Below are 232,500 nucleotides of genomic sequence, written 5' to 3' on the forward strand. Positions count from 1 at the left end.
TCGAACCCACGAACCGCGAGATCATGACCTAAGCGAAAGTCGGACGCTTAACCGACTAAGCCACCCAGGCGCCCCAGTTAACTCCCCTCTTATAGGGAAACTGAGGCATGGGGCAATTCTGGCCCAAGGCTACACATGGCTTATGCAGCTCAGGACCAGGGTAAACAGACAACGGAGAAAAGAGACACACCCTGCCTGGGTGGCTTAGTCGGTTAAGCGTCTGACTTTCGCTTGGGTCATGATCTCGCGGTTCGTGGGTTCGAGCCCCGCGTCGGGCTCTGTGCTGACTGCCGGCTCAGAGCCTGGAGCCTGTTTCAGAGTCTGTGACTCCCTCTCTCTCTGACCCTCCCCTGCTCGCGCTGTCTCTCTCTCTCCTAGAAATAAATTTAAAAAACATTAAAAAAAATTTCTTAAAAAAAAAAAAAAAAAAAAGAGACACACCCTGGTAAGGTGCCCAGAGAAGGGACCTGTTTCCACCTGGGGGCAGAGGGGATGTGGAAGGACAGAGGGGTCACAGAGGGGCCTCGGAGGAAGAGCTGGTACAGGACAGGCAAGTGCTTTCCACAGGAGAGCACCGCATGAGCTTCCGGCCTCACCCTGTTGGGGGCTGGTCCTCTGCCTTCTCTGCCGTCCCGATTGACCGAGGAAGTGATGACATAGTCCAGGGTGATGGATGAGTCCAAAGGAGGTGAGACCAAGGTAGGCAGCCCATGCTCTGGGCTGCCCAGCAAGGGGTGAGCCCCCCCAGGGCCTCCACTGGTTGTGGTCGGGCTGCTGAGGGGGTTGTGACAGCACAGCCTGGGCTGGATCAGAACCAGCCCGGGGTTGGTGTGGGAAGTGCGGGGTCTGCATGGGCATCTCCCTGCCCCTCCAGCTGTCCCTGGTCTGCAAGGCTGTGCTGAAGGTCCCTGAATTCTAGGTACTCAAGCATCTCCTGAGCCCAGGCAGGGGCCCCGACAGCCCAGTGCCGCCCACCCATGGCCACTCAGCCGCCGTGAGCAGACAGCGAGTCCTCACAGGCAGGGCCTGCCTGCTGCACACTCCACAGTACGCGGGAGGCCACTCACAGCTGGTTGGCAGGCAGCCTGGATGGACACCTGGCATCTCGCCAGCCACAGTGCCAAGGTGAGGCTGGGCCCCTGGCCCCTAGCAGACAGGGTAGCGTCTCGGCACCAGCAGGGCCTGGCCCTCCCAAGGAAGGAGTGAAACGGACAGAGGATTCCAGGGTTCAGGGCTGGTCCTGAGCCCCTTTGAGGGGATGGACCATGCCCTCGGCCAGGCACTCGGGCTCCCCTGACAGAGAAGCCACTTTCCAAAGGCCAGTGACAAGAGCCCTGCCAGGGTCCCTTCCCTGGAGACACGCACAGCTCGTTGCCACCTCCTCCTTGAAGCCCTCCCAGATGACCCAGGTAGAACCTCCCAGATGAGGAAAAAGACCTCCTCCCAGTGTCAGGATTTTGTCTGTGGACCCCAGAACTCCCAGCCCAGAGTCTTGAGATGATGGGCCCAGAGCCCCTGTGTTCTTTTATTTTTTTTAATTTTTTAATGTTTATTTATTTTTGAGAGACAGAGAGAGACAGAGCAAAAACGGGGGAGGAGCAGAGAGAGAGGAAGACACAGAATCCAAAGCAGGCTGTCAGCACAGAGCCTGATGCGGGGCTCGAACTCCTGAAATATGAGATCATGACCTGAGCTCAAACGATGCAGCCACCCAGGTGCCCCAGAGCCCCCGTGTTCTAATGCCCCCTTGAGGAGAACAAAGAGGGAACCACCTCTCAAGCATGTCCTGTCTTTTTATCACCAAGATCTTTCTATCCTACCAACTGGATTTCTAAGACCTCCAAAGCAGGAATTGGTGTGACTACCAAGAAACCTTTCTAGTCCGTGGCACCCTCCTCAAGTCCTCTTTGCAGTGAGCAGCTCTGCAGCACGGGAATGCTGTGTGGTGTCTGTCCAGCACCTCCGATGTGTCCAGCCCTGACCAGGTGGAAGCCAAGGGAGCCCCGGCTTGGCTGGCAAGCAGCAAGGACGTGTTGGATGGGCTAGGGAAGCACCAGCTGCTCTGGGCCTGAAACTAGGGCTTTGTCACCAAGACCCTCCCTGGAGAGCAGACTCTGTCTGGGCTACATGGGGGTCCTAGGATGCACAGTGTTGGCGGGCGCTGGACAGAGATCGCCCGGCCCAACCACGGAGACGGAACCCCATAGCTGAAGGCACAGGTCCAGACGGGATGGAGAAACCAAGGCTGGTTGAGGGGAGGGTGACGTAGCGGGGCCCTGAGAGCAGGGCGTCCGGCTGAGGCACCTGCTGGCGGGCCTGAGGTTTGCGTGGGAGCAGGAGGGCCAATGTGGTACCTGGTGGGGATGGTGGTACCGAAACGGAGGGTCCTGGAGGGCAGCGCCCCCCCGCCAGGGCTGTGGGGGTGTCTCCACAGTGTCCTGCATTTGCTGGTTTATGCTGTGGGTTGAGTGGCTTCCCCGAAGCCACACTGTATCCCAGCCCTGGTACCTGTGAATGTGAATGTGGCCTTATCCGGGCTGGCGGCTTTGCAAAGGAGGGGTGGGCCCTCATTCAACGACCGTGTCCTTATAAAAGGGGGATTTGGACACAGACACGCACCCAGGGAGAGCGCTGTGTGATGAAGGACGAAGAGGTCAGGGGGCAGTGGCCTGGAGAAGCTTCCTCCAGAGCCGCTGGGGGAGCCTGGCCTACATGGGGGACCCCCAGAGCTGGGGGGGACAAATGTCTGTAGTTCGAGCTCACGAGTGAACTATCACAGTTACACATTGCTGTTCTCGGCCGCCTTCGAACAACGGTTGGGAGCCGCCAGCCAGCCAGGGGGACCCACGTTCTCTCTCCCCTCCCTGCCTCCTGCCCACCCTCAGCGGGGACAGTCCAGGATATGCAGACCAGTCCAACTTGGCGAGAGATAGAAGCAAACGGGGTGGGGGTCTGGCTGCCTTAGAGCCACCGGGCCCGAGTCTGGGTGCATTTTCTTCCCCTTGAAGCCAAAGGAACCCCAGGATGCTCTGTCCACGCGGCCCTGGGGACCCCCAGCTGTGAGGTCTCACTTCTCCAGGTTCCCATCTACAGCCATGGCCCGCAGCCCTTCCCAGGGGCATGCCTTTCTGTGGGACCCCCCCCTGGTGTCCCCTCTTTGTCTTCCCCTCCTGATGGGGGAGGGCTGGGGGAGAACACCCCCCTCCCCGCCCCGCTCCATGTTGGTGGACCCATCCCACATGCTTACTGAGCACCTACTGTATGCCCCATCTGGGCTGGGAGCCCCCATAGGCCAGTCCCTGCCTCCAAGGGGGCCAAGAGATTGGCTGTCTCCTGTGTTAGATGGAGGGGCAAGGAGAGGCCACCAAGTATCAGGGAGGACAGGGAGGGATCAGCAGGGCTCCCCAGGGTGAGTCTGAGCGAGCCACGAGAGGGCATTTCAGGCCACCGAGCACAGAGGCCTGGGGCTCTGAGGAGGGGCCGGAGGGTCTCAAGGTCAGACCCCAAGGTCCTGACACAGTCAGGGGGGGCTGGTCCCTGCCCTGAGGGGGATGGGGAGTAAAGAGAGTGACTCTATGTCTGCCCTTAGGGGTCCCCGGGAGGGTGTCAGGAGGAGCATGCCTGAGGGCAGGGCTGTGGGGACACACACATGGGGGCGGGTGGACTCGGGTTTGTGGCCCACAGGAGGCACTGAGAACGGCGGCACCACCAAAGCCCATGGGAGATACAGGGAGGGGTCCCCCAGGGGGCTGTGGGCACAGAGGCAGAGGGCCAGAGACAGCGACAGGGGAAGGCTGTGTGAGCAGGCCACCCAGGAGGGCTGAGCAGGGCTGGAGGGGGCTCTCAGGAAAGGGGTGACTGAGGCGTGACAGCAGGGTTGCTGTAGGACAGATGGCAGGTGGAGAGGACAAGTTTGGAGACAAGGAGGCAATTTGAGGGCCTAGGCACCTCAGGTGTCCCCATCCCCATAGAGGTGTCCCCACAGGTGTCTCCATCCCTGTAGAGGTGTTCCCATCCCCATAGATGTGTCCATACAGGTGTTCCCATCCCCACAGAGGTGCCCCCACAGAAGTGGCCCCTTTCCCTGGATGCCAAGAGCCCCAAGGGGAGCTGACCACTAAAAGCCTGCTTTTTCTGCCCCAACACCTGCCATCTCCAGATTCTTAAGGAAATTCTGTGAAACAGGTGGGATTGGCAGTCCTTCCTGGGACAGGAGAGGGGACACACCCAGCCCGAAGGAGGTAGGCAGTGTGAAGGCGGATCCATGCCACCCCTGGGCCTGCCACCCCTGAGACCAGGCGGTGGCCATGCCCCTGGACAGTGTTCACTGCGCACCTGCTCCGTGCAGACCCTTAGCAGCTTGGAGGACCCAGCCACTTAATCAGGGGAGCAGACAGGGCTGACAGGGGAGCAGACAGCCCCTGCCAGAGCCCCCTGGCACAAGCCCTACACTGCATCAGCCCTGACCCTGCTGCGGGCAGGGCAGACCCTGCAGACACAGCAAAAGTAGCAGATCCCAGGGCGGCTGTGGGCAAGCTGTGAGCAGAGCGGGAAGCAGGAAGGGTCCCGGACCCCTCCCGGGGCCTCATGCCCTCCTCCAGCCCACTCCGGGCAGGGTGGCCGCACCCCAGTGCCTTCGCCCTCCCTCCTGCCTGGGCCTGCTCCAGGCCAGTTCCCAGGGGCCCCTGCCCTCCACTGTGTGCTGGAGCGTCAGCTGTGGGCAAAGCCCCAGGGAGGACACAGGAGAGGGAGAGGAGAGGGAGGCCCAGGGAGGTGGCTCCCCCAGAAGGCGAAGGAGGCAGGAAGGCTGCTCAGATGCACACGGCCACATGCCTGGCCACAAGGAGCAGCATCCTAGTGTGGCTGGGGACACAGCCCTGTCCCCACAGAGTTCCCGTTTTCAAGCCAGCCCTCGGGTAAGCAATTCCAGTAGCCACTGCCATCAGCCTGCAGCTCCACCCGCCGTAGATACGGTCATTTGCTTTCTCACCAAGGGAAACACAGAAAAGGAAAAAGGAAACAGGACCCGAGTCACTCAGGGGTCTGGGAGTGGTGCGAGCCTAGAAACCGCCTCGGGAGGTTGGCATCTCCAGGGGTGTCCCCAAAGATGAAGTGGGGGTGTGGTGGTGAGGGTTGTGTAGTGGATTTGGGGATTTAAAAACATTCTTTGCTTGGTTTCCCAAAGAGCAACAGCATCTGGCAGTGGGAGGAGGGAGGGTGTGGAAGTCCCCCCCACTGCGCCCGAGGGCTGGGCAAAGCGACGGCCCCCCACTGCACGTGAGGGGGCTCCAGGGCGGGGCGGGCCCCATGGGTGAGATCCTCTGTGGCTGTCTGCCACTCTCAGCCATTGCCATGGTCCGGGGAGAAGGGTGAGGTCCGAAATAGGATGCTTGCGCTTGCCCTCTTTCCCTGACCCTGTTCCCTTTCAGCAATGACATTGAGCAGTGGATCTTAAGTTCACATGCAAATCAATGCAAAAAATTCAAAATCCGCTTATAAGGAACCTTTACAAGTCAATAATAAAGAAGGCAAGTGACCCAGTTAAGCAACGAGAAAATGATCTGAATAGACTTTCTCTAAGACTTATGGATGGTTCAACAGCATCAGGCCATCAGGGAGATGCAAGTCGAACTGCTACTAGATCCTACTTCTCCCCCCTTTCACACACACACAGGCATGCGTGCACATGCACACGCAGAAACACACAGATGCCAGCGTGCGCACACTTACACAGACACACACAGAAATACACAATCACACAGGTGCACATACACGAACACACAGCTGCAAGCATGCACACACTTACACATGCGCACACATGCACACAGAGACACCTGTGTACACGCACAACAACGGCTGCAACTCAGAAGCAGAAAGTAACAAGGGTGGCCAGTGTGGGACGCAAACCCTCATCCATGGCTGCTGGGCACATAGAACTTGCAGTCACTGTGTGAACAGTCCGGGGGGGTCCTCCAACGGTTATGCAGTGAACTCTCAAGTACCCAGCAAGTTCATGTACACATCCAGGAGAAGTGAAACCACGTTCACATAAAGACTTGCACATGCATGTCCACATTATTCACGTAGAAATTCAATACTATTCACAGCAGCTGAAGGCGGAAGCAAGCTAAGTGCCCAGCAACTGAAGACCGAGTGAGCAGCACGTGGCCCGCCCACACCCATGGAATATGACTCTGTGGAGCACTGACCCACGCTATGGCCTGGATGAGCCTGGAAGACACGGTGCTCAGGGAGATGAACCTGCCACAAAGGGCACACGCTGTATTCTGCCTGTGTCAGTGCTATTCATAGGCGTCCTCGCATCCGAAGTGTTTCCCCTTGTGCTGCAGTAAGAACTCAGAGGCTCTGTGCTTCTCATGTCTGACGTCACGGCCCCTGGGCTGAGCCTCCTGAATGAAGGGGTCCTGCCTTCCACTGCTCAGTAGCCCTACACTAGGCCGACATCACGTCCCTTAGGGGACGGGGAGACCGAGGCAGGAGGCACCAGCTCACACAGCTCATAAGGCTTCCCTCCAGGATCAGACCACAGGCCTGAGGACAGACTAGAGCACCAGAGACCCCCAATCACCACAGACCGAGGTGGCCAAGAAGCCTTGCAGCTTCACAAAGCACAGGGTGTGAAGGTGTGAAAAGCACTTCACAGTTTATCAGGCTCCGCACACTGCAAACAGAGTTGACTGCCTCTGAGCCCAGCTGCCATGAACTGAGTCTACGAACCAGCACATCAGGACAGGTCTCAGACAGGTGCAATGGGACAGGGCATTTGAGAAGGGTTTTGTATTCCCAGAGAAGGTCCCTCTGCCTACCCTCCCATCCATCCATCCAACCATCCATCCATCCACCCAACTACCTATCTATCCATTATGTATCCATCCATCATCTATTTATCCATCCATCTATCCTCTATGCATCCATTCATCCATCTTCTACCATCCATCTATCCATCCACCCACCCACTTATCAATCATTATCTATCATCCATTCATCATCTATCCATCAATTCATCAACTCATCCATCCAACATCTATCCATCCTTCCATCATCCATCTATCTCTGCCTTCCCTCCTACAGGATCTTCTGTAACATGACTGGCCTTCCTTCTACCTCCCACTGAGATGTGGGATCTATGTTCTCACCTCAGATCTCAGTGGGGGTTGTGATTGCTCCATCCAGCAGAGGACACCAAGACACCACATAGACTTCTTGGGCTTAGTCCTAAAAGGATGTAACTTCGATTTGGTGCACTCTGTCTGTCTCTCTCTCTGTCTCTCCTTGGGAGCCTGGGCTTCCAAGTACAAAGCCTGGCCCCCAGCCACCAAACTGCAGAGACCATGTGGAGAAAGCCCAGAGAGACTGAGCCCCGGTCGCCAGAGGCCTCCCAGCTCAGGTGCCGACTGTGTCCATGCAAGTGAGCGGACCCAGGTGGGGGCAGCCAAACCCAGAGGCATAGAAATCGGGACCATAAAATTATGTTGCTTGAAGCTAAGTTTGGGGTGGCCTGCACCCAGCAAGAGCTAACAGGCATAGTGGTGGGAGGAAGAGTAAGAGGGGGAGAACAGGGGGAGAGGAAGGAGGGAGAAGGGAAGAGAAGAGGAGAGAAGAGGGGAGAGGAGGGGAGGAGAGGGGAGGGGAGAGGATGGGAGAAGAGGGAGGAGGAGAGAGACCTGAAGGAGCAGGGACCTCAGGAGACCACAGCCCTGGGCAGACACCTGCAGCCAAGCCCTGGCATCCAGGGGCCGGAAGGCCCCAAGGCCTGGCCTGAGCCCTCCTCCCAGCCCCCTCGTTCACGTTCACGGTGACCCGCTTGTCCCCAGTGGGGTCTCCTGTGAGTGGGGCTCCTGCTACCCCCAGATCACAGTCTGTGGTTGTGGCGAGCCCTCTGACGTCCATCACGGGCTCCCCTGCAGTGCCAGGCCCTCAACAGGCACCAGCTCTGAGCTGCCCTGAGCATGTGGGGGAGTTGGCACGGGGGCGGTGGCTGGCAGCTGAGCCTCCCCTTCTCTGAGCCCCTAAGCCCCCAGCCTGGCTGTCAGGTCAGGAAGATCTGGGGCCTCAGGATTGCACAGCCCGGGTCCCACGTGGAACAAGGTGCACACTGTCCCCCGAGGTGGCCCTCTCCAGACGCTGCAGTGCCACTACTGTCCGGCAGGGGCCGCCACGCCACCACACTCTGTCCCATGGTGCCACTGCCCCTGCAGGTCAATGGCAGGAAGGGACAGCTGGTCCCCCCCTCAGGGGTTGGCCCCCACCCCTGCCCCATTACTAGGCTTTTGTAATTCGCGGGCACAGTCGCCCAGCCCCACAGGCCAACCCAAAAAGTCCCAAGGGGCAACCGGCCCAGCCCCCACACCCACCCAGGACAACCGTCCTTCCAACACCACCCAACCTCCCGCCTGAGCCTCTGGACTCTGGGCCTTGCACCTGCAGCCCCAAACTTCCAGCCCTGGCGTCGCCCCACCGCCAGGGCCCACAAGCCGGGTGTCCCCCAGGAAGCGCAGGAACAGCAGGGCTGTCTTCTGCTGGGCAGTACGGTGGCTGATGAAATCCCAGACTGGAAAGTGACAAGCAGAACGCAGGCCCGGAGGTTCTTGCTTGCCCTGCCTGTGTCACAGGTCAGCACAGCGTCAGGGCGATGGGGTCATCTTTGCCAACGCATCCCCTGCTTCGCGGTCCCTGTGTCCCTTCTAAGGAACTTCCTGTCCTACTTCCTCCTCCAGTGACCCGTCCAGCACACACTGTGGCTGAGACAGCACCACCAGGCTCCGGGCTCCCAAGATTTCAGGTGCAGCTCTAGCAATGGGGGCCACGGGCATGCACCCCTCTTCCTGCCCCCTGACTTCTCTGCATGGGTTCCCCATTGGGATGCACTTGGGCTTCCTCAGAGCTCAGCAGCCCCTAAAGGTCCCAGATTGAGGGGAGGGGACAGACACCCACCCCACTCCCATGGCCGAGGGGGTGCAGAATGTGTGCCACAGTTTGAAGTGGTCACACCACTCTGGGGTTTCACTGGACTGAGGGCAAGAGAGAGGCTGGTCCAAACCCCAAGACAGCCTGGAACTGGGGGCAGACTCAGGAACAAGGTGCTCTCCTGCCCTCACCCCTGCAGCCCTCCCTCCAGGGCTCAGTGGTAAATCCACAGAGATTGTTGGCTGCCTTCCTACTTCAGGGAGAAGAAGGGCAGATGATGGGAAACCAAGCAGGCAATGGGGCGCCTGGCTGGCTCAGTCGGGAAGTGTGGACCTCTTGGCCTCAGGGTCATGAGTTCTAGCCCCATGTTGGGCATGGAGCTTACTTAAAGAAAAAATTCCAGTACTTTGTGAATTATACTCTTTCAAAAGTGAATTTATGGTATGTGACTTATATCCCAATAAAAAATTCTTTTAAAACGGAACCAAACAAAAAAAATGGGGGCGCCTGGGTGGCTCAGTTGGTTAGGCGTCTGACTTCGGCTGAGGTCACGATCTCACGGTTCGTGGGTTCAAGCCTCGCGTTGGGCTCTGTGCTGACAGCTAGCTCACAGCCTAGAGCCCACTTCAGATTCTGTGTCTCCCTCTCTCTCTGACCCTCCCCTGCTCACGCTGTCTCTCTCTCTAATAAATAAATAAATTAAGTAATTAATTAAAAAAAAAAAAGGAACCAAACTGGCAAGAGGACTTACTTTGCAGTGGCCTTGTTTTCCGGGGCATGGCAGGCAGCCTCATCTCCCCTGCTGCAGTGTCTGCAGGCAGCACCCAGTCACCTGCTCCCACGTCCTCACTGGGCGGCACCCACCTCTCCCCAGCCTGCCACCCGCCTCAGGGACGCAGGTCTCGCCTGGAAGATTCAGGGGTGTCCACCAGGGGGAGGGGAGGGCCCCAGGCCGGGGACTGAACGGTCCGCGCGACGCGAGAACATAAGCGCCTGAGCCATGACCAAGGGGCTCCTAAGAAGGGGCTGGTGCGCTCCCTCTTCCAGGGGAAGGCTCCCTGGCCCCAGCCACCCTGGTGACCATCGATCAGAGCTACAGGGCCCGCACCAGTCCCTCAGCTCGGAGCGCAGATTCCAGCTCCCGCCTGGGCGCGCATCTGTCTAAGGGTAGCCATTGGGTCCTGTGTGGGGCCTGCTGCCAGCCGGCCGGGCCCCAACTATCCTACCCAGGCTCTGAACTCCTTGCCTGCCCAGTGGGGCCTGCAGGGCTCCCTCTGGCCTCCGGCCCCCACCTGATGGGGCGGCCCCTGGAGATGACTGCAGTCCCAGGCCACACAGCACCTCGCCTGTGCCGCCCAGGGGCCCACACGGAGCCGGAGCTGTCCGTCCCCTGCAGGCCCAGGACAGGGTGTGGGCACAGCACGCAGGGGGACAGGCCAGTCCTGACAGCAGGACACTGGAAAAGAGGGTCAGGCAGGCCCAGGGAGGCAGGCCTGTCCCAGGAAGAAGAAAGAGCCAGTCGACAGGAAGCTGAAGGGTCCTCAATGGGGAGGGGATGAGAGCCCGGAGGTCTGCTGTTCTGGTTAAGAAGTCAGCATGGCTTTACAGTGGCCCAAACGCAAGCTGGGCCCACCCTGTCTGCCTTCATGGCTCTGGGTCCTGATGGTCCAGCATCAGGAAGAACCTGTCCCACCTTGACCTTAACATCCCTGGACCTGCCCTCCACATGCGCCAGTGAAGGGGTGTTTTAAAGCAATACCACAGGGGCGCCTGGGGGGCTCAGTAGGTTGAGCGTCTGACTCTTGATTTTAGCTCAGGTCATAATCTCGTAGTTCATGAGTTCAAGCCCCACGTCAGGCTCTGTGCTGACAGTATGGATCCTACCTGGGATTCTCTTCCTCTCCACCCCTGCCCCACTCACACTGTCTCTCTTTCTCTCACTCTCCCTCGAAGACAAACTTTTTAAAAAAATTTTTTTAAGTTTTTTTTATAAATTTCTGAGAGACAAAGAGAGAGACAGAGTGAGCAGGGGAGGGTCAGAGAGAGAGGGAGACACAGAATCTGAAGCAGTCTCCAGGCTCTGAGCTGTCAGCACAGAGCCCAATGCGGGGCTCAAACCCATGAACCGTGAGATCATGACCTGAGCCGAAGTCGGACGCCTAGCCGACTGAACCACCGAGGTGCCCCACAAATAAATACACTTAAAAATTAAATAACGGGCATCTGAGTGGCTTGTCAGTTAAGTGACTGAATTTGGCTCAGGTCATGATCTCACAGCCTGTGAGTTCGAGCCCTAAGTCAGGCTCTGTGCTGACAGTGAGGAGCTTGCTTGGGATTCTCTGTCTCCCTCTGTCTCTGCTCCCGGTCCCTGCTTGTTCTCTCTCTCAAATTAAATAAATAAACATTGCCAAAAACAAGAAGGGCAGTACCACAGCAGCAGCCCAGGAGCAACCCAGGCGCCACCTTCCCAAGTGCCGCCAAACCCCCAACAACAGTGGTCCGGGCTTCCTAGCACCTTGGGATGCCCCGGGGAGCGCGGCGGGTACAGTCACATGCTGTGTCCCCTAATGAAAGCTGGTGGATGACATCCTTCCAGGCCACCAGCAGGAGGGCCGTGACAGCCCAGACGTATGAGCAACCCATGCTGCCACGCCTGGCCCCTTCTTCCCGGGAGGCATCCCTTCCCTCTGCAAAGCTCTGCGCACAGCAGGTGTGGATTTGGTTCCATTCTTCCAGAAGACCGGAGATTCGTAATTTTCCTCGCAGCAACTAGGAGAGTCACTTCTGTGGATTAATAGAAAGTTCTCCAATGCCTCTTGCAGTAATACAATCTCTGTCTTCTCGCCCGTAAATGATCTCACTCAAAGACTGAGTCCAGGCACCAGGTACTAAACCTGCGTTCCCGGATGAGCCCAGCAGGAGGCAGGCAGCACCGACAGAAGGAGCAGGAGGCCGGTGTTCCCGGCTTCCTATGGGGAGACCGGAGCACACTGCCGCACCTCCCCTCAGAGACTCCCTCAAGTGACCCCTGAGGACATCAGGGCTGCCCTCGCCAGCCCTGTGCGCCTCGTGGAACGGTATCCCAAACCAAAACCAGCACAGCTTTACCAGGTGAGATCAACAGGGCTGTATTCATGCATGATATAAAATTACAACCACAAACAAGCAATTTATAGGTTACATAAAATAACAACCAAATACAAGGAGTTTTAAACTAACGACTGTTTCTATAAAAATGATATGTGCTTGTTACAAAATACAGCCATAAAGAAAAACACACGCAGGAAAGCCATGTACGTCCAGTCAATTGCGCCACATGTACGTGCGTCGTGAACACTCACCATTCGGGATCCCGGACTCCTCTTGCGTCCACAGAACCCTGGGAATGTCTAGAGGTGCTTCATGGGAACAGGGGTCACGTCACACATGCAAAGGCCGGTGCTGACCTGATCCTGTGTATTAGGCACACACGCATTCTCTGTTGCCCCCAGTGAGAACTGGCTGCAAACCCAATGATAGTGATTTCAGAAAAATACAGGATTTCAACAGCCCTGAGCATGTTCCAGCCGTGATGGGGTCACGGCAGGGGACACAGAGCCCCACAGCCGTGGAAAAGCACGGCCTCTGGGCAGGGGCCCGCGAGCTGCTCGCCAGCCCGCCACTCGGCCCCAAGGCCCACCAGGTCCGATGCCCTGTCCCGGCCAGACCCTGTGAATCAGACTTTCCGGGTGTGACCAGGCTAAGGGTGCTGAGCTGACAGGCGACCCTGTAAGTCATCAGGAGGGTCCCTGTAAGGAGGCAGGGGGGTCAGACTCAGGGAGAAGAGGAAAGGGGGAAGCAGACCCTGGAGGGCAGTCCCCGGGCCCAGAGTACCAGCGCCTCTCGACACCGCCTCTCGACACCGCCTCTCGACACCAGAAGACAAGGAAGCGGCCTCCCGCCAGAGCCCCGGAGAAACGTGGCCCATTTACACTTCTGACCAGCAGGCTGTCAGGCCACAAAACTGAGTGTTCAAACCACAGGGTGTGTGGTGATTTCAGTGAGCACAGGACACTTTGTGAAGGGGAAAGTCTGTCTTACTCTTGGCGGTGGGAGGGACAGGGCCAGCAGAGCAGGGAGGACCCCAGGGCTGTGCCCCGAGCGCTTCTGGACACGGTTACATGGCTGAGACCGTGGGCACATCCAGCGCGCCCACCCCAGGGGACAGAGAGAGGCAGACTGGGAGGGGGTCGTCTCTGGGGAGGGTGGCTGTGGGCTGAGGCCTGACCTTGGTGGTAGGCCTTCCCCATCTCCTGCATAAGGATACCTGGAAGACGTCCTGGAGGTCAGCTGTGGGCACCTTTGAATACCAGACGACCGCTGCGTGGGTGGCTTTGCTTGAGTGGACACACGTTGGGAACGGACAGGACATCTGTGCCCCACGCACCAGGCAGCTGGTGACTCGGACCTGGGAGGTCAAAGGCAATGCCGACTGCTGCTGCTCCAAGGAGCTCTGCCGGCTCCTCCCACACTCCCCCTTCTCCGGCCCAAACCCACTCATGCCCCATCACCCACTGAATGCGGTTCAGAGCGAGAATTTACTCAAACGTGGACACACAGTTCACCTCCACAGAAGCTGATGCAAGATACTCTCATTTTGAAATAACTTTATTTTTTAATCTTTAAAAAAATGTTTATTTTTGAGAGAGACAAGAGCGAGAGTGGTAGAGGGGCAGTGAGAGGGGGAGACACAGAATCCAAAGGAGCTCTAGGCTCCGAGCTGTCAGCACAGAGCCCGATGCAGGACTCAACTTACAAACTGTGAGATCGTGTCCTGAGCCGAAGTCGGTCACTTGACTGACCGAGCCACCCAGGGGCCCCTAGAACTTCCCAAAATTTGCAAGAACAAGACACGCGTTCAGATGTCCAGCTTCCCCCAACAGCATCTTACGTAACCACAGAACAGGAGCTCAAGCGTCCCAGTAACCACGCTGCAGGTGCCAGGCCTCCCAGAATGCCCACCACCATTCTGGCTGCTACAGGCCCCGTGGCCGTCAGTCTCCTCAGTTCCTGTCCTTCGGGACCCTGAGCCTCCTCAACAGCCTGGTCTTCAGTGCAGAATGTGTAGTTTGGTGTCTGCTCATTAGACAGATGTCACCACACCTTCTCAGGGCAGCAGCTGTGGGCAAGTTGCCACCTGGCGACCACACTGACACACTGACCCTTTGTAAGCGCGGGCACTCTGAGGGGAGGGCCCCCGCGGTTCTCTGCACCCCTTGCAGCTATGGAGGGAACGCTGTTCCCACTGGTGCTACAGGAGCTGTCCTTCCCTTGCTGACACATTTATTCCATTATTAAAAATTTTTAATGTTTATTTTTGACAAGGAGCGAGGGAGCCAGGGAGGGGCAGAGAACGAGGAGACAATCCCATCAGAATCCATGTTGTCACCGCAGGGCCCGGCACGGGGCTCAATCCCACAATCCAAGGTCATGACCTGAGGCGAAACCAAGAGTCGGATGCTCAAGCGACTGAGCCCCCCAGGTGCTCCTCCGTTAATTGTTTACGAGCGTAGACTCCTGGACAGTAATTTATTCTGAGGACCACAACCCTTTACAGTATTTTGCTGCTCAAAATGGCCCAGAGGTGGCTCTGTGGCACGGCTGTGCCCCACTGTTCTTCCAGTAATCCCTCACTTGCTGACACAGAACGGGCCAGGACCAGCGGGAACTTTCGGGCTCTGGCCCCAGCATCTGCCGTCCCCCGGGAGCCTGGTTCCTACTGTTGGGAGCAGGGCTCGAGCCCAAGGTGTGGGGCAGGGGTGCACCTGCTGCCCGTGATCCCCCCCGCCCCCCCGCTCGCCAGTGCAGGCTCAGTTTCAGCACTGGGTGGGCAAACCACCTCCCAGACCACACAGCCTGTGTCCTGGCCCCCACAGTGCCCCCGCTGTGCGTGCTCGGAACCCGGCCTGCCAGCTGGTTGGGCCGTGGCAGCGGCTCCATTTCTGCGTCGGAACGACAGGAGGACGGCTGAGACCCCAAGCCACATGACACACTGCTGCCCCTTCTTAGTGTCTGGTCTCTCCTTCCTCAATTTCATGTTTGCAGATGCTTCTAGTGTCCCGTGTCTTTTTTGTTAACATTGCTGTAGATGCTTCTGGAGGCGGCCTTTCCCCTGGAGTTGCCCGTGTCGGGCACACCTCACGCCCACCCCTGCTGCGCCGCCAAGCCAGGTAGGCAGGCCTCAGTTCAGCAAAGGCTCTGCCGTGTGGGCATCTGGGCGGCGTCAGCATCCCGTATGGCAAATAACCTTGTATGGGTGTAACTCCGCCCGTTGGCAAACACAAGCTGGCTCGGTGGCTCCGTGGCTCAGTCTGCGTTGGTGACGGATGAAACACTTCGTCAACTAGTTGCTGACAAGAAAATCCGGTAGCTCAAGTCCCAGTACTCAGCGGACACTGCACTAGGGAGCCGGGGCGCTCACGGGCCACAGGGCCACAAGGTGCGGAGCAGGCCCCGGGAACGAGGACTCGCCATGCAAGGGACCCACTTAAGGGAGGCTATAAGCAGAAGGCGCCTGACGTCGAAGGACAAGAGACAGAAACCTTACAGCAGAGACTCCTCTACCAGCCATGGCCAAGGGGTGGGTGGTGGCGACCTCAGGGAGCCCAGACCCGGGTCACGGGTGCCTGTCCCCACCAGGTCACCATCCGAGAAGGGACGTGCCCAGGATTCTCTGACTGCCATGTTCCATTAGCTACACGGGGACAAAGCCAGCTGGCTGGCCGGGAGCCAGGGAGGGCAGTGCTGGGCCCAGACCCCTGCTCACTCTGCTCCCTGTTTACAGACCTGAGCCCCAGCCACATGTCGGAGCCACCCGGGAGGCCTGGTGTGGCACCTGGGTGCGTGTAACGTTGAACCGACGTTGGCCGATCTGGCAACTGCCTGAACGCTGCTGCCGTAGGCCTGGTCAGCGAGACAGACGCCACAGGACCGCTGCCCTGACGTGGGCTCATGGGCCCCGGGAGCCTGGCCCACGGCGTGTGCGTGTGAGTGTTCTCAGAGGGATACAGTGGAAGACCACGCATGCAAGTGAAACAACAAGTGTCCTGACGTCCTGTTTTCCAGAGTCATAATAAAGGAGTCATTGAACTTAAATACTTTATGTAAACTCACACAGGTCAGAAAACGAGCCTCTGGTGAAAAGACACTGGTGTTTCAGGCACTACCAGAAAAAAGTGAGTCAAATACATCAAAAGCCAACAATCTCTCACTTCCAACTTTATATTCTATATTTCATTTCCAAAAGAAAAATTTAAAAAACAGGCACATAAGAGCACAAAAGGAAATGCTCTGGGCAGGAAGTGGCTTTCTGACAGCACCGGTGTGTCGGGCTGTAGCCACGCTCAGTGCATCAGTGCTACAAAGCTACAAACGGTATCACAGAGCGGGTTCCCCGCGTCATGGAGGCCCACATGTCCCCTCACGCAGTGGGAGTAACTCTGCCCCTTCCCGCCTACCCGCCACAGGCCTCCAGGACTCTCTCGATGTAACACTCCTGGGGGGCGGGGCAAGACCTAATGGGAACAATCATTTCCCTGGGAAACATCAAGAGGAGATGTTTCCGTCAAGGAGGGCGTTCCAGAAGCTTCTTCCAAAATCACAGCAACTAACCGTAAATCGTCAGGTGACGAAGTCACTGGACATGCTCCAGCCTGAATTACCCAGCAGCCGGTGGATGGACCTCTTCCCATCAAGAGTTAGTTTCTGCCTCTGCTTTTTTTCCATCAAGCAAATCTCCAAATCCCAGTTTTTCCAGGGGCTCCTGTGCCATCAGCTGCCTGAGAATGAAGAAAATGGAGAGCACGGTCTGCTCGGGGCCCATGGATTCACCCCGTCCCTCCCACCCACAGCAGTGGCCCCACTGGACCCACGCCCCCCAGGCCCCCCGGCACCCTCCTCCTCCTGGCTGGCCCCTGAGCCTGTCATCTGCACCTCTGGACTCCAGAGGGACAGCCCCGGTGGGACAGTCCGCGAGGTCCCCCAGGTGCCAGTCTGGAGCAGATGTGCGTCCCGCCCAAGGGCCCCAAGCTCAAGATGGCCTCCAGCACACTGGGAAGACACACCAGACAGGCGGGCGGGGACAGGACAGACTTTACTTGGTAAAGGGACCCCTGAACAAGACATGGGTCAGGGGCACCAACCACCTGCACAGTTGAAAACCCGGTTCTGACTCCTAACAGCCCACTGCTGCCCCGAAGCCTCAGCGGAAATGTGCACCTTGCGTACTGTGTCTCGTGGCTGCATCTTACAAACAGGTGAGCCGGGCAAAAACAGCATCAGTAAGAGAATCATAAGGAAGGAACAGGTTTACGAACTGTCCCGCATGTATCAAAAAGTCTGCATGGTAAGCAGACCCGCTCCGTTCACACCCCTGCTGTTCAAGCGTCACTGCACATGTTAGCGTCACTTGTGACCCAGAAGCACCAGGACACGTGGTGCACCGGCTCCATCTCCTCTCACTGCTGCCCCAGGCCCCACGCCCCGCAGCTGGCCGGCAGCTGTGTCCTGTCCCTCTCCCTCCCTGTGCCCCGTGTGCTGGCCCCCCACCGCGTCCACGTAAGTCTGGACCATGAAGACCGAGATGTCCCGCAGGGAGCACCTGCTGGGCTCGTGCCTACCCCGTCTGGCCTCTTTCTGCCCACACTCCAGGGCAGGAGGGCCCGGCTTTCATCCTGTTTTGTTTTAGGCAAGGGGTGAGGGAAGGGGACGAGCCCCACTCTCAGAGGCCATCTGTCCATCCTGCTTGCTGGTGGGAGCCCAGCATCCTTGCAGGAGCCACCAGGCTCAGCCGGCAAAGGGACGCCCGCAGCGCCAGCCACCATCACTTGACGCCATGTCCCCCTCACACCGCTGAGCTCACGAACCCCTGCGAGCCTGGCAGGCCAGCAGTAGCCAGGCTTCTGCGAGCACGCTGGAACCAAGGATGCTGTGAGTCACCCAGTTGGACGCGGGGGCCCTGGGGTGCGCCGGCCACCCTCCTGCAGAAACACCAAACCTGGCAGACGACCTCTACCTGAGTGTCACAAGGGCTGTCCAGGCAGCCCAAGACCGAAACTAGGTGTTCTGGGCACGTGCCCTCAGGGTGCCGGCACTGGGGGCAGGAGGGGGAGCGGGCACCGCACCACGGGGATGTCATCCCTGCACACAGGTGTGCTCAGCAATTTCCATTACAAGAAGCTGGAATCCGTTCATAGGTAGAAAGTCCACTTGTAGATCAGACTGACTGCGTTATCTGTGTCCCCAGAAGGGGTGGACAAGCCAGCCAGGCCCTGAGGAGCGCTCTCCGGGCGCCATGTCCTCTGTGGCCCTGCTCCAGCCTCCCAGGGGAGCAATGCACCTTTGTCCATGACTCAGCCGCGGTAAGACCGGCGGGCTCCAGCACCCCCACAGTTGTCAGGTGCCTCCAGCACGCACTCTGTGAGGGACTGCAGGCATCCACGGAGTGTGCATGCTGACCTCGGGCAGTATAGGACCAGACACCAGACACACGCAGACCCACACACACAGTGCCCTGAGCTTGGGTGCCCGGAAGCTCTCGTGTGGAAAATCACGAAGTGTGTGGCCTCGGAGGAAAATCACGAAGTTCCAGGGGAGAGTGTGGCCTGGGAAGCGGGGGAATGGGGGAGGGGACGGGGCAACAAGGCCACTGTGAGCAATAGCAAATGCCTGGGGCCGGGCGGATGCTGCCAGAGCCCCCACCTCTGATATCGCTGTGCCGGCCAGTGACAAGCTGACAGGAGGCCCTGAAGGCCGGTGCACACGGCCTAGCGGACGGCTCCATGTGCAGGCCTGTTCCTGTCACGGCCGCCAATAGGCAGCACCTTCCCATCCCACCCGCTACCCTGCCACGGCATGGCCAGAGCCCATGAGCTGGCAGCGGCTCCAGGCCACCAAACCCAGAGGCGTCACTCCCCCTCAGGGACACGCCCCCAGAATCGCAAACCAGTCAGTTAGGCTGTTGGCAGACGGAATCCTATGGCAGCGGAACTCACATGCAGTTCCTTAAACGAAGTGAGGAAAACAAGGATCAATTTTCACCACATCCAGCCAATAGTCCTTACTGTGGACCTCAGATCTCACTGTGCCAGCAGAACGGGCCCCAGAAGACGCCCCCACCGCTGAGGCCCGCGAGGAGCACCTTACATGGCAGAGGGGGATCAGGCCACGGCAGGAATACGCCGCTGATCGCCTGCAGCTGGGGAAGATGGCCTCGGAGTCCCCAGGCGGACCGTGCCATGTCACAGGACCCCTTCATCAGAGAGCCCGTGCCGGCTCCAGTCAGGATGGGAGGGGGATGGGCCAGAGACACAGCATCGCTGGCTTCTAGACACGGCGGGGCCACCAGCCGAGGGACATGGGCGCCTCTAGAAGCTGGAAAGGCAGGAATGATTCTGCCTGCAGCACCCACAATGATTCTGCCTGCAGCGCCCACAATGATTCTGCCTGCAGTGCCCACAAAGAGCACAGCCCATGGGACCCGTATCAGGCTTTTCACTGCAGAACATGGGTGTGCTGGTGGCGCCCAGGATGCACAGGAGTGAGCTGGCGGCGGCGGGAGCACAGGGAGCGAGCGATGCTCCTCAAGACATGCCGTCACGACGGGAAGGACCAGTGTGTTCAGCAGCACAAGCAGGGAGCAAGAAGGAAAACACTACCAGCTAAATGAGATGTGGTTCAAGATGCCCTTTCTATAAACGTGTGAGTCTTCATCAAGGCCAGCTCCGTGGCAAGGACACAAAACACAACACGTACAACGGTCAGTAGGTTCTAAAGCCAAAAGGATGATCTTAATGTCTCCCCTTCAGCAGAAGGGGACAGTGCAGATCGTTAGGGCCCAAGGCTCTCCTAGGACCATGCACTTGGCCTCCTCCAGCCCAGCCAGGAGGCCTGGCCTGCACCCCCAGACGGGCGCACAGACCCCGATGCCCACCCACAGGCAGAAACTCGAAGCATCACAGAGGCTGGAGATCACAGATCATCATGTATTTGCTATCTTTTTTGCCAACAAAGTCACCCCCGATTTAACAGTTCTCCCCATGAGATTGTGACCCACACCCCAACCAAGCACACACTTCCACGTCGGGGTAAGAGGGCCCGAGCACTCAAGGGGCAACTCTAAAAACTCACTGTGGCCCACTTTTTTAAAAACATGCAGACAAGGGGGTGGGGGTGGGGTGCTCCTGCTAGCTCAGTCGGTTGAGTGTCCGACTTTGGCTCAGGTCATGGTCTCACAGTTCAGGAGTTTAAGCCCCACATTGGGCTCTTAGTGCAGAGCCCGCTTCGGATCCTCTGTCCCCTCTCTCTCTGCCCCTCTGGCCCCCTTTTAAAAATAAATTAACATTAAAAAAAAAAAAGATGCATACAGACATACATGGTGGTAAATAAGATCTCAGATTTCAGCACAAAAGGAAAAAGGAATAAAAAAGGTTTATAAAAAGGCGGGGGGGGGGGGGGAAGCAAACGTGCAGAATCTCAATCCTGCGTCTGGACAGTCGTGGACTTGAATCGAAAGCCATCCAAAAACCTACGGCCAAAACTACCGACCAAGCCAGAAACAAGCCCACCACCTACAATGACCCTCACGTCACCGGAACAACCAGAAGCCACCTGAAAGGATGGAACCCACGGAGAGGCCAGCTGCACCCCCGTCCCCACTGACCTCAGCAGGCCTCCGGGCAGGCTGGGCTCCAGAAGCCATGCCGAGCAAGGCATGGCCTCGTGGAGAGCTGGCAGCCCACTCCCAGGGCCAAATAGGGAGGAAAGACAGAACCCTCTGGAGCAACTCCCAGCAGGCGCGGCCGCCCACACTGCTGGGCACAGGGTTGGCGACACGCTCACACCCTCACACATGGTCAGAACATTTGCACTATCTCCAAAGCGTGGCAGCACCAAGAAGAATTTCACTTAGTTTTTGAACAGTATATCAATTTAAAAGACAGTAATTTAAGGGCGCCTGGGGGGGGATCAGTCGGTTAAATGTCCCACTTCGGCTCAGGTCATGATCTCAGTTTGTGGGTTTGAGCCCCGTGTCGGGCTCTGTGCTGACAGCTCAGAGCCTGGAGCTGCTTCAGATTCTGTGTCTCCCTCTCTCTCTGCTCCTCCCCCACTCAGACTCTGTCTCTTTTTCTCAAAACTGAATGTTAAACACATGGATGCCAACAATGTACCATTTAAAGATGGCGAGAGCTGGCCTAGGGTGGCCCATTGTCAAATCTAAACTGCTGTGGCCCTGAATGACTCAGGAGACAGAGCAAGGGCCTCACTTGAGGGCCACACTCCCACAAAGGTCCACTCCAAGGTCCCATGTGTCCACGATAGCCCTCAATGCACCTCTGGGCCTGAAAAACACAAACATTTGTGCCCTGATGGAAATATCAGAGTTTGTTATGGGAAAATGGCAATGGGGCTCTGACTGTATTGGTTTATGTCACCTCATCTTCAGACAAAGCCGGGTGAAGACTTGATTCCTTGCTGAGCTAATGAAGGGCTCGAAAAGCAGAAATAAAAGTTCCCACCCCCACCATGTAATTATACGCTGTATGCTTTTCCCCGTTAGGGATTAGAATAGCTCTTAAGAAAATCTCAACTCAGAAACATTTCTGTTTTACTTAAAAGTGAGCGCTGGTAAATTCGGTCAAGACAGGGCAAATCCTCCATCTTTCATCGTTTCTGAAACGGCCCATTGTCTCCCCTGTCACATTTCAAGCACTGCTAAGCTTACAAGGAACAAAACAGTATTTTTATGGTCTGAGAATGTGACAGGAAAAAACCGTATACCCACAACCTGCAAATCTTTTCACTCCATCAGCATGTTCATGATGTACGTTCTGAAACCTTAATGACAGGTCAGCAGCTCTGAAATTTGGACAGAAAACACTCAGGGGAATGCAGTCCCGTAAGATGCACTCACTCAAGGCAGGGTCCCCATGACTACCCGCAGGCCTCCTCTCCCCTGGCGAGCTATCCTACCGTCCTGAGAGACAAAGGCACGGCCTGGGGACCGAATGAGGCCAGCTGCAATGACCTCTTGGGGAAAAAACCGTTTCCACGGGAGTCCTGGAGGGTTCGGAAGTCATAACTGCCAGCATGTACTTGCCTTTCCATTCTGCATTCTAAGTAGTCCTTCGACTCATTTCTGCACAAGGCATTTTCGAATCGATTGTCGCGGAGACACTTCATGAACTTCTCCTTAAAGCTTTTACATTCGCCTGGAACGAAAAGGGAAACAGCATCTCTTTCAAGTGAGCACACGATGCGGTCACAGGAAGCGCACCGGCCGCACTCCTTCCAGAACCAGCCTTCTGCACGCCCGAGCGGGAAAGGACGAGCCTCCCGCGTGCTTCACGGCGGGACGACCTCCCCTCCGGTGCGTGCTTGGGACACCGCAGGGGAAAGCGTCGGGTAAGAGAAAATCTGCGTACCCGCTTTCAAAGCCTCGACTCGCACAGAGGCTCACCCCAAACCCAGATTTGTGGCCGCAACTGTGCGAGGCAGGGAGCGGGTCCCCAGGGCGCCTGGCTCTCTCGAGCCGCTCCGACGCTCTTCCTCGGAGCGTCCTCCGCAAACTGCCACCCCTGGTCCCGCAGGCCCGCCCTCGGTGGGGGTGGGATGGCCGCGGCGAGCCTCAGTTTCCCCACCTGCACCGCGTGCGGACGCCAGCGCCCTCGGGGCCGCACGGCGCCACCGGAGAAGACTCACGACCCCAGACCCGGCGTGGGAGCCCGGAGGCTTCCCGCCGCTCACCGAAGTGATCCAGCGGGAAGCTGCCCTTGTCCGGGGGCCGCGGCTGGAAGCTCTTAGACCCAAAATTCATAGCCGTCGACATGATGGCGGCGCCGGAGCCTCGGAGTACAACGCGCGCCGAACGCAGGGCGGCGGCTCGAGCGCCGAGCGCGCCCGGCGGGAGTGCCGAGCACCTCGAGCACCGAGTGGCCACTGGCGGCAAGCCCCGCCCTCGTCCCCCAGGCCCCGCCCCTGGCTCCCAAGCCTCCCAACACCCCCGACGCTGCTGGGCCCCGTCCCCGCCTCGAAGGCCGCTCCCATTATTGACCCGGCCCCTCTCCGCAGCCGAAACCGTCCCTCTTCCCTCACAGGCCCCGCCCGCGCTGCCCTGGACCCGCCCTTCCCCATCAGGCCCCGCCGCGCATCGCAGGCCCCGCCCCCGTCCCCGAGGGGCTCCGAAAGGCCCTGATCCAGGCTGGTCTAACGGATCCTTCCCAGTCTGACCCTCACAACAACCCAGGGACAGAGGCCAGCGTCATGTCCTTATGAGGAAAGGGAAGTCCAGAGAGGCTGGGCTTTACCCGGACACACAGCTTCAGGCCACAAGAAGCCCAAGGGCGAGTGCCCTGCAGGCTGTGCTGGTGGCTGTGCATTCCCAGGTGTCTGCAGGGACTTACCTGGTAAGGAGGAAGGAGAGAGGGCCGCCACAACAAAGTACCACACCCAGCCACGAAACGCCATTGCTCTCGGTTCTCGAGGCCAGATGTCCCCCACGAGGTGTGGCGGGGCTGGACCTTCCTGGAGCTTCTGGGGAGACCCCGCTCCAGGTGTCCCCCCACCCCCGTCTGCAGGTGGTTTGCAGCCGTCTTCGGGGCTCCAGGGCCGCTGGGCCTTGTCTCTGCCTTCACCTCGCATGGCGTCCCCCGTGTGTCTGTGTCCAGGCGTCCTCCTCTTGTAAGGACACCGGGCCCAACCTGATGACTTAATCAATGCTAATTGCATCTGCAGTGACCCTGTTTACCTGACAGGTCACCTCCTAAGGTCCTGGGGGCTAGGACTCCCAACATATGAAATGGCAGGGGTGGGGTGGTGCAGTTCCAGCTATAACAGAATCAAAGTGCATCATAAAAGGTCGGCTCTGCAGCCACTTGTAACAGTGAAAGGGCTCAGTGGAGACGCCAGCTCTCCCAGGCAGAGACTCCACTCAGCCCTGTACCCTGGAAGCCACCCCTCTTCCCCAACCCGGCATCTGGGTTTCATCTGAATGGAGGAAGTGGGTCACTGCCCCCCGCCCCAACGGACCTGTGCTCTGTGATTCTGTCATGAGCTCCAGCCTTCTCCCATGCATCCGTCCCACCCGCGTGCCAACCACATGCCAGGCCTTGGAGAGAAGCAAATTGGGTCCTCACAACACAGAGGTCACCAGCTGACCACCCCCCTCCCCAGGCTCCTGACATGATCCTGCACCATGCCTCTGTCTAATGCCAGGAGAAGCAGGTTCCAGCAACTGAGGGCCCTGCCAAGGAGTGCCTGGCCAGCAAGCCCTCACAGCCCCCTCCTCAAGTCCTGCCCTGAGGCATCCACAGCTCCTGCAGGTTGGGTGCCCAGCACGCCTGCCCCCCTGCAGGGCACTGCGCGGGATCTCTGTGCCTGGCGTGGTATTCAACTGTGTGTGCAGTGCCAGCGTGGAGCTGGGCCTGGTGTTATTGGTGGGGTCCATTGGGGGTCCACAGGGAAAGCTCATTCCAGTTGCTGGGACCCTGCTCAGCCGGGTGCTCTGGACCCACTAAAAACTACAAAAGGAAAATTGCACCTTGATCTTGTCACATAAAAGACCGTTTTATGTGGCTAGAACCAGGGGCCATGCACTGGGTTATTCATTAATGTTTCCAGGGCAGTGAACAAAAGACGCTTTTATTACCCAGCAAATAGAACTTTTCCACTCGACTAGATCACACTGCTTAGCAGTAAAAAGGACAGCCCAGCCCTCCCCCCACCCCCCAGGTTGCCTGCAGCCTCTGTACAGTGGCCCTGAGGGACCAATGGAGCATTGGAGGCCTGGTGACCCAGAGGTGACAGCCAGCTTTTAATTGACATGTCTGTACCTGGCAAATGATTATTGCTCTATAGGAGATGTTAGGCTGGGAGGGAAGGAAGGGATTTTCATCTGTGGTACACAGATAACGAAAAGTGCAGGAGGAACTTCCGTGTGAGGCTGCTTTACATGGGATTCCTGGAACAGTGCCTGGCTCGCGCCTGGATGTTCGGTTAATAGTATTTGTTTTTTTAATTGTTTTTAACTGTTTATTTACTTTCAAGACAGAGAGACAGAGTGTGAGTAGGGGAGGTGCAGAGAGAGAAGGAGACACAGAATCTGAAGCAGGCTCCAGGCTCTGAGCTGTCAGAACAGAGCCTGACGTGGGGCTTGAACTCACCGACCGCAAGATTATGACCTGAGCCGAAGTCGGATGCTTAACCGATTGAGCCCCCCAGGAGCCCCTCAGTTAGTAGTATGTAAAGAATGAGCCCAGTTAGGCAGTGTTCTCACACACAGAGACACACAGACATGTTAAATTCCTTGTCCAAGGTCACACAGCCTGTGTATGAGCTATCTAGCTCTGTGAAACAAACAGCCCAAACTCAGAGGTGCAAAACAGCAATCATTAGCTTTGTGCAAGAACTTGAAGTGTGGGCTGGCCTTGGTGGGGTTGCTCAACCTCAGACTGAGACCGCCTCCCCTCTTTAAGATGGTGAACTCCTGGGGCTGGGACACTACCTCTATTGTGGTCAGAAGCCCCCAGCCAGATGCAAGGCCTGGGAGCCTGCTCTCAATGGATAGGAGTCCAAAGTCACATTCTACGAACAGCTGCTGGATCCAACCTTGCCTGAAACTACTATCACTGGTCTTTCCACTTTAATAAATTCTGCTGCTAAAGTATACTTTTCAAAAGGCTGAAACATAGTTCGAGTGGGAATAGAAACTGCTCATGTGCCAAAGTCTCATGTAATGCATGGACAGAGGAGTTTGGCCAGATTGCAAAGCTGGGTCCAGGAAGGGCCCCCAACCCAGGTACATCCGCACGCGGTCAGAGGAGGGGAAAGGACGCCAGAGTCAGACTGCTAAGCTGGACCTAGAACGGGTTAATACCTCACAGAGCAATTAACCATAACCTTCGGGGTAGTCTTCTCTGCCAGGCAGAAATGATTTGAATTTTTACAGGGAAGCCAGTCCCTTCAGCTCTTCTGTTTCCTCCATGTGAACCCCAGCTTGAGGGCAGCTGGGCTGGGTCAGGAATAAATGGTAAATCAAGTACAGTTGAGTAATGCTCAGGCCGACTGGCCAGACGGTGACTTCAAGAACACAATGAAGGGACACAGTGTCATCCATTCACCTGATTCCTGCCTACTGGGAAATTGTTCTGAACATTCCTTATAGAAGTCTCGGGGGGGGGGGGGGGGCACTGTAACAAAGCACCAAAAACTGGGGGCTTAACCACCAGAAATTGTTCTCACCCACTTCTAGAGACTGGAAGGCTGTACTTGAGGTGGGCGCTCCCCAAGAGGGCCCTCAGGGAGGGTCCTTCCCACCGCCTCCAGCTCCTGGTGGCCCCTCGGTCCTGGCTTGTGGCCACACCCTCCGTCTCGGCCTCCAGGGCCACCAGGCCGGCCTCTTCCCTGTGTCTGTCTTCCACCTTTCTGTCTCTTATAAGGACACCAGTCACTGGACTTAGGGCCGCCCTAATCCAGGAGGATGTCGTCTAAACTTGATTATATCAAGGACCCTATTTGTAGATAAGGTCCCATTCTGATATTCTAGAGGGACATGAATTTTGGGGGAGGCCATTCCGCCAAGACACTGCTCCAGACACTCTGGGGTGGTTTTTTTTTGTTTCTTGTTTTTGTTTTTTGCCTGTAGAGTCCCAACTGGCACGGTCAGGCTTGGATGCCATGAGATGAGGAGGAAGGTCCCCGTAGGTGGTTGGAGGATCCCGTCTGGAGCCCAGGAGGTGTGGGCGGGGCCTCGAAGCTCAGGAATGTTGAGCTTGAAAGTTGTTCTTTGTCAGAGAAAATCAGTGAGCTGGCCTTGACAGGAGGCGGGGGCAGGGAGGAGAGGGGACAGAGTGGAGCCCAGAAGTTCCCCCCACCCCCACCAGCCTCGGCATGGGAGCAGTGGTGGAGGAGATGGCACCGAATGCAGGCCGGCAGGCGAGGGCCCCTCCTGACACCACCCACACGGGTGTGGGCCAGCGGGTGGGACAGTGGGAACGTCTGTGTGCCGGAATCTCAGGAGGAGCAGCCCCTTGGCTCAGGGATCCCGGTTCTAGGAGCTGACTTTACAGCATCCCTTCCAACTGCACACAAAGAAATACGCACCCAGGATGTTTCTGACCCAGAGACAGAACAACAGAGAGGAGAGGAGGCAGCCGTCCCAGAGGAGGCGGCTGCTGTCTGATCCCCTAACGTGGTCACCTCAAACATAAAAAGCAGCTGAGCAGAGGGAGGGAGACGAGGGCAGGAGATAGGGATGTCCCCTGTCTGGAAGGTGGCGAAGGTGAAGGCTTCCTGCCTGTCTACAGACCTCAATTGGCCGAATCTTACACTTGCACACAAACTGTTTGCTACATTAATAACTAAAAGTGTAGACACAACCCGAAAAGGTCATCATATATGACGGTGCCACAGCATCTCTGGAAGGACGCCTGAGAAGGAGTTGGGCGGGGGCTCGCTTCCCGGAAAGCCCTGGCGCGGGGGCTGGTGGGACTCCCTGGCGTGCGTGTCCGTCCATTTAAACGGATAAGTAGCCTTAGGAGAAAGACTGCAGTTTGCAGCGAGGCCTCAACGGGGGAGGGGGAAGGGCCCACGGATGCCACGCCCTCCTGCCTCTCCACCGGCAACCAAGGGGAGGGTCTACAGGTGAGACCACCCCGGGCTGGGGCTGGCGAAGGAGGGGCACCCAGAGGACAGAGGGGCAGGCTGGGTCCTCCCCGAGAGTCTGCAAGGAGCCGGCGGCCCACACCACCGTGGGACTTCTGGGCCCGCCCGCCAGGGTGTATTTCTAGTGTTTTAACTTCCGGTCGTGGGTGGTTTTGCACAGCCACGGGACTCAGGCCGGTTCAAGCCGTGGGGCCCCCGGAACCTGAGCAGGACCCTTCCCGGTGCTGGGGGGAAGGGGGGGCAGAGGAGCAGCCCTTTCTAGAAGTTGCCGAGGAAGCGCCATGGTGGGGCAGGGGGAGGGGAGGGAAGCGGGCACGGAAGGAGCAGGTGGAGGGGGGTGGTGGGGATCGCAGGGATGGGGGGCCGCGGGGAGGAGCCTCTCGAGGCCTGGGGGAGGAGCCTCCGGAGGCCTGGCCAGCACCATCTGGAAGGTCCGCCGCACCCAGGGCCCCAGCCTCCGGAGCCCACCCCAGAGGGGAAAGGGGCGGATCCTGCGGGCTGACTGCACAGGCGCTGTCCACGCCCTCATCCAAGACTCTTCTGGAACCTTGTCCCTCCCCCCATGCCCGTCCTTGCCTTGGATCTAGGGCGGCCTCAAGACCCCACCTAGGGTGACAAACTGCATGACACCAAGGCTAGGTCACAGGTCACAGGTTGTGGCTTCTGATTCTCAAATATTTACTCTTAAAGCTTAAAAACACAGGTTCATCACGTTTGCAGAGGTGAGGGTCTGCCACGGCTCTCCCTGGGACCCTGAGCCCTGGCTGGTGAGGCTCTGAGTTCTGCACTGTGACCCCTTCCTGTGGCCCGTGCTGCCCTGGGAGTCCACACTGATCTCTGTGGCCCTGTGGCCAGTGCTGCTGTGGATATGACGTCTGGTTCAGGCGCGCCGGTGGGGACAGGGAACAGGTACAGGGCCAGGGCTGGGATGGCAGTGGGAGGCACAGGGGATGGGACTGTGGGGGTAGTCACGTGGCTTCGGAGTTAGTGAAAACCCATAGGGCCACACCCTGAAAAGGCTGGACTTCTCTGGGCATAAATTCTACCTCCACTTACAGGAAATCACTCCTGCCAGGTGGGCTCACTGAGGCCCCAGCCCGAAGCCTGTCCCCAGGAAGGCCTGGCACTTCGGCTCCCCAGGACCACAAGCAGAGACGCTGGGGCATTCCACCGGTACCCCCAGCTCCCTCTTTCGGGGCCTGGATGTAGGGGAGCCCTTGACACTCACGTTGCCTGGAGAGATTCACGGCTAAGCCCCTGGTTCCGTCCTCATGGACGGGATTTGACTCTGTCAACCCCGAGCTCCAGCCCCGCAGGCCGGGCTCTGAGAAGCTCTGGGTGGCTGGCTGGCCTCGCCTGGGCTCACCCTGCACACAGGGTCCTGCCTGCCACATCCGAGGTCACACGCCACTGGCTCCATCCACTCTACACCCCAGGAAACACCACACGGTCAGGATCCCCACAGGGCAGGGTCTGGATCCCAAGTCTGCGCCCCTCACCACCCACCCCTGCCCTGCTGGGTAGGAAGCCCCTGAGCAGGTGGCCAATCAAAGGGGTGGATCCCCAGCTCTGTGGTGGGTGTGTGGGGGCCCCGCTCTGACCCCCACTGCTGGTACACCCCGAGCTCCAGCCCCTCTTCCTCTCCTGAGCAGCGGGGGTGACTTACTCAGAGGTAAGGAGCAGCTCCGAGGTCTTGCAGGTAAAAAGCCAGAAACGGGCTGAGTGCGGACCCCGTGTAGACAGTGCCCTCCAGCCACCCGGGCTCGCCCTGCAGGGACTGGGCCAGCTCCATAGGGTCCCGGGTGGCGGCACCCAGGTGGCCTCACCAACCTGAAGGAGGAGGCCATGGAGGATGGAGCCCCCACCCCAGCAACCCCGAGTTTCTGCCTCCACTGCTTCCAGCCATGTTTCTCCAGCCTCACGCCCCCACCCAGCTTCTTGCTCGCTGGTGCTTCTCTGGGCTTTGCACACGCTGTTCCCTCTGCTGGAATGCCCTTCCACTTGGTGACTCAACTCTGACCTCAACGTCCCAGATGTGTTCAGTGGCACAGCCACTGTCACATGGGTCTCTTCTACTGGGTTTGGGGGCCCTGTTTGGATCCCTGACCACCCATTTCCGTGGCCCCAGGTGCTGGCTGAGCATAGCACACACAGGTACTCAAGAAATGCTTGTAGTGGGGCGCCTGGGTGGCTTAGTTGGTTAAGCGTCCGACTTTCGCTTAGGTCATGATCTCACGGTTCGTGGGTTCGAGCCCCGCGTCAGGCTCTGTGCTGACTGCCAGCTCAGAGCCTGGAGCCTGTTTCAGTCTGTGACTCCCTCTCTGACCCTCCCCTGCTCACGCTGTCTCTCTCTCTCTCTCTCTGTCTCCTAGAAATAAATAAACATTAAAAAAAAAAAAAAAAGAAATGCTTGTAGAATTAATTCAGGGGACTGTCCTGGGCAGCGAGGACCCCCAGCCAGTGCACCTAGCAGCGGCCTTGGTACCGGGCCCTCAGCCCAAATGACTCAGAGACACAGCCGTTGGAGAGCCATCTTCTGTCACCGAAGCCCCACAGCTGTGCAACAGGGTGGTCCATGGGAAGGCAACGAGCACCCCATCACAGGACGTGTGCCAACTGGGGCTGGAAGCAGGTACGGGCCTATAGGCTGCTTTGGCTCTGGGTGTGTGGAGGGGCGTGGACGGCACCCCGGAGCCGGGCCCTGAAGCGAGGGGCCCAGTGTGGGGATGGGGCTCCTGCTGCCTCATGTCAGGGCAGGCGGTGTGGAGCAGGCCCAGCCACTTCTGATGCCAGCAGCCCTCCCGCCCCTCACAGCTCGTTTCCACGTTGGCGCCTCCTCTCCTCCCAGCCAGGGCACCAGGGTTAGAGAGCCCAGAGTTCATGCAGCAGGGACACACAGGGGCTCATAAGCCCGACCAGCAGGACCCTACCTGGTCCCTGCCCCGTCCTGCCAGGCCAGTGCCTCCTGCCCCAGGTGACAGAGCTTGAAAGCCACCAAGGAGCAGGCTGTCACCCAGGGCAAGCCTGCCATCTGAGACACGGCAGGGGATGCTCTGGCAGCCTCTGAAGGCCCTGGGGTGTGAGGCGTTTGCTGTGCAGACCCCCGGGGGCCACCCCCAGGGTCTCCACAGAGCCCCTGCCCCGTGGGCCCTGCCGAGAGAGGCTCAGAGCTCCCTTCAGAGCTCAGGCCCAGCTCCCAAAGCCCCAGGATCCCCTGTTCTGAGGGGGTGACTGAGCCAGGGGCAGAGGCCATGGGAGGGGCACAGAGATCACCACGGTGTGTTCTCTCCAGCAGGCAGGGGACTGAGATGCCTTAAGCACAAGGCCTAGACAGTGGCCCCCCAGACGGCCCCTGGCCTCCTGGCTCCCTGCCACAGAGGCGACCCCACATTCCACGCACGCCTATCACTTTAAGCTGCCTGACTGTCCCTTGTGAACCGCTCGGTCCACATTCTCCGGGTGGGGGGGTGAGGTGCCGACACGCCCTCCCCCCCTTCCCCCCCTCCCCGCGCCTGACAGCCTATAAGGCACAGGGTGGGGAGTTGGGGCCTCAACGCTTGCTGTCCCCATGGCCCTGTTGCTTGTGGGGCTCCTGCTGCTCCTGGGGCTCTGGGGCCTGCTCCAAACCTGCACCCGCACCCCCTCCCCAGCCCCTCGCTGGCCCCCTGGGCCGCGCCCACTGCCGCTCATTGGAAACCTGCACCTGCTGCGTGTGTCACAGCAGGACCAGTCCCTGATGGAGGTAGGTCAGGGCCGACCGCCTGGGCAGCCTAGCCCCACCTCAGGGGAAGTGGAGCTCGTTTTCCAGGCCCCCGGTGGGGAAGGAGTCCCTGTCCCAGCCTGGGTAGGCCCCAGGACCCAACCTGCCTTGGGGAAGAGAAAGACAGCCCACCCTATGGGGAAGCAAATGGGTCAGTCAAGGAGCAGAGTGCCAGGAGCGTCAGGCCAAGAGGGCTCCTTGGAGGAGGCAGCATTTGATGAGTGACTACAGGAGAGCCAGGTTTGGGGGCGGAGGGGTTGGGGGGAGGCAGGTGCTCCTGGGAGCCGTACCAGGAAGCAGTGGTCTGGCGACAGAAGGGACCTGGACTAGTGCAGAAGTGAGCCGTCAGGTCGGGGGGCGCCCGCAGGGTGTGGCTGTTCCCACCCTGGGCTGGAGACGGGGCAGTCCTGGCCCCAGGTGGTGGGCAGGCTGGCCGGCCCTTGCAGCCAGGAGACTGCTGGCCCAGTGGGTGAAGCAGAGGCACAGGCCTGGCTCCACCCTCCGCCAGGACGGCCCAGCCACCCCTGCCCCGGCTGTGGCTCCCACCACCACGCACCCTGCTTCCCCAGAAGTGTGACTGCTTCCAGAACCCTCCTAGAGGCTGCCTGGTGGCCCCTGTGCCCTGTACAGAGAAGGCGCTACGGACCTGGCCCCTCAGGGGTGCTGCTCCAGGAAGCACCCTGGGCCCCGGGTTCACAGACCAGTGCTGGGCCCACAGGCCACTGTCCAGCATGTGGGGAGTATAAACAGGAAGGGCAGGTCTCTGTCCCTCAGTGTGTGTGACTAACTATAACTCACCTCTTGCATCTGGGCCTCCTTTCACCCTCTGTAAAGGCCCAGAAGGGGAACGGCCCCAGGCAGCAGCGTCAGAGGCCTAGCCCTGTGTTCTTGTTCTGTGCCCTTGGGCTGGGCATGGGGGTCAGCGGGGGAAAACTGAGCAGTTGAGGCCTGGGCAAACCCCTCTCCCCCAACCATCTGGGCCTCAGTGCCCGGGGAAGGGGGAAGGGGGGGAGGGGTGTCTGAACAGGGGCGGGGCCTCCAGAGGCCAAGCTGGGCAGGCCACCCCGCAGGCAGCCCCTCCCGCCACCCGCCCCATCCTGGGCTTCCAGGGAGCCCTCTCCAGTGTTCCCACCAAGGGAAAGCCATGGATGGGTAGGGGGCTCAGTGGGGCCCCTCGGACACTGTTCCCTGGACCTGCTCCAGTGAGACACCTCCCCTTCCCCCCCGGCTTTTGGGCTCCTAGGCCTTTGCTCAGCCTTGCTCAGCACTGGCCCAGTCCCCACAGGCCCCTCCTGGGGAAGCCCTGGCCCTGAGTCCCGTGTGCCCACCCTGCACAGCTGCGGCTTGCCTCGAGGGGGTGGGGCATGCCGCTGGCTGATTCCTGCCCTTCCCCACCAGCTCTCAGAACGATACGGGTCGGTGTTCACTGTCCACTTGGGGCGCCAGAGGACGGTGGTGCTGGCTGGCTACGAGGCCGTGAGGGAGGCCCTGGTGGGCACCGGGTCAGAGCTGGCCGACCGACCCCCCATAGCCATCTTCCAGCTCATCCAGGGAGGTGGGGGTAGGTGTGGTGTGTGGGGTGGAGAGGGGGCGGAGGCCATCAGAGCAGGGGAGTTCCTGGACCCCTGGGGAGGGGGTCTGCATCTCCGAGCAGCAGGAGACAGTGTGCCCAGTGTGGCTCCCGGGGAGGGACATGGTGCCCACATGGCAGGAGACATGGTGCACCGAGGGGGGACGAGGCTCCCCTCTCCTCCTCACGGTGACTTGTTGGGCCACAGGCATCTTCTTCTCATCGGGGGCACGCTGGAGGGCCGCCCGGCAGTTTACCGTGCGCACCCTCCACGACCTGGGCGTGGGGAGGGGGCCTATGGCTGACAAGATCCTGCAGGAGTTGAGGTGCCTCGTGGGGCAGCTGGACAGCTATGGAGGTGAGTGGGGGCCGGGCACCCCCTGGTGCTGGTCCCTCACCCCCTGAGGCCTGTGTCCCTCCCACTCTAGGCCAGCCCTTCCCCCTGGCCCTGCTTGGCTGGGCCCCCTCCAACATCATCTTCGCGCTCCTCTTTGGTCGGCGCTTCGACTACCAGGATCCCGTGTTTGTGTCCCTGCTGAGCCTTATCGATGAGGTCATGGTCCTCTTGGGGACCCCCAGCCTGCAGGTGAGAGGTGGCTGCTCCTCGGGGTGGGTGCCAGGGAGCCAAGCACTGGATTGAGACTGGGCTGGGGTGTGGTCTCAGCACTGGCCCCGCCAGAGAGGCGTGGGGCACCACCTTGCAGAAGCCGGAGGCATGTCTTGTTTCTGACACCAACTGGCCATGTGACCCCGGGCCAGGCCCCTGTGCCCTCTGGGTCTTCACCTCCCCCTCCCCCACCTTCCCATCAGCAACGGAGGCACCTGCTAAAGGTGGGGATGGAGCTGCACATTTCCTCCCTGGTTGTGGGGCTCCATGTCCCCCCGCGCCCCAGCCCTCAAGGCCATGACCGTCCAGCCAGCATCGGTCCTCCACAGCGTCACAGAAATCACACGAACTGGCTCTTCTGATTTCCCAAACTCCCAGGGGCCTGTGCATTTCGTGACCATTTCAGCACTAGGCCCAGGCACCTAGGTGTGGGGCGCAGACTTACAGTGCTGTCATAGCTCCCAGGTCTACTCGTCCCAACCCCTCATGGACCCGCGGCCATGGCACGAGGCGGGGGCGCTGAGCAGAGTCTCCTGTCCTCCTGCTTCTGTCCTAGGAGCCCCTGCCGTCCTCTGGGCGGGAGGACCTGGCCTCCTCAGGGAACCCCCTGGAGGATGGAGGCCAGGAGGGTGGGAGTGGAATGTTCTGGGGCCTCCCAATCCCATGCCAGCCCCTCACTGGGTCATTTGACCCAGGAATCCCTCACGTGCTGGGGGTGCACAGGGATGGGGTGCAGCCAGGAGAGCCATGGACATCTGCGGAGGCCCCACCTTGTGCAGGGCACATGCTGGCTGGTCCAACCTGCCGTGGCCTCCCTTCTGCAGTGGGGTCAGCTGGAGCTCTGAAGTGTGCAAATTCTCCATCCTGCCTGATGACTTGCAGCAGAGGCAGCCCTCTCCCCCTTCTCTGTCCTACCGGCTTTGGTGGCAGGAGAGAGTGGTGTGATTACAGCCCCCTCACAGTGGGGAAACCACCTGGTCAGGGTGTATCACCTGCCGACTGGCCCTGGTACAGAGGGTTCTGTGGGAGCCCAGGGCTGGGGTCCCAGCAGCAGAGCTGAGCCAGCGCCCTCTTGTGGCCATCGGCATCCCCACCCAGCAGGTCTGCGGGGAGTCCTGGAGCAGCGCCTCGGGGCCTGCACAGGGAACACCCCCACTGGAGGGTGAGGTCCCGCTGTGGGGCCTGCACCCTGACTGCCACCCGCTGCCCCGCCTTCTGCATTCAGCTGTTCAACATCTACCCCTGGCTCGGGGCTCTCCTCCAGCTTCACCGGCCCGTCCTGCGGAAGATAGAGGAGGTGCGGGCCATCCTGAGGACCCTCCTGGGGACGCCGCGGTCCCCCATGCCTGGGGCGGGCCCCGTGCACAGCTACGTGGACGCCCTGATCCAGCAGGCCCAGGTATGGACAGCACCACTGCCGTATATGCCTGGGGACATCTGGGGGCCCCATCCCAGGAGGAGTGGGGCTGGCCCTGCACCACTTGCCCCCTCTCCTAGCTGGGGGCCCCTGAGCCTTGGTCTCTCCAACTGTGAAATGGGGTATTTTCAGTGCCTGCCTGAAGGGGTGGCTGCACGGTTGTGGCAAAGCCAGAGCCAGCAGATGCTCCCTAACCTGACTCCTTTCCTTCCATCCCTTTCCTGAGCCCAGAGCTGGGGGGGGCATGTAGCCCCCCTCGGCTGAGTCCTCTCCAACCCGCTTCTGCAGGGGGAAGACCCCCATGGCCTCTTTGCTGAGGCCGACATGGTGGCCTGTGTCCTGGACATGGTCATGGCCGGCACGGAGACCACCTCTGCCACGCTGCAGTGGGCTGCCCTCCTGATGGGCAAGCACCCGGCTGTGCAAGGTGAGCCCGACTCTTTCCAGCACGCAGCCACCCGGTCGGGAGGGGGCAGGGTCCCCCAGGAACCAGGGCTCAAAGGGATGCGGGCGCCTACCCTCTCGCCTGCAGGCCGGGTGCAGGAGGAGTTGGACCAGGTGCTGGGGCCTGGGCGGTCCCCTCGGCTGGAGGACCAGCGCTCGCTGCCCTACACCAATGCAGTGCTGCACGAGGTCCAGCGCTCCATTACCCTCCTGCCCCACGTGCCTCGGTGCCTGGCGGCTGACACCCAGCTGGGCGGCTACCTGCTTCCCAAGGTGGGCTCCCCTCCTGGTCCCCGGCAGGGTGGGCAGGGCCCCCTCCTCTCTGCTGTTGGTCAGGGTGGGCCCAGCTGGCAGTGCCTCAGTGTCCCACCCGCAGGGCACACCTGTGATCCCTCTGCTGAGCTCCGTGCTCCTGGACAAGACGCAGTGGGAGACCCCTCGCCAGTTCAACCCGGGCCACTTCCTGGATGCCAATGGGCACTTTGTGAAGCGGGCAGCCTTCCTGCCTTTCTCTGCAGGTACCCCTGACTAGTGGGCAGGGCAGGCACAGGGCCTGGTCATCAGGGACCTCAGAAGCTTGGGCTCCCGGGCCTGTCAGGCCTCCCTCTGCCCACAGCTGCCAGCACCCTGCCCACTGGACCTTGTTCTCAGGTCCCCCCCACCCCTGCCCCACTCCAGGAGCAAAGAGCAGGCCTGGAGCCTGGGCCTCGGTTTCCCTTGTAGGCCGCCGCGTCTGCGTGGGGGAGAGCCTGGCCAGGTCGGAGCTGTTTCTGCTGTTCGCTGGCCTCCTCCACAGGTACCGCCTGCTGCCCCCGCCTGGCCTCAGCCCAGGCACCCTGGACACCATGCCCGCCCCGGCCTTCACCATGCGGCCACCGGCACAGGCCCTCTGTGCAGTGCCCAGGTGCGCGAGCTCTGACCAAGGAGACCCGGGGAGGGTTTGAGTCACTCCCCCAGACCCCAGCTTGGGGCGCTGTGTGGATGATGGAGGCAGGACAGACGGGTGCACAGACAGACCCCGCTCCTTGCCAGGGTCTTTGCCGTGGCCCCAAAGCCCCACCGGGGCCTGATCTTGTTCTGTCAGGGGCCCAGCCCCCTCCCAGTCCCCTCACCCTGAGGCATCTCTACACCGTATCCTCCCATCGCCCCGGGAGCGGCCAGGCGCCCTCCCCACCCTCTGCCCCCAGACCCCTTGGGCATCAGCGCTGCCTGTCTGCACTTAGGCCCCCCACGAACATCAGGATGCCCCCATTGCCCAGTGGTAAAGTGCCCCCTTCCCTTGCCCCACGCCTCCCCAGGCTCCCTGCTGCCTCCTCTCCCCACTTACCCTCCATGCCGCCCCCCTCTGGCTCCCCACAGGGCCAGCCTCAGCTGGGCACCCACCAGGCACAGAGATGCCACCTGCATGTGGGAGGGTGACAGCCACCCAGAGACCAGCCTCAGACTTGCGTTCCCAGCTCCCCTGCGCTGCGCCCCAACCCGCACTGCTGGGTCTCCTGCAGACCCCAGCCTGTTCTTGGGGCTCTTGGGGGGCGTGCCCAGGGGGCTCTCTGCCCTTGGAGCCAGGATGCTGAGCCCTGGGACATGGGCCAGTCAAGGGACAGCTGCTACTCCAAGGCGTGGGGACCCTGCAGGGGTGACAGCTTGGGGGGGAACGGTGAGTGGGAGTTGGCAGGGAGGACGAGGAGGCCCTTCATGATCCAGCCTTACACCCAAGGCCAGCTCCCCGCCACCACCACCCCCAGATGTATGGAGGCCCCTAGGGCAGGGCCTGGGGCAGGGAGCTGTTGCTGACCAGGGATGCCAGGGGGGTGCTGGGTGTGGCAGCAAATGAGTGTGGCTCCAGCCCATGGAGCTCCCCTCTCTGGGCTGGAGGGGCAGGGGGCTGGGGGCCCTTCCCAGGAGGGCACACACGTCACGTGAAGACTGGGTGTCTCAAAGGAGCATGAAAACATCTGACTGTGCTGGGTGGCGTTGTGGGGAAGCTGCAGAAGTGGGGCCCAGTGCCTGGCACCCCACTGCCCACGGGAGACAAGGACTGACACGGTCCCTGCTGTGGGCGGAGTCCAGAGGCTTTGACCCAGGACCATGGAGCAGCACATGAATCTCAGACGCCGGGGTGGGTGGTGTGTGGGTGAGTCTTTCATCGTCATGGGCAGGGCTGCGGCCACATGAGCTTCTGGGTGTGCTGTTCACATGTGGGCCCTCCCTCCCTGAGCAGGGGCATGGACTCAGTTTTTTTCTGGACAGAGCTGGGTGCTGGGGGTCGAGGATTTGCTGACCCCTGGGTGGAGGGTCCACAGTACAAGCAACAGGGATCTCCTCTAAGTGCATCTCGGCCCGTGAACTGACAGCATCCTTCAGAGAGAAGCAGAACGTTCTGGAATGGCTGTGGAAACCCCTTCGAGAAGCTGTTGGTTGAAGAGATGGGGCTGCTGGGGGCCGGCTTGCTGGGAGGGGCTGGTAACCCAAAAAGGGAAGAGGTGAGGCTTACAAGCGAAGCTGGCTGTTATGAAGGTCTCCTGTCCTTATGCTGAACCTAAGGCTGCCTGGAGCCCGCTTCCAGGAGCCATGTCCACTGTAGGCACTGGGTCCACGGCACCTGCCGGACGGTCCCACACCAGCAGGGCGGTGGGATCCCCAAACTGAACTGCGCCTTCCAAACAGGCGGCAAAACGACCCACTTTCCAAGGTAACTTATCTGTTTTCTGAAGAATCCAATAGGGTAATCGCTGGTTTAGGGTAATTGTTTTGGTTTTGCCAAATCTGAGAACCCTTTGTGCTGGGTTGGAAGGTGCAGATCTGGTGGAAAACGCTTTACAAACACAATGCTTACCCCCCGCCCCCCTTGCCCCCCACCTTGCCCTGACCAGTCCTCCAGAGCAGTGCCCTGGGTGGGTGGAGGGGGCGCACAGGCTGGCGGCTCTGGTGGAAACGGGTCTCTGTGGAGGACATGCGGCAGCTCTGGTGGGACGTCACCCCATGGTGACCCCAGTTGCCTGCGCCTTGGCTCCCTCAGGCCTGCGAGCTGGTGCAGATCTGAGGTGGGCCGGGCGCAGGGCTGGCTTGAGCCAGCCCCTTGCCCGCCCTGGTCCAGGGCTCGGGAGGCTCAGGCCCCATCCTCACCCCTGCAGGGGACCTCTGGGCCCCCTATTCTCAGGCTCCCCTCACCCCTGAGGAGAACTGGCCAGGGCCCAGCGGAGGCTGTCTGGAGAATGTCTGCCCCTCCCCCCTGCTTTATGGAGCGCACACAGAATAAACACTTGATACCCTGATGAAGCCTAACGTGCCGAGCGTGCTGTCTGGCCCAGGAGGAAAGCCCCTGTCATGGCTGCCGCCAGGGCCCCCCCACACCAGGCCTGGCCCCTGCATGGATGATCTGCAGACTTGGCCTGCCGCTGCCTTCCCCTCGGCAAACGAGGGGGACTCACCGGCCCGCCCGCTCCCAGGAGCTGTTCGGTGTGGCCCTGACGGGACGCCCTCCCACCTCTGCCTCATCTTCTACTTGTTCTGCTTTGCTTTTTATTTTTCTTGTGGTAAAACACGCATAACAGAAATTAGCATCTCAACCACTTCTAAGTGGAAAGCGCAGGGGCACCGAGCACATTCAAGCTGCTGTGCAGCCATCCCCACCGTCCCTTTCCAGAATGTTCTGTCTCCCCACACCGAGACTGTTCTTGTTACACACGGACCCCCACCTGCTCCCCTAGACCCGGCCCCACCATCTACTCTGAGTCTGACGAATGGGACCTCGTGTGAGGGGGTCCCAGTGCGAGTCCTCCTGCATCTGGCTTGCGTCACTCACCGTGGTGTCTGCAGGGTCCACCCATGTTGGAGCAGGTGCCAGAATTTCCTTCTGCTTAAGGTTGAATAATATTTCATGGGTGGATGGAGCACATCGTGTTTGTCTGTTCACCCACGATGGACATTCCAGGTCTGGGGTCCTGGTTCTTGCTGGCTGCACGTCCAATGAGCTCAGCCTCCAGCCTGCATGGCCTTAGCCTCTGCACACGTCCATCAAGGGTCCCCAGACCTGGGTCAGGAGGGGGCAGATGGTCCCACGGCCGCAGCGCCCCTGCATCGTGGTGGTGAGGGAAGGAGCCCCGGGGGCTGGCAGGCGGCTCTCGGCCCCGAGCCAGAAGCTCTCACGGCTGTGGGGCCAGCTTCCAGGGCCTCTGGGACGCCCACCCTCAGGGAAGACACACGGGGGGCCGAGTCTGTTCCCAGGGCAGGGGTCCTGGTTCACGGCCACCTAACGTCTTAGAGCCCCTCTGGCCCTGTGCCCCCCACCTGCCACCAGGCTGGGCAGTACCTGTCAGGGACATTCCTGCTGGATAAGCACTCATGTAACTAGACAGCTCTGTGGGGGCACCGGCAGGGGAACTGTGGCCAGGGGCCAGTCGGGAGCTGGTCCCCATTTCTCACTGCGGGAGGTCAACAGAAACACCTGCCTGAACCACATTTCCGGGACAGGAGTCCCAGGGAAGTGGCTGAGGAAGTCCTCAGAGGGTGGGGCAGGGTGATGGCCTTGGGTGCCGACACGCCCGTAAGTCCAGTTCCTCCAGTGCCCATGCTCGATGGAACATTCCAGATGGTCTCCAGGGTGGACGTGGGGAACTTCGGTGAGAACAGACGTTAAGGTGACAACGAACCGTTTTACCACTTTCCTTCCACGGTGCTTTGCTGGGAGCTCTGCCCTGTGAGGCTCTGTCTCTGCTCCCCTGATGACCTCGAACGTGTCTGACACCTGCACACGCTGTGGGGCCACGGTCCCCGAAGGCGCCCAGAGCCCGCCCAGCCCCGCCCCCCCGCTCTGTCACCCCAGGTGGGCTAACTCGCCGTTTCCAGAATGTGGACCAACAGCGTGCCCTGGTGTCCGAGGTCCCCCCAGTGCAGCACTGTGCCTGTATCGGCGTCCCCTCCCTCTACTTCTGAGCACTGTTCCCTTCGGTGTCCTGTGCCCCTGCTGAAGCACGTGTGGGCTGTTTCTAGCTCGGGGGTGTCGACTGGAAAATAGTAGCCACAGTCAGGCTTCCTGGCCCAGTGGCCCCATGCAGGCCTTGGTGAGTCAGAGACTTACAGGCCGACCTTCAGCACGTACGGCCCCCTCCCCATGCTGTGGCCTGGCCCTGGGCTCACACTCTCCCACGTCACTGCCCCTGGGGCCTCAGCAGTGCTATCTCTGACAGACACCCCCAGCAAGTGAGGCTGGTCCCACACCAAGTTATGCCTATCGACAGTTGAGTCCAAATGGCATGTGTGTGTCACCTCGCTCTGGCAGGGGACCATGCAGAAGACAGTACTTCATACTCTGGAAGGAGCCCTTAGGGCAGAAAGAGCCTTCTCCCATCTGGTATTGGGGAGCGTTTGTGCTCAAGTGAGGGGAATGACCTGATCTCCCAACCTTTTCCATTAATAGACAATGAGGACTTGGGACCCATCACATTTCCCTTTTCAACCTGGCTGCTAGGAAGCCCAGAGCTATGGTTCTTTTTTTAATTTTTTTTTTTAATGTTTTATTTATTTCTAGGAGAGAGAGAGAGAGACAGCGTGAGCAGGGGAGGGTCAGAGAGAGAGGGAGACACAGACTCTGAAACAGGCTCCAGGCTCTGAGCTGGCAGTCAGCACAGAGCCCGACGCGGGGCCCGACCCCACGAACCGCGAGATCATGACCTAAGAGAAAGTCGGACGCTTAACCGACTAAGCCACCCAGGTGCCCCTAGAGCTATGGTTCTTGATCAACCAACCTGATTCCTTAAAAAGAAAATCTGCCCTTTCTTTCTATCTTACTGATCTTCCTTTGTATGTCTACTTCTCAGTGTATTTTTTAATGTTTATTTATTTTTGAGACAGAGAGAGCATGAGCAGGAGGGGTAGAAAGAGAGGGAGACACAGAATCCAAAGCAGGTTCCAGGCTCTGAGCTGTCAGCACAGAGTCCGACGCGGGGCTCAAACCCACGAACTGTGAGATCATGACCTGAGCCAAAGTTGGATGCTGAACCGACTGAGCCACCCAGGCGCCCCTCAATGTATCTCATAAGATGCCTGGAAGCTTAGGCACTGTGAGGCTGGCACACTGAATGCTCGATGCCCCCAGGTTATCTGTGGAGCCCTGATGTTAGCACACTGGTTTGCTGATGTACCCACAGACCTGCGCTGACTTGGGGTTCCAAAGTGCTTCCTGTTTAAGATCTCGCCAGTACCTCAGGGCCAGAACTCCTCTGGCTCTACAAACCACCTGGGCCAGAGACAGGGCTGGGCCAGTCGTTCTCACCCAGATGTGGGCATGTGCATGGGTGATGGGGATTTCAGCTGCCCCAGTCAGGGGGAGGGCAGAGCATCACCCCTTTCCATGGGGTATGAAGGACACACGGTGTTGGGTGCGAGGTCAGGCTGTGTGGCCCTCAGAACCCAGGGGTTTGGGTTACAGGTGAGAAGGGGAGGGTCCCACGGACCAGCCCAGGCCTGTTTGGACAGCTGGGTCCCTCCTGGGCCCTGGGCACCCTCACCTTGAGGCCCGACCCCGTCACAGAGAAGCGTCCCTCAGCACAGGTGGTTCACAGTACCTGAAGCCCAAGTGACAGCAGACACTGAGTCTGGGGACACCGCTGGGAGGGAACACCTCTGGGGAACACGGCTGTTAAGACCTGGCCGGAGCAAGGCCCCAGGCCTTCTTCTGGAATAAGGGGTCTACACACAGGCCAGGAGCCCAGGACTCACCGTTAGCACTATGACAGCGATATAAGCAGCTTCATGCAGTCCTGGTTGTCTACTGCATGCACCCCAGCAATAGGGTTGGCAAACCCGCATTGTGAGCAGGGCTCGGTGGGGATAGCTCACCTCTGTTGACATCACCCAGGTGGGTCCCCGTGCGACCATGCGACGGGCTTCCCACATCATAGCCACCAAGCCAAGAGGGGAGGCACCCCGAGTGTGCCAGCTGCCTGTTCGTTCTGTCCTGGCCTCAGGGGTCACGTGGCCCCACTTCTGCCTCATCCCACGCCAGAAGCCGATGCACGTCCCCGGGGGCAGAGCGCCAAAGCCTGAGTGGGTGAGTTTTAAAACTGCATCTCCGCACCCCGCGATCCTCTATGTCCAGTCCCGTGAGGTGCAGGCCTTCCGTAGGTGATCAAGGCAGCAGCCGCCCGCTGAGGGGGCCTGCTGAAGGGACGTGGGCCACGGTGCCTCCTGGGGAGTTCAACACACATGCTCCTCTGGGCACAGGGCGAGCGTGCCCCGGGTCTGTGCAGGCCGCAGGCCTGCAGAGCAAGGGCAGAAGTGGGCCATGGCCACGACCTGACGCACACTCATGGTCAGGAAAAGCTCTTCACAATCGACGTGTAAATGAGAAAGAATCACATGGAACGAGAGTCACACCCGACATAGGCTGGTTTTATTGCAAATACGAATGGAAACGGTCAGTGAACGCGGGCAGGTGACCAGGCAGTGCGTGGCTGGGACCGGACAGACCACCATCAGCCCCCACGGTGGACGGACCATGGCTGGAGGGAAGGGCAGGCTCTGATGGCTAAGACGTTCCCAGTAGAAAAACAGGCCTTCCCCTCGATGAGCAGCCTCCCTGTGGACCCCAGGGCCCCAGAGAGACCAGGACAGCGTCTCCCGTTCCTCCATGAGGGCGCGAAAACCCGTCATCATGCAGTCTGTCCTCCCGTGGGTCAGGAGCCCAGCACCTGGAAGTCCCCCAGCCTGCTGGCCACTGCCCTCGCCGGGACCCCGCCGCTGGGAAGACGCAGCCAGCTGCACCGAGAGGCCGGGGACTGCTTGGGGCCGCGGCAGTGACCTGGCAGCTGGGCACCCTAGGACAGCAGTTGCAGCACCTGCCGAATGCGCTGGGTCGTCCCCAGGGGAAGGGCGTCTGCGCCGCCGGCCTCGTCCGACTCCTGCATCAGGGCCTCGGCCTTCTGCACCGTCAGCTCCCGGGCCCGGCCCCTGAGGCCCTCCAGGTAGGCCAGCAGGGTGGAGAAAAGCTCATCGGGAACCTGGGCGGGGAGAGGAAAGGAGCGTCAGGGGCCAGGCCGGGTGACACGGGAGTGCAGACACCGAGGAGCCCTGGGCAGGGCTCCCGGCCATGACACTCTGTTGGTGCAAGAGGCCTCCTCCTCCAGGCTGCAGAGCTCGGCACCATCTCAGCCTTGGGCTTGCCGACCGTGTGGGGCCCCGTGTGCTGCACTCCTGCTCCCACCTGCTGTTGCCGCAGGACCACAGGCCTGGGAGAGGTGGGAGGGCAGGCCCGTCTCCTGGTCCTCTTCCAGGGCTTCAGGCTCCACACCCATCGCATCCCCTCCCAAAATGCCACCTGGTCAGCAGTTAGCAGGTGTGTTTGTGAGGACAGAAATCTTGTGGGATGCAGAATGGGGGTCTCGGGAGATGCAGCTCGAGTCCTGCTCCATCACCCCGGCCCCCGACCCCGGGCCCAGCTGGTCCCGTCCAGAGAGAGCGGAGGGCTGGCCGGGTCGGCTCAGAAAGCAGTTAGTGACTCACACACCCTGGGGCCAAAGCTTGGGCAGTGAAGGCAGAGACAGACACACGGGGCAAGGGGACAGAGCGCGGCCCAGGCAGGGACCCCTCTACCCACCGTCAGCTGGCTCTTGACAAGGGCGCCCAGATCATTCGATAGAGGAAGAGCCCCCCACATCGCTCCCACCTCCCTCTACACGCTGACCCTCCCCCACCCCTCGCTGCCCCTCTCGCCTCTGCATAAGGGCTTCGCCGGGGTTGGCCGCCAAGCCTGTGTCCTGCAGCAAGACAGGAAGATTCTACCGCGAAACCTGAGGACACCGCAGAGGAGACCCTGACCCTAGCCCAGCCCGTCAGCCCAGACAGGGCCCTGGGGTGCATGCAGCCCTGGCCAGATTTTCAGGCCCCTCCTGCCCTCACGGGGCACCACGTCGGAAGGAAGTCTCTGATTTCAGTCAGAGGCCGAGTAAATGAAGCAAAAGCGATCTGGACAAAATAAAGGTTGTGCAGAGAGAAGGGACTTCAGAATGTGTCACGACACCCTTGAGAATAAGGATACATGATCTACTTAGGACATGACAGCAGCAGTGTCCTCAGCGACACGGGTCACAGTCTGTCTTTGGTCACAGCACCACCCTGCTCTGACCTTACCCCCCTCAATGCCCATGACACTGAGCTCCTCTGCATGTGCTCACTGGCTGCCTGCATCGTCTGCTCTAGACAAAGGTTGACGCACACCCTCTGTCCACTTTAGAGTCGGGCTGTCCTTCTATCAACATAGACGAGCTCACGTGTCATACACAAGCTGTGAGATCGGGGTCTGTGCCCACCTCCTCCCTTCTGTGGCCGGGTGGCCACTCACTGCCCGCCAGTCCATGCCTGTGGTCACTGTGCTGGGGTGGCTGTGCTCAAAGCGCCTGTGCCTGACCTGAGGTCACGGCAGGTGCTCCCACATTCATTTCGAGGAGCTCAAGTTTCAGCCCTGACATCGGGGCCTTGATTCACTGTGAGCTGACCTTTGACAGAGGTCAGCTGGGGTCACCTTCATTCTGTGATGTGTGCAAATCCAGATGGCCCAGCTCCACCAGTAGCGGAGACTATTCTTTCCCCATCGTATGGTCGTGGCTCCCTCCACCTCCGGGGACCCTGAGCACGAGCGTTTGCTTCTGGGTTATTCGGCTCCCTTGTCGGTCCTGCCCCCACAGTTGGATGAGGCTTCTGGATCTGTCTCATCCTGTGAAACTAAATCTTATACCCTACTCCTGAAAGGAGGCACTCCTGAGCACACTGGGGCATACACATGTGTGCACAGCCAGGCACACGCACCCACACGTGCACACCCGCATGCATGCACACGCACCCACACGTGCACACCTACATACCCACATGTGTACACCCACATGCAGGCACATGTGCCCACATGTGCACACCCGCATGTATACACATGCACCCACACCCACACACCTGCGCGCTACACAGGCAGGTGGCTGCCATGAGGGGAGGCCTCTGACTTTGGCTCAGGGGCTCAAGGTGAGGCTCCCAGGTGGGTGGAGGGCAGACCCAGCATGGTTTCAGGCAGGCACGTTAGGAAGATGGCACAGGTGGGACCACGGAGCAGGCATGGCACTGCAGGGACCCCACCGCCGCAGTCCAGCCAGGGAGTGCCGGGCGCTCTGGTGTGGGGTACATGGGCGGGACAGGAAGGGGCCCGCTCAGGGAAGCATGGCTTGGCATGGCCAGGAGGCACCACTGTAGAGAGTGTGGGGGCCGGAGCAGCAAGGACCCCCGGCTTTGGCCCAGGGTCTCCTCCTGTGCCTGCTGCCAGCCTGCAGAGTCATGTGGGCCTGGGAGTGTCTGCGGAACCAAGGGCTGGGCGTCGTTATCAGGACACACTGTTCCCGGGGGCCCTTCCCCCTTCTTGGCCTCAGCAGCTGCCCTCCTACCCCCAACCCTGGGCACCCCGGCCGGAGCACCCAGGGCTTTCATCTATCCTGTCGCCTGGGCTGGACTTCAAATGAGCCCTGAGCCTGACCTCAGGGGGTCACCGGTGACCAATCGACCCATCGGTCCATCCGTCCCCCCAGCACATGCCCATTTCCAGGGGAGCCCAGGCAGCTTGGAAAGGTCAGGCGCAGACATGTGGGGTCAGTGAAAGCCTACGACCCATGTTGTCCTGGGGTTCACATCCCAGCGGGGCAGACAGATGAGTCAAAGGATGCTGGGAAGTCTGTCCACCAGAGGCGCAGTCTATTTACGGAAACCTGACACCACACACAGGGTTCACCCTGAAGAAGTCAAAGGCCTAAACATAAGAGCAGAGACTACAAACCCTCACAAGGAAATACAGGTCATTTCTCAACCTTGGCTGAGACCATGATCTCTTAGTTATGGCAGAAAACACACAAGTGACAGAAGGAAAAACAGAAAAATCAGGCCATGTCACGATTACGTGTCCCTAGCCCACCTCCCGGCCCTGCGGGACCACGTGGTCTCCAGGGGCATCAGGAAGCAGGGCCTGGGTTCCCGAGGTGCCTGGGGCCTGCTGGGGTGCAGCGAGCCCACCAAGGCTGGGAGTGGCCGGCATGCTGCCGACACATGCCAGCACCTCGAGTGCCCAGGCGGTCGGGGGACAGCGTGGTCGGGACACAGGTCTCTGCACACAGCTGCCCACTGGCTCCATGTGTATGACGCCTGCTCCGGAGAGTTCTGGGGATGGCGTGTCCCCTGGGCCTGGGCTTCTGGGCACAGAAGTCTGGTGACAGGCTGGGGGGAGGGGGTGTGTGCCCTGAGTTGTGGCAAGTGGGGATCGGCCATGGGACTGCGAAGGACAGGGGGCTCATGGGAAGGAAGCGTGGGGTGTCACTCCCCAGTGCAGGCTCCTCGATGGGTCACACTGCCGGCCTGTGGCTCCTGCAGCGGCATAGGCTAGCCCAGCCCTGGTGCCTGTGTGGAAAGCTGTCCCCCACCCCCGCAGCCTGTCACACCCACAGCCTAATTTCAGGGTCGGGCTTTCAGGTGTGTCCTTCCCCAGTCACATGCACACAGGTACCCTGACTTTCCTGCGGTGGGGCCACCATGCTTGTGACGAAAACTATACTTGTCAGAACAACTGGTGAGATAGCAAAGGGTGCCAGCCTGAGAGGGGATCCACGAAGATGTGGCTCCGGGGGGGGCGGGTGGTGGCTTGGGAGGAGATCCACGCAGATGTGGCCCTGTGGCTTGGGGAGGGGGGGGATGGGGCTGCCAGGCTCTGCAAGGGCAGAAAGCCAGCCAATAAGCGCAATGAGCAATAAGCGCAGATGAGGACGGACACCAAGGAGTGCCATGTGGCAAGCACCAGGGTGACCAGTGACCTGGATGAGAATTGCCGGTGGTGTGGTGAGAATCCTGAAGCGGGTCCATAGACATGGACAATTACTGCAGGAGCGAACCCAGCAGGTGCCACCTGAATCATGTGACTGGGGGAGGTCAGTATCATCTCCCTGTGCCGGGTACGCAGGGAGGGTGTTGACGTGCCCCATCTGTGTCTGATAACCGGCCTCTCCCGGCACATCGCACATCGCACATCGAGGTCATGAAAGTCAGATAAGATGAGGAAAGTTCCAGACTAAGGGAAATGACAGGAACAGACAAGCATTTGTGACTGTAGCTGGGACCCTCGCCCATGTGAGGCCGGGCTCATCTGCAGGAAGAAGGACCGCAGTGTTTTGGGGGTGATACGGTGTCTCCTACACCCTCCACACCCTCCACCCCCAGGATCAAGAGGTGGGAAGGGCCAGGACCCCTGAGTACCTGGGAAGACGACATTCCCGTAACGTCAGCAGCTTCCCTGGGGAAGCCCCGGCACGAAGCAGGCAGGCCTATGGCCTAGGCCCTGGGCCCCAGGCCCCCGGCCCCCAGTCCCCAGTCTCTGGCCCCGACAAGCCCCGGCAGGGGCAGAGGGGCCTGGGAAACAGGTGGCAGCAGTGCGTTTCCCTATCCCAAGCAAGTCCCTCCCTCTGGACTGTGGGCTACTGGGGCTCCTCAGGGGTTCTGGGGGGGTGCCATGGCCCTTCTTAGTCATCACCTTGGCCAGGCCTGGCTGCTGGAGGGGAGGCCCTGCCAGTGGGTCCTTCCATCCTGGTCACCGGGAGATGGGGACTCCAGCCGAACGTGCAGACTTTGTCATCTGGAAAACGCACTCCTCCCCCAACCCCGCCATGTGCACACATCTCCTCTCCTCCCCTCCAGGGACATCTCCCCCTCCCCACTCAGCCTGCAAATGACCGTCACTGTGCTGCATGTGCACGGGCTTCCCTCCCCCAGTGTGCACACAGTGGATCGCTGTTGTATGTGTGTGCACGCCTGTCCCCCAATGAACATACCTGCCCCCCCGTGCACACCTCTTCCCTAACCTCCCCCAGTATACACACCCCTGGCCCCCCACCCCATTCACACACCTGCCCTACACCCACCCCCAGCATGCACACCCCTCCCCTAACCCCCTCTAGGCACACATACCTGCCCTAACCTCTCCCCCATGCACACCCCTGCCCTAACCCCCCCTCCCGTGCATACACCTGGTCGCTGTCATACTTGTGCACACCCCTGCCCCCTCTGCATGCACACATCTGGTGGCTGTCATACATGTGCACACCCCTGCCCCATTCCCCACCCCATGCACACACCTGGTGGCTGTCATACATGTGCAGCAGCAGCCAGGTCTGCCTCGTCTTCTGAAACCTCCAGTTCTCGTGCTTCTGGGCCCAGCTGGGAAGCAAGGACAGGGTATGTCAGGTGCCAGCGGGAGCTGTAGGAAGGGTCTACGAACGGGGTGTGTGCAGCCCCCCACCTGCTGGAGGGCAGCAGACCAGGAGCAGAGCAGAAGGGGCTCAGGGGCCCATCGTCGGGAGGGCACCTCACCACTGCCCCCCTGCCTCCACACCTGCACTGGGAGGGTGCCTCACCTCTGCCCGCCCGCCTCCACACCTGTGCTGGGAGGGCGCCTCACTCCCACCTACCTGCCTCCACACCTGTGCCAGGTGGCACAGGCACTTCTGGCGTGGCAACGCCAGGGATTTACGATGGCAGCACAAACACCCACCCATGAGTTCTGAAATCAGTTGGTCCTGCGTTAGCCTTCACTGTATGCTTCGGCAGAGCCTCTCCCTTCCCAGAGCGGGGACAGCCTTCAAACCAAGAGCCGTGTGTGGAGGGGGAGGGAGAGTGAGCTGCGAGGAGCCAGGAGCCCTGACCCCGAGGGCTGTGCTGGTTTGGGTGCCCCAACGTCGTGCCCTGGCCCCACCCAACCCCCACATACCAAGGACATGACCACAAGGCTGGCCTGCAGCCTGTGGGAGGATGAGGAAGCAGGTGACCTCAGCTGTGGGCAGGTCGGAGGACCCGGGGTGATGCTCTGGCCAGGACAACAGGGCCAGGCTCTCAAGAGCTCAGAGCCCCTGCCGTGGAGGGACTCAGGGGAGCCCATGGGCCCGGGCAGGAGGGCAGGGGGTGAGCCCCCAGGTGAGTGTGACCAACCAGCTGCAGCGCCTCTACGGGGGTCAGCAGGGAGGGCCCATAGCTCTCAGGGGGTAGGGTGCAGAGGTGAAAGCACAAGACTCACTCCTGCGCAGCTTTACACACACGGTCACGGGACAGCAGAGCCTGTGCCCCACCCCACGTCTGCCTAGGGCTTCGGGAACCTTCCGTGGCAGCCACAGAGCAGGACCTGAGCCAGACGGGGCCCCTGCTCCCGTCCTGCTGGGCACGCCTGGATTCGCATCTTGGCTCTGGCCCTGGAGACTGCTGGGAGCGCCTACGAAGCAGTGTGCCTTCAGGGCATCACAACCCGGCCTCCTGCACCCGCAGGTGTGGCACTTGGCTCAGGCCCCGGGATGAGTGTGCAGGCAGAATCTGGGCTGTGGCCATGAGAGGAGGGATAATCACTGATAACCAGTGACTGCGCTGGCTTACATTGTCTATCACCCACTCTGTGGGTGGAGGGGAGTCTTCAAAAACTGCCTTGTTTGCCATATGGCACAACAAGTAGAAGGAGCCACAGAGATGTAAACACAGGAGAGTGAAGGCTCTTTCGTCCCCATCCCAGAGAGCGACCCCAGGAGTTGATGGTCCATGAAGCCCTGGCCAGGCCTCCGAGAGCAGCCTTCCCAGCATATCCTGTGGTCACTGCTGCTGCGACTTCTCCCTGGAGAGTGGGCTCTGGGCTCATCCCTCCTTGGGGAGCGGCTGGCCCCGATCTGCTCCTCCTGGGCCTTGAGTGTCCGACTTACCAGCACTGCAAGCCCTTGGCTGTGCTCACTCAGTCTTTACAATGAATTCTCCCTGCTCAAATTACAAATGACCCTGTGGGCCCATGGAGCGCCTGCACGTGGGTCAAGTCCCCTGCCCTGCAAGATGGCACATGATGGCACCCCAGGGTCTGCCGGGTCCATCCCAGGCAGATGGAGGCTGTGGTGGTGCCGAGCTCCATCGCCTGGGACTTGGGGCTCCACCACCCGGCTGCCGTTGCCACAGCATCGCCAACATGGACGGGCTGTGTGCCCGACCCCGGGGCTCTGGTCTAGCTTAGGCTCAACCGCCCTCGTGGTCGCCTGAGCCCCCAGGCGGTGCTGCGGTGGCTTCAGACCTGCCATGTGAGCCCACAGGAAGCAAGGGCACTGGCCAGGAGCCCTAAGCAGGCCCACGACAGGCAGACAGGAGGCCCCAGACCAGGATGATGACACAGGAGTGAGGTGGGGACGGTGGGTGTGGACAAGCCAGCCCGCCTCTTCAGGTTCCTGTCCCACCCTGGAGACCCCTCCCAGAGAGGCAGGGCCCGTGGGATAGAGAATCTGAGACACCGGAGTCCACAGCGAGGGAGTGGGTACCCTGCGCCTGCGTGGGTTCCCTGGTGGTGACGGCGGAGCCCCACCCTCTCAAGGGGGTGCTGAGCCTCAGTGCTCCTAGAGAATGAGGCTCTTGGCGCCATGAGGTCTCGGGTGAAGGACGCTTCAGCACCAGACATGCAGAAGCAGGCGAGGTTGCTGCACAGCCCCCAGCCCACAGTCACCCAGGGATACGTGTGTCCCATGGGCCCAGCCGGAGCCCCAGCGTCAGGCAGACTCTGGAGCCCCTGAGCTGGTGAATGTGTCTCTATCTCCACCAACCCGTCCCCAAGGCACCAAGGCCCAACCCTAAGAACCTGTCCCCAGGCCCCACACGTGCCAACCCCCACGTTTCGGCCCAGTAGTGCCAACATGGCCTGGAGCAGCCATGTGCTCCTGCGGCATTCAGCAAGCACGCTGATTTCGTCCAGCCCGGTCTGCAAGGCAGAGATCTCTCGGCTCACAGAAAGGTGGAATCGCTGCCTGGCCTAGGCCCTGGGCAGAAACGAGGGACAAAGGTCCTCCGGTGCGATGGGGTGTGGTGGTCTCTTGCCCCTGGAAGGCAGGCCCTAAGCTGCTGTGGCCACGTGTCCCCTCTCCCCACCACCCCCGGTTACGAAGTGCCGCCCACTCATGGGCCTGCATCCCACTCAGCACCTGACCCAGTCCTGGTGGGGGCACCCAGCAGGACAGGGCACCCTGTGAGGGAGGGGCTGCTGTGTCTGGCTTGCTCGGTGGGAGGGGCCACCAGCCCGTTTCAGGTGTGCTCAGGGCCCTTGGTTCCCTCCGCCCCAGGGCCTGGCAGCAGTGAGACCCGTGCCTGTCACACAGCAGCCACAGGACATGCCATTGCAATGTGGTGACCACAATGGACGCCACGCAGCTGCACACGTGGCACAGAGCCTGTGTCTGCGTTTCAGCTCCCCAGCCTCCAGCTGGGGTCTTGCCTATGATGTGGGGCAGTGACACATCCCACTTCAGTGAGAGCAGGGTCCCCTGGAGGAGACTCCCACCAGCCTCAGCGGCACAGCCGGGCTCGAATCGGGACCTCAGCTGGCCTGGAGGGAGCCTCACTTCCCACGGTCACCCCATGTGGGAAGCAGCAGAGCTGTAGGCACTTACAGTGGGGACAGTCCCGTCAGCCTGGCAGGCAGGTGGGCCCCCCGTGGAGGAGAAAAGACACCAGCATGGTCTCCCAGCCCTGTGCCCTGAGAGGGGCTGTGGCTCCCGCTCCGGCTGCTAGGTGTGGGGTCTCAGGAGAGCAGGCCGTCTGCCTCGGCCACGGGTGGGAGATCCCACAGGCGACCGGGCTGCCCTCAGGGCTCCTGTGTAGTGCAGAGGCCACCGCAGCCATTCCACGCGCACACACATGGTGCAGCTCCCGCCACGCAGGACCGACAGATGCCAGGCTCGGGGCGGCCGGGGAGCCTGTGTGGGCTGGAGGTGAGGCCGGAAGCGAGGACCAGACTGCAGAGGGCAGGCTGAGGTAATGGGGGCAGTCTGGACAGGACAGTCCCCCTGTGGGTGACCGCCAGGGGGTGCTCTACACCGCAGAGGGGGCCTGGTCCAGTCTGGGGTCCACTCTGTGGCTGGCCTGTCCCCCTGTGCTCTGTCCAGCCCAGACCTCGAGGCCTCCTCTGTGTCTAGCTGTGACTCTCGCGAGAAGCTGTGAGTGCTCACAGAAACGCACCTGGGCTCTCGGACTAGGAAGTGACGCCACAGAGGACGATTCCCTCACTCGAGGACCCATAATGACAAGCAGGAGGCTGGCTCCTGCCCAGGCCCTCCCATCCCCAAGGTGGTGCCCCATGCTGTGGGCATGTGTCACTGAGCCAGGGACTCCACGCCTGCACATCAGTGGAGGGAGCAGCAGGCATCTGCCCTCAAGATCTGGGGGGCCCCACCCATGTGCCCCTGCCCTCTCTGGCCACCAACCAGGGATGGCCTTCAGATCTGACCTCAGAGGACCTGGCGGCATGGATGGTGCTGAGCCCCTGCACCAGGCCATCCTCAGCGTTCTCACGCCGCCGCTGGGGTCCCTGCAGAGCGCACCTTCCAGACCCACGACACACACCAGGGACACCCAGCCTCTTCCAGGGCCATGGGGGCCACAGGGGACGGGGATGTTCCCGCACCCCAGAGTTTAGGGAGTTTAGGGAGAGTTTAGGGAGGGGGCTGGAGGGCTGAGCCAGAGGCCTGCTCCCAGCACATGCGCGCCCGACCCCGGTCCTTGCTCTCTCCTCGCTAGGACACATGGGATGCGTGTGCCCAGGTGGCACCGACCCTGGGGCCGGACTCCCTGGGGCGTGCTGGCTCAGGTGCAGTCTACTGTGCCCAGCAGCCAGGAGTGCAGAGACCCCAGCCCACAGCGCGCAGAATTACCCGTCCTTAAGGCTTGTGGTTGGGGCCAGCAGACAGGGCCCTTCTGACCCCGGGCTGGGCTGCGGGGCCCTCAGCTCTCTGGCCAGCTGCTCCTGGGGGGCCAGCCGGCAGGTGGGCTTCCAGAGGGAGGACTGACTCCCACCCCCAGCACAGCCACGCCCAGGCCTTCCAGGCCAGCACAGGCCAGCACAGGCCAGCAGGCAGAGCTCAGGGAGCTGGGTCCCGGAGGCACTCTGCCCTCCCCACTGAGTCCTTCCGGGGACCCCTCCATGGAGGAGCCAAGAGGGGGCAGCTCAGGGACCCCTGGGTCATGGGGACCTGTGGTGTCATACATACAGGACACAAGTGAGGAGCTAGTGAGAGCCCGCCCCACAGGCCAGGACATGCAGAGGTCGAGGCCCTTGCTGGTGGGGCGGTCGCGTGGTGCAGCCATTGTGGGAAAGTGTGGCTCCTCCAACAATGGAGTCCTGGGAACCCCGCTCTGAGGCTGTGCCCGAGACCGAGGAAAACACATCCACACAAAGTCCCGTACGCGGCCTCATCTGGCCCAGAAGGGAAAGGGGGTTCTGACTCTGCTACGACACGAGTGAACCTCACGTGCCTCAGCGGGTGACGGGAGCACTTCACAGGAGGCCTCGTAGGCCGTGACTCCACGGGCAGGGGACCAGCATGCCTGGGGACACGGGATTGAGCTGGCGGGGCTGTCTGGGGGGGGGGGGGTCCCAAAGGGCAGAAGCTGTTTTTGGAGGGATCAGGTGGTCAGAAGCGGCCAGAGCAGTGCGCGAACACCGCTCTGCGCAGTCAGCGCACAGGGTGCACTCACGCACTGGGTCTTCTCAGGGAAGGCCGACTTGATGTCGGCCGCTGACGCTGCTGGCCTGAAGCATGCGGGTGGGCTGGGAGAAGTGTGACCCCGCTTCCTGGAGGAGGAAGGCCAACGGGGGGCATCCATGACTCTCCTTCCTGACAAGCTCCTTTGCAAACAGAGGCCAGGGATTTCACGGGGCCTCACTCTTCCAGGAGCTTCTAGAGAGTCTCACACAAAGCTTCAGGCAAGTGCCAGGCTCTGTGTGCCGCGGTGACAGGGTGAGCCAGGGTCCGCCGGGTGCTCTGAGGGCTCGAGTGGGCACTGGTGGCGGTGGTTCTGTGGTGGCGCCCACTGGGGGGATCTCAGGCCACGGGGACACCTGAGGCCCTCGGGGACACTAGCCAGGCCCTGGGTGAGGGGATCGTCTTACCCTCGGAGGTAGTCCAGGGCGAGCTGGGCCCCGGAGGGCTTGGCCGGCATGCTCAGGGCTGTCCCTTTCTCCCGGAGCTGCTTCCTCTCCTCTTTCCTCCGCTCCTTCTTCAGCTTCCTCTCCAGAACCCTCTTCTCCTCTGGGCTCAGCTCGGGCAGCTCGAGGGCCATGTCCTGTCCGGTTCCCCCGACAGCTCCTCCCTGAAAGTCAAGGGAAAACCAGCCTGCGAGTGTGCCCCTCAGCTTCCTGGAGCCCCTCCCTCGCCCCCAGTAACTGGGGCTGCTCAAAGTCTTGTCCTCCTAGGGGCCCAGGAGACCCAGCGCCTGGTGAGAGAGAAGTCCTGCGTCCCGTGGGGAAGGGCCAGGCCTGACTGTCTCACCACTACACATGTCAAAGTTGACTGACCTCGGACCTCTCTCCTGACCCTGAACCTGCGCTCATGCACTGGGGACAAAGATTTCTAGGTGGAGAGGAAAGCCCCATCCCCCCCCAGCCCTGCAGGAGACCTGCCTCTCCTCCTCTCCCCTCTCTACCCCCCCAGCCCTGCCCCATCTGCTGGCTCCCCCCCAGGGCGCCCCCTGGCTGCCTGCACACCCAGTGCAGAGGCTGGGCTGAGAGCACACTGCTCACAGGGAGGGGGGTTCTGCTTGGGAACTCCTCCCAAGGAGGGCCTGGGTGCCACGAGGCCTCCCCCGAGGCTGAGCAAGGCTGAGCGGGATGTGGTGGGGGTGGGGGGGAGATGCAGGCTGCTGGCCTTTTGCTCTCCCGGCAAGGCCATGGCCTCCTGACACCCCTATTTTCCCAGATGCCTCACACCTAGAAAGTACAGCCTCCAAACCGCTCCCCATATCAAATGAAACCAGACCCTCAGTGGGGTGGGGGACTGTGACCCCAGCAGCTACATACTCGTCCTCTTTCCCAGAAAACCTGGAACATGAGCACTGGTCACTGACTCTGGCCAGGGACTAGGCCACCACCCCTCGGCCTCCAGGAAGGGCGAAGTCTGCCCCAGGCTCGTCCAGCATTTGCAGACCTCCCTCCCTCCCTCTTCCCCTCCCCCACACTTCCCACCTCCCCAGAGAGAGGTGGCCTCATTAAGTGCCAATGTCTTCACAACCTTTGTGTTCCCACTCAGCACCAGATCTTTCCGGAAACTTCTAAAACAAAAGAGGAGCTCTCTCTCCAGCTCCTCCCTCTGACTCCTTTAAAACCAGCTGAATTTACCAGCGGGGGCCTCCAGGCTGCCCTGGGGAGGTTCCAGCAGCCTGGATATCGGCACGGGTGTGCGTGTGCGTGTGCGTGCACAGGCACACACACACACAGCCCCCCTCACACAGGGCTCACGGGCCACCAGCTCATGGGGTGCTTCCAGAAGGGGGAGACATGGCCCCGGGGCTGCACATGTCCCCGCTGCCCACAAGCCCAGGAGCCCAGAACCCCCCCTGCCCCACTCTCCCACCTCTGCTGCCTGAGGCCATCTGGCTTTCTGAAGGTTTCCCGGAGGTGCAGGGGGAAGAGTAAGGGACAGGACGCTGACGCACACCTGGGAGGCTCCTCCACATGGCTACCTGCTCACTGGGTCCTAGGCCCACGCCGCCAGAACTGTGGCCCCGGGAGAAGCAGACAAGTGTCCCGGGCAGGCTGGCCTCTGCCCCTCTGTGGCCACGTGGACAGATGGGCCACCCAGGGCCAAGCTCCTGCCGGAAGGTCGGGGCTGGAGCGGTGGTGGGCTGAGGACGTGTGACACCAGCTCCAAGAGGTCTGAGAGGAAGGTAGGGCGGGCAGCATGTGCCCCATGGCAACAGGACGCCTGGCAAGCCTCCGTACATCCTCCAAACCCCAGCCTGGTCTCAGCCGCTTGCTCCCCGGGCCCATGGGGTCGGACCCTGTCACGTGAGAGGGGAGCTGCGTCTAGCCCTGAGAACCCCCGGGGCTCCTTACGGGCCCAGGGATGGCGTGGAAGTGGTCCCTACGGAAGGGCCTAGACGCGGTGCCGCCTGCATGGGCCTGTGTCTTGCATCAGGCACCTAAACCTGCCAAGTACACAAACCAGTCTCATTCTGGCCTCTGGTCACCCTGACGCGGCCGTGGCTGGAGCCCATGCTCTGTGTCTCTCTGGAGCTGTTCAGAGGGCCACAAGGCCTACCCTCAACCGTGCCAGCAGCCAGCCAGGACGCTGAGGGGGTCCAGGCAAATGGGACGTTCATGCTCTGGCCACAGCCCGAGTGCAAAGGCCTCTCAAGAGAAGCTAGAAATGCAGATTTATGGATGAAATCGGAATTTTACGTGCAGGCAATTTCAGTTAAACAACACATAGTACATGGGCAAAACAAACCTGGTGTGAACCAGGGGAGGAGCCTGTGACCTCAGACCTCTGATCCTGGGGAGGCCTTCCTCTCCCTAAACTCAGCTGTGGTCATCCCACTTGGCCTCTTCCTTTTTTTTTTTTTCCAAGGAAAGTAACCAGCCCGCCCCTCTCCCCGCCGACTAATGCCGGGTAGGGGGACGGAGTGATGGACCATCGCCCTGCCCAGATCTGTGGGCCCCAGCACTGCTTGAAGACAAAGCAGCGGGTCGCAGGCGTGCAGGGCTGAGACCTGGCGGGGCAGTGGCAACAGGCCTGCCGCCTGCTAGGTGCCCACTGCCACATGGGCCCCACTTGGTCTCTCTGTTCTGGGCGCCCCGACATCTCTGGCCCGGCCCAGGTGACACCCCCACTGCTGCTATCATGACACGGGCCACGTCAGCTATGCTGGGGTGGTGCCGCGGGGGCAGAAGGCTGGGTTGGCTCATGGCAGAGCGGGGCTGGGGTGGGGACTGCAGGGCCTACCCGGGACCTTCATACTTTCTTCGTTCCACAGCATCGCCCATGCAGTCGGAGGCCAGCAGGACACACCGGGAAGCAAGTTTTTTTTTATTAAAAACATTTTTTAAATGTTTATTTTAGAGAAAGAAAGAGTGTGAGCAGGGGAGGGGCAGAGAGAGAGGGAGACATAGAATCTGAAGCAGGCTCCTGGCTCTGGGATGTAGCACAGAGCCCGACGCAAGGCTCGAACTCACAGACTGTGGGTTTATGACCTGAGCCGAAGTCGGACGCTTAACTGACTGAGCCACTCAGGTGCCCCCCTCCCCCCCCCCCCGCAAAAGTTTCTACAACACAGCAGCCACCAGGTGCTTCCCGGGGGTCAGGGACACCACCGTCCTGGAGATGGCGCTTCATACGATTTCCCTTGTGATTGAGAATGAACCTTCTCCAATTATCACGGATCCAAGAACCCTCCACAGAACAAGGTTTTAATTAGCAAATGATGGTGCTGACGCACCTGCCACACACCCCTCCCAGGTTATACGGACTTTGCCCAAGGGCTCGTGAATGGCCCAGGCAAACCCAAAAGCACCTTCAAGGGAACACGGGTCCAAACCCAAAGCCCATCCAGGCCCTTGTGGGGATGAAACTTCCAGGGGAAGGAGGGGCCTCAGAGGGCGACACAGGGCGGGAAGGGCTGCTGTGGGCACACTCCCAGCAGAGGTCTGGGGCAGACAGATCAGCTGTGGACACAATCCTTTCCTGAAATACAGATGCAGTTGCGTGGAAGGAAGCTGCCACCACCCACGTCCACTGCCTGTTTGCTTGTCACAAATGTTGGCATTGACAGCTTGTGGCCTTGGCACAAACAAACTGTGGTGGCCGTGCCGTAGCGCAGGGGCTCTGACCCGGTGAAACATGAAATCTCTGCTTTGTCGAGTCAGGCTGACTGCAACACACTCTCTTACGCAGGCACAGGTCCCTCGCGTCGCATTTCCAAGGGCGTGAAAACAATCCAAAGCGGGAGGGAGACTTCAGGCAGAAGGGACCCAGAGCCTCGTCTACTACGAAGTTGTCAGACTTTGTTCCAACACAAATGTTTTCACACATCTTGGTAGATGAGGTAACTCTTGTGTGATCAGAGTTGTGTTTAAAAATTACATCCTTACCTGCTTCCAGGGCAATGAAAAGACTGACTACGTTCGGTAAACATATAGAAAATAAACAAAACCCAAAGCCGCGGAGGCTAGAGAGAGCGGTCCGTCGGGCAAGGGGAGTCCGGGGGTGCTTACGAGAGACACGCCAACACCGTTGCAGGGAAGGAGGCACTGGAAGACATGACATCACTTGGGCAGAAAGGTTTCCACAGACTCAGCGCAGCAGCAAGGCCTCAGACCAGGCCGACAGGGAGCAGGTGGTGCAGAGAACTGGCTGGGAGCCAGGGAAGGGGCCTCTCCGGGCAGCGGACTCACAGAGTGGGGCCCCAGCACAGGCCCACCGCGCGTGGTGGCCCTCATCACACCCAAACCCGCATAACGGAACGCTGCTGACAACACCGGGAGGGCGGCCAGAGGGTGCTGGCGGAGGATGGGGTGGGCGTCCGGGGTGATTTCCATTCTCACAAAGGGAGGGTCATGCCTACTGTTCACAGTGGGTTAACCTCCAGGAATGCAGCTGCGCAGACACAAAGGGGACCCCCACTGCGGCCCTGCACCCTGCTCACTGCTGCACCTGCGGGGTGGGAGGGTGCTCGCAGAGGCTCACCCCACAGCACCCGGTGCCCTGCTGCGGGACCATGCCTCCTGGTCAGTGCCTGCCGCTCCGCGTTTCACCTGGACGGGAAAGAGCAGCTGCCGCGCCTGCTCTCCGGGGTCCTGCAGCCTTGAACCCAGGCTGCACGGAACCGCTTGCACCTCAGGGGACCCACCCCCCCCCAGCTCCTCAGAACCCTGATCTGTCCCCGGCTAGCCCCTCCCTGCACCCAGTACTGTAGCCCAGCTATGCAGTGGGGTCCTGGGGTCCTGGGGCCCGGGGAGCAGGCGGCCTTTGGGGTGGGGGGCTACTAGGGGACTTGGGAAAGGCTCTCCCACACAAATGGCCTGGCCAGAGCCCTTGTCCAAGGCTGCCCTGGTCTCATACGGGGCAGGGAAGTGAACTCTGTGTCCTCAGGCCCACCAAGCCTTGGAAGAGGGACAGAGAGGGCCACTGCCGGCATGCCCTGTCCCTGTAGGTGTGACAGCGGGGACACCATGTCTGGGGCACACTCAGCTGCAGGATTTAGGGACCGACGCCAGAGGCCCAGTTCTAGGACCAGGAGTTTGGGGCCATCAGGAGACCTAGGCGGCCGTCTGCAAACATCCTGACGGCCAGCCTCTGCAGTGCCGAGCCATGAGGGGCCCCGTCCCCACTGCGGTGGGGGCCTTCCAGGTCATGGACGGGCCTCTCCTGCAGCTGACTCTCCTCCTCTCCAGGCCCCGGGAGCAGAGTCTTCATCTAAGAAAGGAAGCAGACCTGGCAGGCCAGGGAGGACCCCATTTAGACTCGAGGGACAGGGGCCTTGACCCCCTGTCTGGGAGGACGCCCTCCAGCCAGTCACCCATCATTCTGGAGGCCTGACTGCACCTCCGCCAGGCAGGAGCACGCCCTAAGCACACAGGCATGGTCTAAGCTGGCATCTGGGCCCCGGGCAGGGTGGTGAAGGGGGCAGAGCAGAGGCTCGCCCAGCCCTGCCTGCACAGCCACACTGGGTCAGTCGCTCTGGACACCTGTTCCCTGTGGCAGACTAGGGCTGGTCCAGGGCCCGGCGGGGACAGGGCTAAGCGCCGCCCCCAGCACTGTGTGGGCCTTCAGGGGCAGCCCTGCAGGTACGTACTGGGTAAGGTGTCCCAGAAGGCCATGGCCTTCCTGTAGAAGGGGCTCCACAGGCACATATGGGCACATGGGGGCCGGTCTCCTCAGATCAGACGGCCAGAGGCAGGTGGGCTTCTTGGCCTCACCTGCTGCTCCGGGGCCATGGTGCTGGGGCAGGGCCACAAGGGCGTACCTACCGGTAACTTAAGACCTAAGACGTGAGGTGACCCCCTGCCATGTTTACCGTTCTACCGAGAGACACCAAAGGCCTGTCTCCAGTAGCGGCTCAACTTAACCTTGGACCCCCAGCCACCCTGGTCTCCCTAGCTTGCTGCCGGGGGCCATCTGGACGTGCTGACGCACGGCATCTGCCTTGCTGTCACCGCTCCGTGGTGCCTGGGGCCTGCGTGGGCACACGTGCTGGCTGACGTTGGTTGGGGGGAGTCTGGAGTCACAGAGCATGTGGCCCTGCAGTGGGCATTCGCAGGAGCCAAACTCGTGGGGCTCATTTTGGTAAAACCACAGCAGGAAAAGTAGGAGCTGACAGGGCACGAGGCCCACAGGAGTCTACCAGATTCTTCACTTTCCCGTTTCTGGGGTGCTTCTGGGGTGCCCTGCACACCCTGCCGTGGTGGCAGGCCTTGGAGGTAGGCTTTCCCATGGTTCTGTGTGGATTTGTGAGCAGACACCCCCTGTGGACCCCTGTCCCAGTCGGTGTGGCGGGGGACAGCCGAGGACCGGCCCCAACAGGCTCCAGACCAGGCAGACCACAGACACTGAGCCGTACGGTCCCACACTCAGGTCTGCAGCCCTGCCCCCGGGGCTGGGCCAAGTGGCCTCATGTGCTGCGGTGCAGATGGCAGGCCTGACGTCCCCCCCTGGGTGTCATCTACTGCCCCTTCTCCAGAAACCTGTGTCCTCCAGGGGCCGTATCGGGGGGATCGGCCCATCCAGATGAAATGCGGCCCAGTGTCTGGATTTGAGCCAGGCTGCCCGGTTTGGGCGCTCTGCCAGAGGAGACATTACACACGTTTAACCAGGGGAGGGGTCTGGCCCTGCCCACTGTCAGGGTGTACACAGCGCCCGCCAGAGTGACCCAGGCTGTGGCCGGGGCGCTGTGCACGCACCACTGTGTGCTTGTTGCTCACACCTGCTCCTGGGAGGCTCTGAGCACCCCAGTCTTGAGGCCCCAGGGGTGCGGCCGGCCGCAGCTCAGGCCCCATGAGGGTTGGCTCCTGTCTCCGGGTCCCTGAGGAAGGGTTCCCAGCACACCCAGGAGTGAGGCTCCAGTGTTCCCCTTTACACAGGGGCTGGGAGGGGAAGGGGGCCGCATTTACGTGGGCGGAGGAGTGGCCTGCAGAGGCCACGGCACAGCGGTGGTCAGAGCCCAGGATGGGCTGAGAGCCGCTGGGGCCAGATGAAACGCTCCACACCGGTCAGCACTGACCGTCATGGGCTGCAGAGGACAGCAAGGACAGGCAGGGACCCCCCGGGTTTTCCCACCTGGAAAACAGGAACTGCTCGACTCAACGCTTACGAAGTTTTGTAATGAAAGGGAAACTTCTTTCCTTGTGGAGAACAGCAGTGGAAACCCAATTTCAATTCATGCTGGAGCAACTCTGTGGGGAGGGGATGAGGGATGCTCCCTGGGCCCTGGAACCTTCTCTCCGCCTGTCTACATGCTGGAGCAAAGCCTCCTTACAGCTGCTGGCCACGTTTATTTTTCAAAATGTGGTAAAAGGAAAGCTAAGTCCAGCAGGAGAAAGAGATCTAGATTCTAAGCCATAATTTCGATACAGGACTGCCCCCGCCCCATGGGCTGTCCTGGGTGGTCCCCCAGCCCAGACTCCGTGCTGCGGGGTGCTCTCTCCCCTCAGACCACAGCTCCCCAGGGCCAGGCTCAGGGCCCTGGGGTTTGTGGCCGGGGGCCACCCAGGTCCAACAGTGCAAGCTCAGGCCAGGAGCCTCAGTTCACCGCAGAAGCAATACAGAAGTTGTAATGAACTTTTGCACTTCTTTTCCCACACTAAGTCTTTGCAGTTGGTGTTGCACGCTTAGAGCACATCTGTTTAGACTGGCCACGCCACCAGGTTGGGTGGCCACTGCACCTTATTTACAATCACAGCTGAGCCACCTGATGTCACCCGTGTTTCCCCCCCCCCCGTCCCCGAATCCCGTGCCTTGTGCCGCAACCCCCCCCCACCCCAGCTGGAGCCCCAGGCTGGTCAGAGATTTCTCCCACTCAATCTGCAAACAAAAGTGACACCACGATGGGGGCACCCGGCTGGCTCAGTTGGAAGAGCATGCAACTCTTGAGTTCGAGCCCCACATTAGGTGAAGAGATTACTAAAAAAATGAACCTAAAAAAAAAACAAAACGGGACACCACGATGGGAGGCAAGCGGGAGGACCTGGGGCTCCGCTGGGGGCTCCTCCTTTATTGCACCCCAACCGAAGGCGTGGCTGCAGGGCTGGCCCAGAGAGGTCATGACTGCAATAAACCCAGTTTCTCGACACTTCTGTACAGCCTGAGCTCCAAGCAGGATGGGCTCGAGCAAGACACCCTCCCCATCCGTCTCATCCTGGGCTCCAGGGGGCCTGCTGGAGGCCTCTAAGGGAAGCGGGGTGTGGACTGGTGCACGTGGGCCCTGCCCTTCCAGGGGATGGGGGACAGAGGCCAGAATGCCCAGGAGCTCTCAGAGAAAGTCAAGACACTTGCAGGGTCTGGATGCCCGTCCCGATGCTGGCAGAGCTGGGACCAGGGTCAGGAGGGACAGCATGTGAGAAGTGGCATGGGATAAGACCTTTACACCCCCAGGAGCCGGTTCATTGTAGCAGCAGAACCAAACTACTGGAAATGGTTTTAAGAAGCATCAAGCGAAGTGTCAGGAGATGGTCTGTGGTCCAGTTATCTGTTCATCTAGAAAGTGCTATCGGGGGGCTGCAGGGTGCTGCTGTGGCAAAGGGCCCAGGGCTGTGTGGTCAGGGTACCTCAGACGACAAAACCCCAACTGGAACTTGTGCTGGGGCACCTGCTGACACACTCTGAGCGTCCGGACGGAGCCTGCCTGCAGGCCTGGCAGACAGGGGAGGCAGTCTCTGCTCAGTCCTCAGTTCACAGACGTGGACAGAGCCCTGCCCGAGCAGTACCTGTGTGGCCCGGGGCAGAGGATCCTTAGCCAGCTGTCTGTTCAGAACAGTTCTAACCAGTGCCTGCTTCGTGGCAGAGCTCAGGGGACAGAAGGGACTCTGGAGGCGGGTTCAGAAAACAGCAGCAGATCTCGGCTCCCTGGCCTCCCCACCACAAGGGCCCCTCTTTCTTCTGGTTCTAAACCCAGGATTTGGTGGGCAGGAAGTCCACGCCTCCATCTGTGGTACCTTCAGAAATTTTGTCCTGGTTCAAAAACAACCTGAAGCCGACTTATTACCCCAATTATTAAAATTCAGAAGGGTAAGTTAGGGTAGCAAAATTTTCCTTTCAAAAAACAGTGAAAAACAAAAAAAACCTGTGTCCTACAAATTTTTAATGAGATGTTTTATTCTGAAACAAGCAGGCACACGTGCACTTCTCAGGGGCCATGCAGGCTCCCTGATGGCATCACCTGCAGACAGACCTAGAACCCGTCCAATGATTGGAAGCCCACAGCAACAGCAGCAGATCCCAGTGACAGTCAAGGGTACAAAACGTGAGATCCTTCAAAGGCGGATCTCCCCAAGCCCCTCTCGCCACCCCAAACCCCTGGGTAAATGACCACGTGAGTGGCGGGCACCCCCTCGCTGCCACATCTTGCTTGCAGTATCTGTGTTAGAACAATTTCAGAAAAGGCAGCATGCGGATAATTCCGAAAGCTGCTACGGGAACAGCCGCATCTCCACGAGGCGTGTGAGGTGGTGGCATGATGCCCTCCGGGGGTCTTGGCCAGTGCTGAGTGGAGGCAGACGCGGGCTCTGGCCTCGAGGAGCTCACGGCCAGATGTAAGTGAGCTCCTGGAGGACAGGGAGAGCGGCTGCCAGAGTGGCGGGGGCTCCCAGGCGCATCCTGGGTGCGGGGCCCCACACAGCGCGGCGGTGGGGGCTCCTGGGCACATCCTGGGTGCGGGGTCCCGCAGTGTGGCGGTGAGGGCTCCTGGGGTACAGCTCCTGGATGTGGGGTCCCGCACAGCGCAGCGGTGGGGCCCAGGCACCCCTCATAAGACTTTTAAATGCAGGGAACAGAATACACATGACACGCGGGGCACAAGCAGAAACGGTCATCAGAAGAACACCCACGCTGCACAAACGCATCTGTGCAGGTCTGTGGTGTAACGGGGCATGGGAGCAGAGTATAGCTGATGCTGGGAGATGTCTCCACCCCTCACACGCCAGGAAGGTACCTGTGCCCTCCTCACGTGTTGCCAATGCCACCGCGGTCTGCCAACGCTCACAGTGGAAACATCAAATGTCAGTAGAGACCATGAAAATAGTGTTTCATTAATCCAGGTTCCAAATCCCCGGGTCTGTGAGCCGTGGTTAAGAACATAACCACAACCTGAGCTTGACTGCCCAGCCTGCAGGTCCCCCCACGCCCTGGGAGTGCCAACCTCCTTCCCCACCCATCTCTTGCCACCTAACCCACATGGCCTCGGAAGGTAATGATAGAAACACACACCCAGAGGCGCCTGGGGGGCTCAGATGGTTAAGTGTCTGACTTCAGCTCAGGTCATGATCTCATGGTTCGTTGGCTCAAGCCCTGCATTGGGCTCTGTGCTGACCACTCAGGCCTGGAGCCTGTTTCAGATTCTGTGTCTCCTTCTCTCTCTGCCTCTCCCCTGCTCACACTGTCTCTCTCTCTCTCAGAAATAAATTACAAAAAAGAAAAACACACCCAGGGACGCACATTAAAGAACAGACTCCAGGATCCCAAGGGAGCTGACCTCCTGGTTTTCAGAAATGAGGAATTTGAGAGGTGAAGTCTTGTCCACAGTCACTGGTGGGAGGCGGGCAGGGACAGTGGCCCTTGGAGGACAGGCCAGTGCTCCGGGGAGGGTCTCCCACACAGACGTTCTTCAAAGCCATGGCTGGGCTGTGAGTGGGACCTGCCTCCCACTCCAGGGTTCCGGTCCCCGGCGCCACCCCAGAGCCAGGCGGCCAGCAGGGGTGAGGGGCACTGGGTGGCCAGCCTGAGTTTCAGAAGCACTAGACTTGATTTTCACTCTGGCTACTCCTTTTTTATGTTTATTTTGAGAAAGAGAGAGAGACACACACAGAATCCAAAGCAGGCTCCAGGCTCTGAGCTGTCAGCACAGAGACCGAGGGGGGGCTCGAACTCGTGAACCATGAGGTCATGACCTGAGGTGAAGTTGGACTCTTAACCGACTGAGCCACCCGGCCCCCCAGGTGATTCTACGAACCCCAGGACAGAAACTGAGTTTGTAGTACGGGCGGAGTGTGAAGCTTGATGGAAAGCCCAAAGATACACAGGTACAGGGTCGGGGGCTGGAGGGAGGGAGAGGACGAGCCCCACAAAACCTCATTTCGTCCCTCAGAGCTTCAGCCTAGACGGCGTCAGGACAGCACAACTTTCTCAAGGCTGTGCCAGGACCAACCTCCTCTGGAAACAGGGTGGTCCCGAGCCAGCGAGGAGCGCCCCTGCCCGGGCCCCCTGCACTGTCAAGGCTGGGGTGAGCAACACGATCCAGCCTGCTGTCTGCAGTTTGACACTGGGTGTCACATGGTGCTTGGCTGGTCCCCCTGCCTGGGGATGGGGGAACCCCCAACCTGAGACAGGATCTTTACAGGATCAGATTAGGTTTCTGGAGGCAAAGTCCTCTGACACTCAAGTCTCTCTTTTATTTAGGACACATTCACCCTTTCACAGTTGGCCTGTCCGGCCACCCAAAGTTGGCACGTCCAGCATGACCTTGGAAGGCCTGCTCTCGAGTGGAGGGAGACACATGGACGGACAGAAAGAGCAGAAGGCTAGGCTTTTAGTGGAGGGGGGAAGTGGAGAAACCTCCCAGGTTCCTGTCCACGAGGGAAGGAAGTGTGCAGGTGGTGCCCATGGGCTGGGTGACCGATGAGGACAGTCACCTGGCAGACACCGGTGACCCCTTCACCCCGCAGCAGGCAGTGGTGCCCAGCACGTGTGGTGGGAGGCTCGGTGTGGAACCCGGTCAGGTTCAGCACCGGCTCCACCCGGGCACCACCTGGGACTGTCATCCAGGGCAAAGCGCAGGTGCCTCAGGGGACACAAAGAGCAACCCTGCTCTCAAGGTGCTGGGGGGTGGAGGGGACAGGGGACGACATGTGAACAGGCTGAGCTTTGGCTGCAGCCCTGCCTGAGCGCACAGGCAGCACGACAGGAAAGGTGCAGGAAGGCTGAGCTGACTCGAGCCATGGGAGAAGGGGACGGGGACCAGGGGGACACTGACTCCAGAGGCAGGCGGGGCAGGCTAGGGGAGGAGGGAGGGGACTGGGCTTGGGCACAATTCATAGGACACGCACTGAGAGGTCAACCGTGGGTGTCCGCACAGGCCAGGAGAGGCTCAGGGACAGTGTCCAGTGTCCATGATAGGACGCATGGAAGAAGAGGGCGCAGGGACAGGAAGATCATCACGTCCATGGGGAACAGAGCTGGTAAGAGCCCCCCCATCCCAGCACCCTAGTTTCTGTTTCTGGGGACTCCCTGCTGAGCCGAGGGTCCCCGCCTGGTCCAGCACACAGGGTCTTAGGGCCTTCTGAGAGAGGCAGGGTTGCCAGAGAGGCTGTGAGGGCCCCTCCTTTCGAGGCCTCCCTCTGGCCTGACACAAGACCTGGCACTGGGCTAGGCAGACCACCCAGCACGTCACAGCCACACACAGAAGGCTTGGCCTCCACCACTGTAAGAGGAAACGGTTAACTGATCACCAAAGGTAGGGACCTGACCAGGTCTCCTGACTCCAAAGTGGGTCTTCCTGGACTGCAGACCCCAAGGGCCACCCCTGCTGCCAGTCCTCGCTGCCTGGGCTGACTCTGCCTGCACGGGACGGGGGGCGGGGAAGAAGGAAATGACACAGAGGCACAGGCCCTGGCTTGCTCACCCTCCACGGGCTGGGTCATCTCCGAGGCCTGCCCAACAGATGGGGTTCTAACATCGTTTCCTCTGTTATTAGTAGGCCAGCACAGGTGTGGGGCCCCGCTGCACGGTGCATGGTCCACAGCCTAACTCCACAGCCTAACTCGGAATGTCAGTTACGGCTTCCAGGCCTGAGATTGGAAGGCAAAGGTCACATGCTCAGTCACACCCGGGTTCACAGCAGGCTGCTGAGCCCGTCGCCCCAGCCACACCCACCCCCTTCCTAGTAAACTCCACATCTATTTGCCTTCCTCCCATTTCCGGAAACGTGTGACCAGCCAGAAATGGAAGGCTGCACTTGCAATGTAATCTGGAAATGCCACTTTGGCAGGCTGATGGCCAGCACGCAGAGCCAGGTGGGGCACGAAGCACAGGAGCTGTGAATGAGTCTAAAAATAACGTTTAATACAAAAAACGTGGTTCTCAACAACTTCCAAAAAGTCAGCTGACCTGGGTTCCTAACTGGGCAGTGCTCACCAGGTAACCAGGCTGAAGCTCCTACCCCTACAGCCCCGGGGAATGCTCAACGTCTCCCCCCCTCAGGGGAGGAGCCAGAGCACCCGAGGGACAGAGGGGAACACAGGCTCAGGGGCTGCTCTCTGAGGGACAGGGCCCCGCCCAAGCCTTGCTGGATGGTGCCTTTGGAAAGCACTCTTCCTCAGGCGCTTTTGTGCCTGAGGAAGGGGAAATGCCCTTGCCTTTGGGTATAGAGTGAACACAACTAAATCCTCAGCTAGGGGTCCCTCACCTTCCTGCCGGGTGGGCTGGGCAGGACCTGCAAATGCTGAGAGACAGGAAAAACCGACACTGCCTGACTGGCTCCAAGATGAACCAGCAAAATCAAAACAATCGCTCATGGGATGGATACAGTGGATAATTAAGTCAACTCCATCAATTGTTCAATATAACTTTCAAAATGATTCCATAGCATTTGGAAACCATGCGTAGTTTTTCTCACCTTGCCAGAATTCCTGAGCGTGCAGTCAAAATTCAGTTTGCCAGATAATGAGTCACAGCAGATAACTTCACAAGCAAAATGGTGACACCCTGGCAGATCCGCCCCCCCAACAATGACATGTGCTACCCGTGGGTGGGATTTGCTAAGGTAACACCTATTTGGGCTACACAAGCCTGGAGCATCTGCACCAAGCAAAGGACAACACCCGCCCCAGGAAAAGAAAGAGTAACGACAGGCCGGTCCCGTGGTGCACAGCAGGGACTTGGTTTACACACCCCCTGGTTTCGCTGAGAAACACGCTGGGAGGCAGGGAACTCGCATGGCGTAACACGGCCCGGGGATCCGGCTAGAACCTGGGGTTCTGAACCAGTAAATGGAGGGTCTGCGAGCCCCGGGGGCCTTCCCCAGGGAAGTGTTAAGAGCACAGCTCAGAGACCCCTCACGCCCTCCTCCCCAGTGCAGGACGCAGTTCGGAGCCCCTCCCCTCTGGTGCAAGTCACAGCTCGGGGCCCCTCCCCTCTGGTGCAAGTCACAGCTCGGGGCCCCTCCTCTCTGGTGCAGGACTCCGATTGGAGCCCCCCACGAGCTCCCCCTGGTGCGGGACTCAGCTCGGAAGCCCCCATAACCTCCCCTCCCGGTGCAGGACACAGCAGAGTCCTCCACGACCTCCTTCCGCTGCAGGACATAGCTCGGATCCCGACCCCCACGACCCACTCCCCAGTGCAGGACACAACTCGGGCCCCCAGCCTCAGGACGCTGATGCTGGGGAGCAGGGCGCTCCAGGGCCCCCTGGGCGATGCGACTGCGGCAGCAGCAAGGGCCCACCCGCGCCCGACCCCGTGGGGGAAGGGCGCCCCGTCTTAACGGGCTCGGGGTCTCCCTGGCCCCGGACCCCGCGGCACCCCCACCGGGACACGCCCTGCCCCCTGCATGCTCGTGCAGGGCGAGCTCACCCCATATTCCCTCCCCGAGCCCCGTTCCCGGGCTCGGCGCACTGACCTCCGCGTCCCGGGCCGTCAGTGTGCCCGGGGCCGCCCGGCCGCAGCACCCGTGCACTGCGCATGTCAGGCCGGCCCGGCTCGGCTGGAACCGGATCCAGCCGGCCGGGCGGTGACGCAAGCGCGGGGGCTCTTGGCTTGTGGGCGGGGCTCGAGGGCCGGCCGCTGCACGTGGGCGGGGACCCCATCCCTGGTCCAAGTCAGGGAAGTAGGCTGGGGAGGCTAGACCCGGGAGGCGAGGCGAGGCCCGCGCAGGCTCCCGGGTGGACGAGGTTGTCGCCAGGAGGAATGGAGACTCGGGACAACTTCTCCGTGCGCACGGCACCACCAGGTGGCAGACACAGGGCCCAGGCCCGGAGGCCTGCCCGGTAACAGGTCCTGCCCCGCTCCCCGCCCGTACCCCCCCCCCGACAGTGGGGGCAGGAAAAGCACAGCTGAGGCGCACCGGGGCCTCCCGGCTTCTCTGTCCGTCACACGGACGCACGTCCGGCTGGCAGACTCGGGGCCCGCGTACTGGCCTCATTCCCACCCTTGGGCTCTGTGAACCAGGCCTGCTGTCTCCTCCCTAGGTCCTTTGCATACACTCTTCCCTTTGCCTGGAGCCTCTTGACTAGCTCCCCCATCATCCTCAGAGTCAGGAAAACCTGTGCTTGACCTATTGAGCACCTGCTGAGCTGTTGGGAGGGTCCCCACAGCACATGAGCTCCACGATGGTGGGTTGTGTCTGCTCACACCACACGATACTGCCCAGCAACACGCCAGTGTTCAACCAAGGCTCGCTAGCTAAACAAATGTGTCACAAAGTCTTCCCCTCACCACATGAACACCCTACATCTCTTCTCAAGCTTGCTTCCCTCCAGTGAGACTGCAAGCGAATCTTCTGGTACAAGAGGAAACCACACGTGGGCCTGTCAGAGGCTCTGTGGCAGGGGCTGTTGGGGGAGGGGAGGGATTCTCACTGACCTATCTGGCAAAGGTCGGAGGCCAGGGGTCCCAGGACACTCTGTACTCTGGCCTCTGACTCTTCACTTCCCCACCCCACTGCATGCTGGCTGGCGGGCGTGGACGTCCTAGCCGCCCAGCCCCATAGGGATCCCCAGGGACCTGGAGCCAAGTTGGAATCTCTCTGGGCTTTCCCTCTGGGTCATTTCGCTGCGACCACGGCTGCTCCACACAGAGGCTTGCTCAACAGCAGCAATGGGGCGGGCGCCCGGGCAAAGCAGGGGCCTGCGCGGCAGCTCTATGCTGCCTGTGACCTCGGCCTCTGTGCTAGGTGTTTTTCCACCTTGGCTGTCTTACTTCATCCCTGGGATGCAGGCATCAGCATTCCCACTTTACAGGTAAGGAAACTGAGAAGTGGAAATGGTTTTTTAAAAGTTTCTGAGATTGCCGGTTTCCTGGAATGGACCCCACTGTGGGACCTGAGTCCTAGAGGCCCCACGTGCTGTTTTCTGGTGCATTCCAGTGTCACTACACAGTCTTCAGGGCCCTCTGACGGATGGCTTTCCTCACATGAGTCTGCTTCTGGTGACTCAAGAGCAGCCCTGGAGACTGGGGTGGGAAGGGGCGGGGCCGGTCTGGCAATAGGGACAGTGGCCCCAGCCCAGCTCACCCACCACTGCCCTGTGCCCACACTTCATGGCTGAGGAACCTGGTCTCAGTGGGGACGTGAAACATGCCAGGGCTGCGCACCCGCGACAGCATCCCTTCCAGGCCTGCATGGTGCGCTCTGTCCCCCCAGGGGCACACACACAGGCCTGGGCACTGGGCCTGTGGGGCTCTACCCCAAGCAGGTGCTGCCAAGCCTCACCCCAGCTGTCTGGCCCTGGGCTCACCCAAGGTCAGCAGGCACGTGGCCACTGTCTGCGTGCCTGGGTTCCCGTGGGCCCTTGTATGCCAGAGGACTCCTGCGGACAAGGTCCAGCTGTTGGAGGGAGCAGGAGCCCCCCTGCCGTGTGGGCCTGGCACCAGCTCCTCCACCCTGAGGGACCCTGGCACAACTTGGCTCCTGGTTAGGAGGAGGGTTCGTGAGGCAACGTCCTCATGCTAAATCCTCCTCTGACTGCTAACTGTGCTGTGGGTACAAAACAGACACAAATGCCTGCAGCCACAGACCAAATGTCTGTTTCCCCCCAATCTCGTATGTTTGAACCTTAACCCCTGGTGCGATGGTAGTTGGAGGTGGGGCCCTGGGGAGGTGCACAAGGGAGGGGACCAGTGCTTTACAAAAGAGATGCCGAGAGCTCCCTCACCCCTTCCACTGCAGGGACACGGCCAGGACATGGCCCCCAAGACCGAGGAGGCGGTCTTCGCCAGAACCGGACCCGAAGGTGAGAGCATAGCCCTCTGGACATCTGGGACAGCCTCCCAGAGTTGGTCTGGGCAGGGGTGCAGTGAGCACACCAGTCCCGGGGAGGGGCCAGAGGTCTCCACGAGGCACAGGAGAAGCTGGCGGGCTTGGGGCACAGGGGGAGTGGAATGCAGAGCAGCCCCACCCAGCTGGGGTTCTAGAAATGAGTTCTCCCCAAACCTTCCCCCAGAGACAATGGGAATGAGCCTTCAAAACTGGGGTGCTAGGCCCGCCAAGACCATGTCGATGATCGTGAGTCCCTGAGGAGAGAATAAACATGTCCACCATAGACATTACTAACCAGCGGGCTCTGTGGATCAGCAGGCCCAGTGTCCCAGGCATGGCGCCTCCTAGAGAGCTAATCCTTAGAGAAAACCCCAGGAAGTGCTCACGAGGCTTGAACACCATCCCCCCACCCCCAGATCCAGGCTGGCACCTGCCCCCACTGAACCTCCAAGGGCAGGCCCAGCACGGACACTGTGTCTGGTGGGCAGAAACCGTGTGGCAGGGCGGGGAGGGGTAGGTCCCAGGTGAAGAGGGTCTGCTGTCAGCCACAAGCCAGAGGAAGCTAAGCCAAGTACCGCCCAGGGCCTTCTGGGGAGCTCCTCCCTTCCTTCCCCTCCCCGGCAGGGGGCAGGGCTGTGGCAGCTGAGGGCCTTGTGAAGTGGCCCCCTCCCCCCAGGTCTCCCGCTGCAGAGCCCCATGTCCAGGCCCCAGTGGTGTTTCGGTGGAATTCCATTAACTGCTGGACCATACCACCTCCACGCACAGGAGAGGAGGGGTCACTACCCAAGGTGACCATGAAGCCAGTACTGCCCTGACACCAAAACCAGGCAAAAACAGCACAGACCAAAATCCTTCATAAATACATGTGCAAAGATTCTAATCAACAACACAGGAAATGAATCACAACCGAGTGCGGCTTCTTCAGTAAGGGACGTGAGGCCGATTGAACATTCAAGAACCAATCCACAGAACCCATGCTATCCACAAGCTAGGGCGAAACGTCACACGAGCTTACTGAGTGACCCAGGAGAAGCGTCTGACAAAATTCAAATGGCATTTGTGATCTAAATCCTCAGAAAACTACTCATAGCGGGGAGTTCTGTCCACTTGATAAATAACATCCACATCCCTCGCCTTCCCCATCGGACCAGGACCAAGGCGCAGAGACGCACTGCCCGCCGCTAGATCCAGCCAGCACGACAGAGCAGGAAAAGGGAATCAAAGGCAAGCAGATTGGAAAAGAAGACACAACTGACTGTATCTGTAGATGGCATGGTGGTTGACTCATAAGATCCCAAGGAGCCTACAGGATAATTGCAAGAACTCCTGAATTCCGCAAGATTGCGGGACATGAGAGCAACATGCAGAAGTCACCATGCTTCCATGGCTTAGCAACAAATGCACAGACTCAAACTTAAAATGCAATACTACTTACCAGGCTTCCAAATAACACACTCGGTTGCAAACCCAATAAAACGTGTACAGGTCTGTGTGCCGGAAACCAAAAAGGAAATAAGAGAAGATCTAAATAAATGGAGACACGCTGTGTTCACAGACTGGACACGGCGCAGTAAAGAAGTCTGTTCTTCACGAGATGAGACCCTGCTTCCGTGCAAAACCCAGCAAGACTTTTCATGCAGATACACAAAATTATTCAAGAATTTATATGGAAAAGAGAAGGAATATTTAGAAAAGGCATATTTAGAACAATTTTGGAAAAGGAAAATAAAGTAGGAGAGTCGCTCTATTCAATTTCCACAATTATCATACGGTTGCTGTCATTACGACAGTGCAGTGCTGACAGAGGGACAGACAGACGAGTGAAAAGGAAAGACTACAGAACCCTAGTCTATCTCGTCTGCACTCTGAATTTTGATGAAGCTGTAAAGGTGATTCATTGGGGGAAAGAGAGTCTTTTCAACAAATGGTAGCGGATGTTCATAGACAAAAAATCAGCCTTGAACCATGGAAGATGAGCAGATGGCGAATGCCTCACATTGCATTTCACATGCGCCTGTCAGGAGGGTCCACTGCACAGCCCACAACACTGTTGCAGCCAGACCCCGGGAGGATGCGGAGCAGCGAGAACCTTGGGCCCAAAGCCGGGCAGCCACTTTGCAGGACAGCTTGGCAGTTTGTTACAATATGCACATATTCTCACCCTACGAACTGGTAATCGTGCTCCTTGGTTTTTACCCAAAGGGACTGCAAAGTTGTGTGCACACCAGACCCTGCACCCAGATGTTTCCGGCAGCTGTATTCACAACTGCCAAGTCTGGAAACAACATGCTCCTCAGTAGGTGAGGGTGTCAGCGGACTACTGGGGACCGTCCAGGCAGAGGAGGGCCACACGGCATTGGAAACCAGCAAGCTGTCAGGCACGAAGAGACACAGCTGGACCTTCAATGTGCGTTACTATGTAGAGGAAGCCAGTCTGAAAAGGCTTCGTACGGAATGACTCCAACTCTATGATGTTCTGGAAAAGGGGAAATTATGAAGACAGGAAAGGACGGGTAGGTGCTGCAGGTCACATGGGTGGAGAAGAGGGGTGAACAGGCAGACCACGCAGAATTTTCTAGCAGTGAGACCACTGTGCAGGGTGCTGTCATGATGGAAATCTGTCCTCGACGTAAGCAAATAACCCAATTAGAAAAAGGGAAAGAGACTCGGAGACTTGTCACCAAAGGGATACGGACGGCAAAGCACAGGAAGTGATACGTGGTGTCACCGGGCTTCGGGGCAAAGCGTCAGAGCACGGGGAGGGTACTCCACCCCCACGACGGTGCTCGAACTGCCAGCAACAAGGCCCAGTGTGGACCTTGCACACAGCTGGTGGGAACGCAGAGCTGCTACAGTCACCCTGGAGACCAGTTTGATTGGTCCTTTTTTTTTTTCCCTAATTAAAAGAAACTTTTTTAAATGTTTATTTATTTTTGATAGAGGCAGAGAAAGTGAGAGCAAGGTAGGGGCAGAGAGAGAGGGAGACACAGGCTCTAGGCCCCAAGCTGTCAGGACAGAGCCTGACGCAGGGCTCGAACCCACAAATGGTGAGATTGTGACCTGAGCTCAAGTCAGATGGTTGACCCAAAGAGCCACCCAGGCGCCCCTTGGCTGGTTCTTAAACTGCACGAGTGTGAACTGTACAGCCCACCAATCGAGATACAAAAAGCCATGTCCACAAACCACGTCACAACTGCTCAGCAGCTTTACCTGGAATAGCGCCAAACTGGCCTCTGAACGCACGGCCAAGCACAGGCTGGCACCTCCACACCGTGGACTGGACTGCCACTCGGAAGTAAAAAGGACAGTCCCTTGATGGACAGTGACGACTCGAATGTCAGGATGTTAGGATTGGTGAAAAGAGCCAGTCCCCCAGGGACACACGCCGTGTGGCTCCATCTACGTAACATCCTCAGAGCAGATGCGAGGTTGCCAGGAGGAGGGAGGTGGTGTGGCTGTCAGGGGCAGCGGGGGGGTTGGAGGGGGGGCGTTTGGTGTCTGGATCAGGTGGTGGACGTGGGACACACAATGTTTTGTGCAGTTGTGTGGAAGGTAACTATCAGGGCAAAGTAGGTGAAAGGCGCCAGGGACTGCTCCCTGCTATTTTTGCAACTTCCTGGGAATCTATAATTGTTTGAAAAGCTAAAAGAGAGAGAGAGAGAACACTCCAGAACAGAAACAGAACCTAAAAAAGCCACTTCTGTGCCTCCGGTCTGGAGGGACTGGGTGTGGCTTGGCCAAGCAGTCCCCACAGGAGCGCGTTATCTGCCAGAACAGAAGGAGCGAGGGGACCCCGCCTTGCTCAGGGCCCACCTGGCTCCAGGCCTGGGCGAGAGCCCCCCAGCCCCCCACGTGCACAGGCTTTTCTGTTACAAGGGGACCAAACAGGCTTGGATGGACTGCACTGTGGGGAGCAAGCAGGACAGTCACCCAGCCTTTTCGGAAGCCCCAGGCCTGGTGGTGGCGGGGGGCGGGGGGGGCGGCGGGGTGCTGGGGTGCTTTGCTCTTGTGCAAACGGCAGCCCTCTGGCTTCGGTGCTCCCGGCTTTTTGGGCAGAAGACAGCAGGCGGAGCCCCAGGGGCAGGTGGGTGCACTCCTAGGTGGGAGGGGGTGCATGGAGCTGACACCCAGTGCGTGCTGTTCAAAGTGTGCCCACGCCTGTTCTGTGCAGGAAGCGCTTCCGTACGCACTATTTTTAACGCTGATGAAAGGCTTGTAAGGACAGAAAGCAAACAGCCAGCCTCAAGACTGCTCGGTGCCCACTGACTCCCACAGGGGCTCAGCACCGCGGCCTGCACACCCCCTGGGGCCCTTCCGGGCCGAGGCTGGGCCGTGGGTGGCAGGGCGCCATTCGAGGTCTGGGGTCCCAGCAAGACCCACAGGGACCTACGAGCCCAAGGAGCTGCGCCCAGGCTGGGGAGCAGTGGCGCGTCGTTCTCTTTCTCCGCCCCCCCCCCCACTTTTGGAAATTCTACCGGAGATTCAAACACACACAGAGGTTCGTATGTTGAGTCCTCACACCTCCCCCTCCTGCCCTCGGCTCGGGTGACCATGAGGCAAAGCCCGGGCATTCCATCCAGCCCTGGCAAGGACCGCTGACCCGTAAGCACAGAGCCCCATCGCGCCCCGGGGCAAATGAGCGAGGAGCCTCCAGAATTCCCACTTTGGCCTCCTCCAGGGGACTCCTGTCCTGAGCAGTCCCCCCTACCCCCTTCTTTCTATTCTCACACCTGCTTGGGGTCACCACGGTTTGCCTCTGCTAACTGCAGTTCCTCTGCCGTTCTGGAATACAGAGCGGACTATATTTCTGGTATGGTAACTGCCATTTTGTTTTTGTGGCTAACGTTACGCACGTGTGCGCGTGCGTGTGTTCAGTGTCAAATACAGACACAAAATTATAGAACTTAAACACAGAACAGCTTTTTCTGAGAAGCAGGGTGTCTTTACTAATTCCGTTATGTGGAAGCTGGATTGTGAGCTCCTGTGGCTAAATTTGTGGCAGAAAAGTTTGATCAGAGGAGTCTGACGAAATGCCAAGTTGTCCTCTGACTTTGGGGACGCGTGAGCCTGTGGTGAGGACACACCAACCACCACCTCAGGCTCTGCGCCTGCCGCACACTTCCTGCCTACCACACTGGCTTCTCCAGGCTGGGGCTTCCTCGCCGAGCCCTCCATACCCCTCAGCACAGCCTGCCACAACTGGGGGGAGCCCTGAAGAACAGTAACTTGTATCAAGAGAGCCCCAAAGAAGTCCAGATATAGAACCTTTCTCTACACCAGACTCATGAGAATGAACAAGTTAACCGTGCATATGCCTTGTCCCTGATCAACACATCACCCAGGGTCAGATCACAGGCGCAGGCACGTGATTACTGAGGGGAGGGGCACCTCGGAAAGGAAGCTGACGCTGCCTTCGCAGCCAGGGAGGCTGTAACCCTCCACTTCGCTGTCCCCAGCACGCAAACAAGCTCTGGGTAGCAGAGTCCCCTCGGTGTGGAATGCAGCCCGGCCCAGCTTGTTGACTGCCACTGGAGTCGCCGGGAAGACTCTCCAAGCCTCCAGAACGTGGTGAGCAGGGGCCATTGTGAGATTTTCATAATCCATGGAGAGGCGGCTCGGTGACCTCAGCAGAACACTGGGCTGCAGAGCGCAGTGCACAGTTAGGGCACCGGCTGTCTGACCGCAGGGACAGTGGCTACAGAGGCGCGGCCCTGGGGCACATGACCCCTGCTCCTCAGGAACCCTCATCCGCAATCAGGGGGAGGCCACCTCCATGCAGGTTTTCAAAAATTGACCCCGGAGCGTGATACGGTCAGAAACCCAGGAATCAGGGCATGCAACAACTCTGCCTACCCAAGACCGTGGTGCTGTCCCCACAGGTGTGTGGCGCTTGCACAGGAACCGGTCAGAACAGTCGGGGAGTAGCAGGCAGCAAGGCACAGAGCTGTAGCTTCTTAAGCATATTCACGTTACCCAGCTCTAAAGTGCTGACCGTGGCTCAGCTGCAGGGTGAGTCTCCAGGGCACACAGACGGTGCCGTTCTTCCTGACCCCATTTGCCTGCTTGGCAGACCAAGGCTTTCTTTGCAGAGAAAGCAGTGTGGGAGACCTGAGCGCTAAGTGGCTTCGGTGACGCTGAATGCCAGCTCTCCCCAGTTGCAAGCAGCCACGGAACATCCTGTGGGCAGACTGCCTTACACTCTGGGGACTCTGACCAGGGGAACTCTGACCAGGAGCTCTGCTGAGGCCACTCATACAAAGGTGGTAACTTCTACTCGGGGTGTTGGTAAGAGAACCCATCTGGGGTCACATCCTGACCCCACCATGGGCTGTGTGACCTTGGGCAAGTTGCTTAAGTTTTCTGAGCCTCTGTGTAACTTAAAATGGAAATCTTGTATTTCACTGCTAAGACACATTTTCTCTCTCCTTTCAACATCTTTAAAAACAGGATGCTTCTTACAACTGGCACCATCAGAACTTGATCATGGCAAGTTATTTTTTTTTTTTTTAGTGGTTCATAAAACTGTGATGCGCGTAGCATTTTACTGACGTCTTAGTTGATAAGATGCGGCATAAACACCTTCCAAGGCTGCCATGAGGCAGAGGGCAGGGGCAGTCTCAGGCGTCTCCCCAGCTGTGGCAGCAGCGTGTGGGGCGCCCGGGGCTGGTCTGGGTATTGGTGCCCACGTGGCCTGCACTCAGGCGCTCCATGCTACAAACCCACTTCTGGTGTTGGGCGGAGAAAGTGAGTCAAGGTGATGACGACAGGGCCAAGTGGGTGGTGGGGACCCAAGTGACCTAGAGTCTGCTCTGCCCTTCTACCACAGGGAGTCTGGTCCCCCAGCTGACCCCCAATTTCTCTAATCCGTGGTCAGGAAGCTGACCTGTCAGGCGGGTGGGCCTGAGGTGGAGCCCTGAGCATGCGGGCAGCACAGGGCTGCTAACTTCATCTACTGCCCTTCCTTCCGTTCAACTCTTGGTCACACGTGAATCTGTATTCAATCCTGCAAGCCGCATACGTTCCTCTTCAGAAATAAGTGTTCTTCGATCTCGAGCCAGAAGGCGCTGCTAAGGTACCAATTATAGCAAGTAAATCACCTTGTTCTTTAAACTTTCCCAATGTTTAATTGTAACAACAGCTATGAAGTACACCGTGTCTTCCCGTGGTTTTCCTGCGGCCAGCTCCGCTGACAAAGTAATTCCCACAACCAGGAAGTAACTGGTGAATTTGGAAACAGCAGGCGGCTTGGGGGAATACAAGCAGGTGCACCTGCAAGGACCAGATTACAGCCTTCCGAGGGTGGAAGGGGGGCTGTCGCTGCAGATTAGATCGCGCTCTGATTTGGCAGTACAACCAGCACCAGCGCTTTGGGGGACCCAACTGTTCGCCCAGGGTTCGCGTTCTGCACGCGGCTGACCTCGGATCACAGCACGCGCGCCGCCCCGCCCCGCGCGGCGGGAGTGCGGCCCGAGCCCGGGGGCGGGGGCGGGGCCGGCCGGGGGGCGGGGCGGGCGGCGGTCACGTGTGTACACAGGCCCGCGCGGCGTGCGCGCCGTGAACCCCGCCGCCTTGGAGCCCGGAGCTGGCCGCCCCGCGGCGACTGCGCGGCCCGCGGCCCAGCGAGCCGGTGAGTGGGTGCCGAACGCAGGGTTGGGCGGCGGGCACGCTCGGGGGCTCGGGCCGCGCGGACAGCGAGCCCGGCTGCAGCGGCCCCGCAAGGCCAGTGCTCCGCTGGGACGTTCGGGTGCCTCGGCCCCGCCCTGGCGCTGTCCGCTTGGGGGGGGGGGGGCTGTCCCCTTGCGGGGTGGACGCGTTGTTCCCCAGAGGTGTGGGGGCACTGTCCACTTGCGGGGTGGGTGCGCTGTCCCCAGCCTCCCGCCGCCCTCCCGTTGAGCTGACCTGGCCGCCGCCCTGCGGTCATTAACCTGTGGTGGGGTAAGCGCGGGGCCACACGGGCGGGTTCCTCCTGCGTCCTGCGGGGAGGGGTAAGGGGGAGAGGGAAAGGAGGCCGACCGTGTTTTCCTGGATCAGCGCGCCTATAGCTTCCCTCCTCTTTGTGATTACACAGTTTTTAGTAAGTTCTGGAACTACGCCTAAGTGTAGTTATAAGGTCTGCTGTCAACACTTTTGGACACTTGCTAAAAACGTAACTCCCCGGGGTACGGAAAGGCTCCCGGAAACCTTACAGGAAGGCAGTGGCCCCCAGCCTTTGAACGCCCACCTACCTGCTCTGGTAGCAACAAGTCCTGCCATAAACACCTCAGCTCGGGTCTTGGGACCATCTCTGGGGAGTCCAAGGGAGACTGCACATTTAATGTTCACCCCCCCACCCCAGATGCCCTCCTCTGAGATCTCCCTTTTAGCTTTGAGCTGGGCAGTCTGTCTCCGGCATCCAGGAGGGCAGAAGGCTAGGAGCTGGCCGCACAGACCTCTGTGAACACAAGAGTAGGACTAAAATGGCTCTGACCCTGTTCCCAGGCTGCTCATGCATAATGGGGACTAGATCCTCTACTGTCTTGGCCGGGTCTAGCTGGGGCACCCGCTGGGAGCGAACAGCCACCGTTCGTGGCCCACTGCACAGCTCCTTAAGGAACCGCCGTGGGGCCAGCTCTCCAGAGCACAGGCTCTGCTATCTCCCTGAACGAAGCAGGCCCCTCAAAAAGTAGCTTGTAAAAAGCGGAGTTTGTACTTGGGGAGTGCTTGCCAGGCCCCTCACACACGGGGAGCTGGGCTGGAGCAGTAAGCCCATGGCCCATGGCCCCACACAGCTCCTGCCTCCCTAGTGGGCATGGAAACACTCAGAGGAGAGAGGAGGACAGCTTTGGGCCAACTCGTAACTGCCAGGGTTGATCCGGTGTGCCTGTAACTGAGTGCACAGCAGGTGGATGAGGCAAGATGCACCCACCCGATGTGGGTCCTATGGGCCGTGTTGGCCTGTGAAGATTGGCTGTACCTGTTACATAACGAGAAAGGGACATACTTGCAGAGATCACTGTTGGGAAATCCACCTGTGTGCTTTACAGGTGGGGAGAGGCTGTGCCGCCTCCTGGGGCTGGGGGATGAGGAGCCCCCCGTGGCATCCGTCCACGGCCCTATGATGTCATTTGGAATCCTGAAAAAATAGGTGCCACCTGGCCTTTAACGGCCCCAGCACACAGCAGGGCCATGTCATGGGGCAGCAGGGGGTGGGGGCTGAGTCCTCTGCGTTAGTGCGCGTGACAGAACCATGTTCCTTCTTCCTTAAACAGCGTTTCCTGGTTATTTCCCCTTGCTCGCTGCTGGCTCAGAGCCTAAAGCCACTTGTATAACTGGGCAGCATCAGGCTGCATCTGCCCACAGAGATCTCAGGCCTGGGAGATACCACCTGGACATCAAGGAGCAGAAAGGCCCTCAGTCTAGATAAGAAGTTGTTCCCAGCGCTGCTGGGAGCAGAATCCAGTGCCCTGGGGGCCCAGTGCAAGCATAACACCCCTGAGGAGCTGGACAGGGTGAAATGGGCCAGGCGTCCCATGTGTCCCCTAGCAGGCCTGTCCTGGGTCCCCTTCCTCCCATACATGCCTGTGGGGGTGCGCCCAATGGCTTCCCAGTTTTAATCAGAACCCAGCACACCAGCAAGCAACTCAGAGTACAAAGAGCCAATTGGTTCCTCCCTTGGAAAGAACCAGATCGGGGGCTTAGAGCAGCCTCCCTCCCCCGGCCCCCCAGGTTAAGAGCTCACCTAGTTAACAGCTGAGGGTGATTGGGGAGCCCAGATGGGGTGCCAGTCCTGCCCAGAGTCTGAAATGGAAATGGGAGCCCTGATCTGTTTTCAGGCCTTTGAATTTCTGAGGGAGTCTCTCTTTGTTTCTGCTTTGCCCTGGCCTGGTGTACCTGGAAGGAGCATGAGCCGCACACCAAGTCAGTCAGGAACAAAAAAGCCCAAGTAAGTAGTGTGCCCACAGACGCAAGAGCGTGCGTCCCATCTCCTTCCAGGGAAGGGAAGCCGGGGGCCTGGCACAGGCGCCCCGCTGGCCGGGACCCGGCTGCCCAGTGGCCGTCCCCCACAGCCCTTCCTGAGCCGGCAGACACGCCTGCTCTCTTCCAGGGAGAGAGGGAGGCCGCTCTTTGTTTATGCATCTCCGCCAGGTTGCCTGGCTCACTTGCTGCTCTGCAACCAACAACAGTAAGACGCAAACAACTATAAAGATCCAAACAACCCACCCGTCTAAGGAGTGGTTTCTCATCGTCCCCCCGCGCCCCCCCAGAAGGTGCGCGGTTGTGGCAGGAATCAGTGTGCGCAGGCCCTCTACACTGAAAACCTGTGACAACGCCTGCCTTCCTGAGTGCCTGGCTCCTGCCAGCTGGACGTTAACTGTAGCTAAAGCCTCTGCCCATTATTACAAAAGGAAATAAACATTCAGGAGTCATTTGCAAAGCATTCTGATGTTCTAGAACATTCATCTGAAGTTGAGTCTCACGGTGCACAGCAAGTTTACATCAAATAGAAACAGTCCCAGGACCATCAGCCAGGCTGGGCTGTCTGCCCGCGCAGGGTGCGCTGCCTGGGCCTCGCTGCCCCATGCCTGCCTCCAGACCTCTGGAGACAGGAGGCCCTCCCGCTCTCTGCTGCCCCTTCTACTGCGTGGGGTTCTGGTGCTCCCCTTGGGGAAGCTGTGACCTGATGATCCTCCCTAGCCAGCCAGCCAGGCTTCCAGCACAAATCTCCCTCCTGCCTGCCATTCAGAGAGCTCTGGGCAGGACTGGCTTGGGGGTAACGGCAGTCAGGGAGGGCTCTGCAGGGCAGTGATGCCAAAATACAACTTCAGGGGTGAGTTAGCACTTCCCAAGTGAACAGGGAACCGAGGAAAGGCCGTCTTCACCCCCACCCGGCCCTGGCAGGGGTGGGGGCAGCTGCCCAGCACCGGTGGGCCCCATGCCAGGGAACAGGATTTCCTGGTAATGGAGCAAGGAAGCCAGTGAGGTTTTAGTGAGACCAACTCAGCTAGCTTTCAACAGGCTGACCCCTCTGCTGGGTCTTCCTTGCAGCCGGGTCTGTGTGCATGCAGGCAGGGCTCCCAGCAGATGTGACCCCTGCCCGTCCCCGCGGCCACCACCCCCTTCCCACCTAAGGCTGCTGCTCTGACCCACTCACTGCTGGCGTCTGTCTCCATGGAGATCACGATGTCCCTCAGCCCCAGAGTGGAGCAAAGCAAATCGCCGTTGCTTACAGACACGCAGTTCTGATGGCCCGGTTTTCACCATCTTGGACTCTTCTTTGAAAAGGCACAGAAAGAAAACCAAAGTCCTGCCTCCAGATGCTTCTAACAGGCAGCCTAACTGGCGGGTGGGCCGTGCCAGCAGTGAAGAGGAGGCTGGAAACGAACGGACTGGAGCTGCCCCGCATCCCAGCTCGTCTGCACGCTGTGAGCACAGGCGAGGGAAGACGTGTTTATGCCCCAGTTTGACACTAGTGTCTGTGTAGTCCCCAAAGCCCTGTCCCGGAGCGCAGAGCCTGTGAGCTCGCTCCTATCCCCAGCGGCCTGTGCCGGGTCTGTGACTGGTGCTCACATGCACACCTCCCTCCCGGCGGGTCTCCTCTCCCCGGGTCTCAGGTGATCGACTTGGGAGTGCAGCTTCATGCACCAGCTTTCTGGGCACCCGGAGTGCCTGGGGAGGGGGGTGTGGGCTTGCACCAGGTCCCATGATCTCCTAAGCTGGGGAAACTGAGGCAGCGTAGAATCTGCTTAACCAGCACCACACGGCGGGCAAGTAGAGCCTCGCCCTGCAGGTCCCACAGGGCTGTCCCGAGAACTCGCTGAGCCAGGTCATGGGCACTGACTGCGCCCCCACTGCAAGGTGCCAGTCTCTGCGTAAGCCGCCTCCTTTCCTGTGGAGGTCCCACTGCACAGTCCCCCGTGTCGGGCAGGAGTTGGGCCAGGGCGGTACCTGAAAGGAGAGGCGTCGAGGACCGGTGCCTCCTGCCTCGCAGATCCTTCCTGCAGCCCCGCTGTGCTGTCCCCGCCTGTCACCCTCCATCACCCAGGCCTGGCCACCACCCTGCTGCTCTGGACACTAGGCCACCGCTGCCATGGGGACTGTGCCACCCAGGCTCGCACCTGCTCTCGCAGCAGGGCCTGGCGGCCATCTGAGGAGCGACCCCTACGGAGGTGGCAGGCTCAGGGCCCAGAGCAGAGGGTGCTCTCAGGGGCCTCCAGGCCTGCGAGCCGCCTGGCCATTTCCACCTGCTCGTGCCCCGGGCTGGGGGCAGACAGCCCTGTGACGCTCCTGGGCTATGCTGCCAGCCCTGCCGGAGTGCTTCCTGGCCCCTCACCGGGGGAGCCCTCAGCCTGAGCTACTGAGGCTTGGAAATGGCAAGTCCAGGAAAGCATCTTCGTGCAAAATAATGAAGTCCAGAGGCTGTCTTGAAGTAAACGGCTTTTCTTCTACGCCTGAGAGCACGTGCAGGGAACGACTGTCACCCAGCTGAGGACACGCTCTGGAAACGAAGTCCCTAGAAACGGGGATGGGGCCTCCCAGTGGACACTCAGATAAAACGGCCGCCCGCACGTCCACTGGCCTCTTGTTCCATCCTTGACAAGCACTCACCTCCGCTGCCCTGCCAGGGGTGGCTACGGGTATCACAGTGGCCCCTGAGAGGCTGGCCCCAGGTTCCCCCGTGAGCCCGCAGGGAGGCTCGGATAGCAAAGCCGTGGCACCAAGTCCATAAATGGAATGCCGGTGTCGAACAGGAAACCCTGCCCTTGGGGCCTCGGCCCAGCTCTCCTCTCCAGGCCCCAGAGGTGACTGTCCACACAAGAACGCGGAGCACAGCTCTGTTCCCTCCGAAGGCTTCCTGCTGCTGGGCCGGCCTCGCTCAGGTGTGCCCCTTGGCCTTCGGGCCCTTGCGTGGTTTCCTGGATGAACAGGTCATTTGTGATTTCTAGCCCGCATGGGGGCCTGCCCTTGGACGCGCACTCAGCCAAGCTGGCCCAGCCGCTGAAGGGTTCGTGGTGAAGGCCGGAGTTTGCTGAGGGCTCACGCCGGGCAGGGGGGAGGCTCGGTGCAGCCGCCTCCCAGGCCAGCCCCGCCGCACGCTCCAGCGCCTGCTTCTACCAGGCTGGCCTCCCCCCTTGCAGTCACCTGCTGGCCCCACAGGCCTGGATCCTTGCTGGGGAGTGGGCACTTGAAAGGCTGGCTAGGCCCTTATGGTGTGGAGGCTTTCTTCTGAGTGTAATTAGAAAACAAAACAAACAGAAACATCTCGGAGAGAAAGAGGGCATGTGAGTCACCTCTACAGGAAAGCGAGGATGAAATCCTAACCAGGATTGTCCTGGACAGCCACCAGCAGGTGTGCGGTCACCGGCCTGGAGAGCGCCTCCCTTTCCTTGCCCGGCCCAGATACCGGCCGCAGGGCACTCCTGTGGCCCCCGTGCACTGGCCTGTCACCACTTCTGGCCGAGCAGAGGGCGGGGGCCCAGCAGTCCTGCTGCCACCATTCCCGGGAACGTGCCGGGGACGTTCTGTGGACCCTGCTCTGTGGACCCAGGCCAGCTGGCAGTCTGGGCTCACCGTGCTGCAGAGAAGCGAGTGCAGACCCATCTCAGACCCAGACCTCTGTGCTCCTCGGCCCCAGTGGAGCAAGGTCAGGAAGGGGCCCCAACCTGCAACACCCACCCCGGGAGGAGGGGAGAGGTTTGGGGACAGAAACCAGCATTCAGCTGCTGGGACAGTGGGCTGGCAGGAGCAGGAGTTCACGGGGGGCTCCTGGCGCAGGCCTGTGGGCACAGCTATCGCTGTGGGCATGGACACAGGACCTGGGTGGACTAGTGGGGTGTCAGTCCTGAAGGAATCTGAAGGTGGCTTTGGGAGGGTGGAAGCAGGCCCAGGAGAGGCAGAGTGGCACCGAGGGAGTGGGAGTGGGAAGGGCAGAGCAGGCCAGGCATCTCTGCCAACAGACCCTTCTTGAAAGGGCTCCAGGGCATGTGGAATAGGAGGGCAGGCCCAGGGGCCAGGGAGGAAGCAGGGAGCTCCGGCAAGGAGGGGCCCGGGGTTCCTAGCAGGGAGGTGTGGTGACAGGACCGGCCTGTTTGTAGAGCCAGCCTGGACGAGAGGCCCACCGGGGTCCTCTCTGGCCCTGACCCCATCAGCTGAGAGGGGATGTGGCAGGTGACTGGGCCTAGAAAGTTGGGATTATCGATCCTGCCATTTGGGGAGAATGTGGCAGATTTCCAAATGAAAGTGGGTGGAGAGCAAGCACTGGGGGCCACTGAGCACTGGCCTGCGCACCCCTAGAGAGGCCGCCTCCCTGATGTGTCCCAAGTTCCTCTTTCCCCGAAGGAAGTGAACTGAGAGCTGGCAAGCTGGAAAGGTGGTCTGAGGCCTGTGCAGGAGGGCAGGAGCCAGACCATTGTTCCCAGGTTGGCCTGCTTCCCGGACAGCCTGAGGGGAAGTTCTGTTCCCGGGCTCCTGGACTTGCAAAACCAGGGTGCACAAAAGGGAAGTGGAGTCACTGCAAGGCGCTGAGGATGAGAGAAGGGCGGGCCAGGAAGGGGGCGGGCTTGGAGGTGTGGAGGGATCTGCTGGGCTCCCAGGTACAGAGTTGACAGGCTGCACCTCTGCCCACGGTCTCCGGACTATCCATGTTGATTGTGATGAGCACCACCGGCTGCAAGACCTGAGCACACTTTTCTTACTGGTCTCTCCTGCTCGCTCTCACCACCCATGAAACGCAACAGTTCTGGCCTCCTGTGCATGTCCACCATGCCACGTGCCCATGCCCTGGGACCCATGTTCTGTCTGTACGGGGTGCAGGTGAGCCCGTCTTGAGGCAGGCGCCCAGCCCTCCGGGAGCCTCAGTGACGGGGGCACCGTCCCCCTGTGCCTGGGCCCCCACCCTCCCACAGACTGGGATAAGCTTCAGCAGATGCCAGACGGCTGCGCCTGTGGGGCGCCCTGAAGGTAGCCAGAGCAAAAGGACGAGGCCTGACGTCTGCATCTGGACCACGGCCGCCCGTGTACTTGACGTGTGTGGGAACCACAAACGACTCTTGCTCGCGAAACAAAGTTGCCGGATTCGGTATGGATAGGCTGTTGGCGAGCAGAAGCTTGGGACTGTTTTCAGGCTGGACCCAGTGCTGACGCTCACCCCCTGGCCACGCATCAGGCCGGCTCACACGCACACACAGTCTGGACAAGTGAGCCAGGGCCACACAAGCACGTGAACAAGGAAGGAAATTCTAAACAGACTGTCTTCCATGTGATGCTTTCCCAGGAACGGAGCTGTTCTCAGCCCAGCGCGGCCGCTCGCCAGCAGCCCTTCCCGCGGTCCCACAGGGCAGCCGGCCCCTGGGCCCTGTGTTCCACAGCGACACTGGGAAGACCCCCCACTCTCTTCCTGCCAGTCCTGAGCCTGCCCCTCAGCCACTGCTGCCCCTTCAAAGAGCCGTCGGCCATACCCCAGGGCAGGCAGCCACGGCCGCTCTCCATGGTCACTCTCACTCTCGGCGAGACCCATGTCCTGTCCTCGGTGGCCACCTAGCTTCCTTGCTCCAGAGGAAAAACGAACTTGTCAGTGCAGAAGCCCAGCAACCTGAGTGTCTGGAACGGCCACATGGGCTCCAGATGAGCCTTGTTGCACTGGCCCCGCCACTCAGTACAGGCTGGCGGTGCAGGGAGGAAGGAAGCGGCGCTCCCTGAACTGGAGCGACAGGGCAGGAGCCTGATCCAACGGTGCCGGTCGGCCCTTCCAGGCACAACCCTTGTTCTGTGAAACTGGCTGTAAACAGAGATAGGGAGGGGCCACCGTGCCTGCCAAGGGAGGCAAAAACCAAGTGATTTACTGGAGGAAAACAAGCGTGTGCGTCCACACTGGGCACCAAGTGCGCACACGCACCCGCGCAGGAAGCCAGCGCTGCAGGGCTGTGGCTGATAAGCTCCCGGGAGTTGGGGGGGTACGGGTGCAGACGAACACAGGATCCGCTCCGCCGTCCTTGGCTGCTCGCTGACGGGGTCTGCGGCCCAGGCACACAGAAACATGGGGCTCGGAATAAAGGTAAGCAGCCTGAGGCTGGGTGCGCTGATGGCTCCGCTATGGCTGTACTGGGGACAGGCGGCCGGGAGGGGCCGGGCCAGTGGGGACACCCTGGGTGGCGAGTGCCAAGTACCCCGTGCCAGACTCGCCCTGGGAGGGAAGACTGCTCCCTGACGCCAGGAGTGCGAACCCTGGGGTCCTGCCCGGGCGCCTAGAGTGAGCAAATACCCCACGTGAGGTCAACTCCTGTCTTAAAGATGGCGGAAGGCCCTTCCTTTTCTGCGGCTGCGGTTCCCCATCTCGGTCTCCTTATGAGGAGGGAGAACCTTGGACAAATCAGGCAGACCTGACGGGCCCCTGGACCTGTGGGCTGACCACGGCAGGGACGGATACTCTAGGATGGAAAATGTCCACAGTGGCCACAAGAATGCAAGTATTTCCTGGGAACCCAAGGCCCATGAAGTCTGATGGACAAGCTCCCTGCAGCCACGGGCTCCTGCTCACTATCCTGTTATGGCTGGAGCCGTGGTCCCTTGTGCAGGAGCCCAGGTCGAGAGGAGATGGCACTTAAACTTCCACAGCCAGTTCCGGATGCGCTCAGGAAGGAGAGTGGAAACCAGCTGTGTCATCAGCTAACAGATGACATAAGAGCCCCCCCTCCCCCGCCAGCTCTCTGGGGACCCGAAGCTTCCTGCAGGAGCCACAGGTGTTCCAGGAGCATGCCATCAGCCCATGCCCCCGCTGCCTCCCCTCAGGACCCGGCTCCTGGGGTGCAGAGCCCCCACCTGGGCCAGAAGCTGGGGAGCACGATCTAGATTTAAGGACCTAACCCCTGCCATGGATAACAGTGGACACTTCTAAAAGAGATGTAACCAGCACGTGTGGGCAGAATCTGGCCAGACCAAGCATCACTACCGTCTGACAGGCTGTTGGGAGGCATTCATGAGAATTACAAAACGTCCCCACGGACCTGATGTCCCTGAATAGGAGCTCATGTACCGCCTGTCCGCCCATCACAGCCGATGCAGACATTCCTATTGTGGGGAACCCCAACCTCCCTTTGGTTCCTGGTTAACCCCCGATGCCCCACTGGCTCACTGCTGTGACCCAGCACCTGGCACGGTGGTCAGGCCAGATCAGTAGGTAAACATCTGTGTTCACCACCTGATCCCCCCACCTGATCCCATCCCCACCAGATCACCTCATCCCCATACCTGACCCCCATCCTCCCCAATCCCCTTCATCCCCACGCCAGGCTCTGGCCTGCAGCACAGCAGCAGGTGTGGGCAGGGCTTGGGCCCTGAACCCCTTCATGGGCTGAGGTCCACCACCAACAGTAGCAGGGCTGGCTGAACCCTCGACCCCCAAACCCAGGAAATGAACGCTTGCTTTGCATATGTTCGTCCAACAGGAATTATTAATCCGAGAGCAGGAGATTGGGATGGGCTGAGCTATGTTTCGAGTATAAGGTTTTCCTCCAAAGAACTGTAACGTATGAAGAGTGCTCTTTCCTCGCGTGTGGGTCCTCCCAGCCCGCTGCACACCCACGCCTCCCAAGCGCTTGAACACAGGCCACTGGGTTGCACTCCGGCTGAGGGGGGCACACCTCTCCGAGGGAACCCCGGGCTCCGTAAGGGGTCTCCCCACACGGCTCATGGAGGCCCCGTGGTGCCCAGTGGAAACCAAGGCACGAGCACCTTGGCCCAGGGTAGCCACCCCTACTCTTCCTTGGTGGGGCTCCCACTGCCCGGCTTGGCGCCGCCAGCTCTCCCGGCTCCGTTCAAGGCGCACCTGTCACACGCCAGCTGTGTGCCGACACCACTCCCCAGGATGCAGGTGCAGTGTGCTGCTGCAGCCCAGGTGGCAGGAGACAGGACAGGTCTCTGGCCACCAGACAGCAGACGCAGGTGTGGAGGCTGTGGAGGGCCACCCTGTGGTAGGAAGGCCCATATGCACCATAGCCCCACGTGCTGCCCACAAGCTGCCCTGGCCAACCCCTCAGCCGCCCCCATGGGCACCTGATTTTCTAAAACCCCATTCAGGAAGGAGGCTGAAGAGGCAGTGGCCACGCAACTTGCTCAGAGCTGCCGGGTGGCGGGGACAGGACTGGAACCCGGGACACGGGGTGGGGGAGCCCCGCAGTGTTCCAACGGTGGAGAGGAGCCGGACAGGAGGTGGTGCAAAGCCTACCGGAAACAGCTTCCCCGGCGGGTTTGCGGGCAGACTGGCCATTGCCCAGCTCTCTCTCCAACATAGGCTAAGGGAGGCTTGCCACAGCCGTCAGGGTCAAGGCAGCCCTGCATCCTCACTGACCCAGCTTGGGGCTCACGGCAGCCCCAGGGACAGCAACTTCCCTCAGAACACACACACTCAGCATGGAGGTTTCCAGAAAGACCCATGGTCCCTAGCTGCTGCCCCTCTAGGTTAAGGTGCCACCTCAGCATCTCTGAGGAGCTTGCGGGCCCGGGATTCAGCTCGAGGACCCCGTCTAACCTCCCGCTGCTTTCTCCTGCAGCTCGCCGCCATGTGGAGCTGCGGCCCGCTCAACGGCACGGGCAGCACAGAGGACCAGCTCCTCTGCCAGCACTTCCACCTGGTCCTGTCTGTCTTCTCCCTGCTCTACCTGGTGGTTGGCGTCCCCATTGGCCTAGGCTACAACGCCCTGCTCATCCTGGTCAACCTTTACGACCAGAGCAGCATGACCATGCCCGATGTCTACTTTGTCAACATGGCTGTGGCGGGACTGGTGCTCGGCGCCCTAGCGCCTGTGCACCTGCTGGGCCCCACCGCCTCTGGGTGGGCCCTGTGGGGTTTCAGCAGCGAGGCCCACGTGACACTGCTGGTGCTGTTCAATGTCTCCTCACTCGTGACCACGTACTCCACAGCGCTGCTCAGCCTCGACTGCTACATTGAGCGGGCGCTGCCACGCACCTACATGTCCAGCGTCTACAACACCAGGCACGTGTGTGGCTTTGTGTGGGGTGGCGCTCTGCTCACCAGCTTCTCCTCCCTGCTGTTCTACATCTGCAGCCACGTGGCCGCCAGCGTTGTTGAGTGCTCCCAGATGCAGCACACGGAGGCCGCCGATGCTATCATGGTGCTCGTCGGCTACGTGGTCCCTGGCCTGGCTATGCTCTACGCGCTTGCGCTCATCTCGAGGATCCGGAAGGAGGACACGCCACTCGACCGGGACGTGGGGAGGCTGGACCCCTCAGTGCACAGGCTTCTGGTGGCCACAGTGTGCACGCAGTTTGGGCTCTGGACGCCTCACTACCTGACCCTCCTGGGCCACACGTTGCTGGCCTTGCAGGGGAGGCCCATCGACGGGCGCCACCTGGCGGTCCTGCTCTTTGCTAAGCACCTCTCGAGGTTCCTGGCCTTCTCTAGCAGCTGCGTGACGCCGCTCCTTTACCGCCACATCAGCAGAAACTTCCCCGGCAAACTCCGGCGGCTGGTAAAGAAAATGCACTGTGGGCGCCAGAGCTGCACCCCAGACCAGGCAGGGGTGCAGCAGGTGGTGGCATAGAGCCAGCTGCTCATTCACAGCCGCTCTCTGGGCCGGGGTCCCAGGGCTGCCGCCGGTGCCCCCCCCACCCCCCGCCGGTCATTGGACTGGCAGTCAACAGTGTACGCCCTGGAGGCACAGCCTGGGCCCCCTCCTGGGAGACCGGTGACTGACACTTAAACTGGACGCATAGCATTTTGTCACTGTCGCTCTGTCACACTCTTCCCCAGGATGTCACTGAGGCCAGGACGCAGAACGGCACGAGGCGTGTTCTCTCTAAGTTTTCCTCTGTTCCTTACAGACCACTCTCAGGCCAAGGCCGTGCCTTCCATGGCAGGAGGGGCCGGGCATGAAGAATAGCTGCCTCAGCCCGAGGGGGGTGCACTGCTCCATCTTCCGGGGCCACGCCTGCAGTTGCATCCTCAGCTGAGCCTCCGCCACCCTAGGTTTCTGAATGAAGTCATGAGAATCCAAATCCAGTATTTATACTCTGTGCCATTAAAATACTCGATTTTCTCTCTTTATTTTTGTTTAGAAAGAGAGATTAGTAGAAGTCACAAAAGTATGAAAATGAAGGAAACAACACAAAAGGGCACCCCCTGAGGAGGGGTGAAGAGAGGCGTGTGCTGTGCCACACGCACAGGCGATGTGCACATGTTCCAAAGGACAAAGGACGGGGCCGGCAGTGCAGCGGGCCTTAGACGGAGAGCCCTTAAGGAGCCCTCCCTGCCTGCCAGACACACCCAGCACCCCTGCTGCACTCACGGGTGACACCCGCTGACTGTTTTTGGTAGAAGGCAATTCCCCAAATGTGCACCAAACCCCACAATATAAATAAACCGAACAAAGGAAAACACGGTGAGGATTTCTAACCAGAAGCTGGAAGGGACCACGCAGGCGGGAGCCAGGCCTACAAGACGGAGCCGGTCTGGCACCCGGGGCAGCCTGCTTCGCCAGACGCAGGGGGGGCCTGGGTCCTTCTGTGCCGCGTCCTGTCAACACCTGCTCGGGAACTGTGGCAGCAGAAGCCCCTTGCCTCCTCGACACCATCCGCTCACCCGCACGCCGACATCACGGGCCTGCAGCCCCCAACTCCAACTGTGAAGCCCACAAAGCTCTGAAAACAGGAAGATTAGTTTCTCAGGTTTGCAGCAAATCCACTCAGTAGCAACCTTGGCCTTGACCTGAAGCGGGTTGGGGGCAGTTTTCTGGGGAAAGACGAACTTGACTGTGACTATGGGGCCCTGCCCCAGCCCCACGGTGCCCTGTGACACGTGGCACGCTAACTGTGCACACGTGTGCACTGCAGAGAAGAGGCAAACTAGGTTGTCTGCTGAAAGAAGCTGGAAGTAGCTACATCCCTTAAAGTACAGCTTGCACGCCACCCCGAGCCTTCTTGTGGGGCTATGGTCATGAAGTGAATGGCTGGGGCTGGTAGTTTGGTAGCTTGCCTGCTTTCAGGTTTGTGCGTCCAGAAAAGAAGTATTGTCGCTGTTGTGTTGTCGTTGCTCGGCAGGACCCTGTATTTATTTATTTATTTGTTTTTACCTCTGACTCCCACCTATTTCTCCCCCCTGCCCCTGGCAGCCACCAATCTGTTCTGTCTCTGTGACCTTGGATGCTTGTTCTCACGGATCCCAGAGACATTAGGTCACACTGGACTCCTCTTCTCTGATTTATCCCACTTAGCGCAGTGTTCCCCAGACCCATCCGTGCTATCGCTCACACCGCGATTCATGGCTAGTATCCTACGGTATGCACGTGCACACCCCATCTTCTTCATCCGCTTGTTTATGCTCAGCTGCTCTGTGTCTGGTCTGCTGTGAATCATGCCACAGTGAATGTGGCTGCAGATGCCGTTCTGAATTAGGTTTTTGTTTCCTTTGGGCAAATACCCAGAAGTGCGATCATTAGATCACAGGCAGATCTGCTTTTAGCGTCTGAGGCACATACACCCAGACGGTCTCCTAGACCGGCTGCACCAGCCTGCCTTCCCATCAGGGTCATGAGGGCCCTTTCCTGCACACCCCCGCCAGCTCTGTCCTCTCGATGACGGCAGCCTACCAGGCGTGAGGGGTTCCACTGTGGTTCCCATGTGCGTTTCTCTGATGAGTGATGCCGACCACCTCCTCACATCCATGTGGGCCATCTGTGTGTGTTCTTTGGGGAAATGTCTATTCCAATCTTCTGTAATCAGATTTTATTTTGCTACTGACTTGTGGGAGTTCTTTATATATTTTGGAGACTAGTCCTTTATCAGAGATATTAACACACTAACTTTTGACAACCTGAAAACTTAATTCTGACACATGTGGTCTGAGGAAAGCAGAATGTGGCTCGATGTTCTGCCACAACCCACTTGGGGAAGTCGCCCCATTTGGTCCTGATCTCTTGGGAGATTCAGCCCATGACTCAGTCGCCATCATGTTTCTATCTGCAGAACATACCCCCTCCAGGATGATGTGACTGCCTGTGCAGAAACAGGAAAATACACTGGACACCAGGGCACAGGTTCTACCTGCCCCTGGTAGCTGTGAAATTCTGGACAGGTGGGGCCACATCTACTTCCTGGCCAGTAAATCGGGGGGCAGAAGTAGAGAAGTTTCTGGGTTGCTACTGTCTGTGGACATGCTATTTCTACTGAGGGACGCAGTGCCCTCTGCTGCCAGTCTTCAGGTGCTCCAGGGTGTCCCCAAGTCCTGCAAGTCTCAGGCCCGATGCTGTCCCCCCCCACTCCTCAAGCTGGAGGCTGCATGATGGCAGGCGGTCCCGGGCTGTGGCTCCACTTGGGAAGCCTGGGGTTGGCTGAGCGAGTGGCCGGTGCAGTCAGAGTCTCCCGCACTGCAGCTATGGGGCCTCTGACCTCAAACATGCCTACCACCGCGAAGTCTGTCCTCTCACGGTGGGTGGGGGGGCAGGGGCCAGGGTCAGGCCAAGGTCCACCATGCCCTGCCGGGCTCTTGGGTCAGGAAACCAGCACAGTTCTTAGTGGACATGGGACCCAGTGGGGGGGCTGGTTTGTGGCAGCAGTGCTGTTTAAAATAAAAAGACCCTTTCCTTGTTCATCTGTTCTGCTCTTTGCTCTAGAAAGAGCTCCTAGGAGAGAGGGAGATCCCAAGAGCACAGAGCCAGGAGGCTGTCTCTACCCATGGCCTGGGTCCCTCACCTCCATGGGGCTCCCCCAAACGGAAGAGGGGCTGAAAATCACAGTCTTGTTTTCACTTTCTCAGTGGCTTTGGCTGCAACCTGGCATGTTTCCGGGTCCTGAGTGGGTCCCACTGCCGGTGACGGGGACCCCCAGGGACAAGTGGCAGGCTGGGTCTCTGGTGCAGCCCCTTGCCTCTCATGGAGACCCCTCTGCTGCTGTCTTGGCCTCCAAGCTCTGCTCCCTAGGGGGCACCTCTGCCATCAGCCCCATGTGCCACAGAACCTGCTCTCCACGTGGCACTGGTCCATCCGCACTCACCTGGGGTGGCCCCGGGGGACAAAGCCTGCCTCCCTGGTAGCGCTGCCTCGAGCCTCTGCCCGCGTGTCCCAGGACGCGGAAGGAGTTCTAAGCCGAGAGGAGAAAGCTGGCAGCCTGGGAGTGCAGCCCTGCATGTCCCACATGCTGCGCAATCCTGATCTCTCCCCGTGCAAGGCTAGGTTATGAGGTCATTGATTTTGTTATCAATCCTTATTACATTTTTCAAATTAATCTTATTTGTGCTAATCACAAAAACTCATCTACCTTGTCATGCTTCTTTAAGATTCTAGAAGGTGAATTTAATTTTAGGTTTGTTTCACAAAGATTATAAAATTTATCGTGGGAAACCAGGTCTCCTGTTAGTTGTGGCAAACGGATCAGTAAGTCAGACATCGGCTCTTTTATAGGAGGCACGTGATAAACGATAAACCTGGGATAAATTATTAAGAAGCTAAATTACAAGTCAAGTCCTTGGGTTTAAAATCAGCTGGAAATTTGAGGGCTTTCTCCCTTCTCCTCTGTCATGTCTATTCTGGCACTTGTACTGTCTGCCTCGAGTTTGCGTGATCCAGGGAGAACCACGTGCACTTTTGAAGATGAAGGTCACCAGATGTCAAGTGTCCCATTTCGAAACCCTCAGGATGTGTGTGTTCAGGGTGTGTGACATGTCTCAGAAAAGGGCACAGGACTCAGCCTAAGGTGGGCATGTCCCCCAGTGACACGGGTCCTGCCATGTTTAGTCCCCAGTTATGGGGACACCCACCAGCCCGTGCACCCGCACACTCCCTCAGCCGCTGCAGTGGGCACCCTGTGAGCCGTCCCCGCCTCGAACCCCGCCATGAAGACAGCCCCACCAGTCTTGCAAACATTCTTCTTCCCTGAGAACAGATGTGGGAGAGGCGCAGAGCACCTCCTCAGGGCAGACACAGAAGCGAGGGGCCCCAGCAGCGCTGTGGTGGTTGTCCCCCCTCCCCCGCAAGAGGTGAGAGTGCGTTGCACACAGCAAGCTCTTGGTCCATGTGAGTGATGAACAAGTGAGTCTAGGAATGAAATAATTTGAACATACCCATTCTGTATTAATAAACAACGTGCAGCTTAAAGAGTTTTTATGATTTGCCTCGTTCTGTACGTGCGTGCGTGAGGCAGAAGTCCTGAGCACAAAGCAGTTGCTGTGCGCCTATTATATTCTCAATTCTCCTGCCAATACTTTAAAACCACTTACCAAGAGGCTCTTTCACACCCCTGTGCCTTTCATGTTATGCGAACCGAGGAAATAAGATGCTCACGTAACAAAAGGCGAAAGGTGGTGAAACAGGACCGCGTGTGGGGACCAGAGCTGGCCTGTGGCCCGGGAGCGCGGGCGTGACTGTGGGGCTCCATCCAGTGGCCATCAGCGGATGTTCACTCCGCAGGGCGGCCGAGTGCCAGCCACAGACCCTTGACCGTGCGTCAACAGGGTGCTTCCCACAGGGTTTACAGCTGACGCGGTCAGGGTCGGTGGGTCATGTCCAGTGACTTATGACTTGGAGGCTTTCACCCCTAAACCAGCTGCTGAAGAGCAGACACCCCGCCACGCGCTCCCCAACAACCGGACAAGGCAAACCGTCCCTGTGGACGCCTTCCCAGAAGCCACGTGGCTCTGGGAACCCACAGCAGATTGTGCCTTTACAAACACACGTCCTCAGCAGCAGCGGAGAGGGACACTCAGTCCACCAGGCGCTGCCCTGCACGCACATGCGTGTGCACATACGTGCACACACACACTGGACCCAGCCAAGTCTGGCCTGTGACGCGACGCTGGACTTGTGCGTGATTACGGCTAGGTATGCTCTGTTAACAGGGAGAGCAGTGTTTTTCTTGAGAAACAGAACACGAGCAGGGGAGGGGCAGAGAAAGAGGGAGACACAGAATCTGAAGCAGCTCCAGGCTCCGAGCTGTCAGGACAGAGCCCGATGTGGGGCTCAAACTCACTGACCACAAGATTATGACCTGAGCTGAAGTCGGACACTTAACTGAGCCCCCCGGGCGCCCCAGTTCTTACACGGGAATTTCTGATGTCCAACTGAGGCCTTATCAGGAAGCACAAGTAAGAGACGGTTTTAAGATTATATACGCTTTTAAAAAAAATGTTGGAGGGGTGCCTGGCGGCTCAGTAAAGCGTCCAACTCTAGACTTTGGCTCAGGTCACAATCTCACGGTGTACGGATAGTGTGGAGCCTACTTGGGACCCTCTCCCTCTGCCCTTCCCCCACTCACATGTGTGCACTAATAAGCAAATAAAAAGAAATGCTGGAAAAGCTCTGTATCTAAGGGGGCAGTGGTGAGCGGTGAGGACCTGGCAGGGGAAGTGCTCCGGCCCAAGGCCTCTGGGCCTACTCGTGAACGGCTGGCTGGAGGCCCCACAAGCCCAGCCTCTACTCTGGGCCTGCCCCTCCCCATGTGCCCCTGTGAAGGGACAGGGCTCCCCAGAGGGCAGCCTGGGGCACCTTGCACTAGGAAGTAAGGAGAGCTGAAATGACCACACCCATGCCAGCGGTAACACAGGACCCAGGTCCTGGCTGCAAGTGGCTCCTCTTGGCTACGTTTGGGACAATGTGAGCAAACAAAAAGTGAAGAATTAATATTAAGGGAAAAAAGTCCAGAGAGACACTCAAAAAGACAGGGAGCTGAGGGGAAAAGGGAGCTGAGGGGAAATCTAGCGCATCACTGACTCCGGAAGGAAGGACCAGAACGACACTGGGGGCTGTGGGCCAAGATGGCAGGAGTGTCCTATGGTCCGTGGCAGCACCCACACGGCCAGCTCCTCGGTGAAGGGGGCCTGCCGCCCCGCCAGAAGCACACGCCTACCTCCACCTGGGGCAGGAGGGGCCTTGGCGCCCGAGAAGGGCCACGGGGTCAGCCTGTATGGCCATGGCTAATGCCCAAAAGGCAAGGCCTGGCCTGCGGGCAGACAAAGGACAGGCTGGCCTGTGTCCTGTGGCGGCCAGGACACCTCACCCAGGGAGCAACCAACCCAAGACAGAGAAGTGAGTAGTAGAGGCAGAACCCAAAAGACAGGCAAGAGGCAGCGGGGGTGGGGAGTGGGGAGGTCCCGTGGGGATCAGAGATGAGTGAGCTGCTGGGCAGAGGTGTGCTGGAGACACGGGCCGGGCCGGGTCCCCACAAAGAGGGCTGAACAAGAAGCCCACAGATTCCTGGGGCAACCAGCCATCCAGGGCCTGGGTCCCAATGGTCTTCTGATCCCCGAACTGTGTCCCAGACTCCACAACCGTTCCCTAGGCCGCTGTCCCTGGAGTCCAGGTCAGGCGCTCCCACATTCCTGGGCACTGTATTTCCACAGGTGTCCCTGCAGGCACCAGACTGCCCTCGTCTGAGGACTGCAGCCCCTCCGCGGCCCCCACAGCTCCACGTGCAGAGCTCGGGCCACCTGGAAGTCCCTGCGATTCTCCTGCCAGGTCACGTGTGGCTCAATACCCCTCGCACTCTTGAGGAGCCAGACCTGTGGGCCAGGAAGGAAAAGGCCCTGGCGGCAAATCCCTACCCCGGCATGCGGTCAGGACGGTGGAAGGACCCCTGTCCCCACAGTGGCACACACAGGCAGGGCCTGCCCCTGCGAGTCCCTCCACGCACTGAAGGGGTCAAGGAGAGGCTTCTGTGATGCCTCATGATTCCACATGGTGCGAACAATGCCGTTGCAAAGTGCCTGCTCCCACAGGGGCCCCCTGCACGCTGCACCCCACACCCCTCCCGGCCCCAGCCGACACCTTTTGCCTCCCCACCTGCAGCGCCTCATCTGCAAGTGGAGAGCTGGGCAAACATGGCTGGGTGGGCCGGGCCCTGCAGCAGGAAGTCGTGTTGGAGCCACAAGGAGCCCAGACACGGTTTTCCTCAGAGAGAGAGGTGTCCATAAAGCCCAGATCCCCTGTGAAAAGGCCCTGTTACTTAGGGCTGTGGGTCCACCATGTGATTCCGTGGGTGATGGAGGCCCTGTGAACCCGGGGACAAACCAGAAAGGAGACAGCAGGACAGCAGCCTCAGGGTCTAGTCCCAGGAGTGCCCATGGTGGGGGGGCATCAGCACGCAAGCCCGACACCAGCCCACACAACCGCAGGGTGTGCACTGAGGCTGTGGCCTGGGCTGCAACAGAGGCCAGCAGTCCATAATCGGCCCACCCTCTCCTCCGCCTGCGGGATGGCGGCAGTGGGACAGGGGCAGCAGGATGGGGGCAGAGCCCGGGGAACGGGGATGGAGGAAGCCTGTCTGGTGGCTGCCGCACAGCCCCGTGACATCTGCTCACAACAGCGGAGTTCTGTGGTGTTTACCTCAAATAAGTCCATTCTTAAACCCGAGGAGATGCCTTAGTGACAAGAGCTGAGACAAAAGGGTTGTGAGTACTGGTCTTAAAGGAAATGACTGAAGAGGCCACTCCAGGGACCTGCAGGCTCCTCTTGCTGAGCACCACGTCTGTTAGTCTCCCTGACCTGGAGAAGGTACCAGAATGCCAGTCCTTATGGTCAAATAACAACACCCCCATGTGGACACACATTCTGTTGATCCGGTCCTCTATCCATACACACGGGGCTGCTCCGCATCTGGCCACTGTCAGGGGCTCCGTGAACACGGGTGGGACAGTTCTGCACGGAAGAAGGCCACCTGTGGAGGCCACGCGGGACAGCGCGGTGACATCCCCAGCGTCTGCCATGGGTAAAGCCAAGGGCAGATGCTCTTCCTGAAGAGAACACGGAGCCTGACTGTCCCTGCTCACACACAAGGGCAAGGCCCAGCAGTGCGTCCTGGGGGAGGGGAGGGGAGGGGAGGGGAGGGGAGGGTCACTATTCCCTGAAAGAGCTGTCGCCTTCTCAACTCAGGGCCAGCAACAGGCACTGGAGAAGCACGGCCAGGGAGGCTGGGGTGTAGCCTACACTGTGAGTTCCTGCTCCAGTGGGAAAACCCCACTCACTGGCAGGCTGGTCCCCTGGGCAGGGGAGGGCCGGGGAGGGTGTGGGGTCAAGGGCATCCCCTCCTTCATGCTTTCACCCATTTCCAGGATCTGGGTGCACTTCGTGTGTGCAGAGCTTCTACAAGCTTCTACCCCCCTCCCCCTCCAGTGTCTGCAAACAAGTCCTTCACCTGGTCCTGCACGTGGCAATGAGGGCACATGGGCCAGGAATGAGGCGGCCCAGCACACCGTCCTGGGGGGGGCTGTCTTCCTGCACCCCAACCCTGATTCAGAACACATGGCCTCGGGGCATGGTCAGCCCATGCAGGGGGCGGGGGGTCAGGTCCACAGACACAGGAAGCCAGGATGTGACAAGAAGGCAGGCTGGGAGGAGGGCGCTGAGGTGCCCAATGGTAGATGGACAGCAGGCTGGACGGGGATCCCAGCACTTCGGATGTACGTGGGGTCTGGTCTTTGTGAGGGTCACATCGTGTGGCAGAAACCTGGGTCTGCTGGCCGTCCCGCGCACCCGACATCCAGGTGTGCCAGCTCGTTTAGTCCTCAGAGAACCCCGAGGAGCACCGCTATAATTACTGCCACTTTACAGGAGGGGACGGAGTCCTGAGGGCTAAGCAGCCAGCCGGACAACCCCAGCTCCAGGCGTCAGGCTGTCCCCTCCGCTTGGGACCAGAGGGTCAGGACACGAGCCTCAGTGGTTCTTGTAGCAGCTATGCTTGTACCAGAGTTTCTCCACCCTCCCTTGGCTGGCTCAGCTGAAGCAGGGCAGGGAAGGGGCTGGGGCGGCGGGGGGGAAGGTGCCTGGAGAGCGGAGGAGGCGCTGGGCAGGCCGGCAGCCCACACGGGCTGGAGAGGCGGCTGCTTGCCTGTCTGCCAGCAGGGGCCACGGCACAGAGCAAGTGCACTGCTGCCGACAGGAGCCAAGCCACCCACCAGCCCTCTGTCTCCCTGCCTCCTGTCTCCCCACAGCCCCGCGGATGGCACTCGGCCGCTAGCTGGGTGAGGGACGGGCCATTTCACAGCTGAGCGGCGTTTCACTCTGGAAACTAAGGCTTCTTTACGGTATAGATTGACCCCAGTAAAAAGAAAAACGGAGTTTATTTTTCAAGCATTTCGGCCTAGAAGTGACTGAACAGACTGCTCAGGCCTCCGTTGTTAAGGAAAGATTATCAACGGCTCTAGTTCCGCGTCCTGGAAACACAGCCAGAAAGGCCTGCCCACGGGCAGCACACACATCAGATACAGAGCGGAGCCGCCATAAGGTTACTGGTGTAGGGGTACAAACACAGACAAGGTTCGGTCCGGCAGAGTTCAGTACATGTCTCCCCCTAGCCACATCTGCAACGTACGTTTCGTGGGGCACGAATCAGGGGGCTCTTTCTGTGACTGTGGCCGGGTGGAGCTGGGAGCCCAAACACAGAGGCGTTTCCACCCAGAGGCTGGAGCCTGGGAAGGAAGGTTCGAGTTTCCAGAGCAAGCAGGGGCGGCCAGGCTCTGTACAGGTGGGCTTTGTTTTCAGGTTGATACTCACTGTGTTTGAAAGGGACGGGTCCCCCCCGACCGCCTGAATCCTCTGTAAGTGGGGAGGAGCCGAATGTCTACCCCAGCACCACCTCATCTGATAAAATCTTCACAAAGACTGATTAACTTGTCCAAGATGACAGAACCACATAGTGAGAAGCTGGGGCTCCCATCTCACAGGGTGGCAGTGTTGCCCACCACTGGGGCGGGGCAACGACGGAAGCCCACGGGCCGAACCTTCCACCTCCTGGGACAGGGCTGGGCCCTGCCTGTGACCCTGCTGAGCCTCCCCGTCAGGCTCAGCTGGGGACCTGAGGAGGGTGAGGGCAGCAGAGGGCCGGGGCGGACATGAAAGGTGGTGGCGGCAGAGACTGCCAGGGGAGAGGCCACAGCACCCCATCACCAGGAGGCTGGCTACGAGGTGCTGAGGGCCCCACACTGCTGTCCAGGGCATGGGACACTGCGGGGGCCATGTGCGGGAGACAGAAATAGGGTGCGGTGGCTGGTCTGGCCCTATCGGTGCCACACACCACACTGAGCGCCAGCATCAGATGTGGCCCCAGGACCTCACGAAGTGGACAGGAGGCCGTGGAACACTCCCTGTCTGGTCGAAAAGGGCGCCCCTGCCCCTCACCAGTGAGGCCACAGCCACCCTCCAGATCACCAACCCAACTCCAGACCCCATGGCAGGCCACCCGGTGCCCCCTGCTGTGACACTCCATGGAGCACATGGTCTCACTCACCATGCAGCCAGCCCTGTCCATCCAACCAGGTGCCAGCTACAGGGTCTCTTGAGCTACGGCACAGACGTACCACGAGGATGTGGCCGGGATGGCCAACAGCCCGGGCTGAGCTCCTAACGAGTGCTTGGTGAGCACACAGAGGCAGGTGGGTGGGCAGATGGAGGAGGCGTCGTGGAGCCACAGGTGGGTTTGCAAAACCTGCAGTCTCAGGCACGGCTTTGGGGGGAGAGGCTGCCCTGGGCATGCTGGAAGGTGCCGGCAAACACGGACCATGGGGCTTACAGTGGACACAAACGAGCACCCCTAGGCTGGGATACCTCCGTCGTCTCTGCCCTCAGAACCACCCAGACAGGTGGGAAGCTTCTCATAGGAGACTGAAAGACTTTTCTAGAAAGGGGCTCTCCGCTCACCATGTCTCTGACAGCCTCCTGCTGCAAAGCCGAGGGGACCCAGGGGATACGTGCGCAGTGTCAGGAGGGATCACATGGGCGCCCAGAGCCGAGGGACTCTTAAGAGCGGCAGGCCTTTCCCCACCTACGCAGGGACACAGAAGTGCCCGCGAAAGCTGTGGGGATGGTGGCGAGGCAGGCCCCCCGCTCCAGGCAGGGACGTCCACTTGTGAGAACGGGCGCTCCGGGTGGACAGGGACGAGCTGCGTCTCCCAAGGACAGGGGAGTGTGCGGGTCTGAGTGTGTCTCCTGGAGACGGGTGTGTGCATGTGTGGGAGTGTCTTCCAGGGGCAGGTGTGTGCTTGTGTGCACGTGAGTGTGTCTCCCGGGGACAGGTGTGTGCACGTGTGCACAATGAGTGTGTCTCCCAGGGGCAGGTGTGTGCTCGTGCGCACCGAACTGTCTGGGAGACACGAAGGCCTGAGAAGACTCAAATGGAGCGTGTTAAGGAAGTTACTCCCCCGAAGCCATAGGAGACACCACGGACGGTTCAGGCAGGCGAGTGTGTGGGCCAGCGGGATGGGGCTGAGGGCGCTGCCCGGCAGCAAGGCCCCCGGCAGGGCGTGGGTAAGCAGCCGCACTGCCCGCCACATTCCCGTCCCAGCCCACAGGCCCATGAGAGCCCGTGCCCTCCATGCTGCCGCTCCTAAAGCCGGCCGGGCCGGACAGCACGGGGTCTGGCCATGTATGGGCTGCATGAGGACTCGGCAGGCCTGACAGCTCCCAGGCTGCAGGGTGCACATGACACGGGGATGGAAACACTGATGCAGCCAAGACCAGAGGCGCTAAAGAAGCCATGTGCTGCCAGAGGGAAGGCAGGAGTCAGGGAGGGAGGAGCTGGCCAAGGGGGAGGAGGGGTTGGTGACTAGGGACAGAGCAGGGAAGTTTCCTGCCGAGGGCCCCGGGCGGGACAAAAGGCAGTTTACATTCCGTGTGCTCCGTCCTGTAACTCGGTGGCTGCCCACCTTCCTGCCACCAGACCGACGTGTAATGCGGCCACCGTACTCTCATGTGTCTGCCACGCCTGCCAGGCCACGAGCTGGTGGAGGAGGACTGGCACCTGAGACAGGGGCACCCAAGTGACAACTTCCCAAAGGTTCATGCGTGGGACCCACGGGGCTGCAGGCGTGGGGATGCCGGTGGGCCGTCTGACGACACAGCAGAACCACCGAGGACACTGCCTCCAGGAGACACACTGATGTGTGGACATGTGTGGACACTCCCCTCAGGAGACATAAATCATCTCCGTCTGACCTCAAACGCTTCTGCTTTTTCCACACAGAGAAGCACCTTGTGACCTTCAGGAATCACCTGTGATGTGAGCACAGGACTGAAAAGGACCTGGCAAAGCACAAAAACGAGAGCAAAAACCCAGAGGCCAGCTAGACGTCCACAGTGGGGTCACAGCACTGGAGCCACTGCCCATCCACTGGGACGACAGGGACCACACAGAAGCAGGGACCTGAGTACACCGAGCACAACCTCCAGGGACAGAAAACTCTGCCACTGAGCATAGGTCTGCAGCATCGTAGCCCGTGGGGCGGAGGCAGGTGCTGGGAGAAGGCCCAGGGGAGCAAAGGCTGGGGCACCAGCCAGAGCCCTGCTTCCGGGAGGGTGAGAGCCCTGCCCGCTGACCCTCCTCCCATTCTGGAAGACTGTCCAAGGAGCTGCAGTGACGAGCTGCTGTAGCGAACACAAAATTCTCAATGCTCTGGCCTTGGCCAGCTCCCAGGGGACGCCAGAGCTGGACCCTGGCAGCCTTTTGTCCTGGCTCAGAAAGGGCCCCGAAGCCCTGATCCCTGGCCTGAAACTGGGACCAGAACAAGGCCCGGGGAAGTCTCAGAGTCAGCTCGTCTGCTCTGCCACGGACTCTGGAGCCTCCAGTAAGAGGCCCTGGCATGGTTGGGGGGGGGGGGCAGGAAGCGCGGGTGCTGGTGGAGGGGGAAGGGGAAGCGTGGGTGCTGGCACAGGGGAGGGGGGAGAGCATGCGGGTGCCCGCACAGGGGGGAGGGGGGGGAGTACGAGCAGAGACACAGAACAGCCCAGCCTCATGGACAGACACCAGCGGCTTCACATCAAGTTAAAAACAGCCCAAGTGCATCAACGGGCATGCAGCAGGAAGATGCAGCGTTCGCACACAGTAGGACAGCATCCAACCGTGACATGGACCAGCACACGGACCTGCTGTGCAGCACGCTCAGTGACACACATCAGGACGGGCCCCACGACTCACACACACATGGAATCTAAAGAAGTTAAACCTGTTGTAAAATAACAGTCGGTGGGGCATCTGAGCGTTGCTTTTGGCTCAGGTCATGGTCTCAGGGTTCGGGACAGAGCCCGGAGTCAGGCAGAGCTTGCTTGGGATTCTATCTCCCTCTCTCCGCCCCTCCCCTGCTCACATGCTCCATCTTTCAAAATGAACTTTAAGAAACCCCAATGAGATGGTGGTTCTGGAGGGACGGATGACATGTCAGGACACAGACAGGAATGGGAGGTGACAGCAGCACGGAGACCCAGCGTACGGCTGACAATGGCACATGGACGGTGGGATGAGCACGTGGCCTCGCCGGCGCCACCATAGCTTGACCCGCTCACAGCAGCACAGCACACACCTCACCTGTATAGCACAGAACATCACCTTCGTCAAATAAAGAATTTAATAGCAACCGAGAGACCCTGGCGTTCCTGCTAGTGACCTCCACCGGAGAGCAAAAAATACACTTCCTGTGAAAACGTACATTCGTGTGTGAAAACAGACACGTGAACATGTGAAACAGCTGCGATGGCCAGAACCCGGGAATGACACAGATGCCACCAGCATGGCGAGTGCACAAACTGTCTCTCTCTGAATTGGGGGGCGGGGCGGGGGGGGGTGCTGCTCTAACCCGTGCGTCACACTGAGGGACAAAGTGCCTGATGCACAGGATTCTGGAAAAGTCCACATGACAGGAGCGGACCACAGAGCAATGGCTGCCGCGGCTCAGTGTAGGAAAGGGTGAACTGCCAAATGGCACAAAGGGATTTAGGGGCTGAAGGAACCTTTCGGACCCTGCGTGTGGTGGAGTCCGTGTGACTAGATGCACCCACAGTATACACCCAAAGGAGTAATTATTACTGAACATAAATTGTGAAAACATACAGGTTCTTGGGCCAAAGTGTCCAGGGTCAAGCCTTGAGGCCATCTGTAACTAGCTGGGTGACAGAACAAATGACCCCATTGCCCCGTGGCCTAGTCACCTCCGCTGCACACTGGGACTTTAAGTGTCCCGACCTCCTGTGGGAAACGGTAAGATTCGAGGAGCGTATGTGGCAGGCGGTGAGACCTGAGTCCTAACAGCATGGGCAACAGCGTGGACTCCGGGGAGCCCACCTCCGCGTCTGCTCTGGACTCTGCCCCCCACCCCTTCGGGGGTGAGCAGGAGGGGCTGGGGGGTGGGGAGGGAGGACTGTCAGGGCCAAAGAGAAGCCATAAAAAAGAGACACAAGAGAGCCAGGGATGTGAGGGAGAGATCACGGGGAGAGCAGGAGTCATGGACATTTCGTGAGAAAAGGTCTTCCATGTTTTGTTATCTTTCTGAACATAGCCCAGCGTAGTGGTAAGGAGAGAGGTGAGCAGCTCGGCCCCTGGTGTCAGCTTTGGCCCTGACGAAGGCTCAGCAGAGAGAGATGGCGGGTGGGCTGGGTGGGGCCCAGGCAGAGAGAGCCCACCAGCCCTTCCCAGGCTGGCCTCACCAAGACCCGTGACTTGTACCTGCTGGGATACCTCACCCTGGGCCCAATTCTGAAGGCACCAAAAGGTGCCAGAATCCTCTTTGCCCACACAACCCTAGGCAGGAGGACCAAAGCCAGCAAACTTCAGTTAAATGCAGGAGATGGAACTCACTGCAGATGCGGGGGGGTGGGGTGGGGGTGGGGAGCACCCTGCTTTCTTTGCTGGTAGAATACACTGGGGCCCTCCTTTCCTTGAATGTTCCCCTGCCTGGGAGGGGGTGGTCCTGGAGCCTGGAGAGCAGGGGTCGATGCCAGCACACTGACTCACCAGACGGATGACGCGGTGAGGTTGGAGGCCCCCAGGCCCCCAGGAATGGCCCCAGCCTCTAGAGAAAAGCACAGGACAAGGGGAGAAGCAGTCAACAGGCTGACGAGTCTGGGACCTGCTCTCAAGGGCAGGTTTGGGGACACATAGCCTTTGTCCACCAGGCTAGGTGACCCAGAGCCTGTCCACCAGATCAGGTCACAGACTTGACTGGCACAGGCCCGGTGGCCTCTGACAACAAACGCCCCTAAAACCACACGTTGGTGGGGTGAGGAGGTGGGGTGAGGAGCAGGGTGCGGAGCATTCCCCTGCTCCTCTCCTCACCTCTGTGGGCACATTGTGGGCGCACGTTCCCTGGGCGTCTGCCTGGCTTCATCCGAGAGACATGGTGAATTGTAACGTTGTCCACCTGCTGCTGCCTAAGGTGATGAGTGACCCCGGGATGCGGAGTGACTAGATAATTAAGAACCGTGGCCAGACTGAGAGGAAGTGATTCGGCATGTTAATCTTTAATTAAGGCAAATTGGAAAGCAGATCTTGTGAGCATTGACCACAGGTCAGGAAATGGCATCAGGCCTTCCCTGCGTCTATTCCCTGCAGCTGACCAGTGTTCTGGGCACTTCCTGGGGCGAATGGTGTTGTCTTTGCTGGTGGGGTGCGGAACAGGGGCGCAGAGGTGGGGTGAGGAGCAGGGGTGCGGAGGTAGGGTCAGGAGCAGGAGCATGGAGCAGGGCCAGTCCAAGGGCAGAGCTGTCCACACACCAGATCCAGCAAGCACACCGAGGTGCCCCCGGCCCCTGTACAGTGCACCTCAGGGCTGTCACACAGGCGGGGCATCTGGGGGCGGTGAAGACCTGCGCGAGCATGTCTAGTAAAGAGCGCTATTCAGACCGCCCTCGAGTGATGGCGGGAAGAGCAGCCGCTGACACGTGCCCTCTACCTCTGAAGTACATGCTGGCTGAGCGTGGCCGCACTGTGTGGTTCTCCACCTGGGCCCTTGGGCCACCGTGCAGGGAAAATGACAGCTGGTGGTGGCGCCCACCCATGAGCCTTCCATTAACATCGACTTTCCAGTTTTATTCCTTCACCTTCCTTCGAAGGACACGCAGCTACGGGGTCTCCCAGCCTCCCCTACTAGTTAGTTAAAATTTAATGGGGAGGATACACGTCCAAGGAAACAGAATTATGTCTGTGACAAAGGACCAGCCGGAAGGCTGCTGCGAGCCTGTCAGCACGGTCATTTAAAGCCCCGACTCGGGACTCCACAGCCCGGTGACAGTAAAACAGCTCCGGCCTCGAAAGCAAGAGGCCCCATGCTCTGGGGGCAGTGGCCACGGCGCACCACCTTTCTGTTTCTACAGTGGGTGCTATGAGCAGGGTCCCCTCAAGCCGGAGTCCATGAGAGTTTCTCTGGGCCCAGAAGCTGGACAAAACGGTTCAGAATCGTGCAGACTCAGGTGGCTCCCACGAGGCACAGGCCGTGCCTGAAGTGAGCGCGATACGCTGGCTGGTGGGGCTCTGGCCCGGGTCCTCCAGACGCGCTCCCCATTGCTCTGTCCCCACTGTCCAGCGTGGGGGGGGATCGAGGCCTCTGGCACGCAGGATCCAGGGGTGGGGCTTGGATGTGACCTCATCCTGAGAAGGTGGTTGGGGAGGAGGGGCCAAGGGGCCAGCTAGAAAGCAGGGTGGGTGCATCCTCGCACCCCTGCCCGGTGTCACAGGCACGCAGGCCACTGCTCCAGGGGGCCCCATATAGGGAAGGGGGCTGCCACACCAACCCCCGTACCCACTCATCTTGGTGGGGGTTCCTCCTGTGGGCACAGCCCCTGACCCCTTGGTGTGGCCTCCACGGTAACCGCCTAGCAACCCTGTAGTGCGCTTCCGCTGCAGCTCTGACGGGCTGGGAGGAGCTCCCACATGTGGATGCGGTACCTGTCATTGCCACGCAGAGCATCGTGTCCAGGTGCCTACAGGTCTACTGGCCCTGAATGTCCTGGTGAGCTTGGCGTCCAGATTACTCAACCTGACCATCTTCGTAAAGAGCCGAGGCAGGCAGGGTGGCCTGGACGCGTTCCTCAGACATCACGGTGACCAACGTGCTGGTGACGCTGCTCTCCCTCAGCGCCGCTGGATGACATGGTCCGGAGCTGCGCCGTCCTCTCCTTCCTGGCCACCGTCTGCCACCTTGACACACAGCACATGCAGCTGCCGATGCCCTTCATGCTCCTGCTGCGGGGCCCTCCGCCCTGCCTGCACACGGCCACAGGGGGCGCCCACGAGCCCGTGGCCAGCCTGGCTGCTGTAGGGGGCTGTGCCTTCTGCAGCTTTCTGGGGCTGGTGACCCTGCTGGGCACGCCTGGGAGCTCTCCAAATCTGCCCTGTGCCAGGCAGACCCACTGACTGTCCGGCCGAGTATGACATTATGAAGGTCAACCTGCGCTTCGGGCTGGCCCTCGTCCTGGAGCTGGCGTTTCTCATCCTGCTCACTGTCCAGCCGGCCTGCTGGGCAGCCCCTCCCTGGAGGGACGAAGCCTCTGCCCCCTACCCACCCCCACCGTAGTCCCAGCCACTGCCCCGGCATGTTTGCCTGTAGGCTCCTGTACAACACACCACCACACTCCTGCAGCGGCCCAGGTAAAGCTGCAGGGGGAGTGAGCTCGCCCAGCTACGAACTCATGGAGCTGGTCCTGTCTAGAGAGCTGTGTGAATTCCCTGGTCATCCTCTTCCTCCACAGGCCCTGCAGGCTGGCCCTGCTCAACCTCCCGGAGCACCTGGCCTGAGGATGCCGGGAGGGACTTGCGACAGCTTCCCCCTAAGGATAGCAGGGGTTATGCGGGTGGCAGGAAGATGGTGACAAGGGGGCTTGCCTAGAGGTTAGGGAGCAGGGATCTTCTGAAGGTGCGGAGAAGTGGCTTCTTGGCACTCAGTTCCCCTTCTGGGAACGCCCCAGAGCTTGGCTCAAACCAGGGCCTGCAGCGAGGGGAAACCCTGCGTGTCAGGTGTGCAGGAATGCAGGAGCAAGAGCCAGCTAGACTGATCTGACCGGGCTGAAATGCCACGTTCAGTGTAGCTGCACGCTGACCCAGGTCTCTACCCCTGCCCCGGCCAGAGGACGACAACGGAATTTATGATCCTAAAGGATCAATAACTGGTTACCCTTTAACATGGCCAGAAGGCCTGGCCCACATGAGTATCTCCAAGAGCAAAGAAGTCCAGTTTTATCTTTCTAAAAATGCCACCATCACTGGAGTCTGAGTGTCACCCACATGCTGACAAAGCATCACATGACACTTCCTGCCCCCTGTGGCCTGGCAGGCAGCTGGTGCCCACTGCCAGGGGTTCTGTCTGTGAAAAGCTCTGTGCCCAAAACCCCCCCCATCTGCTCTATTTGACATGACTTGCAGAAAGGCTGGTAACATACGAAACATAAAATACAAGGTTCAATAATTAATCTTAATCCAAAATTTACATTTACCATTCTTGCTGCATTTATATTAAGATGTTCCTGGTTGGGGCACCTGGGTGGCTCAGTCAGTTAAGCGTCCAACTTTGGCTCAGGTCATGATCTCATGGTTTGTGAATTTGAGCCCCGCGTTGGGCTCTGTGTTGACAGCTCAGAGCCTGGAGCCTGCCTCGGATTCTGTGTCTCCCTCTCACTCTCTCTCTCTGCTCCTCCTCCACCTGTTCTCTCCTTTCTCCCTCCCTCTCTCTCAAAAATAAAGATTAAAAAAAACCCAAAAAACAAGATTTTCTTGGTTGAACAGAGAAAGGAGATGGGCAAAGGGAAGGTGTCTATCGTTGTAGGAAACCTATGCCTTTGACAGCTTCAATTTTTCATCAAAACTTTACTGTTCAGAGCAATTTTATTTGGATTGCAACCGAACTGAGAGGAATTGAGAAATTACCCACATACCCTATGGTCACGTGTGCACAGCCTCCCCACAGTGACGTCCCCACCAGCTGGAGCATCTATCACATGGACGTGGATGGACCTTCATTGACACATCACGGTGGCCCACAGTCCAAAGCTCCCATCTGGGCTCACTCCTGGGGTGTAGACACGTGTCCTTTATTATGGCACCACAGCGAGTACCCAGTGCCCTAAAAAACCCGTGCTCTGCCTGTCCACCCCTGCCCCCCCCCCCCCCCCCCCCCCCCCCCCCCCCCCCCGCTGTGTTCTCTGCTGTCTCCCTGGTCCACCCTTTCCCGGAGCGCCACCCGGCTGGTATCACACAGTGGGCAGCTCTCCAGATGGGCTTCCTTCACACAAGAACACACATTGACGGTTCCTCGGCATCCTCCTGGCTTCGCGGCTCACATCTTTTCAGGGCCGAGTAAGACTCCTTTGTCTGGATGGCTTCCACTCTGACGGGTATCTCATGTTCCTCTGCAGACTAGTGGCCAAAGCGTGCCGTCTGCAAGTCTGTCTTCAGTGCTGATGTTACTTCTTTGCAAAAACAGGATTTGTATTATACAGTTAAGTAGCTTCTGTAACATGCCATTAAAACACTTAATGCTTAAATACCTCCTTCCCCTTCTGTTTCTGCTCCTCGGTGGGCTCGCACACCCAGGGCCTGTGCCTGCTCAGGTACGCCTGAGTCCTGAGCCCGCACACCCACACGGGCTGACAGGGTGAAGGAGGAAGCTGGGAGCACCGGGAAGTGAAGACGGCTCCCTCCCTCCAGGAGGCTTGAGCAGGACCAAGGGCATCCAGACTGATGCGTGAGGGCCGCTCCTTGGCGCAGGATATGGTAATTTTTTACTAGATTGGATGCTGGATGTTGTGAATGTCCCTTGCTGAATGTTGAACTTCTCGCTCTCCTCCTAGAAGACTGAGCTCACTCTGGAGGACACACAGGGTGCCCCTTGTAGATCTGCAGGATTCTCTGGAGAGCAGTGTCTGAGCTCTGGTAGCGGGGTCTGGAGTGGCCTAAATACTCAGGCACCCCACCCTGGAGTTCTCTCCTCTTTGTTGTAAATGCTCAAAAACTCCTCTAGTCTGACTGGTGGCATGCAGACGTGGAAATGGGCCGGCCTGTGCTCTGGGAACTGCTCAGCTTGTGGCTGTGGTTACTCCCAGCTCAGCCTCAACTGTTCGTACTGTGCACGCAGACACGGTCCACTCTCCAGGTCTTAGGGGCTCTTTCTCAGCATGGCTCCCTGCTCCCCAGCCATATCTCCGACTAATTCCAGCTCCCTCAGGCTTCCAGAAACCCAATCCCATCCCTTCAAGGCAGTGCGGTCATCTTGTGCTGCCTGGGACCCCTCCTGACCCTGGGCGGGCACACGGGCGAGAAGGGGCTCACCCCACTTGCTTCCTTCTCTCAGAGACCACGGTCCTGCCCTGTCTACTGTCCCAACGTTTCAAAACAGCTCTCTTTTATTCATTTTAGTGGTTTACAGCCAGTTCTCTTAAGTCACTTTTTCGTGGTCAGAGGTGGAAGACCTAAATCACCGTACAAATCCAGAATAACAGACACCAACAGCCTGTTAGTGTGTGAACCAAAGGAGGGTTAGGCTCACGTGCTCAGGGCTCCTCGGAGAAGCAGCTGACTGGTGCCGGGACAGTGAGCTTGGTGATCCCACTGAGTTTCTCAGTATTTGGGATAAATGGACAGTGGTTCTCAAACTTTGTCTTTTGAGCAGTAGGATCCTTTCTTTAAACAAATCGTTTAAAGAGGCCCAACATCTGAGACACCACGAGGTCCTGCTCTGCCCAGAGAGGAGGTGGGGAAGCCAGCCCTCCGGAACGTCAAGGTGCCCCAGGCCCCAGCAGGCCCTGTGGGGTTAGGGTGGCTGCCACACGTGCCACGTGGGTCTCATTCACTCACCCCTTGTCCGGGGACAGACAGGACACCGAGAGCAGGAGCCTTTCAAGGACAAAGCCAAGAGAAACGTCAAGAGCCACAGAGAAGGAAGAGAACGCGCAGACCCATGGTTTCCAGCAGTGGGGAAATGTCTTAACCCAGAAGGCTTACGCGAAACCTCGACTTCACAAAAACAAGTCAGAACTGAGTGGGGAAGGAGGGAGAGGGAGAAACCACTTCCTGCGGCTCCAAGCCTCCCCGAGGACCCAGGTCTCCAGCAAGACGTTCTAGAACATGCCACCGCTACAAAGCCCCGGGCAGAGCCAGGTGTGCGCCTTCCACCTGTGCTTGTGCAAGCCGCACGCACCGTGCTCTGGCTGCCCGTGGCACCTGGCTCTCAGAGAATTAGAGGAAACGTCCAGACGGCTCCGGGCAACGGCCGAGAGGTGCCCAGCTGTCCAAAAAGTCAACAGTGGCGAAACCATGGGGACTGCACCTTTATGTTGCCATAAAGTGCCGAGGGTGAGCAGGGAGTGAGGCCGCACCTGATGCCGGCCGGTACCTGGACACTTGATGTCCCTTCTGGTGTGGGAAAAGGCTGTGCGGCGGGTCTGCGGAGCCCCCGCCATCTTTCTCTATGACATGGCCTCAGGGCAGATGGGTTCTGCTCGGAACGTTTCGGTCTGGACACACACCTTTGCATGTGCAGAGGACTGCCACCAGGTCTCACGGACGGCTGTGCCGGCACGCAAACTCCCGCGGGCACAGGTGCTGGGCTGGGTTTGCAGAGCAGAGCTCAAATGGAAGGGGGTGCCCGGTAGGTGCTGCTCTGCTCGTCCAGAATGGCAGGTCCTGACACTGGGCCACCGCCGAGGTCCACGGACTCATTGTGGGCCTCCTGCGCTTCCTTGCAGCCCACACCTCCCTTGGCCAGCCCAGCTAGTGGCAGGCCAGGACCCTGGGCTTCCCTGAGGTGGGCGTGTGCAGCAATCCTCAGCCACACTCATGTCCCCTCTCCTCTCTAGGCCTCAGTCTTGCCTCAGGGCTGGTGTGAGGATGAGGCTCAGGAAGTGCTCAGTAAGTGTCTCAAAGAACCCTACCGACCAGGTGTGGGGAGGGGCACCCCGCGTCCCCTCAGTCAGGTCAATCAGAGAAAACACACGAAGGTGTTGCCCCGCCTGCCCCCTGCCCCCCCTTCGTGGGAAGCGCACCGGCCAGGCTGTGCTTCCCAGCCTGACGGGCTCCGAAGCTTGGGGTCCCAGCTGTGAGCCGAGTCCCACTGATTGCCCTACAAATACATCAGAGGGACACACACTCTCCCTGTGCGCGGCCAAAGGGAACGGGGGCCCAGCTGCCCAGGATGATGCAGGCGTCTGGTAGGCAGGCTGCCCGGTGAAGGAAGGGCCCGCTGGAGGACGAAGATGACAGAGACAGAGGGTGACCTGCATCACCTAGCTCCACATGCATGGTGCCCCCACGCGCCCCGGGTCAGGGGGCAGCAGACTCCCAAGGGAGAAAATGGGACCTGGCAAGTCAGAGACTGGACTTGCTCCCTCCGTGGCACCGCGCCTCACCTTAGGAGTCCCTCCTCAGGCAGGGAGCACAAGTCTTTGACAGAGAAGAACAGGGCTGGCAGGGATGGGGGGACACGGGGAAGTTCGACTGCTGCAGGTACACAGTGCTGGACCTGGAGCAGCTGGGAGTGAGGATGAGCGTTCTTGGGGTCCCCTCACCCAGGCAGGCCTCCTGGCTTTACTGTATGTCTGTGCTCTCTGCACATTACTCATTTCAGGCTGCATTTGCAAATTTAACTAAATAAAAACTGATTAGACTCGATTCCCTTTGATATTTCCCTGTCATCTTATTCTAGGGATGGACAGAAAAACCTGCAGCACGGAGACAATCTTGTTCCAGGGGACTGGCCACATGGGAAGCACTCCGTGGGCCTCAGAATCGGCGAGACCGAGGCCTGGGGCCAACATGCCTGAGCTCAGGCTTCCCATGCATGTGGCACCAGTGCTTGGCGAGGGTTACGTGGACCAGTGGATGCAATGTGCTTAGCAAACCAAGCCTGGCGTGAATGCTCAGTGAAGGGTAGACTTTAAATTCACAGGAGGGCTCCATGCATTACATCTGTGAGATGCTTCCTATCCCTGGCCATGCAAACGCCAGCTCAGGTTCAGTAGACTGAAACCCAAAAAGCATAGTCCCTTATGCTAACTAGTTGTGAGGGCTGACAGGTGACTACCTGCCTGGTGCCCGGAGGCCTGGCAGCCCAGCCTCGTCCACATCAGCAGGCCTGTCTCAGGAGCCTCCATCACACAGTGAGTTCAGCAGGAAATGTGGGGGGTTGGGGGATGCCTAGAGTCACTGGTAGGTCCTCCTCGGCCCACAGGGCCCAGTGGGGCTGCGGGCCAGCAAGCCACGGGCTGGGGCGAGTAGGCAGTGGCTATTTTTACGTGACATGTCTTGGCTATTTCAAGGCTTGGGTTTTTATTTATTTATTTATTTATAACTCAAAAGGAAGTTGTAACTTTCTCATGACTCATTTCTTTCAAAATGGTGTCCTCGGGCACTTTCAGTGTTGAAATCGCACGAGTAAGAGGCCGGCCCAAGTAGGTCTCAGCTCACACTGGCCTCCTTGTTGTCATCATTTCATTCCAAACTGTAACAAGCTAACAGAGGAGAATCACAGCTCAATTCTACGGCTGGAAAGAACACTGGATGTTAGGATTTTTCCACAAAAAACTTGACACAGTATTCTCTGTCGGGCAACGTGTATGTTTCCCAAAACATGTACCTGAAAAACGTGACACTATTATCATTGAAAATACCTTCAAGCTTGTGTGAAACAGGCTCCGTACAAAACTGAGCAGGGAGCCACCCTGACCACCACAGCGCAGGTGACCAGAGGGGCACCCAGTGCCGACAACCTTCCCACTACCAGACACCTCTGCTTCCAGCCCGAAAGCAGCCTCTCCCATCTGGGAGGAACACACGCTGGCCTCCACAGTGCCAGCTGCCGCCTTCCGCTTCGCTCACACCCAAACGTACGTAGGATCAGCCTCAATCTTCAATCTCACAACTTCAAAAACATTTAAAAAGAAAGAAGTCACCAAGAAGAAAGTATGAGATCGACGACAACCAATGTCTAATGTCTGTGACAACTGCATTAGCTGGCGCAGGCCCTGTAGGCCCTCTGACCTGACATGTACCCCTGGGGGTGGGGCAGCTCCACCAGCCTTCCTCCAGGCCGCAGGGGTACAGGGAGACAGCAGGCCCTGGGGCTGGGAATGGAGGCCACCCCCCCTACATGAGGGCCACTGTAGTTCCAGGAGGAAGGGAAGGGGATTGCTGAGAGGCAGCTCATCCCCAAAGCAGAGAAACTACTCTGATTCCTAATGTACTTGCCCCAAATACCTGCCGCTTCTTGGGATTGAATTTCTTTCTTCAAATTTCTTTCTTCAACTACCTTTGTGAAACTCCTAGGTTGAATTCTCTGTATAATTTGCACAGTGCTCTGTAGATTCAGGAAATGTACCGTTTAGTCTTAAAAGCAAGACTATTTAAGTTCTAGTAAGCGACATTGGGTCAACATCTAAAAGGTACACAAAACCTACTTAATGCTTTTAAACTTAAAAAAAAATTTGCATCCATGGGTGAAGAAAGGCAGTTAAATCTGGAAACTTCCATAAAAATGCGCAGTGGGCATAGGCTCATTGCCACAGTGTGGGCTAAAAAAAGCCAGCAAATAAATGGTTAAAGCCGGTCAGCTGAGGAGGCGGGCCAGCAGAGCACAACTGGCAGCCCTGGGAAGCCTATAAAGCCCTCTGGTGTGGAGCCTCTGAGCGCGCAGCGATGAGCCCGCAGTGATGATGATGCCGACGAAGACGGGCACTCCGGTAGGTCAGCCCCGCGCCCCAGGCGCCCCCCTCCAGGACCAGGGTTCCAGTGTTCTCCAGCGGAAGGAAGCGAGTGCAGAATCTGCACCACCAGCCAAAGGAGCGTGTCGGCCGTGCCTCCAGCCTGCTGCAAGCGCACCTGCCGCAAGTGCACCTGCCGAGGCTGGCCAGCGGGGGCCCCCAGGGACAGGAGAGGGGTGTGTGCAGAGCCGGCCTGGGCTGGGGCGGCCGGCTGAGGCCGAGGTGCAGGTGAGTCTGGGTTCCGGGCTCCCGGCTGTGCACTGGGGTCGGTGCCGGGTGGAGACGGACTGAGGTGCAGCGTGCTGCGGCTCCAGCCGGGTGCAGATGGGGGCACAAGGCTGCTCTGCTGACCGGGCACAGAGGCTGTGGGGCAGAGGCTCCACACACGAGCCCGCACCTGGCTCTAATAGTCACAGCAGGACAGGAGGGGAGGCTGTGATGCATGCCCAGCATGGTGCCCCTGGTGTGCTGTCATGGGCCGGTCAGGACAGGGAGACGCTCTGTGTGCGGGGACGTTCACCGGCCCACCAGGGGAGTGCATGCTTGCCCGGCCACATGGCCGGATGGACCGTGTTCCTTCACACGGATCCACACCCGGTGGACCTGACCAAATGTGGTTTTAGTTTTCTAGAACTGGACAGACAGTAGACACTCAAACCAAAACGAGATCGAACCGACGCTCATCTTTAGAAACCCATGGTCCACTTTCACACGGGCGCCATGTTCTGTCATTACGCCACGGTGGCAGTAAGAGTGCTGTCCAGGATGGACGGCCTCACATGCGGGGAAGAGCAGGGCAGGACTCACTTGGACACTCCCTGCGCAGCCTATTTTGACACTCCTGCCCCTGGGTGTCATGTGCTGAGGGTCCCTCCCCTGTAAGCCTGCCTCTGAAGACGGTCTGAAACGGCCTGGGTTTCCGCATCGAGAGCCTAACAAGCATGCAGAGTGCTTTTTACAAGAGAGTTACAAACCGAGGCCTTAAATGTTATGGGCAGCATCTGAGAGCAAGGACACGTGCGTAGTCAAACCGGCCCCGTGTCCTGGAGATGAAGACGACATGCCGAACACAAGCTTCCCCGCCCCAGCTGAGCACGCCTTCTGGAAAGTGTTTATACTCTCTGAGCAGAAGGCTGTGACTTGTCTTGCTCTGCATTGCTTCTCGGGGTTTCCTTTAGAGCCAGACCTGTGAGCAGGAGGTCAGGACGTGTCACGTCTGGTTTGGCAGCACTTCAAAAATGGCTGCTAACGATCTCACAGGGTAGAACCAACCCTCGAAAGAGACATTCAAGGCCATCTTCACATGCCAGGTCAGCTCCCTCAGGGTTTCTAGGCCTCTGTGGGGGTCCCACCCCGAAATGCCAGGAGCCCCCCCCAGTCGTGGTGGCCCAGACAGTGCAGCTGCTAGCAGCCCCCACACCTCCCACCCTCGGGCCAAGTGGGCGAGCCCGGTTGTGGTGGGCAGACTCGGACCTGAGAACTGGTAGCAGCGACAGAGCCTAAAGGACCCTGGCTTTTTAAAACCCAGTTTCTAGGTGACAGACATCATTACAAAGATTTGTTAGGTTTCAGAGTTATTTATCAAAACACTAACTAAATATTCTTTCCTAAATCAAGTACCATTTTTATTACACATTCCCTTTTAGTTCATATCAAAGCAAGTTTCATTTGGGGGCACTCAAGCCCAGGGCAGCGGGAAAACCCAGGCTTCTTCCATCTATCATATGGTCAGAGACTCTGCCCCAGTCCCCACAGGGCGTCCTGGGTCTGTCATCTTTAGAGAAGCTGGGTTTTTCCCTTCCCACCTTTGTTCTCTTTCCAACAGCTACGGAAATAAATTTGATTTCCTCTGCTGATAGATAGTACTTTTCCTGAGAGTTCCAGACCCAATGGCCGCGTTACTTCATAGGCCTGCTATCTATTTTTTAAAAAGGCGTCCACCGCGCATTAGCATGACTCACTGTCCAGGCTCCAGTTCGGACTGAGCTGCCCAGGAGCCCTAGGGACAGAAGACAGGGCATCTTCTACACTTAATTCTCCTTCAGCTCAGTGACAACCAAATCTCTGAGACGCTAGGACCTCAAATACCGCCCCACGTGTCCCCTGGTGGCCACCTGCCGCCGCGTCTGTCCTGCCAGAGAGCTGTAGAGCCTTGAATCACAGACTCCTCGCCCTTCTGTCTGCTTCTCTCAGGTGTGCAGGTGGTGAGCGCCAGTGGATGGGCCCGGCCACAACAGCCGCCGCCCACCAGAAGCTGGGTGAGGCGCTGCTCACGGTGTGGACATGGAGGACCGTCTCTGCCTGCCCAGCTGCGTGCGGAGAAGATCCGCGCCACCTCCAGGGCTGCCTGGGGTGAATTCTGATCTCACAAACGTCCGGCTCACTTCACCGAGCATCACCTGTCTTTCCAGAGACGGATCTAAGGTTCAGGTGGGGTTCCTGTGAGCCACGGGGCACACCCAAACGGGGGTGCACCCGGGGATATGGCCGAGACGCCCCCCACGCCTGTCCTTGGCATGGAGACGCACCCAACCGCTTACAACGGCACCCCCCCGGGGCTCAACGCATCCCACGTGCTCCCCAGCAGCGTCCTGGCAAACCAGACAGGTGAGCTCTCTGAGCAGCAGCAGTATGTGATTGGGCTCTTTCTCTCCTGCCTGTACACCATCTTCCTCTTCCCCATCGGCTTCGTGGGGAACATCCTCATACTGGTGGTGAACATCAGCTTCCGGGACAAGATGACGATCCCCGACTTGTACTTCATCAACCTGGCGGCGGCTGACCTCATCCTGGTGGCCGACTCCCTTATTGAGGTGTTCAACCTGGATGAGCAGTACTACGACATCACGGTGCTCTGCACCTTCATGTCCCTCTTCCTGCAGATCAACATGTACAGCAGCGTCTTCTTCCTCACGTGGATGAGCTTTGACCGCTACCTGGCGCTGGCCAGGGCCATGCGCTCCGGCCCATTCCGCACCAAGCAGCATGCCCGGCTGAGCTGCGGCCTCATCTGGATGGCCTCCGTGTCCGCCACGCTAGTGCCCTTCACCGCAGTGCACCTACAGCACACGGAGGAGGTCTGCTTCTGCTTCGCGGACGTCAAGGAGATACAGTGGCTCGAGGTCACCCTGGGCTTCCTCGTCCCCTTTGCCATCATCGGCCTGTGCTACTCACTCATTGTCCGGGTCCTCGTCACGGCGCACAAGCACCGAGGCCTGCGCCCGCGGCGGCAGAAGGCGCTCCGCATGATCTTGGCCGTGGTGCTCGTCTTCTTCATCTGCTGGCTGCCGGAGAACGTGTTCATCAGCGTCCACCTGCTGCAGCGCACACCGCCAGGAGCCGCTCCCTGCAGACAGTCCTTCCGCCATGCCTACCCCCTGACCGGCCACATCGTCAACCTGGCAGCTTTCTCCAACAGCTGCCTAAACCCCCTCATCTACAGCTTTCTGGGGGAGACCTTTAGGGACAAACTGAGGCTGTACATTGAGCAGAAAACCAACGTGTCAGCCCTGAACCGCTTCTGCCACGCCGCCCTGAAGGCGGTCATTCCGGACAGCACTGAACAGTCAGATGGGAAGTTCAGCAGTGCGGTGTAGTCAGCTGGGCTCAGCAGAGACCAAACGCTGTTACCCGCACGGCAAGGCGAAGGAAGGGCTGGGCCGCACCACACACTGACCCCTGATGGAATGTCCTGGACCGTCTGCGCCCCAGCTGCGGGCACACGCGGGCTCTGAGGAGCCCTCCCCGCCAGGCACCTTGACTTTGGGCCATGTGCGTGGCACTGGGGCTCCCACCCCTGCCCACTGCCGCAGGCCATGGCATTGGCGAATGGGCACGGGGACCAGCATGGGCTCACGCTCCGCTCTGCACACATGGTGTCCTGTAGCAGAAGATGCTTCACAGGCTGGCCAATGAAAGCAAAAAGGCGGGGACGCTTTGGAAGAAATACCTCAGTTCGGAGGTCAATCTGCCCATAAATCTGCCATCCTTGGGAAAAATGAAGTATGGACAGAACACACCAAGCAGATCTGACTTGGACGGTGTGGTCTGTTCTCCATGTCTGTGGCTTCCTTGTGGTACCAACACATGTGCTCAGGTGAGAGAGGAGCGGAGATGTGCTTCTCCCCGGCACCCCGCTCAGAACAGCTGCTCACCGACCCCAACTGAACGACTCCGAGCACCCATGCTGCCTGAGACGGAAGGTTCTTCTTCAACCAAGAGACCCCATGCCGTCTGAGCCGCTGGCCTACTGCCAAGTGTGGTCTTATTGGCACCCACGCCACCGTGGACTGAGACCACAAGGGTGCAGGCTGTTGGGGGGGAGGTGGCACGCGTGGTAAAATGCTGGCGTCTGAGAACAATGGTGGGGGCGAAAAGGAAGGAACTGTAAACAGTTCTCCCAAAAACGTACACGAGAAAACCTTTATCAATAAAACATAGTAACATGCTGATCCTTAGGTTGTTCCGGGGGGGGGGGGGGGGGGGGGGGGGGAGCGCCCGTCCCCGGCAGCAGAATTGGTCTTTCCTCACAAGAACATACCACCCAGCCCCGTCCACCCAGAGCCCCCTCACGATGCCAGCACCTACGTCCAGTCACCCACACACACCTGGCTTCTCTACGATGTCTGATGCTCTCCTGTACAACCTCTAGAAGCCAAAGTGAGCCCTACTGCAGAGGCACCACATGCCCTGGCTCTTCCAGAAGGTTCTGTACTATCAGCACCAGGCATGGCACCTGCAGTAGCTCAGGGTACTCAGGAGGCAGCCCTGTGGGGGGCGGTTTCCCGTCCTCTGATACAGGCCAGCCTGGGGTCCTGTGCTCAGATGCACACAAGCTGGGGTCCCCGCCTTTAAATGTGGCTGAGGCCAGACGGGCCCTGTCCGTCCATGCTGCCTGGGGAGCCCTGGCCTCCAAGTGGGCTAGCTGGGGGGGCCCCATCTTCCAATGAGGGCTGGGGATACTGGCCTCTGATGTAGACTACGACTGGGAACCGCAGGCCTCCAATGTAGGCTGAGGCTGGGGGTCCTTGGCCTCCAGTGCAGGCTGAGGTTGAGGGCCCCATCCTCCGATGCGGGCTGTGGTTGGGGGCCCCTAGCCTTCAATGTGCGCTGAGGCTAGAGGGGCCCCAGCCTCCAATGCAGGCTAAGCCGGGACCAAAGTGAACCCCACACACTCCACTCAGGGGGCCCACCTCCCCAGAAAAGTGGGGCCTCAAGGATCTTCACACAGGCAAAGGCAAGGCCTCCTGAAGAAGAAGGGAGATCATGTTCAGGTAACAGGAAAATGAGCCATCTGTAGTTTAAGTGGTTTTTATGGGTGCAAATCAGAGAGAGAGTGTCCCTCCCAAGTAAATATTTTCAGTGGCCGACTGTGACCCTGCAGAAATGCCATCTGCAGCACCCACATCCCACTTAAGTCTCGCTTTGTAAATAAACACCCCAGCTGCAGGTCAAGACTAAGTGAGCGCTGGGGACAGTTCCCATGGCTGAGCAGGTCCGGCGTGGGGAGCAGCAGCATGGGGCTCCCACGGAGCCGGCCTACGGCGCGGTCACACCACACCCGCCCAGCCGCGAGGAGGGTGAGCATGTGACTGAAATGCCGGAGTCTGTTCCAGGGAAGAGTCCTCTCTCCGACCTCCGCCCCCTTAGACCCCCCAAGGGTCACAAGTCTACAGAGGTGCAGACGGTGTGTTGAGGCACCTCGTTCCCCGAGAGCCAGGAGAGGGCCTAAGACGTTCTCCCTCAGGCATCCTCAGAGCGCCCCGTGAGCAACTCCTCGGGGTGGGCTCTGACCCCGCCCGAGCACCCGCCCACAATCCCCGCTTGTTACCAGGTCCCCTCTCTGACCCCAGTGTTGACCATTCCCAAGCGCAGGGCCAAGGTGCAGACGGGGACACAGCCTGCAGCGTCTGACAACATGCCAGGGGCTCGTCGAATACACGCTGTTCCCACCATGAAGGGGGTGAGGCCAGGGCACCTGAAAATGCACAGGGCCTGGACACCCATGCTCTTTGGGGTGCGTTGACCGACATGTTAGTAAACCCATGAGGAACACACTGTCCCCGTTACTCGGATAGAGTGCCGAACTGCTCGAAACCTTGAAGGGTAACGATGTAGCCAGGACCTGACCCCCAGCTCACGTCTCCAAAACCCACATCCATTCCTCTATGGTACCCGAGGATCAAGAGGTCAACCAAGGTCACAGGCTCAACCCTTTCCAGACGGAATGTTCTGGGCAGGAAAGAGCAGAAAGGAGACCCCTTCCCAAGATCACTGGGCAGGAGCTGTGTCTGACCGAAGCCCCAATGCATTGATCAAGGTGGGGACCCCCACGGGGGCTTCCACCCTCATGGCACACACCCCTGTGAAAGCTGGGAAGGTAGGCCCTGCGCCCACAAGTCATCTTCTGCTCCTGAGCGGCCCCTCAGCAGGTCTTTTGCAGCTGGCGCCTGACCGAGGCACGGGTCCACTAGGGTCAGACACGGCTCCCACCTGTAACCTCTTGAAGCCTGTGTCCAGACACGGAGGCTGGCACAGAACTGCTGAGGGCCCACTAGACAGTCCCAAGAAGGGCAGGTGCAAGGTGGAGGTCCTGACTTGACGAGAGGGAACCCTCACTGCGCCAGAGGCGGGACAGGCGGCCTGAGGAGCCTCTTTCGAGGCAGAGGCCCTAGATGGGCGCCCATGCCAGGGAGGCAGACGGCACGGGGACGGCAGGCCCAGGCATCTCTGGGCACCGCCCACCCGGCCCCTTTCAAATTCAGTCCCTTTCCGAAAGCATTTGCCTGAGAGCAGAGGCTGATTTAAGTACTCCATCATGAACGCCACAAGATACCATCAAGGCGACTGACTGCCTTGGTGTCTCCTGGAGACCCTGCTGTCTGGGCACCCGTGCTCTACAGACCCACCGGGAGCCCTGGCAAGCAGAGCCGTCTGTCGCAAGCACCGCATGTGACTTCCTAGTTCCCTTTGTGTTTAATCATTAACCCGTGACCATGCTGATGACACTTCCGGGACCCTGCACACTTTGCAAGGCTGGGGGCACTCAGGTCACTACAACCTCACTGGTGCGTGTCCCCTCGTCTTCCGATGCAGTATGGGCAAAGCGACCCTGAAACTTTCACACGTGTTATGGATTGAGTATGTTCGCCAACAGACCCAGAGCGGTTCTCGAGTGCACAGTGGGAGATGCGACACGTGAGGGCGAAGGGCAGAAAAGGGGCAGGGAGGATGGAGCCGTGGGCATCCAGCAAACCCCGAGGTCTCTGAACCGAGAACCTGTGCGCGCAGCCATGTCACATGTTCCCGGCTCCATCTGCTCAAAGGGACCAGAAAGGGCCCAAGCAGCCGGGGGCCCCCAACACCCAGGCCCTCCCGCTGAGGGGAAGCCAGGCTCCCCAGATAAGCAGCCGACGCAGCCAGAACAGGGAGTGAGCCTTGCCACATGGTTTCTGCCAGAAGGAAGAAAAGACTCACAACAGCAGGGTCACAGCACACGGGCACAGGGACCTACCTGAACAGTCTTCACTGGCCAGATCCAAGGCACCCTGAGCATAGACACAACCCTAAGCTACTGAAAGAAGCCATGTGTAGGCTCCGGTAACAGGTGTAAGCATGTGCGCTGTACACAAAACGAGCATGGAATGAATCCGGCACAGGCACACACGGGAGCGGGGAGTGAGCGGAGGGCGCCTGTAGTTGGGGGCCGTGCTGGCGAGGCCAAGACAGTGAGGATGTACGGCACAGGCCAAACCCAGGAGCCCAGACGGAGCAGAACACCTGGCCGCCTTCGTGTGGGGACGCAGCACACGCAGCAGAGGTGGGAGGGCCCTCACCTGAGCGCCGACAAGGAGCCTGCCGGGGCAGGGGGTCCAGACGCGGACTCTGAATAGCGGTGACATCTCCGTGTCCACATCTGGCACCATGACCTCAACGTCATCAGGAAGAAACAGAAGATCCAAAATGGGGTCACAGGGCATTCACCCAAAACATCAGGTCATTAAGACAAATAAATGCAAAGACAGTATCCCAGGTTAAGGGAGGGTAAAGAGATGAAGCCTCTACAGGACAGTAGCTAGAAGGAAGTGCAGCAGGCAGAGGGGGGTGGACTGGTGCTCCCTGCCCCGGGGCCCAGAGCTGCCCTGCTGCAGGCGGAGGGGGGTGGCCTTGTGCTCCATGCCTGGGGAGGTAAGGGAATGCTCGTCTTCCACAGGAACACACCATTCAGGACTCATGGCAGGAGGTGCACCCAGAATGACGCAGCCAGAGGACGAGCAAAAAAGTGACACGGCACACAAGTGTCAGAGCAAACAGGACACACTGTGTGCAGTGACCATCCCAGGCCTGGGTGCAGACCCACAAGACCTGCACAGGTGCTCCAACAAAACTCATGAGCATTCGCAGCAGCACTATTCCCAGAGGCTGGTCGGTAAAGACAGCTGAACGAATACACAAAACGTGGACGGGCCACAGAAGGGAGTTTATTTGGCCACAAAGGGAATGCCACGCTGACGCCTGCTACAGCATGGAGGGACCTGAGACCTGATGCTCGGAGAAGGCTGCCAGACACGAAGGGCCAAGCACCCGGTGCACCGCCACAGAGACAGGAAGCAGATGGTAGCGCTGGGGCCGCAGGTTGGGTGACCTCATCAAGGGCCTGCTTGAAGAGGGCGACTGCACTCAGCACACTGCATCTCAACCCAAGTTGTTTAAAGAAAACCACACCCGCTTGTCACCAGGTCACATTTTGTGACAGCGGGCCTTCCTGGTGCAGACGGGGGCTCCAGTCCGCAGAGCTGTTCTATAACCTCGAGGCCAGGGTCACCGTCAGACAGCACTCCCTTCCCTCCACCCACCAGGGGTGACAGCCTGCGCTCTGCGGCCACCTCGTGAGCACCACAGACCCTGCGAACGGGATTGATGGGGACGCCTGGGGTCCCAGAAGCTGCCTTCTGGTATGACTGAGTCTTCACTCTCATTCTCCGTTCCCACACACGCCTTGTCGTGGGGGGAAATGGGTTATCTGGGGTAGCTTTTGTTATGCTGGCAGGTTAAAAATAGAAGAACAGAACTTTAGTAAGAAGTAAAGCCCAATTTAGGTGCCAGGCGTCAGTGTCCAGGGCAGATTCTCAGGCCGGTGGCCATCTCTTCCACTGCGTACCGTGCTGGGGCACCTTCATGGGGCGAGGGGCTCCGGACCCCAGCCGACTGCTATTCTTACCCACGTCCACAACACGGAAGTCAGGCTGCTGACACCAACGCTCTCTCCCCTCAGGTCAGGCGACGCATCTGATTACCCAGGACCCTGCTCCCCTCTGCACTCTGTTCGTCACCTGAGTGGGGAAGGGAGGCCCGCACTTTGTCACACGATGGATCGGGGAGCACCCTCCCAGAGCCCATCACTGAGGCCCAGCTGTGAGCACTCCACCTTCCTGGCTTCTGGCTGGGGGGTGAGAGGGGGAACACCACAGACCGGAAGGCAGGTAGGGAGGAGGGTGGTCTCACAGGTTAAGGCGCCCACCAGCCCCAAGCCTTGCCCTCCCTCCCAGTGCCCACCACCCCACTGGGCCCCCCAGGACAGCCCACAACCCTGGAAGGGAAGTGTGGCCACCTCCGGTCAGCAAGCCCTCTCGAGACAGAAGAGCCCCAGGTGAGGGGCGTGGCCCTGTCTGGGACAGCAGGACAGCCTTGGGGGACCGGCCCAGGCCTCACAGACCCGCAGCAGAGCATCCACCCACCCCTGCGGCAGCACACGAGCCGGCTGTGGGGCCTCGATCTGGTTCTCGCCCTCGTCCAGGGGGTGGGGTTCTCGTGGGTGAACAAGGGTCTGAAAGGCCAAAGGAACACAAAATGAAAGTGCACCAGACCTGACTATAATTCTAGGCCTTTCTCCCAGGGTGGAATTAAGCTAAAACTTATCACAAGAAATGAGCTGTAGGGAGTCCTGGAAAGATGCCTGTTTTTCTAAGGAAAGGCACAGTCCCTGGGCTCTGCCAGGAGGTGGGGCCTGCCCGACGTGAACCCCTACGAGTTGAGGTCCCCGAAGGGATGACACAGCGACAGAAAGCACTCTGGTACTTCTCCCACCTCCTGCCCCTGCCCAGACAGCCACTGCCCCCTGGCCCCACTCCAGGCAGAGGGGGCGTGAGACCCCACAGCCCCTTCAACAGGGCCCTGCAGGGGGTGTGGCAACGTCTCAGAGGAGGGAAGGGCGGGGCGGCTCCCAAAGCCTGAGTACGGTCCGTGCTGCCTCCTGGAGCACAGAAGCCCTCGGCCCCCCAGGAGCCACAGCGAACCCTGGCGGCTGACAGGACGGGGTGCACCTCACTCGCAGGAGATACGGCCCCCCAACCACTGTCTTCAGCGGACAATGCAGACTTTTCCTTCACTGACTCAAAAATGTCAATCGCCCCAAAAGGAAGAAAACCAGTGGGCTGCTGGGAGTCCCAGCTCCTCTGAAGAGCCACAGGGCCGAAGGCTCTTGCCCTCGAGGTCACTGCACAGAACTGCCCCAGTCAACCTGCCCCTGACAACTGTGGACACAGCGAGACCTGGCAACACACGGAGCGTTCTGCACCTTAAATACGGGAAATCCGTAGGCGTGGAGGAGGCCCAGACCAGTTTCTAGAAGAGAGCGGGAAAGAGGGGAGGGGAATGATTGCAGGCAAAAGCCACCAATGTCCTGAGGGCACTTGTCACCCGCACGTCCTGCAGTGAGCCAAGGCCCCAAAAGGTTGCGCTAGTATTGCCCCACCAGACACACCGGTGACCCAAGCCCCCGTATCACTGGCACCCCGCCCTCCACGTGCACATGCATACACGTGTACAATCACACGCACACCAGTGCCCGCTATTTTGACAGCAGGCTGGCAAACAGGCACCCTGGGTATCGAGGAGCCCAACGCTCCCTGAAATGGGGATGGAGGGACCTGTCCGAGCCCGGGGGCTGGCGAGCCAGCGTCGGGCAGGCGCAGAGGTGGTGCTCGCCAACGGCACCCCAGACACCCTGCGGGGGCCAGTGATGCTTCCAGGAGGACACAGCCCTGCCAGGCATTGGAAACGCCCGTTGATGGTTTGTCAAAAGCAGTGACCAGGCGGCAGTGGGAGGCAGCCGGGAAAATATGAAACCACAGATACACCAGAGGCCCACGCTGGCGCACAGACTTCCCAGAACAGCCACGGCTGCTCCTGACGCTCCTGCTTGTCGTGTTTAAAGACACAAATGTCAAACCTGAAAATTTCTGCAGGAAACATCAATGTATAAAAGAAACAGGAAGTAGAGCAAATTCCCCAAAAGCACAAACTTCCACACCAACAAGTCACAAGGAAGAGACACTCTGAGCAACACTGCAGCTTAGTAAGGAAACTGAATCCACAGGTGTTTTTTTAATGTTTTATTTCTGAGAGAGAGAGAGAGAGAGAGAGAGAGAGAGAGCAGGGGAGGGTCAGAGAGAGAGGGAGACCCAGAATCGGAAGCAGGCTCCAGGCTCTGAGCTGTCAGCACAGAGCCTGACGTGGGGCTCGAACGCACGAACCATGAGATCATGACCTGAGACGAAGTCAGACGCCAACTGACTGAGTCACCCAGGAGCCCCTGAATCCACAGTTTAAAAGCCCCTGAAATGGAAATCTCCAGGCCCAGAAGGTTTCACTACTGAAGTTTACCAAACTTTAAAAGAACTGACATGAAATACCCTGATTCAAAATCAGGCCAAGACTGCAGGAAACACCCTACAGATCAGTGCTCCTCGCAAACCTAGATACCAAAGTTCTTAAGATGTTGGCGACAAATCCAGCCCCACATAAGCATTACTATCTACTGTGACTACAGAGGGAGGGCTCCTCCACGGGATGCAAGGCTGCTTCAACATCCAAGTGTCAGGCGATCAGAACAGCTGACACAAAAAAAAGCACTTGACAAAATCCAACATCCCTTCATGATAACAACCAGAGAAAAGTAGGAATACAGGAGAGATTCCTCAATGTGACACAGAACATCGACAGTGTGGAAGGAGGCAGAGGTGAGCGGGGCCCACAGTCTGGTCCTGAGTGCCGCCTCCATCGGAATCACCAACCAACAGTGCCATTCAGAAGAGCCCCAAGGGAGGCGGCGAGGGAGAGTGGGAAGGGTGAGGGGCCTGGGCCCAGGCAAGGCAGGGCTCAGGGTATATTCCAAAGCTGCTGGGACTCACTCACTGAAGGGCTGCGGGACAGAGCAGCACCAACAGACAAGCACAAGGACGAAGGACGCCCACTGTGGGTCCCCCGGGTGCAGACCCAGAGTCCAACTCGCAGAGACAGAGAGTAGACAAAGGGCCAGGGGATGGGTTCAGTGTGTCATGGGGACAGAGTCTTAGTGTGGGGAGACGGAACGTTCTGGAAACGGACAGTGGGGATAGCTGCACAGCTGCGTGAATGTGCTCAGGGCCCCTGAACAGCACATTGAAAGATGGCTCAGGTGGTTAGTTTTGCATGACGTGTATCACCACAGTAAGAAAGAATATACACGAGCAACGTGCCAGAGCGGCTGGCCTGCTTGGGGAAGGCCGAATGAGTAGCTCTAGGAGAGCGGGGGCTCAAGTCTCAGGTGTGTAGTCCACCGCCCAACACTCAAGCGGGACAGGAGGGTGCAGGGATGTGAAGTGCATGGGGTGTGCAGGAGCCCGCCCCAGAGCAGCACCTGCCCAGGAGGACAGCGCGGGCGGAGTGCCGAAGGCGGCCAAACAGCGGGCCGAGCCTTCCAGCAGAGGGGCACATGCTTACTGAAATGCCTCCAGTCCGGGTCCCTGCAGTCTGCACCTTTTATTCTGAGTCTTTTTTGCCTCTAAGTACAAAATCCACAAAACGTTAAAAACCTGCAGTGAGATGCTCTGCACGCCAACGGTACCACCAGGGCCTGACAGAACTCCATGCTGCCACAGAAGGGCCCATCGTGAGGGATCATCCGCTGCTGTGCGGACGTCCATGGCCCGCACTTCTGGGACGACACGGCTGCGGCAGCCTGCTCTACGGTGGTCCCCAGGGACCCCGCCTCCCATGCTGGGGGAGCTGGACCTCATGACAAGCTTCTAACCAAGAGAAGGTAACAAAAGTGAAGGGAAACCACCTCTGAGACCAGCTGCCAGAGATGATGACGTTCCCTCTCGTGCCCTCCTCTCTCTCACCTTGATGTCAAAGTGGGGCTTATTGCCATACTGTGAGCTCCCCACGGATGGGCCCACACGGCTAGGACGTGAGGCCCTCAGTGTACTCCCCAGTGAGGACGGATACTCCAATAACTGCGGAGGGAAGCTGGACGCAGATTCCCACCCCCACCTCCTTCGGGCCTTCAGGTAAGACCATACCCCACCTGCAGCCTAAGAGAGCCCCGCCCAGACCCACATCCACACACACCTGGTTATTTTAAGCCACTAAAGGTCATAGCAATTGGTCACACAGAAATAGATAATCACATAGAGGTGAGATGAAGATCCACAGATCTCAACACCTCACAACTCCACAACTAGGCCCATGGCCCGAGAACCGTGCACACACACGGGACAGGACACACTCATGAAAGAGTTCATCCCAGCACTGTCTACAATTACCCAGACCTGGAAATAATGCAAATGACCACCACTGGAACAGTGAGTAAACCGTGGTATATGCAGACGCACACGCAAACACATAGTCGAGAGCCATACATCGCTGCATGGACGATGCATACAAATAAAGTCGGCTAAAAAAGTAAAATACAAACATCAAGCTCAAATACAAGCAAAACCAAACCGCAGAATGGGCTACACACCCAAGAAACACAACTCCTGGACGAGCAAGGAGGATGCCAGTAAGGGCCTGAGGTGAGGATTTCTGGAGGTGGGTGTGATTCCTCTGAGTGTGGCTCTTTTCTATTTGCATGTTTTACAATAAAAAGGGAAGGGGGAGGAGAATAGGAGGGAAGTCCACCAGGTGGTCTGGCTGTCTGCAGGCGTAAATAAAATCCCTAGGTGCTCTGCTTAAAACCAGAGAGGCTCAGCGAGAACCTAATAACTTAATACCAGCAGTCTCACCTATTTCCCAGATTACCAGGGTCCTTCCTCAAGCAAAGGAGCATTGCACACCCCACCCCACAGTCCACGCGCCGGACCCGAAGCTCAGGCCGTGGGTCACACAAACCATGGAGCTGGAGGAAAGACGCCTCCCCTACAGGGCACACCTGACAAGGGAGAGGAGGGGGCGGATGGGGCAGGAGGACAGGCTGGGGGAGCCGGGAGGAGGGACACAGAAACACACCGCCTCTGTCGGCACCCTGAGATTACCCTGAGATTACCGCTTCCCAGCATTTCCCGGCTCCCTCCTCGGGGTCAGCTGGAACTGCTCCGACCCCGCCCCCCCAACAACCCCCAGGACACACCCGGCCACCCCATGGGGGGCGGGGGGCTTCAGCTCCTTCTCCCACAAACACCACAACACTCTGGCTTCCTGTCCACAGCACACTCCACAGGTGTCCAACTTCGCCTTAAAACCGCTTCGGAATAGGTGAGTCTGTCAGCAGCGAACACAAAAACTGAGAACAAAGTTACGACTGTATTTTCCACAAATATTCATCCCGAAGAAAGGACCTGCCCACCAGAGAGAGCTCCATTCCCCTCACCCCGGCTGGGCTCCAGGCCGGGCACACCAAGTGCCGTGACCCCAGACCCCATGCAGCTGCTGGGCTCCTGGTTTATGGCTAAGCCACCAACTACTCCAGCATGCCCTGCTCGGCCCTGGGGGCTCTAGGTCTGCATTCTCCAAGGACAAGTCCCCTTGTTTTCCTTGAAGAAACTTCTGTTTTCTTTTTAAAACCGAAGTTCCATGAGGCAGTGTGAGCCCAGGACGGTTCTAATTTTCAGATCGCTTATTTGCACAAATTGCCAACATGGGGGCTGAGGGGAGTGTTCTGAGGAGGATGCAGTGGAGCAGGAAAAACAGAAAATGCCACAGGTTTGAATTTCTTTCTTACAAAACACATACTACAGGGAAAACCGGTTTGCGTGCGTGGGAATGTCTCCACCCCGTGCCCTGAGTTACAAATCCACGAGCCCACATCAGATGTGCTGGTGGTGGCTGTGCATCCAGGCCAGCACCCGAGAGCCAGCACCCACGCCCAGCCGATGCCCGGGGGTGCAGAGTTGCCCTGCGACACCTGCTTTCCCCCAGGCTTGGGGGGCGGGCTGCAGCCTGGAGAAGCCAAGAACGGGACGCACCTCAGGGCCGGGGCACAGGAAACACAGCGTGGCCATGGTTGTAAAGCGCCAGGGCGCCGGGGAAGGACAGAGCCGCTGGGTCAGAGGGAGTGCGTCATCTGCCAGAGAGACATCCCCGTCTGTGCCCTCCACAGGCAAGGACAGAAGTCCAGCCACCAGGTGCTGTTACGATGACATTTCCTCACACAGACGTGGCCGCAGTGGAATGCCCGCGGCTGAGAAGGCTGTGGCCACGGGTTTCCCGAGTTCAGCCACACTGTCAGACGCCAGCTCGCACGGCCTGACCTCCTGGTGTGAGATCGAGACGGAAGAAATCCCGACCCCGTTTCCATGTGCCACTTGATTAAAAGAAGGAGGCACAGTTACGCGTACTGAGTGCCGACCACAGCCCGGCACCACACCACACATCTCCCCCAGTCTCAGGTCCCCTTCCTGCCACAAGCCGGGTCGCGGCCACCCCAGCTTCTCAGACGTGATGCTGGAGCACAGGGGGGTCAGGTCAGGGGGGAGGGGAGCAGGGCGTTTCTGTGGCTTCTGGCACCACAGCCAGACCCTACTCACAGGCTTCCACAGTGATAATGTCACCCAAACACTAACGCATGAGACTGGCCTCTGCAGATGCAGAGATGCGCTCAAGTCAACCTCCGGGCCACTAGCCAACGTCAATGCCACCCTCCCACAAGGATGCGTGTTATCATAGGTGTCCCTTGTTCCAACAACCACGGAACAACTGCCACTCCCGGAGTACATACTCGAGGCAGGAACTGTGTTGACCATTCCGTGTGTTACCTCACGGCATCTTTGAGGCCACCCTGGGCACTACCCACACGTGATCTCAGTCTGACAGCGTCATCGGGCAGAAGCCTGGTGCCCGAGGTCATGCCGCCTCCCGCTGCCCTGCCGAACCCAGGTCTCCCCAAGGAGCCCGTGGCACGAAGCACTGCCCACAGCCCTCCTCTTGACCTTGACAACAAGGCGATCTGCCCATGACAGGCTTCCCTAGGGGCCCATGTTCCTCTTCTGCTTTTGGGAACACAGCCCCCGGGTTTCGACTGGGCTCCTGGCTGCTGGGTGGGGAGGATTGTTAACGTCTCCCCTACAGCCAGAGGAGCCAATGGTCTAGGTGGGGTCAGCAGGGTGTGAGCGAAAGGCAAGCCTGCAGGTTCCCAGACATCTCTGTGAGGATGAAGCCACCGGCCCTCGCTCGCCTGTCCCCTGCCCCGGAACTACAACACTGGTGTGGAGTGAGCCACCACTGACCCCGTGGCAGGGACAGCACCCCATGGGGAGGCAAAGCAGTAAGGTGAATGGGGCCCAGGTCCCTGGACAACCGAGGCCCGGGCTACTCACCCCTGGCCTATGGAATCAACTTTTATCCTACTTAAGGTACCGAATCTCAGGCTCTCTGTGCTACAGGCATTGGCCTATATACGCCGACACATGGGTGTAAACTTCAACTTACTTAGGCCTACTTTCTGGTCCCTTCCCGACAGCCGCCAAGCCCAGCCTGCACACTGAGCCCTGTACCCCGCCTGTGGCATTCCCAGCAGTGGCCCCTGGTTCATCCCAGCCTGAGGTCCTGCATCCTAACCCGACCCACAACCTGGGACCCAGGCCCGCTGGCTTTGGGTAGCGGCTGTGCGGAGTCCTAGGGACCACGTGGGGCTCTGGGGCCAGCAGAGGCTCAGGGGAGGGAAGGACGGTGTCGTCCAGACCAGCCTAACAGGCTGGGGACAGCCAAGGCTTCAACCTCCACTTTCGTTCAACCTTAGAAGATGGGACCTCTGCACACAAAGTAAGAGCTGACCCGCACCTGGGGAGTCTGACCACCACCCCTCACGGCAGCTTCCCTGCCTTTTGGGGCAGAGTGCTGCGCGGTCTCCTCCAGGTTGGTCAAAGTATGTTCCCAACAGGGGACCATGCAGCCTGGCCGGAAAAAGGCCATCCGACGCCGTTAAAGCTTACCAAAAGCACAGCAAGTTTAAGCTAGACACTGTTTCCGCTCCTCGCAGCAGGAGACGTGAGCTCCTTGCCTGGGAAAACTAGCTTCAAAGCAGCGGCTGTTTTCCCAGCTGTGAGAACTCCATCCTGGGAAATCTTTTCATACCACTACAAAAATAATTCTGAAAAGACTGAACAAATATTCAGCCTAATCTGCCCATTCTGGTATTTCAGACCCAAAATGGGAGAACTTCTTGCACACGTTGTCTGATTAGCCAGCAATTAATCCTTATAAACATTAGCGAATGTTATAATGAAATAAGCTTCATTAAATAAATGTAGTGTCAACTCAACTGAAAACAACAAATTTAGTGGCTTCTGCTTAGCAGCCAGGAAGTGCAGATAATTCCAGCAGAAAGAGGGCAAGGCAGGAAGCACGTTGCCTTAATACCAGGCACAACCTGACAGAAAAAGAGAGGTTCTGGCAAAGGATGCGCCTGGCGGTCCTGAACAAGACTGCCAGAGAAGGCGGACATCACCCATCCACTCCTGGCACCTCTGGGCACAATTTCCCATCGCTTTAAAACACCCGTGGGGCACCTGGGTGGCTCAGTAAGTTAAGTGTCCAACTTCGGCTCAGGTCCTGATCTCGCAGTTCATGGGTTCGAGCCCCGCATTGGGTTCTGTGCTGGCAGCTCAGAGCTTGGAGCCTGTTTCGGATTCTGTGTCTCCCTCTCTCTCTGCCCCTCCCCTGCTCATGCTCTGTCTCTCTCTGTCTCAAAAATAAATAAACTATATAAAAAATTTAAAAATAAAATAAAACACCCATGCACCCAGGGCCCGGGGCTCTCACGGCCACAGGACAACCCCCTTGTAGAGCCAAGAGGAAAGAAAAACAAAACAAGCCACCAAAGCAGAGGTTCACTCAGGAGGCCAGGTTACCGGCTGGCTCTGCTCTCCTGGGCAGGAAGGGGACCAGTGTGCCACCGTGGGTGACAATGCTGGGTGCTGAGGAAGGCAGGGGATGGAGTCACCCAACCCCGGGCACTGCGCGGAGTGTGGTTCTGGCTCCAAAATGGCAGGATGATGACGTGATGGGGAGAGTCAGGTCCCGACTCACTTCACAGACAGCGGGATGAAAGGGACGGTGTCGCCTGCCTGAAAGTCAACTATGTCTTTAAAAATACAAATGTGCTCATGTGCCAGACGTTTCTCTCAACTTGTCCACGTTTTCTGCATTTGTCACAACGGCTGTGCTCTACTTGCAAGAAGTACGGGGTGAGGGGGGTTGTTTCAAAAATTAAGTTAAAAACACTATTTAAGGTGGAGATCGAGTGATACAAAGAGCTCAAGTGTGGGAGAGACACGTGCTCAGATCGGCATCTCGGGAATGGAAGGGACGCTTAAAATGGAAAGCGCTGGATGTCAGCAGGGCGGGGGGGGGGGTTCCTTTGCTAACTTTCTTTTTTCATTATTTCGATGCTATTTATTTGGTAAACAGGCAAAGCATCTCCAAAGCACACACCACGCGCACGGTACTCGGAACGGGCTGTTTTCTCATCTGTCAGAGTTCTTAGACGCTGGTCGGCACGGCCACCTTGTGCTGGGACAGCTGAGGCCCGCAGGCCCCGGCATGGCGTGCGGTCAGGCTCACACCTGGTCCACAGCCAGCAAAGCCGCCCTTCTATCCCCCAGGCAATCTCTTCCCTCCTCACCTTCATCTGAGAGGACCCAAACCACACGCACCGCACCCGCTCCCCACAGAGGACTCCCGCCCCAGCGCCGCACGGCGCAGGGGCCACAGCCAAGCCCGTCTGACAGCGCTGACGGACTGGAGGTGGGCAACAACACGGTGCGGCCTGGCCAGAGGCCAGCGGGCTGCCAGGCGCTCCCAGACGACAGGACAGCGGCTCAGGGGGGGCGCCAAGCAATCGGTCTGTCAGGGGGCTTCCCACAAAGGCACGTGCTGACAATTCCCACACAACCGCTCTTGGCTTCCCCGGGAATTGCCTCTGGAGACCCAGACAGGGAAGAATGTATGTCACCAGCGAAGGCTAACACCGGCTCTCAGCCTCCTCTGGCCCAGGGGGCAGGGTGGGTCCCCAAGTCCAGTAGAAACTGAGAAACTGACCCTCACCCAGGAGGCCCTGGCTTTCTGACATGGCCGGGGATGCCCTGCTGCTGAACCCTCCTCTCTGCAATGGCTGGAGAAACGGAAACCCTAGGGGCACAGGCAGGACGGGGTGCGGGGAGGCAAGGGGCCCTCCGCCTGGGAAGCCGGTACAGGGCTGGGAGGCGGCGGGGCTGTCTGCTTAAGGCAAAAGCCATAAACAAGAGTAACTTGACTGGAAAACTACCTGAAACATAAAAGATGAAGGGGGGATCCTGGGTGCCTCAGCAGGCAAAGTGTCCGACTCTTGATTTCAGCTCGGGTCACAACCTGAGGTTGAACCCCACGTTGGGCTCTGTGCGTACAGTGTAGAGCCTGCTCTTAGCACAAGGAGTGAGTTTTCAATCAATACAGAGAAGACTGACTTTGCGACAGACCTGGAAAAAAAAAAACCCTACAAGCTGCAAAAGCAAACGACCAACATGTACAGGGACGATGACAGTAAGCTGAAATGAGAGTGACCACGAGCTACTCTTCTCGGCCACACCAGAAAACACGGGCCCTCTAACAGCCAGAGCTCACGTGGGAACTCTTGTACCGGAAGATGAAGTGGACCCGCTGCAAACACATGGAGGTCATACTCCGGGACATTCGCGGCAAGGCGGCCAGCCTGATTCCTTCTGTGTGCTTTTCTCTACTTCCTCCTCCTCTTTATTTTTCTTTTTCTTGTTGGTCAAGTGTAACTCAGGAAAAACAACAAATTCCACATAGCCAAGTGCTTTGTGCTGAGCCCAGGAGGCAAACCCACAGACACCTCCCTGGCTGCCGAGCCTGCCGGTGGCAGCAACGAGAGCATTAGCTGTGGGCCTGGGGACGGCTGGCCTGGGGGCAGGGCAGGAAGCCTGTTCTCTGGCCCCCGAACAGCCGCCAGTAGCTAGGTCACCACAGCAGCGGGGAAAGCTGACGTGCTTCCAACTTTCCTGCAGTTTTTCAGCTGTGGCAAACGAGCAGAGGAAACCCGCCGTACAGACAGCAGAGTGCACCGAGGCCCCAGCCGACTCTGAGAGCTGCCCAGTGAAGACCCCCCTCCCCCCAAAGTGCCTGGAGAAAAAGACAGGATGTCGCATGGGCAGGGCTGACAAGGCTACATCCAACCTGGGCCCGACTGGGCACCGCTGCCATACGGCCAGGACAACACCAGCCTGCGGGCAGCTCCCAAGCCAGGAACACGCATCGCCGACCCCCGGAGGAGCGTTAATCCCCAAGGCACTTTGGGTTGTCCTCTTCCAAATGTGGGCACAGGCAGCAGAATGACAGAACTAGAAAACAGAAACACGGGTGCTGAGGGGCTCAGGTTGCATACGCACATGGCAGGCGGCGGGGGGGGGGGGTGGAGCAGGAGATGGGGAGCCACTTGCTCTGACTCCTGGCGGCCCCTCAGAAACCAAACATGCATGGGCAGCCATCCTCCAGGGCGTTTCCCCCAGAGAAGCAAACACTCGTGCTCACGGATGTTCACAGAAGTTTTGCTCCTAAAAGCCAAGTCGTGGGAATGACCCAAATGTCCTTCACTCAGTGGCTATTCAAATGGCTAGAAAGGCAGGGTCCAAGGGAGCTGTGCAGTGACAGAGCTCTTCTGAGCCTTGACCATACTGGCGGCTACAGCGACCCACAGCTGTGACAGAATGGCACACGCATACACAACCAGGACTGGAGCACACGCTGCCACCCCGCGCTGGCTGGGAGAGGGCCCGTGGTGTTATCAGAGGTTGCTGAGGGATCACCTGGCACCAGGGCCCCGGAACGGGTGGAATGGGGCCTAAACAACTAGAAGGGGCCTCACAGGTCACTACCTCTACCCCCTCTCCAGGAGGAACCCTCCCAGCTGGACCCCAAAGCGTCCACCCATCTCAGCTAGACTTGCCCAGGGATAGGAAACTTGGCCCTCTCTTCATTACGTGGCTGACTTGCTCAAGTCCCACCTCATCGACCAGCATCTGCTTCCCTGTGCTTTCTGCCCCTGCTCCTGCGTAACAGAGAGGGAGTGCACACGTACGGTACGGAGCCCACTGTGACACTAGACAGCCCTCCAGCCCTTAAAGGCAGTGTCAGGGACTCACTGTACAACTAGCCGCACCACCCTGAGGAACTCCTCAAAATGGGCCTCAGGCCACTTGGCCCCCCAACTGTCCCCATGTGGGGGAGCAGCAGAGGGGCCCAGTCACCCCTTTGCACACTCACAGAAGATGCTGTCCTCTGCGTCACCACTGGCCTTTGAAACCCATAGGCAAGCTTCCCTGAGGGGTGTCCAGTCACGGCTCTATGCTCTGTGGATGTGCACTCGCTTCTCCAGCAAATAGGACAAAGGAGCCAGGGACCAGGGTGCTCAGGGGGCCAAAGGGCTGCATGCTCACACCCCGGGCCATCGAGGCTTATGTTGGGAAGAGAACGCAGGTGTCCAAGGTTAGTAGTGACGCGTCAGGCCCCTCTCACGGGGGCCCAATGTCCCGTCTATGTAGATGCTAATTTCATCCTTCCAACCAAATGCTCTCTCGATGCTCACGGATGCTGTATTGTTTTCGTAATTAGCCCTCTGTGTGGCGGTGCCCATAGCAACCTTCCCCCTGCAGCCATGACACGGGGCTGTCATCGGTCTCCGGGACAAACCCAGAGGCCTGCCGAGCTTCCCAGGGCCCCAGACAAGGGCCATCCTTCACTCAAAGTGTGATCCCTGGGCTTCCATTCATACCACGGAGACCCGGGAACTTGGGGCAGGAAGACTCCGTCAGGGAGCACTGCTCCAGAGGCCAGCTCTGGCAGGCTAGGCGCCTCACAGCAGTGGAATGCGTGCTCCGGGTCGATTCCCATGCCCACCTATCTGGGTAAATAAACTGCATTTGGACACAGCCATTGGTTTACACATTGTCTGTATCTGCTCCTGCCCTACACAGGCAGCCCGCACAGCAACAGAGACCACACGGCCCGCAGCACCTGGCGTGTCTCCAGCTGGCCCACCCTGGGGACCTGCCCCGCCTGGATCTGCCTCAGACCCTCTCTCTGATCCAGTGGGGGAGGGATGGCCACCAAATACACTGACCAAGATACGAAAACCAACCATTTGCATAAAGCATCAAAGAACTAACAGAACAGGGAATCTGCAGGCCCAAATCGAGCGGCGCCCAGAGCTAAACCCCAGAAATGTCATAGGACATGGGGACTGCTCTGTATCAAGGCCACTTGCGGTACCCAAAAGTCAGGGCTTTGGCTCTGGCCAGCTCCCCGGGTGAGGGGATGGACTCGGAGGCCCGAGCTCCAAGGTGGAGATCCCAGCGGCAGAGAGGCACCTGGAGAGCCCTCAGCCTTCCCACCATTCCGGGAATGCCATTCTGCCGCAAAGGTCCAGCACGACCTCTGTGCTGCCTTCCTGTGCTCTGCACGTGAGCGCCCCGCCCGCGAGAGCGCCCCATGCACATGAATGGCTATCCTCCACCAAGCCACGGACTGTGAAAAGCTAAGACTTCAGTGAAGAATTTCAAAGTCTCTGGTTTCTTTTTCTCCTTAAATGAAGTAAGCTACATGGCTAATGTGTGCCTGAACTGAGGGCCTGATGGATCAAGAGTCGCACGCTCCACCGACTGAGCCAGCCAGGTGCTCCTCAAGTCTCCGGGCTTGAGAAATGCTCACCTGTTCACCTTCTAAGAGAACTAAGACCTAAAACGATGTCTGACTTTATAATAAACCTTTATTATTTTTTTAAGGGGGAGAGGGTACTTCTGGGGGAGGTGAGGGAAATGAGAGATTTTTTTGGGTTTTTTTTTTTTTTGAGAGAGCACAAGTAGGGTGGGGATGCAGGGGGGAGACAGAGGATCTGAAGCATGCTCTGTGCGGCCAGGGGTGAGCCCAATGTGGGGCTCGAACTCAACAACCGTGAGATCATGACCTGAGCCAAAGCTGGACACTCAACTGGCTGAGCCCCCCCAGGCACCCCTGCGAGACTGTTTTTAATCATGTACGGACAGGAAATCTCACCCAGGCATGAACCGAGATGAACCTGGTCACAGGCACAGGCTCTGTTTTTATGGAAACACAGGACCCAAGATCCAGCCCACATCAGGCTCCCCTTTGTGCCAATCCAGCCACCGTTTGCCCCTTAATGCAAACGGGAGGAAAGTGATGAGAACACGACCTACTTCTAAGGTCAGAACGAGTCCATCATCGGGTTTTCTCCCGTCCTGTGTGATTTTTTCCACTCCAACAGTCCCTGCTGGCTGCGAACCCAGATGCTAAGCGACATGGTGACTGAACTGTGGCTGTGTCTCAAACACATACAATCTCACACATGTGCTGTTGTTCTCCTACAAGTTACCTGTGAGCAAAGCCAGTGCAGGTAAGGAGGCCACCGTCCCAAAGCCCTCTTGACACTACCCTAACTCCTATGGTAAAAAGCCATCTTGCCTGATTCACTGTCCTTTATCAAACTTAAGAATTCTTTCCGCAGGGGTGCCTGGGTGGCTCAGTCGGTTAAGCGTCTGACTTCGGCTCAGGTCATGATCTCACAGTCCGTGGGTTCGAGCCCTGCTTGGGGCTCTGTGCTGACAGCTCAGAGCCTGGAGGCTGCTTCAGATTCTGTGTCTCCCTCTCTCTCTGCCCCTCCCCTGCTCGTTCTCTGTCTCTCAAAATAAAGACATTAAAAAAAGTTTAAAAAATTCTTTCCTCAAATTAGAATTGGTTGAAAAAATATGTAACAATGAACAGTCCTATAAGCTACTATACATTACAACATAAGTTGATTCATCATTAAATAAAACTTTTCTGTAGCAACACAACAGTTTCTGATACATACTTGCTGCCAAGTTCATGTCCTAGTTTGACCCCCCTGAGCTGTTGCTGGGTGTGATGGTTACAGAACAGTTAGGTGAAGGGTCACCAGGCCCAATGTGAGCAAGTAGGGGGTGGAAGAGAATGAAGAAATTGGTCAGGCCAGAAAGGTGAATTTCCGAAAGGAAGGTGAGACAGACAGCCTCTGCCTGGACAGACAGAGCGGGCCCAGGAGGCCCAGGGAGTGTGTGCTGCGGGGCCACAGCCTCCATCCCTGGGTTGTGGTTTGTGTATTTTGGTATTGTGTGACAGGAAAGACAGACCAATGGGGGAATCCCATCCAGGTCACTTGCTCCTGGCCAGACATGCAAATCCCCTACAGGAAGAGCATGACTGACTGACTGACATAAAAACCACCTCAAGAAACCACAAAAGACTTTTCACGAAACATGTCAGCTGATTCCAAAACTCATACAAATAAGACACTACATGACAACATCCAAGAACAGTGTCCCCACGAAGGAAGTACTTCTGTGCCCGATACTGAAACACATCTTTAAGAACCGAAGAACGGAGCCGTGCGGCAGCAAGCAAGCTGAGTGCATCGTGGCCCGACCCGCTACGGAAAGGCAGGCAGCCTGGCTCAGAGAAGCCACAGGACAGGACACCCCCTTAGGTGATGGGGGACAGAGAAGGCCACTATCTCAGGGACCAAGATGTACATCTGCCTGCACTCACGGAGAACATGTCACCAAACGGGGACAAAGGATTCATAAAACGTGCACAAAAAGGCAATCAAAGCACCAGGAAAAGAGCAGAAAGACGTAATGAGGACCCTCGTGGGAGGACAGACCCCCCCATCAGTGACCAAAACCCAATACGGTCCCAACGCCACCGACAACAGGCCGCAGGAGGGCGGCCCACCTGGCATCCCACACCCGGCACTCACCACACGCCCTCCCACCACCGCTTCCCCCCAGCAAGCCCAGGAGCAGCGGTCACACATGTGTACAACAGCACGCCGGTGCCTGGCCAGGACTGAGGCCCCCTTCCACCTTACCGTGAGCCACAGGGAAATCAGGGAACTCTTCCAGCCCTGCACGCCCATCACTTTATACCTCTAACTGGCTGACGATATACATTTAATAGTCACAAAGGAGAAAACAAGAACAACCGAAGAGGTGAATTCAGGCTCCCAGGGAGCTGCCTATAAAGACTAGCAACCCCTCAACCCCCACCCCCAGTTTAACAACCCAAAACCCCCTACCAGACCTGTGTATTTGAGGCAAGACACCATTAGAAAGAAGTATTTTGGCTCTGAGCAAATTTTCATGGCCATAAAGTTCACAATGTCATTTGATGGTTTTGTAAAGGGCTTGACGCCCATGTAATTCCTATCCCACTTTCAAGGTTACAAACCAAGGAGCATGTGTGCTGAGGGTGCGGTGTGCTGAGGGCCCCGCCTCCCTCAGCTCCACTGCCCCAGGCCACACCCCGGCCAAGCCCGTGCAAACACACAGAGTGCACAGGGTAGCACTGGGAGCTGTGGAGCCACCCAGCTCGCCTGGCACACCATGATCTAAAAGAAGGAAAGGGGCTTTTCTGACCACCACGCCCTCAGGCTCCAGGAATGCATTCATTCCCCGCATGGGATGGTCCGCTTGACACATCCAGGTCCTTCTCCCAAACCCAACACCGTTTACGGCAGTAAGGGAGCAGGCGCCCCGAGGAGCGGGTTTATTCCTCAGACGGTGCTGGGCACCGTGCCCACTGGCCACCAGCTCTCAGCCTACTTACACGAAGGGGTCAGGCCAGGCACCCCTGCGGGTCCCCGTCCACCCGTGCGCTCCAAAAGGGAAGCAGACACAGGAGGCCCATGTGTCAGTTTCTCCTCTGTCCCAGTCGGCTGAGTGATCAGGCAAGCGGCAGTCTCTTGGGCCAACTCACGTGTGAGGCCTGGACAGGTCACGCCTGGGCCCAAGGACTCTGTTGTGAGCACGACAGTGCTGTGCAAACATAGGGGCTCCCACCCAAGGGACGAGGGAGAAGGGCCCTGCTCACCGCCTGCAATGCCTCTGCTTCCAGGCAGACAAGGGCCTCTGCACCGCAGCACCCTTGCCAGGTGCCCGCCGAGGCTTGCAGAGGCCTGACTGGCCCTTGGGTGGGGCAGCCACGTGATGTCTCCCTGTCGTGTGGCTTGGTGTCTGGGACAAAATCGAACCGTGGACTACCTCCTTGGGGGGTGGAGAGGCCCTCGGGAGCAACGCCTGGGCTCCTGCCCCTTCCAGTGCCCACTGCTGACAGGCCAGCGGCCTCCTGGAATGCGCCTGCCATCTAAGATTTAATCCTCACCACCCGCTCAATGAAGAGGCCCAGCAACTTGAAGGTGGAACTGTCTGGCCCCAACACACAGGCTCACAGGAGGGTTTCAAGGAGCCCACGAATCAGGCAGAGACTCCCTGCTACAGAAGAGAGGCCAGCAGACCCCGACCTCCTGCATCCCCCACCCAGCAGGACAGTGGGGGAGGGCGCAATGTGGGTGGCAGGTATTTAGCGAGGCCCGCGGCCGGGTGGCTAGAACCAATTACCAGGGCTCTGAGGGAGGGCACCAGCAGGACTCTGCCCCTGTCCGGGGACGTCAACACACCCTCACTAAGACGGGCGCAAGGGCCTCGGCAGGTTAACAGGCAGGGAGAGGCGTGAAGAAGGGGGCAAATGGAACGGGAGGCTCTGAGTGCCTGGGGCCGCATAAACGGCTTCCTGCATTCCGGAGCAAATAACACACAGCCAGAGAGGAGCCCGCAGGCTGTGCCGAGGCTCCCCTCCTGGCGGGAAGTGGGGCTCTGAGGGGATTGCCCCCCAGGGAACCTTCAGCCCTCCTGGCACTGGCTCAGGGCGCTTGTGCTGTGGGAAGTGGCAGCACGGGCTCCCCCGGGCCTGTCCAGACAGCAGGTCCCAGGAGGAGGAGGACACAGTGGTCCAAGTGGGGACAGAGGCTTCCATGCTCCTCATGTGGATTCCGGAGGCCGATCCTGCAGCCAGGGCAGTGGGGGGACAGCGCAGTACTTTTCCACCAGCTCCCAGGGCAATAGGATGTCCTCTCCAGGCCTGGTCCACCCCCCTCCCCTTATAATTAGGTGCAGCATTCAATGTGCTTTCTTTTTAAAAATGCGCCTGACGTGGCTTTTCCATAGTTTCCCACGAGAAGCAAAGTGAAGAAGTCCTTTCATTGGTGCAGCCCAAGGTGTGTCCTCCAGAAGTCCTCCTTCCATGGGAGACTGGCCCCAGCAATGTAAGAAGGGGTCTTCGGGCACAAGCCCAGCACTCCACTCGGAGGCCCACCTACAAGTACTTCCTGGCAGGGTGAACACACTGGGCTCCTCCAGGGAGAGGACTGCCAGCAGCCTGCGGGTGGAGGGGCTGCGACCCCTGCTGGCCGGGCATGAGTTCCCACGCGCCGCTTCCTGCTCCTCGGCTGGGCCAGCCTGACACCAAGTCAACGCCCCAGGGACTGAAAACTAAGGGAAAGTGTACGGGGCTCTAAGAGCAATCTTGTCCACTATGCTACAAACCCAACAAAACTCTAGGCATTGAAAGAGAAACCAGAAGCTTCTCTTCTGTTTTCCAAATTTATTTGTAACCAATGTGTACTTTAATAACAAAAAACAATCACATACTTTTAAAAAATGACCTGAACTCAGTAAAAAGATCACCTTCGAGGTCAGGCAGAAACCCTAACCCGTGCACACGTCTATTCTGTGGGTCCTGCCTTGAACTAGCAGCCGGCAAGCAGACCACTCAGAAAGGAGAGCTGGAAGTTTTAAAACAAAATTTAAAATCATCAAGGTGATAGTAGAGAGTTTAAAGAAATTGGAGGAGTCCAGAAGAAGCAGGAAAGCCCCAAGAAAGTCACGTGTACATCAGTTCAGGAGGAAGCAGGTGGACCGACCCCCGAGCAGGGGCTAAACGAGCTATGTGCACGGGCTTCCGTCTGGGGCCAGGAGACCAGGAGGAACAGACACAGTCAGGGCTGCAGGTCAGCACAGAGGAGGGGACCTTGGGGGCGCAGGCGCCCGTGAATGCAGCCGGGCTCCCTGATCCAGACGCGGTGGCTCCTCTGCCAAAGGGCAGGTGGGGGGGGAGCGCCCAAGGACCAGCTGGGACCCCAGGAGCCAGTGCACACCATCTCTCAAAGGCACAGGGATGCCTAGGTGGATGGGGCCCCAGGTGACCCGACCAGTGAGGCAACGACCTGGGCACACAGCCCCTGAAGGACACAGAGACTCGCCCTGGCGTCTGCAGCACCTGCAGCACGGGCGGCCTCAGGAGCACGCTCCCAGGGCCCCTGTGCCGCCAGGATGGCCTGTGGCCGGGGAGTTGGCTGGTTGTTAGGAGGGCCTTCCTCCCTTCCTCCCCCTGCACCATGGTCCCTTCCCCATTTTATGAGAGAAAAGCCACCTGTCACCCCTAATCTTGCTGGGGACACTTCTGAGGCCACAAGAGCCTGAAATACTGTGCCACAAACGGTGACAACAGCAACTGGCCAGCAATGTGTCCCCTTCCGAGTCAGGGGGCCTCCAGCTCTTCCTGCACAAGGACTGAAGGACCTCCTCATGCAGTCATCCAATGGCAGATCTTTAGCAACAAACCGGGATCAGATGTGCCCCAAAGCACAGTAACAGGCTCCAAGCTTAAGGAATTCAGCAGCGCTGCCCCAACGCTTCCACTCGCGCTCGCCAGTGGGGACGAGGCTCTTGCTGTCGCACACAGGCGTGGACCCCCAGGAAGACTGTCCCCTCCAACGACGGCCAGCGCCCACCCAGAGGCATGAGTCCCCATAGGATACGCCTGATCGAATTCTACTTCATGTGCCATCGGAGGAATTTGTGATATCTACACGGTTTCCGTCAACTGCATACTAGGGATCATAAAGACAACTCGGTAAAGAAGGAAAACTTTCACTCTCTGACCTTGGTGGAAAAGAAAAATTTAAATGCAAGAATCTTTGTGACGGACTTCTGTCAGACTAAATATAAGCATTTTTATGTTAGAATCTGAATTCTTTTTTAAATGTTTATTTTTATATATTTTTGACAGAAAGAGCACGTGCACGCGAGGGAGGGGCAGAGAGAGGGAGAGAGAGAATCCCAAGCAGGCTTTGCGCTGTCAGCAGAGCCTGACGCGGAGATTGAACTCCAGAATGTGAGATCATGATCGGAGTCCAAGTCAGACACTCAGCTTACTGAGCCGCCCAGGCACCCCAAGATCTGAATTCTTAAGGACACGCTCCCAGCCGCGCTCCATGCGTCAGCACGTGCATGCCACAGTGGAGCCCATGCTGTCCTGCCACCTCCTGCCTCAGCCATCAGGCACCCTTGATAGCACGGCACCCCAACAGCAGTTGTGGACACAGTGGCTCAAAAAGGCAGTCATGGCGTTCGAACCGGAAGGTCACTTACCCTCTTATCTGTCTTCCAGCCGCTCCCAGGAGGCCCACAGCCCATGTGCGTGTCCCCATCCTGCCCTCGCGGCACCCTGCCCCCCGGGCTGGGCCCCCGCATGCACCTACCTCAGCGTGTGCTTCCCCGGTGCCCGGTGTGGCTGCGGGTGCCGGCCACACCTCCTTCACTGAAGCCTTCTTCCATTTTTTATTCTTTTTCTCTGTCACTTTGGTAGCTGTTCTCTTCCGTTTTGCCATCCTGCAGCAGAGAGGGGAAACTCCTAAATATGTGCAAAATAAAAGGTCTTGGGCCCCATCACATTTGTAACTGAGAAGGGTGCTCTCCCCTTATAAAAGTCCAAAGGCTGGGGGGCTCAGTCGGTTGGGGGTCTGACTCCTGATTTCGGTTCAGGTCATGATCTCGTGGTTCAGGAGTTCAAGCCCCACGTCAAGCTCTATGCTGACAGTGCAGAGGCTGCTCGGGATTCTCTGTCTACCACTCTCACCTCCTCTCTCCATCTCAAAATAAATAAACTTAAAGACAATATGGAAAACCTACACGAGTTATAAGAAAGCTCAAATCACCTAGTCGAACCTCCCATGAGCTGGGGAAGCTGCAGGGCACCGTTGCTGGGGCGTTTGGTCACCGTGACGGGTCTGGACCGGCCCCTTGACGTGTGGAAGCAGCACCCTCTGGGGCCACATGGAAGACACGACATGCAGTGAGAGACGATCTGACAGGCATGCTTTCTCCAGCACAGGGGTGTACAGAGCTCCAGGAAAGGCCAACAAATTCTAAAACCCATTTCCTTTGTGGGACTGTGCCGCAGGGAGCAGAGACACGGCTCAGGTCTGAGGTCGCAGTGGCGAGCCTTCCCGAGGGGCACTGGTGGTGGCTGCTGGGACCTGAGAGGGTTCCTCTGAGGGGGTATGTGGGAGGGGACACCTCGGCGTGTTTTCTAACACCAGTTGTTTAAAACTCTATTTATACCATCTACTAATATCAGCTTTCGTTCTAACAAATTATAAAAACGTATTTCATTTTATTTATGCTCAACTAACTCCCAGGTAACATCCTCCACATTCCAGGTCTCACACGTACATATAAATTGCACACGTGTACTGCATACTTACATCTGTGTTATTAAAAAACTTTACTTTTAGACGGGCTGTTCACAGCTGTGTATATGGGGAAGGGACAGAAACCCAGTGTCGTCTTCTCTGAATGCCAGAATTCATTCTGGACTCTATCAACAGAAGTTCAACAAATATTTTCTAGAGGCAACTCTGTGCCAGGAACTGTGTGGGGTGCTGAGCACAGAGCGAAAGGCATGGCACACAAGAGCCTTGACCTCATGAAGATTCCCTTGTGGTGCAGAAGACAGACCTATCACGTGGGGATGAATGCCACCAAGAGGGTAACACAGAAACGAGCAAGGGTGACGCACAGGCAGGGCCGGGGGGTGCGTGTGTCACAGAAGGTATGGCAGGTGCAAGGCCGGGCCATCAGACCCCCCTAATGGGCCTGCGGGGCAGGGAGGGCGGAGAGGGCAGAGGCCCCTGAAGGAGAGCAAAGGCTGGGTGTGTCTGGAGTACGTGGGTTCAATGTAAATTTCCCCCAAAGCAAAACTGTTTCCACGGGGGGCAGAAGGGGACAATCACATCAGGGGGTAAGCTGGTGGGATGAGGCGTGCGTGCCGTCACCCAGGGACCCACTGCCGGCATGCTCCGCTCACGCACGCCATCACGTGTTGGTCACTCTGTCACCAGTTGCAGAGTGCTGGCCACGGGCTAGGAGCTGCTCCTGGCTGGACTGGGCAGCCCACAAGACCTATTCACAGCTAACACGCTTCTGGGGACACAAACGCAGGACACAAGAGGCAACATGGACTGTAACCCGCAAGCAAACAGAGCAGGAAAACGTTACGGGAGAAGTGACTACCAAAGGGTGATCACAACGGGAAGGGGCTAGAAGCAAAGAGTACATGGAGAGCCCAGATCTGGGTTCCGAATACCATCCTCTATTAAAAAGGAAGGGGGGATGGGAGCTCCTTAAGATTCTTGGTCCAGGAACCTTTGCAGAGCAAGGAAAGTGTGAGGAGAACCTGAGTTACCAAGCTGTGCCGAAACCCAGGAAACAGGCAAATGATCACAGGGCCATGTTCAAGAGGACACAGAGCTGGAATGGAGGGCTTCCTCTGCCCCAGTTGGGGCTGTGATCAATCACAGCATATTGAAAGAGTATTACTGTTGTGGAATCAGAAAAATTCCATGCTCCACACTCTTTACATTCTTTAATTAAGCCTTATCTAAAAAAAAGTATTCAAAGCCAGAGGCTACAAATTTCAATTAGCAGTATAATAAGAAATCTTGAAAGAACAAGAGACTGTTGACACAGTGGCTTTGAAAAGACAAAGGAGTCCATCACCCAATTACCTTCTTGGAGAAATAGGAAAAGTTTAGCAAATATTTACATACCAGTTACCACAAAAGTTAAGTTAAATCTTTATTCATTCCGTAAGTTATCATTAAGAAGTTTAATCACTAAGTCTATTTGCTAAAAAGTGAGAAAGACTTTTCCATACTATAAAAAGGTTTACTTTAATAGTTCCAAGAGATGGTGTGTCTCATGACTTTGAGACAATGGATGCTTGTTATAGAAAGCGACATTTCCTTACGTTTAGGGTCAGTGATTTTCAACAAGGGCGCCTAAACCAATTAATGGGAAAGAACGATTTTTCAATACAAGGTGCTGGGACACCCAATCTCCCGTACGCAGCAGGACGAACTGAGCCCTACCTCACACCAAACACAAAAATTAACTCAAAATGGATGCTAAACCTAAGTGTAAGAGCTAAGACATAGGAGTACGTACATCTTCATGACCCTGGATCAGGCAACAGTTTCTTATACAGGGCACCAAAAACACACACAGCAAAAGAAAAATCATGAATAGTGGACTCCTCAAAATTAAAAATTTTTGTGCTGCAAATGATTCCAACAAAAAAGTACAAAAACAACTTCAAGAATTGGAAAAGATATCTGCAAGTCACGTAACTGACAAGAGACTTGTACCCACCATATGCGAAAAATTCTTACAACTCAATAAAAAAGACAACCCCAGTGAAAAATGGACAGAGGATTTGAATACAGATTAACCCCAAAACAACATACAAGTGGCCAAGGAGGACATGAGGAGGTGCTCAACATCATCGTTAAATGTAAATCACATGAGATGCCACTCTGCACTCCCTAGCTTGGCCCCAATAACATCATGTCATCATCATCCTGGTGATGACAGGAAGACTTGGAACCCTTATCCACTGCTGGTGGGACATAAAGTGGTGCAGCCACTTGGTACAACAGCCTGGCCGTTCCTCAAAAGTTAAACATGTTGGGGTGCCTGGCTGGCTGTCAGTAGAGCATGTAACTCAATCTCACGGTTGTGAGTTCAAGCTCCATGCTGGGTGTTGAGATTATTCAAAAAAAATTCAACATGTTACCACGGGTCCCAACAACTTCACGACTAGACATCTATCAAAGAAAATGAACACATGCACATAAGAATTCACATGCTCCTGTTCACGGCAGCATTCGTCATAATATCCAAAAGGTGAGTAAGCCTACAGGTCCAGCAACTGCTGAACAGGTCAGAAGACGCGGGGGGCCACGCGATGGGACGGCATCAGCTGGCTGACCTAGGCAACAGCCGGCCGCAGGAGAGGGGCCAGTCACAGCCTTCCACGGATAGTACAAGCTCATCTACATGCCGTGTCCAGTGCAAGAGCATGGCTCGGCATGTGCTCAGGGCTGGCGGGGCAGGGGCAGGAGGGGCTCACGGGTCGGGGTCACTCCTGGGAGAAGGAAAATGTTCTGACGTTAGGTTGTAGAGATGGTCACATGATGCTGGGAATTCACTAACATGTGGGAAGATAAAAACAAACCACTCAAATGTCTCTCAAATTATTTGTAATAAATTTAACAACAAAACGCCCCTGTACTGGTTTTCCTTCTGTTTTTCCCTTAGCGGTAACCCCAATTCGCAGAGTTGGGAGGCAGGCGTGAGTGGGTCTGTGGCGTCCAGCACACCCAGGGCCAATAAAGCATTTGTCAGCTTCCCAGGCGCAGCCGGACAACGCAGCTGCCGACACGGGCATTGGAGCAAGCAGCCCGGGGAGCGTCATGGCCCCCTCAGAACGATCAAGACCCCTCCTTCAATGCTGCCTTTCCCTCCCAGGCCTTTCCGCAAAACAGCTAGCGGCTCACGAAGTCAGCCAGCTTTGGCGGGCCCTGTACTTGGCAGCCGGGAGGGAGGGCAAGTGGAGGGGCAGGGGTGTCAGGAAAGCAAATCGTGAAAACTCACAATCACTGAGAGCTTCCCAGATGCCAGGCCCTGTTCTAAGTGCTGGTCATGTGCCAACTCGGTTCCTTCGTGTGGCCAGTGAGGGAGGCACATGGGTGAGGAAACCAGGGCACCCCTCTCGGAGGGGCACACCAACCGAGTCACACACTGAGATCGCACTGCCAGCAAGTGTGCAAGCAACCCCACACGAAGAGCTGAGAGACTATACCACCAGCCTCCCAGGAGCGGGCCAGGGGTGGGGGTCAGGTGCGGGCAGACGGCGGCTTTTCTGCCCATCATCCACAAGTGCTGGAGGCTTTTAGCTGCACATACATGTCACTCAGCTCATTTGATAGGGTAAAAATGCCATTTTTAAAATTCTATTATTCAGTGTTAGCCAGAGGATGATGAAAAGGCCATCTGCCACCACGCCTGCTGAGAGGAGAAGAAACAGGTAGTCTTTCTTAAAGGTAATTTTATAACACTTATCGAGTGCTTTCCACTTTCAGGAACTTCTCCTGCAGAAACAATCATGGGCCGAGACTCATATATGAGGAGGACAGTGGCACTGTGCAAAGCAAGCTGACGCCTCTAATGTTGAGAAGCGGAAACACGGAAACTGTCCCACACTGCGGACAGGGAAAATGAATGACGCCCAAGGAGCGCCTGCACGGAGATCGTGCAGAACATCCGGCCACAGGGGTCAGAGCTCACGGTGCAAGGCGAAGGGAAAAGATAGGGCATAACGTACGTATGTACACTACGACCCTTGTTTTGTAAGGAAAATTGTACACAAACACAAAGAGAAAAACTAGAAGGAACTACGTTAACATATTAACATTTCAGGAAGTTAGAACCCAAGTATGGTTCTCCCCTCCTGCTCTTCTGTAATTTCTACTACAAAAGCATGAACACACCTTAGGACACCAGCTCAGACGTGTTCAGTGGAGCGAACACTTCCACCAGCAGAAAACTGATGACCCAGGTCAGACACACAGACAACAGCTAACTATCTGGCGAGGCTACAGCCACGGGTCAAGATGCTTTGGCACCAATCAGCTCAGGCTGCCGGGTCTCCAGGGCTGAAAAGAAACCCCCAGGTTCTCAAAAAAATAACTGATCCTATAGGAAAAAATTCTTTTAAAATCTGAAAATCCTACCTGCAGCCCCCAATGACCCCTCTTACCCAGAGCATGTGACCTCTGAGGCGTCCTGGTGGGCCACAGGGAAGGGCGCCTCCCACTCACTGAGCCAAGACCCCATCAGGAGGGTCCAGGCCCTCACAATCCACAGCCCTCGAGGAAATCAGTCCAAAGAGTCCGGGAGCAGGATCCTAGCTCCTGAGCCAGGACTGGGACTTCATTTCTGTCCGTTCTGATCCAAACTTAGTCTGAGTTCTAACTTTCACACTTACACGAGTGGCCTCCAGATTCTGCTCTCTTGGTACCTGTCCCACCCCTCCCTGTTACTATTTACTCACCAAGACCCCTCCAATCTTTCCAGCTCACCCCCACCCCCGCCCTCAGCACCCCAGTGTCCAATAATCCTTCAGCCTTTCCAGGGGACCCACCACAATCCCTACCTCTGCCACTCACCTGGCTGACCCTCTCCTCTCTCAAACCTCCAACGTCTTCTCCCTTCTAGCTGAGAACCTTAATTCCTGATCACAGAGAAAAGCAAACAAGTGGAAGGGAACTTCTACCAGCTCCCACATCTACCCACCTGCCCTTGTCTCCTGTTCTGACGGAAACTGGCCAGGTTGCAAACAAGGCCAAACGCTCCACTTGTGACCAGAGTAACAGCCCTACCGGTGCAGGGACATCACTCTAAACAACTACCCTCCCACGCGGTCCCAGCTTCCAATCTACTCGATCAACTGAAGTTTCCCACATGATAAAAATAAAAACTCTCTCGATCCCACATGCTCTTCACCCTATTTCGTTAAACCCTCTAGAGCCGCCTGCGCCTCCTATAACCCCTTCCCTCCCACCCTCTCCCCAACCGTTCCACCACAACTGGTCTTCTCAACATCACCAATGACACCATACGGACAAAGACTCACTGTGTGACCAAACCACCCAGGCTCCCCTCTCCAATGGGCCTCACACTTGGCCTACAGACAAATGAAGAAAACACTGACATAGTGTCTAACAGTTCAAGGCCCCATCCCTTAGATGACCCTGGCCCCCTTACAAAGAGCCTGCCTGAGAAAACTCAAGGCTGCCAAAGAGTCCAGCCAACACCCGAACACTCCACCGGACAGCTTGTGGAAGGCTAGGAGCGCACCTTTGAAAAGCGCTAGTTAGCAACCTCAGGTGGCTTTCCCCGGGACCAAGAGCCCCTTCTTGGTTTTTGTAATTTTTCACTTCCTAAGTCTAATGAGCGCCAGCCCCTGCCCCTTCCCCAAGTCTCCCTTCAAAACACCTACTCACCTCAGGACAGATGGCCATTGAAGTCAGTTCATTTGGCCTTGTCCCTACCGAAACACTGATCACTGATCAAAATCCACCCTTGCCGCTTTGCTCATCACAGACGTAAAATCTCCTGGCAGAGTCTTCATACTCTCCTTATTTGACCTAACAGCTGTATTTGACAGCTGATGCCTCCTTCTCTAGGCTTCGGAAACAGACACCATGCCCTCCTGCTTTACCTCCTCCCTCTTCACCTCCCCTCCCTGGCCCTGGGCACTCAATAGCTCCATGCTTCCTGCCCAGTTTCCTCTCTATCTGCATTCATTAGCTCAGGAACTCATCTAGTGTGGGGGTTTAAACACCCACCATCTACCGACCACCTGCAATTTCTCCCTGAACTGCACTAGTACACACTACCACCGACACCCACACATATCGCCTCAGGCACAAGGCATCAAGATCAACACTTGTGATAGTCCTGTAGCACCTGTCCTTTCCACGAACAGCCATCCGTTGAAATTCTGACTTCTCAAGCTAAAGACTGTGGTGCCCCACAACTCCTGTATCTGACACAGCCGATAAGCCTGCGGGCGTTGCCTCCAAAATATATCGGGAAAATAGTGACTACCTTTCAGTCCCTGTACCATTACTACCCACCCATCTGCATTACTCCAGTCCCGGCCCCTGCCCCTTCAGTCCCTTTCCAACACAGCACGCATGATGACTCGTAAAACGTCCAGGTCAGCCTCTGCGGGACACCTTCCCGTTGCGCTCGGAGAGGAGTCCGCGTCCTCGCACAGGCCTCGCGGGCGCACGTGGCTGCCCGGCGCCCCTCTTTCCCCCGCCCTCCGGCTTCTGCAGTGGCTGCTGCTGCTGCGCCCGGGATCCCTCGAGCTGGGGCGTCTGCCGACACCGACACAACCCACTCTCCGTGCCCTGCTCCGCCTTATTTTCCCGCAGGCTCCCACCACCACCTTATTTATTGTGTTCTCAGAACGCAACGCCCCAAGTCGGCATCGTCTCCGCGGTGAGCCCGGCGGGCGCCCGGGGCCTGAGGCAATGCGGACGCGCGGAACCCCATCGAATATTTCAGTCAAGGGACGGTTTGTGGCCATGGGGATGCCCGGCTCGGAGGGCACACCCCAGGGCAGCAGGCGGCTCAGATCCCGCACGCACTCTGCGGGCCTCCGCCTGTCCCCTCCACCGCCATCTGGGCCCGCACAGCCACGTGGCAACCACCCAGCGACCCCCGACCCTGCAGTCCTTGCCTACCTGCGCGTGGCAGCCGACGCGAGCTTCCGGCACGCACACCGCCCAGGTAACAGGGTCCCGCCTCCCGGAGCGGCGTCGCCCATTGGCCGAGGCTCGCCCCCGTCTGCCCGCCGGCCAATGACATGCTGCAGCCGCGAGGGGGCGGGTTCAGGCGTGGACGCGGGCTGGTAGCGTCATCTCTGGGAGCCGCCGGTTGCCGGGAGCCGCGGGTTGCCTAGCAACCTCCCGACAAACTAGCGGCTGGGGCTGAGATGCCTCTCGCTGCTTTCGGCCGCGGGGGCGGGGCGACCCCAGGCCGGGGGTCCCGATCGGTCTGTCTGGGCGCTCAGGGGTTCGTCTTAAACATACGCATTTGTATGAACTGAAGATGCTGTAACGTTAGAACCGTGCACGACGTTTGAATACCCAGGGTTTCAGATGCCGCACAGGTGGAGCCCCAGGAATGTGGTCGTCGGTCTAGGGGTCGGGGCCAGCCCGCGGTGTGGGCCTGCGCCCCCCGCCCAGATGGCCCCACATGAGTGACAGGTGCCCAGGTGAGGGGACTGTCGCTACCTCGGAGCATCAGGGGGTCCGGGAACCAGACCGCTGGGCAGGCAGCGCGGGACCACAAGAGGGAGCAGGTGCAGCTCCACGGCGCCTCCCCTGCTGCTAGCACCTTGAAGGTACGGCTCCGGTCACATCACAGGCCGTTCTCCCGTGTGCGCAGGTGCAGGCGGGTCCAGCCTTACTCACCTGGGGATGCGCGCACGTCGGGGCGGGTCCCGCCTCGTCCACCTCGGGATGCGCGCACGTGCTGCTCCTGTCACAAGCCGCCTTTTAGCACGCAGGTGCGGGGCCGTCCAGCCTTACCGACTTCGGGACAAACAGTCCTGCTTTCAAACTGCCCCGACCGGCCTTGTGACAACATGGAGAAAAGTTTTCATCCAGTATAAGCTTAAGTAGTATATAATGCAAGTAAACATATATAAGTAAATGTATAATATATTTAGTTTTGCCCTTATTTCCCCAAAGCACTTATAATGTAGGAATAGGTCATTCAGATCAGTCTTCCATTGAGAACAGCAGAAAAAGCTGCCCAAAATATTATCGTTTCAAAAATAATTGTGTTCATCCCCAAAAGCAAGGGAATCAAGAGCAAAAATAAATTGTTGGGACCTCATCAAGATTAAAAGCTTCTGCACAGCAAAGGAAACAACCCAGAAAATTAATAGGCAACCAACGGAATGGGAAAAGATAGTTGCAAATGACATATCAGATAAAGGGTTAATATCAAGAATCTATAAGGAACTCACCAAACTACATGCCCGAAAAACAAACAACCCAGTGAAGAAATGGGCAGAAGATATGAACAGACACTTCTCCAAAGAGGACATCCAGATGGCCAACAGACACATGAAACGACGCTCAGCATCGCTCCTCATCAGGGAAATACAAATCAAAACCACACTGAGATACCACCTCACGCCAGTCAGAGAGGCTAAAATGAGCAAATCAGAGAACTCTAGATGCTGGCGAGGATGTGGAGAAACGGGAACCCTCCTACACTGTTGGCGGGCATGTAAACTGGTACAGCCCCTCTGGAAAACAGTGTGGAGGTTCCTCAAGAAACTAACAATAGAACTCCCCTATGACCCAGCAATAGCACTGCTAGGAATTTACCCAAGGGATACAGAAATGCTGAGGCATAGGAGCACATGTACCCCAATGTTCATAGCAGCACTCTCCACAATAGCTAAAACATGGAAAGAGCCTAAGTGTCCATCAACAGATGAATGGATCAAGAAGATGTGGTTTATCTATACCATGGAATACTACATGGCAATGAGAAACAATGAAATCTGGCCATGTGTAGCAACATGGATGGACCTTGAGGGTGTTATGCTGAGCGAAATAAGTCAGGCAGAGAAGGACAAATATCATATGTGTGCATGTATAGGAGGACTAGGAGGAACTTAACAGAGGACCAACCGGGAGAAGAAGGGGGGGAAATGGGGGGGGGAAGGGAGAGAGGCAAACCATGAGAGACTCTTGAATGCTGACAAAAACTGAGGACTGATGGATGTGGGGGGGAGGAGGGATGGGCATGGAGGAGGGCACTTGTGGGGATGAGCACTGGGTGTTATGTGGAAACTAATTTGACAATAAACTATTTGTAAAAATAAATAAATAAATAAAATTCTGACAGCTGAAAAAAAAATAATTGTGTTCATGCCATCAGTGTGCTAATTTGATAGTGAAATATTCTGACAGGGAGTATAAAAGAAATCCAGAGCACTAAACTTGACATTTAGCGACACTTTCCACTCAGGGTTCAGTCCATTCTGGAAGAGGCAGAGACCTGAACAAAGATTTTGACAGCGTGGTGGGCTAGGACTGCTAAGGGGGACGGTTCTTGTAATGTCCCATCTTTGAGCTGAGACCCTGAAAGGCTGCACCAGAGGAGTGAATATGAACAGAATGGACCAGCCTTAAGGGGACTTCATAAAATCCATATTAAATTATCTCAGTTTCTGAAACTGCAAGTGACTTAAGGTTTATCGTTGGTGCTGCTAGCTTGCTCTAAAGCAGAAAGGGTAAAACTGTTCTAGAAGAAAAGTCTAGTATCCTGTGCCCCAAACCACAACTGCTCATATAGTATGTCCAGCACTCAATAGAAAACAGCTGCTTACACAAGACAACACTTGAGAGAAAACCCAGAAAAAGCAGATACTATCTTCACTGTACAATGAATTGCTGACACTCTCAGCCAACACTTTAACTTCATGGGTCTGAAAATGTCCCCTTCCTGATGGCCAGCTCCAGTCACATGCTAACGGGATGTCTATGGCCTGTAGCACATCATGACTGTCTCATCACGGTGTGTAATTCCCTGCAGCAGAGGGCACAGCTTTGCGCCAAACCCGAGGGGACGGTGCCAGAGACCACACGGTCTCATAAACACGCCAGTGTGTCTGTAGTTCTCCTGGACCTTCGCAGTTACCGGGCCCCAGTGCAGGACAGCGAATGCTACAGGCTGAGTCTGCTGCAGGGCCTGCCTGTGCTTTGGGCCCCACTCAAACCCACCAGACTACCAAGTTTCCCAGTAAATGAGTAGTGGTCACGTTAACTATGGTCCGTGCTGCCTCCCACTTCCAAAAAGGCTATTTTCTGCCTCCCTGTGGCAGAAAATTGTTTGTTTTCTATGTCTGCATTACAAATTAACACAAAACGTATTCGTTTAAGCCCATAAACTTAACAGCTTCACCTCACAGTCTCTGGGGGGTCAGAAATGCCCGAGTGGCTGAGCCCCGTGTCTCTGAGAGAAGGTCCCTCACAAAGCCACAGTCAAGGCGTCTGCCAGGGCCATAGTTTTGTCAGAAGGTTTGTCTAGGGGGACAGTCCATTTCCAAGCCATACGTGGCTATTAGCAGGATTCACTCCCCACAGGTGATTGGGCTGAGGGACCTCAGTTCTCGCTGGCCGTCAGGAAAAGGCTGCCGGAGTTCCTTGTCACATAGGTTCCTGCACAGGGCCGCTCACAAAACAGCTGGCTTCCCACGGCACACAGGAGGGGAGTCACAGGCTCTTTGTACCCACATACTGTATGATTCTATTTATACGAAATGTCCAGAACAGACAGGTCCAGAGACCATAGGTTAGTGGTCCCCAGGCACTGGTGGTGTGGAGTGAATGGGGAGTGTTTAGTGTGTATGAGGTTTCCTTTTGTTCTGGAACTAGATGGTGGTGATGACTGTACAACATTATGAGTGTACTAAACGGTGCTGAATTATTCACTTGAAGATGGTTTTAAAATAGTGAGGTTCGTGTTTCTTACCATCATGACAAAGGTGTTTATTCCTCCATAAATGTGGTTGTGATTCACGTCAAAGATGGCAGTGTTCGTTTGTGTCTGTGTATTTCCAGTCGCCGGCCCCGTCGCCCCTGCCCCAGCCATCCTGGCTGAACTTTGTTGAATATGTGGAACAGTAACAGGAGTCTAAGAGTTAAGACTGCACGAGAAAGTACTGTACCCCTCCCAACACGCCTCCCTTATCCCCACCCACCCCACCCAGGTAGCCAGCTTCATTCGTTTGTCCTGTCTCTTTTAGCAAAAATAAGCAGATGCGGGGCACCTGGGTGGCTTAGTCGGTTAAGCGTCCGACTTTCGCTTAGTTCATGATCTCGCAGTTCGTGGGTTCGAGCCCCACATCGGGCTCTGTGCTGACTGCCAGCTCAGAGCCTGGAGCCTGTTTCAGAGTCTGTGACTCCCTCTCTCTGACCCTCCCCTGCTCACGCTGTCTCTCTCTCCTAGAAATAAATAAAACATTAAAAATTAAAAAAAAAAAACAAGCAGATGCATGGATGCTTATGATACTTATTCCCCCTTCCCTACCCACAAGGCAGCACTGCACACGTTCCTTCCAGCCAACAGCACATCCTGGAAATCTTCCATCAGTTCCTCCTTTCCTACAGCTTCTCGTGGCCCTGTGGGTGGATGTACTGTGGCTCACATAGTCAGTACCCATTCACAGGAACTGACTCCAGCTGTAAATTGAGCTGCACCAAACAGTCGTGCACACATGTGTTTTCCTGTTGTTGGTGGCATGTGTTCAGGATAGACTCCTGGGGTGGGGCTGCCAAATACAGATTAATTTTGCTGGGACGGCCCGATTCTCCTCTGTGTGACTGACATTTAGTGTTCCCCCTGCCACATGTGGGTGGGTATCTTGCCTACAGCCTTACCAACAGAGTGTGCTTTCAAGCTTGGATTTCTGCTCATCTAATCTGAGAAACAGGACCTCAGTGTGGTCTTAATTTGCCTCTCTCCTAACTCAGGTGAGGCAGAACCTCCCTCTCTAGGCCTGGGGTCATCCTTCTACACTCATGTGGTGTCACTGCATCCTTCCCCCGTCTTCCCATCGGTCTCCAGTCTTTGTCCCCCTTTGTGTACTAGAGACATTGACCTTTATCTGTGACACGTGTTGCAGATACTTTGTCCTAGTTTGTCACCTGTGCTTTGGTCTCGAGCACGGCAATCTCTGCCAGGCAACATGCTTTGTCACTATGAACCCAAGCGGCCTTTAGCATCGTCATGAGAAACCCTTTCCCATTCCCAGTTTTGGAGAAACTCAGCCAAGTTGTCTTCCCATAACCTGTCCAGCTTCATCCCTTCCATTCCCGCTTCTGACAGGAGTCCTTGTGTGTGTGACACAAGAGCAGACCCAATGCTACCTTTCTCTAAACGGCTATCTTCTTAAACCAGCACTGCTGTTCAAAAAGCCCATCTTGGCTTGTGCCCGGAGATACACCCTCCCTTCTAGCGCATGTGCGTTTCCACACACACGTGGTCTCCTCCCTCAGGGCTGGGCCCGCAGTGTGCTGTTGCACACACCGGGTTTAGGGCGTCGGGAGGCCGGCAGGGCTTCTGGCGTCCCCTTTGCTCTTCTGCACATACCCTGCCGTGGAACTGAGGCGTCAGCTCCTCTAGCTCCAGAAAAGCAGCTTGTTGGGATATTTATTGGGATCTGCTTAGATTTAAAGTTAATTTAGGCACAATCTCTTTTGGATGTTGCCTTCCTTTCTAAAAACAAGACCTGTCTTACTGATTTGTGTCCACTTTTTGTGTCTTTTGTGAGTGTTCTAAAGTTTGGTCTGCTATGGATCTTGCATAGATCTTATTAAGTTTATTCTTTTTTAAATTTTTTTTTAATGTTTTATTTATTTCTTGGAGAGAGAGAGAGACAGCGTGAGCAGGGGAGGGTCAGAGAGAGAGGGAGTCACAGACTGAAACAGGCTCCAGGCTCCGAGCTGGCAGTCAGCACAGAGCCCGACGTGGGGCTTGAACCCACAAACCGCGAGATCATGACCTAAGCGGAAGTCGGACGCTTAACCGACTAAGCCACCCAGGCGCCCCAGTTATTAAGTTTATTCTTAAGTATTCTATCTTTATTGTAAATAGGATTTGCCTCTTTCATTGTATCTTTGGATTATCATTTATAGCAGTGACATCTCTCGATTCCTGTGTATTAGTTTTACATGTTACCTTTTGAAATTTGTTCATTGTTGGAGGAGCTGCATACATCCTATGATAAGAAAGTTCTCTCTCACATTCTACTTTCCTGAATGCTCCATCACAGAGAACTGAGATGCTATACTCGCTTTCCTTTCTCCTTGACATCTCTATCCCTTAGAGCTCAGTCTGGGTCCAGCGCCATGCCTTCCTTCCCTCCCCCCTCCCACTCCGTGATGTCACCCTGGCATGGCTTGCCAATCACACATATGCCAGTGACTCTAAATCTTGTTTCTGGTCTCAACCTCGCCCCCTGAACTTGCTTACCCACCTGCCTAAATGGTTTCTCTACACAGCAGATCAGTAAATATCTCAAACAGAACACACTCACAGCCACACCCTTCCAAATCTGTTCCCTTCCTCATCGTGCTTGGCATCACCGCCCAAACCTAAGTGCCACCAAGAAAAGCGAGGTGCCATCCCCATTCCTCTCGCCTGTCACCTACACACCTTGCTAACACACTTTCCATGCCCCCTGCCCCCTCTAGTCCAGGACACCAAAACCTGACACCCAGGCACCCCCTCTACCCTTCTAATGCATCCACCACCTCACAAAGGTCAGAAATCTCACTATTAAAAAAAAAAATACTCGTTAAGCAGTTGGCATTTAGTTTATTTATGTGAGAGAGAAAATGGGCACATGGGGTGGGGGGAGCGGCAGAGAGAGAATCCCAAGCAGGCTCAGCCCTGTCAGCACACAGCCCAATTCAGGGCTTGATCCCACCAATGGCAAGATCATGACCTGAGCCAAAATCAAGACTCAGATGCTTAACCGACTAAGCCTCCCAAGTGCCTCCAGAAAGATCACTTTAGAACGTGGATTGTATTATTATATCTTCCATTTTGAGAGTAAGATGTTCATTATTTTTTAAAGTAATCTCTATGCCCAACTTGGGGCTCAAACTCATGACTCCAAGATCAAGAGGTCCACACCCTACTGACTGAGCCAGCCAGGTGTCCCCAATGTTTATAACTTTAAAATTCCCCCAAGGTTTCCTCAGCAACCCACAACCTCATAGATTCTCTTTACATTTGCCAAGCGGGAGCCTGATACCTGTCTCATAACTAAACCATATAATAATGCAGCTATAGAAGTAACAATTTCAAAACAGGGGAGCACAGCGATTTTCTGTATGCTGTATTTCTATTGCTACAAAATTGTTCTTTTGACTACAGGAGAGGTAGTTTTACTACACAGTGGCTCTGGTATTCTTTACCCTGATGGAATTTATACTTTTTTTTTTTTTTTAAGTTTATCTATTTGGGGAGGGGGCAGAGAGGAGAGAATCCCAAGCAGTTTCCACGCTGTCAGCACAGAGCCCGACACTGGGCTCTATCCTACAAACCGTAAGATGGTGACCTGAGCCGAAATCAAGAGTCAAACCACTCAACCTGGTGAGACACGCAGGTGCTCCTGGAGTTTATACCTTTAGAGGCAAACACATATTTAAATCTACTTCACTCCTCTTCGGACGCCTGTAACAAATCACACCAGTGTGGGATGTTAATAGTGGGGGAGGTTGTGTGGGATGGCATATGCTTTCTGCTCAATTTTGTGGTGAACTTGAATCTACTCTAAAAAATAAGTTCATCAATTAAAGTCCAATCACAAATGATCCTGCTCCAGGCTTATAGTTCAAATAAGTGACCATCAGGAGACACGACAATTCTGCCACGTTACTGGCTGTTTCAGCAGGAATGTGAACCACGTGGATCAAACCCAACTCCCGCAAAACACTCCTGAGTGCCCCCCACTGGCCTCTGGCCTCAGAGGCAGTAAAACTGCTTTGCTGACACAAATTTTCCTTAGCAAAAACTATAGGGATGTGGTTTTCTCCACTTGTTCCTCCTACAAACCATCTTTTTTTAAATTTTTAATGTTTTTTATTTATTTCTGAAAGAGAGAGAGAGACAGTGTGAGCAGGAGAGGATCAGAGAGAGAGGGAGACACAGAATCTGAAGAAGGCTCCAGGCTCTGAGCTAGCTGTCAGCACAGAGCTCAACGCAGAGCTTGAACCCACGAACCATATCATGACCTGAGCCGAAGTCGGAAGCTTAACCGACTGAGCCCCCTAGGTGCCCTGTACAAACTCTATCTCAACCCTCGGACACGTCGGTGGATTCCAGGACATGGTAGCTCATCCTGTCCACGTACTAAGCTCATCGCAGGCTCCCCACATACACGCTGCCATGGCATTTCCAGGCTCTGCAACAAGTCTGAGGACCCCCGCTTTGACCAGACCATCCAAGGCTCACTGCCCACTGTTAGATGGGGGTGTAGGACAGTGGGGAGGCAAGTGGGAGAGGATGAGGCTCAACAGACCAAAGAGACGGCCTGCCACCACTGCTCCACAGTGGGCAGCACGGAGGACCGGGCTGCGGTGGGAGGGGAATGACCCAAATGCTCGGCCAGATGATAGCCATGGTCTCATGTCTTGGCTCAGAGGACAGCCATGAGTGCGTGTCTCAGCACCATGTCTGCGCCAACACCTGGTGGCCCAACAGAGAGGACCTGACCTTGTCCCTGGCATCCCATAGCTTTGGACCCGGCGCTACAGAACAGCAGCCCCATGACTGCTCTCGTGCTCCAGGGAACGTTCCCGTGAAAAGGGAAGGGAGACACTGGCACACGAACACTCTTCTTACCGCACCAAGATGGAGGCAAAGCCAGGCCACCCACACAAGTCACTGTACTTTGGTTCTGAAATCTCCAGAACGAAAATTAACCTACTGCTCTGCCTGTCGGCATGTGTTGTGTTGTTGTTGTTTACAAACCACTTTAAAAGGCTATTTTTGTAGCATTTATTGCAAGAAAATCTTAGCTAAGGATGCATTCTGAGAAGGGGGTGGGTTTGGGTAGAGTTCCCCCTAACATCCTCATTACAGGAAGGAAGGACACAGGCAGAACAATTAGAAGCAAACAGCGAACCTCCTCTTCCCAGAGGCAAGGAGCTGGATACTCTCCTCCCTGTACCTTCCACATGACCCACCATGATTGCGAGTCTTTATATCATCTCAGGAAAATAGGGCAAGTCAACGCCCACCGGGGAAAACTCCTGTGAAACCAAAGGGAAAAGTAGGGACTCGTTTGCCTCACCACGACCCCCGGACCGCCACCAGCAAGACGGCTGCAGTGCTGGGCAAACGCCAGCGACCCTGGTTCTCAGGCTGGAAGCCTGGAAAGCCAAGGCTGTTTCAGCCTCTGACCTATTTCAGCCAGTCATTCAGACCCTAGTTTCTGAGTTTGGTCTCAGGCTTATTGCACAGAATGAATACGGAAGGTTGATTAAAACCACACGTAAAATATCCCCAACCCTTGTATCACAAATGATCCACAAATGCAGACTTGGGGCTAACAGGCCATGGTGTCCACTTGCCCGGTGATGCCACACCCGACTTCCCAGCAGCAACTGCCATTCGTGTCCATTCTCAGCGACACCCAGATGAAGGCCTCTGGTGACACCTTGTGAATGCCTGACGCTGCAGCCTGCGCACCAGTGGGCAGGCAGTGGCCAGCCTTTCCAGGATGCAGACTAGACACGGGACACAAGGAATGATGGGCAGCCTGGTCCTGGGCCTGGCCCGGGAACAGCTGGCTGGTATCGCCCGGGCCAAGTCGGGAAAGCAGGAAGGTGGCCCGGGCAGGGAGAGGCGCTGGTCTGTGTGGTGCTCATCACCCACTGCCTGTGAGTCCAGGCAGCAAGACAGGAGTCTTCAGGTACCTGATGGCACACCTGTCCCCGCCGGCATATACATCAGCTGTTACTCCCCACATCAGCCATGGAGCCAAATGCCCTCACAAAAGGGAGGGGTGATGACTGCAAAACATTGGCTTTTATACCCCTCGGCCTGCAGAGGAAGGGGCGGGGATTCGCCAGCAGGCAGAGGCCCCAGGACAGATGCTCCGAGGTTCCTGCCACCACCTGGTGCTTCTCCATTTCCACTGAGGCACCTCAGCAGATAAGGAAAGTAAACCCCATCTGACCCCAGACGGATGAACACAGAGCGCAAAACTCAGTGTTATATTTCTCTCAAACACGCATGCAAACCCTGAACACTAAAACAATTTACTATGCTACTACTAACATCCACACTTTCCACAAAAACCTGATACACATGGTCACACCGGAAATCTTCCCCCATCGTGAGTGGCCTGGTGGTACCTGCAAACTCCCTTAGCTTAAATTCCTCATGTGGACGGTTCTCAGGAGAAGATGCACAACTCTGCTAACTAAGGACCTTCATTTAGAGTAGGGGACACCATGTTTTCATCAGATTAGGAAGAAACTAAACCAAGAGGCAGGTATGGAAGGCATGGGAAACTCATGACATTGGGAAGATGTTTTGGACAACCTGTCACCTTCTATCAAAACGTCAACATCCTCCTCTTGGGCACAGCAACGCTAACAGCAGGAAGCCTCCAGCAGCCAGCCCGTAGCCTGGCCAGCACCGGGCCAGAGGATGCACCGGAGGATGCGCATGGGGGCTCCCAGGAGAAAGCTGGTGGTGCAGGAGGCAGGTTGGGACCTTGGTATCTGTGGACACAGAGCTGCCTGATGCAAGAGTCACTGAGCGGTGAGTCAGTGCCACGGAGCGTGACAAGGGGCCGGGATGCCTCTGCCCTCCCAAACTTTCACATCCCTGGAGCCATCTGAACATCTCCTAGCAGTGTCGGAGGGAAGATGCCAGCCATCCCAACCCCTGCCCCGTCCACGTACGGAAGCCGGTGGCCATCCTCCTGACATAGCCTCAGGATGACAGTAGACCAATGCTCCGTCGTAGGCCTATGTCACACCCTCCTCCATCTTGCGAGGAAGGTATTTTATTGTCTCACAGCATCACAAGGGAGAGTGCAGGACAGTAAGAATTTTCAGAGAGGGGGCACCTGGGTGGCTCACTCAGTAAGCCTCCAACTTTGGCTCAGGTCATGATCTCAAAGTTCACGGGTTTGAGCCCCGTGTCGGGCTCTGTGCTGACAGCTCGGTCTGGAGCCTGCTTCAGATTCTGGGTCTCCCTCTCTCTCTGCCTCTCCCCTGCTCATGCTTTCTCTCAAAAATACACATTTAAAAAAAAAAAAAAAAGAGCTTTAAGAGAGAGATACCACACTCACAGAACTTGTTACAGACACTGTGGAGATACCACAGGGTCAGTTCCAGGCCACCACGATAAAGCCAACGTTGCAGTAAAGCAAGTCATGTGAACAGTTTCATTTCCAGTGCACACAAAGCTACATGTATGTGTAGGCTGTCCTGTGGTCTATTCAAGTGTGCAACAGTGTTATGTCTGAAAGCCACCCATATCCATGTCTCAATTAAAAAATACTTTATTGCTAAAAAAAAAATGCTGTCATCTGAGTGGTTAGGGAATCATAATCCCCGATTACCACGACAAATTTAATAATGAGAAAGCTTCTGGGGCACCTGAGTGGCTCAGTCAGTTGAGCATCCGACTTCAGCTCAGGTCATGATCTCACGGTTCGTGGGTTTGAGCCCCATGTCGGGCTCTGTGCTGACAGCTCAGAGCCTGGAGCCTGCTTCAGATTCTGTGTCTCTCTCTCTCTCAGAAATAAAAACATTTTTAAAAAATTTTTTAAACATGAGAAAGCTTAGATATTGTGAGTTAACAAAGCGTGACCCAGAGACACAAAGGGAGCAAAGGCTGCTAGAAAAGCAGCAATGCCAGGCGTGCACGGCTCACGGGCACAGCCTTCAAGTGGCAAAAGAAGCAGTGCCTGTGAAGCACAAGCAAGCAGGGGCTGTAGGTAGGAGGTCTTGCGCCTGTGTGATTTCGACTCCTCTTTCATGAGTTGTTGTTCGCCTGTTACTGGGCCTAGTTCACAGCTCAAGCTCTCCCACAGGTACATCTGTACAAGAGAAAACAGTCAACGCGTACAGTCTGGCACAGTCCACGGCCTCAGGCACACCCACGGGGGGTGGGGGGGTCGTGGGATGAACCCGTGCTGAGGGCCAGGGGAGGGGCACCACACCATCCCAGTCAAACCAGAAGACAGAAGCACCAATGGACCCTAGACAGACCGTGCCTCTGGCTTAAATGTGGCTGTTTACCCTCTAGTTCGGTGACCAGAGCAGCACAATCTAGCAGAACTGTAAGGCAAGCCACCGGTTGTTTCTAAAGTCTCTGGTAGCCATGGTTAAAAGAAAAGTAGGTAAAATTAACTTTATCTAATCATGTCCAAAATATTATTTTAACAAGTAAATATTATTAACAATGATGTGTTTTGCTTTTTTTCGTATTGTCTTCAAAGCTCAAGTGTATTTTAGATTCTCAACTTAGACATTAAACTTTCATGAGAAAAACCTGACCTGTATTTAAAACTCATAGCTGAAAAATCAGACTCATGTACTGAAGTTCCTAACAAACTGAAGAATTTTCTAAAATGCTAATCAAGTTAATAAGCTTTAAGTTAAATAAAACTAAGAATCCAACCCCCCAGTTGGGCTTGTGCATCTCAAGTGCTCCATGACATCTGTGGCTAGCGACTGTGTACTGGGCAGGAGGGATGCAGGACAAGTGATTTGTCCAAGAGGGGTCCCCAGACCCACAGCATCAGCTGGGAACTTGCTAGCAAGGCCCACTCAGACCCATAAAACTGGAGACTCCGGGGGTGGGCCTGGCCCCGTTCAAACAAGCTCTCTGGGCAACTCTGAGCATGCCCAAGTGTGAGAATCACTAGGCCAGGACAAACATCACCAAGACAACTCGTAGAAAGTTGTGATCCCCTATTTGCAGAATGCAAACTGAATAGAAGCCCTTCCCCTGCGTCGTGTTTTGATACTGAGTAATTGCTTGGACTTTGTTAATCCAGGAGCAAGGGGAGGTCTGGCTGGGCAGGTGGATGACCAGTGGGTTAAGATCAGGACCCGGCTCCAATGGCTTTTGCCTCACCGTTTCTCAATGCCCAGTGTCACCAAGCATTGGGTTCTCTCCTAGACTGAGGCCATCAGTAGAATCCCAGCACTTAACAATCCGTATGGCCACAAGGCTGCTCTCTCAGAACAGGGGGCCACCTCTGAACATGGGCCCTTACCATAGTAGCCCCAAGACCTCCCCCTTCTTCTGGGCTCAGGGGTCAGTCACCACGGAAGCCACATGAAAAAGACCGAGTGACATCAGCTATACACATGTGTAAACAACAGATGCTTCCACCACACTAGGTTCTTGTGGGACTCAGGCCAGGTAACATTCAGATCCTTTGCTCTTCACGTCACAGCATTTGGGGGCAGAAGGCTGATGCGGAAGTTTAGCCAAACTCAGACTATCGATACCCTTCTGTGTATTTTGCCAAAATATGCATTTTACTGGAAAAGTTTCAATGACATCCCAGACTGTGTATCATGAGAAGAATAAAGGCGCCAGGGCACAGACGTGGTCTATAAAGTTAAAATATGCAAAACAATCTAAAGTCACCATGTGGACAGATACAGTCGCATCATCTCTTCACTTTCCGTCTGAAAGAGAACAAAACAACAGCTTATTTTTTTAGTCCTGTCTTGACAGGCCAGTTGCAGTTGATCATAAAAGAATCTGTATTTCAGAAACCAGCTAAAAAATGTAAACTGAGTGGTCCACTCTGTGCTGGAATGAAATGAATGGATAACCAGGGGCTCCGGAAAGCTCACATCCAGACCCTCCAGCACCCCTCCTAGTCTAAGCCAGAGACCAGGAGTAAATAATGTGAATGGCTCAAGTTATTAACTGCAATGCACCAACTTTTCCACGCTCACCAGACAAGAACCGCCACCCCCGGTACAGAGCAAGTGTATCTGTGCTCGCCGCTCAGGCCCTACCTGAGTCGCTGAGCTAGCCAACTGGACGACAACGTATGTAAAGTTCCCAACGGCTTGGATTCAGAGGTCCTGGCAGCTGCACACCTACACAGAAAGGTTGGACCAACGGTCACGACCCCTCCACGGGCTTACCTGGAGAGCCATGTGTGAGGTTAGGGAGCCAGAGCACTTACCCTCAACCCGGCTCGGGGACAGGCAACACTGGATATAACCAGGAACAAAAACATAAAAGTTACCCTTCCGCTTTCATTCAACAGCAGGCTTAGGCAGAGGTTTCTCCGACTCCAGAAAGGTGCTCTTGGTTACACTATTAGTGAGTGAGTTGAAGTGTCTCCCCACAAAAAGATAGGCTGACACGTCTTCAACACTCAGGACCTCAGAACATGATGTTTGGAAGTAAGGTCATCACAGATGTTATTAGCAGAGATGCACTCAGAGTGGAAAAGGGGGGGACCCTAATCCAAGATCACTGTGTCCTCATAAAAAGGAGGCACCTGGACACTGACACAGAGGGAAAACCCATGTGACATAGAGGTTGGGGGCAGGCGGCCACAGCCGACAAATGCCAAGGACCGCCTGCAAACCACTGGCGGTGGGGGGAGCGGCCTGGAGTGGGCTTTCCCCAGAACGTCAGAGAAGAACCTGCCACACCTCCATCTTGGACTCCAGCCTCCAGAGCACGGAGACAACGGACTTCCATTGGGTAAGCCGCCTAAGCCACAGCCACAGGAAACAACAACTAGAATCCAACTTTAATTTAGATTATATTCATTCAAAAGTCTACAACAAACAGTTCACATCAACAACTTAGTTCGGTGCAATGCTTGAAGGTGCCCCGTCCCCACCGTGAGGGGTCCAGGTCCGTGTCCATGAGCCAGCACGTCCCGGCTCAGCTGCTCCTCACCCGGCTACGCCAACAGCGCGGCTCCCGTGTTGGCAGCCATGATCCAGAGGGTGTCTGTGCGGAATACAGAAGCTGCCATGGCACTGGTCACAAATCACCTGCAGCAGCTCTTTCCTCCTGCACCCCTCTTTTGAGCACCGGCGTATAAAAACCTGAGAAAGCAAGAGTTGCTTTAACATGATTTTCTTTTTTTTTTTAAGTAATCTCTCTACCCAATGTGGGGCTTGAACTCACAACCCTGCAGTGAAGACTCACAAGTTCCACTGACAGAACCAACTGGGCATTTCAACTGCTTCAATAAGCAATTATTTAACAAGTGCCCAGTAAGACTGTCAGCATTTAAACTAGAAACAGTTCTTAGCTACAAGGAGTAAAAATATCAAGACTTCAGGCAAACATCTTATTGGCAGGTAAACACAAATACTAATTAAAGAGATGAAAAAGTTTTGACAACAGAAAGCAGTGCATTAAGCTGGGATTCACGTGAGGCAACTGGATGTGTCGGCAGCAAAAATTCTACCAAACCAGGGGAGTGGGGATGTGGAGGGAAGGAGGCCAAGCCTGTGGCATGGTGCACAGTCCCACCAAGGGGAGCTGGCTCTAGGGATTCTGGGGACATTCCAGGGAGACAGAAGACCTACAGCCCTTACTGCCATTAGTTACTGATGTTTTCTGCAGGAGAGGGTGGTGTCAACTCTGGGCGATGCAGACTCTGTGAAATCAGGAAGGCAGCCAAGAGGCAGCCACTTAGTGGCCTGAGGGCAGCCTTCTGGCAAAGACAGGGAGGTGTGTGGACTGTCGCAAGTTACCTGAGCATGCGCACCCAGAGCAGAGAGGCTGGGAGAGGCGTGGGGGGGGGGTGCTGCTTCAGGGGAGAAAAGGAGGGCATGCCCATCCTGGGGTGGGGACAGGGGTGGGCTTAGGTCATGAATCTGCAGTGAGCCAAGAATGAGGAGGACCTTGCCAGTGCAGGGGGAAAGTATGCCGAGGGGAGCCGTGCTCTTGTATAGATACAGGGAGGTTTTAGCAGAGCTGGCAGAGAGCCTGAAGGGCAAAGCATGCCGCCATACGGCCAGAGCAGCATGAACAAATCGGGGTTATGGGGGGACTGGGGTCAGCTGGTCGAGAAAGGGTGTTGTGTGCTGGGCTACTCTCTCATGTTGGAGGCTGGAAGCAGCAAGCAAGGGTCACCAAGCCCATCGATGCATGGCAAGCAGGGCATCTCAGAAACAGCCCAAGTACCTGGGGTGGGGAGGGGCCCTTCGGGAAGGGCGAGCTGCAGAGCTGCCTCAGCTGGGCCCCCAGGAAGGCTGGAGGGGCTCTGAGAATATGCGGGCCAGGAGGAGAGGGCACACGTTTACTTGCCCTCTCCTGAAGGCAAGGTTAGTGTGAATCTCCTGGAAGCGACAGGAAACAGATTTTCTGGAAAGGGAGAAATCCCCAAGACCAAGAAAAAAAAAACCACCAAGATTTTAGAGAAAAAAGCCCAACAATAATGAACTCGGCAGATGTGAGAAAGCTGAATTGTAGGCTGGTGCTGCAAGTCAAAGAAGCATCTCTGTTCACGAAACAAAACCCTCAAAACTCAGAAATTGGCAGTGCCTGCAGGTGAGGATGATGTGGGAGTACAATGGGAGAAAGGGGGAATCAGACAGCCACCCAGCACCTGCAGAGGCTCTGACAGAGGCTCTGGCCTGGGAAGCAACGGGCAAGAGGACCCCCAGAAACGTGGGAGGGGCACGCAGAAGGAGCTTATGCTCCCTCCTCCTGGCTCCACGACTCTGGAAGCCAGAGTGCGCACTCCCCAGGCAGGGAACAGAGCAGACTGCCTCTCCAGGGGACCTGCTTAGCCCAAGAGAAAGACCCTGAAGTCCCAGAGCTCCAGTTTCCTGAGAAAGTGGACCTGGCAGATGACCCAGAGTGAAGGCCAGGGTCCACGCTGCCCCCACTGTGCAAGTGCACAGCCAGCTACCGATCGAGCACGGAAGAGGGCCTTCACTGTGACGCACAGCTGGCACCCTGGACACAGATTTCACAAGGAAAGAAAACTTTAGGGGGAAATAAAAGGAGACCGATCCAGAAGGTCCAGCACCTAAGGAGCAGAAGTCTACAGGACATCAAAGAATCCAAACTCCAGTCAGAAGCACCAGAGTTTCCGGTTTGGAAGGGCCCCCTGCCCGCCTAGCGTGACAGATGAAGACACATCTATACCAGAAACACTCCATGTGAAGCTTCTGGGACAATTCTGGGACAATGAGCAGATCCTCCAACTGCCAGAAGCAAAACTTGCCCCACAAAGGACCGCTGTGGAACAGCAACACAGAGTTCTACATAGAATTCTCTACACCAACAGCAAAAGTGAGGAAATGGACCAGGGCGTGCAAATACCCAAATGAAGAATTCAGAACCTGATTGCTACCTCAGGCAGCTAAGCCAGCAGAAACCAAAAACGAAGATCCAACAAGGTATGCAGCCTCCATTTATCTTCACAGTTCTTCCCAGGGAGTAGGCAGGTCCTGTGCCTACCACCAAACAGAGGAAAAACTAAGAAAGAAAAACACAAGACCAGAAAAGTAGGGAAACTCAGATCTAGCCTTAAGAGAAACTCAGAAGGAATCGTTAAGCTGTGTCCACAAAGAGATGAGCCCCAGAACGCCTGCACAGAGGCCACACTCCTCGTCTCCTTGGGGCGGGGCAGGTGGTGGCATCCAGAGATGTGGCGGCGCAGCAATGGGGCAGGGAGCTTGTGCTCAGCCACACTGTGCTGAACCAGTTACTGCCCACGACTGCCAGGGAACAAGCAAACTCAAGGTACAAGAGTGCACACACTGGGAGAAAAGGAAGAACCCCAAGCGGACAAGACTGGCTAGGAGCGGAAAGCCCTGGTGTGGAGCAAGGGACCTGCTGTTTACATGACACAATTTAGTCCAAGTAAACAAACAGTACAATTCTCACAAAGAACACTGAACGGACAAACTTTATATATCCTCTTACGTTTACTAGGAGGAGCTTAGACCAAGTGCATATTAACAAATGATTCTAGAAACCACATTAGCTCTCTATTTGGGGAGGAAAAGTATGGAATTCTTATAAAAGAAGGAAATCGTAACGTAGACTCTAATATTTAGAAAATGTGTTCACATATCTGTAGAAACCCATACCATCCACAGCATGGGAAAGCACGGATGTCACCAAGGTCATATCTTGTACGGAAACGAGCAGGACCACAGACCACAGTTAGATAACGGACCTTCTCCCCCATGGAAAAAATCACCATCCACAGAGTGGACAGAATTTGTTCTTACCTTCTCTTTCTTCTCAGGATGATAGCCACAGTCTCGATCAATGTGCTCACCAACCACCACATCAGGGATCTCTCCCTTTTTTACTGGAACTGGTTTGTTACAAAGTGGGCATACTGGGACCCGAACGTCCTGAAAACAATGATATAAAACAATATTCCAGATTCAGACAAAACTCAATAAAGAAAAAGGTACAACGTATTGAAAATCAAATAGAGGACACACACGGATATTCCAAATGCTTCTGAGAAGACAGTGTGGCTCCCACAGAGGAATCATGGCAAAGGCATCCCTACGGATTCAGAGCAGAGCTGCCAAGTAGGATCCAGGAGAATGTAAACATAACAGACCACTAACCAACTGTGGAAACCACCCCGACATGGTCAGTAACAGGCAGGCGAGGAAAGAAGCTGGTAAAACGGATCTGGTCTCAGGGCAGCAGGGCTGTTCATCCAACATTGCCCCGGCGGGTGGGGAGCCAGCCCAACACCTCCCGAACAGAGAGAACGGAAGGGACACTGCCATCAACCCCCTCCAGCTCCCTTCAATGGCCAACAGCCCACCCAGATCCTTCTGCGGCTTGCGCCTAGAGGGCACACAGCTAGGCTGAGCTCTCGAGCACCTAACAGCCACCCAAGCCCACAGAGGTAGGGGCTCTGGAGGGAGAACAAGGCGCCCAGCAGCTGCATGCGCCACAGTTAAAAACCTCATAGCCAGGAGGAGCTAAGGAAACTTAGCTCAGCAAGAAAACGGACTTGACAACTGACATCCAAAACGTGTCACCACAGAATGGGGAGGCCTGCTGTTTGTGCGCTGGGCCACAGGGTCGCCAGGAGCACTCCCTCAGTTGACAAGTCTGTGCCAAATAAGGCTATCTAGGGACATGGGGAGGTCAAGTCAACAAACGAACTAGCTAGTTTGGCTTAGTCATCAAGGCCTGGTAAATATGAGTAACCCTCCCTCACCCCCCATGAGGACCTAGAAAATGTTGGAAGGTCAGACCGCGCCAACACTAATGAAAGCATGCAATAATGCTAATTAGTCATTCACCTGTCTAACTGCCATTCCAAGGAAGCAGCACTACGGATACAGAGACGCTAACATAACCTCTGAATCAGGTACCTGAGTGGCTCAGTCGGTTAAAGGTCTGACTCCTGGTTTCAGCTCAGATCATGATCTCATGTTACATGGGTTAGAGCCCCACAACAGGCTCTGCATTGACAGCACAGAGCCTGCTTGGGATTTTCTCTCTCTCTCTCTCTGCCCCTCCAATTAGTGCTCTCTCTCTCAAAATAACTAAACTTAAAGCAAACAAAAAAAAACCTCAAAATAAATAAACTTAAAAAAAAAAAAAAAACCCTCAGAACCACCAGAAACAAGATGAATACAGGCTAGAAGCCACCTGCAAAGCCAATAACAGAGAGGGTGACACCTTTGGACTCATGCACATTGATTTTCTTAGAGTCCTCTTCTTCTTGTTTCTCCCACATACTATTTGCCACTAAATAGATCCCAAGGTTGTGAAGTTACCCAAATTAACTAGCATTTTAATAGCTTCCAGATCAGGTTCCTTGCCAAATATTAAACCATTTCTCGCACTTCACTAAGATACCAGTATGATTTTCCTTGGCATAACAAATCAGAGGAACTAAATGTTTTAACATGCGAAATACACTCTCTCAAGGTTTGGATATAACAATTTGACTTCATGATCCCTGAAGATAAAATCTGTTGCTTTAGAGCTGGGCCACCCGAAGTTCCCGGGATGGCAGAAAATGCCAGGTCTGCGCCGTCCGTAGCCACACGTGGAGGCCAAACACTGTGTGACAGCGAAACTGGATTTTAAGTCTTCTTTCATTTTAATGAAATTATTGGCTCTATGTGGTGAACGTCTACCCTTCGGACAGCACAGCTTTAGACAGCGAGAGCTAGAGTCTCTGAAATAAAATAAATTACCTTCTTGAACGCAAACGGACATTTATGTGCAGCACAAGTAAAATGGTCTTTACCGAAATCTTGTTTACATGCATCACAGTTTAACGGAAGAAAATCTAAAAAAAACCAAAAAGACACCAAAGAAAAATAAAGTGGCTTAAAGATTAGAATGAAAAGATTATAGATCACATCAAACAGGTATTTATGTACAATCAGTTCTTTACGCCTATCAGATATGTCCCTGAGGTACCAGAGGTGAGGAAAACGTTGGGGGTGATGGATTTCACAATGGCAGGTCTGAAGAACCTACTAAGCTGCCTTTTCAAAAAAAACCCGACCCACGTAGAACAAATATTTAAGCAGCATACCTGTATCCACGTGGCCTTGGCCCTGGTTCCTGGCCTTCAGGAGCCACTACATAACAACGGTGAACAAAACCCGGACCTCAGGCGGCCTCCCAACACTGAGGAGCTAATTAATAAAATGGCCAGTTCTCCCCCAAACGGACAGCCAACATACTTTCTATTCACGTTCTCTTAGAGGTGCTCACCTAGCTGTTTGCAAGTCTCTTCTGAACAATGTTCCCCCAGGTCCGGGAACTCCATGATCAGGGGAGTCCGAATCACAGTGGCGCTGGGGACCGCCTGGAGAAGGAAAGCCGTTAGGAAAGGAAGGACGGCCATGGTTTCAGCCAACAGAGTTCATAGCTTCCAGCTGAGGAAAAGGAACAAACGCGCTCTGCAGGAAGCACTCGAAGTGCAAGTGACCCCCTGGGCCTCTGCAGGGGACTAAAGCATCACACATTCTTGTTCCTTCAGCAAAAAGAAAAAAATGAGTTTCCGTACAAGCACTAGCTCATTGAAAATCACTCCCACTATGACAGCGATGGTTTCTTGTAATTCAAATTGCTACTTGGGAAAGCTCGCCCCGTCCAGGTTTGCATTGAAACCACTTCGACTCACAGCCACAGGCGTTTCCCATATTCAATTTACACAACTGCTCACAAAGAGTTGGGTCGCGGGGTTCCATCTGAGTATACTTGTTGACAGAAAAGTGTCACCAGGGGCTAAGTCCCATTAGCTAACGACGCTACCCTAGAGACTCAGCTCTGTCCCTACTGATGCCCTCAGCTCCCTCCTGCGTGGAGTCTCACTCAGGACTGACTCCCCGAGGACAACACCCCGAGGCTGACGAGGAAGGAAAGCAAAGCCATTCACTCGCGGTGGAAAACGGGCCAAGGGAAGCTACGTCCCCGGACAGGAAACTCCGGTCCGCAACGCGACTCGCAAGGCCCCTTCAAGGACTCAGCACCCACCAAACCTCTCACAGCTTGCCCCATTCCGCCCCCCGCCAGAAGCCAAGTCCCGAGGGGCTTTTCCGGACGTCCCCAGCGGCTGCCTCCGTCCGGGGACGGGTCCACCACGCAGGGCCCGGCCCGCGTCCGCCCGTCCCCTTCCCCACGCTCACGGTGCCGGAACGCGGCACTCCTGTCTCAGCACGCGACCGCTCGGGCTCCCGCCGGCGGCCCTGGCCCGGGGCCCGACCGCGCAGCGGCACGGGACGCCTTCCGCGGGCGAGCCAGCCGGGCCCGCGCCTGCCCCCGACGCCCGCGACCCGGCGCCGCACCTGGCTCTCGACGGGACCACGGTGGCCGCGGAGGAAGCCCGGCCGCCCCTTCCGGTGGCCAGCCGCCGGGGACGAGGCCAAAGAGGAGGCTGAGGAAATCGGGAGCCGAGGGACAGCGATCCGCCGACGAGCCCAGAGGCGAGCGAGACATCTCGCAACGTCCCTCCTTCCGCCGTTTATTCGCCTCCTCGGGTTCTCAGAGAGCCGGCGGCCCGGACCCGCCCCCCACGCCCAATGACGTCACCACCAGACCGGCCAATCCCGCCCCGCGCGCCTCAAGGCGTCATCGCCCGGCAGGCCAATCCCGCCGCCGCCTCTGCCCTTCCGCTCCTAGCTCCTCCGCCTCCCTTCTCGAACATTACGGCCGCGTCTCTGGGCCGCTCAGTCACCGTGAGTCGGCTCCGCGCAGGCGCACTGGGCCGGCGGCGCGGCGCGGGAAACCTGAAGCAGGGCTGGCGAGGCCGCGGCGCGGGGGCTGAAGCGGTGGGCGGCTTCCGGGGTACCGCGCGCGGAGGGCCCGAGTCCATGCCGTGGAGGGGCGACCGCCAGGTACGAAGCCGGCTTGGCCCGGGCGGGGGCTTCCCGGGAGGGGGCTTCCCGAGCGGGAAAGAGCGCCTGCTGGCCCCGGGGGGAGACGGCTCCCGGTGCAGCCTCTTGGGCTCCGCCGCCGCTGCCGCGTCCCCGTGCTTGTCCCCTCACCTGTGCCCTCACCGCGTCCCTGTACTTGTCCCCTGACCACCTCACTGCGCCACTGTACTTGTCCCCTCACCTGTGCCCCCGTGCTGGCCCCCTCACCGCGTCCCTGTACTTGTCCCCTGACTTCCTCACCCTGCCCCCGTGCTTGTCCCCTCACCTGTGCCCCCACCGGGCCCCTGTGCTTGTCCCCTCACCTGTCTCATCCCCATGCCCCTGTACTTGTCTCTTCACCTTGTCCCCATACTTGTACCCTCACCACATCCCTACACGTGTCTCCACACGTGTCCCCATACTTGTCCCCTCCCTATGCTCCTGTGCTTGTTACCACATTGTGTCCCTGTACTTGTCCCGTCATTGTGTTCCCTCATCACATCCCTTCACCTGTTCCCTCAACGCACCCCTGTACTTGTCCCCTTATTTGTTCCCTCAGTGTGTCACCTTGTCCCCTCACATGGGTTCCCTCAATGCATCACTTTGTCCCTTCACCACGTCCCCTTATCATATTCCCTTACCTCGTCAGCTCACTGTCCCCTTTCCACAGTCCAGCACTTCTCCTTTTACTGTATCCCCTTGTCCCCTCACCCTGTCACCTCACTTGTCCTCTCACCATGTCATCTTGTCCCCTACTGTGTCACCTTACTTGTCGCCTTACCATATCCCCTTATCCCCTCTCCATGTCACTTTGTCACTTTACCATTTCTCCTTAGTGTGTCACCTTACTTGCTCCATCACAGCCCCTTGCTGCCCACAAATGTGTACGCAGTTGATTTTCTCTCTGGGAGCAGGTGGTTTTGTGCTGACCCAGCAAACTGAATCAGTGTTTGCACGGGGCTCCCAGGGTAACTTCCTCAGGAGCCCACGGTCACATCCAGCCGTCAGTCCCTAACCTTGTTCTACGTGTGTTTTTGTTTGAAGACAACTTGTGTTGATGTGTTGTTGGTTCGTTCGCGTTGAACTCACAGCCAGCAGCACCGTGACTCATGCCTGAAGCCGGGCTGTCCGCCGGTGATCTCGGGAAGGTGCGTCCCAGCCTCCTGTGCTTGGGAAACTGGACGGCACTTGAGCACCAGCTTGAGGGCCACTTTAAACAGCAAGATTGCCACTGAAAAGCACAAGAATGTGACGACTATGACACTAAACAGGCTGCAAAATGGGCACATATTTAGTGTACCGGAGGTGAAATGTGAAAGAAGGCAGGGGTCCTCCCGTGTGACCTTGGTAGAAGTGTGTTCCTCGGGGAACTTGGGCTTTTCACCATTCTGCATGTGTTTGTGAGTAACTGCCAAAGTACCACAAGTGTTGATTTTGGAGTACAAATAAGTTTAGCAGATAGGCAAGTTGACAAATGTGGAATCCACAAATAAAAATCTGGCGGGTCTGTGTGTATCTGTATTTCTACATGTATGTACCCATTTTTTAGTCTTTTTCTGAACCAGTTGAGGGTATGCTTTAGGTGATCACCCATCACCCCCAAATATTTGTGTGTATATTTCCAAAAGCACACGTTCCTATATAACCATTCTGTAGCCGTCCACATGAGGAAATCAGTATCCAAACAACATTAAGGTCCAATCCCCAGACTCCATTTGGATTTTGCCAACTGTGTCAATGTCTCTTTTTCTTTTCTGCCTTAGGGTCCCATCCACAATCACATGTGCAGTCTCCTCCCTGCTGGGACAGGTCCTCCATCCTTCCTGTTCCTGACAGTTTTTGTTAAAGACCACAGGTTTATCTTACTTATGAGATGACTCAGGGTCCATGGATGTTTCCCCAGGACCAGATTCAGGTCCTGTTTCTTGTCGCAGTACCACAGGAATGGTGCTGTGCTGCAACCCATCCTACCGTGGGTGATATTCTTCTTGATTATCTAGTCATGTGGATGGCTGCTAGGTTTCTCCTTTTTGTTACTTGTAAATTTGTTAGTATTTTATAAGGAGATATTCTGAGATTCCACCATTATTCTTCATCAGTCTTTGCCTGGCAACCTTTGGCTTTATCAGTGACTTCTATCTGGATCACTATGATGATCAATGCCCAAAGTAAGCTCTACCTGCTTCGGATTCTGTGTCTCCCTCTCAACTCTGACCCTCCCCTGCTCATGATGACTCTCTCTGTCTCTCTCTCTCAGAAATTTAAAATAAATAGATAGATAAATAAACAAACAAATAAAGTAAGCTCTACACTCAATGCAGGCCTTGAACTCACCACCTGGAGGTCAAGAGTCACATGCTCCACCAACTGAGCCAGCCAGGTGCTGCCCAAATAGTGCTTTTTAAAAATTCCATCATTCCTTTTGCATTTATTATTTGGTATCCTGTAAGAGCAATATTTCCTTTTTGTTTGTTTCTTTATACATTTATTTATATAAGTGTATATTTGTGGCTTTTTCTTTTACTTGGTGGTCATGTTCTGTTGCTGTCATTTTTTTTTAAGGTTTATTTTTAAGAGAGAGCACACATGGGAGCGGGAGAGAGAGAGAGAGAGAATCCCAGCGTGCTCTCAGCACAGAGCTGGACCTGGGATTCGAACTCACAAATCATGAGATGAGCTGGCCAAAACCAAGAGTTGTTTGACTGAGCCACTCAGGTGCTCCTGTTGCTGTTGTTATTTATTTTGATGGCCAGAGAGCCCCATCCAGCTGGCTCTTGAGTCCTTTTTATATGTCCCAGTCATTCTCGGCTCCATTCCTTGCCTTTTGCCACAAGATGCCCTAGGCTCATCTTGTACTCTTCCTGCTGCAGCCCTGAAATCAGCCATTTCTCCAAAGAGCATTGTTCCTTTTAGTGGAGGATAGTATTTAGAAATCAGGATGTGAGTGTGTGGTGTGCCTGTTACTAAAAGGGTGTCTTGTCATTTCTTCTAGGCCTTCTCAGCGGACACAGGCCAGCAAATATGTATTAGCTTACATATACATACACATCCGTAACTATCTGTACCTGTGTACTTCTTTTTTAGGAAAACATCCATATTCTTACCTTCAATTCCAATCCAACACCTCAGGATTTTTTTAAATTTTCTCTTTTTTATGTTTATAAATAACTCCTCCATAAATAAAAAACCTGGGTTTCATTATCCTATTTTTTTGTTTATGTTTCTTTTTTGAGAGAGAGAGAGAGAGAGTGAGAGTGGGGCAAGGGCAGAGAGAGAGGGAGAAACAGAATCTGAAGCAAGCTCCAGGCTCTGAGCTGTCAGCACAGAGTCCGATGCGAGGCTCAAACTCATGAACCTTTAGATCACGACCTGAGCCAAAGTTGGATGCTCAACTGACTGAGCCACCTGGGCGTCCCACATTATTCTATTTTCTTATTTTTTGATTTGTTTATTTGCTTGATGTAACAGACCACTCTGGCTATCACCTCACTTGCTTTGTGCAGACTCCTTCAGCATCTTGAGTGATTGTAGGCATTTCCGCCACGAACCCGTCTCCCTACCCCCTTCTTCCAGTTGGTGAAATTCAGTGCCAGTCAAAACCTTCAGTTTTCTTCCAGAAGATTTAAAAGAAGACAATTTACTAAGGAAGCATAAATACAAATACCAGCTTTTAAGATGTTTATTATTCATGGGTCATAAGTCATGTGTATTATTAATGAGGAAAGTAAGTTAGATATTGCCCTTTCTTGTAAATTTTATCTCAAATGTTGAAATGAAAAGTCTTTTTTTTTTTTTTAATTTATTTTGAGAGGGAGTGTGTGTATGCGAGAATGGAGGAGGGGCAGAGAGAGAATCCCAAGCAGGCTCCAGCACTGTCAGTGCAGAGCCCGATGGGGAGCTCGAACTCACAAACCCTGAGATCATGACCTGAGCCAAAATCGAGAGTCAGATGCTTAACTGACTGAGCTCCTCAGGCACCCCAAAATGTCTTTAGATACTTATATTCCCAGATTATCTGAGTCTTGCTAGAACCAATTATAACACACTAAAATATAAAGTTTTATGTTATATTTACATTAACTACTGAGTTTTAGAGCAGAAGTCAGAATCTTGCATGGAATCAAATATGCCATGCTACAGATTCATAGTTTTGCACTTAGTAGTATATTTCTTATTGCTGTTCTTACAAATTACTATGGCTTAAGTGGCCTAAAACAATACAAATTTATGGTTCTGGAAGTCAGAAGTTAAAAATGTATTTCACGGCCTAAAATCAAGGTGTCAGAAGGACAATGTTTCTTCTGAGGGCTATAAGACATACCTTCCATGCCTTTTTCAGCTTCTGAAAGTTGCTCACATTCTTTGGCCAATCATAGCACCTCAGCCTCTACCTCCATTGCCACATATGCTTGTCTGACTCTCATTCTCCCCCTTTCACGTAAAAGGATTGCATTGAACCTGATTGTGCAAATTAGGATTACCTCCCCATTCAGGATCCTTAGCATGAGCATATCCACAAAGTCCCTTTTGTCATATAAAGTAACAGATTCGTGATTCCAGGACATGGACCTGGGGGTGAGTGAAGCACTATTCTACCTACCACAGGTGGTGACCATGCAGCCATTAGGAGAAACAAGATTCTTGATGAATCATGGGAATCTACTCCCGAAGTCAAGAGCACACTGTATACGTTGTATGCTAGCTAACTTGACAATTATGTTTAAGAAAAAAAGGAAAAACAAGATTCTTCAAAATAAAAGTTAAGATGTTAAAATTTGTCAGTGTTATACTTCTATCTCCTTTTTGAAATGTAAAAAACATTTCATGAAAAACACCCAAATTTTGAATAAACATTTTCAAAACAACTAGATTCATTAATGAGTTTTTGACCAAAGAAGAGAAATGTAATTGGTTGGACACTACTCCCTCCCATTCCTAGATACAGACACACACAATCATATGTGTGCACACTTACATGGATGGGCATTTGTGTGCCTTCTGAGAATGACAGTTTGTCCACCGCATGAGCTGGCACTTGGGGATTGTCAGGGGAAGATATGAAAGTGGATAACCCAGGAGCTTTACCAGGAGTGCACTGGGTCTACCTCTGCTGTTCTTGGTCCTGATCTGGCTAAGACCAAGCCAAATTGTTGTGGGAACAAAAGATTATCAAGTTGAATTTTTAAAGTGCAGGTTTGCCATTGACTGAAGTCTGCATGCACATAAAAAGTTGCCACCAAGCACAAGTTAAATGATCTACCTCTAAGCTTCTTACCACATCAAGATTAAGGGCGTCCTAAGATGTCCTCTGATAACTGCCTTGAAGTCACCAGGAAAGGAAGGACCTTGTGATACTTGGATGCTCCACAGGGAAGGGGATGCAGACCTTGGAGCCTTGATTAGGAAACCTCAAGAAGTCTACTTCAAATAAAGAGGCTGCAGTGCGCATCCAGCTATACATTTCTCTATCAAGGGATGCCAGTGTTCTTCACCAACAGCTCACTCTTCTGATCTCTCCTTTAAATATAGGGAAACTGAAGCACAGGAGTGTTTGAAACCCAATCTCCTGGGTTCACGTTTGTAATTCTTCCTCTGCCACCTATACCAGCCGGAGATGAGAGTGGAGAGCCAGGCAGGGACCAGACCATTCAGACTTTATCTTGAATGCAGAGGTATTGTAGAAAACTTTCAAAGATTAGCTTTGAGGAGTGGACAGGTAACAAAATTTATATGTGCTTCACACAGCTGTACAAAGAATATCCAACATTCTCTGTGTTGTAAAATGGAACTCCACTTTGGAGCCCCCAGACTGCTGTGTTCAGGCAGCTATTCTCACTCCTCAGCATAGCCCAGCCTGCAATGTTTTTTGTTTGTCTTCTGTCTGGGTTCAGTTTATCTCGACCTAATTCACTGTTGGGCTCAGATCTTGGTCAATCCAAGGCGTCTCCCTTCAACTCCTCCCTCCTTTCTCCTTCAGTGGCATCTGGGTTTGGGGAAGCTGGATAGAAAACCTCATGGCAGCAGAGGCCTTGGTGTCCTCCCTAGGCCCCTGCTTGTGGTAGACCTGTCCCACCACCTCTGCCCATGTGCTTGTATTTGCTGCTGCTGGCCTCTGATCAGGGGCTCATTACATACAGTGTCAGCCTGACCAGACCCTAGGTTACATCTGTTTCAGTGACCCTCTCAGTGTCCTGTGCCAGTGCACAAAGGGATTTGGGAGTTTCCTATAGTTCTAGAGGCACCACTTCAGGTCTTCTGCTTGCCTGACTGCGTCCCAGGTAGCTGCCCCTGTGCTCTCCCTGCCCTGGCACAGAGAGGTGTCTCTTCTAGAGAAGAGCTGGAAAGGGGAAACTGAGCAGGGACTCCTCTGCTTTCAAATTCTCCCTCTACTCATCTGAATTGTTTGCCATCTCACTTGAGGGCTGTAGGATGAGCATCGGGTCCATTCTCAGAGACCCGAGCAGGTGTCTTCCTTTTCAGAGCTCTTCAAACTTCACAGACCTGGAAGTATTTTCTCCTGATGTTGCAAGAAATTTATCTCCTGTGTTATCTTTGGGCTTCTTGCTCTATGGCAAGGCTCTGAAGCTTTGGTTCATGATTCCTTTTTCGCTCTCTTGAAAGCTGTGCTTTTAAGATTATGGCTTTCTAGGAGGTCTTAAAAAGTTTAGATTTAAAACTCCAAACTGAGCAGCCACTTATTTAGGCAGACCCTTCTTTGCAGCTATGAGTGTCGTCTCATGGCCTAGTCTTGATGATGGAAAACTTCTCAATAATGGAGAAGAGAAAACACATTGACATCATACCCAAACACACATTGTACTCCAAAACATTTTGTTCAGCTGCAGTATGTGCAGGACAGATGGAAGAGAGGCAGGAGCAGAAATAGGAGAGCAAGTAAGCTGTTATTGTTGTCTAGTTAGGAGATGACAGTGACCACGGAAATGCAGAAACCTTACTCACCTTCACAGCTTCCCTTGTACAGAGGACATGAGCATATGGTCCAGTCTTCCAGGGGAGAGGGCTCCTGGGGAAAGGATTTCCACCCTAATGAAAAAGAGATCTGTATTAAGACAAAGCCCTTTTCTGGAAGGTATTTTGAGGATGCTCAGAAATAGTGGCCTTTTTGCTAACATGAAGGGCCAGGTTGAGTAAAAAGTGGAAGGAGCTGGGTTGTGATGGTGGTGGTGAACTGCTGATGACTTCCTTGCCCCTGGATTTCTTGTAATGTGGGCTAACACATCCTTATTGTTCAAGGCAATTTTTTGTTGTTTTTGCTACTATTGGTAACCACAAATATTGTTACCAATAAGTGGAAATAATTATTTCAATTCAGGACATAATCAGCTATGAGACAAAAGAGAAAAGTGGGTGAGTAAGTGATTGGGTACATGCATCTGGAACTCAGAGAAGAGGTCTGGCCTGGAGAATAAAGTTTCAAGTCATCAGCGTACAGTGTGTTGATGAGATTGTCTAGGGAGGACAAGATGTGGAGAAGAGAATGCAGGCCTATGCCTTGGGAAAGCCAGCGCTGGAAAACCAGACTGAGAATGAGCAACCAGAGAGCTCGGGAGGAAAATAAGGAAGGAAAGTCATTGTCAAGGCCAAGGGAAGACGGAGATTTCAAGAGGGAGAACTGGCTAACCAGCTCCTGCTGCTCAGAGAACAAGACAAAACCTGGAAGTATCCATTAGGGTTAGTAACAGGAGGTCACCGTTGTCCCAGAATGGTCCCAGAGGCAGAGAAGGAAGTCAGACAAATGGCTTAAGATAAGGTAAAGGCATGGAGTCTGGATGAAAGAAGCAGAGAAGCTCTTCCTGCAAAAGAAAGATGGTGAAGTACTCTCTCCTGGTCCACCCTGCTGGCCTAGCCCGGTTCAGCAGGTGATGTCCCACTGCCCTCTTCCCACCAGACACACACTCTTCTGCTCAGACACATAGTCAATATTACCTTTACATTTGTAATTCATATCCTCAACAAATATTTATTGGGTTCCTGCCGTGTACACAGCACCCTGTTTGGCCTCAAGAAAATGTGAGAAAAGATTAAATGGGGTCCCTGTCTTCTCCCAGAAGTTTATAGTTTTGACCTTGGAGGAAAAAAAGGCCTACATCCTGAAACAACTGGACGTTAAGTGTAAACATTGTATATGAAGCTGCAGGGCAGAGGCTATAATCATGATGAGAATTCAAAGAATTAAAACTTTCCAGATCAGCATCTGCCTGAAAAAGTTAGGCTGGAGTACCTAGGAAAGTTGCACGGTGGTGGGCACTCCAGCAGGACCTAAAGACAGGGGACGTGGACAGGGGAGGAGACTGCTGAAGCCAAGCCATATGTCCACCAGGACTTTTGGTTACAGGTGACAAGAATTCACCTCAAACTAGATTTTTCCCAGAAGGGGAATTTATTGGCTCCTAGACATGAGATGTGCTTGGATCTAGGAATTTAAGATCAGGTCCTTCCCTCTGAATGCTGGCCTCTCTGTTCCACTTCAGAACAGTCTCCTCTTGTGACAAAGACATAGCTGCCAGCAACCAGGGCTATGGTTGACCACCAGAGTGAATGTCTCTTTCCCAGCATGTGTGTCATGATCCCACAGATGGATTCTAATGGGCTTTCATGGGTCATGCGTAGGGTGACTCTGCATGCACCTACCTTTAACACTTTTGAAGGTAGACATGGGGTGCTGCTAATAGTTTTGTTGGGAAAACAGGCATAACCCAGGACCCTGATAGGAAAACTGGGGCACAAGGTCACCATAAGCAAATGTCCACTCTGTGGTCTCTGGCTGCTGGCCCTGCCAGATCACATGAAATGGGTGAGAGACAGTACTCCAAAGGCATTGTGCCATTACCAGATGAAGAAGGGAGAAGAATGCTGGAATCTTGAAAGCAACAGGTGTCCAATATTCATCATGAGTTGGCAACTCAGGGAAAGGGAGAGAAACAGACCAGAAGAGTAAAGCACAAAGTTTGAAGTCAAGCTCGCTAGATAAAGACAGAAGACTTAGAATTTAAGGCAGAGAAACCTGAACTTTATTTGACTGGTAAGAGAGAACACTGTCCAAGGAATTGATACATACGACAAATGTTTGCAGAGACAAATCTGAGAGGGAGTTGCAGGATATACTGAGAGATTCAGAAAGGAGCTAGGGTTGTCTTACTGGAGTCCTGACTCTTGAAGGTGCTGGTATGATAGAGGTGGAAAGAAAGGGATATATTCAGGAAGCAGGCTAAAATACAAAAGGAACTGGAAAACTTCTTGGCAAATTGGGCAAGAAGGACAGTGAAGAACCAGGGATGCTAGTTCAAGCATGGAAAAGCAGAAGCAGCAAGAATGAGCAGGTTACCAAGAGTAGCAATTTGGAGATGAGGCAAACCTGTTTGGGTCATGTTGAGTTTTGGAGAAGTCATATGAATGGAGAGAACACTGGATCAGAATTGGAATACAATTTTAATTTAAATATTTAAAGTCAAGACAATGCATAAAGTCTCCCAAAAAGAGAGTAAGAAGTGGCTGGAATTGGGCCTGAGGAGGGCGTGCAGATAGGTCACAGGAGGAGGAAGAAACAGAAAAGAGCCTATGGCAGGATTGGGAAAGAATGCTAAAACAGCATGGAGGAGAGGCCATGGGTGACAAGTGTCACCAGGTGATCTGCTGAAATCCATACAAGGACCAGAAGCCTCCAGAAAGTACCTACATGGATATTTATGACTTTAGGAAAGTCCTTTCCTTATCATAGTACAACATTCAGGATACTCAGGGTTATGCTATGTAACAGACAATCCCAAAATCCATGCAGTTGAAAACAACAAAGGTTTATTTTCTGCTCACGTGTCCTGTCCCTGATGTGTATACAAGCTCTGCTCCACATCGTCCTAAGGCCTGAGATGACAGAGCAATCAATATTGGAAGTCTTGCCTAGTTGCCTAGGCAGGACGAAAAAAGGTGGCTGCAGGGACCTCCCACTGGTCTGAGATCCTCTTGCCTGGGAGTTTCAGAGCTCACTGGCTAAGCCAAGCAGGGTGGCCAGGAAGCACAGTCCCAGCAGGTATCCAGAGGGGAGAAGCAAAGCAGATATTGAAAAGGAACAAGGACTGGACATCAGGTGGTGGCAGAGGTCAGATGTTAGGCTGAAGGAGGGAGTACATATCACAATCTGTTTGTTTAATGCTCAGTTGTGGTGACTGCTCCCGCAGGGGTGCCATTCATGGTGTCAGACCATCAGCCCCCTGATGACAAGGACTGTACCCTTTAACCCTTTGTAGATGGTGCTTATGCACCTCATCATGTTAGGCCGTCTCCCTCAGGTGACAAAACTAGAGAGAGATGCTCTGATGATATCCAGGCTTCACCATAAGAACTCTCAGGGAGGAACAGGAAGTGTCTCAATGCAGCCTTATGTGAAGGAAATGTGTTTCCTTAAATTCTGCATGGCCACGTATACGTTCGCCTGTGGTGGCCTAATAAGGAATACGCTGGTGATGTGAAGTCAAGTTAGGCTAATTTTCCTACTGGAGACTCTCCCAGGAGTTCTCAGAGCAAAGACCTGCATGTGGAGTCACCAACCTTGTCACTGCTGCAGATGGTGGCCAGGTAGAGTGCTCTGTCCTCTAACCAACATTGTCTTTAGGTCTTTGCAAAGGCTTTGGCTCTGTGAATCTGAGAGTCACAGAGGGAGGTGTGATACTTTGAGTCGAAGTTGCCAACAAAAATCCAACTGTTTTCCCTTAGACATGTGAGTTGAGCATAAATATTTCAGAGACACACAGTCAGGTAGAGAGAGATTTTAATTCCAGAAAGTGATCATAAGGTAAACCACAGGAGACATGGCTTATGATTTGCTTCATGACACATTTTTAAGTAAGCAAAAGTCCTGTGGAATAAAAAGAAACTCGCTCAGGCTCCTCAGAGAATGGGAAGCAGCTGAGTGGAACAGAGACAAACTGATGTTTTCTTCTTCCGTCTTGTATTTTTGCAATGTGATGTTATCCAGCATAGGCGACCCTTTGGTCACAGAATCTGGGTCACATGGATCTTGCTTACTCCATCCTTTAATAACAAATCAGTGCAAGAGCTTCTGTTTCAATGTCTTTCTAAATATTGTCAGAAGTGACCTAGGAGAACCCTTTGCTCAGTGCATGTTGAGGCCCCAACAGTGAGGAGTGAGTGCCTGCTTGTTGGTAATTTGTTCACGTAAAATGTATATGACTGGAAAGGCAAATACAAAATTAAAAAAGAGAAAAGGGAGCCCACATGGAGAATGTGGCAGAAATACTCCCTCTCGTGAGGACCTTTCAAACGTCCTTTCAGAAGGATTCCTCCAGTGCCACCATGCATCCAAGGCTGTGCCTTGACTTTAACCTCCAGTATCACATGGCACGTGTGATTTGCACATGGCAGTCACCCATGGCTGTGAGATGGGTCCACGAGCCCCTGTCCCCACCAAGAGGAGCCTTTGGGTCCAGTGGGTGGGTGGTCAGAGTTAGAAGCATCTGGAAATGATGTCATATCTGTGGCGGACAGCACTGCTGATCGTGTGTCTCCTTGAGCGGGTGACAGGGCAGACGTGTGGGGATGGTGCAAGGCTCGCGGGGAGCCTTGTGCAAAGGCACACGACACTGCGGTGCAGTTATCGAGGCTTCCCGGTGCTTGCTCCTGGGTCTTCAGGAGTGGTCCGTTTGGGGGAGCCAGCCAGGGGATGCAGGTGCCTCTTAGCCGGCTTTGCAGCCCTTCCATCAGCCTCCACGATGTCCATTTACAACTTAGAAACTGAGCTGCCTTCGTCTGCTCTAACAAGCTTTTCACTTTTTTTTTTCAACGTTTTATTTATTTCTAGGAGATAAAGAGAGAGACAGCGTGAGCAGGGGAGGGTCAGAGAGAGAGGGAGTCACAGACTGAAATAGGCTCCACACTCCGAGCTGGCAGTCAGCACAGAGCCCGACGTGGGGCTCAAACCCATGAACTGCGAGATCATGACCTAAGCGAAAGTCAGACGTTTAACCGACTAAGCCACCCAGGCGCCCCGCTTTTCACTTCTTTTACGCAAGCCTGCCTGTAGCTGTATCTTCAAACAGAGCAGCAAGGGCAAGTGCACCTGTTACTTGATGGAAGCAAATCTGCATCTTCCCCGTTTCCCTCAAATCGCCGACGGAGGCATGGATGCCTTTTGAGCTGTATATGTTACCCAGCGACCTTTGTAACTACAGGTAAAAAACAAAACAAAACGAAACGAAACGAAACGAAACGAAACCACTCTTAATTCACGCAGGTGTCACTGTGCAAGAACGTGATCACTTGTATGGAGGCGTCAGGCTGCTGTCTGAAATGGAGAGGAGCTCATGGCAGTTAAGGTAGGACACAAGCACTCCGTTCAAATTTTAGTCTTTATGCTGTACCAGTTGAGAAATAGGAAACGTGTCATGAACCGGCCATGCATGCTCATGTCCGCCGGCTGCATCTTCGTGCGTGCCTGGGCCATTGCTCTCACACAGCTCAGAAAGACTGCTGTCCTTTTCCTTTTCATGTGGCAGTGAGTATCCCCACTCCCCATAATCAGTGATGTCTCTGCTTCATAGTAGTGAGTGCTTCTTTATTCTTAAATATCACTCTGATCTGGTCACCGCCTAGGAGTCCTAGTCTTTGGATTGACCATGAGAATCTAGGAAAGGGAAAAGAGTCTAGTCTAGGATGCAAAGTCACATTTGTTTTCAACTTTTGTTGGTTCCTGAGTGGGTTCTGAATAAGTAATAATCATCCTGATTTCCCAGTGACTTGATGTTCCATTCCTGGCCAGGCCCCTTTGCTACCCCATCGAATCACTGCATTAAATATTAAAGCTGCCTGCGCCCTGGGGGCTCCATCCTGGAGGCAGCGGCAGAGTTGTTGTGAAATAACTCCTCCTGGTTGGCTGCTAGGTTTGTTCATTATTTTAATCTATGCATATTGGCTAGGACTGCAACATTGTCTCTTTTTCCACAAATATTAGTTTGAAATGGAGGAGGAGAAATCCTGTCGGGTGCAGCCCAGCCAGCCCTGAGGAAAAGGACGGTTATGGTTCACTGGGGGTTCCATGCCTAGTGCTGGCCACTGACAGGGTGGGGGTGTCTCTGGAACACCTGTGCCTTCCATCTTTCACCCCAGCAGGGACATTAGGCCGTCCCAGACAGGGGTCTGTTGAAGGCCTGCTTTGTACAACATACTTGGCTGTGTGCTGTCAGGAAGGTGGGGGAAGTGTAAGAGTAGAGACTGTAAGCTGCTTGGAGACGGAAAACATGTATGTTTAAAAAAACAAACAAATGCAGTGCAGCCCCGGAGTGGTGCCCAGTGCAGAGAGGGTGAGTGATATATGGACTGGACCGCACAGATGTCCACAGGACAGGGAGCAGGCCTCTGGTGCTGTGCAATGAGCTGGGCCTTGGAGAGGCAGGCAGCCCTTTGGCGAACGTGTAGGAGAAAGGGGTGTCACAGCGATGGCACAGCGCACGGGGTGTAGACTCCCCGGCAGAGCCAAGCGACAGCTGTGGGCCGTGCTCACCACGAAGGCCCAACAACCACAGCGAGGCTGCTCTGGGCCTTGGAGTCTTTGAGGAAAACAGCCTTCATGATTCAGATTCGAATGAAGAGCCTGACCCTGGACAATTTCCCCAGGGGCACTCGGGTCCATTTTCAGTGTTGTTCATACAGACTTTGTTTTTCTGAGACCAAAGGTTGTCCTGTGTTTTGTTTTGTTTTGTTTTGTTTGCTGCCGGTCAAGGCCCACAGTGAGCTGAGCCAGGCTGGTGTGGCCATTGCAAAAGCGCCATGAATACACCTAGAGAGTTGTGCCTGGAGGGGAAGAAGAGATGAGGGGAGGGGGGTGTGCTCAGAGAGGGAGGGCTGAAAGGGGCAGGTGCGGACCCCCCGGGCAGCAGCCCCTGCCAGCCCCACTGAGGCCCAGGAGGCACCAGTGGCCCCCTGGAGTATTCCTTGGAAAGAGCTCCTGTGTCCTTCTCTGCCAGCAACTGAAACTATAAAAACAGATCCTAATTATAGCAATAAATTAGTGGGCCCTTCCTGACAGGCCTCCGGGTCCCAGGCAGAGAGGTGCTGGCCTCCCTGGCCAGACAGCAGGACGGTCTGCTCTCGGCCGGTCACCTCTGGCCACTCAGTGAGCAGCTCCTGGTCAGGACTCAGCTCGGTGGTGGAAGTCCATGTTCCGGGGTGAGGCAGTGTTGGTGAGCAGAGCCCCGGACACTTTAGGACCCTCCTGGACAGCCACTGGGGCCTGGCACCAAGGAACCGAGAGCAGCCCAAGTCTCTGCTGCTTTAGACTCAGAAGGAACAAGTCGTTCACTGCTTCAGGGAAGGAGCTCCCCTTCCCCAACGCACAGATACCAACGGATTTAATGAGGAGTTTGGAGTTCTGTACTGATTCCAGTCTAAGCTGATGAGGAAGTAAAGTTGGGGAATCTCACATTTTGGGCTGCTTTTTTTTTTTTTAAGTTTATTTATTTATTGAAAGAGAGAGAATCCGAGCCCAAAATGGGGTTAGACCTTATGAACCTCAGGATTACAACCTGAGCTGAAACCAGGATCACAGCCCAACCAACTGAGCTCCCCAGACCCCCCAGGCCCCAGGGTGGCTTTTTTTTGGAGGGGCAAGCGTACCAAAGGGGGGCACCTCACGTGGTCTAAAACTGGCCCCTTCTGGGGCTCACCTTGTGGCTGAGTTCCTTCTCTTTCCAGGTGCCCTCACGCCTCTCCTACCACTCCAGAGAGGGCAGAAGAGGCCTTGCCAAAAGCTTTTGAGCAGTTCGTGGTGAGCGCCAGGGGTACAGCGCTATAAATATGAGATCTGACCAGACCATTGATGCCCTGCGCATGGCCATACCAGGGGGTGGCTGGACATGCTCTATGACACATCCATTGGCCACAGACAGTTGGACTCTCTCTTGGGTCTTGCTGCATCTGAATTCTTTCTGGCCTAGGATGGTGTTTGCAGCCCAGACCATGAGTGCAGGGAGCCGAGAGAGGAAGAGTGAGCCACTTTAGTCACACGGCCACAACGGGCTGGCTCTTCTGTCAGCCGCACCGCCAGACGGCTTTCTTTTTTTTTAATGTTTTATTTATTTCCAGGAGAGAGAGAGAGAGAGAGACAGCGTGAGCAGGGGAGGGTCAGAGAGAGAGGGAGTCACAGACTCTGAAACAGGCTCCAGGCTCTGAGCTGGCAGTCAGCACAGAGCCCGACGCGGGGCTTGAACCCACGAATCGCGAGATCATGACCTAAGTGAAAGTCGGACGCTTAACCGACTAAGCCACCCAGGCGCCCCCAGATGGCTTTCTTGTCCTTAGCTCACGTGCATCGAGTTAACTGTCTTTCCTCTGCTGACAGCTAGTGCTCAAGTGTACCTCACGCTTCCGTTGACGTGTCACATCAGTTGTCATCGACTCGGCATGTCCAAGTGCCTCCATCAGCTTGCTTGGAGCACACCTTAAAAACCCCTGTGATCAAAATCCATTCCCACGAGGTCCAAGCAGGAAAGAGGTCTGAAGGAGCAGGATGTGAGTGGGGGCACTGAGAACCAAGAGCCGAGCCAGCAGCACGTTTACAAGATGTAAACAGACCCAGCAAGAGAGTGTCGCTCCGTGAAACAGGCGCAAATGAGGGAAATGAGTAATAATAGCATGGGCTGCAGGCATGGATTTGATAAGCAGCTGTAAGTCTTCCTCAGCCTGTCAATCTAGTGTAAGAATCAGGCAGGAAGTGGGCCTTTATGTGCTGTGTGCACAAGTGCATTGAAATTGAGCGTCGTGCCCACAGGACCCCATTCCTTTCCATTTTGCCTGATATTCTCCTTCAGGGTAAAGGTATAAAACACACTTAAGGTTCTTTACCTCCTTCCCTGCAATAATAATTGACAGTTACTCGACTCCCACGGGTGTCATAAATAAGAAGCTACCGAGAGACTAGGTTGCCGTCATTAGAAAGCACTGGCTTTAGCTGAATTGAACTAGCGTCAACTACTAGATGGTGTGAAGTATGTCATGGTGTGCCCTTGGTAAGGCCACCCCCACCTTGTGCCCTAACTTCTGTCCCAAAGGCTATTTTCTCCCGACTGAGCAAATGGAGTTTCCGTATTGACATCTGTGTGCTTCCAGGAGTGGGTCAGAAGGTAGGCTGCTTGTGTCAGGGCACCCTGAAGTGGGGGCCACACCGAATTCTGGAGCATCTTAGTAGTGGCAAGAGAGATCGTGATGTATCACTTACTAAATGGTAAATATAGGAAGCAGACCAACATGTGGCTGTTTGGTGTTCAGGGGCCAAGGGATGGAATTTACACCAACAGCATGCCATTGTGACAAAAAACACATGACATAAAATTTACCATCTTAACCATTGTTAGGTGTGTAGTACAGTAGTGTGACTATGTGCACGCTGTTGTGCAAATGATTTCTAGGGCTTTTTCCATCTTGCAAAACTGAAGCTCCATCGCCATCAAACACTCACTCCCCATCCCCACCTCCAGCCCCTGGCCCCACCCTTCTACTCTCTGTGTCTATGAATTATGACTCAGGGGAACTCATGTGAGAGGAATCACACAATACTTGTCCCTCTGTGTCTGGCTTGTGTCACTGAGCATCACGTCCTCAGGGTTCATCCACCATGTAGCAGGTGTCAGTGTTCCTATAGCTGACTAATAGTCCATTGTATGGAGGGACCACATTTCATTTATCTGCTCACTCACTGATGGACGCTTGGGTTGGCTGTTGTGAATCATGCTGCTGTGAACTTGGTGGGAAAATCATAGCAGCTTGTCTTTAAAAGAAAAACCTCAGTTTTCCGAATAAGGACTTTCTTGCCTGTTACTATTCTATTACTAACATATAAAAGGAGCACACCCAGCACTTGTACCACTAATATATTTAACATCCTCGTGGAGGTAGTGCCTTCATGGCTGTAGATAAAACAACAACCTTGCTCCACCCTTTCTTCTGTGAGGCTCAAGACAAGTAGAGGAAACCACCCTTTAAATTTGCAGTAGCCATAAAGATGGAGACAAGCTTTGCTCCTCAGAACAGAAAAACAAGTCTTGTAGGAAGTTGGTTTGATGAAACGAGAAACAGAGGTTGCCTGTTGTTGTCCTGCTCCACATCCCCGAGGTGACAGTCCCCAGGGAGGCTGAAGGACTAGGAAGGTGGCAAGAGGTCTCAGCAGAGACAGGCCTGGGGCACACAGCTCTCAGCTCAACCTGGACCCTGTCTCCTGCAGTCCCTGGAAAGTCCGGGTGATCCCCTCTCCCGAGTGGAGGGTGGCCGGAGGGTGACCACTAGCTGTAGACTACTTTGGAGAAGGCCCAGGGGAAATATGACAGCATTTGCTGTGGTTTGTGTCATTCATCCTCATAAGGACCCAGCTTCTCCCTCAGTCTGGGGGGGCACAGGTCCAAGACCAGATCAGGTGTGGAAATGGAGCAAAGGACTCTGACTTCGCATTGGGATGGCTTCCCTCAGCCTGTGTTATCCATTGTTGACTTCTCTTGGTTGTATAATTAGGTAACAGCTTATTGGCTGCCTATCTGTCCCTTAGGAATACCGGGTTTTATCAACCGTCTTCATGGCTAGGTGCAGGTCCCCCTCCTGCCCCAACACTTCAGCCTTGCTGCTCTTACAAGAATTGCACCCACCTTGCTTTTGATGATTAAGCATAGCCACCTACGATTCTGGGATCCTGATATCCCCGTTGCTGTAAGGGAGCCCACGCTATGACAGCATCTGCTGTTGGCTGCTCTGGCTTACAGAGCACAGACACTGCTGAGCTCCTCATCGATGCTGGCGGCCGCCAGCTTCCCAGTCCTTACTGATCTGGTAAACAGAGTGTCTCTGAGCCCTTCTGTGAAACATGGTTGGCTGGTGTTTTGTTTCCAGCCTTACAAGGTATATCTACATTAGCATGCCTGTTTCTGTGAGACTTGACTTCTTCCTCCACCATTTGCCACAGCAGTTATGACATTTATATTTCAATAAGTGTGTGGGTTATCACTTTTTCCAAACTTCCAAGAATCTTCTTAGGTGCAAATTAGCACTGCCTCCCAGTGCATTAAATCCTGTGTCCTGGGAAGTGTGTCTCCATTGATAAGCCCTCCCTTAGCCTACCTGACTCTGCCCCTTGGTCCAGCATATCCTGGTGGCACACCTTGCTCGGTCATGCAGCAACTTCAGGATACAATCTCTTCTTCCTTGGCCAGACCTAGCTAGCTCTTCCTTACTGGGTTATATTGCGACCTGAGCTTTCATATCAGCTGACAGCCAGAAGGGAAGGTGGGGGCTGTAGCCTTTGACATGGTGGAGTAGACCACCGCTCAGAGCCCAGAGCATACAGGAACACCTGGGGTTCAAAGGTTTTTGAACGTAACAACCTAGTCACCCCTACCCCAAGCTTCAGGGTCCTCCTCCTTTTAGTTGGAGCCCTGACCTTGCCATAGGAGATTTGCTGGGATTGAGAATTCAGCCTTTTCCAGAGCTCTGTTGTCTATATCATTAAGTCTTGGATCTGACTCTCAATTCCTCCTATAAGATTCAAGGTCTCTCTGTGTGCCGCCAGAGAAGCCCTGGGGATGTCCATGCTTCACCTTGAGTTGAAGATTAACCAACCTCAGCCTTTCCTTATCTTCCTCCAGTGCATTGAAAGTATCCAGCAACAATCACCCCATCTTGGTGTCCTGATCCTTATAACTCCCCCACACCTACCAAATGCACTAGCTAATGCTGTCCCTTCCACTGATAGCCCATACCAGTTTACCATTGTTAATAATTTTTTTAATTAGTAGATTTCTTTTTGTAAAATGGTTTTAGGTCTACAGAAAACTTGGACAGACTGTACAGAGAGTTCCCATATGCTTCCTCTCTGGCACAATTTTCCCTACTACTACCATCTCACATTAGTGAGGTATATTTGTTACATTCAGTGAACCAATATTACTAACATCATTATTAACTAAAAGCCATAGTTAATGTTAAAGTTGTCTCTTCAATTGAGAACTCAGAAGTGGACCCACAAGTATACAGCCAACTGATATTTGACAAAGCAGGAAAGAATATCCAATAGAAAAAAGACAGCCTCTTTAACAGATGGTGTTGGGAGAACTGGACAGCAACATGCAGAAGAATGAAACTAGATCAATTTCTCACACTATACACAAAAATAAACTCAAAATGGATAAAGGACCTGAATGTGAGACAGGAAACCATCAAAACTCTAGAGGAGAAAGCAGGAAACAACCTCTTTGACCTCCACTGCAGCAACCTCTTACTTGACACATCCCTCAAAGCAAAGGAATCAAGAGCAAAAATAAATGATTGGGACCTCATCAAGATGAAAAGCTTCTGCACGGCAAAGGAAACAACCCACAAAACTAATAGGCAACCAACGGAATGGGAAAAGATAGTTGCAAATGACATATCAGATAAAGTGTTGATACCCAGAATCTATAAGGAACTCACCAAACTCTACACCCAAAAAACAAACAACCCAGTAAAGAAATGGGCAGAAGATATGAACAGACACTTCTCCAAAGAGGACATCCAGATGGCCAACAAACATATGAAACGATGCTCAGCATCCCTACTCATCAGGGAAATACAAATCAAAACAACACTGAGATACCACCTCACACCAGTCAGAGTGGCTAAAATGAGCAAATCAGAGAACACGAGATGCTGGCGAGGATGTGGAGAAACGGGCACCCTCTTGCACTGTTGGTGGGAATGTAAACGGGTACAGCCCCTCTGGAAAACAGTGTGGAGGTTCCTCAAAAAATTAACAATAGAACTCACCTATGACCCAGCAATAGCACAGCTAGGAATTTACCCAAGGGATATAGAAATGCTGAGGCATAGGAGCATATGTACCCCAATGTTCATAGCAGCACTCTCCACAATAGATAAAACATGGAAAGAGCCTAAGTGTCCATCAACGGCCGAATGGATCAAGAAGATGTGGTTTATCTATACCATGGAATACTACATGGCAATGAGAAAAAATGAAATCTGACCATGTGTAGCAACATGGATGGACCTTGAGGGTGTTATGCTGAGTGAAATAAGTCAGGCAGAGAAGGACAAATATCATATGTTTGCACGTATAGGAAGATTAGGAGGAACTTAACAGAGAACCAAGGGGGAGAAGGGGGGAAATGGTGGGGGAAAGGGAGAGAGGCAAACCATGAGAGACTCTTGAATGCTGACAAAAACAGAACTGATGGATGTAGGAGGGAGGGGGTATAGGCATGGAGGAGGGCACTCGTGGGGATGAGCACTGGGTGTTATGTGGAAACTAATGTGACAATAAACTATTTGTAAAAAAAAAAAAAAAACACTAAAAAAAACAAGTTGTCTCTTCATGCTATCCAGTTCTATGAGTTTTGACAAAAGCATGTCATTTGTTAAATGTATCCACTGTTACATTATCATTCACAGTAGCTTCTGCCCTAAAAGTCCCAGTGCTTCACTTATTCCTGCTTTTCCCTGAAAACCCTGGCAATCGTTGATTTTTTTCACTATCTCCATAGTTTTGCCTTTTCCAGACCATCGTGTAGTTGGAATCATACTGGGTATAGCCTTTTCAAAATGCTTTTTTCCCCACTTATAATTTTCATTTAAGGTTCTTTCATATCTTCTAGTGGCCTGATAGCTCATTTCTTTTCAGTGCTGAGTAACATTCTATTGTCCGGATGAACTACAGTTTATCAGTTCATCTATTGAAGACCATTCAGGTTGTTTCCAAGCTTTGGCAATTATGAACAAATCTCCTGTAGACCTGTGTGCAGGTTTTTGTGTGGACATACGTTTACAGTGTAGTTGAGTACGTACTTTGGAGTGTCATGGTCAACTCACATGGTAAGGGCATGTTTAGCTTTATAAGAAACTGCCTAACTATCCTTCACCAGCAGTGAGTGGGGCTCCCTGTTGCTCGATATCTTCAGCAGCATTTAGTGCTGTATATGTTCTGGATTTTTGTCACTCTAATAATTGTGTAGTGGCATCTTGTTGTTTTTAGTTTGCAGTTTACTAATGACATACAATATTGAGTATCTTTTACTGTGCTTATTTGTCATCACCTTCTCTGGTGATGTGTCTGTTCAGATTGTTGCCCATTTTTAAATTGGGTTGTTTGTCTTCTTGTTGCATTTTAAGACTTCTTTATATATTTTGGATACGAGCCCTTTGTCACTTATTTTGTGAATATTTTCTCCTGGTCTATGTTTATCTTTCATCCTCTTAGCATGGTTTTCACAGAGGAGAAAGTTTTAATTTTAGTAAAGTCCAGTTCATCAATGTCTTTCTTCATTGATCATGGTTTTGGTGTTATATTTAAGAATTCATTGCCCACTTCTAGGTCACCTAGGTTTTCTTCTAGAGGTTTTATACTTTTGGGTTTTAGAATTAGGTGGTCTTCAGTTATGAGCCAGTTTGTGTAAATTCTTGTAAAAGCCATTAAGTCTACGTCTAGATTAATTTTTTTGCACGTAGATGTACGATTGTTCCCATATATTTGCTGAGAAAACTATTCTTCTTCCATTAAAATGCCTTTGCTCCTTTGTCAAAGAGAAGTTGACTGTATTTGTGTGGTCTGTTCCCAGGTTCTTTGTTCTGTATCATTGCTCTATATGTCTATCCTTTAGCTTTTTAGCTGATATCAGGCTGTCATGACTACTGTAGCTTTATAGTAAGTCTTGAAAGCAGAGAGCGCTAACAGCTTTAACAATGGTTTCACTACACATGCCAGGGATTATCAGAGCTCAACCTATGACCTCCAGTGAAGGGTCCTCATCACCCACCTCATTGCCAGCTGCAGGTGATCCAGCTCAAAGGCCCCATATTAGATTTTCCTTCCTGTGATCACCCTCAATACCAACTGTCATTTCCTGGAAATGGACTGTCAGGTGGAGAGTTGCTGCAGGGACTTATTAAGGGGTACGTTAATGGGGTGCCTGGGTGGCTCGGTTGGGCGTCCAACTTCGGCTCCAGTCATGATCACACGGTTTGTGGATTTGAGCCCCACATCGGGTTCTCTGCTGACAGCTCAGAGCCTGGAGCCTATTTCAGATTCTGTGTCTCCCTCTCTCTCTGGCCCTCCCCCACTAATGCTCTGTCTCTCTGCCTCAAAAATAAATAAAACAAAAAAAATATTTTTAAAAAGGGGGGTACGTTAATGACCAACACCTATAAGGACATGAGGATAGGGCAGAGGGTGAAGTTGAAGTGCAATGTAGTTGCAGCAGAGTGCACACTAGGAGTCTGGAGCTGGGATGCCCTTTCATGGTAGTCCCAAGTAGAGGCAAAGGTGCTGGGCCAGAGTAGCCCTACATCAACTAGCTAGTTAGTACAGGCTCCCTCAAGAAGGAGTGTCTTTGGGTGAGAAGTTTTCCTTGTTCCCGGGAAGCTCCCTTGGAAAGAGACGCAGCTAGGGGAATGGGCCTCAGTCAGGAAGCACTCTAGATGGGGCATCAGAGAGTCCACCACACTGTCCTCTGGATCTCAGCAGAGATGTCACTCATCAGAGAAGGCTTCTCCACTTATAGATGAAGCTTGAGGTCACATGGTCTGCTCAGGTGACCTCACTGTTAGAAGACCTTTTAAGCTATTAACAGAATCCAGAGGACTACCTCTGCACCACAAAGGTTGCTGATAATGAACATTTAAAATTAATCTATATTTTAAAACACTAGCCCAGCATTTAGGATAGGAGCTGTGGTTTCTTACCCAAAGAAAGAATGGGTAGGAAGGGGAAAAACAAAGCAGTTACTTGAAGGGCTTCCTGTAGCTAAGCTGGTCTCAGGCCCTCTGTAGGCAAGAGTCTCTGGTTGCCTGGTGTTCCAGTCAGGCTGGTCATGTTGTCACCAATCAAATTGTCAGGAAAAGATTAGAATTGCTTAATCAAGCAAGGACAAAGGCTAAGAAATGAACTGCCCTTCTGCCAATATTAATAGAAGCAAGGATTAGAAATTAGTTGGTGGCTTAACTGATATTTTTAGAATTCCACTTGAAAGGGATAAGGATTCTAAAAACAGGAAAGTGGTAAATGCTACATAAGTCAGTAAAGGATCATAGTTAGCTTCATGTCCTTTGTAAAGAAACTATTACAAATTATGTGGGAGGATTTAGCTGTAAAATTGCTTGAAAAGCAAAATGTGATCCGAGACAGGCAGCCTAGATTTATGAGAGGGAACATGCCCATAAGTTGTGTTGGAGATTTTAAAAGATATTATATTTATGACAGACAATGAGAATCCTTTGTGTAGCCTACATCTGTGAAGAATTTGATAATGCTCTACTTAGAGATTTATTCTGAAGGTAAGAAGTGGAAAAGATATAAAAAGAAATCCTGCATTTCCAAAGCACTGCATCTTCATGCAGATGCTCATTCCAGCTACATTGGTAGCAAAAGAAGAGTGATTAGTTAACGCTCCCCCATGGCATGCATGCAGCCTAGCACAGGGAGGGCTTGGCTGGTGATTACTGTGTGCATGAACAGGTAGATTAATCTTGTTTCACCACTACCTATTTAAACATGAAGTCTAAGCAATGAGGAATAACTCCTGTATGCTGGTAAAATGACTTTCCTTACCTTTTATTGAAACTGGAAAGAACAAGGACTTTTTTCCATGAAGGATAACCAGTTTTGTAGAGTCCTGGTTGAAGTCTTGCCCAAGGATGAGGTCTTTTGGAGAGACAACTGGTGAATGTCTTCTGGGCAGACAGATGGGCAATAAAAACCTTCATCCAGGAGCAAATGGAAGATCCCAGCAAGCAGGGGTGAGGTAAAAGGAGGCAGCACTGTGATCCTGTGAGCAAATGGAGTCAGCCAATAGGGATCTGGGTTTCAGGAAATGTGATACTCAGCAGGTGGACGGGAGTCCCTAAGTGAGGGCATTAGGGCAATGGCGCCAAGAAGACAGGTGTGATGGGTGGTCCTGAGACCTGCAAATCCAGTGTTTGGTAGCTCCTGTTAGGAAACAGTGGGCCCAGGAACAGATCCAGATCTCCAAGTCAGTATGGTCAGGCGGCCCAGCTCTCCCAGGAATGGAGAGTCATGGAAAAAATGAATATCACCTACGTGAACCATGATCAGAAACAAGATGAGAATGTCTCCCCTCATCACTCCCATTTGACATCATGCTGGAAGTCCTAGCTAATGCAATAAGACAGGAAAAGGAAATAAAGTATCCAGTTTAGGAAAGAAGACATAAAACTGTCTTTGTAGATGACATGATTATAGAAAAGACCAAGGAATCGATGGAATAAAAAAATATCCTGGAACTAATAGCAATTATAGCAAAATCGCAGGATACAAGGTTAACATAAAGAAGTTAATTTTTTTACATATATAGTGTCCATGAGTAATTAGAATTTGAAGTTAAAAATGCAATAGCATTTACATGGGGCATCTGGGTGGCTCAGTCGGTTGGGCGTCTGACTTCAGCTCAGGTCATGATCTCACGGTTCATGGGTTAGAGCCCCGTGTCCGGGTCTGTGCTGACAGCTAGCTCAGAGCCTGGAGCTGCTTCAGATTCTGTGTCTCCCTCTCTCTCAGACCCTCCCCTGCTCATGCTGTCTCTCTCTCTCAGAAGTAAATAAAACATTTTAAAAATTTTTTAAAAAGTAATATACCTCAAAGGTAAATATGTGGGCAAATATAAAAGTTAGTATTATTATAATAACAGTTTGTAAGTCTTATTGTTTCCTACATGATTTAAGAGGCTAATGTTTGTAAAAGAATTTTTAGTTTAAGTTTGGGGGCACATAATGTGTAAAGATATAATTTTGTGATATCAAGGACCATAAAGGGTGGGGACAGAGCTGTAAAGACATAGAGGTTTTGTTTGCTGGTAGAAATTCAAATTAGTGTTATGATTTCAGGATGTAAAATGTAATCCCCCTGGTAGCCACAAAGGAAATAGATATAGAGCATACACAAAAGAAAATGAGAAAGGATTTAAAGGTTTAACTCTAAAACAACAACAACAACAGAACTAAACACGAAAGGAGACTAATGCCTAACATGAGGGACTAAAAAGCTATAAGACATATAGAAGACAAATAGGAAAATGACAGAAGTAAGTCTCCCCCCTTATCAGTAATTATGTTTAATGTAAATGTATTAAACTCCCATTACAAGACAGAGATTGGCAGAATGGATAAAAACACATGATCCAACCATACGCTGTCTATAAGAGACTCACTTTATTTTTTTTAATGTTTTGTTTATTTCTGAGAGAGTGAGAGAGACACACACAGAATCTGAAGCAGGCTCCAGGCTCTGAGCTAGCTGTTAGCACAGAGCCTGACGCGGGGCTCAAACCCACAATCTGTGAGGTCATGACCTGAGCTGAAGTCACACACTCAACCAACTGAGCCACCCAGGCGCCCTGAGACTCACTTTAGACCCAAAGACATAAATAGATTGAAAGTGAAAGGATGAAAAAAGATATCCATGCAAATGCTGACCAAAAGAGAGAAGAGGTGACTATACTAATATAGACAAAATGCACTTTAAATCAAAAAGGGCTGTGAGGGACAAACAAGGGCATTGTATATTAAAGGTTCAAACAAAAAGATATAAAAATTATAAACATTTATACACCTACTAACAGACTGAAAATGTCTGAAGCAAAAACTGACAGAATTGAGGGGAGATATAGACAGTTCTAAAAGTTGGAGGCTGCAATAACCCATTCTAAATAATGGATAAAACAACCAGACAGAGCATATGTAAAGAATAAGAAGAGTTAATACCATACACCAACAAGATCAAGACCTAACAGACATGTATGGAACATTCTATCTAAATGAACAGCATATACATTCTTTTCAAGCACATATGGGACATTGTATGGGCTAGACCATATGTCAGACCACAAATTAAATCTCAATAGATTTTATTTTATTTTTATTCTTTAAAATTTATTTATCTATTTAGAGAGAGAGAGAGCTTATGCATGCGTGTAAGCAGGGGATGGGCAGAGAGAGAAGGAAAGATTCCCAAGCAGGCTTCTCACTGTCAGCACAGAGCCCAACATGGAGCTCAATCCCATGAACCAAGATATCAGGACTTGAGCCAAAATCAAAAGTCAGATGCCTAATTGACTGAACCACCCAGACACTCCAAGTCTCAATAGATTTATTTTTTTTTAATGTTTTATTTATTTCTAGGAGAGAGAGAGAGAGACAGCGTGAGCGGGGAGGGTCAGAGAGAGAGGGAGATACAGACTCTGAAATAGGCTCCAGGCTCTGAGCTGGCAGTCAGCACAGAGCCCGACGCGGGGCTCGAACTCACGAACCGTGAGATCATGACCTAAGCAAAAGTCGGACGCTTAGCCGACTAAGCCACCCAGGCGCCCCTAAGTCTCAATAGATTTAAAAGATACAAAGAATCTTCACCCACAACAGAATGAGATTAGAAATCAACAACAGAAGTAAACTGGAAAATGTACGGATTTGTGGAAATTAAACATACACTCTTAAGAAACCAATGAGTCAAAGAAAGAAACACAAGGGGACTTAGAAAATACTTAGAAACAAAGAAAATGAAAACACAACATATCAACACTTACAGGATGCAGTAAAAAACAGCATTAAGGGGGGAGATTATAGCCATACACACTTAGATTTTTTAAAAAAGGGATCTCACATTAACAACCTAACTTTACAATTTAAGGAATTAGAGAAAGAAAAACAAACTAAACCCAAAGCTAGCAAAAGGAAGGAAATAATAAAAAATAAAGCAGAGATAAATAAAATAGAGTATTAAGAAATAGAGGCAAATCAATGCAGAAATATCAACAAAATTGACAAAACTTTAGCTATATGGATTAAGGAAAAAAGAGAAGACTCAGGTTAGAAAAATCACAAAAGAAAGTACAGACATTACTATCAATTCTACAGAAATAAATGGATTATAAGAAACAACTGTGAAAAACATACACAAACAAATTAAATAACCTAGATGGAATGGGCAAATTCCTTAAAACACAAAATCTACCAAGAATAAATCATGAAGAAATAGAAAAACTGAATAGGACTATAACTAGTAAGAAGTTTGAATCAACTATTAAAAAATGTTCCAAGAAGTAAAAGATCAGGACCAGATGGCTTCACTGGTGAATTCAACCAAGCATTAAAGAATTAACACCAATTCTTCTCAAACTTTTGCAAAAATTTAAAGAGAAGGGAACACTTCCTATGTAATTCATTTGATGAGACTGGCATTGCCCTGATACCAAAGTCAAAGACACTCCAAGAAAGGAAAACTACGGACCTAATATTCCTTATGACCACCAATACAAAAATCCTCAAGAAAATACTAGCAAACTAAATTCAGCAAAACATTAAAAGGATTAGATGCTGTGACCAAGAGGAATTTATTCCTGGAATGTAAGGATGGTTCAACATACAAAAATCAATCAGTATAATGCATCACATTTACAGAATGAAGAAAAAAAAAGATCATCTCAATTGATCCAAAAAAGGCAAAAAAACAAACAACAACAACACCTCAACACTCATGATAAAAAACTTGACAAACTAGGAATAGAAGGAAAACTGTCTCATAATAATCATATGTGAAAAACCCACAGCAAACATTGTACTCAATGATGAAAGACTGAAAGCTTTTCCTCTAAGATCAGAAACAAGGCTAGTATGTCCAATTTTACTGCTTCTATTAAAAATTGAAAAGCTCTAATTTTCTCTACTGAAAGCTCTAATCATAGCAATTAGACAAGAAAAAGAAATAGGCATTCAAATTGGTAAGAAAGAAGTACAATTATCTTTGTTTGCGGATGATATATTTTATATGTAGAAAATCCTAAAGACTCTACCAAAAAAAAGTTATAATAAGTGAATTCAGCAAAATAGCAGGATGCAAAGTCAGCACACGAAAATCAGTTGCATTTCTTTACACTAACCATGAATAATCTGAAAAGGAAATTACAAAAAACAATTCCACTTATAATAGCATCAGAATAATAAGATATTTAGAAATTAATCAAGGGGAGGGGTGCCCGGGTGGCTTAGTCGGTTAAGCGTCTGACTTTCGCTCAGGTCATGATCTCGCGGCTCGTGGGTTCGAGCCCCACGTCGGGCTCTGTGCTGACTGCCAGCTCAGAGCCTGGAGCCTGTTTCAGAGTCTGTGACTCCCTCTCTCTCTGACCGTCCCCTGCTCACGCTGTCTCTCTCTCTCTCTCTCCTAGAAATAAATAAAAAAACATTTAAAAAAAAAGAAATTAAGGGGATAAAAGATGTACAATGAAAACTGCAAAATATTGCTGAAAAAAATTAAGGAGAAAGCAAATATACAGAAGTACAGCCTATGTTCATAGGTTAGAAGAGTTAAAAATTGTTAAGCTGACAGTACTATCCAAAGTGATCTAAAGATTCAGTGTAATCCTTTTTACGACCTCCATGACATTTTATGCAAAAATCGGAAAACTCATCCTAAAGGTTTTTAAAAATTTTTTTAATTTTTTTGTTTTATTTTTGAGAGAGAGAGACAGCATGAGCAGGGGAAGGTCAGAGAGCAAGGGAGACACAGAATCCAAAGACAGGCTCCAGGCTCTGAGCTAGCTACCAGCACAGAGCCTGACAGCAGGCCCAAACCTACAAACCATGAAATCATGACCTGAGCCGAAGTTGGACGCTTAACCGACTGAACCACCCTGGCGCCCCTCATCCTATGCAATCTCAAGGGACCCCGAATAGCCAAAACAATCTTGAAAAAGAACGAAGCTGAAGAACTCATACTTCCTGGTTTGAAAACTCATTATAAAGCTATAGTCCTCAACATAGTGTGTAGTGGCATAAAGTATCATACAGAGCAGCAGGATAGAATGGAGAATAGCCCGAAATAGTCTCACACATATGGTAAAATGGTGTTTGACAAAGGCATCAAGACCATTTAGTGGGGAAAGGACAGTCTTTTTAAGAAATGGTGCTGGGGACACTGAATATCCACCTTCAAAAGAATGAAATTGGACTCTCATGTACAGAAATTCACTCAAAATGGATCAAAGATTAGAATGGAAGATCTAGCACTATAAAACTCTTAGAAGAAGGGCACCTGGGTGGCTCAGTCAGTTTAGCATCCAACTCTTGGTTTCAGCTCAGGTGGTGATCTCACAGTTTGTGAGTTTGAGCCCTGCATCAGGCTCTGCATTGAGACCACAGAGCTTGGGATTTCTCTCTCCCTCTCTCTCTGCTCCTCACCAGCCTGCTCTCTCTCAAAAATAAATAAACATTTTTTAAAAACCCTTAAACTCTTAGAAGAAAACTTAGGGTCACAACTTCACAACGTTGAGTTTGGTGATGAATTCTTGGATGTGACACGAAAGACAAAGGCAACAAAAACCAAATAGAGAAATCAGACTTCATGGGAATTGAAAATTGTGTGCTTTGAAAGAGACTATTAACAGAGCAAAAAGGTAACCCAGAGAAAATATATGTGATGAGGGATTAATATCCAGAACAGATAAAATTTCTAAAACTCAACAATAAAAAAACAAACAACCTCATTTAAAAATGGGCGAAGAACTTGACTAGACATTTTTCCAAAGAAGATGTACAAATGACCCATAAGCATATGAGAGGATGCTCAATATCACTCATCATGGAGATGCAAATCAAAATCACAAGGAGATACCACCTCACACCTGTTAGGATGACTACTATTTTTTAAATCTAATTTTTAAAATGTTTATTTATTTTTGAGATGTGGGGGAGGGGCAGAGGGCAAGAGAGACACAGATTCCGAAGCAGGCTACAGGCTCTGAGCTGTCAGCACAGAGCCCGACACGGGGCTTGAACTCACAGACTGCAAGATCATGACCTGAGCCAAAGTCAGACATCCAGACACCCCAAGATTACTACTATTTTTTAAAAAAAAGAAAATAAGGGCCCCTGCTGACTCAGTTGGTAGGGCATGCTGCTCGTGATCTCAGCATTGTGAGTCCCATGTTGGGCATAGAGATTATGTAAATAAATAAACTTGATTTGTTTATTTATTTGAGCAAAAAAGAAAATATTTACAGCATTAGTCATGATAACCAAAGATGGAAGTTACCCAAGTGTCTCATGAACAGATGAACAAATTGTGGTGCAGCCACACAGTGGAATATCTTTCAGCCCTAAAAAGGAAGTTCTGACACCGGCTACAACATAGAAGACTCTGGAGGATGCTTTGCTATGGGAAATAAGCTGGCCATAGAAGGCAAACACTGTACGATTCCACTTACATGAGTACCTGTAAGTACCTAGAGCAGTCACAGTCGTGGACGGAAAGTAGAATGGTTGCCAGAGGCTGGGGAGGCAGGGGAGGGTACAGTTTAATGGGTATCATTTCAATTTCACTTTACGAAAAGAGTTCTGGAGGTGGATGGGGGTGGCAGTTGTATGCATTGGGAATGTATACAATACTACTGAGCTTTATACCAAAACATAGTTAAGATGGTAAATTTTATGGTATGTGTATTTCGCCACAACTCTTAAAAAACAGCTGACTTCTTGGGACGCCTGGGTGGCTCAGTTGGTTAAGTGACCCACCCTAGATCTCGGCTCAGGTCATGATCTCACAGTTTGTGAGATCGAGCCAGGCATTGGGCTCTGCACTGACAGCATGGAGCCTGCTTGGGATTCTCTCTCTCCCTGCCTCTCCTGTTTGTACATGCTGTCTCAACAAATAAATAAACTTTAAAAAATAAAAAATAAAAATAAATAAAAATAAAAAGCCATCTTCTCAGCAAGGCCAACCTTCCTTGACCTCCCTGTGATAACTGCCCGTGAAAGTACTCCCTGTGTCCTCTTATGTTACGTCTAGTGTCTCTTACCATGTAACATGCAATCTCTTGCTTCTTCGTCTTATGCCCTGGATGTGCTTCCACCTCGAACAAGACACACCCTGGCACATAGGAATGCTCAATAAGTATTTGTTTATAATAGCTTTTTTTAATGTTTGTTTTTGAGAGAAAGAGAGCAGGGGAGGGGCAGAGAGAGAGAGAGAGAGAGACAGAATCCGAAGCAGGCTCCAGGCTCTGAGCTGTCAGCACAGAGCCCGACATGGGACTTAAACTCATGGACCGAGAGATCACGCCCTGAGCCGAAGTCGGATGCTTAGCTGACTGAGCCAACTAAATGCCCCTTGTTTTTAATAGCCTTCTTGAGATTTAAGTCACAAGCCATGCAACCGGCTCACTTAGAGGGTGTAATTCAGGGATTTTTTTGCATGTTACTGAGGCTGTGCCACCATCACTGCTGCCTAACCACAGCACATTATGAAGATCTCAGACAAAAAACTCCTACCCACCAGTGGTCACTGCCTATCACCACCACGTCCCCCAGCAACCATGGATCTGCTTTCTGCCCGTGGACCCATGTGAGTGGACTCATAATGTGTGTACTTTTGTGGCTGGGTCCACTTAGTCGGTGTGATGCTCCAGAGTTTGTTCATGTTGCATGTAGCAGCACTTCATTTTTGTCTTTCCCACCTTGCTGTGTGGCTCTGCAGGCATCTTTTGGCCTACTCAGCTCAGACGTTGCCTCCTTTGTGAATCTTCCCAGATTTAGAGCACCGCGATGTGGTGTCTGACACGGAGCCACGCCACTGCTTTGGAAATAGACATGAGGCCTACTGAATCTTAAGAACTAAACTACTTGTTTTCTGAGATGTGCATTCCTCGTTTTCTTCTACCAGGGCTGAGTTTCCATTGGACCTGCTCCCAGAAGACACTGGGGAAGTGGATCTAAATCTCCTAGCCAGCTCACTGGGAAGCCAAATCCATTTTACTCCTGCCACCAAGCGGTAAGAGGCGAGCATGACACCGATCCAGACTGGATGGATCAGACTCCGGAGGATGAGGGGCTGAGCCACGTTTGCCCTTCCTGCACATGAAGCTTAACCTCCTCTTCAGAGTTTGGCATGCCTGCTTTTGCTGAGGATATTTTGAGGATATTTACAAGCCCACGGACAGGCTTTTTATTGGCCTTGTTCAAGGTTGTTCCAACCGCTTACAGACCCGTCTGGTTGTCAGAATTACCTGTGGGTGTTTATTTTTTATTTGTTTAATGTTTTTATTTATTTCTGAGAGAGAGAAAGAGAGAGACAGTGTGAGCAGGGGAGGGTCAGAGAGAGAGAGACACAGAATCTGAAGCAGGCTCTAGGCTCTGAGATAGCTGTGAGCACAGAGCATGATGCGGGACTCAAACCCATGAACCATGAGATCATGACCTGAGCCCAAGTCAGACACTCAACCGACTGAGCCACCCAGGCACCCCAACCTGTGGGTGTTTAAAACATAGCAATGCCAGGGCCCTTTCTCAGCCTAATGAACTAGAATCTCCAGGGTTACAACCCAGGTCTCTGTGTTTTATAAATCTTAACAGGCTGAGAACCACTGTGCTGAACTGTAAGCTCCTGGAAGGTAGGAGCCTGGAGTTCTTGCTCAGCCCTGGAGTGCCCGCTCCTGGCACAGGCCTGGCATGGACAAAGTGCACAGATGTGGATTAGAAGAATGAATAATGAATGGATTCAGTGAAAGAACAAATGGCTGACTATTGCAAAGATTTTTATACAGCAGTTTTTTTACGTGGAGGTGAAATTCACATAACAGACACAACCACTGTGAAGTGAACAACTTAATGGCAGTTAGTATATGACAGTGTTGTACAGCTCCGACCTCTGTCAAGTCCCACAATACTTCCATCACCCCAAAAGGAGACCCTGTCCCTGTGAAGCAGTTACTTACTCCTCATTTCTGCTCTCTGAGACTCCTGGTTACCACTAATCCACCTTTTGTCCGTGAGTTTTTGCCTATTCTGGGCATTTTATCACATGGAATCACGCAAGATGAGTCCTTTTGTGTCTGATTTCTCTCACTGAGCATAATAATTTAAAGGTCCATCCACACAGCAGCACAGAGCAGCATGCCACTCCTTTTTGTGACTAAATAATACTCCACTGTGTGAAGAGACCATGTTGGTTATTCAGCTGTCCGTGGATGCGTGGACTAGCTCTCACACAGAGTCAGCTGGTAGGAGACTCACCACATGAGATCGCTCTCTGGCTCTGCACTCGAATCTGACCGATGCCTGTCTGGCTCACTTCAGGGCCTGTGGCCTGGCCTACACGCAGCTGTCTTGTGGCACGAAGGGGAGTGACTGCCACGTGTGATATTTGCGGAGGCACAGATGTTAGCTCAGTACGTGGCGTCCGAGGGAAGTCAAGCGTCCTCTTTTCAGAAAGCTCTGTTTATTCCAAGCTTTTCCGGTTGCTTTGATTTTAGCTTCAGACCCCTTGCTCTAACTCAGGATCCTCCTCAAAAAGGCTGAGCACTGCTTGTCCTTGCACTTGTTGCCAGTGAGCCTCTCTGTGGCCAAGCCCACCTCACACTGGAAGCCGTGGGACGTGAGTCCCAGGTCCTCTGCTGGGGGGCCTCACAGGGCTCTCAAGTCGCACTCATCACCTGTCCCCCAGCCTGCAAAAAAGGGGACCCCAGCAGGCTACTGCTTAAAGGCTTTTGGCCCACAACCCCAAGACCCTGTTAAATGAGACATCACAGGAAAACCTGAGCAAGAGCCCCTGAGACCATTTATCCTCAATTTCCTCTTGTCTTTAGGATTCCTGTAGGTGTGAGGCCCCCAGAACTATTTGAAATTTAAGTTGTATGCAGTGAAGTACACAACTCTTACATACATCTGAGTGAGTTCTAACGTGTGTACATCCGTGTAATCCCTCCCCAGTCATACTGCGTGTCTGCAGCCCCCAGAAGCCTCCTCTGGGTCCCCGTCCAGTGGTTCCCCCCCACCCCAAGGAAACAGTGTCCTCACCTCCATCACCATCAGTCAGGGCTGTCTGCTCTAGACTTCACTGAATGGACTTGTCGGCATCCGCGCTTTGAGCCTGACTTATCTCACTTGGCGTTATGCCTTTGAGACTCATCTGTGGAGTCGCGTACGGCATGGTTGTTGTCCCATCATTGTGCGGTGCTCCGCTGTGTGTGCCTGTCACAGTTCACTTACCCAGGCTTCTGCCGACGGGCATCTGGGCATCTGGGCTGTTTCCGTTCCACGTACTGTGAGTAACACACCCTACCGTCCGGTCTTCCGGGGTCACATGCCCTTAGCTCTGTGGGCCACGTGCACAGGAGTGGAACTAGTCGCGTCCATTGCTCATCTGTCCGCTTATTCAGCAGTACTTCCCGAGCATATACTGCATACGAGGCCCTGGCCCCCCACCCCCTGCCCTGGGGGGGAGCAGCAGCTGACTCTCTGCTCCCCAGGAGTAGTTGTGGTCAAAACAATAGATGAGGACTGTAGGCCTCTGGGGCCACTACCTCTTCTGCCTCCGTCTCCCTACCTGCCACACAACACTGATAACACCTATCGGTGTGATGATGCTCCCAAGGTGACACTGTATTGGCAGTGTTGCTGGCCTGACCATCGATGGCCTTGTCAACGGGCAGGGGTCTTGACTCCTTCTGTTTAACCCTCAGCCCTTAGCAGAGCAGACCAACTGAGAACTGGGCACCTGAGTCATGCACAGCCAGTCAGCAAGCTGGGTGGGACCTCTGGGGACCCCACCCCAGGGGGCAGAGGCGGTTAGCTTCAGTCCTGGGGCGCAGAGTGGGACCAAGGGAGAATCTGAACAGAGACCTCTGGACAGAGGCAGGGCAGTGACCAGCTGCACCTGTAGCTATGGAGAAGATACTGCATGAACAGAAGCTGGGAGGGGGTCAGGGGCCCGGGGGAGTGCTCTGGGGTCCAGGGAGGACTTGAAGAGTCTCTGTGGGTCTTTGATCCATGTGTGTGTAATCTTCCCCAGCGGCTCCCTACCACTGACAGCCCTTCTCTGGAGTGCCCTGACCACGTCCTTGTGCCTCAAGGGAAACGGTATCCCCAGGCACCCTGAATCTTCACAGAGGGTGAGGTGTTCTCGGTGCCCCTGGTTTGCAGCCTCACAGATCCAGTTTTCCCTCTGACACTCTAGCTTTCAGACTAATTTCCTTTTTGAAAATCAACCTCCCAAAATTATGTCCACCCAAGTTCCCAAGTAAAATGAAAAGCCATTTTTCTTGCAAATCTTATATGAACATAATTTAATATAAGACATAAACTAATAAACTAAAGATCATATATTACAGCAGTAGCACAATAAAAAACAAGCCACTATACGAGACAAATGAATGGTATTTTTGCCAAGGGGAAAAGAGAAATAGAAATGAGATGTGAGTTATATTCTGTTTACAAATAACTTTAAAGAGAAATAATAAAGATGACGTCTGTAACTTTCAGTATATTTGGGGAGAGATTATTTAATTGTGGTAAAATAAGAGGTGATAAGTTTAGACAAAGCTTTGCATAATCAGAATTCAGTTAGTTTCCTGAGAAAGGCACAATAGTCAAGGATCATTTTATAGGATTTTTAAGATTTTGGAGACATGCAGTATTTGTTCGTGTTTGAGTGCCACGGACTCCAGTGGTGCAGCTCTGCCTTCATCTGAAAGGTGGCAAGTGGTCTCTAAAACTTCTTTTAAGGGTTCCTGGGTGGCTCAGTCGGTTGAGCGTCTGGCTTCAGCTCAGGTCATGATATCATGGTTCGTGAGCTCGAGCCCCACATCCGGCTCTCCGCTGTCAGCTCAGAGCCTGCTTCAGATCCTCTGTTCCCCTCTCTCTCTGCCCCTACCCTACTCATACTCTCTCTCTTAAAAACAAATAAAAACATTAAAAATAAATAAAACTTCTTTTAAAATCTCATGGAGCAAAATACTGAGTGATAACAAACTACTAATACGCACCACAACCTGGATGAACCCCTAGAGAATCACACTGGTGAGAAAAGCCAATCCCAGAAGGTTACACATCACAGGATCCCACTTCATGACAGTCTCGAAATGGAAAATTACAGAAATGGGAATAGACAAGAGGTTGCCAGGGTTAGGATTGGAGTGAGGTGGGTGTGGTTATAAAAGAAGGGACCCTTGTGGTGATGGGTCTTCTGTGCCTTGACTGTGGTGGCGGACGCACAAACCTGCCTGAAACCCAGAGAAACCCAGGGTTGATGTCCAGGGTTGATGTGTCAGAGCACCTCCTGTATGGGTGAGTGCAAGACTCTGGTTTGATCCCCACGTTTTTCACTCAACACTACATTACGAATATTCTCTGGGACCCAATTAAGAACGATAATTTAGAATGTCTAGTGTGATTGCATGTGGCCACCCCAAACCCTCTCGAACCAATGCCTTGCTCACTCAGTGAGATGTTTGACCATCGTGTTTTAGGATCGCACTCCTCTGGAGGCACCACATGTGTGAGTCCTGCTCAGAGGTTGCTCCTTCTATCTAGCAAGCACAGCATTATGGAGAAAAACTGAGAAATGTGTTTGCTTGCCGACACATCATAAGACTCCTCAGCGTAGTAACAGTTTTACTATCATATTCCCGCTCGGCTTGGTTTTATGTAGTGAAATTGGGGATTCGTGCAAAACTTCCCTTCTGCAGGGAGACGAATGGCTTGTGTCTGGGAATTTTATCTGGTTTTAAAAAGTTGTTTCTTGGGGCGCCTGGGTGGCTTAGTCGGTTAAGCGTCCGACTTTCGCTTAGGTCATGATCTCGCGGTTCGTGGGTTCGAGCCCCGCGTCGGGCTCTGTGCTGACTGCCAGCTCAGAGCCTGGAGCCTGTTTCAGTCTGTGACTCCCTCTCTCTCTGACCCTCCCCTGCTCACACTGTCTCTCTCTCTCCTAGAAATAAATAAAACATTAAAAAAAAAAATTTAAAAAAAAAAAAAATAAAATAAAATAAAAAGTTGTTTCTTAATGATCTCTTAGCACATGTGTCCTAACTGCTGACTCTGGGTGTGCCGAGTTTTTTATAGCTTTTTAAAATAGTTAGGAGACGCCGTCGGACCTTTCAGCAGGGTCACACCAGGTCAGTGGTGAGACCTCTTTGATCGGGAACCCCAAAGAACGTAAACAGAAGCATGTAAGGGATTTGGGGTGTCAGGGATCTGGTGGGGAGCAGAGGACTGCTGCTTCTCATTCTTAACTTTGGGTGACATTTCATATTTTTACCATGTGAATGTGTTACTTTGAATAAAAATCATGGGGAAAGATGCCTTCAATTCGGTCTCGAAATTCACAGGGAATAAATCTCCTTAGTTTACAGCAATGTAGGAAGGCTCATGTTTCTTTCTCTTCCACGTAAAAGATGTAGGGTAGGGTGTTTCCCAGAGAAAGATGTTTCTGGTAGTCTCAGGAGCTCAGGCTGGCCTTTGATTCTGAAGCAAGGCTGTGCCATCCCCCAGCTCGACCTCCCCCTACCCCACTGGTGGAGGGGCCCATTAGATGGGATGCTGTTCGTGACCCAGGCAAGATGCTGGTGTGCAAGGGGCTCAACCATGCTGCTTCAGCATCACAGGAGGAGAGTGCTGCCCTGGGTTTAAAGGAAATTATGTTAATTGGTGAATGCATTTAATTTAAGGGTTTCCCCCATAGCAGTTTCTTAGACCCTGGATGCCTGCTACTACCACTTGCTGCTGGCAAAGGTATAGACATTCAGACGTCAGCTCCCTGGCCTGGTCTTTGCCCATGTTCCACAACATGCCTTCCTTCTATGTCTCAGCCTGAACATTAATAAATAAGCTTAAGAAATTAATTTCTGTCTGGCTAAAAGGTGGTTTCTTGAAATATTGTATTTTTAAGTGAAGAGAACTATATGCATATCATATAGTAGTCTTTTCTGCCTGTAGAATTGTTCCGGGTGCCTATAATGGAGTAAAATTCATTTATAGTCCTAAGTGCTCAACAAAATCATCATGCCCTCCAAAGTCTCTCCTGTCTCAAGACACTTGGTATTTGCTGGAAGACAGTGAATGGTCCTCTCGAACTTTCCCACAATGACTCAAGGAGTGAGCCCTTTGAAAGGATTGATTCTTCCCATAAAATTTAGATGTATATTTCAAGGAGGGTCCCAGCCAAAGTTGGAAGATTGACTCCTTGGGCCTTCTTTCCCTCCTGTTTGGGCATCAGTGGCTCAGAATATAGCCCCGACTCAGCATGTCCAAACAAGCCTTCCTGATCTTCCTCCTGAAAGCTGCCTCTTCCCATTCTTACCCATCTCGGTCACCGGCAGCCCCATGTGCCTGATTGGCCTGGCCCATGCTGGAGGGGCGCTGCTGCCGCACTGTTTCCTCACTTGACCTCTAGTGCCCTGTCAATAGTACCGCAAACCTGTTGGCTGCTCTCTGTTCTGCCATCACTGTGACACCCTGGTCCAGGCCAACGTCCTCTCTCACAGGCCTCCTCACTGAGCTTCCTGCTTCTGCTTTTACCTGGTAAAGTCCATCTTCCATTACAGCGGCCACCAAAACCAGAAATAAGATCACGTCACTGGCCTGTTTAAAACTTCCTAGTGGCTTTATATCAGTCAAGTTCTGACTGGAACACAGGCTCAACTTCAAGTGTGTATAACCAAAGGATTTAAGGCAGGAAGTTGTTCACACAGAGGTGAGGCCATCTGGAGGCAGCTCAGATAACATGGCAGGAATCCGTTGCCACCTCTAGTCCAGAGGGACAGAAGGAGGAAGCTAGGGTGGCACTGAGGATAATCCAGATTCCTTCCTGTGGCCACTACAGCCCCAGGACATAAAGCAGCAGCTGGCATATAGGCACTTAGTAAATGCTGGTCAGACTTTTGGTTGGACGGATGGATTGATGGGCAGACAGATGGACGGATGGATGGATGAGTTAGCTTTCCCACTTGGCATCTCCCTTCAAGATATCATGTATCTATTCAGAAGGCCTGGTGGTGGCATCCTGCTTTCCTTAGGCAGTGGCCCTCCCCAGGGATCTCTGCCCGGAAACTATGTAGCCTCTGGTGTCAGATGTGTTTGGATTAGAATCCTGACTCTGCCCCCACCTAGCCGTATAAGCTTGGATGATTCTGGTCCTTGTCAGTAAAAGAGGGCTCGGAGTAATGGTGGGTTGGTGTGAGTGGCCCTGAGGCGCCAGTGTCCAGCTTCAGCGTGGCACTGTTCTGCAGGCACAGGGAAATGGAAAGTGGACAAAGGCCAGACTGCCCTGGGAGCAGCTTTTCCCCCGGAGGAGCACTGCTATGGTCTGGGCAACATTTTGTGGGTATCACAGAGGCTCCACAGTATTCTATTCGTAGCATTCTTTGCAGGGCTTTGCAGAGCCAGCGTGCTGAGCATTTCAGAGCCGGGTACCATGGGGTGGCACTGTTTGCCAGCCATCGGCTTTGGCATCCACGCACTCTGCTTGGATGCAGGCCCGCCACCAAGCAGTCTGTGCCAACAGGGCCCAAGTGAACCTGTGATGCTCAACCCAGATTTGTGTTTACTGTTTATTTATTTTGAGACAGAGAGAGAGAACTCTAGCAGGGAAGGGGCAAAGAGAGGGAGAGAGAGAGAAACCCAAGCAGACTCCACGCTGTAAGTTCTGATCTGGACCAGGACTTAGCCACTGTGGAGTTTGCTAGTGCATGGACGGAGGTATTCAGCCTAGACACAGGGCATCTACATTAAATAACATTTTCAGAAGAAATTTTTCTGACCAAGGAATTGTTTGTTTAAATGTTCACACTGAGGTGCCTGGTTCAGGCAATAGAGTGTGTAACTCTTGATCTCGGGGTTATGAGTTCAAGCCCCAGGTCGGGTATAGAGATTACTTAAAAATAAAATCTTTTAAAAATGTTAATAAATAAATAAAATAAATAGAAATCAATATTCACACTCATTTAATGATGACAATTCCTACCTTTTATCATTCAATAACTGCTTGACTCCCTGCCCGAAGTGCTGTACTCTGTCCAGTCCCCAAAGACCACCATGTCGGTGCAATTTGAAGCTGAAGGAAGCCCACCCTGGAAGGGGCCAAGTGACGCGCCAAGGCTTCTAGTCCAGGAAAAGGGGGACGTGTCTCAGAGTCTGCCATTGGACACTGCACTCTGCCCTAACCCAGAAGGTCACGTCAGTGGGAGGAAACTGTGCTGCCTCACACTTGGTGGCCAGACCTGGGGTTCAGCATCGGGTCTCGTTACTGCACTCCGTGTGCTTGAAGGGGATTTGGATGGGGGTTGACATTTCCTGACTCACCTTCTGTGAGGCTGCAGAGTGAAGGAAGGGGGACTAGAGGTGGGCCCGAAAGCCCACAGAGAGCGGTACAGTGTGCAGACTGCTTCCACATTGCCAAGTTTGTACACTGAGCCCGCCCCCCTCACCCACCTAGCCTATTTCTTGGGCCAGGAGTGGTGTGCAGCTCGGTGGCCTCCCTCCTGCAGGTGTCAGATCCCCTGCCTCCTGAGGCTTCCCTAGCCACCCTGTCACTTCCTAGTCTGAACACCCTGTTGTAATTTTCTTCATACTTTGTGCTGTTTGCTATTTTCCTTTCTATTGCAGTGGCTGTTTTTACTTTCTAGCTCCTCTCCATTAAAATGTAAGCTATGTATGATTAGAAACTTTGCTGAGTCCACTAGCCAATAGAGAGTTGTTAAATTAACTATTAAATGAGCTTCTCAAATCAACAATGCAAAATACAAGAGAGACCTCACAACCTGTAAAGAAGACAATGGACACCGATAACTTTAAATAAATGGCTAGAATTTAAGAGCATACTTAAATTCTGTTCAAGATACATTGAGACTGTACAAACAGCTTGATTTTTCCTGCAGGCTTAGATCGGCAGCCTATTTGAATGGAGCTGGAAATCCTTAGCTTTTTAATAAAAATCTCACCAACAAAGAAAAGCAACCAGATACCTTTGGATTGGGCACCAGACCAACATGGCCATGTTAGGCAGCAGCACTGGCGGCCATCTGGCCTGACTGCTTGGAGTTTCAGAGGCTGAAATGTTTCCACTGAAACCGAGCACAGACTGTTCTTCATTGAGAGGAAGGAGGCAAGAGCAGGTTTTCCTGAGTGCTGCAAACGCACTTCGGTAAAATGAACCCAAACTCTCGCACCGAGGAGGGTAGTAAAATGCGCCCGGAAATCCTTGTAATGCGGGGGGATTACAGTGTCCATAAATATTTATGGGGCAGCGGCAGCTTCTTGCACAGAATACACAGGACATCTGCCACCAAGGCTGATACTTCCGTCCATAGACTCAAGGAACATACTCAGTTTTTACAAAGAAGAGTTGTATTTTTAAGGTGAATTTTGGGTCAAAGGGCTTATTTTCTTCTATATTCCCCACCTACTGAAACTGTCTGCCTCGAAGATCTTTCAAGAAGCCCTGGCCCCCCGATTTCTAATCCCTTGCTGTCTCCCACCAGGAGGGGACTCCAATATCTGACCCCTGCAGGTCCTGGTGCAATGCCCCCGACTCACTCACAGCTCCAAGGAGGTGAGAGGTGCACAAGGAGAGGCACATGCCCGCTCCATCCCTGGCGTCCCCTTGGCCTTGAGCCCCTGGGAAGGCTGAGCGCTCAGTTCTTGAGCTTCGCTGGCAGTTTTCCCACTTGCCACGGAGTTCCCTGTAAGAAGTGTGGTCTTCCTCCTGTTGTTTTGGGTTGTTGTTTATACAGTGCTCCAGATACATATGGCACATGGAAGCAATTAAGGTAAAGATGTAAAGTGGGCCTGTCCCACAGGGCTCCCGATCTGCCAATCTCCCGCTCCCAGGGAGGCCCTTCTCAGACAGGAGCCTTGTGACTCGAGGCTCACACAGAACGAGCATGGGGAGAATACACTCTTCAGAGGAGTTCTGTTTTGTTGCTTTTTAAGATTGGCTTTTAACGTCAGCCGATAGAAAACAGAAGCCCTTCCTTACAAAGATGAATCAGAAGATTTGCAGCTGCTGCTGGTGGAAACTAACACTGTGGCTTTGTAGCCACACAGGCTGTGACAAACATTTGCCATCTCTCGTCTAGAAACTGCCATAAACCCAGTGGTACGAGTGTGGCTTCATGGGTGCAAAAGGGAGAGACAGGAGGCCTCAGGGAGCGAAGGTCGTGACATCGTTCATGATGGCTTCTCTCCATTCCTGTTCATCACTGGTAGTTTGGTCCACCTGGACATGGCCACGCAATGTGGCATGGACACTCCACACGCACTCTCTCAGTGACTGTGACTTGCCACCATTGCCCCCACCAAACTTTTGCTGGCATTTCATATTTGGAAGCATGTGCATACGTGGCTTGTAAGTGTGCCGGGGCTGCTCGCAGCTAACACATCCTTCCTCTTTCTTCCCCTCAAACTGCCACGGTGGCACTGTGCAGAGTATGATGAAGACACAGGGTCCCTAGTTTTCTTATGCTCAGCTTTAAGGAGAAAAGACTAAACACAAATCGAAGAGAACTTTATTAATGTGGAACAGTGGAAGAATCATTTATACTCTGCACTTATCAAGGTAAAGTGGCCTTTATGTCCTGAAAGTTGACTTGCTATGCCATTGAATGTGGTTAATTAAAATGGGAAATGTAAACAAGACATATGTGCAGAGGGGTTATGCAACAGAAAGAAACCACATTCTATTTAACCTGAAGGGGGCAGCGGTTCATTCCCTCCAAGGCTTCAAGTCCTCTTTAGACCCACGGGACGGGAGGGGATCATGCAATGTGAGTAAGTTATAGTAGCAGAGAGCAGATATATGGAGAAACCTGCCACATGCAGATTTTAGCAATGCTCATAACCTCTTTCTGATGACACATAATGGAGAGAAGAGAGCAGGGGATAAAATTTTGATAGCGATTTAGGCTGACTGAATGTGAACAGACTCGATTTAATATTCAGACTAGTCAAGTAATTTGCTCTGAACTCCAAAATAATAAATATAAATGCGAATTAAAGGCATCAGTCTGGCCAGAGGCCCAGGGGAGAGTGGCATGCCAACCCAGGGTGGGGCCTCTCCTCTGTTTCTGCTTCAGACCCCTGACTTCTGCACCCAGGGCAGCCAGGGCAGGGGAGCAAATGATCCTGAGACAGCACGTGTGTTTCCACATCCCAGCCTGGCAGCCCCTAGGCTTTGCCAGAGGTCTCTCTTTCTCTTTCTCTCTCTCTCTCTCTCTCTCTCTCTCTCTCTCTCTCACACACACACACACACACACACACACACACACACACACACTCTGGCTAAGCATGTCAGAGAACAATGCAGTTCCTGGTAACTCTGATTCTACGGGAAAAGGGGAGCTGCTTGTAGTCAGGGACCAGGAATTGTTTTCTGGGCTGTGTGACGAGCTCAGGATTTATTTTGGCAAGCTCAGAAAGTAATATGTGTTATCGTGAATTCCTGGGTATTGTCGGCCTCAGCTGGGCTGGGTAGGAGCCCCTGGGTTCCAGCTTTCGTGGCTTGTGCTCATTTAAAAAGATGATTTACAGCATCAATAAGAGAACAGCACAGAAGCAGAAGCATTCAGCTGTGCATGTTAGTTTAAGAAAATAAGATGGTTTCTAGGACACTATACAGTAACTTCACGTTAAATACTGCCCGTAGATTTCGGTATTACTTGAATATTTGGAAAAGAATTATGGGTGTTCACAGCATTAGTTGATCTAGGGTTCAAGGGTGGTGTGGAAAAAAAATCCCAGAAACTTGAAGGAGGATATTTTCAACATCTTTCTCCAACTGAAATCAAGCTGCCGTGAATCCTGACAGCCATGCTCCCAAAGCTCATTCACGTTCCACTGTCACAGCACCCCAGGTCACCCACACTGCTGTCAATCACATCTCACTTGTCCTCTTCAAAACCAGTGTACTTTCCAGCTTACGTAAATACAAAATGAAGCTATAAATCACCACTACAAAATGATCCTGTGATCTTTTAGGGGCACTCTTACTTTTAACACACAACCTGAATTACCAGTCTACAATTAACCAGAATCTTTGCCCTCCTTCTGACTGAGGAAAGGACCTTGGGTCATCTCATAGGCAAATGCCATCACCTGCGCTATGTGTTACTGTCCGTGTCCAGCACTTCTGGTGTCAGCTTCTTTGCCATAGGCATCTTTGCCTCAAGCACTTTTTTCCACAGCCATTTTCACTGCATAAGTAGTTAGCCATAAGGCAGTTTTGCCATAAAATATTAAAAAAAAATAATTGTTGGCAGTTTGGTTTGACAATTGGTTCCATTAGACTGGTTGACAGTTTGGTCTCCATTGGCATAGGACTCCCATGTTTATACTATGTAGATCTCAGCCCTCGTGATGGTCTAAATGGCTGCAGAGGGTATTCAGACCACATTTCCTGTGGAACTTTGGAACGTCCATCAGTGGACATGTGACAGTTTGCCACGAGCAAACAACAGCATGATGGCTTTCACCACGTAGCACAAAGCCCAGTTACAATACTCAGTCCAGCCTCTAGAAACTGGCGCCACTCTTAACGAAGGAAGGAATTTTAACGAAAAAGGTAGTGTGATGCCAGACAAGGAGACAAACTGATAAGGAAACAGTGCCCGATACTATGGACAGAAGACTTGGAAGACAAGTACTCAGGCACAGTCCACGCAATACATCAGTCATTCATCAGTATCGACATGAATCTGCACTATATGTTTTGAATGTGTTCAAATATTTTGTGTTTTGCAACAAAGTCTTGCATTTTTCTTCATTTTTCATCTTTTGTGACCTTACCTTTTATGGCAGCATTGCCTCACGGCCAGCTGGTCCTGTAGGACCTAGAACTGTTATTGGCACCCAGAGTTTTGTTTCCGTCTTAGTTCTGAGCACCCGATAAGCCCTGGGTGTTATTGCATGTCGTATAGTCCGTGCTTCTTGAGGCTTAGTCACGTTCACTTTTTTTGTTAATTTCACTAATGCATCTTGCGTGTCACCTCTTCTTTCCAGAATTCCTCATCTTCTTAGTCCTTTCAGCAAGGGTCAGCTGGTGGCAAATGTTCCCGCTGGAACATGTCTGCATGTCTTCATTTTACCTGGAGATGGTTGAGCGAGGTGTGGACAACTATGCATGGGCATGTTGGCACAGACTTTGGAAGATCTCATTCCATCAGGTCTTTGATTCTATTTTGCAGTTGAGAAGTCTGTTGTCACTGCCCCTGGCTGTTGGTAACTCTTTCTCCCTCACTGACAGCTTGCAAGTTCTTCTCTCTGTCTTTGGTAACCTGTGGTTTTCGCTATAATGTATTTAGATAGGGATCTCTTTCATCCTGCTTGGGACTTAAGTTAATGTTTTATTTACTTTTGAGAGACGGAGACAGCATGAGCAGGGGAGGTTCAGAGAGAGACACACACACAGAATCTGAAGACAGGCTCCAGGCTCTGAGCTGTCAGCACACAGCCTGATGTGGGGCTTGAACCCACGAACCGTGAGATCATGACCTGAGCTGAAGTCAGATGCTTAACTGACTGAGCCACCCAGGCGCCCCAAGAAACTATACTTTAATCAGTTTTTATAAAATTCTCAGGCATTATCTCTGCGTGTTGCCTCTACCCCATTTCTTTATTCTTGGAGGATGCCTGCAGGCTACCTGCCAGACTGCTCATGACTCAAGTGTCTCCATACCCCTGTCCTCAGCCTCTTGGTTCACCTCCCCTTCTGTCACCTGTCCTTGTCCCCACATTGCTCCATGCACAGTGATCACTGGAATCTTCTTTTTTTCCCCTTGTTCTCTTTATCCCTTTATTGCTTCCAATTACTGCACCCCAAACAATATGTTACTCACTCTGGAGATGTAATAAACATGTGTTGATCGAATTTATTTTTTAACAATATCAGGAACAAACACCCAGAATTCCACTAAAAAATGTTTCCCTGGAGAACCTCACAAAACCAAACAGGATCACGTTCATAGACTTCTCTTTTAGGCCCCCCATATTTTTGGTTGGCAGCCAGCCTGATCTCTTTTAGGCCTGTCCTAATTTATTTTTGGTCCCATGCATATGAGCTGGTGCTTATTTTGATAACTGCGTTTATGCTTCCAAGCCATGACAGACAAATCGGTGCTCTGGGCTCCCTCGTGGCCCCAAGAACAGCTCACCTCCTGCCTGAAGGAGTAACTCGGCCTCCAGCAGTCTCCAGCCTGTTCTCTACAATTAGTTATCCAGCAATAGAGCTGCTTCTCAGGGTGACTGTCTCTCGGAGAGAGACGCCTTCAGATGCAGCATGTGACAGCCTTTCTGAAGTCTGAGCGCCTGTGCACACGCTGGTGAGTGCCATTCGCTGTCTGTGAGCATTTGCACAGAAGCACGAGCAGCGGTGACACAACTTTTTTCCAGCCACGTTGTAGCCAATTGGCCCCCTCCTGCCACATCCTGGCCCACAGGCCCTGAGACGGAAGTCTCTGACCTGGAGCACAGGAATATTGATGGAAGGAAGTCTCTCTTTAGAGCATTCCTGACCAAACGTCCACCTTCCATTGGTCCATGATTTATGTGGAATCTGGACACTCCTCATTCTCATTCCAGACATTCTAATTAAGCAGTACACTTGCTTTCAGTGTTGGAAATGTCAGCTCGGAGCCTCCCAGCCCCTTCCCCCTGAAAATCCCGCCATGAGCAGGAGGAGGCCAAGTTGAGGGAAGAGAGAGGACTGAAAACCATGCTTGGCTTCTCAGACAGAAGTTGCCTTGCCATTTGGCTTCATCTAACTACAGCAACGACTCCAGGTTGTTCTTTTGTAACACGGAGGGTAGGGAGGTCAGAAGGAGGGAAGAGAGGGAACCCTTGCCTCCTGGCCGGTTGCCAGATTGAAGTCCAAACACCTGGGTGCCAGATGTGCCCTGGGCGCGAGGCCCACTGCTGACCCGGCGGCTGCACTTGGCGCAGGAGTTGCCGTGCTCAGCTGGGAGAGGGTTGCGAGCTGGCGCTGAGGACAGGCAGCCCGTAGCCCAGGTTGCCTTCGCCTGCTCCTTTCTTCTCTACCCGCCTCCCAGACCCGCCGTACCCTTTCCTGCCCAAGGGTTCATTGTCAGCTCATCAGTCTGGCACCTTCAGCACCAGACCTTGGCGCTGATTCCGATTGCTCATGTGCTATCTTTATTAAAGTTCAGCAGAGGGAGACACAGCTGGTTGGTACCGTCAGGTGATGGTCTGGGACCGTCGCACCATGGCCAGGTGGTGGAGGTAAATCAAGAAGCCACATACTGGCCACTCTGCCCCAAACTGACAGCCATATTCAGGAGAAGTCTGGAATGACGAGGTAGTGCCCTGTGAGTCAGAATGCCCCTGTCTAGGATGACACAGGAAGTGAAGGTCACCTCAGATCTTCTTATTATTCATTGAGTTCCTGTTTCCCTTCGAGTGGGAGCACTTGCTAGGAACACCCCTCCTCCTTGCTTCTGGGAGTCTGAACTTGACTCTCTCCCTCTCCGGTTAACAGGGTTTGGATGAAAGGCAGGCCTGTCTCCAATCTGGCTCTCTTGCCCATTGCTAGCTCTGAGCACGTTACCTAATCTCTCTGCCTGGGTGTCTCAATGTGTGAAACTGAGGGGTGGCAAAAATGTGTCTTTCCAGGACATCAACAGGAATGAAAGGGCCCGGCCCAGGCCCAGGACAGGCTGGCGCTCTGCCCTCCTCCCCCTCTGCCTCACCTTCAGTTGTGTATTGCTGGGTCATTTCCAGCTGGAGTGTTGGAAGATTTTAACATAGTTCAGTTCAAAATGAAGGAAGTTTGGGGGAAAGAAATAGATGTGGCCAACATTGATACTGCTCCTCTGCCGGAAAACATCCCTGGCAGGACCTGACACCCATTCTGACAACCACACGCCAGCATCTCAGGAAATATCAAGCCACACAAAGAGCTACAAGGGACTCACCAGTTTGCATCCCACATTGTGGCTAGGGCGGGCAGCCACTATCACCGGTCACCAACCCTGCACGTCTTGTCTTCAGTCCCCTAACTGTGTCAGTGGGGAGCAGAGTGACCAGCAAAGACAGAAAGAATAAGAATGTCTGGTGGCTCCGCAAAGGCCCCATGCGACCCTGCAGAGCCTCACTCCTGGCCAGACACCCGGAAGACCTGAGAACGAGCACCCCAGACAAACACCTGTGCACAGTGTTCATGGTGGTCCAAGGGTGGAAGGCGTGGCTGCGATGGGACAGTGGACAAGTGGAGACATGGAGTGTGGTGTCCACACACACAGTGTCACTCATCTGTAGAAAGGCATGAGGTTCTGACACCTGACAGCAGGGGCAAGCCTCAGAAATATGACACTCAGTTAAAGAAGGCAAACACAAAAGGCCACATTTTCTATGGGTCCAGTTCTATGAAATGTCCAGAACAAGCAAATCACAGAGACTGAAAGCAGGTCAGTGGGTGCCTGGGGCCAGGGTGGGAAATGGCGGGGAAGGGGGGCTTCTCAGAGAGCGACGGAGTATTCAGGAACCGGTCAGAGGCAGTGGGTGGACAACACTGTGGATGTACAAACCATGTTCACTCTAAAATGGTGACTTTCACCTGAAAAACCCCACAACATCTCATAGAACCATACACCCCTTCAAAAAAAACTCAAGGAAAAGCGCAAACTGTGTGATTCTGTATAAGAACCAGTGAGCACGGAATCCAACCAGAACTTCCCCTTAACCGTTCCTGACAAAGAGGAAACTTTTCTCTTCCTCCGGCAAGATCCTACCGTGCCAGCAACCTGGCCCCCATCACAGACGTCTCCACCCCTGAGTGTGCTTCTACAGGTCACGCCTTTGGAGCTGCTCTTTTGCCGATTTGGCTTCTTTCACATCTGAAGTAATTTGGATCAGCTCTAATATTTTTTGCTTTAGAAACGTAGTAAAAATTAATTAATCTACAACCGCACTGATAGCAAGAGTTAATAGAAATTTTAATAAAAATACAACCTCAATAAGCTTCCCTATTGTTCTAATAAATGCAATAGTAGTTTAGAATTGGAGATAAAAAAAAATAATAAAACAGCTGAGGCTAGGGACTGGGAAGCTCAGATAAAGGGACAGTCTCCGGCACACTTCCCCAGCGCTGAGGGGAGAAGATGCCCGCAACCAGCGGTTCCTGCTTGATGCCGGGCCTTGGAAATTTTCTTGAACATTTAACTAATTCTCCTTGTTTGATGGCCTATTTTTTAATTACTCCGGTATTTTTATCCAGTATAAAGAGGGCTTGCAGAAAACTCTGATATCAAAATACAGTGATACCTTTGCAGAGAAAATAACTAGGGAGAGGGTTCTAAGAAAACCCAAAGACACACTTGGCTTTGGTCACCGGGAAAAGCAGGAGCTTCAAGTTCGTGAGGTCCCCGTCTGAGGCCGGCGTCCCAGGGCTCACGGCAGCCTGTGCCTCAGGGTAAGGGGACAGATCCCGGGCCTGGTGGACGGTCCGGTGAGGAGCGGCTTCCCCAGGACAGACAGCCCATTCAGGAATCGCCTGCGTGCTGGAGAAGCGCTGGAGGCAGAGCCCGGGGCCCTGATGATGACCTGCTCGGGTCACAAGGTCTCTGCTGGCCTGGCCTCTGGGTGGAAAACTAAATGGGAATGTTTTCAGTCACATAGAACTCATTAGAAGGTGAGGGAAGTGTGGAAACGAAAGAATAGGGAAAAGGAACACATTGTTGTTGTTTTTCACTTAGAGCCACTTTCTTCTCTAAGTTCCAGAACTAGAACTTCAATAAAGGCAAACGTTGCCAGGAATCAGCGTTTTGCTGAGAATACGGGAGCTGGAGGAGAAGGTGTGCCCTACAAGGCCCATTAAGGGGCTAAAGCGATAGGATGGCCTGCAGAAGGAGCCCAGGGGACCACTAACTCCGCTCATTTCTCCCCACCCCCAGCCCCGCAGAGGGAGGGCCGCTGTAGCAGACCTGGCCCCGAGATCCCTTCCGATGGCGGACCCCAGCCCTCCCTGCGCTGTCCTTACTGCCTCTCCTGAGTGAGGGGGAAAGCTCGCAGCAGGCAGAGGAGAGCTCATCCAGAAGTAAGCACTTGGCGGTGGGGGGGGGAGCTGCAGGTGCCTGAGCGGTCATCCCTTGGCCTGTTCTACCCAATGCCTGATGCCTGGACTCTGCACAGTGCTCACACCTGCCCTCGCTCGGGGGACTCTGAGCCTGGGTGCCTGGAGGGGCCCTTTCTGTAGGGAGAGAGAGCAGCTGCTCCTGGGGGAAACTTGAGAAGTCTCTTAAAAATTATTATGGTGGGGGGGCCAGGGTGGCTCAGTCGGTTGAGTGTCCAACTTCAACTCAGTTCATGATCTCGTGGTTTGTGGGTTCCAGCCCCAAGTCAGGCTCTGTGCTGACAGCTCAGAGCCTGGAGCTGCTTTGGACTCTGTCTCTCTGTCTCTGTCTCTCTCTCTTTCAAAAATAAACACTAAAAAGCTTTTAATTATTATGGTAAATTTCAACTATGAACAAAAGTAGAGGCTTAAGCATGAGTCCCCATGTACCCATCACCAACTTCTCATCGCTCCCCTCTACTGTTTCTTCTTTCTTGTAGAGAAATAGGCACAGCATAAAAGTTACCATTTTAACCATTTTTAAGTGTACAATTCGGAGGCTTAAGCACATTCATACTGCAGTGCAACCATCATCACAGTCCGTCTCCAGAATGTTCCATCTCCTCACCCTGCTCCATTACACACTGACCTCCACTTGCTCCCCCCCAGCACACCCACTCACCATCTACCCTGTGTCTGTAAGTCTGATGACTCCAGGACCACGTGTGAGTGGGTCCCAGTGCGTGTTCTCCTGTGTCCATGAGTCTGGCTCATCAGAGAACCTCATGTACACAGACTCATACAGTATTTGTGCATTGGTGACAAATTTCACAACTTTATTATCTCACTTAGCGTAATGCCTTCCTTCCACTGTTTTCAGACTCAAGAAGTCTTAGATCCCTAGAGAAGCCAGCTATCAGCTCACACTGAAGCTGCCTCTACTTTTCTTTAGAACAAAAACACTGATGCCTCCAGGGCTCCCAGCATGGGCGCTTCTGGCCCCATGGCCAGCTCCCCTACAGCAGAGTTAAGGGGAGAGGGGCTCAGAGAGCTTGAGAGACTGCCTCAGTATCACTCAGCAGTGGGAGGGACACAAGGGCCTGAGTTCTTCCACCACAGGAGCTGCTGCTGCCTGCAAGAAAAGATGGTCTCACTTCTGCAGAACCTGCCAGGAAGCCATGTGGGGCAGGGTTTTCCACCACACAGGGCGCCATGCTCTGGTCGCACCCAGGACGCCTTGTAGGAGGCGCACAGACTAGCACTACCTACTAGTTCAGTAATTGTGTTTATCTCACTGTATCTGTGCGAAAAAGCAATGGGCACATAGAACTTGTGATTTCACAAATTTTATCGTAGGGCAAGGCTGAATTCAACAGCGATTCTATTTCAAGTAGATTTAAAGAGAAATATAAAGTAAATAGTGGTATGTGGATATAATACAGCAAGGCTTGAGTAACTGATATTTGAAATTTGGGAGACTCAGAGTCCAGAAGTGCGTTCTTCCCTGGGGGGAGAAAGACAGACAGCCAGCTCCCATGGCCAGGGGCGGCGGGGGGTAGGGGGGAGGCTCAGAGTCCTCCTTGCTGTTCTTTAGAGATCAGAAGCCCCCTAGGGCACCGCACCAGACATGGTCACTCTCTGGGCTGAAATGAAGTCAAATTCATAATCTTGTCTCGGCACAAACAAAAACAGCATCCCTGTGCAAGCCACAGGACCAAACATCCCCTCCCCTGGCAGACAGGACCAGTTGCAAGCAGCGCCCTATTCAGTCGGATCTACCAAGGTCCCCTGTACAGATGACCCCGCTTGCTGACATCACCCAGGCCACAGCCCACCCCCACCTCCCAGGGGCCCAGAGCCCACGAGTCTCCTGTAGCCCCATCCCATCCCATTCGGGTGCCTCTGGGCCCCAGGCCTGTTACCTCCCTCCGCCACAAGCACTAACACAGCCTGCACACCTGATTCCTGGCAGCCTTGGCTGCAGAGCACTGAGGAGGCACGGGGTAGGGGGTTGTGATGCAGAATGTGCTGGCTGGGGCTGGGGTCCTCTCATGGGCCAGGCAGAGAGCAGTAGGTTGTCACCTGCATGGCTCTGACCCCTGGGCTCAGAAGCAAGGAGGAGAGTGTCCTGTACTGTTTGGGAACACCTGTCCCTAAAGTGTGACAGCATGGGCCTCCTCAGATGGGTTTTGGCCACTCATGCAAACCACTGCTCTTGCTTGTTCACACTTATGTGACACTGTGTTCTTGGATATAGCCCACAGGCTCTGCCCTCCAGGAAGCACACACACAGCTCTTTTTTCTGTGTCTGCTCAGAGTTCCAAGGCATTGGATCAAGGTGGTTGGTGTTCTCTCTTGGAGTCCATAGTTCTTCCCCGACTCTACTGGAAGGCTGTTCTCAGTAAGCTGGAGGGGAAACAAAGGCATAGGTCACTATTAACAAAGCCCTTCATGGTGCATGGCGAGCTCCCCACCCCTGTGCTGGAGCCCTGCCTGCAGCCCTGAGCTCATGCTTGAGTGTAAACACGCCCAGTGCCCACTGTCTCCACAGGCATATTTATTCAATTATACTGAAGAAAGCGAAGGAGGACTTTTCAGTCCAGTCTTCAACCTGGCCTCTACTCCAGATGCACTGGGCCCCAAGGTCCCCGGAGGACACTTGGGCCTCCATGTGCCTCTTCTAACAACTCACCTGGCACTTTGACTGGTCAGAGTAGGAGTGGAGACGGGTTTTCATCCCTACATCCTACTTCTTATCGGTCCCAGGAATCAAAGAGGTCCTACAGCCTCTTATCAGCCAAGTCAAGATAAAGGGACACAGGCTCTCCTGCTGTCCCTAGAATGACCTCTTCTGCACATGGGACACTCTAACTGGCGTGTGGGAGGGTGGGGCAGTCATTGGAGAGCCAGGGAAGGTAATGAAGGGGTTCTGAAGGTGAGCTGGGGAGGAATTGGGACTGGAAGGGCTCTGAGGGGGCTGGCCCGCCCCCCACCAGGGTGAGTAGGCCTGACAGGCTGGGCACTTGTGCTCCTGGGACAGGAGTTGTATCCCTGGGGTCTCCCCAGGCTCACTGTTCTTGCCCACTGTTGTTTGTGTCTGTGGAAATGAAAGCTCTTTCTTCTAATGAGGACAACAGTAAGCCACAATGAGCAGTCTCTCGTGCCCCTGAGGGGGGCCTGGGGACACCCTGGTGGCCAGGATGGGAAGGCAGGTGAGGAAACTTGTAATTTAAATGTCAACGCCCCCTCTGTGTCTTAGCATCATCCACAGCCATACTGGTAGGCTCCGGCTTGTGTTCATGACTCTAACCAGTGTGCAATTTCTCCTTCTAAACCTGCCACCTCTCTCCATAGATTTCTACGCCTGCCACTCTGGAACTCATCATTACTGTACTCATTAACTTAGAGTTAATTCAGACTGTCTTGAGTATTCTTTTTCTCCTGGTGGATGGAATATAACTGACATCTGACTCTGTAGGAAAGTCAAAGGCAGCGGGAATAGGAGTTCTTTAACAATGCTATTGTCTATGCATGTCTTCGGCATAATCTTGCCACCCCAGCTGCTAAAACACCAGGCAGGGACAAGCTGATGGCACTGGATGGGCATGAGGCATAAGGAGCAGGAGGGAGGAGGTCATGGGCTTCTGAGGGCCCGTTATCTTTCCTGCTGCCTCAGTTTCTCTATGTATAAACTGGCTGGATGGGCTGTTCTGAGAATTAATTAACAAACGTCTATTAGACACTCACAGGGTGAGCGCTCTGCAGCTGCTAAGTGGTCCTAAATCATCACAGTGCTCGAATGATGAGCCTATGGTATCGTTGATCTGATGCATGAAAACGTTATATGTCTTTTCACAAAGACTTTATTTAACAAGAGCTGATCTTTGCAATTTGGTTTATTTTCTGTATCCCTTTTAATTTCAGACTCATGGGTTATTAGCAGATAACTGCTCATTTCTGCTGTAAATCAAGAAAACACTCATTAGAAACCCAAAGCAGTGACTGCTAGGAGTTTAGGCTTGTAAAGAATGGGATAATGTCAAGATTCGGTGTTAAAAATAGGTTGAATTCAAAAGTATTTTTTGTTCAGAGAAAACAAAATGGTATTTTATGAACTAAACATCTTAAATGCATTAAAATCCAAATCATACTTGACAAAGCACCGGGATGAGAGATGGCCATCAGATTTCAGACTGGGTGTTCATGGCTGGGCAGGAAGGAAAGCGGGATGGCCATGCCGAGCCTCCCCAGTGACCACGCTGGGTGCCAAGCTGTCCAGATGTTAGCACCTAGCGCTGTGGGGCTGAGGTGGAAGAGAGCCACTGTCCCCGCTACTATGCTGGCCACGTCGCGCCCATAGATACAGACAGACCACAGGGGGGTCAGAGGCGATTTTAAAAGCAAAACTATAAACTCTGAAAAGAAAAAGCCTGCTGATTTCTAAAACAGGCCCTGGGCTGAAGACCAGCAGCCACAGAGTTTTCATCCCCTACTTCTGGCCCCCTGGTGACATTTTCTCCTAGTGTCTCCTAAAGGAACATGTTGATCCACAGAGAGAGTGTTTTCAGGCCTTACTCCCACATTCCTCATTTATACACGCCTTTCCAGACCGGTAGAATTTCTTTTTGCAAAATTATCCTTGTCTAATCCATAGAGACGGAAAGTGGATTAGTGGTTGCCAGGGGCTGCGGGGGAGGGGTCGAAGATGGGGAGTGACTGCTAATGGGCACAGGGCTCCTTTTGGGAGCAATGACAATGTCCTGAAACTAGAGAGGGGGGATGGTTGCAAAATTCTTTGGATACACTAAAAACACTGAACTTTACACTTTAGAGGGTGAATTCGATGATGTGTCAATGATATCTCAACAAAGCAGTTCCTTAAAGAATATAGGTCCCTTGCCTTGCTGGCCTAACTAGTACATAGGTACTAGGACCTCGAGTCCTCATCCTACACTGAGGATACATAGGACAAGCTCCCACAGCCCAGCAGGTGCATGTGGACCCCCTGGTGAGGAAGCAGGGACCCCGTGGTGAGGAAGGAGCTCTGAAACTCCTGCAGTGGTGGCATCCCTGAGACAGAGCAGGTGAATTGTAGGTCTGGTAGATACTTAAATCCATTTGGGGTTTGTAGCCTTGTTTGTTTTTTGTGTTTTGGTTTTGGTTTTGGTTTTGCCTTAAGAGATTCATATGTTGCCAAATGCCGAAGACCCCACGGGTCTGACCTTGGATTTGTATTCTAAAGTTTATCAAAGTGGATAAAGGTCTTGTACTTTTGATGCATTGTAATGTTGACTTATAAAGATTCTGTAGGAACAACTTTGTAATGTGTCTTTGGTTTTAGGCAAAAGAAAGGAAGGAGGCAAAATGGACCTCATTGCCCCTGACCTTTTGGGAACCTCCAAAGCCTCCAAAAGGAATAATAGTTCCCCTTGCATCAGATCAGCAGCACAAAATAGTATATCTCCCCAGACTTAGAGAGCTCTCTTCCATCAGCAGCACGGATGGGACCTGGAGATGGGGAGGCCCATTGCGGGAGTTCCTGCTGGAGGTGTTGTAGGAGACCTTGGGCAATCTTAGTATGTCCTTTCTTGTTTCTCATGCAGTCTCTTTAGTTCAAGTTGTCAGTTAATTTTAACTACAAGAAGGCAACTAGGTAGAGATGGAACCTGGGATCCTTTTACCTAGCCTGGACATGTAATGGCTCCATCCTGTAGAGGACACTTGGTGTGTCCTAGGCTGGCCATGCAACAGGCCACCATCTCACCACAGGAGCCACATTTGTAAGACAGAAAATAAGGGCAAATAGGCTCCAGGTAAATAAGGAGGGGAACTTACCTGGAGACTGGCGTCAGGGCCACACTGATCATCGGGGTGTGTGTGTGTGTGTGTGTGTGTGTGTGTGTGTGAGCGCGCGCGCGCCTTAGCATTGGCAGGCCCATGCCTCCTGCTGTCACTGCAATTCCCATGTTGGAGAAAGGTGACCCTCTGGTGGCCTGTGTGGACAACTCTTAGCAACAGGCCACCTTCTTCCTGCCACACTGGTCAGAATAAGGTGTCCCTGGTAGAGGACCGCTCTGGAAGTGCACAGACCACAGCTGCAGGACACGAGGGGCAAGTGGTCTTCCCTCCATGCGTGCCCATCCCAGCCCCCATCTGAGGGCTTCCAGGAAGTTTCAGTGACAGCCAGCAGCAAACAGAAGCACAGGCAGCATTTCCTGAGGGCAGTCTGGCTTCTCACAGAATGGCTTGGCCTCCCTGAAGCCTGGTGGACACAGGACAAAATTAGATGCCGCCTGGGGAGCAGCCCCTGAGTAGGCCCTCCTCCTGGGCGGGGGATTGTGTGCAGGAAGGTCTTTGAGGTCCACTCACCCGCAGCTGGCACCCCCAGAACAGAAGAGTGTATGCGCTCCCAGGACAGGGCCGGGGGCGTGGGGGTGGGGGCGCAGGGTTCCCTCTGGGGGAGGAGACTGAAGTCAGGAGGAGAGGCCGCCTCTGGCCTAGTAACAGGTTATTGGTCTTTGTTTACCGGGGCCTCGTCGAGGCCCCGCCTGTCTCCTCCCAGCGGCGTTTTCTCTCTGCTTGCCAGTTTCACGTCGGGGGGGGGGGGGGGGGAATACAGGGGGACTGAGGGCGGATTAGCTCCTGCCCCGCCCAGGCGGGCGGCCCTTCGCGCGGTGGCAGCTGTGCTGCAGCCCTGCCAAGGGCAGCGTGGGCCCTGGTCTGCTGTTTACCGAGGGCGGAGTCGGCCAGGACACGACGGCTTCCTGTGTTTCTCATCAAGGCCAATTCCGTCCCACGCCGTCCGGCCAGCCAGGCCGGGCTGAGCCGGGCCGTGGCCGCAGGGTCAGTGGTGCACAATGGAGGGGCTTGCGCGCCGGTCCCATTTCAGGGCTTTGTTGCTGGAGCCTCGTGCCGATGGGTTAATGGGGCAGAAGAGATCGGCGGAGGGCGACAGAAGTGGTCTTTGAAATAGGGTGTCAGTACAGGGCAGCGAGACAAA

At 55.0% G+C, this 232,500-nt stretch overlaps 6 protein-coding genes, 1 long non-coding RNA gene and 1 other non-coding gene across 13 annotated transcripts; 5 read left to right on the forward strand and 3 right to left on the reverse strand.

The window, feature by feature from the left end:
• Positions 1 to 13,737: 13,737 nt before the first annotated feature.
• LOC120228019 (cytochrome c oxidase assembly protein COX19) lies at positions 13,738 to 22,820 on the reverse strand. 2 transcript variants are annotated; one of them, XR_005527385.1, is made up of 4 exons: positions 22,711 to 22,820; positions 22,064 to 22,175; positions 16,579 to 16,745; positions 13,738 to 14,402 (listed from the first exon to the last, which is right to left on the reverse strand). XR_005527385.1 is itself a non-coding variant. In XM_039226143.1 (3 exons), the coding sequence occupies exons 1-3, from the start codon at positions 22,790 to 22,792 to the stop codon at positions 16,658 to 16,660; spliced, it is 282 nt and encodes a 93-aa protein (XP_039082074.1). In that variant the 5' UTR covers positions 22,793 to 22,820; the 3' UTR covers positions 16,170 to 16,657. The 2 variants fall into 2 exon arrangements, 1 of the variants encoding a protein (XP_039082074.1); XM_039226143.1 differs by lacking the exon at positions 13,738 to 14,402 and having other exon boundaries at positions 16,170 to 16,745.
• Positions 22,821 to 31,192: 8,372 nt separating this feature from the next.
• Positions 31,193 to 36,411, forward strand: LOC120227918 (cytochrome P450 2W1). Its single transcript, XM_039225948.1, has 9 exons — positions 31,193 to 31,366; positions 32,783 to 32,945; positions 33,163 to 33,312; positions 33,383 to 33,540; positions 34,787 to 34,960; positions 35,267 to 35,405; positions 35,511 to 35,695; positions 35,799 to 35,940; positions 36,146 to 36,411. Exons 1-9 carry the CDS (start codon positions 31,193 to 31,195, stop codon positions 36,364 to 36,366), a joined length of 1,506 nt encoding a protein of 501 aa, XP_039081879.1. The 3' UTR covers positions 36,367 to 36,411.
• Positions 36,412 to 42,853: 6,442 nt separating this feature from the next.
• On the reverse strand, positions 42,854 to 153,473 carry CUNH7orf50 (chromosome unknown C7orf50 homolog). The gene is made up of 5 exons (XM_039225955.1): positions 153,425 to 153,473; positions 145,529 to 145,658; positions 54,384 to 54,583; positions 48,568 to 48,649; positions 42,854 to 43,422 (listed from the first exon to the last, which is right to left on the reverse strand). The coding sequence occupies exons 2-5, from the start codon at positions 145,655 to 145,657 to the stop codon at positions 43,240 to 43,242; spliced, it is 594 nt and encodes a 197-aa protein (XP_039081886.1). The 5' UTR covers position 145,658; positions 153,425 to 153,473; the 3' UTR covers positions 42,854 to 43,239.
• On the forward strand, positions 76,903 to 95,525 carry GPR146 (G protein-coupled receptor 146). Of its 4 annotated transcripts, XM_039225953.1 has the most exons (3): positions 78,992 to 79,070; positions 82,706 to 82,845; positions 89,968 to 95,525. In XM_039225953.1, the coding sequence occupies exons 2-3, from the start codon at positions 82,738 to 82,740 to the stop codon at positions 90,976 to 90,978; spliced, it is 1,119 nt and encodes a 372-aa protein (XP_039081884.1). In that variant the 5' UTR covers positions 78,992 to 79,070; positions 82,706 to 82,737; the 3' UTR covers positions 90,979 to 95,525. The 4 variants fall into 4 exon arrangements, with proteins under 4 accessions (XP_039081883.1, XP_039081884.1, XP_039081882.1 ...); XM_039225952.1 differs by lacking the exons at positions 78,992 to 79,070; positions 82,706 to 82,845 and adding an exon at positions 76,903 to 77,011; XM_039225951.1 differs by lacking the exon at positions 82,706 to 82,845 and having other exon boundaries at positions 79,003 to 79,070.
• Positions 115,890 to 120,305, forward strand: GPER1 (G protein-coupled estrogen receptor 1). The gene is made up of 2 exons (XM_039225949.1): positions 115,890 to 116,091; positions 118,057 to 120,305. The coding sequence occupies exon 2, from the start codon at positions 118,347 to 118,349 to the stop codon at positions 119,457 to 119,459; it is 1,113 nt and encodes a 370-aa protein (XP_039081880.1). The 5' UTR covers positions 115,890 to 116,091; positions 118,057 to 118,346; the 3' UTR covers positions 119,460 to 120,305.
• Positions 153,474 to 166,768: 13,295 nt separating the features above from the next.
• On the reverse strand, positions 166,769 to 175,252 carry ZFAND2A (zinc finger AN1-type containing 2A). Of its 2 annotated transcripts, XR_005527382.1 has the most exons (6): positions 175,049 to 175,252; positions 173,973 to 174,066; positions 173,444 to 173,538; positions 171,491 to 171,619; positions 167,282 to 167,365; positions 166,769 to 166,942 (listed from the first exon to the last, which is right to left on the reverse strand). XR_005527382.1 is itself a non-coding variant. In XM_039226093.1 (5 exons), the coding sequence occupies exons 2-5, from the start codon at positions 174,025 to 174,027 to the stop codon at positions 168,182 to 168,184; spliced, it is 435 nt and encodes a 144-aa protein (XP_039082024.1). In that variant the 5' UTR covers positions 174,028 to 174,066; positions 175,049 to 175,250; the 3' UTR covers positions 168,018 to 168,181. The 2 variants fall into 2 exon arrangements, 1 of the variants encoding a protein (XP_039082024.1); XM_039226093.1 differs by lacking the exons at positions 166,769 to 166,942; positions 167,282 to 167,365 and adding an exon at positions 168,018 to 168,337 and having other exon boundaries at positions 175,049 to 175,250.
• Positions 175,253 to 175,443: 191 nt separating this feature from the next.
• Positions 175,444 to 177,136, forward strand: LOC120228016. The gene is made up of 2 exons (XR_005527383.1): positions 175,444 to 175,597; positions 176,660 to 177,136. It is a non-coding gene; the product is annotated as an uncharacterized LOC120228016 (long non-coding RNA).
• Positions 177,137 to 203,653: 26,517 nt separating this feature from the next.
• Positions 203,654 to 203,738, forward strand: TRNAE-UUC. Its single transcript has one exon. It is a non-coding gene; the product is annotated as a tRNA-Glu (tRNA).
• The last annotated feature ends 28,762 nt before the right edge of the window (positions 203,739 to 232,500 follow it).

Source organism: Hyaena hyaena, unplaced genomic scaffold (genome assembly GCF_003009895.1).
Source record: "Hyaena hyaena isolate Hyena2069 unplaced genomic scaffold, ASM300989v1 scaffold_20, whole genome shotgun sequence".
Classification (NCBI taxonomy): domain Eukaryota; kingdom Metazoa; phylum Chordata; class Mammalia; order Carnivora; family Hyaenidae; genus Hyaena; species Hyaena hyaena.

Coding starts and splice junctions, on each gene's coding strand:
- LOC120228019 (XM_039226143.1), bottom strand. CDS start 22,792: ATGTCGACGGCTATGAATTTTGGGTCTAAGAGCTTCCAGCCGCGGCCC. Junction 22,176..22,710: donor CTTCCCGCTGGATCACTTCG/GTGAGCGGCGGG, acceptor TTTTCGTTCCAG/GCGAATGTAAAAGCTTTAAG. Junction 16,746..22,063: donor TTAGAATGCAGAATGGAAAG/GCAAGTACATGC, acceptor CTTCATTCTCAG/GCAGCTGATGGCACAGGAGC.
- LOC120227918 (XM_039225948.1), top strand. CDS start 31,193: ATGGCCCTGTTGCTTGTGGGGCTCCTGCTGCTCCTGGGGCTCTGGGGC. Junction 34,961..35,266: donor CCCTGATCCAGCAGGCCCAG/GTATGGACAGCA, acceptor CCGCTTCTGCAG/GGGGAAGACCCCCATGGCCT. Junction 35,696..35,798: donor GCGGCTACCTGCTTCCCAAG/GTGGGCTCCCCT, acceptor TCCCACCCGCAG/GGCACACCTGTGATCCCTCT.
- GPR146 (XM_039225953.1), top strand. CDS start 82,738: ATGCTTCTAACAGGCAGCCTAACTGGCGGGTGGGCCGTGCCAGCAGTG. Junction 82,846..89,967: donor TCCCAGCTCGTCTGCACGCT/GTGAGCACAGGC, acceptor TTTCTCCTGCAG/CTCGCCGCCATGTGGAGCTG.
- GPER1 (XM_039225949.1), top strand. CDS start 118,347: ATGGCCGAGACGCCCCCCACGCCTGTCCTTGGCATGGAGACGCACCCA.
- CUNH7orf50 (XM_039225955.1), bottom strand. CDS start 145,657: ATGGCAAAACGGAAGAGAACAGCTACCAAAGTGACAGAGAAAAAGAAT. Junction 48,650..54,383: donor GCCCTGGACTACCTCCGAGG/GTAAGACGATCC, acceptor CTTGCTTCCCAG/CTGGGCCCAGAAGCACGAGA. Junction 43,423..48,567: donor ACATGTATGACAGCCACCAG/GTGTGTGCATGG, acceptor CTCCCCGCCCAG/GTTCCCGATGAGCTTTTCTC.
- ZFAND2A (XM_039226093.1), bottom strand. CDS start 174,027: ATGGAGTTCCCGGACCTGGGGGAACATTGTTCAGAAGAGACTTGCAAA. Junction 171,620..173,443: donor GTCCGTTTGCGTTCAAGAAG/GTAATTTATTTT, acceptor CATTGTTTTCAG/GACGTTCGGGTCCCAGTATG. Junction 168,338..171,490: donor ATCCTGAGAAGAAAGAGAAG/GTAAGAACAAAT, acceptor TTGCTTTCTCAG/GTTTTTATACGCCGGTGCTC.